Raw genomic sequence first — 288,358 nt, 5'->3', positions numbered from 1 at the left:
TATGCTGCTATAATCTTCATGTGTCTGTCCTCTCACAAGCTGAATAAATGTCATATAGTACATTCTGTCCCATTTGTCACAAGTGCTATTTTGTGCCTACCCTGGATCCGTATTGGATTAGTATTGATCAGGTACTTTATACAAAGAGAGTATCAAGGAGGATGTGTAGAAAATACAGATATGAAAACAAAGCTCAAGTGCTCACTTTTGGAAGTAGCTGCATTAAAAGAGTCTGCTGAAACATACTTTGGAAGGTCGTTCTCTTATTTCAGAGATGTTTGGGAGAGGTTTGACATTTTTAGTAGTAATTGTTTATTCTTTGAGGTGTAAACCAGCTGTTGTGGCTTTCACATGACTATATAAGTATCTGAGATAAAACTTACATACTTTCAGAAAATTTTAGAAAAAGCTGTATTAGACATAGAAAAACCACATCTCAGATCCTCCCAGACCACAGAGTAAATGATACCTAACTGGCAAGATAGGAATCTCCCTTTTCTGAAGGCATAAAGTTCCTACTTTTAGCTCTGGAGTTTCATGGCCTTCCACCTGCCACCGGGCCAGAATGATGACCGTTTGTTGGCTTGCAGGGCGGTGTCATTTCAGAAAGAAATTCCACTTGAAATGGAGAAAGTAAACGTTTTTTGAGAGGTATATATTCACTTACTCACATGACAGCTCTTCGAAGAAAGAAGCCAAGCACTTACAAGAATGATTTTAAATAGGCAGAAATTCTCAATAAACTATTCAGCTTTCTTTTAACCGAATTCATACAGAAACAGCAAAAAATTAATTGAGGCCAAAATGCATGTCATACCGAGTTTGCATTAGCTGGAAGGTTTGGAAATAATTAAGAGCAAAACTGCTAATACTCCATTTAAATAGCTGCTGCCTATCTGTCCGGTATGAAAGCCCAATCTGTTGTATTCAATCAGCTTTCAGCTGCTGCTTGCCAGCACCCTAATTCCCCAGTCTTGTCTCTGTGCTGTGCTTGTGCATTCCACTACCTGCTAAGTTAAACCCTGCTGTCCTGGTTCTGCATGGAGATTTCTAATGCTATTCAAGCTATCCGTGCTGGTTCAGAGTAAAGCCCCCAAACCTGTAGGCTGCCTTGAGTATCCATACACACATGCTGGTTTCAGGAGAGCGCCACATGGGTGAAAAGGGGAGTCAGCAGCTGTGTAGTTTAGCTCACAGGATTAGGACTGTGCACATTCATATCATTCTCTGGGCATTTATGCGGTTTTGACAAGCTGTTGACCTGCAATATTTCCACCTTTGGTCCTCTTTTTTTAAGTGATGCAATTGACAATGCAGAGTAAGTTCCTCATCCAAACTGCTGTTAACCATGCTTCAGATGATAGTATATATCAGTTTTCCTAAGTCTCTTTGCATTTGTGTTTCAGGTTTTATACATTGGCTAATCATTTCTATTGCAAGGGGACTCAAAAAAAATCAATAATTGAAGTCCTCCTTATGTGCTTAGCTTGTGCTAGGTTCTGTGCAAATTGTGCATGAACACTACAGGGTAGTCTCTGCTTAGGTGTGACAGTTATAAACCTATATGGCTAGTGTTAGAAATATATTGTGATGAAAGGTGTTTTCAGGTTGAGTGGCATTCTAAGCCTTAAACCTGTACCACCAGTTCTTTGCTGAGAAATCTGTATTAAAACTGGCAAAGTTCATTGCACAGGCATTTGGAAAGAACCAAGAGTAATTCACTGACCTTTGCAGATTAAGTAATGCATATTGTCATAAGGAAGTGATATTTGAGTAATAAACAGCAAATGTACACAATTATCTTTCATTAACCTCTCAATGGAGGCAGTCAGGATTTCCTGATCCTAACACGTTTGGTGTTCTTGGCATCTTGAATATATGTTTTCTGTGGACATATTAGTTCTCTAAACATGTCAGAGAATGCTTAGTGCATTGCCTGCCTTTTTTTTTTCCCCCTGGAAGTGTACATACACAGGAAAGAAGGAAGAAGGGTAAGGAATGGCTGTGCAGATGGAATACTGAAAGGCTCTTGTGCTCTGCTCTCGGATTTGACAGAAGCCTCAATGCCTGACTCTGTGTGCCTCAGTTTTCACTGAATTAAATGGGACTAAAGTGCTTGCGCAATACACAGAGGAACTTACTTCCACTTAAAGGGCTTTGAGATAATGAACAGTAACAGAGCAACAAAAAGCAGTTTCTCTGCTTTTGCAGAACATTTATATTACAGAAAAATGACACGAATGGAAATGACCCATGAGTGTAATTCAAAATTTGATTGCAATAAATGTTAAATATATTCTGTTTTCTTTTATAATTTATTAACTCAAAGGATTTTTAAAAAATGTATGGGAAAAATATTATAAGAAACTTCTTTTTGCTGTCTTCAGGAGAATGAAATAATCTGTTCAAGAGCAAATGAATATGTCAAATTTTTATATGATTTGCAAGAAGATGAATTATTGGGCCTCCTCCAGTCTTTCTTCCACTTTTCTAATTCTACGTGACGATTATTTTCAGATTCACTGTGTTGGTCTTTCTTCATGTGCCTTGTTGCACAATGAAATAAATTTTTAATTTTAATTTAATTTAATTTTTAATTTTTGTTTTTAAAGCTATTTCCTTTATTTAGAAATTCTTAGTACAGCATTATACAATTTTGAAAAATTAAATTAGTGAAATAGATAAGATTTTTCTGTTTATCAGTCTTAATGCTTGAGCTCATGATTGTGTGGCAGATGAAACAAACAAACAAAAAAGAGCAATCCAGGGCCCCTGGACAAGAGAATAGCTTTACCTCAGGACATTGAGATAATTTATCTGGGTGGCTTAGGAAAAATGCTAGATAAGACTAAAATTTGGAGAGGCTGAGCACATCCAGGCTCAGCCTTTGGATTATCAAGAAGCAAATAAATCCAGCAATTGGCATCTGAATACATTAATGCTGTAGATTCTAGCATGGAGACAGGAAACTATGAGACAAAAAATATATCAGAGACTAATTCAGTTCTATATATAATATATACATTTTAAATATACAAAATCGTTGCCAAAATATGAGTAATTTGCAAGCACACTGAAGTTAGAAAATGCCAGAGTAAAGGTTGCCTTTCCATGTATATACCCTAAAGTAATTTTTAATTACATGATTCCTAGCTTCTTTTTCTAACCCTGAAATTTTCTGATTTCAGTGTGTGCTTGATTTTGCAGTCTTAATACTTTCTCTTTTAAATAAAGACTTTTGGGATGTACTTCCCCAGGTTTTCAAAAAAGCATTTGAAAATTATTATATTCCATCCTACTAACATCCAGATGGGTCATTGTCAGACTGTAACCTTTATCTGTCATCCTAGGAGACTCCTGAGCGGCTATAACTGATGTTGGTGTGATGCTGAAGTCAGCAATGATGCCATGTGTCTTCTGCCACGTGACATAAAGCTAAGGGTGTCAGACAAGAGGACTGTAAGGTAAGGGAGCACCTGAGCAGAGTTTCAAATAAGCTACTTGTTATTGCTCTCTCTCATCCTTTTCTATTCATTAATACTCTGTGTTGTGCAACCATTAACAACCTTGCTTAGACAGCTGTCATGTAAACTTTATCCACCTGATTCTGTACTGCCTTGTACCATATGTGTGGTCATTTCTACATATGCAAAATGAATGTAAAATGTTGATTTCTGATTTGCTAACATTTTAAAACTACTTTGCACTTAGTTTATGCAGCTGTGAATGGTAGCACATAATGCTACAGCATGCAAGTCTAGGGCCCATATGCTGAGGAGGGTTACCCTTTAAGCTGATTTCTTCACCATGGTTGTAAGTTAGAGCAGTCACGCCGAGAGCACACAAGTTTGATCCAGTGTGCTAAATCATTATTTCTTGTCTACTTCTTTCTAGTGTGGACTGAAGAGTTTTGATCAATAGTGGCACCATGCAAAGCCAAAAAATTGTTTGTTTCCTAAAATCTATTTCCATGCTTAGGCAGTTAGTCTTTTGTATTGATAACTGAGAGGGTAATATTTCAAATCTCTCTCTGTGCACAACAGAAATGCTCCAAAACTAGTACTCACCTCTGCTGCACTGAAAAGGCTGTGCAGTCCCAAATTCTATATCGCCAGAGAAGAACTTTCAGGGCTCAGGAAACTGACCCTAATGAGATAGCTTAGAGGTAGAAAAAGATCCTGCCTGTGAAGTTTCAGACAGAGTGTGAGAGGGTTGAGTACTTGCTGTATATTACTTTTTAGTTGATTAGTTTAAGCCAGGAATTTTACCTGGTACTGAAACTGTAAACTGAAAGTTCTCTGTAAGATCTGGAAACAGCAACAGGCTGGCTTCCATAAATAATACTGGAAGTTAAACAGTGATTTCACAAGGTCCAGGACATAGTATAAATAAGAAGGCAGAAAAATCCAGGAAATCCTTGGTTAACAAATGTTTTGTTTTAAACATTATATGCTTTTCTTGATCTCTGAGAATCATCTTCACAGGAGATATTAAACTGAGGGAAGTGAAAAAAAAATTTCTCTGACTTGAGCAAGGTATTTTGACATACTGAAAGCATAGTTTGTTCTCAAGCTTTTCAGAGTTAATCCAAAAGCTCACAGACCTGGCAAAAGGTAAGAAACCAATGAAATGCTCTATTAACAAGAGACCAAGCTTGTGTCAAAAAATCTAAAATTCTGCATTCTGACACCAAACATTACAGCATTTGGCAAATGCAGGAGATTGGATTAGTGCAATATTTTGAATTGAACAATCCCAAAGGATGTTCTAGGCATGTTGGGCCAAATTCAGCCAGGAGGTAATTGCATTGATTTTATTGTATTTATACCCAGAGGAGTTTGGTCCTTTTTGTTGTGGCCAAAATGCAATGCTCAGGATTAAACTGAGCAGCTGCATAAAAGTTGTGACTTCTTTTTTTAAAGAAATAATTTAAAAAGTCATCTAGTTATTTCAGCTAAGCACAGGTACTACTTCAGATAATCAGTTCTACTGTTTTCATCTTTGGCTTCTACAGCAAACTGGGTCACTGAAAAGTGAAAAGTGGGGAAATGGGAACAATTTTGAGAAAGTTTTTCCACTTATGGCGTACACTGATACTTGGTGTTTCTATGCCTCAATTATCCTCAGTCCACCCCATTCTAGATTCAGGACCTGTTTAGGTCACAAGTGTTCCCGTTCTGTCTAAAGCATCATATCTGTCTGGTATTTATTACGTAGTCCAGTGGACTGAGCGACCCGTGAGCGGGCCAAATGCCAGAGGAAAACATACGCAGGCTGGAGGCAGCCAAAAAACTACTGGACAGTCATTGAGAAGCTATGAGGGTTTTTGTCCTGGTTTGCTTTGTTTATGTTTCTCTGTATCTATGTGGTTTTTGAAAACCACAAGCTCTAGTCTGGAAAATACATATTTTGGCTTTGCACAGGTTTCTATATTCTGTTCAGCCCACTCAGTAGTATATTAACTTTTGTCATATGATTTGTTTTTTCTCTTACTGTCTCCATGGGAAAAAAGTGTTGGAACTGTAGTCCTTGTTGTGTGCTGTTTAGGTTTATTACTTTTAAGTTTGCACTACATGCAAATGAGGAACTGCATCTTGCTTTGGAGGGAAAGGTAGCCATCAGTTCCTGAGCAAGTTCAGGAAACCAGGTGCTTGTACAGGGCTGATGTAAAAAGTGTGGCAGTGGGTAACCCTTCTGTATCAAATGGAAGGATTTTCCTTATCCTGTCTCAGAGCAGTGGGGAGGCATTTCAGCAGCCATTACAATAATTTCTGTATCTCGGGAGGCTCAGAGTTGCTGTAGCAACCTTTTGCTAGATAGGAATTTGGCTGGTGAAGCCCCGCAGGAATCTGCTCCCACTCTCAACTAACCTCTCACATCACCAGTCTCAACTGCCAGGGAGAAACCCCAGCTGCAAATCAGGTGCCATGAGGGACCTCTTCCCACAGGTTCCTCATAAAACCTTCCCCTAATTACTGGGATCAGATGCTTTTTGGCAGATTTCCATGGAGACAGAGATTTGCGATGTGTGCAGAGTTCTCTGCCTGAACTCAAATTGTAAAAATGGTCATAGTAAATTTTGTGCATACAAACAAGCCCTTATTCATGCACTTGCAGATACTGAAACTGAACATGCAAAAGCAGGCAGTGCAGTTCTAGAGACCAGTGTGGGAAGTTTGACTGGGAGGCAGCGGTAGTCCTGGTGACAGAAGTGTTATAAAGTCAGCGAGGGGATCAGGCAGATGGGAAGAGACTTGAGTAGGAAGGAATACAGACAAGGTCCCCAAAGCCTGTTACTTAGACTGGGACAAAAGAATGAAGTGTGAAGTTGGTCAGAGCATGAGGGGATGCATCACTGCTAAACCAGTTCCTTCAAAAGTGTGAAGTAGTTTCTAGAGTAATGAAAGACAGTTTTTTGGCCTTCCAAGCTGCTGTATGGTTGGGAATAATATTTGAGATAATATTGGCTGATGGTTATAGAGAAAAGACAGTTATTTTGGACTCTCGGTTGTTATTTCTGATTCTACAGGTGATTAGCATTGTCAAAGCACAGGACCCTGTATGTAAAGCCTAGAAGACAATACGTAATATGATAATTAAAACAAGACTTCGACATAATGCATAGTCCAACAAACAACTTAAGCTGCCCCAAATCTGCTACTTCTGCCAAAAGAAAAAGTAATGCTCCCACATTACACCTTGCTGCTGGTTTCTATTCCTGTATCCTCCCTTATTGTATGGGTACAGGCACTGGAAAGTTATCCAGGGAAGAAAAAATTGACCCTAACCAGGTAGATTCAGAATTCAGCCCTACAAGCAATTTTACCAGCACAGCTGACAGACCGGTGAGTCACACTGTGAACTGAATGTTGACAAGGCTGTCTGAACTCTTTTCCTTGCATTACTTTTCCGGTGAACAGCTCTGTGAAGTGGCTTGCAATTCTGCTGCATGAGCACTGGTGCCAACATGATTGAGGGGTGGCACAGCTGCGCAGGGACAGGGACAGCAGGAACAGGGAACCAAATGCAGTGCCTTAAACCCAGACTGAGATTTCAAAATGCCAGCTATAGCCTCAGTCTTTGGAGGGTTCAGTTAAGTAAGCATGCTCAGAGCCTATCTGACAGCTGTCAGATAAGACTGGGTCTTCCTAGGACTGTGTGCTGCCTTCTGTTGTAACTGTTGAAGGAGGAGGTGGCATAACTATTGTTTTCCTTTTATATATTGTTTAGTGATTATTGCTTTGGAATCAGGACATGTAGGGCCAGTTCCTTCCCTGGTTTCCAGATCCTACTCCCAGCTCTGCTTCTGTAATTCATTAATAATCTGCTTAGACTAAAATATCAAATAGTCACAAGACAGGTACCAAAATCAGTGGTGGTTTGAATTAACATGCTGAGCTGGAGAACTAGATGGCTGAGGAACCAGCTCACACTCATTTTTGCCAACTGTGTTGCAGGGCAGCTGCTTTTGGCAAGCAGACAGTTAGGGAACTTAAATTTAAAATTGTCTGACAAGGATCACCAAAGCTAGCCTTGAGGCACACTGAGGTTCTTTCTATGCTAGAGATGTACCAGCTTAACAAAATGGATTGTGAATCTATAAGGTTAAACTAGGTCGAACCCTTAACGCTAATGCAACTTTTAACTCTTGCAGAAATTATTTTAAGTTGTACGGTCAGGTTACTAAACACAACAAACTGTGAAAAATATAGTTACATTTTGATTTGTGTATATGATGATTTTCACTGGTTTAAAGCACAGGTAAAGCAGGATGAATTCCAGAAGAAGACAATCTCTCTGTGTGTTTGGTTTTTTTTAAAACCAATACTTTACAGTCTGAAGCAATTTTTAATCATACAAGGAAGAAAAAAAACCTATCCCAATAGGTTTCTCAGGCTGCAGACAGATGTTAGGTCTCAGACAGAAAGTGGGCCCATGTATGGTTATAGTCAGCTAAATGTGTCGCTGACTGGCAGTAAGAAAGGCGAGTGGGCTTTGGAAAGCTGACTGATCTCTGTGCACTAGCAAAGTAATCAAAGCTGAATATGGACTGTGCCCTAGTTAGACTTATTCTAACTATTCAAAGCTGTGTGTCATTTCATGCAATTTGGGATATAGCCTGGTCTCTGTTTTGGGGTGTGTTTGTGCGTATGTTTTTTACTGTATATTTTTAAAAAGAGCACCCAGTTCTGAGGAATCTATTCCCAGCTAAAGCACACAAGCTCTGGAAAGGTCAGAGAGAGGCATCTCTAGCTTTGGTAAATAAACAAATCTCTTCTCTGTGGCTGGGATGTTGTATTAATAGCAGTAGATTTGGTTTCGCATTGTGGAGCTCCTCCTGTTTCATTGCTATTGAAGATAAGAGAACACAAAATGTTCTGTCACCCTCCCCATGAGAAAACAAGCCAACAGGCAGAGACTATTATGTTTAAAGATATTACTGAGGCAAAGACTTGGAGAATGCAAGTGCTCGCGTTTATATTCAGTAACTACTGGATACCATAGCTGGCACACCAGTACTCCACATTATTTAATGTCTTCCATGAAAGAGTTTGCAAGACAAAATCGCTACAGTAGAAATAACCTAAAAATAAGTCTTAACCAGATGGAAGTTGATTTTTCCTTGTTGCATTTTTCTGAGTGATTCAGTTGCAGCAAAAAGTAACAGGTCTTTTCTGCTTCTTAACCTATTCACCAGTCTGCTACAATCTGTTTTACTTCAGTTTGCAACCTGGAGTAATTCAGACCTTCATTACAGGATAGTAGGATTGGAAAAGTTTCTCCAAACGGTTCCTGAAAGGAAAAGATTGCTTGTGAAATTGTAAAGCTGTCTAACTTGGCAGTAAGCATGTGTAAAATGAATAGAGCTGTACCCTAGAGCTTCTCTACGCAAGTTATTTGGGAATAATTATTTCTAAAATTCCACATGTGGAATATCTCCGTTTGGAATATGTACTCCTGAGTGCAAGGCAGATTTAACCTATGTTAGTTAGTGGATAAGAAGCATGATGGGAAGAAATGAAGACTTTATCCATAACTAGTTAACATACTTGACACATACAATTTCCTTTACAACACTAGGCGCCTATTACTTTAGCTAATACATGCTTAAGACATACCTCTTGTTCTTAGTGCCACCTTTGCTCCAGATAGGGCATCAGTCCAAAAAAGAGGCAGCCTTCTCTTCTGCAAATAAGCATCTTCTGTTGGAGAGCAGATTGCTAGATAGGAGTAAAAATAAACACGAACCAAATCAGATAATTCTCCTCCGAACAGTTGTTTTCCTTGCCCTGGAAATGTCATTAGCTACAGATTTATTTCTTTCCCTGATGCTCAGGTAGAGAATCTGTTCAGAGGGGAGTTCTTCCTGCATGCAGAAGGCATTTTGTAAAACTACACCTCTACATAGGATACATAAACAAATAAATGACTCAACAGAAAAAAGAGTTACATGCAGTGAAATCTTTTCCTTTAGGGGTATTTTTACCATGAGAAATAAAAATATTGGCAGAAGACAAAGACACTGAAATCACCAAAAATGTTCTCTCCCCAGTCCAAGTCTGACCAGTCTGGCATTTAATTTTTGGCTGTGGTGCGTGATCTGGCACTAAGGTAGCAGTCCACCTCTCTATCTGTCGTGGGGAAGAGAGAGGCTCAGCTGAGGTTAAGATGCTACTTACATGTAAGTGTTTGTAAGTGAATATCACTTCCCACCTGCTATACTCATTCCATTTTACAAAAAAAAGATTCATTATTTCTTCTAGATCAGTACATATGCAAGTTCCTCTAAAAAATTCATAAGAAATTCTGGGCAGAGACAATGGACTTACTCGACAGCTACTGATGACTCTTTAAGATGATATAAATGTTCAGAAAAAGTAAGTATTTGTAGACAGGAGTAAAAAAAACAGTAATTGTTCCATAGTGTAGCTTCCTTACCATTTGAGAACAAACCCAAATTTAATTCTGCCATCACAAGAATTTTGGCTGAGTTAAATGTGAGAAAATATTTCAATTTTGAGCATGAAATTTCTTTTAACTGTGATTTCTGATACAACATATGCCATAGAAATGAGGAAAAAACCCTCTGCAGTTAACGTGTAGGCCTTCTGATCTTTCCGAAGGATCCCATGTGCCTCAGTATGTTAGTGCTTGAAAGGAATTAATATAGGTGTTTTTGGAAAGGTATGTGTTTTATTTGTATCTGATACCAATAAGGTATTATTTTTCAAACAGATTTAATAGTCTGTAGCTTTGCTGTGAATAAGATATTCTAAAGAAAAGAAACATTTTTAATTTAATTACATCATAAGCTACTAAAATAGAAGCATTTATTTTTACTTTAAGAGATATCATTATGAAATTTCAAAGCCATATGTAACGCACTACATTTATGTACTGACCACTGGAAAAGTAGCACTAGAAACAGTTTGAATTATTCCAAGAATATCATGTTCTTAAAAGGCAATAGACATTAAATACCCAATACATGTGAATAATATGGAAATTCATTCTTTTATAACTTCAGTATTGATCCAGTTTTTTGGCTTTCTAAAGATGGATTTATGTAAAGAATGTCTTTGCAGCTGAACTTTTGTGTAGTCATTTTGGCAGATTGAACCTGATATTAAGAACTTAAATCTATTTGAACAGCACCTGAATTTCCTTGCAAGGTATAATAAAAGGCAGCAGGCAGGCCCCCAATTATATACTCAATAGTATAATAGCTGTTCTGCTTGACGAGGTCATAATCTAATTTCTGATTATCTATTAACATCAATAAATTAAGGTACTTCCAGGAAGATGGATATCCAACATCTTTTTATTTAGTATTCCACATGCCTTTTAAAAATTTCTAATTTCTTTCAAGAATGAAGTCTGTTCTCTGAGTTGCAGCTGGAGAATGAGGGCAGCTCAGGCCTCCCCAAATCTCAGGAGATCAATAGTGTTAGCAGCTGATGATCTAATTATGGATTATTTGGGTCGGACTCTTCTCCTAGCTAGGCATCACTTGATTGACTTAAAAGAGGTTAGTTCGTTCAGTTCATAGAGGTTATAGCATGAGTCAATCAGTCCCCTAATAATTGCCATCCTATTAATCCTAAGGAGAGTCTAACGTTTCCCATAACGAGACATTTTTATTTTATAAGACATTTTAATGTATAAATTAATGATATTGCATGAATTGCTGGCAGTTATGTATATTATTATTACATTTGTATTAGTTATGGATAATTTTATTAAAGCTCAAGATGAAAGCATTTACTCAGAAAAATATGAATGTTACGAATATTTCCTTTGCAACATCTCTCTCTCTCTTAATTTTGCAAAGGCATATATCAAAATCAGGATGTCATAGTGCATAATCATTCATGTGTTCATACCTTAAGCTGACCATAAACAGGACATGTGATGATGTAGGGTTTATTACATATTTTAAATCTTAATTGCTGAAGAGATTGGAAAATATTGTCTACTTGAATTACATAATAACCCATAGCTGGATTCCAGTATTTTGGAGGTTTCCACAGTTTCTTGCATAAGCATTTTTATAATCTCCCTATTGTTGTGGTTTACCTCATATTAATTATTGGCCTTACAGAACATGTATAATGTGTCTGGGCATTAATGTAGCACTCAATAAAACTCACGTAGTCCTGCCTTACAATGAGCAAGGCTCAGTGTAAACGATGGGGTACACTAATTAGGGCAGTCTGTTTTCTCTTTTGTTGTTCCAAAATCCTGTTCAGGAAATCGGAAGGGATCCGTCCCAGACATTACATCAGGAAAGTGACTTAGGCTGATTTATACCATCATGTAGGCAGACAGACTTCCAGAACTTTATGTTCTATTTTAACAGATGCATACGTTCTGTGAGGGGAGGACAATGAGTTTATGGAGGGAAAAGCATTCCATGGAAAATCAAAAGCCCAGGTAACCATTCTGCATCTTTGTGTTTTATTTTTTCAGGATCACACAAAGGAGAGGAGCATGACACCTCTGACAAAGCAAATCAGAAGTTAGGAGTATTAATTTCCTGCCTTCCAGCACTGATGGCCTGGTAAGCATTTCTTAAATGATAAAATGTTTCTGTCTTGTTTTTTGTTATTTAACTCTGTGATCACTCAACATCCCATTAGGGGATTAGGTTTTGATGAAGGGGAGATTTCACCTTTGCTTATGAGCTTTTTAATAAAACAGTTGCTATTTTTCTGATTTGTCTTCAGACTGTCCTGTGCTGATCACTGAAGCACATCGAGGACAACAGGAACTGCAGACATAGGTGCAGTTCTGCAAAACATTTTCTTTGATGGCGAAGGCAGTTTAGGAAGCTCCAGACCCTTGTTCTCGTGTCCCTGCTCACCCACCCCCAGCCCATTGCCTGCTGCTCTCTAGCCCTTTCGTTGTGCTTTTACAATTATTTGTGGCTATAAACTGAGTAACTGAGTTAATAATCATCTTTCACCAACACACTGTGATAAGCCTGACTGTGCAGCCCCACAAAGAGTTGTGCCAGCACAACTGGAAAAACATTTTCACAATAATGGCAAGTTGCTTTAGACTATGGTACCACGGAGCAGGGCAGTCCCACCTCTTCTCTCAGGCTACCGCAGGTTTTTTCCTAACTATTCAGTAATATGTATCACTGTATGCTAGTGTAACCCATCAATGAACATACTAACATAGGATTTTTAAAGTCATCTGAGACAGGATTCTTTTGAATGCAAAGCTGCTGTCTTTCATAGCCTTTCTATCCAGGCAATCTGGGTTTTCTTCACAGATGTTTTGCTCCATGGGCACTGTAAGTGGAAGTGAGTGAGCTCTGCCTGTGACCTAGCTTCCTTCATGTTCTTTAACTAGCCCACTCATCTTAGTGTAGACCCTTCTAGCTTGCTGACAGCACTTAAAATAATAATTTATTTTTAAAAAGTTATGCAAACAGCGTGAGCCTGCATAGTGTCTTATAGCTACTGCATTTGTGGACTTGTGTGTCCACAATGTCTGGCTGCAAACAAGCCTTGAAAAAGGGGCTTCAGATGGGTCAGTTCTCCAAAACTCTTAACACACCATCAGTTCTACGAGCAGTTTGCTGATGAAGCACAATGTGGTTACAACTGGAGGAACTGTGGGGACTCGTTTTTTTTACCATTAGTGCAGTAATGGCTATCGAACAGCAGTCCTATGGGAAAATAAATTCTGTTATGTGGGACATGTTTTCTGATGGCTCTGCTTTGAGCAGACTGGCTGGGATTACTGCTGGCTCTGGTCTAATGGCAGGGCTACATGCGTGTATGGAATGCATGTAGGTGCAGTTTCTTGTCTGAAACAGCGTTTTGTGAATTTCGGTTTACTGTCTGTGCCGTGTAAAGCTAAATTGTACAGGATGTATTAGTATATACCAAGTAATGATTTCACTTAAAAGCATAGTTCTCACTACTATTTTACTAGAGGGATTTTGTTTTTAAAGAAGCTCTGGCTTAAGTTCCATACAGTCTATGCAGCACCCTGCAATTTAAGAAGCTCCATCTATTGTTTTTTGGCCTTTTTTTAGATTCCAGGTGCAAATTATCACTGGATTTAATCTCCTGGAAACCTACATCCTCACTGTATTCAGGGAGCAACCACAGTGTGTGCAGTAAGAGGGCAGGCTTAATCCATGCTTACTTCACTGTGTGCTTTATCTCTGCCCAATAATCACCCCCAACTTAATTAGCTAATGTTGTGTTTAGGTATTCAATATTTATGCATCAGTGAAGCAATAACATTGCAAACCACTCTATTTGTTGAATGCCCTTTTATAAAAACTGGATGTACCCATATGGATTGTTTCAAACAAAGATAAATTGCACCAGCGCTAAGCATTTGCAGGTAGAATTGGCTCTGATGCAGCTACCATGTCAAAAAAAAAAATCCCCTTATGATGAAATTCCAGTATCCGTGACTTTCCATGGAGAACATAACACTGTCAGCGCTGCTGAGCATGCTGTGAAGAGTTCATCTGATTCTTATGGGACTACAGAGTAACAGGCTGTACATCTTGCAAGTAAGGAGAACATTTCAATCAAAGCTATTTGAGCTGGTTTTATTTTTTTGTATTGACTGAAGAACCTTTTTTTTTGTCTTTTTTTCCAAAAGTATAAGTTTGCTTTTGAAAATTTTAACTGCGTTAAAAAGTTGTGGGTTTTTTTAAGCATGATTTTTTAGCTGTTGTCAAAAAATAATATGAACATTTAATTTTTTTATTCTGTTGAGACTTAAATTATTCATGGGGAAAATGGTTTTACTCCCCTGTGGTATATGCTTGGATCAACAAAAGTTCCATTTTCATTTCAGGCCAAATTTATCAGACTAAACGGGAGCTATCACCATTGACTGGATTATTCATTAACTGAGGTTACCCTAGATTTGTTCTCACCTATAAAAGCAAAATTTAGTGCTCCAGTGATAAATCCGCTGCCTTTCCATTTGAGGTCTAGTTCCAACCAATTCCATGCCAGCACACTGAGGAGTAAAACAGAGAAGCAGAAGCAACAGCTTTGGCCACAGCTGCCTGGGGCAATAAACCAGAAGCACAAATTCTCTCATCCCTTACCATGTTCTAAGCCAGCCAATCTTTCTCTTATAGTGCTTTCACATTCATGAATCTTTTTGAAAACAACGTTGAATAATATTCCAAATCTCTTAATTTCCTCTGTATGTTCAAGAAAAAATAGAATTTCCTGCTATTTCTGCACTAGGTTATATAATTTCTGTGTTTCAGCTAGAGCACGAAGTAGACACTTGTAAAAACCTGAAAATATACACAGAAGAGGCAGACAAATAAAAAGTTGCCCCAGAGTGCTGTATACCGGTTTATAGCTGAGAGATCTAATCGTTGTTTGCATGCATGCATGCACATGCACACACACAATGTTTCTATTTCAGACTGCTTCTCCTGATATTTATCTCTCTGGGATTATAAAAAGATCTCAGGGTAAGAGAAAATCTCACATTTAGTTTTGTTGACTCCAACAGCTCAATGAAGGTAGTTCTGATGCTTTTTATGTTTGAAATTCCTTGTTACAATTTAATTAAAAACTCCTTCAGGAGATGGCTTTACATTTGTATCATATTTATCTGTACCTATTATGACCATCCCGTTACATATTTCAATGAATTATCACATTGGAAATGTACAGACATTTTAATTCTGAACTACTTTTTAGGGAGTGGCAGGGGTCAAATGAGGATACTCAAACCTAGGGCACTGACTACTGCACTGGGAAATTTTGTGACGTTTGCTGTATCATTCCTTTATGTTCAAACAGACCAAACCTCAGGCTAGGATGAGGGTTCGGTGGCCTGAACAGCGGTGCTCAGGCCAGGACTCAGGAGGTTGCTCAGGGAGATCAGGCTGGGAATCCTGGCCATGCCCTGACACCGCAGCCCAGAGACAAGGACTAGATTCCTAGTTTTGCTTCTGTTTCGTTCCATGCTGTGGTTCACTCATCTAGGAAATAATATAAATAGCGTATCTGGCTATACAGTCAACAGACTTTACTAAGAGTTGTTTGTAAATTATTTTGAGATTCTGTGATGAAAGTTGCTATACCGAAGAGTTTATTTTAACCTGATGCGTGCATATGCTAATGTAGTCATGCTCACATACATACAGGTTCACAGGATCAGGGTTGCTTCTTTTAAGCTGTCCACAAATACCTTACATGACAATGCCATAAAATCAGGGAACTGGATATTCTAGAGTGAGAACTTGAGCCATCAGTCACAGTAAGTATATAATCGAGCTATAAAAATATGCATTGTCACTAAGTGTGATCAAATGAATATAAACAATATACTCCTGAGTAGTATATTTACTTCTGCATCTGCATATACCACTTAGGTCAAATAGATTCCACTGGCATGTCTAGATTTAGTTTCCATATTATACTTTGTATTTGATCATTAGGCAACACCAGACAACGTTATTATTGAAGAGTAAATATTGTACAGGATAAATGACGAGAGTATTGTACTCTGTCAATTCTGGTTTTATTCACAGCAGTGAAACTGCATTATCATTGCAACAATTAATTCCATTTTGTTATGGAATGCAGTATGCCTGTAACAGGGAGTAATACAAATGAATTAAAATATATTGATTATATAGAAAATTAAGTGCAAACTATTTAAAACATCTTAAGTGATTAGATGCAATAAAATGTTACAATCGCACAGCTGGCAAACTGAAGTCAGGAGAGAACAATCACCCCACTCTAGATGCACAGAGAACCTGGCTCATAACCTTGGCTTTTAAACTTGAAGCTTGACAAACAATATTTCTCCTGTGATCTGGACAGGTGGCAGTCCCATCATAGAGCATTCGCCAGCATTACCACTCTCCTCATTTAGACTTTACATCAAGTCTGTGTGAGCTCTGGCTTGAAACCAGATTCTTCGTGTCTATAAGCAAAGACAAAGGCTAACGCTTATTTATGAACACCAGTTCTAAAGAAGCAAAGGTATTACATAAAGGACCACTGTTCATTTAGATTACACAATATTTTTATGGGATATATGATACATTGGAGGACTGTTTATATGTACATTTGAAAGTAACTGTTGATTACCAAAAATAATTCTTACCCTAAACAGAACAACACTGCTAAGAAGGTACAGAAATACAATTCTGCAATAGCATAAAACAAAACTGTCTTGTTTGTGGCTACATGAAAGGATTAAAGAGTATAATTTTACTCTCTTAGACCAAATGAAGTCCTAAATTGGAAAAGCAGCTCCATCCAAGGTCGCCTCTGTTGTTTCCAAAAATATCTTGAAACAAACGCAAGAGGGGCACTTTGTTGGGTGTTATCTAGACATATATAGTTTCAATCAAATTCTTCAAGAAGTGTCAGAATAAAAGTCGAACATCTGTTTGACACTGCCAAGTCACTAGCAAGTGAATCCCTGCAAAGGCTGAAAATAACTTTGATAACAGAATTAAGAATTATGGGATTTTTTCTTTACACTTAAAAGAAAAAGCCACATTAATTTGGGATGGAATTGTAAATACTTTTTAGACATTTCATGAAAGGATTGTATAATTCTTTCTGCTACCCACGGTGAAGTGTTACAAGGTTGTGTTAATGATCCCAGGAAAATATTTATAGTGCTTTTTCCAGTATATGAGTTCTCTCTTTCCTCTCATCATATTTTACAATTAACCTTCACTTTATTCAATTAAGTCAACACGCAGAAAAGAACCTTCAGTGTATACAGATTTTAAAGTGATGCCTTTCACATACAAATGGTTGAAGTACAGTGTAGTAAATGAAAAAATACAAAAGGAACAGTGAGCACAACAGTAACAACCCACTATGAAGTATGCCATGCTCCACCTCTTTGTTAGAGGAATTCAGATTGCCTTCTAGTTATTAGCTGTGGGAGATATTTTCCTAAGGAGACTGAATTTCAAGATGATGTTGTCATTGCCCGTGAAATAGATGCCCAATCTTCATTACTGTCCTCTGAACATTAACTAGATCTCTCACCGTTTCCTGGCTCACTCATGCAGATACCTGAGCAGTCTTATCAGCCTACGTAAAATGAAAATGAAGTAGAGAAATCCTTTAGGACAAAAGATGCAACATGAACGTAAAATATTAGGAGAACAGGTTGTCTGTGGGTGACTCTCTATGTTCTGATACAGCTCTGTTTTCTTTTTAATATGCTATAAAAACATGACAAGCTTTAAAGCACAGACTAAGGGAGATGGGTACAATGTTTTATAAATACTTTAAAAAATACAAAGCTTTTTAACGCTGCAGTCCACAGAATGCAGTCTTGGAGCAATGCATCACTTAAATAGCAGTTGATAAGTAAAAGGCATAATTTGCATCTGATTTTTACTTTTTGAATTTTCAATTTTTAGAATCCCAAATTAATCAGTCCTTTTTGCTTTTGGTAATTCTTCACTAATGGCTCTGAGATTTCTGTGATAACTGCAAAGAAATGCCTAAAAACTAGTTTACTCATCAGAAAATGCTACCATAGTGTAAGTCAAGTAAACTGCTGAATTATTAATATTTTATAACCTTAGAGTTTCAACTGCTATTTAAAAAACAGTAATACAGTAAATAAAAAAGAATTAAAACCCTATAAATTTTAATTACAGAAAATCTTGAGAATTTTGTGGGGGTTTTTTTCAGTATGAACTAGTTGTAAAATTCATAATGAAAAACTGTGAGATTAATTCCTTCATTCCTTCATTATTTCCCTTACATGGTTATTATTTGTACATGATGTATGCCTTTATGGTTTTGTTGTTGTTGCTCCCTGAGTGCCAGGCATATTTTCTATTCCATTCCAGAGAAAAGAAGTAGGGAGAGAGAAAGGAATTTATCCTTGAAAATTGGTAAGATCCCGTTTTCCATACTCCTATCAACTGCATTTTTTTCTGGTATTAGCAAAATGTGCATGATTTGGCTTTATCCTATTTCGAGAGTAGACCTAATTAAATGCTTACTGTGTAAATGAGTGGTTTTAAAACATAAGCAGTTGCAATAAAATTCAGATGCTTAAAAATGACATGTTATTCTATAATTATAGCCTGAACTGAGGCAGTATAACAGACATTGGCCTGGGTAGATCCATTTGCAGGAAAAGAACTCTAGTTCTTGGCATTCAGCAAATGCTGGTTGTGTATGTCCTAATTTGAAAAAACATACTTTTCTTTCAAAACTATGAGGAATGGAAATGCAAAAAGAGTAAAAATATACTTTTTTATAATAAGTATAAATAATGCCTTTAAATACAAGGTAATGCATAAAGTTGTATTTTAATGGTAAACACTATAAATACTCCAGCACTAGATTTGTGCAAGACAGCCTCTCATAGATGTCAAATAAAAATCAAACCATATTGCTAAGGACTTGTGTATTTTGATTGTTTGTGCTGAGAAAAACTTTCACAATCATTAAATTTTGTTATAAACTGGATTTTGTCTAATGGAACATTGATCTGTGTTGGATGAAAGTCGTTATTTTAAATAATTACAGTTCTTTTTTATTCTCTGTGTTTTATAAAACAGATGCTGGCCCTTTAATTCCTGCTTGTTCTGTCAGGAGGAAGAATACAGAGCTAAATCCAGCAGACCTTATTTTGGCAAAACTCCCACTGAAGTCAGTGAGGGTTTTGTGAAAGTAAGGGCTGCATGATTTGTCTCACAGCTCCTGCTGATTTTTTGGAATATGTTTCCTCTCCCCCCCCAAAAAAAGCGGAGCTCCTCATCGAGTTTGACATCACCACGGTGCTGTGGCTTACAGCGTTTTTCTGTCTGTAAACTAGAATGAAGATCAGTGTAATGCAATTGTGAGAAATACCCTTTTCACCCAGTGACCTTGGAATAAAACGGATTGCCTCGGCAGTCTGGAGACTGCTACTGTGGAACTAACTGCACAGAGACACCGAGGATTTGGAGAACCTATTTTAAATTCATGCTGAGAATTTAAAGAACTCTTTAAACAAGCTGGAAATAGGTCAAAATCTGATTGTTAAAAAACAGCTACCCGATTGCGTGTTGCCCAGACAGGTGGTACCTTGTGATAAAATTGTTGGTTTGTGTAACACTTCCTCACTGGAACACTGGCACGTCCATGAAAATTTCAATTCTGTTTCCATTACAGATTGCAGTAGAGAAAGGCAGCTGAAGGGTTAACAGCGTTCCTTCAGCAGGAAACCTACCGCTGCAAATGATAACATGGGGCACACATTCAGACTGAGTTCTTTATTTTTTTCACTTAAGTCTGGACAAATACAGGGCCAACGAGAGAAACCAGATCTGCAAGCATGGGCGCTCCCCTCGTCTGCAGACAAGATGACGGAGTAAGAGCTTCCCACACTCTGCTGTGTCAATGTGTCATGACCTTTCTCCCAAGGGGACACCTTTCAGTGACAGCACTTCAGTCTCCGTGGTCTTTCAGTCATACATCTGTCTGCCTTTGCGTGGAAGCTGGCTCCAGGCTTGCCAGACACTGCCAGAGTGGTGATTTAGGAATTGGACTGATACTGCCAAAGCGCTCTGCATAGGTCACTTGCTGAGGGCAGCCACAGGTAGCGAGCAGTGAGCTTTCAGCCACTGTTCATCTGGGCCAGACATGAAATACTGACCTAAGGAGAAGCAGCTCTGTAGTTCGTTTCCAGTTCTTGAACAAGCAAGTCACTTGTCAAACAGATTTTCTATTGCTGATGGGGGACTACACTATCCGTATTTGTTAATTGAACATCCTCATTGTGAGGACATTCTCTACACACTGAACTGTTGCGAAATACTTCTGTTGTATTGTATTTTATAACGGTGAGCAGCATCATGCTGTGGGAAAGTCTTATCAAGAAATCCCTGGAAATCAGTATATTTAAACATAATAAATACAATAGCAGGGCCTAACTTTTATGACTGTGGGCAACTATATGCAAATGACTTCCTTAGTAGCAATATCCATGTGAGTAAAGATATGCAAATTAGTATTCCTAGATTTGGGTTACTTAAGGAAGTCTAAGAACATTTCTTTTATCTATCATAGTTCAAACGGAAGTACAATGGTACCACTAATACAAACAAAACAATCAGATATCTAGAAGGTAAAATGGCAGGTACTGTTTTCTCATGCCCATTTCTGATGCCTGTAACTATTTATCTCTTAGGTCCATGTGGAACTTGCCAGCAGCTCTAAGGACAGCTGAAGTCAACATGACTAAATAATGCAAAATTGCAGAATACTGCAGTAGTTTTATAGCTGGAATACTTCCTCATCCAGGTCTGGGTAAAGATAAGGAGAAACCTTTTGAAACCAAACAAGCTGCCGCTCATGAGTGACTGCTTGGATCAGCATTCCAACTGGAAGAAATCTGGTAAGTGCTGGAGCCCCAAATTTAGCTATGCACATTTTTTATTTATTTGGACCATCACAAGGGAAAGGCAGGTATTTTTTCCATATGGTAATGTTTAATCTTATTAGTTAACCAGCTAGAGTATTAATAATAACAAAGTAAAAAAATTAGAAGCTTTTTGTTGCAAGTTAGGAAGTAAAGATAAAACTGAAATTCAAAGATTTTTCAACGCTCCCATCAAATCATGAAAAGCCAGTGGACAGAATCCATTAAAGTTGCATTTATTAAATGTCCACTCATATAAAAAGCTAAAAATAGCATTTGAGTTTTTCCAATTTTCTTTTCATAACAGCTATTATGATTTTCTGCTTCATCTCAGAAAGTCATTTTGCTGCTGCTGTAGTGTATAATCTGTGTGCCCTTTCTTGGTGCAGTACAAATGACAGAACACTAATCAGATCAGAACAACAATCACGTCATCTTTGAGTAACTAGCAATAAACTGTTTTTACAAGGAAGAAAGATGAACTATTTTTAGGGCAACTCTGAACAGAGCAACAGAAAATGGTTATATTCAATCTTACTCTACATCATTGCTATGAATTTCAAAAGCATTGCTTTTCCCTGGGCAGCAGGCTAATCTGTGTAATACCTCTTTGCATTAATGGCCTAGTCAAATAGGGTTTTTAGGGTTCTGTTAAAAGTTTTGACTTGAAGTACATGAAATCCCCTTTCTCCCTGCCCCGTCTGGTGACTCTGAACTATAGGCTGATTCCCAAGTAACCTAAATGCCCATTTTTGGTGATTATCCTATGTTTTCGGCGTGTCTCACATCTAGTTGTCTGTGTTATTCTACTATTGCTGGCAAGCATTCAGCAAAACCCTCCTTTAGGAGTCCAGATATATGACTACCATAACTCTCTTCAGACCAACAGACCCTGCAGTGCAATGCAGGTAAAGTATGGTAATAATGGTAGAGGGCCAGCAGGGAGAAAACGTATAGGCGTCTCTGGAGACAGCTGTGCCCACACGATATAGTCTGGATGTGCCCTCTTCCTGAGCTTCTCCCTTCCCATTTGATATGGTCTCCCTTCAGGGCCTTACTAAAGCCCGTTCTCCCGCCACACAGAGTGATCAACTCATGGAAGCAGCGGGTGGTGGCAATGCTGCACGTTCTCCCCACCCCAGCCAACACTACCTGTGCCCATGTCCTACACAACAGCCATCCTTCCACACTCACTGGAAATGTGCGCAGGGGAAATGTTTCTCCTTGTCCTGGGAAAGATTAGTGTGCAGCTGTTGGGAAAGACTATCTTCAGCTATTCAGCGGTGTGGGAGGGCTTACATGAGGATGTCCTGGGGATCTATGGGTCTGAGACCCACTCCTTACACATACACTGCAGCTTTGAACCCTCTGGAGGGCATCTGAATTAAATTTCATTAAACTACCCATTCAAACCACTTTTGCCTGAGGCCCAGCAAGCTACTTGTCACTAACAATTTACCTTCTTTCACCTAAGATATGTAAAAAAAAAAATACCATACAGTCAAAATGTAGTTGTCAGACTTTATTGTAGTTCTCTTAGCAAATATATTTAATGCAAAGGCAAACTAGAAACTATATAATTACCATACCCTGTCTTGATACAGAAGACAGATGATCTCATAGTTAGGTACCAAAGAAAGAAAAATTATTTTTTATGTCCTGAAAAGATGTTTTACTTCAGGCAGGAAGAACTAAAAAAACCCACCCCTATCTAGATATTCTGTAAGCCAAGAGACTACAGAAGAATAGCAGGGGTTCTGGTCCCACAGACTTATCTCTCTGCTTCTGATCTTTGATTGCGGCTAAGAGCGCTCATCTGAAATGATGAGGCGTGAGGGACAGTTTCAAGCCTCACCTACATTCCTCTTCTCCTGGGTCAGCCGTGGGTCTCACAATGCAATTTTAAGATGCCTGACAGTTGCCTGCAGCTCACAGGTCAAAGCCAGAGTATAAGGCAGCCTTGCCTATCTACCTGTTTTGCATATTTCAACATATGCAAGAGCCACTGTGCCATATTTACATCCATCAATAACCCTCCACCCCTGGGATGACCCTCTTTGGGTAGCGTAATCACTTTGGAACCACACTGCACAGACATAATGGCACAAAATGTCCTCAGCGGAGAAAGCCTTTAGTTGACCACCGTTTACACCTTCACGTGGGCAACTCAGAAAAAACAGAAGAAGGAAAAAATACATTTGTTAAAAACAACAACAAAAGATAATGGAAAAAGCTCAGAACCCAAGTAATTGTTCTCCTGACGCTGTAGCAATGAACTGTCTCCTGGAAGCACAATCAGTTTAATTCAACCGTGCAAGGAAAGTATGACTGGGGGTGTGCGGGCAAGGCCTGTGCAGCTCAGAGTGAAAATGGCTCCATTCTTGCCAGTCACACTAGGTGAATAAAGACAATAGGGAAGGAGACGGCCAAGCCAGGAGGGCCACAATTATACAAAATCAAGTCTCAGGCCTTGCAAAAATGTAACCTTACTGATACAGAATAGGGAGCTGAGCAATTACATAAGTTTTCTGTGACCCTGGAGAAGGATTTCTTTTCCTTTGATCTCTCTGCAGATGCATGCCATTCCCAGCCTCATAAAGCAAAGATTTACGATGAGGCTCACCCTAGTGCAGCTCTCATAACAAATCTTCCTAACCATGTTATGTTGTCACTTAAGCAATGGAGGAAAAGCTTCGTAGAGTGGTTAGTTGCTCTCTTTGTTTATCCAGCAAAACCAAATGACGTACAACAAATTTATGTAGAAATGATGAAAGCAACAATATTTAGTACGAGGTTACCTTTAGGAAGCCAACGCGCTGTCTTCCTACTTTATGTTGGTATCAAGAAGGAAGAATTCACAATACAAGCCTATCTTTACCTCCTTCCTGAATGACTTGACCAATGGCCGTTTGATTTTGTTGTTTCAGAAAACATTCTCTCTTACATTCCATTAACTGCTCAAAATCCTGCCACATTTTAATTTGCTTCATATTTGGGCCGTGACTTTCCCGTACAGCTTTCTGCTTCTCCCGTAATTTCTGTTAAAAATACAAAAATGTTTGACTTTTAGAACAGTTTTATGCCACAAAAATTGCTTACATAGGCAGCTCGGAATGACAAAGATTTTTATATGCTACTGAAATATTATTTTGTTCAAGTTGATAACAGTCCTTGCAAGTGATAAATGCATTAACACCCGGGACTCTGTTATGGGTTTTGTACGGACTGACAATGATTTCAATCTTTTAAAACTGTCTAAATAACAGCCTTATCTATTTGAGAAGTTATGCTCAAATTCTGAGTTAATTTCCATACACAGCTCTTGCAGCATCAAGTTGCAAGCTGCAATGAACTCATATCGTGATATTGTAAACATGAAATTAATGTTTTACAATGAAACCTGCTACTGATTATTAATAGTAGCAGCCCAAATCTGTAGATATCGCTGACAGACTCACTCATAAAAAGGAAACGAATAAAAGAAAGATGTTAAGTATGAATTGGTAAGCCTAACCTCGTCCATGCTGCTCTGAGCGTTGTACAAGATTACAAACGGACAACTGCTTTTGTTTAACACTGCTGTGCTGATGATCCCCTGGCCTTTAATAACAGTGATAAAGCTGACAGGCTCAAAATTTATTGTCTTCAACAGGTTGCTTTATATACAACAGAAAATTTGAGCTGGCACGGTTTGTTATGCCCAAGTTTCAGTTTCTTATCCAAATGGTTTTCAGGGAATGTGCTGTCACGTTAAGCTGTTTGACTATCTTTTACAAGTGGCTCATGCTATACTCTGCAGGAAATCAAGCCCTGAAGAGCGAGCAGGATCTCTTTTCAGGGTATTAGTTACCAATGCCAGCAGTAATGGAATTTTCTTTGTAGGCTGCAATATGCTTTTTATAAAAGACTGGCCACAGCTTTTGGTAATAAGCCCCACAAAAATATGAACCGAACAATGTTTTTACAAGGTAAAAACCTCATTCTTACCTTCCCAAAGTTTTCTTGTTCAAGGATCATTCGTGTATACTGTTCTCTAGAGGAAATATAAAATAATTTTATTATTATTTTATTTGGGTCTATGTAATAGGACAGAATAATGATGCAAGCATAGGAAATTATGAAAGTATTGTGAGGTTCATAAATGAGAGAGAGGAGGAAGCATGAAGAAACCTTTTTGTCATTGGACAACATATCCCTTGACATCAAGGATCAGATCTCTGATCCTCTCAGTGGTGCAGTTGGGAAAAGTGGTATTGGATAAGTTCTCTTACATTTTTGAAGCAAGCATGATTACTGCTCCTTCCAGCTTCAAGACAACAGCAAGATCGTTTAAGATAAGACACACTCAATTCCTTTATAATAATGCATTTAGCCTGGTGATATCCTGAAGTTAGCCAGTGGCCTCATTTGTACAAGCGTGAAGAGCTTACAAATCCACAGCCCTTAACTGCTGTAAATGTAGAGTTAGAATGAGTGGGAAAATACAGGAATGAAGGGGAATAGTATTTCACCCCAGGTTTGACAAATCCAATGACAGCAATGGAATCGCTGTGCGTTCCTCACTTTCAGAAAACAGCCGTCACATTTAGGTGCCTAAATATAGGCTTAGAAGCATAACTGTTGACATTCATTATTAAAAATCTTGGCTGCACACCTTTGTCTGTAACAAGTGGCTGGATCACTTTCTGACATATGCAAACTTGATACATGAAACCTGACAATATGCACAGCATAACAGCAGGATTCAGACACGTTATTATGTACTTATTTTGAATTTTTTTTGAAATGTGACAATAAAAAAAATTTTCACTGATTCGCTTGGGAAAAAAAATCCATTATTATATTTTGAGTGTAACAGGTACACTCAGAGGTTGAGAGTTTGCTAGCGGAATACAAAACAACACAGCTCATCTAAAGAACTTTTCCAGATTGCTCAGGGTTGAAGAATATTGCATAGAGAAATCCTAATTTCCAGAAAGAAATACCAGCCTTCCTGATACCAGAGCATGAAGGTTTGCTAGAGTGTGTGAGCAGCCGAGTAAAAGCAAGGCGTTGCGTTTCTTATATTCCTTCCATTTCTACTAAGTACTCCAGGCTTTCAACACAGCACTTGGGGCCCCTGGCCACCTGGTCCTGCCTGCCATACGCCCGCAGAATGGATGTGCAAGGAATGAAGCCGGATCATTTTATGATCTCTCACTCTTGGACAATTCTAGCCAGAACAAATGAGAGCTGTCTTGAGGCTGCCCCAAGTGCTGTGCTGCACAGCTGATCCCTAGCAATCCTCACCAAATCAAAGACATGGAAAGCCACACTGAATCTTCGTATTTCCACTGGCACACAGCATATGTTCGCACACATTTGGCCTCAAGAACGTATTTTTTTTATTTTTAAGTAGAGTCTTCAAAGTAATCATTAGAAGATTAGATGTCTTTCCTAGTAAGTTTTTCTTTACTATTTATAATGATGACTGGAAAGAATGCAACTTAATAACTTCATTTAAAAAACCCACAACTTTCTATATTTAGAGAAGAAAACTAACTTTTCACATTCCTAAGAAGTGACTCCACAGAACGGAGAGTTTATATTCAATAAAGGGGGTCAGAATTAAGACATTTTTTGTTCAATACGTTGTTAGGAAAGTGCTGTTCTATTTATAGTTCATTTTTACTCCGTTTACATTCCAGTGCCTGCTGAAAAATACATTCACATTCTGAAAGGATGTCTAGAAAAAAATTTTATAATCTCATTTTATATTTTGCAAAGATCTCTGTATTGTACTTGGTTGTAATTCAATTAAATATGACAGGTCTGCGACCTCTTACAGAGGGTCAAAAACGTGTATAGTTGTGCGAGAGGGATAATTTCCCTAGCTTCTGTGCCCACAGTTAGCAAGTGAAATGGGGACAGCAGAGAGAGTGGTAATGCTCCGTTCACATTCTCCTCACCATACCTGGAATTACATGGTTGGACTCACACTTAATTCCAGCATTTGGCTTTGATGGCTTGTCTGTGCGAATACTCGCACTGTGGACGTTCATTTCACAAGTATTTCAGCTGGAGCATTTTTTGCTTAGCATCTGTGAATAAACTCAGACCCTCCCCTTCCCTGCAAGGCCATAAAAGGACAGCGCCTGATGTTTGACCTGCATTTCCTCTCAGCTGCTTGGCTGAGCCGTCTTGCCTTTCATACTAATGAATATTCATATCATCACTACGTTTTTTTCTCACAACCACTTCTTTTTTCATCCTTCTGCTTAATTTTGACGTTTCATAATTTTTCATTAGACAAATCTTTTACTTCCTACAGCCTTCCATTATTTTGTGAGATGGAAAAAGAGGCTTCCTAGCCTCCACTCACATTCTATCTCCTCGTCCTTTTCTTCTCCACCCTAATGTTAGTAGTTTTCTTTTCTTACTCTTATTTTCCTACATTGTTTGCTACAGCGTTTAAACATTTTCATGCCTCAGATCCTTGCAGAAGGTCTCTGTGATGCATATTAATCTAGCCATTCATTTCTTAGTGACCTCTGCCTCATGTCCTAGAGCCGCAGGAGATGCGGCTCCACTGATACCAGTGCAACGTGTATCAGGACTTCTAGTTCATGAAGGATCTGACAGAGGAAGACCACCTCATCTCTCAGTGTCTCCTGAGGGAATCCGTGCAGGGATCAATTCGCACTCAGTTTGTCATGTCGCTATCCCTGTCAAGGGCCCCATTCCAGAGCCCATAAAATCTTAGTGGGCAGCTATTGCCTTTTTTCACTCCACGAGTGAAGGAATTGCCTCTGGTGATACTGAATGACATTTGATTACATTTGCTACCAACTAACAGTGCTTCCCTCGTTGCCACCACTACAACAGAAAAGTCCAGAAGTTATTCTGATAGGTAAGAAGTCCTAAGACGACAGATATCTTGGGAAATTAATTTATTCTTCCATCTCCTTTGAGAAGTGACAGACAACTACTGTTTCTCTTTTCCTGTTGTGATGTCAGCGCATTGGGTGGTCTGAAGCTTTCAAACAGAATGTAGAACAATTATTAATTATCTAATTAAGCAGTTCTAGCTTCGCTTTGCCACTCAGCCATGTTTTCAAATTGTTTTGTAAATGAGACAACTCTGTGAAACATTTTGGCAGACTGTACGGAAGACTGTACATGAACCACAGCTCTGACATGACAGATTACACAGATCTCAAGCAACAATCTGTCCTGTCTCTGAAATACAAATGCAGAAATCTAAGAAAAGGCCTCCATTAAGGAACTACATTGCTGTGGCTTTTTAAAGCCTAAGCAATAAAGCAAACTGTAGGAATGCTGATTGATGCAGACTATGAGATGGAGACGTACAAGGCAGAGCCGATGCCCCCTCTGCTCTGATCTAAAAATTCTATACTCTATGGAGATTGCTTGGTACAGCAACAGCTATACCTTTGAGGAGAGCCATTCCTACTTTCAAAACATCAGAGCATTTTTCACTCCTTCCATTCATGAAAAAATTAAACAAAAAGACCCCTCATTATGGCCGGCAAACACGAACTTTATAACTACTGTTTTGATAAATATTTTCATGACTGAGAAATACTATGGTGTGAAAGCCAAAGACCACTTTGTAAAACTAGTGACAACAATTTAAGCTTGTTTATTTTGTTGACAGCTAGGATCTAAGAAGTCTTTTGGAGGTCAAAGATAAAACTGGCTGGAAAATGAAATTTCTATTTCATGCAAAATTCTGGAAGTTTGAAAAAGTAATTATGAAGAATTCAAAACAGAATAAAATTTTGACACTTCTAATGTTTTGGTTTGGATTTTCCTGATGTTTAATTTTGATGGGGCTAAACCAGTGTGTTGACTTTATTGCCTGAATTTTGTTTCACCTTTTATATTGTATTAAAAGATTGAACATATACAAGATTTTAAACTGGATACTTTTACAAAAATATTTAGTATGCAATAAAGTGCAAAAAAATCTATATAACACAGTAATGTTTAGACTTCTTAGCACAGATAATTAATCCAAAATACCTCATTCTCAGAAATCATGTCAATCTTTGGCAGGACTGCAACATTTAAAACAGAAAACTACACAAAAAAAAATCATGAGCTCAATTCATAACCTCTTCTGCTTGTCTCCCTACCAGGCAAAGGCAAAGGGTCCTGAAAAAACTCACAGGATGAAGCAACTGTTTTTATATTGGAGTAAATCAAATTGAGCATAAAGATGAAGGTTCATGTGATGGTGCAGAACCATATTCATTCTTCCTCCAGTAAGAACTGCAAATAGGAGCCACACAAAATCCATTTAGGATGAGTACATGCAGTGCTCCATTCCTGTACCAGTGATGGTGACAGCTATTATACCTCAGAGAAGAGCAGATTTGCAAGAAATGGCCAGGATCTGAGGGCAGCACATGGTTGCTCTCTGAGAGGTGGTAGACCTACTCCTGCACACTGGAGTCTCAGGGAAACTTGGCAGAGGCATTATGTCTGGTAGAGCCACACTTCCTGCAGGACCTAGTTGAAGCACAGCTTATCTGAGCTTGTGCCAACAGGGGCTGCAAGTTAAAACCGCTATCTGGGGCCTATAATCTCCAGCAGGAAGGGAAAATCTTTTGGTATGTCTGAGAGAACTCATAGGTTTACAGCAGTATATACTGGAATTCAAGATGCTTATTTTTAGATTATTATAGCGTTTCTAAATTTGTCAGGTGAACTCCTCCAGTTCAAATGCCAGTGAGAAAATTCCTAACTTCAACCTCAAGTTAACACAAAGGGAACACATCAATATACTTACCGAATTGCCTTTCGTCTCTCCTGTGGGTCTGGGGAGACGTATGCCTTCATTTCTTCTTTAGCACGCTGCAGCTGTATTTCTAGATTCTATAAAGAAATCCATAATTATAAAAAAAAAAAAATTCCTATTTCATTTCACAATGAACGATTTGGTCCCTCCTGTGATCTTACCCTCTTCATGCAGTTAATATAACGGTAGTTGCTTTCTTCCTGAACACACTCCTCAAGAAGTCCTTTCACTTCCTGTAGCACAAGAACAATATTTCAAAGGACATCGTAACTGGAAGTCCACAGGAGATGCCCTGTGTTGCCACATAAACCATGAAAGTCCATAATAGAAACAGACATAATACTGAATCAATAACTCTTAAATGTTTATAAAAGACTTCTGTCTCTTTTAATGATAAACACAACTGATTTTTTTTTGATTTGCAGTTTCAGTCACACTTACAGATGCTAAATGATTGTTAATAGGTGTTTATTAATATGACCGACCTCTAACAGACTTCACAAGTGCTGCCAAGGCTCTTGGTCCTAAGCACATCTTAAGTGCTAAGTACAATTGTGAATAAGCATTTCCTGGAACACATCTGCAAAATATATGTTAGAAGCTACAGACGTGTTAATAGTATGTTAATTAGCAATCAATAATTATGTTGAGTATGGAGATAGCGGGTTAGTCCCACCTCTAAATGGTCCATACCAAAAAACCCTATTAATCCAGATGGAATTCATGTGCCCCAGGTCACACAGCAGTTGTCAACTCCAAAGCTCTGTCACCATAGGATTTTCAGACCATCAGCTCGAAAACTGTTCTACTGTTCACTGCAAGAGTTTGCTGACAGTCATGTCCAGCTTAACCAGTGGATGTGATTGTCATTGTGTGCTAGAAAATGACTTAAGATTTGTCTGCCAAGGAAAAAAAGCCTTGATTGCTATTGTAAAATAGTTCTTATGCTATTCTTATGCTTATTCTTATGCTAAATACTCTTAGTCTGCTTCAGAGTAGGTTCATCTGTGGATTCTTTTATTTTGCTTGGATTAAGTCATACAAAGGTATTTTTAGTGCAGGAAAAGAATTATCTATATATCCACAGATGCTTTAAATGTATGACTTTTTTATTTTGAAGTATATTGCTTATGTGGGCAAGCCCTTGAAAAATCAAGTCCAGACAAAATTCAGAGGAGGTGATCTAGTGAGATAAAGCAGATTCATACAAGCATATTAATATTGGTGTGTCTGTCCCCACCATAAAGGATTGTGATGCCTCCTAAAAGTGCTGTCGTTCAAGCAATGCATAAACTACATAGGCACAAGCTCTCAGATATACCTGTATGGCTGTATTTTTAAAAAGCGGCTGTATGCAAGAATTCAAGACAAGTCACATTTAATGAAGTGTGTTTGCTGTCAATTTCAGTACATTAGTTGTCCCATTGGATTGGCGGCTAATTTAATGAATCTGCTAAATCCATATAAAGAGTCATCTTGATAAATTAATCCTTATTTTCTCAGATACTATCTAGTCAGCAGGATTTCTGGCAGATGCATCTTCTTTTATAGTATCCTTGCTAATCAAAGCTGGACATCAGTGGATGGCCTGATGTACCACTGAGCTCATTTGTCGCTACCCAGAACAGGGGGTGTGTGCAGCTGTGGCTAGTCCACAGCAGCTTCAGGCATGATTTGCATAGCTGTGGATCACCATGGACTCATTTCCACCTGAAGTGGATTTGTACTTTCCGTATCCAGAGGGAAGGCAGGGAAAATATTGTAGCATAGCATTTATTAACATGCATGAACAAGCCACCATCTTACCTGTTCCAGTGTGGAGCGATTGCTTTCTAACCCCGCTGCACAACTGTCGTATTGGATTTTTTTTTCATCACATTCTTGAGTTAATTCCTTATGTGAAAAGGGCAAAAGGGTACATAAATGAAATCTTCACTTGACTGACATGTGACATTCAGGCAGACTGTTCTTGTCGGTCTCACACATCAAACTCAGCTACTGGCACACTCACAGACACTTACATAAACCGAGCAGGCACATGGGTTTTATTACACAAGGGAAAGCCACTAGCCTCCACTCGCATACTGGAGGATCAGCTGTATACACCACAACATAGTGTGCAAACTTCCTCTGTACAGCCACATCCATAGCTTTAATGCAGTAGGTTAATAGGGCAACGTTTGCAAGAAGAAAGGAAAAACAATTATAAAAATAGAGATTAAGAAAGGATTAATATACTTGCTACCTATGAAAAGCCAGCTTTCTAGTTGTGCACAACAAATGCCTTAGCTGGATTTCACTTGCTGACACCTCCAATAGAACCACTAAAAGCAAGTTGTCTGGAGATTCGGTTGATAGATAAACGAACAGCCTATTTACTTCTACGGCAATGAGCCAACTTATAGCAGCTGTGGACCTGAATGACTTTTTTCTTCAGCTCTCTATAAAATTCTGAAAACAAATGGATAAATCTATCATTCCTACAGCCTAGTATAGGACTTAGATCAATGTATTCCGCTATTTGGATGACACATTATTTGCAATCCGTTTAAAAAGGAGAGTGTTAGCTGAGGTCATTAGTGCTGAGATGCAGAAAAAGCTTTGAAACCAATTTGAAAACTAACTTTTCTATGGTTTTGAACCATGATTTTTTACATTTTCCCCTGGTGTAGTATTTTTTTTTTAAATTGCTGTAAAGGACAAAACTTTAAGCCTGATTTTGTGCCTGCGCTGTCAGCTTGTATGAGTTCCAGTCTTTACCATGTTGCCTGTTGCAAATCACTGTTGACCCATTCTGCTATTTCCAGCTTTCCTTCAGAGTTGATTATGTCCTTGTACAGCACTACAGAGATCTGTAACTTATACTTATTTGTGATTCTGGCTTTATTTACACAGAATGAGAGAAGTTTTTCTACTAACTTGGCAATTTTGACGCAACTGTCTCAGTTCTTTGATAACAGGAGCTAGGCTTGCCTTCTTCTCTGCCACCATAGCATTCAGTTTTTTTACCTGATGGAGAGACAAAATAATATACATTAACAATATGATACTAATAGTACGTTTATATAATTAGGAATGTGAAAACAAAGACAATAAAACCAAAATATGGAGAGAAAAAAATGTGCGATGAAGACTGGACTGTATGTAGCATAACACAAGTTCAGGCCTAATTAACAAAGGGAAAGAACCCATCTTGCAGTGGGGTCATTACCACAAATGAGACAAATTCTGCTCCCATTGTTTCAGCTGAGAACAGTAGGGAGAAGCCCAGAAGACAGCCTATGTGCAGCAACCAAAACGCTTAAGGAGTGGGGGGAAATGAAGGAGCTGCACAGAGGTGGACTGAGAGAAAGGAAGACATCCTTACAAAAATGAACAAACCAACCAACCTGCCTGCAGAGGTTAAATAGACTTTGAAAATGCTAAAACATAGTTGCTTTAAAATAGTTATACTGAAAATTCAAATTTGATCCAGCTTTCTATTTGAGAGCCAGTCTGTTTTAGTTATACTGCTTTATTTTAAAAGTCCCCTAATGACTTCAAAGAAAGCTATTTCACTTTTTGCTCTTTTAAAATATTTTCAAGTTAGAAATTCAAATTCTGTCTTGCTTCTATGGCAATGTGGGAAGTTAAATTAAAACATGGCAGATCTAAGAGCAATTGAAAATTAGGCTATAGAGAACAAGACAAGATATTTAGTTCTTTAGGCATAGTAAGTATTTTTTTTAACAAATGCTTAATGCCAGTAATTTACAAACATTTTGGAAAAATATTCTATTAAAGATTCAAACCATTTGTCTTTTTCAAATAATGTGCTAATAGGAAACCACTTCTGAAATCACAAAGAGCTCAAAATCCAAGGACAAAACTTGATATCCCTAATGTTTCTGAGGGGAAGAAAGTAGGATTTTCTTTTTTTTCATAATTCTAAATATCTTCTTCACATTTTAGTGAAAATGTGAAAAATGTACATTTTAGTAAACTTTTTCAACATTACCCTTGTACACTGTTTGAAAATGTATTTCTCTATATAAACATAGATTAAAAGAAAATTAAAAACCCAAAAGTATTAAACTTGGGCTTCTATGCTGAGGAACCAGATATTCCAACTGAGGAAATACAATAGCTTAAGACAAAAATCACCATTTCAGACATGTTATCTAGCGTCCGGCCTTTCATTTCATCCATTTCACTCTTTACTGCAGATACTCTTTCCAGCTCCTCCTGGGTGTAACTATATCCAGAAATACCTTTCTTGTCTTCAATAGCTTGCTGTAGACACAAAAAATAAATGCTGAACGTAAGACCATTAATCAAGAAGCATAGCAAATTCCTTCACTGTGCCAAAATATTGTAAGAACATGGAAAAGCTAAGTACTGATATCAATTTATTTTAAAAGTGATTATTAATCTAGCTGCTGCAACAACTAACTTTTTGTCTAGCGCCTGTATAGTAGGATAATAACAACTTTCTGTAAACACACTATTTGGTCAACCAGCGCCCAATGAAATTACTGGAAAGTTTCCACAAAGTCAAGTGGGCTTTAGGTCAAGCTCTAAAGAAGTTCAGTATGTAAAATCCAGATGCTTAATCTGAAGATGTAGCTAATCATTTTTTAAACAACTGTCAAGCAAAACTAAGTAAGTGCTGTATTCATTGTAGTAATACTAACACCATTTACCAAATCCTAGCATTACATTGCATAAACTTTACATTTAATTATATGTTGATGTAACAGTCTGTAGCAATGCTTGCTCATTAAGTATGTACGGAGGGTATTTTCCGTAATCTGAAAGCTAAGTGTTGATTAACGCAGCCACAATTTGTTAAAAAGCAAAAGCTTCATTCTTAAAAGCGCCATGGTATCTATGAACTCCAAGTCCTTTATCCTCAAAAACCTTTTACAACCATATGTTTAAGAAAAGATTTGTCTCTGTTAATAGCTACTGCTACCCTGGCGGGAGCATTTTGCGCCTTCAACAGCAGTGTGGTGTCTGACAGGGCGTTATGCCCCGGGCTAGAAAAGGTATGTTTGATTCTATGGGGGAAAATCGTGCACTAGTCATCTGGTGGTAAGAACTTTATGAAACCAAAGCTCTGTAGTTTTACTACATGGTAGTCTAGAAAAGGTCAGACCTGAATGGGAATATCCTGCTGACCATACGTCTGTATGTCATATGACTATATGTGTAGCCACTTCACAGACAAACTTCTAGTGCTTTCTCCCTGCTGTGCTTTTCCTGTGGGACAACTAGCGTATATTAGTTACCGTGCTGTAGATAAACACTTTATTGGCGGAAAACACGCATCTACACACCTTCCTTCTAGCTGAATAGCAATCAGGAGAAAAAGCTCTGATCCTACTGCTTAGGTGCTTCTTTCTACCCAGGTAGCAGTTCTGATTTTGTTTATAATTAAACAATGAACACCTTATCGAAACAGTAGGACATCATCCACTGCAACTACAAGAGTATCTTTCCAAAGTCTATCCCATGTATTCTCACACTTTCAATTTTCTTTTAACAAGGCTAATACTTTTATGTTTAAAAATGCAAAAAATGCACATATAACAAAACTGCATAAGTAAACCCAAAATATTCTGATAACAAAAATACTGGTATTAGAAGAAAATACTACAGCAGTAGATTTTTGTGAACTAAAAAGGGAATGTCTTTGCATTTGGGATGCGTGTATATTCCTTGAACACTTATAGTTAAGTATAGCAGAAATCCTTCTCCTGCTGTTCTGGCTTAGAAAAAGCATTCCCCCAGTTTTAAATATTTCACTTACTGTGAAAGGCATTTTCTTCTAATTATTCTGGGGTTAGAATGTTTCCTTCCTGCTCGCTCTTTTTTTAAATACTATTTCTATATATTTGCAGCAGTAACTTGAAGCCTACTTGCTGCTGATAATTTTCAAAGCCCTTACTATGTATGTGGATACTGAAAACTAATTTAAGACTTCAGCCTTGCTCAACTGGAATTAGTGAAGATTTACCATTGACTTTAAAAAGCAGGGTCAAGCCCCTCAGCCTAAAAAGAAACTGCAGAACAGTCATGACTGCCTGTAGGAAACAGTTGCTGAACAGAGTACAGCAGCTTTGCTGAGGATGATATACATTAACAAAACAACATCCATCTCGTTATACAGCTGTTGCCAGGGAAGCAAGGGTGATGGACTGTGTAGCAGTAAATGCTTGTATTACCAACTGCTGCTGAATAGCCTCGTGGCGCTGTTTTAGAAGTTCTTCTGTCCTCTGGAGGATACCATACTCAGCTGTAATTTCTGCTATTTCCAGTCGCTTCTTTTTATAAAATGTGTTTTTGCTCCGGAGCTTATTAACATAGTGTTTGAACTGGAATGAGAGAGAACAGAAATATCATTTGACTTAAAGCAAAAAAGGGCCTTATCGCAGACTGTTGCTATATAAAATGTAATTATCCTATTTGGACAGCATATTGAAGATTAAGTGCTTAGAACAGAGGACTGGAATTCAGGATTCCCAGGGTCCATTTATTTTCAGCTGTGCATTTGTTCACTGAGTGAGATCAAGAAAACCAGCTCTATTGCCTTCTGTTCCAGCTCACTCATTTGTAATAATAGTGAGATCACTCGGTTCTGCCATTTGACAGTTGGAAAAGTAATTACTCTTTGGAAAATGTTGTGAGAATCATGGATAATAAAAAAGTTAATGCAATAATAATTTACACTTGTAACAGAGCACCAGACCAGCAGCGTGTAGCCCGGAAGAGCTCTGCAGACCAAGAAATATGATAAGAAAGTACAGCAAAGTTGGAAGAGGGCATGGGAAAAGACCTTTTTTTTTTTTATGTGCTAGTTCTCAATAGCTAAAAGTTGTTGTTCTCTTTCCTTGACTCTTGCAGACCTAAATGATATCACTGGCTAAGTTTTTAAAAACAAGAACATAAAAACGGAGTTCTTGCATAGAAGCAGAGAAATACGATATGTCACTCAAAATCTAAAGTAATGGAGAATTTATATTTTTATTAAAGATTAAGCAAAATAATACATATACTTACAGACCAACAGCCTTAGCCAACTTACACCTGAATCCGTGTGTGCCCAATTTGTAACACATAGGAAATATCAGGTGTTGAAACAAACATGTCATACTTTGCCTTAACGTTTTCCACTGGTCAAACAGGCTTAGCTCTTATTCTTATATTTTACATGAGAGCTTGAAGCAAATGCCAGTCACAGCTAAAAACTACATTCAGATGCAGAGGTGGAAAGCAAATAAAATTTCTCGGAGTAAATGATGTAAGAACAGGCTTCAGAATGTTCCTTGACGAGGAGGGGTTCAGCATGGGCAGAGCGAGCATGAAACAGGCAGCCCCAAGGAGAAAACATGAGTCCCACTACACTGATAACAAGTTTAAAACTCAAACATAAAATAACTTAAGATTTGGAAATCTACATTCATTTTTCTTTTTGCAAAATTATGCCTTTCTCTTCTAAAGAATAAATCCAAAACCCCAGTGTGACCACAGCCTAAGAACCCCCAGAGTAACTGTACGTTCTATAAAAAGTGTCCTGGGCAAAATGCCCAAAATGAAATCAACCCTGTTCATCTGCCATCCTGTGCAATATCTAGGCCAAAGCTGCTTCTCTCTTGCTATGCTCCAGAACTATTTTTAAAGCCAAAAGCTATAAACGTTTTTGGTGAAAGAACAAACCCACAAATTACTCAATGTGCTCTATGCAGATCGGACTATGTGTGGCTTTGGAATACCATCTTACATTGTGCGTGCTACCTAGGACAAGGATAGACAAGGTCACCTAAGCCACAGCACTGCACAGCGGAGGCAGTTCTGTTACAGTCCTACTGTCTTTGTTATATTATTGGCACACTTTATATAGTCTTAACAGAATTAATTATTTTTCAAAGCAAATTCAAGTATATCCTCTTAGTTAATACAAAAGACCTTTTTTTTATTGTTTAGACAATACCAAGTTTTCTGTGACTTTCAAAAGATTATAAAAATATAATTACAATCTCTCCAACTAACTGAGGAAAATTTAAGGGAAGTACAGTCATCTGTCTTGATGGAGTAGTTTGAGAGAGATTTCATTTGGCCAGTGGAATACAGTAAAGAATGATGTAAAGGATTAAACTTAATATGTGACCACATACAGCTATCAAATCTGAACGATTTTCTGTCAGTTTATCCCAGGATGAAAAGCAAACTATTATTCTCTTCACTTCTACAGCTACTTTTATCGTCTTGAAAATAGCTCAAGTGGGAGGTAGAGTATTTGCATATTCAATATTCAAAGCATAATGTATTTTACAATGGAAGTCAAAGGATCTTGTTGATTAAAGAACTGATTCCACCAATGTTCTATTATTAAGTTAGGACTATATAATAAAAATTTCACCCATAATGAACAAGTTGCTTACTTTGACAAGTGAAACCTGTTCGTTTTAGGAGATGGATCTTTCATCACAATCTCTAGCTTTCTAAAAGCAAATTTAACCTTTCACATAGCTTTTATTGCCGCAAACAAGGTAAAAAATGGTAGCAAAATGATAATATCTGTAGAAAATCAATCAGCAATTTGGCCAACTTTTCAAACAACTTCAACTACTCCAAATGCAGCAGAGATTAGCCCCTCAAAATCTCGCTAGCTGAGGGATTCTTTAGATCCAGGGCCAAATTTAGAGCTGGAGTTATTAGATTTGACTCCGCTTAAATCAGCGGCTTGTAGGGATCTTATGGCAAAATTAGGTTTCTTCAGCCTAAAAGCTGAGAATCATTCTGTAGGTTTCCAAAAATTAAAAATAAGCTTCTTGTAAAATAGCAGGGCTTTCATTTGTGTAAGCATTACTTCTGAAGCTTTATGCATCTCATTCTCCCATCTATATGTGGAAGAAAAATAAAGCCCTTAAAATGCTATAAAACACTGTATTTTACTGCAGTAAAAGGTCTTTTAAAGTAATTTGAATAGTTCACAAAAGAATAATATCATCTAGCCATATCACTTTAAAGTTAACTAACCAAAAGGAATCCAATTTTGAGCAGCAGCATTTTCCCATAGACCAGGTCAACTGCTTCCTGCGTCGAAACTCAGCAGGCTCAACCTACAGAATTCCCATGGATCTGTCAGTGCCCGCAGTGATGTGCCATTCAAGGCTATGTCCGCTAGTAAGCTTTTCTTTCTCAAGCAACTTAACACAAATAGTTATTTAAGCTTCAAAGATTAAATGGCTGGGCAAGAACCAAATGCTGGCACTGAGTTAGCCGTTAAAGTAAACAAGCCTGGAGACCCATGTTCGCTAGCCGAGTCAGAGCCCCCTGAGATATAAGAACTATCCAAATGAAAGCAAAGAAAGATTATGCTCTTTCACTTGGCTATTTTTATGGGCGACTATAACATAACAAGCGTGGAATCTAGATTATGAAACAGAGTGAATGAAAACAGGACTTTGATCTCTCATATAATGTCCTGCAGCGTGCAGGCATCCAGCATCCCTGGGCAGATCTCAGGCATTATGTTCCATTTTTGTTGAAAGAATCCAGCAATGCTAGTACTTTATGCTTCTCCACTGACTACGATCTGAAAGTGATTACCATCAACAGATTAAGTCTTACCACACTTTTGTGAAGTAATTAAGTATTACGACAATTCTAAATACGGCAAAATGGAATTATGGCTATTAAAATGGCTTCTCCAGGACCATACAGAGCCTGGCAGGTTACCCCCCGCCAGGAAGGAACATAAGCATGTTGACCACGTGCTTCAGCGCATTGCTGAACTGGGATCAAAGCCCAGCTCCTCTAACACTTCGCCTTATGCTTTCACTGTAAGCCCATCATAGTGTTTCCTTGAAACTAACATTTGCCCATATGAAGTTTTCACAGGATTCTTATTCCAATATTATCATCAAAGGAGAAAATGGGTAAGTTTGCCTTCAGAAAGAAACAAATCCCAGACTAATCTCTCACTTTTGAGTCAAATCTTCAAAAATAGTATTTTCTGGATTACTGTATCAATTTGATTGTGTTATAGTAATCAGAATATTCTTCATATTAAAGTACTATAGCAAACAAAGTATTAATTGTAAAAAATAAGATTTCTTTCTCAAATACATAATCTAAATAAGGTTTCAAATAAACAGTTTTGTTAATAAAATTATTTGCACAAGCACAATAATTGTAGAAAATCTTAGCTGACTATCTCTATTTTATTAAGAATGGAGGAACAGATGTTTTAATTTTCTAACTAGACCAATTAATGGGATACAGACTGTCCAAAGTATTAAAATTCAGTTTAGAAAAGTTCCTGATCATGACAGATTTTCAGTATTTTTTCCTAAGGGGCTCTAAATTTAATCTAGCACAGCCACTACTGGATATAGTTAATAACTCATACATAGAAGGATGAAATTCTAAAAGATATGAGCAGTATTACCTCAATCTATTAAAATGAAAGTTTCCTACAGCCTGCTCGTTAGACAAATCACTCAGGAAAACTCTTCATTAGCATTAAGTAGGATATCTCTTCTAGGAGTGCTTGTTTCTGGTCAGGAAAGAAGTATTAAAGTACCCATTACTAATAATTTGGATCAATCAGAGTATTTTTAATGAAAAACCATTTTCAGTTATCATTGAAAATGCACAGATCAATAAAACTGATGATTTATTCATGCCAGTGGGTGCTGAGAGAGCATTCAGTTCAGTTCAGCTGTCTGAATCACTGCATACATTTGGCTTAAATGATGGTTAACTTCTTACAGCAAAAAGCTTCTGGCTCCTGTATGAATCCTACAGATTTGCCGCTTTTGTTCTCACAACTCAACTACCAGCTACTCTCCTATTTTTGTGTGTAAGGAGCCTTTGACAGACGGGAATATAACTGCACCTGGATCCTTAGTGAAAAGTTAAGAGAAAGACAGCAAACCAGTAAGGTAATATATTCTGGGTCCTGGCTTAAACCATTTAATGTTCAAGTTGTGAGCTCCTTTATAGTTACCCTTAAAAATCCCTCCATCTAGTTCGGACCTAGATAACTGCTTCTGGTGGATTCAGATGGGCTCGACAGCCCTAGAGGAAAAGTGACAAGTCATCCTGGATGACTAACTGTTTTCTCTGTTTGCAAATTGAAACCAGGGGGCAGGTAGGCATGAATGAGCATTTGTAGGAAAAAAATTAAAATCCTTATGTAAATGAATAAGCAAACCTCGCATATCCATTAACAAACTGAGGACTTTTTATGCCACATTCTCAAAAACATATTTGTTTCAACCACTGTAGCGAAGCACAGCTATGGTATGGCTCTATTCTGATACCTTGGGAAAGTCTAGGTTCTTGGGGCCCTATGCTGAACTCTGAAAAGTACAATGCATTGCGTAAAGAGCTAAAAATATCACAGCTTTACCTAGGATCACTTGTAATTGAACCATCTAGCCTTCTAAGTGTCAACATTTGATTCCCTAATTTTCAGGATCTGACAGCTGCAGCTAGGAGCCTGCCAACTGTGCCCCATGCTCATTGTACTTCGTTTGAAGTACTTAAAAAGATTTCATAATCCCCGAAGCAGACAATTTATTCCTACTTTTTTGTGTTTGATGTAGATGAATTGGCTATTCCCTGCTGTTTCTTCTAAGTTCTATCTAGCTGTTCAACCTCTCCAACCAACTGGAATGCTGTAAATTCCTTTTTATGATTACAGAAGAAAGCAAAACGCTAGCACCTGAAAACATAAGCCAGGATTGACCTTTTGCTGAATGAAGTGCTAGGAAGAACTCAAATGGAGATCCAAATACTGCTATGGGAGCACAAGCAAGGAAGGCACTGATTCTTCGATTGCCGAGTCTTCTGAGTGCCATGATATAAGACAAAGCAATACAAAGAGAAGATGAGAAATGCCGGGCCTAGAAAAAAGAATTATTTAACTGTAGCATTTAAATAGGTTAAACGTGGCAGGATTAAAAGCCTGTTTTAAACTTAAGACAGCAAAACTATTTGTTAAAACCCCCTCTTTCTTCGTGTTTGAAAATGGAGGAGCTAAACGTAAAGCATGTGTGACTGCACATGAAAGCAGAAGGAAGCTCTTGGTCGTCAAAGAGTGCAAAGCAGACGTTGAATGTACAACATCTTTCTGTCCCCATTTGAACATATGTATTACAACAGTGACTCATCACTACTACATTAATCTAGATTTCCTTCAGTATTGGGTCAAAGCTGGAGTAATGGAGCACTGAATCAGAAAACACAGGTTTAAAAGCATAACATATTAGAAAAAAACCTATAGCAAAAGGTTGCCTGGTGAGTGGTGAACCGAGGCTTTTACTGGTGAGAGATAACCTGTTCACTTCACTTTTGCTTCATCACCTCTTCCCTGCCAACTGATTTGTCTCATCTATCAGTCCTGTCTTCTCACAACCTAGACTCTGAAGCAGGGCTGTTTCTATAATACGTGTTTGCAATGTACTTTAAGGAGACACAAAGACCGTAGTACCAAGGTCCTATGCAGCATTTTTGGCAGCAAATCTTGACAAAGGAATTGAATATCACTATCTCCATTTTCCTGATGAAGAAACTGCAACCTTTGAAAACGAAGCTGTTCAAAATCATCAAGAATTCAAACCCTTTCCTAGTTTTCAGCCATAGGAAAAACTCTTTTCACTGCTTTATGCTGGTGCCCATAGCACCGCTACAATGCACCTAATGAAGAAATAAACGAGAACAGGATGCAGACTGCCTTATACGGGCTTCCTTGGGCCAATGTGCAGAAAGTATTTTACAAAACAGGAAATGCTTCTTATGAAAAGACAAACATTTCCTACTTTAAGCTGATGATTTTGCCCAAAGTACTCAGTCATTTGTTCTTCATTCCTCAAAATTAAGACTTGAAAAGATTTTAAAAGTCAAAGCAGAACATTTTAACAAAAAGAATGCATGTTATGTTCAAAACAGGTCTTTTTTCTGTCTTGAGCCTCTTCCTTGTGTAAGACAATTAACATGTATTTTTCATTATTAAGCCTCTTACGAGGTTCTGTAACCGTGTTTCCCTCCTACCCTGCTCCCCTTGAATTTCTATGGATCAGAGTATGTTGTCCCGCTCAGGAATAGGCACAGCATGGATTATTTCCTACCTTACAGTGCATTTACAAATAATGTAAAACATATGTTGCTGTCTTGGAAATGCATTTTTCTTGATTAATTAAACACTTCTTTCCCATCACATGTCATGAAACACAGATTGTCTGCTTTCTGTTTTTATTTTTACTTAAGAAGTTGTCAAAGACTTTAGCAACATGCCCACTGGGGTTGAAAACCTTGTAGTGGAGAGAAATCTAATGCAGTGGTCTTATTGCTACATATGGAACACCTATAGAAAGTGTACAGTATGTCATGGTAAGAGAGATCAACATCTCAATTCTTCAAAGTCTCTGTGCATTTGCTTCCACCTGTAGTTTTCATCTTCATTTACAGAAGGGGGGGAATGCAACAAAGCACAAGTGAAATATGCACGGATTCCATATTACACAGGCAGCCTTTACGCACGAGTGTACACATACACGTTTCCATACTTGATTCACTCCTAAAACAAAACTGATTTTTGTGGAGCAGGCCTGTCCTATGGGATCAGGAAGGGATTTCCTTCTAAAATGGGAGTTCCCCGTATTGAGTAGTAGGTAAAAAAGCACAGAAACACACATAGAAAAAGAAAGCAAAGAGCATTACTCTTGATAAATGGTGGCAGTGCAAATGAAGACAATACATGAGGGAATGAAAAGAAGAGAACGATGCAGCTAAAATATGCTTTGCTTTAGTGAATCTGCCTGGAAGTACACTTAGCAGGCTTATTCCAAGCTGAGAAAAATTACTGCCTTAAGAAAAGTAAATTCATTTTGCTGACAACCCACTACCCAGCTGCAGCAGCCTTATTCTTCGCAAACTTTTGAAGAAGAAAAAGCTGCTTTGATAAGTAGAGCTTCTAATATAACTTTGCCTGAGCTACGCTGATTGTGCTAGTCAAAGTCTATATTGCAGATAAACTTCAGGACAGTCTGGGAAAATTTTTTTAAAGTAAAAACTTTTTTGGGTAATAAATAGAACAGGACTAACTGCATTTCCAATAATTGCTGGTATTACGTTTTATGATCACATATACAGAACGGATAGTAATGCATATTTTTGTTATACATCAAATAATAAAATTAATCTACATGACTTATCACCTGAACTCCTAATCCCTTCATTAGTCTCACTGACTTTTATACTTAGCTATTTACCATCATACCATTGTGATGATATTGACATTAAATTTTGACTCAGAGTCTGGAACGTTAAGACAGCCCAACATTAAGACCTCACATACCTTTCAATCTATCAGGTACAATGTGAATAATTGAAATTAATAATTTGAAAATGGATACAAATCAAGCTCAAGCACTGCTGCAATACAAATACTGAAAAACATTCGAAAGAACCAGACAGCACTGTGCATTAAAAAAAAAGTCTTCAAATACGTTAATTTTTGGATTTGATGACAAAAAAAATGTGCATTAAAAAAAACTAGAATCCCATCTGTTGCGATGCTGAGGCCATGTAGTTTGACAACATGCAAAAAAATTGATAAGATACTGCAGAAGCAGTTATTGCAATGTAAAGTTAAAAGGAAATTGTGAGTTAACAAAAATGGATCCATCTCTTACAAATTTCCTCTTCCTTACATCCACTGTTATATTGCATACCTCATCCCCTTTCAGAACATCAGAGCCTTCTAACTCATGGGCCTGACTGGTCTTCTGCAGCATCTGCCTTTCAGTGCTGGCCATCTCTTCCTTAGCAGCCTGAAGTTCTTCTGCCTTGGCTTCCTTTTTCCGCGAAATTATAGATGCCTGCACGATCATTAAAAATACATATAGACAAGTAAAGTAAAAATTGCCTTGTTCAATCATAAGTAAAATGTAATCCATTAAGTTTCAGGCATTGCACCATGGAAACCACATTTTAACTGCCAGAAACTGATTTTCATTAGGAAATGTGAATATGCCTCTTTGCAAAGAAGAAAGCATTGATTACACATTATAGACAGCAGGCTAAACCACAACTTCATTGAAGCTGACTGCAGACTCCCAACTTTCTTCAGAATGGCCAAGATTTCAAGCGTACCCTTTTCTCTCTGCTTCATGTTGATATATTTTACATTTACATTTCTTCACCTCTATTTTCATTTTCATTGAAGAAAAAGGTAGGCATTTTAGCTGTTCCATTTCTTCTACTGAGTCCCTTTGTGCATATGTAATATACCCCAGCACGGCTTAACTAGAAAGTTATCCAAGATTTCACAAATGTCATAATACAGATTTTTTATAACTCCATCCTACTCCAACCTACAGAAATATGTTATACTAACAGCAGAACTGAGCCACTAAGTCTTGGCAAATAGCTAGAAGATGATGAATAAAGCATTACAGAACAGAAATAGTGTAGATTACAGATTATTATCTTTTTTTCTTTCAGTCTAGAAGATAAAGCATTTAAAAAATAATATTTTATATAAGGCAGAATATTTAAGAGTACCTAACATTTGACCAGAGCTAACAGATTTGGGAACGTAAGTATACATTAGTTCAGGGGGAAAAAAAGGCATTTTAATCTTGCCAAAGTATACTATTTGAAAATAACACAACACATTAATTTAGATGCATGGCTGGTTTCTTCATATGAAAGGGAGAACTTCAGAAAAAACGAAGCAAAATACACGCTGACTAGGTTAAAAGGACCAGCTTTATTTCTAAAAATACATCTAACAGAATTCTGCTGGGGTAGTATCTCAGCTCTTTGCTTCATAAGATATCTGCAGTGACAAACTGTGGTACAATATATATGATTATGTTGTGAAACAGAAGCCAGTCCCTGGCAGAACAAAGCAAAGACCACCACATGCTTTCAATGCACAGCAGCAACCTGAATTCCTGGAGTGGCTCCTCCACTGAACATAACTGTATCACAAGCCAGTTGGTCTTTGGTACCAGCACATTATGTAGCAGGCTCTTCTTTCAGGAAAAAGAGCATCTCTTACAGAATAAAATGGTGTGCTTCATATTGCATATGGGCTTGAACTGCAGCATACATTTTATCAACATTTTTTTCTTCCCACTGATATATTTTACTTAAGCCTTTTAATTTTTTTAAACTGTCACCATAAGCATCATCATGAAAACTTCAATAAAATTAGCAGCAGTACAGGTTGCCTGGAAAAGAAATCACTTACATTTCTGCATAAGCTCTGAAAATCTCAGGGTTCATAAATCCTTTTTATAACTTGCAAATTTGCTAAGGCTAGACCAGACAGCCTATTTTATAGAAAGACTATTTTATAGCCGAGGGATGAAAAAAATCAAAGAACACCTTCTTAATAGATGTAACGGGAAAAGCAGCAACGGATATAACTGAAAGTAACCCTTGCATCCATTCTGTGATTCTGTGATGCAGGTCTGACTGCAGCAGTCAGCCCACATGCTGCCTTTTAAGAATCTGTCCACAGCTGGAGCTTTACCAAAATAGCTCCTCCAAAATGATCCTTCCAGAATTACTGTGATACAGCCGAAGGGCAACACCTAACAGCTTAAGGACAGCAGTTAGTACAAACTCACTAATGTGACTGAAAGGAATTGTTTGACTCAGCCCTAAACATACATATGTTCAACAGCTGTTTATTTTGTTTTGTCCTCCATTATTATGTATTTCTACTGATTTATGCTAAATAAATTAAAGAAAAAAAATCAGTATGTAAAATAATCAGTGACTGAAATTGCTCTACTGCTTTAAAAAAATGTTTTGTTCCTTCTTACCTGTTGGCGATACATGGAAAATTTACTATCAATTGGCTCATACTTCATCATTCTTTTCTCAATTAGCTGATTCATTTCTGCATTTACTTCATTTATCTGCAAGACAGAGTAGAAAACTAAAGAAATAGAGCTTTATTTCTTTGTGTTCTCCACAAAATTAAATGCTTTGCAAATGAGATCTACAATTCAGCTAATTCCATTTTTAAAACAGAGAAACAAACCCAAAAAACTCAGTGAGTCATTAAATATTGGCCAGGAAGAGGCTATGGTTTTAGATTTCCAGTTCTGTGCCTTTATGATAAGGCAGAAACATGACATTGGCCCTGAAAAGGAAGTAAACTGGTGTACGTGGAGAGAAAATGCATATGAATTGGTACCGACACAAAAGACACTGATGTTGTCACATACTACATGAAAAATGTAATTTTATCAACTAAAATTCCTTTTCACTCAACCATTTGTCAGAAGTTTAAAGGGGAGAAAATAAAGACTAAGTGATACAAAATTTCATCAATACTTTGAAGAGTCACCGACCGTCATATTCCAGCTCTAAGGTACCTTCTTTCTACTGGCACAAAACGCACTTTTTTGTCCATAGTCACAAATTGTTGATCTTCATTCTAGCTGAAGCTTTACCGCCTACTGCATCTGGAAACTCAAACAGCTACACCAGTGTGCTGACTGCAGCTTTTCCAGTCCTGGCTTAATGCTACACTGGGACTCTCATCAGCCATGGAAACCACAGCCCTAGCAACCTTCCTTTAATTCTCTGCTAACTAGACGAGCGCTGATAAGCAAGCAGTATAACTATGCGCCGAAATCCAACGAAGTCAAAACTTAACACAGGCACAGTACTGGGCATTACTCGAACATTTCTATGAGCAATATCCATGTACTTTGAAAGTTAAGTAGTTCAAATAAAGTGCTCCATAGGATTAAAAATACTCCAACACCTGAAAAAAAAGTCTCCTGTAAAATCTATTCCTATACAAAAATAGAACAGGCTTGAATCTGAAGACAGCATAAGAAATCCCTTCTGTGAATAAATTCCTGTTTTATATATTATAAAATGCATGATAGTAGCACACTTACTGCAATTCAGCTCCTTTTTAAGACACTGAGATAATAGAAGGCTGACTTAAAAAAAAAACCAAACTGTCTAAGACCATACTGTGATAACAGCCAAGTATATGACATGTTTTTATTATCTATTAAGAACACACTCCTAAAATGTAACAAATTAGAAGGTTACCTCATGAAGAAAAAAAACTTCAAGCTTTTAAAAATATTGCCAAAACCCCAGCAATACTCTTAGAAAAGAAAGGTGCAAAACAGGGCTTCAATTATGCCTGAAAGAAATAACTGCAACCACAAATATTGCTTTGATTAGAAGAAATAAATTAGGAAAGCAGAGGTTGAATCACAGAACTAGTTTAATATTTCAAACCTAATCTACGTTTAATAATGCTGTCGTCCTTAAAAGTATAACGATCGGGATCCAAAATGGCATTGGGCTGTCACTGATTTACTTTTACAAAAACTAGTCTTAACCTTAAAATAGAATGTATTCTTGATGACACTTGACTGCTGATTCTTGTCTGATTTAAAGAACCTGTAGGTATTTCTTTATTACATTACTTTGGCATGGTCTATGTGTGAAAGCACAGGCTACTATGATGTTGATGTAGTTGCCGAACCTCCCTCTGCTTCAAGACACAAGAAGAATGGTGGATGGCAGCCCTCACGCCCATCAGTAAATCACTCTCTGATCTATTACAAATACTGTGCTTCCTCATTATCTATATTTCACAGCAAAGCCTGAGCTGGAGATCCTGGGAACATTAAAAACCAACTGATAAGAGGAGAAGACATTTAGACTGAAGAGTTGTACCTACTAGTACGTAGGACTGGTCTTCCTACCCTAGCTAATGTTGTAAGTTTTCATCATCATCAACAGAAATATTAATAATTAGCATTCCTCTAAATTCTTCTAGAAGATAATATTACATATTTACTCTTTCATTTAGGATTATGCAAATATGAAAACTTAACTGAGTGAAATATACAAATGTACTTCTGTGCCAACAAATCCCTCTGCACATTTTGGATATATACTACAAATAGGCATTTTTGCTCATCCTAACACCATTGGCTTTTAACTTCTGAAAAAATCTGGAAAGGTAAATCCTTATTTGATCCTCAAATTTCCTTTGGTCTTACCAGCCAAAACAAATTATACAGACCTATTCCAAACACTAAGGAGTTCTCAGCCATTGTACATTGATTAAGACATAACATTGCTGAAGATGTAGAGAATGTTGTTCACCACTCCGTAAACACTCTCTATATGTTGGGACAAACCACCTTGATGTCCGTGACAGTTTAGAACAAGTGAAAACTGAAGAGAAGAAAAATCAAATCTTTAGTGCTAAATTAATGTCTCTGCTCATACCACTGTAACTTGCTAACACAATTTTCTAAATAGCATTTAAGGATGGGGTTTGGTTTGGGGTTTGTTTGGTTGTTTTTGTTTGTTTTGCATTTATTTTTTAAGAAAAAAAAACTATCTGAGAGTTTGCATTTAGTGATTAACAGATCTTTTATTTTACAACTGAAAGGATGTTCTTCTGGGACTGAAACATTTTCTCAGGGATATAAAATAGCGATAAGAAACCTACAGGGCACAAGAACCTTAGACTGCTGTGAAACACAAATTAAGTGTGACCTTGGTCAACTTACCTTGCTTTCAAGTACATTGAGATCAGATTGACTCATAGCTGGCTCTGCAACCACCTTTTGCAAGAAATATGCTGAATTCTTCTTACTTTCAAGCTCTCTAGGTATTTTTTCACTAACCAGGTACGAATTGAAATTTATCTCCTCTTCTAGTTTCTTCATTAAGCCTTAAGAACAAATTAAATCAGTATGTGTCTATAAAAGTAATGTAGCGAATAATTGATTGTAACAACACATTAAAGTATTTAGCAGCAGATTACAGTAACAGCAGCAAAACATTTGAGTCTTCTTTTCAACACTAAAAGAAACAGGTAGTTACTTGATTTAGATTTTTCATCTGGATGTTAAACAACATAACAGGTATTATTATCCATCTGTCTCTCTAACGTATAACTATTAATTCCTTGACAGATTCTTTTAATCAATAAACAAGTAAAACCCTTCTAACATGAAGTTCTAGCTGAATCAGATGCAAAATTCAACATGCAGCATTGATATAGAAAGCCATAAACCCTGTGCGTGTCTTACACACATCAAGAGATTGGATTCTATGTTACTTTTTTTGTGTTGTGAATTACATTCTTCTGAAATTTTAAAAGTTAAGAGCTAGACTTTGGTTGCTTACACGCATGCATGATGAGGGGCGGCAAAGTATATCACAGCTATGCTGACTTGCTCAGAGATTGTTCGAAACTTGTATCCCTTGGAACATCCCTGGCTGGAGCAGTGAAGCATCCTGAAGTTGGTCCTACTCACAGATTGCTTAAGTCATTTGTTTTGTGTGAATTACTTCATCAACAGAGAGAAATTATCTCTGCGTGAATCCTTTATCTGTACAAAGATCATCATTTGGCCTAGTACATGCATAGATTTGTTATATCCTCAGAAATTCTCCCTTAACATAAAACTTTAATCTGGCATCTAAAAAAAAAAGCCTTAAAATGAGCAGAATTTAATGTATGCCTACTTTAAGGGTCTTTTACATTGCTGGAATACATATAAAATGCCTCTCTGTAAATAGCAGACACTTTTTTCTTGTAAGAACAAGCATTTACTCTCCAGACAGTATATAGACTGAGAATGCTGAAAATAATAATAAAATAGAAAAAGCAAGAAGGAATTCCTGAGTAATGTCAAAAATTCTGTTGAGAAAAGCAACCCCATTTATAAGCTTTGCTCTACACAAGTCTGATGCATGCTGCATGTTACCATGCTTATGATGACTTGGCTCTTGCTAGGAAGAGTAATTTAGCCTCTTTAACAGATAACTTATAAATAGACAAAGGTACATACAGATAAGAACAATACACAGCTAGAAAAATGCACCAGAATAAAATAAAGCATCTATTCAAATTACATTACACAGTCTTCCGCTGACAACACGCAGTTTAGTGCAATTACTCCTCTGATCACCTGAGCCAAGGATTACAGTAAGATTTGGAAGTTGTATATCAGATGAAAGTGGGAATAGGTATTTCGGAATATTTTTCATGATCTAGATGACTAAAAGGTAAGTATTCTAGGTACTTTTTAAAACTACTTGCTAGAGTTTTGTTTGGTTTTTTTTTTAGGGGGGGTGTCTCTCCATATTTGGGATAATATGGAATTGCCATGAAATGCCAAGAAAAAACAAGAAATTCACAGTCTCTGTCTCTTTCTTACACTGCACAAGCAGAGAAAATCTTGAGTACAGAGATACCACAGTACAGCTGATGTTGCTGGAACAGAGATTGGAAAGGATGTAGGCAAAAGCAGAGGTTTTGGTTCTCAGGCTAAAAAGACTGCTGACCGTATCACTGACTGACAAAAGGAGAACGTCAGAACAAAGTGAAATACAGGCCTAGGAAAAGGGCCCCCCCATTATTCAATTACCTCTAGAAACACCATATGACAGATCCTCCTCACGCTCTGCTCTCAGCTCAGACTGAAAGGAAAGCTACTTGGTTTAGCTGCCAGAGAGGAAATAAGCCATTAGTTCTTGAGAAAGCCTCAAGAACTAGAAGAAAGAAAACAGTCCCTAGGGAAAGCAGTGTCGCTAACAAAGTCAAGTTAACACAAACACAAGTTGCTCTTGGGGAGATTCCGACTGGACACAAGAGGAAAATTTTTCACAGTGAGGACAGTCACCATTGGAATAATCTCCCCAGGGAAGTGGTTGACTCAGCCACGTTGGACACCTTCAAGAGTCGTGTGGACAGGGTGCTGGGCCATCTTGTTTAGACTCTGCTCTTCCAAGAAAGGTTGGACTAGATGATCCCTGAGGTCCCTTCCAACCTGGGGTTCTGTGATTCTGTGAGTGGGAATGCCTCATTTCCAGCAGTTTAGTTTGTTTATTTCTGTGTTTATGAAAAGCAACACCTCCACACGATCTTTTCGCTTTCGTGGAAAGGTCATTTATCTCGTGCAAAACAAACAGCACCAATACTGGCTTCAGAATGGTAAGAGGAGTTACTCTATGTGTAATAGCCATTACGTTCCTGGCACTACAGCTATACCCTCAGAAACATGCTTGAACTTACTGAGAGAGATTTCCCACTTCTTTCTTCCAGAATAACTCAATTCCAGTCTTCCTCAGCCCACAACAGAGCTGGGCAGGAGGGACCACATTTTAATGTCTCACTAGAAATTTACCACCTCTGCAAATGCAGCAAAGCTTCCCACGTAGACCGTGAGCTGAATTATCACCTCAGAACTGACTAGGAACACAACTCCCAATCTGATATTTATAACCAAGGTCTTTGGTGTGGAAATCAAAATGATACCAATTAAATTATTCTGATATTAAATATTAATATTTTTGTTCCATCAAACTGATTTCTTGTTTTCCCCTCAGTAGCAAAAAAATCTTCATATATAGCCTATATTTCTTGTACTACTCCAGTTTTATTGTAAAATGTACATGCCTAAATAATTTATTGTAGATATGACACAAAATTCAGGAAATAACCACGCCTAAACAATTGCTTTCATAAGAGTGGGGACCTACTGACTTCACAGGGCATAACCTTGATCCCTATCTAGATTTATTTCTCAGGTAGCCTGAGAGATATTACCAACTTCTTTTAAACACTGACTGGTTCTGCATCATGCTTATTCTTGATGGTGCAACAAGCAATGAAGCGAGTTAAAACTTGACTTCTCAATGGGGAAAGACATGATGATGTCAACACCCCTCATGACTAACGCAGTTTCTTTCCTAAATATTTTGGATATACTCTTCCTCCTATATAGTTCAACATATGGAGGAGTAACTACCTAAGAACTATTTTTGCTGTTAACAGAACCTTAAAAAACAAAACGTAGAGCAGCTCGTTTTAATTTGTTTCCAGTGAAAAGCATTATTTTTTCAAATTCCCAGGCTAGAGAAAAGCAAGCATACTTTAAATCTTTCCATTACACATATAAATTCTGCTTTTAATGTTTTAACATTGACTTATGGTTACAAAATCTACATACGTAAGCTGCACAGAAAGTCTGGCTCTGTGTCCAAAGGTTATTTTAGCAAGGTTCTGCCAACCACATATTTACATGTGGAAGGCTATTAACAGCAACTCCTCATGTTTTCCATTCAAAAGTTTTATTATTATTATTATTATTATTATTATTATTACAAAGAAAGGGATGGAAGGAAGAGTTTCTTAGTGCTTGTTCAGTCATGTAGGAGAGAGGCAAGTTTCCCTCCAGAATTCTGCTGGTGGATCTAAAACTTGATTCACCTTGTGCCCAGGTTCCTACTTCTTTTCCCTCTACAGACTACCAGTTGTGCATCCTATACCAAAACCATTTGCAACAATAACTGATTTTTTAAAAAAATACAATAGACAAAAAAAAAAAAAAAAACCAAAAAAAAGAGGAACACTCATTTTATAGACTGATCTGCCAACACTTCATTTAATATCACATAGGAAGGCCACAACAAAGGCAGGTCTCGAACAGACTTCCACATGGCATTCACATCAAAGCCTTCACTTCCCTTTCTGCAATCATCCTCAATAAGACAGTACTGAAATACTTCTATCCACAGATTCCAGTGATAACACTTCCAATTTCACTGTATTAAACAGAGCCCTGGGACACGCAAGCACTGACAGATTATGATCAACTCATCCTTTTGATATCTCCTTGAAAAACTAAAAAGCTTCCTGAATCTGCCATTGTAACTTATGCCTATGCTTTCCATATTTATAATTATTTGATGCTCTTTGAAATCTCTCTGACCTTTGAACATTCTTCTTGCATTCTGGTCAATGGGCACAGTGTTGCAGTGATGGACAAAGAGCTAAACAGAGAGATAATACAACTCTCCTATTCCATTTTCTTCCACAAATAAATGCATGGATAGCATCAAATCTTTGATGCTGGGAGCTCCATTTTTACACCCACAAGTCCTTTTCGGAGTCACTTCTTAGGAAAGAATCCCACATGCTATAACTACATTGCATTTACATTATTCCTAGAGGAATACATGGCATTTGGCTGTTCCTTAAAAGACATACTGTTGGCACGGGCTCAGCTTCTTAAGTGATTAAGGTCACATTGAATCAACAGTCTGCTCTCCTCATTATTCAGTCATTTCCCCAATTTCTATTTCACCTGACAATTTTACCAGTGATCATTTGCTATTTTCTTTCAGGTATCTGATGTAAATACTTAATAAAAAAGAACCAGACATTGATTTCTGTATATCCTGATCAGAAATACATCCACTCAGTGATGATTCCCTCATTAATTTCCTTTCTAAAACTTTCACTAAACTCCTTTCGATCCTTTTAAGGTAGGTCATGCTGAGCTTTTGCTGCCTTGTTTGCTCTTCAAAATAGGGTGCAAGTTAAGGGTCAACGGTCTTAAAAAAGTCAACCATAGCAGTACTGTTAATTCTACCAACTAGACTTGTACTCTCAAAGATATCAATTTAGCTTAGAAGTGCTTTACCCAGACCTTGCATCTATTGATGGTGACTTTATAATAAAGTCATTTAAAGATGGAAATGAAGTCCCATCTAAGCCATTCTCCTTTACCAAATACATCTATAACTTTAATTGTAATGTGGTCTATGGTGTAGGTGGAGAACATTTAAACTCAGAATTTTAGGGGAAGAGAGTTCTGTGGAAAAGAAGAATGTTAATGTTTCCATTCAAATGGAATATTTAAATAATAGCATCCTAAATTTATATTTTTCATCAAGTGTTCAGAATGACATAAAATAGACAAAGCAATTCCTCTTTGACCAGTACCTTTTATGTTCTCAGTGCTCTAAATCTATTACCACATATTAACTTAATGAAGTATATATAGTACACATTTCACTGTTTATCAACAACCATCATCCTAACACATTCTTTTAATCAATGTTTTCAAGCTAGTCATCATCCACTTCTTTGTATTTCTGCCAATGAAGTGAACAATAACATTCTGTAAAATGGACAGAGATCAACAATTTCAGTAATTCAGTTTGCTTCTTGGCATTAACAATTTGTGTTTGTTCCAGCAGAGATATTTCAAGCAAAAAGATGGCAATCTTGCTGAAAAAGCATGAGCTAGGTTATTCAAACTAGTGGTCAGTGCTAATATAAATACTATTCATATCCAGAACAACAACAACAAAAACTCAGAAACTGCAAATTCATGTTACTTGGTGCTACCAGCAGCAACTGCCTCTCTGTAGTTAAACAACTACTGAGTAGACCTGAAGTTAATAATCGGGGAAGGAGTGTACTGTGGAAACCAGTATCATCAATTTTAGTCTACAAAACATCTCATAATAATCAAATGTTTCTCAAGACACAAAACAAACTCTTCTAAATATTATATTTTTAAGAGTTAAAAACCTGCTAACCATAAGCTGTAATTTTCTGGCACAGCTAAAGCAGGCTGCTGCTAGATGCATGTTAATGATACTCCTGAATACATGCTAGTTGCATTTCTAAAGAAAAATAAAGGAACTCTCTAAAAGTACTTAATCCTAAATTATTTGTAAGATGAAGTAATCAAAGCAGCATGCATCCTTGAGACAAACAAAAAAAGCTTCTATCATTAACAACAACTTTTATAATTTTATCTTGCTTTGGAAGTAAAAACACCCGAAGTATTAAAAATGGAAGACAATTATTTGAAAGGAAAGTATCTCACTTACAGTGAAAATCCACACCTACCAACCAGCCATTGAATTGTCAGCATATGAGCTATACTGATATGAGTCGGCAGCTGAGGCACCAAACTGCAGCCAAAGGGAATTTTTTAAATAAAATAAATTGTACTAAGTGTAGACCAAGATAGCTTTTAAAATAAATGGAATCCTATTCAGTGCACTGTGGTCACCTAATTTCAATTATTTAAAAAACACAGTTGGCCTTCCGTAATTGCTACTACAGGCAGTGTCTTCGTAACTACTATGGGGGGAAGCAATTACAAAGCGAAGTTCTGAAGTCTTTCTTTGGGCAAAATTTCAGCACAAATTTTCTTAAGTAATGACTCCCAGTTTTTCTTCAGAACATCTAAACACTTTTTCTTTTCCCCTGCAAACAGGACTCAAGATAAGGAAATTAAATATGTTAACTTTATCTTTATTTTCATCTCAATAATTAAATTACATTCACTGGCTTTTTATTATGTTACCTTTGCTTCTGTGAACTGAACCCATCAAGTTTCCATTGGCCTTAAAAAATCCCAGGAACTGAAATAGAAATGTTGACACAGCTTTGCTGTATAAACTCTCTGATAGCTACTGCAAAAATGGAACAGTTATAAAATCCACTGCAGGTCCCTTTGAGTAAAGAAGATAGTTCAGATACTCTTTTAGTTCTGTTTGTGGTTCAGTGGCTGATGAGCATCGTAAAAGAATTAAAATTATGAAGTAATAACAACACAACATGCTGGTGACTGAAAAAAAATCTCTAACTCAAAACAGCTGCCAAAGCAGTTATGTGATGCAACTGGAATGTTAAATGCAATTGAAAGAGTAGGACAATGACTTACTTTACTAAATTTTTATTTAAAAATAGTCAGATTCTACCATTTTGGAAGTAATTTATACCATTCTATGCCATTTTCTTTTTTTTTTACAACAGCAACTTAGAATGCAGCTGAAAAAGCCCTGTGAAAAAGACCATTCCGAGTCTTACACCTCCAAACTACTTTACATACAGTAAAGCTTCTCCCTATAAATCAACCCCAGTGCCTCTACAAGCAGCACATAAAACCTCTGTCAGTCCTGTGACGTGTTATTAATAACCAGTTACAAGAGACAAACTGGAGAGGGTTAAGCGATTTGCGAAAGATCACATAAATATGAAACACCAAACCCTAAACTGACTCTCAGTTTCGTTGTCAAACTGCCAGGTTAATCCTTGTTATATTTCCTTCAAAGTGATTAAATTATCAGAATCCTAGAGGTTATCAGATTGTAGCCTTTGGAGACAGTGAGTTATGCATTTACCTAGTAACTACAATTCCTTCCCACCTGCTATTTTTCTAAATGATCATAGACTACTAACATACTCCACAAATAGTATAATTTATTTTGCTGAGGTTATTTGCAGACTGCAATACCACTGCAAACGAGGAGAAGCAATCTTGCTATTATTAATGTAATACAGCAACACACAACTCAATCGTGTATACTATATATACTTATATATAAGTGTGTGTGCATATATATATATAAAAAATCCATGATTTATTAAAAAAAGCTTGATTAGGAAGTAGCTTATTTTTGGTACCATGCAAAACCACAACACAAAATTGCACTACAATAAGTAAAAGGCCTTAAAACTTTTCAAACAGGTATTTTATAGAAGGTAACTAGAAAAACAAGTCTACAGTGAAGAAAACATGGTATCCAATGTATTTATACATTCATTGAGAAAATTTTTAAGAAGCAGTACTTCACCAATGCCCAATTACAAACACAAAAGACAAAACCTTACTAAATCAGAAGTTTCTCTTTCTAAGAGCTTTCTGCTTTTTCCAACCCTTTGTAGTTCCAGCTGTTCTCTTCTTCCAGAGTATCGTGGCTAGTATTCAGTATTTAACTGTTTTAAGATTTTTTAAAAAGTGGACCTCAAAAATATGACTGATACCATCTTCCCTTGTGATTGTCTCCCTGGCTTCTTGTGGCAAGGCACATTCAGGTTTAGGACCTCCACCATGTGCCTTTAGAACACAAGCTATTTCTTTCTTTAGATTATTTTAAGTTCCTATATGCTTTTTGGCACTACCATATTACTGACAGCCATCCAGTATTGATTTCATTTCTAACAGAGACACGTAAACCCCCAGCCTTTACAGATTACTACTTACTTTCAGGTTTTGAATCCACTACAGCATGATGCATCTCTTTCAGCTGGAGCTGTGCTCTTTGCAGTCTCTGCTCTGCATGGAACAGCTTTTGAGAGAGAATTGGACACGCATAAGCTCATTCCTTTGAAATGCATATTCAAACAACTACACCAAAAAAGTATCAAAAAGAATCCCAAATATAAAAAACGGTAGCTATAAGCATCTGGTGATTCTCTGTTTCACAAGGGAATGTGCCAAAACAATTGGCCTGGGTTTATTTTATATTCTCTGGTGTTAATTAAGGAAAGTATCCTTATACTCCCAAGTGATATTTAATCTGTGGCAGAAATTCATTGCACAATTTTCAACCAAAAATATGAGTGGCTTGCACATTAGAACAACAACAAAGACGACAGCAAGAATCAGGATTGCAGCAGATAACTATATCCTTACACTCAGTTCTTCAAGGTAGCTGAGTTGTCACAGCAATCCACTGTCCAACTTGAGAGCACACGGGAAAGCTTGTTGCCAAACAACACCCAGTTGATAAGCATTTTTGTGATTTAGAGATGAGTGCTAAGAACTGTAATTAGCTGGACATCACATTCATTTTACTTGTGATCTCATTCAGGTTCAAGCAAAGACCCAACAGCTTGAAAGCCTACTGATTTACATTAATTCCACATCCAGATACAGGCTGCAATACTAGAAATCTGGTGGGGGCTTTTGCCCTTTTAATACAGTGTTGAAGTTCACATTACAGAATTTGGTGAGATGATATAACAATATAGCACTGGATTTTAATAAAGTACCTTGTTTTGACAACATAGCTCAGGAATAAAACCTGCCCTTACATTCAGATGTCAGCTGATTCCTGTGCTGCCTAAGATATCATCTTTGTCAAACTCGGGGACCAAAATCCCAAGGTTCTTCCTTAATACATATTTCCCCCCACCCAGTGAAAAGCTGAGGTACTTGCTGTGTTACTCAGCCCCTGAAATCTCAGTGCAGATGCACAGAGATACAAATCAAACTAAGGAAACATTTGCTCATTACCATAAATATAAAGAATTCTCTTTGGGTGCTACAACAGTAAGTCATGGAACATGTCCTGGGACTGCTAAATGATGATGTCAGTGACAGCTGCGGCAGCCAAGTACCTGGAATGAGGTGTTCAAAACTTGCAGTGTCAAGCCTCTTCCCTTAAAATGTACATAAATATTTCTATTTTAAATGGGATTTAATTTTCTGATGTTGGGAGAAACTCTGTACTGTTGTTCCTGATGTACTTCTTAAAATGCATGATTCCCAAAGGTCAACAACTATTTAATAGGTATGCTTTTATGTCAGTACCTGATTTTTTTGTTCTTGTTTCTGTTGAGCCAAAGATTCTTCTCTCTCTTTTTCTAAGCGAAGCTGTCTTGCTATTTCAAGCATTTGTTGATGATTTTGTACTGTCTCCACCTACAGCAAGTGGATAAATAGTGCATGTTACTGTCAGATAGTTGAGAAATACATTAAAGAGATCATATGTCTCACAAGCCTACTTAGCACTTCCTTTCCATACATGTTACTACTCAGAAATGACAGCAAAGTACTGGACTCAAGATTCTTAAAAGCTCTGGACTAACGCCTAGGGAGATTCCCTGTGGGTCAGCTAGTTATTTGATTCCTTCCTAGACATACAGTATATTTATCTTAATCCTTGTTTGCATTCCAAAATCAGAGTTGCAAGCCAAGGATTATGACACTGAAATGTAACAGTGTTACTTCTCTTATTACCCTCTTCTTAAGACGCTCTACTCTTTTGACAAGTTGATCTTTCTCCTCTTCCATCGCACTGATGTCCTAAAAGGCAGTAAAAACAGAGATGTTCATTTATTTACAAAATAATATGGATTGGCCTAAATTCTGTTCAAATTAATATGAAAATCAGAATTCTTCTCTCAATACACTGAAGCAGTTATAATTTTACTGATCTATGATCAGAACATCCAGGATTCCAATCTCTCTCTTCTCTCTCACTTCCCCTCCAGTTCCCACTCTCTTTATGTTAACATTCCTTCATCTGCATCCTTGAGTATTTGCGTGAACATTTACAATAAAAGCAGGTGGGATTCTCTAAAATAAAAACAAACCAACAGAAACAACCAAGCAAAAATCAGCACGAATTCAACATCTGATGCAGTCAAACGTATGTGCTTAATGTTACCATCATTACCCACTTCTGGGCAGACATTTTTGCATGAAGTTGCACACAACTGATGTTTGCTGCTGCTTTTTGTATTAAAATTATGTTAAAAGAAACGCTTCCTAGTGCTAAAATATGTATCCGATTATTATTATTCTTTAATCCTATAACAGTAGGATTTCAGAGGTTGACTGTTACGCGCGAAAGGGAAATAAATTCTCCAAACTTAGGCCTCATCTCAACATTTGCTTACCTTGGCCATATGTCTTACTAGAAAGTGGTACCCGTGCTTAAACATTTTGCTGAAACAGGGCAAATAACTTTACTTAACACCTTAGCCACACGGGATCATCATTTTTGTTGACTTAAGCTCTTAATTCATTCATCACCCTCTAAAATTATTGCCCTATATCTGTAAAGGGAAAGGCTTTGTATCAGTTTGCATTCACAGGAATGGGCATCCTGATACTTGAAAATCATGCTGAACAGAATCTTGGCAGCCTTGTTTCCCAGTCTGCTTCAGAAAGCTCAGTTCTAAGCACGAGCGAGAACTTTCGAATCTGTTTACCAACAGAGAACAGTTTCAAAAAGGCAGCTGTAGTGCCTACCAGCTCTGACCTCTACAACTTAAACACTGCAATGAGTCCAAAAAAACAACAAAAATAGAACTGACATTAAAAAAAAATCTAAACAAAAGTTGTGCAATTTTGTCAGATTTTTTTACCCTTCTTATTTCTGCAGTAGATAAACCAGATGTTTTGAGTTGCTCGCACTCCTTATGTAGGTTTTTAAATGCTTCCATCAGTTCTTCATACTATAAAATGAAATAAAAACACACATGATAAGCACTGTGTCTAAGGATTTTCAGATCAACATGTTGCTTTACTACTAAGAGAGTAAATATAGAAATATGGTGATAAGAATTAGAGACTTTTTCATCACAAAAACCTATCAATTTATGAAGCAAAAATTTAAAAAAATCGCAGTGAATTGTCTTCCATTTGAAGGTACATTCAGAAGTTTCACAATTTCTTCAGTATTTTCATCTCTTCCCTTGTAACACATAGTGTATTTTCAAAACAGGAAGATAGGATGTTATCTGAAAGGGACAATGCTATACAAACAAATTATTCTCTCTTACTATAAATCTGTATATATCACATATGTAAATTTATCATCCCAAAAAGGAAGAGCTTGATCTAAAAACATGCTTGTTCGAAGCAATGGGGCTTGAATTTATAGAGCACTGAGCTTCAATCCAGTGAAGCAGTCCAAGAGCATACCTGACTTATGTGAAAAATAGTTTTGACGCATTGCATAATCATGCCCTCAGTATAATATAGAGATTGATATATGTAGTTCGGTGGTTAGAACGAAGTAGACAGTGTGCTACTTCTACACTAGTACATTGCCCACCAGTAATCTTAAACTGAGAGGCAGTGTGAAAGTCTGTGTGGGCAGAGAAATAACAGGGGACAGAAAGAGTTTAGAAATATGGATAGGAAATAAATTTAGATTCAACTTGGAGAAATGCAAGCTGAGATATAAGGAAAGATAATCTCCACAGAAACAGCCATTCAATAAGATGGAAAAATCTAAAAAGATAATATCAAGTAATCTTTTACTTCCTGGAAAGAGCAATTGAGATGAAAGTTGAACACAAAATGGCAATGGCAAAGGCCAATTCAAACAAAGGCATCATATCCCTGATCAGTGAAGCAGCAATTCCATTCTACAAAACCCTGGGGAACCAGCATCTAGAATGCTCTGTTCATTTCTGGTTGTTTCAATATCAGGCAGGCACTGAGAAGCTGGAATGAATTCAAACAAATAGCAATAAAATGGCTACTGAGAAGAAGATAAAATAATAGAGAAAGAACTTGATTAAATGGCAAATAAAGGTATGATAAGGCATGCACGCGCTGGACAATGAAGAGTTACAAAAAAAGTAGGAGTAAAAATGCAACTGGCCTGCATTATAGTACTTACACATTATAGAGGTACTTTAATAAATAACGAAATAGCAGGTAGCTTCTGAGCAACTGTATTCGCAATTGCTGGTGTCCAACAGCTTTCCCTTTTGTGGATTCTCTCCCTCTTTCAAAAAGGGAGTTTACTAAGTCTTTTCCTTATGGGAACATAAAATTTCAAGACTAATGTAAGATTCAAACAAGGGCATAGCACAGTTTGCCAGACCACAATGAAGGGAAGGCTTCTCACTTGCACCAAATAAAAGCGGCACCTACCCCATGTGCACTCAAAATAAGTGACACACACAAATGACCAAAGAACACCCCTGTTCCTACAGTGGAAAGAAAGATTCCTGGCACCTGAGGGCAACTCACTGAAGACTGGACAACTAGATTTATGCCTGAAGTTGCTTACTTTTAAAATTATATCCTGAGTCAATCTGAGGTACAAATCACAACACAGTTGGGAAGGTGGCAAGCACCTCTCTTGTTTAAATAATTTACAAAAGTACATTTGAGCTCGATTCTATACACCCATAAAACTTGACCATGTTCTAAGATTTCCAGACTCTCATGCTGGAAATGTTTCTCTTAAAATACACTATTGCAAGCCTGTTTATCTAAATACTTCAGGATAAATTCTTTAATTCATTAGTACCTAAATATTTGCATGGTAATGTTGAATTATATTAAGGCGCTCTATTACCCCAGCTTCTGTTTTTAATTAATCAGCAGGGCATTAGTTTAATAAGACGGTTATGTTACTGTAATCCCAAAAAGGAACACATCTTACGTAATGGAAATAATGGAGTTTGATATTTATACATATTAAGATTGTGGCATACTGAAAAAAACACACAATCTTCAATCCTTTCTCTCTTTGCTACTTCTGCTTAGTTATTTCAAGTTATAAATCCAGTATCGTTAGTGGTAACAAAAAAATAAAAGGCTTAGTCAAGCTTCAGTCAGACTATACAGCTTTGCTGGTGCACAGTTAATAGAGTTACCTGTTACAAACATTCAAAACCACTGTGATTTTGCAAGTCACTATACATAACAAAAGGCACAGAAAACTGGATAAAAATTAGATAAATATGTACCTCAGATAATACAGATCTAAAAACATAACTTTGGTTCACTTTAAGCTTTACATTTCAAACCCACCCACTCTTGACTATCTGAAAATCAACATTTAATGCTCACAAAAGAAGTGGGAACATAATGAGTAGGAATGTCAGCCCAGAAAAAAGAAATTTTGTACTTATTCACAAAAAAATAAATGGTTGAAGCAGAAGTCGGATAAGGCTAATGCAAATATTAGGCACTAAATATTATACGATCAATTGACAATTAGGAGACATTGGCTTTTGGTCATAACATTTTCTGGACTAGTTTGAAGTGGTAATTTATAAAGTTAAAAAGATCCATGTCGTAGTTCATAGGAAAAAAAAAAAAAAAGTGTTTAAAAATTAAGAAAGAAAAATCTTGGCCAACATGGCTCTGAACATTATTTAGTATCCAGTACTTAATGGGCTTAAAACCTTTTAATTCATTGCTACCTATTAATATACAATGTCAGGGTTATTGGAAGAAAGGTGGCCAAGACATATATTTCTTATTACAAATCTTTGCTCACCCTTGATTCCAACATGCTCTTAACATAACTCACTTGAACACATATCTCAACAGTAACTTCCTGATTCATTTCTCCTGCCTCCTATTGGTACTTTAATTAATTAACATTAAATGTTGGCATTCATGAAAAATGGTACCTGTTTGTTGATGTCAGCCACAGTATCATCCTGCAGGAACTCCACTGGCACTTCCAGTTTTACTAAGAAACGTGCCAGGTAAGCTCTTTTCTTGAGTTCATTGGTCCTCTGAAGAAGCCAATGTAAGACAGGGTGAATTACAGGTTTGCTTCCAGTAACTAACCCTTGGCGAAATGCACTCCTATACAAAAATAATAAAAAAAAAAACCAATAAATCTCACACTAAAGAACACTGGCTTGGAACAAACAATTTGCAATATTTTGACATTCCCTCTCCACTTGCCTAATGATTTTCTTAATGCTGTTAAAAGAGAAATCACTCATGATGACAGTTTGCTATTTATGATCTGGATTCCGTTACCTTGAGACAGATAAAAACCCCGTAACACATCAGAGGGCTAAAGCCGGCAACAACGACTCTTCCTTTTCTGCGATATTCTTCGGGAATAAAGGCAATGTGGGAAGAGTGCGTGTTTTCTAGGTTATAACCTGGCGCAGGAGGGTGCAATCCAGCCTCGGGCAGCCAGCTGAAAGGGCTGGCGAAGGCACTGACCCTGCCAGTCGTGCGGCACCCTCTCCTGGCTGACTCAGCAATAGCAGCTGCAGCAACGGGGCCCGAGGGGCAGCCTACACCTGCAGGAGCCTTCTGCTGGCATCCCCCACACCATACCCTATAGGGACAAGGCAGGAGCTGTCTTCAAGGCGTTACACACACCCACTGGGACAGTCAAGGTCAAAAACACACACAACTACTGAATTAAAGGTCGTTACTATATAAGCTGTAAAACATGTTTTATGGTGATTTGTAGACAAAAAGATACTTACAAGTCTGATATACTTCCTGGAGGTTTGTATTTAAGGATACCAAGAAGACTCAACATTCTTTTAGCTGTTTGTTCTGGCAGCTCCTCTCTAATGTCAACAGCATGCTAAAGAGTAAAAAATATAAATCAAGAATCCTCTATTTGTACAAGTCACATTAATTAGTTAGCAACACTAAAAGAAGTGGCCAGGTTGGACGGGGCTTTGAGCAACCTGATCTAGTGGAACGTCTCACTGCAGGGGGCTGGACTAGATAACCTCTAAGGTCCCTTCCAACCCAGACCATTCTATGAAGAATTGACTTTACCCACTTATCACACAATATGTCAATGAAGTGAGATGCTCCATACAGAACATCATTTTTACAACCAAACTTCAATTCTCTTCTAATGAATTTTTCTCCAACGTGTGTATTCAGGTAAATTTACTCTAGGTATAGATTTTCTCTGCTCATAGGACCTCACCTATGCAGACAAACACATTACTTCCACCAAGGAAGTCAGGTATCCAAGCACACCAAGGTACACGTATCTGCACCCCAGATGTAGAGGATCCCTTCTGATCTTACCCACACTTTTGGTAGCCACAAAGGAGAAGAATTCAATATCTATTGCAACAGCTAACTCATGAGGTTCAGTTCTTGATCAGTTCCTGCCCTGTGTGTGTGTGCAAGAGACAGCCTGACTTCTGAGTTAAGAACACAGTGATTGTTGGTATGAATCAAGTTAAGATCTGTATCCCAAGGAAAAATATACAGTCATCCATCTCTGGGGGTCAGGGATCCAGTATCCCTGGCCCAAGAAACATTTGCTGGTTTGCCAAAAACACATAAGACATAAAGGATTCTTGCCAGGCACATTGATTTCCAGGAAGATTCACACAAGCTATTTTGGTAAACCAAACATGCCACAAGATTATACAAAGCCAGACCTAAATAAAGGCAAATTTCTGTGTGAAGCACATTTAAGATGTTTGCAATTACGCAGGTCTGAGCACCTCTGGTTGCCTTCCTTACCTTTGGGTCGATCTCCCCCAGAACATCATTGAGCAGCTGCAACAGCTGCATTGACTCTAAGGAGTCAAACGTGATTAAATTGTAGTTCTTCTTGAAGGGCTCCTGATTGAGCTTCTCAACAATGAACTGGATTTGATCACTCATAATCGTGTCCTGGAAGAACCTCTGCAGAAAAGACAGAAGAGATGTGAGGAGGCCTCGGCAGGGAGAGGGAGCGGGACAGGGGCTGGTGCTGGGAGGGCGGGGGTGAAGGCACTACCTCAGCGAGGCCCACGGTAGCCCAGCGGCGGTTAGCTGGCACCGGACTCAGCCCCGGGGGCACCCCGCAGCCTGGGAAGGAAGCCCAGGAGGGCCTAGCAGGGCCTGAGAGGCCTCTCACACAGGCTGCGGGGGAAGGCAGCCGGTCCGGCCGCCAAAACGGCGGCACCCTGAGGCGGCAGAACGGCCTCGTCCTCCTCCCGCCCCAGCCCTCCCGCGCGCGCCTCCCGGTTACCCTGGTAACGGTTGCTAGGCCAGCGGCGGCGACAACGTCACTTCCGACGCTGCCTCGCGCTTCCGCCAACACGCCGGAGCGGCTGGAAACCGGCTGGAACAGGGGGGAGAACGACGGCGGCGGACTTTCGCGCATGCGCAGAGCAGCGGCGGCGCTGAGCGGGGCGGGGTGCGCGGCCTGTGGAGACGGGGCCGGGACGAGCTGGGCCGGGCCCTCCCGGCGGAGGGCGGGTCCCTGCCCGCACCTCACTCGTTCCGCCGCCCTCCCAGCCGGCAACGTGGAGCAGGCTGCACCGGGGAGGCGTCCCGGCGGCTTGGCGGCCTGCCCCGGGCATCCCCTCCTCGGTGCGCCGCTTTCTCCGGCGGGGCTCTGGGAAACTCAGTGTCCCCCCGTTCCCGTTGTGCCCCGAACTGGGCAGGAGTTGGGGTTTTGATCCCCAGCTCCTGAGCGGAGGTGGCGGTGCCTCGGCAGCAGGCCGTGGCCGCGCCGCGGTGCGAGGCAGCAGGGGTAGGCCCAGCACCACCGCTCGGCATCGGGTGGGTTTAGCAGCAGGGTAGGACCGACACTGCTTTGACGTGAGGGAAGCATGGCTGTGGACGCTGTGGGTGATGCTGGGGCGTTCATTCCATAGGCCATGGCGCTGGTGGGGCTTCTTCACAGCACAAGTGCTCCTGATGCAAGGAACAGCAGAAATAGGTTTGAGATTCACCCGTTAAAGTATATACTTAGCTTTGCAGTTTCTTAAGAGGGAGGCTGTTGTCGCATGTGTAGGAGATGTACAAACAGATTGATGCAGTTACCCAATTAAGATATCTGGCAGTCTTTGGCAGCATAGAGATGTCAAGTGTGGCTGATTTATGTATCAGGTGAATGGTTACTTAATTTCTCTGAAATGGAAAAATGCGCAGAGGATGCTTGTGAAACAGGAATGCCAGCCCTGTGCCCAGGCTTCATGAGGAGTAAATGGCAAATCTATGATCTCAGGGTTGAACATCGGTTGTTAGTGTGCTTCAAAGTATCAATAAATATGTAGCACTAGCTATGCTAAATCTGAAACAAGGACAGGAGCTTAAAAAATGCCAAACAATCAAAAATAGACTGTATGTTAAAGGGATACTTGTTCATGAAACAGGTATCTCTTGGTCTGCAAGTTTTTTGTTGCAGATCCTAAAAACCCATGTTCAGACCTTAAATAGGTGGATTTTGGAGCCTCTGCTATTGCAGTTAGCTTCTTGGATAGTCTTAGAATCCCACGTGAGTCCACAGATGATGGATTAAAATATGCAGTGAGTCATATTAAATTGGTGCCAATTCAAATGCACAGGTTGTAAAGCACTGCAGAATTTGACTCAGTAAACAGCAATCAGAAATGTAATACTTTGCAATTCTAAGCACTGCGTCTATCTTAGATTAGCTCCTCTCTTTTTTTCTGAGGAACAGAAAACGCCTCATAAAATATTAATTTACTGGTCTTCACTGGAAGCCTGAAAAGTGACACTGCATCCATGTCCTAGCTTTTAACTGGCTAAACTAAGTTACAGAGGGAATGGATGGGTTGCTTGTGATTGTGTATGAAAGCTGTGGCAGAGCCAGGAACATAATCCAAGTCTCCTGACTACTGGATTTGAACTTTAAAACCCGATCATGTTTCCTTTGTGCTTTCAGTCTGTATACTGACCTTTAGGAATCATATTTACCTAGAAGTTCCCAGAAGAGATCTGCTTTCCCTTGACATGCTTTCCTGGTGTCGATTACACTTTTCTTCTGATGAGTATTTTGAGCATATAGAATACACAGAGCAAATGAAAACAGTATTTCCTGTGGAGGCACTGGGGGACAGGTGTGCTCCCTGTAGACCACATAAGTAATAGGAAGTGGTGGTTGTGGGTCCACTGCTTAATGCTAGAGTAACACTGTTTCTGTAAATGCTGATACACATCCTTTCTTTAGACCTCGGTGCAGAGGAGAGAAAGCAATTTTGCCCACAGTGTTGAGGATGGAGAAGGATCTGTGCTGGGTACAGTGGGAGGGTGCTGCTTGGAGAGTCTCCTAAATATCAGACTGTTTCCCTACACCTTCCAGGAAGCAAAGGACTGTTCCCCTCCTTTCGTGTCTCTGTAACATTAAGGAGGCAACAGATAAAGAAGAGGAAGGATGTCTGAAAACTTCAGAAAATGGCAAGAAGAAAAAAAGATGGTGAGATTGCTTCACTCTGTCATGGTAGAAAGCCATCAAGTCTGATTGTTCTGACTTGGGGAAGACCACCTCCATGACTGGACGTCATTAGAACTGTGCTGGCTGGGCTCTGGCTTGCTGGCCTGTTTGAAAGCTCAATTGATTGAAGGCAGGAGCAAAGTCGTGCATTGGAGCCCAGTTCTATGGGACTTCCCAACCTGGGGAAAGCATGGTGGATCCTGTGTCATCCTTAAAGTTGTATGCTTTCATGATGCTTTCCTCCAACAGTTTTGTGCTATTTGTATGTGCAGCCCAAAGTAGCCCTGCTGCTACCCCTGGCTGCCCGCCTGCTGCTTGATATTTACAGTCTGCAGCAGTGTCTGAATTTTCAAACTTAGGGCTTAAAAGATGTTAAGGTTTAGCTCAGTGTCTTGATCTGTGTATCACAACAGAATCTTCACAGACATAAAAGAGATGATAGCCTTGGGTAAATATTACAGGAAGCAGCTGAGATATTTGACGCTTAACTTGTCTTAAGTTGTCTTTGTTGGGGTGACATGGTACCTGGATCAGGTCTTACAGAATCGAAGGCCAGTGTTCATATATATTTGTTGTGTAGTTCTGGGGGCATTTTCCAAGTTCCCAAGTTAGTTTGCATGGAGAGTGATACAGGGTTTCAAGCAAAGTTTCCTAATGACATGAGAGTTATTGTAACAGTTCAGCCCTATAGTCCCATCCATTTCTCTGCATAGGGCTTACGTTTTATATTGCTTGGGAAAGGCTTATGGAAGCTGCTTATTGAAAAGGCATCATGCAGAGGCAATGTGTGGAAGAAAGAGAATGGAGCCTGCAAATCAACTATCCGGAGCTGTTTAGATCTGCAGGCACAGCTTCATTACTCCCTCCTGACTTTCTCCTCCCTTTATAGCTACTGCTGCGTAGATGACTGCCGTGCAGAACTGTGAGAGAGCTCAACCACAGAGGCCAGCAAATCAGAGTGGAACGAAACCTCAGCAAATCAAAATCGTGCTCCATGGGCGAAGAGAGATCACCTTATATGGGAACATCATGGGCAAGAAGATGAGTATGTCCGGCTGAGCTGCTGAGGTCAGATCCCAAACAGATGGAAGACATTACTGTGAAAACAAGAGCATTTAAGACGAGAAGACAACACTTACTTCTGCTTCACTTATGCAGTCAGAGCCCTCCTGTTTGTCTCTTATTATAAATGTTGTGTTATGTGTATGTATGCATAGGTCTGACTGTCATTAAAAATAAATTTCTTTGTGGCTATTCTAGCGCCTAAATGTGTCCCAGGTCTGTTTCTGTTCCCACTTGCAGCTTTTTCAGTTGTTATTATGTAGCAGGATTTTGCTTTGCTGAAGTGTCACTAATACCAACCATAGCAGTATGGACTGTGGTCAGCAAAAGCCCAAGGAGTGATCACTGATGTCTCAAAAAATTAAGCCTGTTTGTGCAAAATATAACCTGTTCCTGTGTGCTAAAGCATTTAAGACAATACTGACAGCCAAGAAGCCTGTCTGGTTCTGAATGTTTTGGTCATGACTAAGCCATAGATAGCACCCTGGGTGATTTAAAATACTAAAGGATTGGAAGAAAGACATTAGATCTGTGTTTGTAGGGTTTGTATGTTTTGTGCCTCTACGTGGGTCTTCTGTTGCAAGAGAGAGGACTCTGGTCCTTTTAATCTGGGTCTAATGGATTGAGTCAAACTTCTTATCTTTCAGACTGAGATTCACAGGTCCCACCTTGACAGCTCTGCATCTTTACAGCTCCACCTCCTGTGTTTACAGTGTCAGATGGTGGCCTCACACCTGCTCCTTCACCCGCCTGGACCAGATGCAAATAGTTGGCTTGCAGCACACTGGGGTGCAGCTCTGGCCTGTGCATGGTTCTGTGGGGTAGGAGAGGCTGCAGCCAAAGTATGTGCCATGTATTGGCTCTGGTGAGAGGAGTAGTGACTTTGTCACTCCCTTTTAATCCCATGACTGAATACAAAACCAATCTAAGACCAAATAGGATGGTGCTCCATGCAATGTGAGATCAGAAGCTGGAGATCTCTGTGGCCGTTGATGACCCAAAATCTTGCTTTACCATTGCCCTGCTCCTTGCATGGCCATTGCCACCCCTGCAAAGTGGGTGTTGCATGCATCTGCCAGGTCCAGAAGTGCATTACACCTTCTTTGTGTTGGTGTGAAGGGTTGGGTAGCAGAGAATCAGGCCCAGAAGGAGGTCAGCGTGATTCTGGTTTCCATCCATTTAGCCTCTTCTCTACAGTTGTCGCAGCAGTACTTCAGACCAGCAAAGTCTGGTAGTACTGAGGAGAGATGGTGCCCTCAAGAAAAGGTGACAAGAACAGTGCTAAACCATTGGCTCTGGAGCTGCAGGGTGAAGTTCAGTGCTTTTCCCGTGAACAAACCAAAGGATGTGGCTCTTTCAGGCAGTTCTTGATTCTATCAACTGCTGTTCTTTAAAAGGCCTGTGGTACCATTCTCATGCAGGTTTCTGGGTGTGCCTGTAAGTGGGGTGGCCTGGGAAGGATGCAGGGGTGGAAGAAGGCAGCACCGGGCAGCTGCAGTTTTCAAAAGTCAGTTCCTCACAGGAAGTGTAAGTGATGGGTGTACGTGGCCGGCTGGAGTGCCTGACTCAGTATGACTCTCCGAAATACCTACACATTCAGAGTGTTACATGTGGAATGTTTCCTTTATATAACTGTTGTTCTGTCTACTTCATAAGTGCATGGTGACGGGATGCTGTGTTGTACATGAGCAAATGTTTCTTGTGTTGGAGGTTGTCTGGTTAGAACTTGGCTTTCAGCGCTTTGAATTTTGTGGCAGCAAGGAAGATTATTGATCTCGTGTTAGACCATTCCTGGAAGATGGATGTGGTTGTGAGAACTTTGTGGTGGGAGTGGGGCATAGGATGTTATCTAACAAGGTGGGGTTGCTTGGACAGAGTTAACTAAGCTTCCTCTAAAAAACACTTGCAGTTTTGTTTCTTGTCTGAAAAATCCAAAATAACTCCACCAAATAATCTCAGATTTACACCAGTGTTTCTGAGATTAGAGTCTGCTCTGTAGAGTCTCCTATTCAGGGTTGGATGAAATGGCGAGTCACTCCTTGCAGCCAATTTCAAGAACAATAAGATGTTTTAGGAATATGCAATAATTGATTGCCTCTAAAGGGCAGATTTTCCTCTTTGCTGCCAAACTAGGGCTGGTCTCAGTGATAAGTGTTTGCTGAACAAAGTCTGCCGAAGTTCATGAAGTTGGTTTCATTCTCATGGGAGGGCAGCATGCCAGGACATTGAGCACACTGATCCCAATCTCACAAAGAATCAAGTCTGCAGGAAATTCAAGTTGCCTTACTAAGGTACTGTGCCCACCTACTGCTGCTCAGAGCTCGGTTCTCACTGCCAGTTTCCAACAACATGGTTATCCCAAAGCACTGTTCTCCAGAAGGAGAAGGCTGGAATGCTATTATAATAAATGACATAAATAAAGGAACACTGATCAGTTGCTTTGTATTTCTGTTCTTCAGATACTATTTTATCCCCCCTGCCAGCACAGTCTGTTGTTAAACTGAAAAGATGCTAGCTCTTGTAGCTTGTTTTTCAAAGCAAAACTTTCATATCACTTTTATGTAGTGTGGAAAGTATCTTCTGAACATACAATAGTTTTTCAAAGTTGATGGTGCTTTTATAAGTTAAGTGAGCTACATGGCTTTCCTGTCAGCTTAAATACAGAGGCATCCTTCCTCCTTCTATTAACACATTCAATTCATGAGAAAGTGAAAACATTAGGCCAAGGTTTTTGAAGCAATCTGCATGAGGCACAAAAATAGTCACCCTGGAAAGTTAAGGACTAAGTATTTTAAGCTCTCAAGAAAAATTAGCAGAGAGGACACTACCATTTGTGACCGAAAAAATCAAAATCTAGGTACACAGCCACGCAGGATGGGTGAAAGTTTTTGGATTACATCAAGCCCTGTTGCAGTTAATTGGTGTTTCACAAATGGCATTTGAAGGGCCAGCATGTCACCTCATGTTGTCTATATCATTTAGGATAGAAATTTGCTTCTTCAATATACCAATTCATTTTTGACAAAGCCAAAAGTTGCAAAAGTGAAACCAAGGCAGACGTCGGTCCAGCCAATGCATGTGTCTCACAGAAGGCGGCTCTCAATTACTTGAAAACGTCCATCTAACTTCTGTCTTGCAGTGCATTTTGTCAAAGAATGATACAGAGAGGCTGACCCATTTTATTCTTTTGGGCTAGTTTGTCCTTTCTGGTTTATCTGGCCAGATGTACAGTCATCGCTTGCAGACTCCATCAAGAGATGGATGAAGTTAACAGCTCAGTTTGTACTAGTGTGAAGGGGTGGCTTACACAAACGTTAGGATCTGGGATACAGCAGAATCCGCTCTACCGGTGCAGGTAAGTCTTAATTTAATGTCAGTCCAGTATTCAACTTCCATTGATACACCTGGTTGCTTTCCTGAAATGTCTCTATCCTACTATTCAATGTGATTACTTTACGTTGGAGACAGCAATGTTTAAAGCCAAATCTTCCCTTCCTCCCTTAATAAAAGGAAAAATATTTATCCTCTTTCATGAGATTTCTGCGGTGCTATTCGTTACACAATTTTTATATAATCAGTTTAGTATTTTGGTAACAGTAAACCTAGGAACAGGTTCACTCCAGTATAGCTGTATTAAAGACAGTACTGTTATTACCAATTGATGCTAGTGTATCTTTCTCAGTTGTAATGCCAGTTTAAAAAAAAATCAGTGCCTTCTTGCCTCTGGCTGCTTGTTCCTGCCCTGATAATGTCCCTGGCTTTTCCTGTTTGAGTCAGGTAGAATCTGAATGTCTCTTGGGGGAGGTAGAGCAGGAACAACCTTGTGCTTCCAGGTGATGTTCTGGAATGACTGAGGTCTGAATCAAGTATGTGAAATTTCAGTCAGATTCATATTCTTTCCCCATATAGGCAGTAAACTCTTTTTTCATGATGACCAAAATCGTTAAGACAGAGAATCAGCTTGAGCAGAGGTGCCCTGAGGTAAATATGTTTTGTGGTTTATACTTGGATGTATTGAATGCATGTTGATGTAGGAGAGTGGAATGTCCTTGGAGCAGTCCAGTACAAGCAAATACTGTTGCTCTTTAAGTCTGTATCTCAGCAGATAACATGCAAGATCTAGTTTAATTGCCCCTTTTCTTTCTCGGGGAATCACCTGGCAGTTGTGACTTTGCCTTGCACCAATGACCTTGCAGGCAAACCTATCTGCATCACTTTCAGGAGGTGATGACATTCTGACCGGTGATTGCTGTCCGGCTTCTCTGGCATTGCTGCTGCTCTTGAAGAAAACCTAAAGGAGTTATGGAGTTACAGAATTGCTATCAGCTTCTCTGCTAATATGGTGCCCTTACTATTACTGTTGCTCATTTCTACATGTACCCTTCCTTCCTTTCTGTATTCAAACCTCGTCATCAGATGCAGCTCTCCTCTTCATTTGGCTGGCCTAGAAGTGGGCCCTTGCAGAGTAGTTCCCAAATAAAAGTTGACTTTCACTAGCAAAAGTGTACGGGAATGTTAGTAAACAAAGAATTAAATAGTCGGGTATTAGATTTATTGTGCTTAACAGTATAGAGAGTGTGAAAAATGGGAAAAGACATAAATAATAAAGGAAAATGTTATTGTAAGCAAGGAAAGGGCTTTTTTTCTGGTTTTGCAGGTAGCTGAGCCTTTATCTCTTATAAGCCAAATAATTAGTATGGATTATACCTGCTCTGCATTGTTATTTTCTCTTATTATTTGATATTTTTACCTTGAAGCTTAGTAAGACTTTCTACGTAGGTATGGAGGGGGAGGTATTTATATTGCTCTTTTATGTAATTTTTTTCCAGTATCCCTTCACCAAAGCTATCTGCTCTTCAGACAAGTCCTGTGAAAAAGGGAGTGTAGATATCCACAGACATGCTTTGTAAATGGCATTTTCAGATTGAAATCTTTTTTGTGGGTACTATCTTCTATTGCATTATTGACCAGTGCAGCTTGTGCAAGATCCAGCTTGGAGAATTGCAGTAGAACAGTACAGAATCCTAAGAGATATCTGAGAACATATTTTCAAAACCACAAAATTTAGTTCTTACCAGCTTGTGTGTCCCCTTACTAAAAGGAGAAACAGTGAGAGGGAGCAGAGGAAGGGCAGATGTGAAGAAGAGTACAGGCTGGTGTGAATGAGGGCCGATCTCACAGTCACTCCCATTGAAGTCCATCGCTGCTTAGCAAGTGGAGTGACCGCAGGATCTGCTGGAAGGGTCAGTTACACCCCTATGATAGTTAGGTAGTTCTCAGAAATAAGTCAGGGGACTTGGGTCCTTTGTTTAGGACCAGTTGTCCAGAAGGCATCATACTGTTTTCATAAGCTACATGAGCTCTTTGTAATGTTGAGATTCCCTGAATTTGGTCTGCTGGTTGGATTATCACTTTCCTCAGTAAAGACTAAATGCTCACAGAAAATGATGATGTTCCAGCAGTTCAAAAAACATTAAGGTTTTTTTGTCCACCTTTATATCCTTGTTTAATTTGCTCCTGTTATTGAATTAAGCTTCTGACTGAAACAGTTGGTTTCTTGATTTATCCCAAGACTCAGATATGTAACTTCATATAAAACTGTGAAGGAAATTACTTCACCCTCAGTCCAAACAATGACAAACACTGTTGACCCAAGCAAATGACTAAATAAGGATTGATGAGGTGTGGCAGAGCCATGGTTTGGGTAGTTCTTCCTACAGCTTCCTCCTATAGAAAGCTGCAGCAACCTGAAATGTTAGGCTCCCTATCTTACATTTGAGGAGGGATCACTGACATGTTGAAACTGTCTCTAATTGGGAAAAACTTTTTGTCTTTGCTGAGTAAGAGCTTGTTTCTCTACAGGAATTCAAACAGGAAGATGTGTGAATTATAATGCAACTGTTAAAACCTGTGAGGTCAGGGCATGGTGCCCTGTGGGATCCATGGAAGACCCCCCCCAAGTAAGTGAAAGAGATATCTGCATTTTTTAATGTCAAAAGAAGGATTTACTTTGACAAAAGTAATGAAATTTTAGGACAATCCATTTGCCTAGGCACATATAGATCTCATGTACGTAAAACAGCTATTTCTTTCATAGCCTTACTCTTAGCACTCATCATAATGTCTAAATAATTTACTTCTAACAACATCCCCTGCTGTATAGTTCTGCAGTGAAGTCATAGCCTCCAGTTTGTATCATCATGCAGCTGCTATAGAAACAGTTTTAGATGTCACAGGCTCATCTTGAATTCACTAGAGGCATCTGGCTCATTAATTCAAATGTCAAGGAAAATGCATCAACGTAAGATAGGTTTAATCAGTGACAGAAATAAAAAGTTTCCTAACTCCGGGTTTTCTTCTGCAAGGCTTAGGGCTCTACGGTGTAGAAGTTCTTTGTGGGTCCTTTTATCACAGTGAGGTTGCTTCCACCTCCTGAAACAGTAGGGGTAGATTGGTTGTCCGTACGTTGTGCTGCAGGCTAGTGTGTGGGAATCAGACTGAAGAACAGCCGCTCCATCCTCTCTAGGTAGGTGACGAAAACCTCAGTGCTGGCAGTCTCTAACAGTGAGCTGAAGGAAACTCTAGGAGGAAGACTCCACAGAACAATGCTGCTGTGACCTAGAGAGTAGGATGGAGGGGCCTTGTAGCCATCTTTTTTGGAAACTCCATGACTGTACAGTGTTCCAAAATGCAAATGTTCTAATTCTGTATCAGCCAAAGCATTAAAGAATTTTAAAGAAGATTTGATTTCAACTGAAATGGTGGAAATTATGCTCTAAGAGAGCAAATGCTAATCAATTTTAGCTCCTCTCAACCAGTTTTGAAATATATGTGTAAGAAACTAGGTCAATTATCACTTTCATTAGTTCATTGCTTCTAAAAGATGCAAGCGCCATTCTGTGTATATATATCCCATCTTTTCCCTAATTCAGGTTTTTCTGCAGAGTCTGAGCAGTTTTTCCACTGCCAGGTCTGCGCCAGAGCCCACAATGCCTCCTACAGCTCCTTCTGCTGAGTTTTTTTCAGCTCTTCAGAGGAATTTCCATTCCCTTCTCCTGTGGACAGAGTTGTGATCTGAAAAAGGCTTTGTCCAACAACAGGAAGGCTGTAATTGTTCATACAGCATCCGGGAAAGATATGCATGAGCTTCCTGAGTTAATGAAATCCATGGGGTTTTTATAAAGTTTCAGTGACTGCCAGTCATTTTTAAATGTCACACTGCGTAGGCTCACTGCTGCGTATGTTACAGAGGGAATTTTGCTTTTAATTACATCGCACAGTTGACACATTCTGTCTTGTATCCTAACCTTCCTCTAAAGTGCCAGTAGTTGGTCACTACCAGGGACCAAAAATAATGGATGAGAGGTTTGATCCAAACCTCTGATGTATAAGGTTCCTTCACAAGTTCCATTGGCAAAGGAAAAATGAGGAATCGCTAAAAAGCAAAGCGGAGTGTTTATATTCTACCAGAACGATATGTCAGACCAACGTCAGAGCCCAGGAAGCTTTGCCATCTGGTTGAGGTACTGAGGTACCAATGTGGGGCTTTGGTTACACCCATGATTGTCTTTACTGTCCACAATCCTTTGAAAGGTAAGTTTTATGAACCATGCAGGAGGCCTCCTCTTCCTCCCTGTTAGTTATGGCAGGAGCTGAACAAAGCCATTGCATGCTGACAAGAAGATTCTTTTATTTTTGATTGTTCATTTCTGCCTGAGGCAGTGCAGAGTTCTCAGATTAGCTGGCTAAAGGACAGGTGTTTACAACACCTTTTCTCAGAAGAGCTTTGGATCGGATTCCACATGCTTCCCAGTGGATGAATCATGGACAGTTTTACATTATAGGTTCATTCATTTTTAGTTCTTAAAAAAATTACATACATTATTAACATCTTGACTATTATACGCTGAAACTCATTAGTGACTTTCATGTCCAAGTAGCATCCACAATGTTAATTTGGTTTACAGTCGAGTCTCATTCATTAACTTGGTTTAGAAGACATTCATGAGAGGTCTCTCATGGAAGCTGCATGTCATCCAGCTAACGTGCTTCTTGTCATCACAGATCTCTGATGCAGAGGCATTGTTCAAAAAAAAAGATAGGAAAAATATTCCCTGCTTAGAAGCACTGTCCTTTATGTGGATGACTGCTTTGAATACTGGGTTTCCCGCTTGGAATGGCTGTCTTGATGGAAGTGAAAATATTCCTGGCTCATTCTTAAAAAGGAATAATGCCAATATTCCAGTTCAGCATAGTCCCTATGCTAGACAAACAAGGCTAAATATTGTATCCTTACTTTCCTACATCCCTGGCAAGTTCTGGAGTGTAACAGAGGTTGTCTCACACAGTCTAGGCCAAGGTTACCCAGATGGCAACTTGTGGGAAAATTCCTTCCTCTGAAGCATTAGCTTCAGAGAAACCACTCTTCTGAGAATGGGTCAGACTGGCAACCTGCTTTCCATTGTGTTTGCATTCCACCTACATATTTAGTGATACAAACCACTGTGACACAAGCCACTGCAGGGGAGGTCCTCAAACTGGTATCTGCTAGGAAGGCAGGACAACACAACCTTTGGTGATGTGATTGACACCTGACTTCCAGAGACATCCTCTAGGATCAAGCACATGGCTTATTTTTATACTCTTTCTAGCTGTGCAGCTCTGGTGTAAACGTCCACCTGTCTGTGGGGACCAGCAATGAAACCGCCAATTCATTGTGCAGAAATCATCAGCTGTCAAACGGTGTAATTTCTTACTACTATTCTATAGCAAGATTTATATGAGAGGTCTCCTGAGATCATATTTCAGCTGCATGTAGAGACCCCAGTTAGGCTTGGCCCATGCAAACAAGTGCAATAGAGAGAGAAAAATTATACCTAAAACGAAGAAAACCACCTATATCTTTCTTGATCCCCCAAGCCACCTAACTCCCTGCATTTCAATCTGTTATTCTTAGCAACATATTCCTCCTACTGACAGCTTTCCAGGTAATAGTAAAGTAGCATAACATTAACTGATGTATTTAAGTAAAAGAAGTTTGTTAATACAACGTTTCTTTTTTAGGCCTGCTGTTCTGAAGACTTCACTGTGCTAATAAAGAACAATATATATTTCCCAAAACTTAATTACACCATGGAAGAGCAAACATTCCTCAATGCTTTCCAAAGAGTAAGTTAGTTGTGCTCTGAAAAAAAATGTTGTATGAATTGGCACCTTCTTTACTCAAAAAGGCTATGCATTCAGGGCCGTATCTGCCTGAGTGACAAATATCAAGTTTCTATAATTCTTTAGCACTATTAATCCTTCATGAACCAAGAGAAATAAGGAGTGCTTGGGAACAGAGCCTCCCAGCATAGCTCTATTTCTCTCATGCACTGAACAACAGAATTGTTCATTCAGATATACTGGTTTATGTTAGGGTGAAATCACTAAAATATAGCAAAACAGATGTGTGCTTCAAATTATAAGATGAAAGTGTTTAGTCTACACATGTAGAATTTTGCTGGGGATAATATCCAAAGAGTAAAGAATCCATCTTGTTTCCCAGATCCCAGTTAGGGATATATAGATCTAGTAGCTACAAAACCAGAAGCTCGTATACTTACAAATGGAGCACATTTAACACAGGTTCTAGTAAGTGTGAAGTCTCTTACCTGTATCTGTAGCTGCTCCAGCTTGTTTTTAAATTTAAACAGTTGTGTGTGTTCTTCACAGACTAAATATTCCACCAAATTTAAATACTTCCTGCACATACAATAAGATAACTTGCCCGCCCTGTCCAATTTTCCATCTGGGAGATGTCCTTCAGGAAGCAAAAGACAATTTTTCTGAAGTGGCGGCAAAGGTCTGTGATATCACCTTTTTTCATGCTCAGTGTTAAAACATTTTCTTGATTCTTTTCCTGCATGTTTTGCTGTCTACCATATAATGGAATTGTTCTAGGTTTAGAAACTGATTGTGTGAGAAGCAAAGTAACCCCAACTTTCAAGAATTAAACGTGCTTAACATCTCACAGGATGGGACCCATGTTGACAGAGTTGATATAACTTTGTTAGTATTGTAGAATGTTGCCATGGTCTAACCCCAGCTGGCAGCTAAGAAGCCCTTTTACAAAGTCCAGTGCATTTAAATAGGTCCTATACAAGGCTGTCACTTGTGGTCATCTTTTGCTTCTACTCAAGCAGATCCTAAATCATATAGCTGGGGGAATCATCCAAAAGTCAGACTGGCACAAATGGCAGCTTATAATCATAGTCAAAAAGCACTTACTTTTGCCATTACGTTTTCACTCTATTCTTTTAGAATATAGGAAAGGCCTGAATGAATGGTAGCTTCTAGCTCATGTACCTAAGTCACTGCCACAGAAGACTGCTTGACTGGCAAATGTTGCTTATGAGTTAGTGTGTCTATGGAGATGTGCCCGTGCCAATGGCATCCCTCAAGTCTCTGCTGACTTTAACAGCAGCTTAGCACCGGCAGTGATCACAGCGCTAGTCCCTAAGCTTACTGTTTCAGTTTCTAGTGACAAATCATTGCCATTGAGATTAACTGCAACTGTAACATGGACAGCTGGCTTTATGACTGCAGTCCAAAGCATGGTTTCTGCTGCCTCGATGACAAAAATTAAAGCCTCGATTCCACTTCAGGTAAAAAATGTTATATGAAGCAAGTAGCGTGTGTTCTGAGTTGAAGCAAAGATGTGATGAGGTGTGGGGAATGATGACTTGGAATGACAAGATGTTTGATTCTCCTTCTTCACTCTTGTGGTCATGTCTTTAACCTGTGGTTACTGCAGTTGTCTGTATATGTCACCATGGTCATCTCCCAAATGAGCATGCTTGTATTGCAGGAGATTTTATTTCTGTGTCGAAAGGCCTAAAGATTTCCAGCAAGTATTCTGGGAACTAACACAGAATAGTTTGGGCAGATTCCACCATATGGCAACTGAGGCTTGAAACTACCTAAACTTGTGAGTTTCCCAAGGCAATCAACACAAATAAAATAACAAAGTGTTTTTCTTCCATCTGGGTAACCCTACCGTTCACTGAATCAAGATTTATCCAAAAGCAAATTACAGCTTCTGGTTCTGTGTGCATATAGCAGATTTATGAGAAGTTTTGACAAAAAATCTTGATGTGACTCCAGTTCTAAAGAGTTACACAAAGCATTAATCAAATGCTTACCAGCATGTTTAAAACTAAAGTTGTCCCTCAGATCTAGGTCAAAACTCTTGTGTAACAACACTCTTTTTTTGACTCACAGCATGATTATTATTACGTTATGGGTTTTCATACATTTGTGATGCTAACATGAGTGCTATAACTGTGTAGGAGCTGCATTGTGCTGGAGCTGTGCAAAGAACAAATAGGTGTTCCCTCTGACCTAGCAACCACAGACAGGAGGTGGGGGAGATCACAAGGAAAAGCAAGACGCTGCTGTGAGGCTGAGGCCAGCCACCCTTCTGTTGAATACATTTTTGTAGGCAAAGCAGTTTCTGAAAAGGCTTTTGGAAGAAGACAGTACAGCAGTTTTGAGGATGTTTAGTGTCAAATTAACAGCTGGGCTCAAAATGCCAAGAATGGGTTTGCCCAAAATTTGTTATCTTTTAAGCATCAAAATACCAGTCTGTAGCAAGGCTATTATGATGCAGTTCAGCTGAAATCTCTGCTGAAAGTGAGCCTTGTCTGAGAACATAGGCTGCTGGGAGAGTGTGCATGATGCCAGACCACATCTTGGTGGCCTGACTCTGTATATGTTAATCAAGGGGTATATTGGCAAAGAAATGTCATTCTCTAATGCCTCCAAAATTAAAAAAGAGGAGCAGAGTAGTTCAGTGCAGCAATTTAAAAAGCAAAGACAGTGAAAGTTGAAGAGCAGTGAATAGGTTGAGCGTACTACTATTCAAAACAAGCATGTATGTTTTGGCAAAGAACATGGACAAACCCTGCCACACTGCTGAGCTAGTGTATGACAACTTGTATAAACAAGGTTGGTGATTTCAGTAGAACTACCCAAGTGAGTAAGGGGGGCAGAGCTAGAAATGATTCTACAATTAATATATTTCAAGAAAATTTGTTTTTATATTAGTGACATGTCATAAGAATGTAAAATACTGTCATATCAGAGGTCCATCCAGCCCAGTGTCCTAAAGCTAACATAGATCAATAGCAGGAGAAAATTTTGGAAAAGAGCATAAGAAACAGGGTACATATAGAATGCTGCTTCCCCTACAGTCTAGCTGTCCTAGAAGTCAGGAAAGCTACTTTGGGCAGCTTATAACCTCTGTGTGCATGGAGCCCTACTGATTTAATCTCAGCTCCAAAGGGAATTCTGTGGTAGACTTAAATGGAAACAGGCTTTAGCCTTCCAAAAGAAAACTGCTTGAGGTGCAAGGGAGCGAAGCTTCGGCCAGTGATCAAGAGAGCTCTTAACTGGTCAGCTCTGAGCACAAAGCTGTTACAGAGGAGAAAGCTTCTATGTCATCAAGAGCAGATGTGAAATAACCTCCACCCTGAGGGCTAGAGAAAACCTCTGATCCTGGAAAGAGTTAGGAAAAGTTTCAAATAAAACCTAACTGACCTGCAGGCTTCAGAAGTTAAGAGCTGGCCAATAAAACATGTCTGGGCCACAGACTGTGGAAGCGTTCAGCACAGGAAAAAGGGCATTTCCTGTCTGTGCAAGCAAGGAGAAAGCAGAACACATTACAATGTGTTTTTCTGAGTGACTCACTGAATACAAATCAGATCGTGGTGAATGGGAAGCAAATGATCGCATGATCTAGGGAACTCTGATTAAAAGCACTCTGAAATTCAGTCTGCCAAACTTAGCTTGCAGTAGGATGCATAGGAGAGAGCGGAATCAAGTGAAAGTTTCTGGGCTGGTCTGTAAGCATCAAGATGGCAAAGCAGAGCAGCAGGGACTGAACCCAAAGAGAAAGGAAAGGAGGAAAATGTATTTTTCTTTAGATGTCTCTGTCATCTGAATGAGTACCTGGAGATGCTAGAAAGCAGAGGACTGAGCTGATGGCATTTACACCAAACATATCTTCTTAAACAGTTTACCCTTTCAGTACTTGAACAAGCAACCAACTATAAAATAAAATTTTATTAGCAATGACATAGTGATCTGTGAGTATTTGCCGCCCCTGGAACTGACTTGTCCCTTCAAATAAGCAAATTCCCATTCAAATTATTTATCTAGATGAAGGAGAACAGGACTTAGAGATCACTCAAGTAAACCAGTCAAGAACAATACAGCACTTTAAGTCCTGACAGCATGTCTGAGGCAGAAGACATATGGATGTTGTTATCAGAGGTTGGATATTAGTACCATTGTGCGTTTTGGTATGTCTTTCAGCTTAATGTACTGATTTTGTCTGTATTGCCAGCTTTTCATTGCCGGATTTAAAAAGATCTCATTGTTCCATGCTCTATGACTGCTTATTGATCCATAAGCTGATGTGAGCTGTGCATCAGGAGGGTCATGTTCTTGATAGAATAAGAAACTGGAAGTTAGTAAAGGCTCACACGATTCTGGCCACTCTCTACTGATCGAAGAATGGAAAATGGCTGATATCCAGCATGCTGAAGTGTGCTCAGGAGTTTAGAGTTGGTCTTGGATAACATGATATTAAAGACCTCAGAGCATGGGCACTCTTGTCATTGCCAGCTCCTCACGTATCCTTGCTGGGGTTTTCTTTCTGCTTTACCTGTGATTGAACTTCTTTCTGCAGCTTCAGGTTCCAATTTGAATTGAGACAGCAAAACACTTATTGGACATTAGTTGGATTTTTAATTTGTCTAAATCTCTATATACGTATTAATTTAGTTTAGACTGCCAGGTCAGATGTGAGGCAAAATATTGTTAATTGAGCTGGCCTCAGCACCTTCATTTCAGAAGCCTGAAAGGGCTGGAAGAAGAAGGGAAAAGAAACTATGCTTCTTTTTGTGTTCTGTAGCCTCATGGCATTATATCCCCCAGGGGAGCTGCACAGATTTTAATTTACTCTTTTGCAGATATGAAAGGTACTACAAGCTACCTCATAGGAAGGAGCAGAGAACCCTTTTCAAACTCTATGGAATACAGTTTGATGTCCTCATCTTTGGCACAGTAAATGCAATTCTTTTTCCTTGTGGAGGGAGAAGAAAGCTTGCTGTTTCCTTAGCCCTACTTCTGCCATATACCCCTTTCCTCCCTCCTGTCCATCATTCTGGGACAGAAATCATGTCAGATGAGTATGTATCTAAACTGAATGGAGCAGCATAGGAGAGCAAAGCTGAGGATGAAATAGCAGGGCTGGGAGAGAGGCAGGATTGTTGTTTAAGTCTGAGACAATAACAGGTATCATCATGATGTGATGTTATTGTCATGAACCCCGTATGTCACCACTGTTTCTCTCTCCAGTCTATTCTCCACTGCGAAGTGCCTGAGATGCCCTATGAAATTTTGGGATTGATTGAATTGTAAAGAGACAAAGATATATTGTGAAGAGACAAAAAGAGAAAAGCCATTCAGTTGAATGAATGGTAACAGATCTTGCATCCTGGTTATTCTTTTCTGCTTTCCTTAAGGGTAGAAAATTGAACAGCATTGAACTCATTAAAAACATTGGGTCCATGATCTCTTGTTTTGGTTTGGTGAGAGGCTTATTTTTTGTGTTAATAAAACCAGTTCTGGAGATACATTCTCATTATGGAAGTGGAATCACTGCTTGCTATTTTTTCATGTGTGGGTTGCAAGTGCCATTGAAATTGCTATTTGTGCAGGTAATTGCTCCAGCTGCGGCAAGTCACCATTCTACAAAACTTACAACATGAAAAAGTTGGAGACTGTGCTGAATCCAAGAGAGGTAAAGAATGTAAACTGCTGTTCTACGGATACAAAACTGCAGCTGATCCAGGAAGCTTGCAGGAAGCTGTGCACAGGATATACTGCATGAGTGCAGTGGGCTCCACACACAACCTTGGCATGGCGGAGTCACACCAGCTCTGTCAGGAAAACCTGTAGGGAATGGTGATCCTTCAAAACAGCAGAAAGATATCACGAAAGGGTTGTCCATGAAGACAGCATTGCTCAAAGCCTCTTCCCTGACAACTTCAGTTGCCTCTTCCTCTTTTTCCAGATATTATGATATTTCTCTAGGCTGCCTCTACTAATCCCCCAGCATTTTATAAGTGTATTTTTAATGAAGACTGAAGAGGAGAGTACTTAAAGGCCCTACACAACCGCACTCCTACAGTCCTCTTCCTGATCTGTCTGTCCCTGCAGCTCCCAATGTTGCTGCTATCCTGGATACTGGAAATATAGGCCCTTGCACCATGCAGTTGCAGGACATTGGTATGGGAGTACAGACTGCAGAACCCAAGCCCTGAGGTCAGATCTATGCTGTGTTTGTCCCCAGTTCTCCAAGTAACTACCCCAACTGCCAATGGTCTTCTGCTGCACAGGTGATGTGTGTGTCCTATGTTGATGAGCCACATTCTCTTGATAAAGAAGCCTCTGAAAACAAGCTTGCAGCATGTTCAAGGCAGCATTGCTGAGGTACAGACAGACAGCCTTTGAGGAATGTCATTCCAAACTGATTTGGGTTTCCCCCATCCCCCATATTTCAGATTAATTCTGAAAGGCTAAAACTAGATTCCTATTGTCCGCTTCAAGTTAACAGGTCCTGTGACCAGAGGATGTATTTCTAGAGTCAGCTAAAAATTGCTGCTTTCCTGTGGTGGGTATGTGCCAGCAGGAGTACTTTGGTGTTGAAACAACTTGCGAGGTGTCGATTCGATTTTGCTAAGGTGGGCGTTGGCAACACAGAAAGACAATCCTCCTCCAGATCTGCTGATCTATCATCATTATCCCTATTGTGCTGTGTCAAATGAAAAGCCCAATGGTGAGGATCACTCTTGTAAATTCTCTCTACAGTTGGATGAAGCAGCAAATGTCTTTTCTTCTCTAAGTTATGTTGGAATTGTTGTTGCAGAGCCACCCTGTGAAATTATGTGATGCTGGCAGTTGCTGCACCAGTGCATCCAACGAGAATGATGATAAAGAAGAATCTGAGCCAACGCACACCACTGAGTCCAATGAGAACCATGATAATGAAGAATATGAGCCGGGCAACCTCTCAGACAAGGGGCCTCTTCCCCAGACTGCCAAAAGGAGTGCTGCTGTGGCAAATGCCAGACAACACAGAAGTACCATGAGCAGCTCTGCTGCTGAAGGAAAAAAGGGCAGTGCATCACATCCTCCCATTGGTTTCAGCAGCTGGTGCTGCCCAGTCACACCCTGAAGAAAGCCCTTCTCTGCCAAGACCCTTTTCTGGACTTGACAGATGGCAATATCAACAACTAACTGCATCACCTTGCTTACAAGCAATATGTTCACTGGTGCTTTGGCTCTTCTGATCTGGATGACAGCAGAGCTGTCATCCCAAGCTGCTGAAGGTAGAAAATTAGAGATACTTCTCCCAGACCAGTCGACAACTATACTGGTTTTAAGATGGATTGAGGATGTAGCACAACTTGAGCTCGCATTGTGACTCACTTTGGACATTTAACTTTTGTTTTCTTTCAAAGACCTTAAAAAAAAAAAGAGACAAAAGCATGTGGCTTTCCAAAATCTTCAGTACAGCTGAATTCTTATATAATGTCTTTGGAGAGGCACAGCTGCCTACTGCCTAGCACAGAGGAACAAATACCTTGAGCTAAAATGCTTAGTTCTGCCTTCACTCTGTGAGTCACCCTGTGTGGTTTGGAAATGTAGGCTCTGGGGTGAATCCTTAGGGCTACGTTTTAGTGGGAGGTTCCAGGCCGCCTGCCCTTCCACTGGTGCATACCAGAATCCCAGCTGAGTCAGGAGATGACCAGCACCCTGAAAATAAGATGGAGCCAAGGGTCATCTCAAAGCATGACCCTTGAAGGAAGGAAGGCCAAAAGAGATATCACTTGAAAATGTGCTCCTGAGCATTTTTCTCTCCCAGCCTCACCACCTTTCTGCAGCCCTGGACCAAGAGGCTCTAGAAAGGGGCCACGGAGTGTGTAGTTTTGTAACTCACCATTGAAAGCCTCATGGTCCATCCAGATTAAACAGGCTCATTTTAGATTATTTCAGTGATAGAGACAACGCATTTTCTGAAAGGCCCAGCTGTTCTCTTTGTATGACTTCTTTTAGCTCGAACTCAGGAATCACAATGAAAAGTACTTTTACTATCTTTGGGTAATATTTTTGGTCATTTCATTCATACTCATTGAAATTGTAATGTTGGACTTTGGCCTCTTGTTTGCTTTTAGCTTCAAACAGGCCTTGTCTCCTACACCTCCTCCTACTGAACTTGGCACAGTGCGAGTTGCTTTGTACTATGATGCATAAGGCCAGAGTATAGTCAAGGAGCAGCAAATTCAGGGTAGATTAATCTGTGCTCCAGCACCTTTTCAGTTCGTCCTTTTTGTTATACTTGGACATGTTCTATTTTTGTAGAAACAAGGTGAGAAGTATTGTAGAATGTATATTCTACATTCCTTTCAACTAAGCTTTGTTCTTTCTGAGCTAACCGAGCAGTTTGCCATTTCCATTTCCCACATATATTCTAAGATATATTGCTTGCAGATTACGCCAGCTGTATTTATATCTTCAGTTGTAATATGCATTAATTGTATTAACATTCATATTGCAGCATCTTACATATCTAGAGTGGGAAAATATTAGAGTTGCATTAATACATTCCCATTCTGGCACATGAACCGACTCTCCTTTTGGAAAGAATTACACTGAATAGTCACTTAAGACTGTGATTTTAATCTCCCTTCACATTTGTATATATATTCTTCCTTATCCTCTCCCCACCTTTTTTGGTCCTTTCAGTTTTGACTGGTTTTGTAATAAAATAGAGCATTTTGCTAATCTATAGCTGACTCAAAGTCTCTTTAATAGTTTCATACTGTCTGAAATTCCCACTGCCGTTTTGTTAGTTTGCTTCATCTCTTTCTAATTATTTACCTGCTATTATGAGGGTTATGGTGACGTTTCTAAAATAAGCACTGTATTGGGCAGCTCAGCATCAGGAAGGTGGTGCAGATCTCTGTTTTTATAGAAAAGATCAATTCTGCAAGAGCATAAATAAAGGATTTGCTAATTGTGGATGGGAAGGTGACAGTCTTAGATATGCTTCCGCTGTCGTTTGCGGGCAGGTGCTCTGTCCCTGCCCTGAGCTGGCTGCAAGTCATGTCTTGGTGTTAGGATGGCCCTTGCCTGAGGGAGCATCTGTCAACCTCTTTGTGAGACTTAGTAGCCCACGCTCTGCATAAGGCTGAGAGCAGCAGGTTTACAGGTAACGGCTGACTCACGTCTGGCCAGTACGGAGGTTAAAGACTCCCTGTAAACTTGCTAACAATGAGTGGCATGGGAAAAACTCTCCCAGAGTTAGCACCTAGGGTGAGAGCATCCTCCTCAGGATGACCCACCACCTGCATTGCCCAACCCCGTACGCATGCACAGCAGAGCTACCGCAGGGGAAGGCCTCAGGGCAGATCCTTGCCCTGGCTGCTGAGCCCCGGCTTATGCCGGGCAGCCCCAGAGGGGCCGGGGCGGCGGTGAATCCCTTTCCCCTGCCTAAAACAGCCAGGGGAGAGGCGGCGGCTGCCCGGAGCCGCCGCCGCCTCCCCCTCGGCCGCGGGCAGGGCCGGCAGCTGGCGGGGAGGGGGCGGCAATCAGGAGCCCCAGCCGGTACAAGCCCCGGGGCTGCGGGAGCGATCTCCGGGCTGCTTGGGGCGCTGTGACTCTGCGGGGCTGCAGCAGCCGTTGCCCGGCGTGTGGGGGTTGGCTCCCACCCGCCGTTCCGGGTCGCCGCCATGGTGTCGTGCGGGGCTTTCCGCAGCTTTCTTTTCGAGTACGACACCCCCCGCATCGTGTTGATCCGGAGCCGCAAAGTGGGGCTTGTCAACCGCGGGGTGCAACTCGCCATCCTCGCCTACGTGATCGGGTGAGCGGGCGGGTCGGCCCCGCCGCCGGCACCGGCCTCGCGTCCCCTCCCCGCCGGGCTGCGCTGGGGGAAGCCGGCAGCCCCGCCGCGGCTGTAGGCGGGGGTGGGGGCAGCTCTTGGGGCGGCTGGCGTGAGGAGAGGCAGCTCCTCGCTGGGAGCCCCCGGGGCCGTGGGGCAGAGGGGCGGGAGACGGCCGTCTCCCTCAGGGCGAGGCGGGGAGGCGCGGGCGGGGCCGGGGTGGCGGGAAGCGTCCGTCGCGGGGCTGAGGGGAGGCCGGAGCCCCCCTGCGGCAGCCGTAGTGGGTGACAGCGGGCGGGGGGACAGCTTAACTGGGCGGGCTTAACTGGGACTGTAGGGCTGCTTAGAGGCAGCTGCTGACAGGACAGGGCCCCTCAGGAGCGGGGGCCGTCCCGGAGGGTGATCGTCATTCATCCGGCCCGGGTGTGCATAAAACCAATAATTACACCCTGCCAAACCACTCGGGGGGAGCGGGGGGGGGGGAATCAGAAGGGCGATTGCTAGTCCTGTGCCCCTTTTGTAGGGAAACACTATGAAACTACCTGGACCTGCCCTTTCAGGTGACACATGAAAAACGGAGAAATTCCCATTGCCTCTACTGGTTTATGGCGTTTACCTGGGCTTTTTTGTTTTTTCTTTCTTGCAGCTGGGTCTTTCTGTGGGAGAAGGGCTACCAGGAAACAGACTCTGTGGTCAGTTCTGTAACCACAAAGGTGAAAGGCGTAACACTGACAAACACACCCACCTTGGGAGCCAGGATCTGGGATGTAGCTGACTATGTCGTCCCTCCTCAGGTATCAATCACTTTCACGTGCAGAGGGAGGGTTTTCTAACAAACAGCTGCTGCTCTGCCAAAGTCCACTGTGGTCTGGAGCAGCTTTGGCTCCAACATGGCCTTGATATGAGAAAGTGAGGTAGCTTTGCTTTGTTGCAGATTATGCTGAGCACCTGCACCACCAGCCCTGGGGAAACTTGTTTCAAGTGTGTCTCTCTCTGTGCTTGTATAGCAAGGAGAAAGGAAAAAGTTGCAGCGATAACTGTGTGTCCTCTTTCTTACTGCTCTCTAAAGCAAACAAGTCAAAGCTAACTTGGTGGAAACCTGCAAGTCACTTGATCCGGAACTGAACAGGAGATATTGCTGCAGTTACTGATTGACAGTGTCTGTGGGAATCTGCGCTGTGTGAGCAATATGTGGTGGCCTTTGGGGTCAGCAGGCACAGCCAAGCTGCTTGTTGTGGGTCACACTGTCTGCATGAGACGTGGTGCAGGAGAAAGTGACAGATTTAGCCAGGTTTTGGCTGAGTGATTATATTTACATATCGGTGGAGCAGAAGCAAACAACAGGTCCCAAATCGTACAGATCTGAAAATATTGGAAGTGCTGCTCCCTGGAGAAACAAACCAGGACTGGTCAAATTTCTAATAGTTGTGCTCAGACCTGCAGCTGGAGCTTTATTTCTGGTCTTGCTTTGCAACTGCCCTGAGGAGCTGTGTTATCTCTGTTTTCATAATGTGAATGAGGAAATTTGGGCTAAGTGGGAGGACAGAAAGGTTTGCTAATCCCACAGTCATCCTTCTGCCTTAAGGTAGCAGCATCAGGTGATACATGTGGGAATCACCTCCTTCAGTGCTATACCAGTACTGTCCAAAGCAAGTCCCCTCTGCAGGGCCACCTGTGCTCTGCCAACAAAGGCATTTGAGGCAGTGCCTTGGATGATCTTTGCAGACTGTCACCCTTAAATTTCCTTCTTGTTTTGCATGTTCAGGAGGAGAACACTGTGTTTGTCATGACCAATGTGATACTCACACTGAACCAGCGCCAAGGCCGCTGCCCAGAGGTAGGTACAGGATCTGCTTTAATCCTTCCCTGTGTGGGTGGGAGTGTGGGGGAGAGAGCGAGCTCATTGAGTTTAGTGTAACTATTGTTCCTCTCCAGCTTCCAGATGATAAGACAGAGTGCAAGGTGAAGGACAACTGTGTTCCAGGATATGTCAGCACCCACAGCAATGGTAAGAAGCCTGCTGCAAGGGCGCCTTTCAGTCTGTGTGGTGATACCTCTGTGCTGTGCCTTCCCTCCTGTAAAGCAAGCAGCATTTCATTTCACTTCAGTCTCCTTGTTCTCATTCTCTCACACCTAAGGGAACTGAAACAGAAGCTGAGATTTTTCTTCTGGGGAAGAGCAGATGGGCTTAGACCGAGTTGGGTGGATGCTGGATAGATGTATGCTTTGGTGAGTTAGCAAGCAGCGTGAGGGTTTTCTCAAGACCTTGGGACCATGAAGCACTATTTCATGTAGATGAGGATTTGACTCAGAAAAAGGACCTGATGCCTCTTTCTCTGAAATTGCAGTACAAATTGCAATGGAAGACTATGGGGGTCTTCATACTGGCACTTCACCTCTGAGCAGATTGCTTTCACCTGTATTTTTGCTTGGTAGTACCTCCATTCACATGTCTTTCCAGGCATCCAGACTGGGGAGTGTGTACCGTACAACAGCAGCATTAAGACCTGTGAAGTCTTTGCATGGTGCCCTGTGGAGGATGACTATCATATACCCAAGTGAGTGCTCTGTCTTCCTACTTTGCAGTGGCCCTCCTGAGAGGAGGCTAGTAATATGCAGCTGATGGTTCTCCCTATGAGGTACTCTTGGGAAAAGCTGAAGAGGTGATCACCAAAGCACCCTGCAGAGTCGTGCTTGTGAAAATATAAGTGAAACTTAATTTACTTTACCTATTGTTTTGTAGGCCAGCATTCCTGCAAGAAGCTGAGAACTTCACCATTCTGGTGAAGAACAACATTTGGTACCCCAAGTTCAACTTCAGCAAGTAAATAGTGTGGGGGGCATTGCGCTGTCTGTCCTCCTGGACAGTAAAGGGGAGCTGGAGGAGTGAAAGAAGATGCAAAAAATTTTCTCTCTCTGTTCCCTTGTAGGCGAAACATCCTCCCCAGCATCAACTCCACCTACCTCAAGAACTGCATCTATGACTCCCAGACAGATCCCTTCTGCCCTATCTTTCGTTTAGGGAAGATTGTTGAAGCTGCAGGGCAGAACTTCCAGGAGATGGCTGTGGAGGTATTTGGCAGACCCTTCTCTTAGGCCTCAGCTGTGTAGGAGAGGAGCAGTAGGTGGTTGTCCCCTCTGCTTCATGGCATGAGCCACAGGACACAGAGTAGCTGCAGAGTGGAGAGCTGCTCTGGCCACAGGGACTGGAGTCAATTCTACTTAACAGATATTTGGTCCTGGCTTGTTTGCGTGGGGTTATGTGCAAGGCCCTTCTGTAGCAGGGAGAAAGAACATTTGATGGGAAAAGAGCCAGTAAATCAGGGTCCTGGTCAGCAGAGGTCAGCCAGTCTAATGCTAGACTGGCTGGGTACTTGGACTGCTCACCTTCTCCTCTCCTCCACTTGGCAGGGTGGAGTCATGGCACTGCAGATCAACTGGGACTGCAACCTTGACAGAGCTGCTTCCCACTGTGTGCCAAAGTACTCCTTCCGGCGCCTCGACAACAAGGACCCTGCCCACACCGTCTCCCCTGGCTACAACTTCAGGTAATGTGGCTACAGAGGGCACTTGGTGTTCCTGCAGCTCAGTTTGCCACTGGCACAGTGTTACAGGCAGCCTGCACTTCTCTGGCAGTTGCGGGTAGTCCCTGGACTTTCAAAGCTGCTGTAAAACTTGGAGAGTTTCTCTGATGCTGTAACATAGAGCAGGTCAGATCCTCACTGTGTGCAAACCACAGCAGAGAGGGAAGGTCAGTGAAGCTCCACTGATTGTGTCAGTGTGCGAGTCTCATTTGCATCAGCATTTGGGTGACTGTTTACCATGCCATAGGAGGCTGGCCCAGTGTGAGAACTGACTGTTTCAGGGTGTGATAGGCAGTGTTTGAGGGGGCTGGGATGTGGGGATATGGTACAAGCTGGCCAGTACAGATAGTTCCAGCGCCTCCAGTAAAACTCCCAGTGCAGAGCCAAGTAGCGGGTTGAATCCAGACTAAGAGCCACAATAATATGGATTGGCCACTTTGCCAAGATCCTTGCAGCAGTCCCACTTGTGAGGAAACAGAGCTCAGGGCTCTCGTTTGGCGGAACTTGCATGAATTCACTGGGAAGCTGCTGTCATGCAGACAGGACAAGCGTGTGTTTGGGAGGTGCCAGGCCTGCAGGTACTGGGGTGTCAGGTGAGACTGGCTGGAGCATATCGCAGCCTGGCTGGTGTGGGTTCTGATGTGCTCTTGCGAATTCCAGACCATAGCGCAGCCCCTTACCAATCCTTCCTCTTTTCTTCCACCCTCTTCTCTGCTTCCTCCTGGCTTAGTCAACCATGTGGCAGAGTAAGTCTGGTCTCACTTACTTATTCTCAGCCCTTTTCCCTATCATTTGCCTGCGAGTCACATTGTGCAGGACAATGAACAGCGTTTGTGTGCCAGAGCTGTGCCTCCCACGCTGCCTGCTCCCGGCCCTGCCCTCTCGTGGCTGCCTGCACTCCTGCAGCCTCCTGCTTGCCTCTGAGGGGGCTGATCCTCACGTGTGGCTGAATTTCTTCCTGTCTGTCCTTCTGCTCCCCTACCAAAGCTAACTTTCTCCCCTTCCTATGCTTTGCAAGTTTCCTGGTTTGGCTTGTGCTAACTGCTGTCTTAAATTCGCCTGTTCAGGGCTTTTCTCCTATATGTGCTTGCCTGCATAAAATCTCCCTCCATCACTGGGGCTTGTCTCTGGAAGTATCAATGTTCAGCCCATCCTCTTGGGAAGGGGGATGGACCTGGATATTGCATGATCCACATAAGCAACCTCAAAACTTCTAGCTAAGCTCTGATCTATCTTTTTCCCCAGGTTTGCGAAATACTACAAGGATAGTAATGGCACTGAATCACGGACACTCGTCAAAGCTTATGGCATCCGCTTTGATATCATAGTGTTTGGAAAGGTAGTGTGACTTAATTCCTGGAGGTCTTGCAGCGAGGGCTTTCACAGATGTTGAAACATATTCACTTTTGTAACTGTCTTCTAGGCAGGAAAATTTGATGTAATTCCTACGATGATTAACATTGGCTCTGGCTTAGCACTGTTTGGCTTGGTAAGTAACACTGCCTGCCCTTGGACTCAATTCTGGGTTGGTGCCTCAGTTCTGAGGATAATTGTCTTCAACTCTTTCAATCTCTGCTAGGCAACAGTGCTGTGTGACATTGTTGTTCTGTATTGCATGAAGAAGAAATACTACTATCGGGAGAAGAAATACAAATATGTGGAAGATTATGAACTGGTAAGCATCAGTGAAAGCAGAGTGAAGTCAAAGTTGCTTCCTCCTCTGATTCTGGAGAGATTCTGAAACAGGATTTAGAAAGTCCACATCAAACAAGGGTCTGAACCACAGCTCTGAGGAAACTTTGTCTTCCTCAGAGAAGTTGATTTTTGACCTCAAAGCTGTTGCGGGGAGGAGCACTAGAAACAAATATTGTCATGTTTCCTGGGCAACCACTCTTGGAGAGGGAAATGTATGTTTGAGAACTTGTCATGCTCCTGCTGTACCTCTTTTGGGTTGCAGTCCTTGGCAGTTGCGTTCTGAGAGCTGCAGACAACAGTTCTGTCCCCATCAAATCCTTTCTTGGCTTTTGGGGGTGAGCAAACCCATTCAGTGGGTTGGTATTTTCTGAGACCAGTATGCTGACAGCCACAGCTACGTCTCCTTTCAGGTTCCAAATGATCTGTTTGGCCAGTAGAAGGATTTAGTGGGGTAGTGAGGTTACTTGACTGGTTCTGAAGATAGAGCTTACCCCTGCAGCCCTGCGCTTGGTTGGAAGTATTGCTGCAGAGGGCAGATTTCTGGATTAAAAGACCCTGTGGCATGGAAATGTAAAGTCTGAGTAGCGGGGGGTTTTATGTGAGAGGAAGGGGGAGAAAGAAGAGTTTTCTGGCTGGAAGAGTGCTGTAATTTCTAATTCTTGCAGGGCATCAGTGAGACGTAAGGAACAAACTCCTGACCTCCTGCTGCTACGGCTCCAACTGCTGCTGTGAACTGCTGCTGTAAACGTTACTCTGACCTTGCCATGAGACCTACCCCGCCCCTTCGCTGGGAGGAAGGGGGGAATAAACCTTGGAAAGGGACTTCCTTTACTGCTTTTCACTACTTTTGCTGGCTGGAGCCAACCTGAGAAAAGAACTGGGTCTGCTCCTTGTCTGCTGGTTTTCCAAGTTAATTGCACTAAGCACAGAGGGAGAATTGTGCTTTTACACTGGGCCTCTGCACTGGGTAAGCCTGGGACAGGGACTGCTTTGACATTGGCATTTTGACAGTCCTTTCCCTGACCTCACCGATAGCAGTGAGCACTGGGTAACAGGCACAGACTCTTCTTTGCAGTGAATATGGCCCTTGTCAGGTGTTGCCTAACCTTGGGAGAGTAGCTCCTTGCTGTTGGCAAATCACTTTTCTTTGCCCTGAAGGACTGTGATGCTCAGCTGAGCCTGTGCCTACTATTTAATTGTGTCTCCAAGCTCCAGTGGCCACAGACAGAGACAAAGCAGTGCCTGGTTCCATTGTGCTATGGTAAATGGCTTACTGGTTACAGACTTTTTTCTGTTTTGTCTAATTTTTATGGTACTACTTTAAAATCTACTTTCTTTTAAATAAAATACTATTTTCTCTCAGCCCTCTTGGCGTCTGAAAGGTGGCTTTGCTGGTTTATTTTTCCCTGGGCCCTGTGCAGGTTAGGGTCAGTGAACTATCTTCGTTTTACACAGATAGCAACTGTTACTGGAGAGCTACCAAAGCCAGTGCTGCTGTCTGCCATGCTTCTTGAGTCTCAGCAAGAGTGCTGCTGCAGCTACAGCTTCTGCTCCACCTTGGTCTGTGGCTGTTGCATTAAAACCCTGTCCAAGGGAAAAGATTTGTAAGAGGCCAGGGTGGGTTAGCCTAGCATGGCCTTAGCCAAACACTAGTACCAATTGGTTGGAAGAACAGATCTGTTATTCCCTGGCATGCTTATCTGGGCTGCTGCAGTTAATGGTTTTACACAATTTGATTTAAGTAAATTTGTTGGCTTTTATCGTCACGTAGCCTTGAGCATCTCTAGTGATCACACTGGCACACAAGGTACAGCTCTTCCTTTTCTCTGAACCTTGTCTCCAAAGCTCCAGCATCCTGGCTGGGGCTGTGCTGCCTTTTTCCAGCAGCGCAGTGGGTTTGCTACAGCACTGTTGTTTTGTTTTAGTCTTTGTGTGCCTCCTGAGTGTCACAACTCAACGGTGCCTTTCCAAGAGTCAGTGCTCTAGTCTGTGCAGGTGACTGGCTCGGTTTGGATGATGCAGTGGCTAGAGCCACTGTGGTCTCATCCTAGCCCAAGATCCCCAGTAACGGTAGAGCACCAGACTTTTTGCTAACACAGGAAGGTGCTTTTAGACTCTCACAGTTTGATAAACACCAGTCAAACAGGATAATGGTTCCACTTCATTGACTAACTCTGGGTTTGGTTGCATGTCATTTATTTCAACTTTTACAGAGAAGCTTGAACAGCTGTGTGGAAAAAACACTTACTTGGTTGTTTTGGGTTGTTTTTTTTCTCTTTCTTAGGTAATAGAATTTAAAAGTGGTAAATACACAGTATTTAAACTTGATACACCTGATAAAGTTAAATGCATAATAAAGGGGTAGGAATGAAACACAAGCCTCAGTCATTAAACAAACAGTATAAAAATCACCAAGAGTTCAGGACCTTAGAAAAGAAACAGATCAATTGCCTGATAGGTAAGAGGGGACCACCAAGAAAAACTACTCAAGACAAGAGGCCTGTTTTCCAATAGCACTTTCCTGTGTGCTTTCAGAGCCAAAAAGGCTTAGTACCCAGCATTAAGCCTACAGTCAGCACTGGGCTTGCTTGAAAGGGAGGGAGTTGGGGAAATCAAGCTATAGCCCAGTTCCAAGGCACAAGCAAAATGTTTACTTCACTATAAGAAAAAAGCTAGCTTTACCACTAAGGAACAGCCGCTAGGGAACTGAGCAGATTTATATATATAGTACAGCTTCTCTATCAGGTCATGCATTTAGCTAGATCTTCCTCACACAGCCACTCTTTATGCTTTCAACAGAACTAATCAACAAGAAAAATCTACATTGAGTTTTTTTGAGAAATGTGCATTTTGCTGCAGCCCTGCTGGAGCTGGCTCTCCAAAGCACTTTGGAGAGCACCTTAGGGAAGCTCTGAGCTTTAGGATGCTTACGAACCAAGCCCATGCTAGCTGTAAGACACTGATCTATGGTAATATCTGAGGCCCAGCAACTATGTGGCTGGGCAACGAGGAACTGGCACAGCTTATTCTGTTCAGAAGCCGTGTTGCACCTGGCAAGCCTGTTCGGTAAATGTAAACTGCCTCGCTCGGCATCTGACAAATCACACACCGGAGATATGCAGCACAGAGCATCTCTACAACTCACCTTTAACAAAGCACACCACAAACGTGACTACACACCAGCTATAAATAATCAGATCCCCTCTTTTTTTTTTTTTTTTTTGCAGAATAAGTCCATTTACAAGGTCAGAGAACCGAGCTGCCCACTCGCAGGCAGTTCCGCAATGAAAAGTCCTGTTTAGGAAAGGGGGAGCAGGCAGCTGTAGTAGTGCTGGCACCCAAGTTACCTGTTTGGTTTTCCTATAGCTGAAGCTGCAGGGCTTTGGCATAGCCTTGGACTAAAATGGGAGGAAAACAGTGCGTGTCTTATGGCTCCAAACTCCGTAGTACCACTCCTAAACCATGAACCACCATCGCTGGCTTTGGAGAGAGGCCAGCAGCACAATGTTGTAGTAATAAATTGCGATTTAGGGGGAGGGTTGCTTCAAATGATTGAAAGATATAAGGGACAGTTTGTGTAGGCACCTGCACACTTGCGAACACTACACCAGCTTTAACAAAGACCCGTCCTAAGCAGGAATTACCAGGCCAGGTCTGACTGTCAGTAGGGCCAAGGACCTCAGCGCTCTACTGCTTGTAGTGCCCAAAATCAAGGAAGACAAGGGGAGAGTTGCTTCCTAAAGGCAGGGCACACCTGGCCATGGTTAGCAGACAGAGACCTTACCATTAACCGAAATACTCAGGTCTCTCCTAGTGCCTTCTTCCTCAGGACAAAGAATTACACCTCAGCTGTCCCTTGCATGCTTGGGCCATTCGAATCCTCCCCTCTTTCAGGTACGCCATCATTTTAAATGCCTCCTTCAAGGTCACACAACCACATCAGACAGAGAAGTCAGCCCTTTTACTCCCCAGTCCCACACTCCATCCACAAAACAACTGTACTTACCGTGATCCCTTTCCCCAAAAAACCCTGACTCTTTTCCAGCTCACCCACATGCTGCCACTCTCCAGCTTTGTCCAAGCACAGAGAACTTGGGAAAGTGAGTCTGGGCGTCAGAATCTCTCCCACCACATGATAGATTTTTTTTTTTTTTTTTTTTTTTTACAAGCACCACAAAATGATCAGAGTAATCTGACTGAAGGCGAAAGTGCTCTTCGTAAGAAACAATCCATGAATTAGGTATACACTTAATTTACTAACAAGCCTCTGATCCACAGGCATTCACAAATTACTGGTAATGAACTTGCAAAAAATACATAGCATTGGCCCCAAAAATCCAGATTAAGAGTTTGGAAAACAAAAGTTTCTTTGAAAATTACTAGCTAATCTAAATATTTAATTAAGATCTTAAATTCTAAGCAAGCCCTAAGTCTATACTTAAAAAATAGCATAAGTTGTATTATTTTTAATTGTAGTAAACCATGTAATGTACATGGAAGTGAAGGATTTTACCCTGAATTTTATATTTAATAATATATCTACCTAGATCAAGTAAAAGATTTAGAAACAAACTATTGTTAGTGCTTCCTCTGCTGTTCAAAACAAACATTCAGCTAAACACTACCTTTCACTCGTGTGTCTGCAGCAAAAATAGTTCAGACTGAACTTAAGCCCTTAAATACCTTTTCCTTTCATACACTGAATACTCAACTTACCAAGTGCTAGTCACACCAAGACATTAGGAAAGGCATTAATTACCTTAGGAGGTAATTAACTTCACTTTCTGAATGTCCCAAAGATGCTGTTTAATACAACTTGGCTCACAAAGGTAGGCATTCTTTAAAAAGCTGAAAAGGTGGGTTTTTGCTTTGTTCCCATGCGGTTAAAAAGGTGTCAATTAAAAACAAACCAGAACGACAAGAAATAGATGCAACAACATTTCTGGTAGGTTGTGAACTCTCAAAGTGCGCTTGTGTAGTTTTACTGTTGTGTATGCCACTTGGCAAAAGCTTCACCCTTCTGCGTGTGCCCACCGACTACGCGATGGGCATACAACACACCTGGGATGCTGGCGTCAGTCCCCAGAAATTGTTTGGCATTAAAACCAGGTAAAAGTAGTTCCAAATGCATTTTTGACTGCTTTTTTTTCTCTTTTCTTTTTTTTTTTGCCAAGCACTGTTGCTGCTCAACAGAATAGCTCACCTCTCTGCTATCAGCCAGCACCTTTCCCACAAGAAGTCAGCAGTCCAAGCGATCAGAGATGTCAATGTTTATGACAAGTAGTCGGATGTCTTATAACATGCTGCTATGTAAGCTCTACATCCAGCATTATACTGAAATAGCGCCGTGTCATGCTGTGTTTGGTGTAGGCTCTGTTAATGTCGCTCATCCTCAGCCGCACACTTTAATAACGTGCCCCAGACCAAGTTGCTCAACAGAACCATAAAGTCGTTGTTCACGAAAGAAGTTCCTCCTCTCCAACGTCAGGCAAGTCATTGCATTTCAGGTTATCTTCACTGCCTTGTTTCCTGCTTTAAAAGGAAATAAAACAGTTGCTGAACAACTCCGAAAAAGGCAAAGCAAACAATGAGACACCAGCATCTGCCCGTTCCCTGCCACGGGACCTTTGGGACCAGAACCCTGACCATGTGTCGTCTCCCCCCAGCTCCCCTGTAACAGGCTGGAAGTGCCATAAAAAGATGCATTTCAGCCCATCGGAGGGGCAGGATATGCCATGTCACAAAAATCATCCCACAGAGCAGTTATGGGTCAGACAGAGGATGTGTGAACGTCCCAGTCATGGCCCCATATGAAAGATTCAAAGCCCAACTCCTCAAATCCTTCTCCTGCGCTTTGCAGCAATTTCCAGAGCATTAAGACAAGCTGCAAACGTCTCTTCAGGCTGAGGCAAGGTAATGACACTTACGGCAGCAGGTTCCCGGGGGCAGACAACGACCGCTCCTCCCTCCTGCTTCCCTCGAAAGGGTTCCCAAAGGATCGCTTCCGGATCATCGTTTTAACCAAGATCTGCAAGACCAGATCGGAGTTTGTCAGGGACGCTTTCCTTTCATTCAAAAGCAACAGGAACATCCACCCCTCATGCCCAAGTAATGAAGAATACTAGTGAAAACAAGTCAAATTTCTCTTTTAAAAACAAACAAATAAAAAACCCAGAAGGAAGCATGTTTACAAGTCTCCAGCTGCTTAATACAGGGACTGTATCCTCACCTGAAACCCATGGTGCAACAACTGAACATGCAGATGAGAGCCACGCTAGGTGTGAGAACCTGGAAAGGAGAGCAAAGCCAAGACTGGGAAGACTTTCTATTCCCAGAAGTAGGCTGTCCTGTAGTAAGATGCAGATTACTGCACCCAGTACCTGTAAATTCCCAGCTCCCCCTGATTACCTGGCAGAATTCACTGGAAAGGCAGAGGGGAAGGAAGGAACCGGCACAATTTTGCCTTAATATTTACCAAAACCAGGCTGAAATATTGACTGTTTGTCTAGCATTGGCTGCAAAACACAAAGTTACCCAGTGTCAGCTACAGTCGGAGACTGCTAGGAGCAGAGCAAGTGCCGGGGTTCTTCCCAGGCATCCCCCAACTTATTTTGCTGGTGGGAGCAGACAACGTGAGCAGCAACGCACCCTGCCTTGGCATGTGCATCCTGCTCCGGGAACCCCTGGCTTCATTTGATATTGCTTCTTGTCCCTCTCTGCTTCATTTATCTGCTCACCACGGGTCACCGAGAGCCCTTACACATGTGAAACACGCGTGCCAGCTGTGTCCCACGGGGGAAGGCATTTTATGAGAGAGTCGCAGCCACGTGAATCTTGTACTCGAGCATTAATGCCTGCAGCTGGATGTACAAGGATCAGGCACCGGAGGGCAGTTTTGAAGAACAAATCCAAATGGGAAAATACAAGATCTGCCTGGAGGCAGTGTGTTATTTAAGAGGCAAGAGTCGCAGAAAAGGCTCATTTGCCCTGAACTGTGCTAAACACACCTGGATTTTCAACGGGGCCAGGAGCATTGAGCCATCCTCCACTGCATCTCAGAAAGTCACCTCCAAACAGGAGAAAGGAGGAAAAGTCCTTCATCAATGGTGATCTTTTAAGAGCAACATCTGCTTTTTCAGCCTGAGCAGTGCAAGGTACATTTGCATACCAACGTATCTGCGGTTGAAGAGACTTCTGCAGGGTACCGAAGTGCGACAGAGCTCCAGAAATGGAGCCAGATGTGGGCACAGCCACAAGATGGAAAAAGGGCTTCAAAGGGAGACCTGTACTTTAAAAAACTCACAGCCTGGGTGTCTACAGGCAGATAACACTGCACCAGGGAACTGCGAATGGTTGGTCCCTGTTTCTCCTAACATAAGGGCTAGCTGGCACCCAAAGAAATAATGAAGTTCAAAACCCAAAGGATTTAATTTTCCACACAGGGCAGGGTTACACTGTGGTTCTCACTGCCACAGTGGGTTGCGGAGAATAAAAATATGAGCTTGAAAAGAGATGAGATGAATTCACCAAGAATAGCTCCAGGCGGGGCTTGGCGCATGCCATGGCCCAGACAAAATCTCCATCCTGAGAAGCTCCTGCAGGCCCTATGGCCGGACAGGCAGAGCAGGGCAGGAGCTCCTCGTGCCAGGTCAAAACACCCACTCCTGGCCACAGGCAAGTCCTGGACCAGATGGTCTTCTGCCTTGAGCAAATACAGCACTATTTAGGCAGCCAGCTCAAGCATGGAGACTGGCAACCTGCTGATGGGTCGCTTTGGGACCACTTTGAAATATTCCCCTGCACTGCGGGGTACAGCCACCTCCAGCAAGATGCTGAAACCCCATCTTGCAGCACTTGTTTCTGAGAGAGGGAAGGTCTTTACTCTGATCCTGCCCAATGCTTTTGCCCTTCAGCAGCAACCTCCAGCTGCTTGGGACCACACCGGGAGGCAGCATGGACCCCAGTGTACATCCACAGACCATCGCCTCCCTCGCACTCACCACAGTGGCCAGGCTGGGGATGTGCTTGACCGAATTCTCCACCTCCTCCTCCGTCACCTCGACAAGGGTGCAGTTCTCATCCTCTGTGGGCAGCAGCTCCACTCCATTCTTGGTGACCCAAGGGTGCAACTTCAATTAATAACACAGCCTGTCAGGAACGATTTCCTCTTTTTCATAACTCAAAAAACACAAGCCTGGCAAACGCATCTCCTCACCCAAGCTACGGCCCCTACATGCTCCTGAAATACCAGGGAACAGGGGAGAGACGTGCCATCTCACTGGCAAGCCAGCTCACCCCAGCGCCGCTGGGAACAGCTCAGCCTGGAGCAGAAAATGCCCTCGTGTGGCTCATCCAGAGCCATCACGGGCTCCATCTATGCAACTGAGCTTAACCTTGGTGACCTGCAGCACTGGGCATCTCAGTGGGTTTTAGGGAAGAAGACCTATTTTCACTCTTATCTTACAGATGAGACAGCACCAAGAGGCAGGAGTGATTTATTCCAGACCATACATATGAGCAGTAGTGATGGGGAGACCCACCAAGCCCTAGCCTTGGACCTGAATTAATCCACGACAGAAGGCAGAAACCCCTTTTTCTCCTTGCCCACACACCTGGCATCTTGAGTGGCTGCAGGAGGAGCACAAAATGGTTCAGCAAGTCCCCCGCAATCCTTTTCCCCTACCTTAGTCTCCATTTTCACAGCTTCTCACCCCTTCCAGGCTCCCGCAGGGGTGGAGGACCAGAAATCTCCTGCGAAAGGCTGTTGCACAGTACTTTCCTGGTAGCAGAGGAAATACTGTACTCAGGGGATTTCCTTTTGCCTGTGACTTCTGTAGGCACCAAAGGTCCCAGAACTGAGCAGGTCCCGGAGTAGGGGAAGGAGCTGGGACTTACCTGCCCAGGGGCCCTGGGCACAGGGGAGAACCTAGCCTGGCACGATCAAACTGACTCCCAAAAAAGCCAAGCAAGGAGAACCCAACAGAAGTGAAGCCACAGTCAACCCCAGGGGGGTGGGTCAGTACCTTGATTTCTGGGACCGAAATCCTAGACTCGGGATTTTTGTCCAGCATCCGTGCAATCAAATCCTTCAAGAAATCTGTAACTTCTGGCCTGGGGAAAGGAGAAGGGAGAGATGAGATGGGGAAAGGGATGGATGCTGCCTCCCTTCTTCAGCCCAGTGCCAGCCACCATGGGCCTTCCGGCATAGATTGGGGCTGGACCCCAGGCCTGGCAGGGATGCAACTCCAGGTGCTCGTGCACCTCCCCATACCCCACAGGGAAGCAAAATAACCCCTTTTTGGGCAACCCAAAGTGTGATCCCACATGTACGGGGCTGGGAGAGCCTGACACTAATGCCACCCAGGCTAAAACCCAACAGGTAGCAACTGCAGCGGTTAAGCTGTTCTCTCAAATGCCACTGCAACTTCAGTCGCTCTTTCTTTGGCAACTGCAAACCAAGAGATATTGCCTTCACATTTACTGCAAAGGAAGTTTTCCAGGGCTGAGGGCCAACAGAAGGGCTCAGAGCCTGAGTTTTGCAAAACCGCAGCAGAGCAGGGCCAGTCCCACCCAGGCAGCACCTGAGAAATGGCTCAAATGAGCTTTAAAATAAGGGCTGAGGGTTTTATTTTTCTGAGTACTTACTGGTCTGGGAACTCCAATGTTTGGGTCTTGATTTTATTGTGTAAACTCAGGATCCTTTCATCCATAAAAGGGCACTATTGTGAAGAAAAAGAGCAATGAGAAAAGCAACAAACTCTGTTGAGAAGTGGCAGTGGCGCAGCCAGTCGAGCATCAGAATATTGTAGGGTTTGAAGGAGAGCAAGGAGCCAGTTATAGGGAAATACCAGAAGATTTCCTATTATATCAATGTCTTCTTTTAAACACAATGAAAGTAACATTTGACTAAAACCAACCAAATTACCACCACACCCCTTTCCTAAAAAATCTGGCCAGGCACAGAATTTTATCTCTGGGGAAAAAGAAAAACAGCCCTTTTGTCTGCACCCATCTCACAGACAGGCAGAGGTTTCCCATTTCCACCCACACATCCCTACCTCTCCTCGGCAATACTCAACTGCTTGAACAGGGGTGCAAATCCCACCAGGTACCTGGCACATGGGAGGCACATGCCAAACCCCTCCAGACCACCAACAGTGCTGAAAAAATCAATCTCATTACCTGCCCAAACACGAAGCAGTACAGCGTGATCCCCATGGCCCAGACATCCAAAGCCTGCAGAGCAAAGAAAGCATAGTCAGGTCTACAATGGACAGTGTGTGCAAGGAAGATTAGTCCAAAAACCCTCAAATTGCTATTAAATACCTTTCCAGAGAAGATTTTCCTGGTTTCTGAGAGTGTTTCTGGAGCCATGAAGGCGGGGGTCCCCACTGTGTTGGTTAAGAGGGCATCGGCTCCCTTGAACTCATTGCTCACTCCAAAGTCGGCTATCTTGACGTGCCCGTCTTCCCCCACAAGGAGGTTGGAAGGTTTAATATCCCGGTGGATTATCTTTTGATAGTGCACTGCAGCCGAAGGGAAAACAAGTGATTCAGCAGCAGCACCAGTCTGCAGCAAAGGGGCCATGAAGCCCCCACATGGCTGCAAGCCTTTCTGCTAACACCACGACCAGCCCTAGCTTCAAAAACCCTTGTGCAGTAGCATGAGCCACCAGAAATGGCACTATACACCAGCAGAAAGTCCAGCCCCAGGTGTTTAGGGGAAAAAAAAAAACAAACCAAAAATAAGAAATCCAATTCTTTTTGCACAGACACTCACAGTATTCAATGCCCTTGATCAGATCCTGGAAGTAGAACCGAGCCTGATCCTCACTGAGAGGTTTCAGAGTTGGGATTTCCATCACGGGGCTGCAAAGGCAACAGAGAATGGAGCTCATTCCCCATTCAGATGCACTGAAACAGGTCCTGGAGGCTTTGCCACTGGCCAGTGACAGCACGCAGCCCCAAACACAGGCACATAGTACACCACTGTAACTGGGTTCAGGAGATGCTACCCAAACCCGTAGGGCACCCACCATGAACCTCCCCACTGCCTCTGCGTTCCACACCCGCTTCAGGTGGCTGAGCTCTGCCACCTGCCAACCTGCCTCATGTTCATGCTTCAGTAGGTTTAAATCTGGAATTCAATACTCACCCTTGCTTCACCAGTTCAAACACTGAAACACAAAAGAGAAGGTGATTATGGATCACTTACAGGTCAGAGCTCCTGTGAGCACAGTCTCAGCACAAAAGCAATTTTAATGATAAAAATTCTAAAAATAATTATTTTTTTTTTAAAGAAGGGGATGCCATCTTATGCAAGGCACATGGCATTTTGGTTGTTTCCATTTTCAGTTAAGGGAATGCTGCCAACTACCTTCTCAGTGCTGCAGCTTCAGCATCATGAAATGCCCTCCATACAGCACACTAAAACCCTCAGTTTGCCTGCAAACCTCCGCGCTTGGCCATGAAGGCATCGCATGCTCCTCCGCTAGTATAGGCTGAACATAAATGATTGAAAAGTAATGCCTCCTCCAAAACTGTGTGTATTTACATCAAGTAAACCACTGCAGTCTGCAAGACAGGTTGGGAAGGAGCTCGTTGGTACCATGGATAATTAACATATGCCTTGTTCTCAAAGCTGAAGAAACAAAGCTACTTTCTAGCAGCCCAGCTTCAGAGCTGAGAACATAAATGCTGGTACCTCTCATGGCAAAGCAGGCCCTGATGTCAAATTAAAGCTGTAAAGTGCTATAAAGCACTCCTGTCTTCTTTCTGAACCCAGACTGGATCCCGGTTGCTCTGACCATTAGAGGGGATTTGTTCCTCCAGCACATCCAGGCCATACCCACTCTGGAGAAGAGACCCAACCATGCACACAGCTGCCCCAAAATGCAGTGGGAAAACCCTTTGCCCCAGCAAACCCCAATCCCCCCAACACCCCACGAGTGCCGCAGGGCAGTGGGCAGTTACCCATGTACAGGTGGTCCTCACTGGGGTCATCCAGGACCTGCCAAAAGAAGTGGAAATTAAACAGCACCAAAAAACCTTGCAGATTAAACACTGATTTTTTTATTTAGCGGCCATCTCAATTCTGCCGTCTGCACCATTAACATGGTCTGCTAATCTCCAAGCTTCTACCCACAAGGGGTGGGAAAAAAAGGAGAGAGATATAGCTGTACTTCAAGGAAGTAAATATTTAAAACACACAGGAAGCATCATCTGACTCATGAGCCAAATAATCCTAAATGAGCCTGCACATCCTTAGTTCTTGAGGTTTTTGGACCATTTCATACAGTCAGTGGGCAGAGGGCAGGGCGGCTGCACTGCAGAACCTGCAGAAACATCAGTTCCTCGCCAAAACCCATCTGAGCACCTGTTTCCTCCAAGGAAGCAATATTTTTCTGCATTTCTCTTTCTGGGCAAGGGAGAAAAAAATCCTCTTTTGGGAGGTAGGAATAAAAAAACCTATTAAACCAGTGAAAACACGAATGTCCCATAGGCAGGACCTCCCACGGCCATCCCAGCCCCTCTGTGGTCGCTCCCTCTGCCCAAGTCAATGTGTAGCCCATCCCTGCAGCATCCAGGCTCCTCCACACCCAGGGTGGGTTTTGGGAAGGGGCTGGCTGCTGCTCACCTCCACCAGCTTCACCACATTGGGGTGGTCCAGCTTCTTCAGGATGGCGATCTCCTGGTAGACCTGTTCAATGGGCCCTTTGGGCTGCAGGCAGCCCTCAGAGGCAGTTTTGGCCCCGCGGGGTGGCGGACGACCTGTGGGAAAAGCAAAGATAGTGTCCGGTTGGGAATGAGCCCCCGGGGTCCCCAGATCACTTCCCACCCTAAAGCTTTTGTGCACTTACGGGGGAAGCCTGCCTGTCTCATCAGCTTCTTTTTGGAGAGAACCTTCATTGCCTACAAGAGGGGAAAAATGTGGGATTTGGGACAAATTAAGGATAAAACGGGGCCAGTGGGATGGGGCCGGCATGGAGCCAGGCAGGGAGTCAGCGGAGGGGATCTATCCCTGTCCCCTGTGCCACCTGCCCTGCTGCAGGCTCTGGGGATGTGCGCTACTCACATAGTAGGTGTTATCGTCCTCGTTGTAGGCCAGCTTCACCACCCCGTAGGAGCCCTAGAGAGGGGCACAGCCATGGGGATCAGTTAGGGATAGTCAAAACAAAAAACCTACAGCACCAAACCAGGTTCCAGGCTCCTCCACAAACCCAGCCCCACGGAGCTGGCAGGCAATGCCAAGGGTAGTGGGACACACAGGCTGGCATCACACTGCCAGCAAATAAAAGCTTCAAATGCCCCATTTTCTGGGAGGGAGGGGGAATGGGGAAAATTAATAATGATTTTTTTAAATATATACAATTCAATTGGCACCAACCAGAAAAGACCCGCATCACAGCAAGGAGCGGGCTGAGTTGCCGTGGTGAGCAGCTGAAATTGCCATCTCACCAGATTGACAGCAAAAGCAAGCCCAGTGCTCTCCCACCCCAAATCCCCCCATCCCACCCCAAACCTGGTCAGTATTCACCTTCCCAATTTCATCCTTCAGCTTGTACTGGTTGAGCTGCACACAGTCCTGCAGGGAAGAGAGGGGGGGTTCTGACATGAGCCACGAAACCGCTCACGTTTGCCCTCCTCCTTTTAAATCGCCAGCAAAACTTTCTCTGCAAACTCATGCCCTGTTCTGCTCTGCCCAGGCACCCTCTCAGGGCTGGGCAGCTTTGATTCATGAGCCATAAACGCCAGCTGCCCAGCCACGCGTCGGCGTGTTTATAGATGGCTAATTGCAAATGTTAACGGCCAGGCAGGCAATATTGTCTGCTCACGTGGAACAAGAGTGTATGACAGGCGGGTGGCGGTGGGGATCAGCAGCCGGGAGAGCCCTGGGGGGTTTAAAACCGGCAACCTGGAGCCAAGTATTTTTATTTCTTATGAGTGCAGTAGCCGCTTGCTGCCTGTTTTCTGTCAGCACTGGCGGGCTGGGGGCAGGCAGGGCCACTTTCTCTTTAGATCTCAGCAGCTCTCTCTTTATTTTTATTTTTAAGGGAGAGAAAAAGAAAACTGCAGCACACCACCAGTTCACCCAAAACTCAGCCGTGAGAGCTGGCAGCGTTTGCAAAAGGCATGAAATGCATCAAGCTGCTGGGTCCCACCTCCCCAGGGGCTGTCCCCACAGCCCAGGATGGACCAGGACGTTCCACCCCCTCCTGCCCTGCAGCTGTGGACACGCCACAGGGCTGTATCCCAAGAAACCAAGTGAGAAGCAATGCCACGGTGGCAGGAAACCTGGAGGACAGGGGCAGGAGAGCTGCAGGAGCAGTATTTGTCCCCCCTCACCTGTAGTCCTGTGATGGACACGCGGTTTGACTCCACTGTTGGCCGCCGCGGCAGCCGTGGGGAGGAGTGCGGAGATGTCACCGGAGAGTAAGGGAGGGATGGGTAGATGAAGCGTTCGTTAGCGCCGTCGCCATTCCCGGGCGAGCGGGCAGGCTGCGACCGCTCCTGCAGGGAGAGCTTTCGGCCAGAGAGGTGCAGCTTCGCCCTCGGCTCCCGGCCGTCCCCAAAACCCTCACTGCTGGGCGTGTTCATCTCCTCCTCGCTCGCACTCCCCGTTGCGTCGTATTCAGTCACCACGATGAGCGAGGCCATGCCGCGGCAGCGGGGGCTCAGCGCCAGGGGGTCCCACGGCGCCCCAGGCACTCGGCAGCCACAGCCTCCGTCACAGCAGAGGGGCCATGGGGCAGGCGAGGTGCTGGGGACGCATGATGGCATGGTGTGACCGACGGCCTCATCCCGGCCACGCTGCGACAGGGAGGCACACCTGCAAACACAGGACGGCTCAGCTGGGCTCCCCCAGAACGCAGGATTTCCTCCCACTGGTTGTTACTCTACAGCTTAATTTATTCATTCCATAGAGGATGGTAAAGCCAAGGGCAGGGGTGCAGGATGGAACCAGGACCCATGCACCTGCCCTGCCACATGGCAGACCCCTGGCAGGGGCCAGCCTCAGCTCCCAGGCTGCTCCTTCCACCCCCTTTATTTAAATACCTCCAGGGAATTACAACCTCGCCTCCTCTGCTACACAAATACCCTAAAAAGGGTACTTTTACAGGGGCAGGATCAGGCCCTGCACTATGCTGGCATAAATACCGCTCTGTTCCTTACTTTACTACTTGGTCCTGAGGCTGGAGCAGGCAAATCTCTGCCAAACACCTCCCAGACAAAGCAGTTCATGGGCACAGGGACCTGCTTACCAAGCGCAGGGTGCAGGATCAGCCCCCCCAGCTCACTGCCTCTTCCCACAGCCTGTCATTGCCAGCGATTTCTCTTCCTTGCCCTGGGCTCCCTACTGCCTTCTGTGCAAAAATCAGGTTCCTGAACCTTGGGATAAATGAGAAAACAATTCTGTTAGCAACAGAGAATTAAATCTATATATACACATATAATATTAAATAATCACTTTAAAAGGGGAGAAAATGGTGTACTTTACACATGCCAGGCACCCTGCAGCAGCTGGGGCAGTTCGATGGTTGTTTAGTTGTAAACCATCACTCTTCCCTGCTGCGATGCCAGTGCTGTTTTTAATTTCTAGGTTAACGAGTTGCTGCAGAAGCAAGTGAAAAAAAATATCCTGAAACAAACAGCCCAGAAGCAGGAACAAGGTTTGAGGCGTTTTTCTGCCTGGTTCCCACACCTCAGCGAGGCGGATGGTTAAAATTAGCTCCACTCATCTCCATTGAAGTTTCCGTGATGCACCCGCAGCACAACCACTCTGAATCAGCCCAGCAGAAATTACGGGTCAAGTACAGAAATCAAATCATCTCCCCCTTCCTCGAGGCTTCACAATGGCCTAATTGCTGTTTTCAACACCAATCTATAAACTGGAGCTTTTTTTGCCCAAGCAGGATCGGCCCAGAGCTAAAGCCGACCTGGCGTCGCTTGCTTCTTCAAGGTGCAGAGAAACACAGGGGATGCGAAGGCTATAAATAAGCTGATGAACGGCAACAAGGGCAAACTATTTCAGAAACGCCGCGTTTTGCGGGGCTGAATCCAATCCTAGACGGGGCTTTGCTGGGCAAGAGAGCCAGGAGCCACCAGCCAAGCCAAGCCAGGGCTCCATGTCTTGGGCATTGTGGCTGCAAAACTACCCCCCGGTGCTGCTGGTGGCATAGCAGCATGTTTTAATGCACTCCCAAAATGGATTAAAACAAACAGGCAGACCCCCCCCCCCCATTCACCCTGAACACACAGGGATGCATCTTGAGGCCGGTTGCCATTTGCCTGGTTTGCTTTGGGCACCCCGCCAGCGGGCACATATAAATAGCTACCTTCCGAAGCTGGAGCCGATCCCGAACACTGTGCCCTTTACCCTCACCATGCGCCATGCCCACACCAAAAAAGGCAGCTTATTGGGGTGGCCCCAGGATGAAGCCACTCCAGGAGCACCACCAGCCGCAGGACTGGTCTCTGGTCATGGCACGGCACGGCCGGGCATCCCATTCTGCCCCCAGAGCATCGGCTGCATCTGAGTTTCCAAGGGTTCATGCTAAACTTTGCTGGGCTAGAGCAAAATTGAGTCACAAAGTCTCTGCCACACTTGAGAGCAGAGCATGCCCTGGCTGGTGGGAGTTAATTGGCTTGACCAGGATAAATACATCAAGGCTGATTAATTCAAGCAGGCTTCCCTGGGCTCTGTAAACAGGCTAAAAGTCATCCAAACACCATCATAACATCAGCTAGGGTGGAAAATCAGTGAGCTTTTTTTTTTCCCCCTTTCCGCACATGCAAAAGGGCTGAGCATGGGGTTTTGTAGAAATTGCCCTTTGAGATGATACCTTCTCCGAAAGAAACCCAAAAGTGGGATCCCACTGTTGAACACAGCCTCACAGGACATGGAACAACTGCTAACGATAATGCAGCCAGTTCTCCTTCAGCACACAGGGAAGCTGAGGAGGAAGAGAACAGCCGTATTCCCAGCTAGAGGGAAAACTAAAATAGCTGGAATGGGGGGAATAAACCCAAAGAGGGGAAACACAGCCTAGGGCCTTTGGCTTCACCAACGCACCCAGGTCCTTGCCTGGGGAAAAGCGGCACGTTCTGGCATGAACTCCAGCAGATCCTTATGTAAAAGAGAGCAGCACATGCCCACAAAATCCTCAGGAAATATAACAGCCTGGTGTATAGGAACGATTTATCAGCATGGCTTTTGGCTGCAATCCATATATAACCCATAGCGGCTGCGGCAGGATTATCGAAGCAATCAGTCTCACATCTAATTCAACAAGAACAGGGATATTAAAATGAAAAGAGGTCTGTGAAACCCTGGCAGTGGCTCTCCCTCTCACTCAGCGTCCACGTGGCTTAGTGGAAACGAATGGGAACAAAATCAGCCCCTGCGAGGGTGAAGTGATTTTTACAGCCCCCTCCTGCCACCCCAGCTCTGCTGTAAGTGTGTGGTCCCTGCTGGGATGTGGCCACCTCCAGATGGGAACATGCCAACCGATTTTGGGGGGCGCAGAGGATGACACCTTGCAGCCAGCACTGGCTGCACAGATTTAAACCAGAGCGTATGGACGCATGGGCACATCCCTCCCTCCCTGGAGCTGTTTCTCTCTACCCAGACACAGGACGGATGATGGGACAGTCCCCTCAGCTACCGCCGCCTACCACATGCTCGCCTTCCCCCCATGTGCCCTTCCTGTCATCAGTGAGATGCGGCATCAGGGGTCGGACCCTCCTGAGGGAGTAAGACTTGGTGGTGTCTCCGTCAGCAACACCTCCATCCAACTTCTGTGGGGATCAGCTCACACACTGCAAATAAAGCTGTTCATAACAAAATTGAACACAAACCACCTAAAACAAGGCTGATTTTACTCGCAGAGGATCCTCCCCCTGCTACCGCTGAAGGTCTGCAGTTAAAAGTTAAGCAGGGCCAGCGCACGGGGCAGTTATGGGCTCTCGCTGGGCAGAGTCCAGTGGCTATTTTGCTTTCCCTGGTCACTGTCAGCGGTGGAATTGGTAGTGCCAAGAGCAGTGTCATCTGCAGCAACGGGGGCATCAATCACAGTTTCCCTTCCTACGGGTGAGTGTAGGCCTTGCCAGAAATATATTAGTCACTGTAGTATACAAAGACCATATGCATCCCTGCCTGACTTTTAATGGAAAAAAATCTCTCAGCAGCTTCTCTAGAAGTCAGAGGACACCCAAAATAATGAGATACTGGAAACAGGCACCCAGCCCCCATCTACATCACATCCCTGTGCCTGAGCAGTGAAGCCTTTCATTGCTACTGGGGCAAATAGAAGAGCCTCCTGCACTGCCTGGCCCATCCAACAGAGGGTGGAAAGAAATGGGGAAAAAATACAAAGCCAGGCTGGTAGCATTGTAACAGCATGAAACGCGGTGGCAGATTTCAACAGGAATCCAAAAACATCTTCAACAAGATTTTTTTAAAATCTTGATGATACCACCTAATACTGCTTAAGCAATATATAATGAGTATCTCAAAACAGGAGCGTAAGCTCCAGACCCGGTGTTGAGCATGGGCCAGGATGAGCCCAGGGCACCATGATCCAGTGCCTCGTCCAGTGCTGCCGAGCGGCGCCCGGCTCTCCTGGAAGCAACAGCTCCAGCTCGCGATGCCCACGAGAGAGGAAATGAGAGCGGCTCTGCACTTTGTGAACACCACTTAAAAGATATTAAGGCTGAGCTGAAAGCAAAGCCTCCTCCAAATTACCGCCCCAATCTGATAACAGCCGCCTTCCCCGGAATGGCGCTGGGCGCTGGTCGATCAGACACTCCTTGCAGTGATCAGACACTCCTTGCAGCGCTCTCAGGGATGGGCTCTCAGGTTTGTTGGCTGTTTTTCCCAAAACAAAGTGCTCAGGGAGAGGGGCCAGGAGAGGGATGGGCCTCCTTCCCCTGGGAGAGGGGGTGCCTCTCTGGTCAGAGGCCACAAAGGCAGCTCCAGCTACCCAGCCACCGCACATCCCCTCCCCAGCACAGACCCCCTGGCCTTGAGGACAACCTGGTTCTGACCCAGGGGTGTTTTCAGCTCCTGTAGCATCGCACAACCATGCGGTCAGTCCCAGCTCTATTGCAACAGCTTCCTGTGGTCAACCCACCACTGCTTTTGGTCTTTACCGTTACCTTCATGTTCCTGATGCTCTGTGCCATGCATGTGGCCGCAGGGCTGCATCCCACCTCCTTACCACGCTCGGTCACTCGCAGCAACCCACTCTGTGGCTTCTTCTAATGAGACCTGTCCCCTGCCCACAGTTGCTCCACCAGCTCTGTCCCCTCCATCTTCTCCTGGCCTCTCACTTGCCCCTTGACCTTAAAAATCCCCTCCTTTTCCTAACCCCACGGCCTAACTCGCACCACTCCCCCTGTTCCGAGCCCTCGCCTCCGCGGGCAGAAGCCCCACGGGACGCCTGGTGTCGCGGGGACGGCCACCACCCTGTCACAGCCCGGGATGCCGCCAGCCCGTCGGGTACCGCCGGCACACGTCGGGGCGGGTGGGTGGCCGAAGGCGAGCGGGAGCGGGATGCCGGCCGGGCCCGGGCGGCCACGGCGCGGCTCCCCGAAACGGGATGGGGAAATGGCAGCCCCGATCCCCCGTCGCCAAAATACCTGCGACGCCGTGCACAGGCCGGCCGCGAACCCCGCGGGAAAGCCCCGTTTGAAGGCGATGCCGTTGTCTGTCTGCTCGGAGGGCATCCCCATCCCCGGGCCGGCCCCGGCCGCCCACGCCCGCCCGGGTCCCTCCGGGCGCGGCTTTGTCTCCGCCGCCGCGGGCGCATCCCCGGGCCGGGCCCGCCCGGCCTCCCCCGCCCGCTCCCGCACCCACCGACCTGGCGGGACGTGACGCGCCGCCCCGCTCCGCGCCGCTCCGCCGGCAGCACGGACCGGCCCCGCAGCCCCCGCAGCCGCCCGCGGGGCCGGAGCGCCGCCGCCCGGCGCCGCCTTCGCTTTCGGTTCCGCTCCGGCGGCGGCAGCGAGGGAAGGAGAGAGGGAGGGAGGGAAGAAGAGAGGGAGGGATGGAAGGAGGGCGGGAGGCCCCGCTCCGCCCCGGGGAAGGGGAGGTTTCCCCCCGGGCAGCCGCATCCTGCCCGCCCACCCCCGTAAGCCGTTCTTTGGGGTGAGGTTTTTTTTTGTTTGTTTTGGGTTTTATTTATTTTTAAAAAAAATATTTGATTTCCCCCTCCGGCCGCGCGGCCCCGCCTCACCTGGCAGCGCAGCCGCGGGATGCAGCCGCGGTTGCCCCCGCCGGTCCCGCTCCGGGGCGCGGCCCCGGGCGCAGCCGAGCCCCGCCGCGAGTACCCCCCGTCCCGGAGGGCCACGGACCGCAGCGTCGTCCCGCCGCTCGGCCGGGGCTTCCTCCCCTCCACCCTTGCACCAACACAGAATTGCCAGAGTGAGGTCGACTGGGTCTAAATTGGGTTACCTGCATCAGCCCCGCTGGACCGTCACTAAGCTAAGCCCAACGCTGCTGAAATCATCACCTAAAGCGGGGTTTAGAAACCAGTTGTTTGGAAATGTCACAGCAGCCACCGCCAGGCCACAGCCACCACCGCTGAGCACAGCTCCCGCTCAGGTTGCAGCTCTGCGGTGCCAGACGGAGCCAATGCTGCTGCACGGGCATGGCCTTTAACGACCCAGCTGGCACCAGCCCTTTGTAAACGTCGCTCTTGCTTTGTCCATGCTAATTAGTTGGTTTTCTTATCGAAAACCGTTCTTCCCCTGAGCTCACCTGCTGTTTTCTGATCGACTCTTCATGAAGCAACAGCTTCAACCTTGAGCAGATGCAAACACCACGGCTGGCACAACCCTTCCTCGTTGTGCTTTGAGTCCCAGTTGCAGGCACTGCTTCGACACTGTAGAACTCCCTGTCGTAGAGTCCTGCTTCCATGTGAGCTTTATGGGTAAATGCTGCTAATTTGACCAGGATCTTGAAAGCCACTCTAGAATCAGGTTTATGCGCTTACTGTAAAATAGTAGGCGCTCCAAACAGTTTGCGATTGAACTCCTCGGTGCTGGTTAAGGGAGGTTTGATAACGCAGCTGAGGGGTGAGCCACCAAAGCCAGTGCTCCCGTGAAGCCCACGTGGGAACCTGGGTTACTTTTCACTGTTAGAAATACAGCTGGTGTTTTAAAGTTAGGCACTGATGAGTGTTGCAGTGTGGCTGTAGGCAGATGATTAATGAGATGTATAAACTAGCACCCGACTACCCTCGTTTCAACCACATCTTAGAGCTTCTCTCTTCCTGCCTTACCTGCCAGGGCTCCAGCAGAGTCATGTTTAGGTCTGGTCTTGCTTTCTCATTGCTAACAATGCCACAGATCAACCTAGCACTTCCCAGCAGGATTGTCTCCAAGTCTTTAGACTAATGACGTTAGCTTTTACATAGTCACAAGGTGAAAGGACTGACACCCCATGGTCAAGGTTCACCCACAAAAGGTTTACACTCACAAAACTGCAACCCCATCTGCCCTGAAACCTCACACTACATCTGAAATGAAATTTTCTTCCAAAATGAGACTCTAATTGCTAAAATTCAACAGCAGCATGTCACATATTGAGTTAGCTGCGATCTTCATTTATTGACCCGAAAACCAGAGCAGGTAACTCACACGCAGCACCTATGGGAGGACACATACAATGAACACGTTTCAGCTGAGCTGGGGCTTGTGTTTAGCACCCTTTACCTTTCTCAGCCGCTCTTTGTGCAAAGACACATTTAACAACAGTGCCTGGACTTTGCACCATTAGACCTCTCCGACTGAATCCTGGCTTTTTCCCTTCTGCCAGCACCATCTGTTTCTACAGTGTAAACAGCGACTGTAGACAGGTTAAACGCAAGGACACATTTTAAAGGAGACTCCCCATTCTATACCACTTAAAATAAGCACAAAGGAGCTTCGCTTGCATTTTCCACTATTATTGTACCCCCGTTTTCATAAAGCCAGCACTGATTCTGAAAACACCACTGCTAAGAACAGATATTATTTCACCGTGACTGTGCTACTCCCCCCCAGCATATTTATATGCAGTCAAGAGAGTCTTCTTTTTTCCTCCAATTCTTATTCTTAATTTCAAGTACAGAATAGAAGTGAAACGGGTGGAAACCTCTGTTTTCCCTTAAGTCATTACAAACAAAACACAAGTTTGTTCAGTAGAAGGCCATGATTTATTGACAGTTATTCTGAAATATGGATGACTGAATATAATAAAAAGACATTTGTAAAAAAACCAGGAAAACAAACCAACCTCATCTTTAAATGCATCACTTGAAGGCATTGATTAAGGGGACTCCATGTGCCGGCAGTTCCTGGTGCAACTGACGGAACAACATGGCACATTTGTTCCTTTCCTGGGTCTTGCCGAGGGTGTGGAACAGCCGGGCTTGGAAGTAGAGAACGTCCCTGAGCTGCTCCTTGCAGTCCACTTTGGCGAAGTAAGTCTTGGCTTCATTTAGATTCAAGATAGCAGATTCCAATGCTGTGGAAAAAAGGGGGACAGTCATATTTAAGATGGTATCACAACAACAACTCGAAGCAATACAGCTCAACTCTAAGGAGCCCAATTATAAATTCCTTGGCTTTTCAAAACAATTTGTGTCTTAGCAACATGGTCTTTCAGCTAGTTTCTGTTATTCAGCCTTTACTGCAAAATACGGGTGTGAAAGTATGCAGGTAAACAAGATTCCATTATAAACACTACACCTGTTGAATAACTAATTCCGAATTAATTTTGCTATCCAACAACTAGGTAACACACTCTACTGTACCATTTAAACTTTTTTCAACAGTGATCGTGCAGCACGACTCTAACATATACACCGGTCTGCACTTCTCAGCTTCTGAGCGCAGTTTCAGTGAGAATTACTCATCACACTACCTTCAATCTTCTTTTCTGGAGTGTAGGAAGCTGCAGAAGCCACCTGACATTTGGCCACCAAGAACATGGCACAGCCTTTGTCCAGGACAGCTCCGTGGGCCAAGACAGGTTCTATGGCCATGTGCAGAATATTCAGGGCTTGTTCAGGAATGCCAAGGATCAGCTGAAAGAGAAATACTTGCTGGACTAATACTGAAATCCGCTGTTAAGAGCAGCCTCTTCGGAGAAGACCAACATAAGCCACATCTGTTTCTAATAATGCAACGCATTACAGACAAGGATGTAAATTTCTTCCACATAATCTTCTTTTAAATCAAAACTTATTAGTGGAAATGAGCTAGTATCTGAAGTGATTAGGCATGGCTTCTCCACTGCAGACAGTGCTGACAGCCATGTCTCTGCCAGCTCAGAGCAAACAATATAACTGAACATTACATTACAAGCATTATTTTTAATTCGAACGCACACCAAACTGTGCTACTAGAAAGCCAAAATACTAGTAGAAAAAATAACAACTGAAGAAACGAAGGCAGGGCCAATTTATGCTTGCCTGCTTAATTACATGCAAAAACTACACATCTTAGTGATACACATGAAACTCAATTTTTATTAACTTCCTCAAAAGATTTTACATTTAGCACACACTTCAGAATCAATAATTTAATTCCAACACAGTTGTGTTCTTAAATCTCACAGGAGTAGAAACAGTATCCAGATCCCCAGAATGTGTGTTGCCCTACAGCCCTGTGAAAACACAAATTGGACATACCTGGGAGAAAGCCAAGTTCAGCAGAGTTTCAGAAGCCAAGTACTGTAGGCTATATTCTCGAGAGAGGGCAAGAGCCTGCAGCAGGACAGGCAACGCTATGGTATGACACGAAGATCTCCAGTAGAGCTCTGCTATTGACAGCAGTACGCTAACCAAAACAGGGGAAAGAATTAGAAACATTCTCTTTTGATGAAAACATCCACTTGCTTCCCAAATAATTATTCCACCCATAATGGCATTGGTTTTATTACAAATTACATTACTGCCTGTACAATAAACTTCAATTACACCCTTAAGAGCAGATGCCATTGACGTACAAAAGATTAAACAACACCATAACTACTCTGAAGGTTAGCACAAAGGTACAATTACACACATGCATGTCTACTTCCTATTTATTTGGATGCAGTGTTTCCTTCTTCCGTAAGTCTTCATGGAACATTAAAATAAGTTCTCTGCCTTTTAGTTTACCTATTAAAGATGAGTAGGTTTCAGTTCCACAATATTTTGAGGATTCCTCCGTACCATGATTAATAAATGAAATTATTTTGGAATCTCCAAATCACAGTAGGTAATCTGAAGACTAGTGAAGTCTGAACACAGACAAATTGAAATGGCTGATTGTAATCACTGCAAAGTGGCTTTAACACTCTGAAAAGGAAACATTTCTTACCTAATCACCATCTCGGTGTTCTTGATTTTCTGGCAGTGGATCAACAATTTCTGCAAAAGTTTGTGTGCCTCTGACATTTGATTTTGGGCTTTCAATACAATGGCTTTTCTGCCGTGGTAGAGAGAAAACATCACTGATCATAGTTTTGTACTTTAGATACGCTCTGCTATTCAGAACACAGTGAAATACGTCTCTGTTTTGTGACCTCTGTTTCCTGTAAGTGCAGAAAAGCAATCTGACAGAGTGCATGCACGCTATGCACACTGGCAGGGGGAAAACCAGATACCTCCGATTCCAACTGGACAACTCACAGGCAGAAAAGATCAAACTCATAAGACAACTTTAGATAGAAAACAGGGACTGCCAAAAGCAAAGGCCAAACAGGCAGCAGAAGTGGGAGGGCACGCAGGCTAGAACACACAAGTAATTTTTTTTAAGAAAAACAGGTATGAGGCAAAGTAGCTAAAATTGGCTTGAGCTAACAAGGATACGGAACAACAGGGGAAGAGTGAGAACAGGGAAATAAGAAACAAATACACAGTAGTAGGGGTGTGTACAAACGCCCTGAACCCAGACACCGAGTAGAATATTTAAAGACCAGGGAAATCACAAACAGTCCAATTCCAGAAGGACAAGCATCAGGTCCCACAGCTTGAATACTGATCTTCTGGCTTACTGGCATTAGCTATGTTTTCAGGTGTTTTGCCTCATAGAAAATCAACAATAAATTGCTTTTAACAGTAAGCTGTTTTTCATACTCAACAAATAACAAGTTTTAACCCTACCTACTTCTAACATCTCATTCTCATTTAGAAACAAGAACCCATTAAAGTGAGAGAAAAATCATATTGTTCTATTTTGTAGATGTAGAAACTAGGATACAGATGAAGACACTCAAGCTCAGACTAGGCCTGAGATCCCTAGCTATTTGACATAAAATTTTGACTTGTCTTTAGGTGTGAGTACAGTTACACCATGGCAGATTTCAAAGAAGTATTTTGTGTTCTCAGAACAGATCTACAGCTCTAGATTAACACCAACTTCAGCAGTGCTATTCCAGTTCTTAAAATGTCCAGAGTAACAACTAGAAATTATTATTCCATTAGAGCATGTCCTGCAGTAAGCACTACAGGTTAGACAACATGGCCGTAATTAGTTCTGGAAAGGGAAGAACATGTAAGCACATGTGACCGCCAGCAATCATTTTGCTAAATTTTTCATTATCTTCATGGGACACACCTGCAAGTGTATGCAGATTCGTGATTTCTTACCTGTACACGCCTTCAATGCTATTAAGTGCTGTAATTCCTGCTACAAGAGAATCTGCTATATGATATCTGCCATCATTCATGGCTCTCTCAAACTGTATTTTCTGATCAAACAGCATCCAAAGCTAAACAAAGAACATCCAGGAACAAGTTTTAGAAGCTGTGTCTGCTCATTTTCTAATCCCAAATTAGAACTTACTTCCCCTGTGGATACTTATGTCTAGACACAACTAACTCCACCATCCAATTACTGGATTTACTAAATCACTGTCCTCAACAGAAATACTCAGGTCTGGTTTAATGTTTCAGTACCAAAGCTCACCTATTTGACTGCATTTTCAGTAAAAAGGCTGTATTTAAATCATTACTAATGCTTTAAAACAGGAGACTTGTTCTGTAGCAAAAAGAGAAAGACCAAACTATATCGAACACTTCAATGTAAATACTCTTTTACAGACTCAGGTGTTAGTGTGTTTCCCAGGGTCACACAAAACCCGGCCTATTCTCTCTGTTATTTCTGGACTGTAAAGTATCAAAATCCAGAGCACTAATTAAACAGAACTTTGAAGCTCCAAATCAGTGCAGAGCATTTAATACCTATATGTGCTCATGAAGCAGATGTATATTCCTCTGTCAGTGACCTTTCTATTTACACAGCTTTTTCTTAAGGGGCTCTGGTGAGATAAATATCTCACCAGTCTTAAAACAACAAGGCATCTTTTTCATGCTTTTGTAGAAAAGTTTATGCCGCGCAGCTTCCCATGAGGTCATGAGCCAAGCAAAATTAGCAAACTTATAGAAACTTATAGCACAAGGCATACTGAGGAAAGAATTTGGATGCAGTGGAATTCAGAACCTATTGTATAACAGTTACATAATTTACAGGCTAAATTATAAATATTCTACCTGTGCATGCTGACTATTGGGAGGGAATCTTTCCTTTAGGTGTTTCAGTATTTCAGAAGCAGCTGCAAAGTATCCCTGTAACACAGAAATAGCACTCTGATTAACAGACACTGAGGCAAGCACCACTCCCCTTATTTTAAACACAGCCTTTGTGGAAAGAACTTGCCAAGCAAAAACCCTCTGTTTTCTTCACCCCCAATGCAGACACTAAAGGCAGCACAAACCACGAGTCAAGTCTCGCACTCTGCATCAATAACACCCACGTTCTCTCACCCAAATGAGATTTTGTGCAACTAGCCATAAAACTCACCTGCTCTGCATGTAGCTCAGCCAGGTGACACAATACTACAGCAAAGGACTCTGTGTTATTCTGCTGAACGCCCACGTTCACAGCCTCCAGACTGTTCATGCTCAGCAATGTTTGGGCTTGTTGAAGTGCCATGGTGCTTGTGCAAGAAAAATATCTTTTAGCTTTCAAGCAGCAAACAACCGTTTTTAGCCTATGGTCTTGTTATGACAACAGTCTAACAGTCTACATTTTCTGCTAAGCCAGGGCCTGGGGGGAATGAAAACTTGTAAAACAACCGCTATCCAGGAACTCTGGACTATGCAGTCACATCAAGTACTACATACTGAAAGCTGCACACAGCCTAAGCACTGAGATGCTGAAAATGGGGGCACAGGAACAACTTGTCATCCGTTTCCACTACTAAATGGAAACTCAATCTCTTCTCCAGTATGAGTTTTAAAGGAACACAAGAGAATGGAAATAACTGCACTCAGCCTGTACTGAATCACAGTCTGATTGCTTTATTTTTGTGCACTGGAGAGACACAGTCACTTGTTACACCTATATAAATAACTCAAAAATGCATTATGTGCTAACAAGTACAGTGAGCTAACACAAGAGTTCAAAAGAAATAAAATACCTGCGGCCGTATAATCTCCAAATGGCAGTCTTCTGTGCTATACTAATATCAATAAGCTCTGACAAACTGTGTTTCCAGTGCAACAGATCAGAATCTTTTAAGGCATCCATTAGTTTGTTGGCAGCTTTTCCTGCAAAAGCTCTTTGCTGAACCAAGGACTGTATTCCCAGGGAAGCAAGGTACTGGGAAAAAGAAAAAAAAAAAAAAACAAACAACAGCGTTGAAAGACAATAGAGTACTCTGCACTTGCAAATTACACCTGAGCAAGAGTTCTAAACTAAGAAAAAAATCCCAAAGAAAAAGAGGCGGCATTCAGCACAGACAAAGGAACGCTGCTCCAGGCATTTCTTTAAATACCCACTTATGCACACCCACACATACGTGAATGCCATTTTGTTAGATGTGAAAGGTAATTTCCACTCCCCCACACAGAACCCTGAAAGAGGATGACAGGACTTGTACATGGACTTCTCCAATGGTGAAACAGCTGTAAAAATACAGAGTCTTCCCGCCCCTTCCCCACCAAGCCATCATGTCTGCTCTCACCTCCCAGGGTCAGCAGTTTAGCTCCTTAAAAGGAACAATTCTCTTAATAAAGAGATTGCAGATCTTGGGGGAGACAGATCTAAACTTTAACAGCCAACAGATTCAGGGCACAAAACTATCTAAGGGGAGAGCTGCCTTGCAAGATTTCACAGCTGGGACAGAGCTGTACAAGCAAACCTGGTTTCAAAGCCCTGCCAGAGGCATCAGCACTGAGTTTCAGGGAAGGCGGAGGCATAAGAACCTCCCTTGAGCACCAGCAGATTGTGTTATAGGCCTAAGGCCGAAATGGTGCTTGGGACCAGGCTAGTAGCCACAGAAAGTTTTTCTGCACAAAAAATAAACAGGTTAGAAGTAAAAACAGTGAGCCTTGCAGTAATGCACTGGCATTAAAGCGTCTGAACTCTGGTTTGCAAATATGAAGAGTAAAAATAATAGAAACAGCTAGATTTTGGAGCATTAAAATAGATTTGTTTGAATTCAGCTACATATTTTGAACCGACCACCCACAAAACCAAAAACCCTATCATGCACACTCCCCTCACTACATGTGTTCATCCTAGAATAAAGTTAATGATAAAAGAAATGGTCTTACCGGCAAACCAAAATGTAAAGATTTGTTTACAGAGTGCTCCAGCAGAACACAGCTATCGAATATCTTCTGCTCCAAGATGTACAACCAGCTCTAGCAAGAAAAAAAGTTTAAAATCTCATTGCAAATAGCTAACAGCTGCAGCACTTTTAACTTTTCTTACTTTTTGTACAGAACACACAAAAACTCACCCGCTCTTCAGAATTAATATGATACTAAGGAAACTTCTATTAAATGCTGCACAGCAAAACGTATCAGAAGTGCAGCTAGGCTGGGACACTGGCTTGACAGCACTCAACACTGGAGGTTCAGAGTAACGCACAGAAACCCCATTACCCAGTTAACTGTGGAAAGCAGCATCTTAGGAGTTTGATACCATTGATGCCAACTGATTGTAACAGTAATGTTAATTACAGAACAAAATACGGAGAATTCTAAGCCTACACCTCCCGCTTTTTGTTTGCTCAAAAGAAGGCTGATTACTCTTTGAGAATCCAACAGACAGTAAGGAGGAAGTTTATTAAATACTTTGTCTCTTAAAAACATACGAGACTAAACTTCAAGATTAGTACTGAGATCTTAGTACTCTGGGATCACAGCTCCTGTTTAGGTAATCCTGAGTTGCAACAAAATCATCCCATGATCTCCCTAGTTTGTTGCTCTGGGTGACCCACCTACCAGAAGCAACGGTCATCTCACTGTTGGACAGTCATATTTAAATAACCGATGCATTTGATGAGGTACTACTGTAAGAGTAGTTCTGCAACAGTTCACTGAACAAAGGCTCAGATAACACAGACAAAGGTGACTGACTTAACCTCCATTTCAGCACAGCTATCTTACCAGGCAGTGCTGCAAGCAAACATGGTCATTAGACTCCTGTGCAATTCGGATGGCTTCCTGAAGTGCAAGTTCAGCCTGTTGGCTATCGGCAAACAAAAAGGGAGAAAATATTAGTATTCCCACAGTGCTTAAAATACCACATTACAATACAGAGGAATATTGATCTAAATTATGCATATCACACTCAGAAGATAACTCTGATTTAATAGACTGGTGAGAAAGCCCATATTTTCCTCCTAGCACTTCAGCAATATATTCCAGTCTTGAGGATAAGCAAGACAGCGTCTGCAAGCCACTACAAAAATGCAACTGTAACCCCTAAGTGGGCTTTCAAACCCTGCACATTCCCATGTGCCAAGTTATTGTTTGAACAGGGGCAACATGAAGTATCTGTCTGTGTAGAAAGAGTTGCTGCCCTCAATTTTGCAGATGTCCTTCCCACCTCCAGTCCTTTTACATGATGCATCCAGGCAGCAGTCAATAAATGCAAACCATACAAGGAGATGGGTAAGCCAGCTTTATCAATAAAATAACACCCACCCCTAGGGCATTTTAAAATTTAAAAAAACCTCAGATGGCTTTTTTTATTTATTCCTTTTCCAGATCATCAGCTCTATGTTGATTTGAATGTTAACAGAAAACCGACCGCACTTTCTTAAGAATATAGCTGAAAATAGGCATTCATGTCCACTGACCTTTCTGAGGTCATGGAAATGTACCAGTTGAGACCTTAAATACCTAGGAAACAGTCGCAACAGGACACGGACAAATGTCAACTCTTATCCTGCTGTAGATGGCTCAGTTATTATGGAAACCAAATAAATGTCAAAATAAAAACAAAACAAAACAAATAAAGATTCCAAAAAAATTCCAGCGCAACCTAACTACAGCTGTTATCAAATTACAGAAAGCCCCTCTTATCCTGAACAGATTTTCACAATGAACAAAAGGTCTATCTATCAGCACTTACGAGATGCAACAAGATGAATTTCAGTTGTGCAGTACAATATATTAACTTACTAATGGCCGAACCGACAGTGCAGTGCAGCTAGATTGAGAGCCGCGTATCTCAGACTCCGGCCATAACCTTCATCCCCATTGCTTTTGCTTTCTGCTCCAGTGAGAATTAAACGGTCAAAATAATGAAGGAGGCTGTGCGTTGAACTGAAGACATCTTGCACTCTGAGACTATTTAAGTAGCTTAAATAATGCTAAAAAATGAAGTAAATTCATCTTTAACTATACAGAATTACTAAAACAAAGTTTTTGTTTAAAATTACTATGCATCTTCTTACTGAGAATGGTTGCCTGACCGGTGCAACCGTGAATTACTGCATGGCCAGGAAAGTGCCTCATCAGAAGTTGCAGCAATATTGATACTACCTGTGCAGAACTTCTGTAAATCTTGGATAAAATCAGTTCTTTTCCCTAACAGGATCTTCCAAATGGCATCCCATAGGCCAAGATCTGGCTGTCAAAATTATCCCACCCAGTCTGAGACCTCTACATAGGTAGAATCCCGGTATTTATGTGCTAAGCAAGAGTGGGAATGGAGGTATGACTCCCTCTGTGTCTGCACTCAGGAAGATACTCAGAAGCATGAGCATGCTTCCAAATGCCATCTAGGTAGGAAGCAGATGCTAAAACTATGTATTTTCTTCCTGGCATTGAGACCTGGGCAAGACAACTCTAAGTCAGACAAACAGAACACTAAAGAGGACTTCTGGAGCTGTCAAGTCCAGCCCCTGCTAGGGCAGCCCTTTCAAGGATATGTCTCCAAATGGGAATAAGGAAAATCCTGTCTGCCTCAGCCCAGGGCTACTGGGAGGAAGAGATGGAATGTAAGGCAGGAAAGAGTTGAGTGGGAACTCATGGAACTTGCCCAAGAAAAGCTGTTGAGGAACACGGGCAAATGCTCAGAGCACAGGTCTGGAACCAGCTCTGAATGTGAGTTGTCCATTGCTTTCAGAACAAAATGCTATTAAGCACCAGAAATAAAGCAAATATCAATAAACAAAATCAAGACATATCGCACTCAATACTAATTTTTAAATATGGGAGTATGAGGCCTGAGACTTCTTAGGAAAATGTATGTGAAAAGAAATAAGTTTTACGTTTAGTTCAACAAGAATGCAGTCTCATAGTCCCACCAAAATTAAGAGAATTATACCTGTGCATAAAGCTAGGCATGTGGTTAAGTACTTAATTAAGGTTTCTGCACCTTCATGAGTTTCAGTCTGAATTACTAAACATTTATATGCAACTTGCTCACATTTTTATCATCTGCTTATATTTCGGTATAGAATAAATTACTCCCAAGTAATCCCATCCTAGAGATAAGAAATCCCTTTACAACCATTCTGGATGAAGAAAAAGGTACTTACTGCTTCAGCAAAGTCTGGATTAAATTTTAACAAGTTGTTCAATTCTTTTTGTAAAGATGATGGAGTAAGAGCCTTTGTTTCATCATTCTTCAATAAGGAAGCCTAGAATAAAAATTGAAAAGTAAAAGCAAGATAAGTAACTCAAACTGGAGGGTTATAAATATATTTTGATATATGCTTGTCAGTTTGTTATCTGCTTGGAGAGAACATTAAAGATTTCTGTAACGGCTCTGTCTACTATGATGCTGAAACATGAGTGGCAGTTTTATTCTATACTTTACTATAGCATTCATTTTCCAGAGATCAGAGAGACCAAATAAAACAAAAACTTATTCAAAGGACTGTTTAAAGGTACTTAAAGAATTCTGTTTTCTCTTTGAAGAACTAATACAACAGATTGCTTACTGGAATTACATGTATCTTCTCACAAAAAAAAAATAATCAGGAAACTAAATAAAAGTAAATCCATAGTTTTCTTCAGCAAGTAGATAAATTAATAAAAAGTTAAAATAATCTAGTTACTAGAGTAAGCATTACTGAATACTAAAAAGACTTCAAATATCAGAACCCTCCTAAACATCCGTAATACTCTACTTAGGAAGAAAAAAAAATTATACACACCAGTAAGATACCCTACACAAATCACACCTGCTAAAAAACACACTGTAACAGAACGTCACTGCAGTTAAGATCCATACCTTGCGCCAAATCAGTGGAGTCTGTCCTGTCTTCTCACTAAACCCTATTTCTAACTCTGTTCCTGGATATGGGGTTCCCTATTCTGCACACATGTAGGGAGGCTAAAGTGCCAGCAACTGGAGCTAGACCACAGGGGTCTGTGTGCCTGTGGTGCCAGCAGCTGGAGTGGGGCCCATGTGCATGTGGTGACAGCAACTGGAGCAAGCGAGAGTATGCGTGTCAGTGGGCGACCACCGATGAACATCAAGCTGGACTAGGCAGAAAGCAGAAGCAGCTTGAGAATCAAGTATTGAAACAGCTGTAAGACTGAGCCAGATATGTTGCTCCAAACAAGACAACTGCAGGAAGTCCAGGCCAAGCAGGAGGTCCCAAGCCAACTGATGGAGAGACTGTGGGGCCTTTGGGTCAACAGAGAGATGCATTTGTATGTGTGTCATATATTTCTGCTGGAGGCAACTGGAGACAAGAATTCCAGGGGCCAGTTACTTGATAAACTGATTCCACCAGTTACTGATGAAAGAAAGGAGGGGGGGAAGAGAGAGCATGAGCACATGTGAGAGCATACATGCGTATATATTTCATGGACCTCCATCCTCATCAGCCAGAGAGAGGAACAGGATAACAGACAGTATGCTCAGCCTCACCACTGGTTGCACTGGGGGTCACAGAGTAGTGGCAGCCTTGCTGCAATCAGGCTACTGGATTCAACAACCCCTAACAGGAAAGATCCTAATGGGACTGAGAAGTTACTTTGACCTCCTAAAATTTATATGAAACATCACGTACTATATGTATTTTATTTTTTCAGCAAGCTATTATAAGTATGCAGTGCATTTACTGACATTTGTGCCCATGTGTATTTCTGCTGCATTTTGTATTTACCAGCTGGAATAATCAACAAAACTGCACATTTAACAGACGTAAAATCTGAGGCAACTAGTCAGAATGGAAGTGACCTTCTCAGAATCAAGTACCATCACATGGTATACATGCCTAGATAAAACACTATGAGCCCCAAGTGCTCATACCGAGCACATACATGCAAGATGTCAACAAATCTTTAATACATCTAAGAAAGCATCATGTCTGACGCTGTGGATAAAATTGAACATGAAATTCACGTTATGGATTGTTTACTCAACTTTATTCAGAATTAACATACCTGCTGAGAAAGAAAATACTCTGCTTGTTTCTGGGAAAGAGGTCCACTGCAAGATATCTCTTCTTCCCTGATAAGAAGCACTCTGGTTAGAAACAAGGGCAATGAAGCAGAATACAAGAAAATACATTTTATCAGACACTCCACACTTTTGCTTTACAAAGTTTTACGAGATACTAGAGCTCAACAGCATGAAAGGAAACTAAAAGGAGAAAACTTAATAAAGAATAAAATCTACATCAAAGTTAGTAATTCAAATTATTTCACTTCAGCTGTTATCTTCAACCTGCAGAGACTGTAGACAGTACGAATGTCACCCTAAACACATGAAAAAAAGAAAAACAGCAGAGAGAAGATTTGGAGTTGACACATTCAAATAGCTTTGCTCTGTTTTTCCCTTATTCTGAAGATAGTCACAGTGAAACGAACAGGCACTTCGGCCACATGCAACACTCCAGGAAAGTGCTGTTCTGCAAGAGCAGACAGAATTTTATTCCATAGAAGGACAGCAGCTACAGCATACAGCCAGTCTCCAAAAGCTGTTAACTGTAGCAGAGCATGTAGTTTTATATAAAGACAGTTTAGAAAGTGCATTTTAAATATATGAATACTCAAAATGCTTTTAGGATTATCTTTACAGTGGAGCACCTGTTTAGTGGGTGAAAAGTCTCAATATTTGCTTCTCATTTTTGATGCAACTAGATGCGAGTTCTTGCATTTGGGGAAGGGCAAAAATAGAAACTAAAACCATTAACTTTAATTTTCCCTAGCAAGCAATCCTTCCTTGCTGGAAGCAGAAATGACCTCTCCAACAGCTTTACCACACCACACACAAGCACAACCCGAGAAGCCATTCAGCTGTGGGCTGTACAGAAGGGAACTGCAAGCAGCACCTGGCCTTCAGCTTGTGACTCCCTCAGTGAGCCTGAGAACAGGGTACCGCCATCTTCTATGAGACACTGAGCAGAACTGCTGCCATTTACAAGTGTTACCACATGGTGGCACCAAGGAAACGGAAGGCCACCCAGCTCTGCCAGGGTGTACGAGTCTTCAAAAAACCACAAGACTGCAGTACACTACATCTGAGTATCGCAGCTGAAGTTGTTAGTGATAGGACATGCATAGGGTCTAGATGAGCATTCATGGAGTTTGGAATGTTTAACAGGAGTAGCATCTTGAGCTGGACAAAGCTTAAGTTTACTCTGACGTGTATAAAGGTAATCTGAAATAAGACTAATTCTCTTAAGTGCAAAAGACTTTAATATTACTATATCACCTTAGAGGCACATCAAGTTCTTCTTTCTCCATTTTCCCCTCCAGCTCCTCTGTATTTGTCAGTTCCATATCATTTTCATCAATTCCATTTTTTTTCTCATCATTTTGAAAGTACTGCTGAAGTGCAGTGTAAAGTTTATAGACCTGGCTAAAAGAAAGCTTATTGTATGCCAAGATCATATGGCGGAGAAACAGACCTGCAAAGAAAAACATCTGTTATGACAACTGTCTGTAAGGTTGCTGCTTCGGAGAGAAGACTAGAAATCATAATAACCAGGAGATTAAATTGAATTATTTAATTCTGCTTAAGTGTCTCAGTCTACCAACTGATAAAACTCAAATTTTCATCTTTTTAAGATCAGTAAGAACTGCAGAATAGGCAAAATTCTTGGTTAATATGAAACATCTGAGCAAGAGAAAAATCATATTATGCAATCTTTAAACCTCCCCAAAAAGAAAAACAAAGCTGTATCCTGAGTGAATTACCTCAGTGATAGATACCTCATCAAATATAGCTTATGGATAACAATTAGTTACCTACTACACTTGTTTTATGAACTTCTGGCTCTGTCCCTGTAAATGAATCTGAAAGGTCATCAAAAAACTGTTCCATATCTTTCAATTCTCCTTCTGCCATGAGTTTTAACCTAAACAGGGGAAGAAAATGACATTTTTTTAGGGTATTAATATTATGCATCAAATAAAATATTCTCCCATTTCAGGCATAGATAAGAAAACAGAAAGAGAACCAGGTGGCAGCTAATTCATTACACCCAGGAAGTTTTTATACTCATAAGCCGAATCAAAACATACCAAATAATAATAATAAGCCAAATAATAATCAGGTTTGAGGTGGTTTTTTTCTCTTTTTAAACAGTTCTTTTAATAAGGAGAATAATTGGAAAAGATGGTTATTTTTCTAACAAAACAATTAGGAACCCAAAATAGACAGCTGTTTGGTGGGTTAGGTAATGTCAAAACTGATCTTCTGTATCATAGAAACTTTAAAACAGATGGCTTCAATGTTTGGTTTGCTTGCCTGTCAGAACTTAGTTATGAGAACTAAGAAAACTGTAAAAGTATATTTTTGCTCCAAATGTATAACTTTTTAAACTATACATTTACACATTTCAGAGCCCTTCTTGATAGATATCAGAGTAGATATAGACAATACAGAGCAAGCATGTAACAGCTTTATCATCTTTAACAGAATTATTGATTGTAGCGGCAGCTTTTTCACCTTTCCAACACAAAACGCAGAAACGACACGAGGGATGGCATTAACCAAACAAGGAAGCAGCTCCTCAGCCTCCAGCCGCAGGGAGGCACGGCTCACAACGACTCCGCGCCCCCCTACACTACGAGCCGATCCACAGCAGCCCGCCTCCCCCTCCCCGATCGCACAGAGCCGGCTTAAGGGTTTCCTGCGGCGGGGAGGGGCGGCCTCGGCGCCCACCTGATGTGCACGGAGCCGGCCAGGTGCGGGCAGGACTCCTCGATGGCCTTGCGCAGTCGCGACAGCGGCATGTCAGGGCCCTGAGGAGGAGAACGACATGTCGCAACAGGCCACAAGGGAAGCAGACCCTCGGGGTCGCCCTCCCTCCCCCTCAGGGCTAGGCCTAGACCCGGGCCCGACCGTGACCTGCAGCAGCGGCAGCAGCAGCCGGTTGAGCCGCCGCCGCTCCAGCAGGCCGAGCTGCGCGCCCGCGCGGCCCAGTTCGCTCAGGAGCACCAGCAACGCCATCTTGTATGGGGTGACCCAGTCCTTGATGCCGAAGACGTTGGCATGCACCACGCCGTTCGTCATCATCGGGTTGAAGTAGAGGCTCTCGTGCACGCTCGCCATGGCGGCACCCGGCCGGCCGCCCGCCGGACCGTCGCCCGGGAAACCAGCCTCGCCCGCCGGCCAATCGTCGCCGCCGTCGCCGTCACGCGGGTCGCACCGCAACCAATCAGAGAGGGAGTTGTGCGCCGCCACGGCGGGGCCGGCTGGCGGCACAAGCGCAGGGGAGACGTTCCGGGGAGACAAGGATCTGCGGGGCGCCGCCTCGGGGAAGCCGCGCTGGGCCGTCGGGCGCGCTGCATCGCCCCGGGCCTCCTCCGAGCTGCCGCCGCAGCCGCTCAGCTAGGCCTGTGGGCTGTGGTGAGCTATGGCCAGCCTCCCTGTGGGTTGGCCACGGCCCGTTATCACCCACAGCCCAGCAGCGGGTCACATCTCCATCGACATGGGCCTCCACACTGCTGCCACCACAGCCCGTGGGGCCTGCAAGGGCCAGGGTTGGCAGCACAGAGGGGCCAACACCTGAATCATGACCCCGCAAGGTCCTGGGGATCCTTGCGGCCCTTCGTGGACATGCTGCAGCCCTCTGAGGAAGGCATGACCGCTGCCAGTGTTGCGGCAAGCAGGGTCGGCCCCGTGTGTCCAGGTGAGGAGAGCCATGCTGGGCAGCCTGAGGCACAGCGGCTTGGCGAGGACACGGTGTTTCTCCACAGCCAGTAATGGAAGAGGCCATGAGGGGATTCGCTGGGCCATGTGAGGAGACTGATCCACGCACTGATGTGAGTGTTTCCGTGGTGCAGCCAGAGAACACCATGGAGCGAACTCACTCCTGTTGGATTGGATTTCTTGTGAATTAATTGTGCAATAAGGATATTTCCACGCATAAGTTTTTATTTTCTCAATAATTTGTTAAAGTACTTCATTAAGGCATCTTGTTCCCAAAGAAAGTACTCCAATTATTCTAATAGTTCTCATTTTTGTAAGTGAGAGCAAAACAAAACTCAGTATTATTACACATCTGCACATCCCTGGGGATTTCAGTTGAGTTGTTCCTGATTCATGCCTGGGGGCGGGTGATGAGAGGGAGAGGAGGCAAATTAAGCGTGGAGTAATTTTCTAGAATACATTTACATTTAAGAAACTTAATGTTGTAGTTAGTTGTTGCTGGCATAATTAATGATAGCTTCCTAGACCTCAGTGAACTAATACTCATTGAAGTATATCTGAATATAAAACCCAGGAAATAACTAAAGCTATTTTGTTATAAAGGTCAATTTACTGACATTTCCTGAAAATCCAGCTGGATCCCTCTAAGTCGATGAGGCCTGATTAAATTCATCTGAGGGTACTTAAAGAGCTGGCTGATGTCATAGTGAGACCTCTCTCAGTGATTTTTCAATGCTCTTGGGAATCCGGAGAAGTCCCAGTTGACTGGAAGCTGGCAAATGTTGTCCCAGTTTTCAAGAAGGGCAACAGGGATGACCCTGGTAACTACAGGCCTGTCAGTCTCACTTCTATGCCTGGCAAAATTATGGAGAAGATTATTCAGGGAGTTTTTGAAAAACACCTGAAAGACAACTCAATCATTGGTCCCAGCCAGCACAGATTCACGAGGGCAAAGTCCTGCCTGACAAACTTAATTTCTTTCCATGACAAGGTCACTCATCTAGTTGACCAAGGAAAGCCAGTTGATGTGATCTTTTTGGATTTCAGTAAAGCTTTTGATACTGTCTCTCACAGTATCCTCCTGGACAAAATGCCCAGCACACAGCTGGATAAACATGTAGTGCAATGGGCGGATAGGTTGGGCTCAAAGGGTCATAGTAAATGGGGTTACATAGGGCTGGCGGCCAGTCTCTAGCGGGATTCTGCAGGAATCCATCTTCGGGCCAGTACTCTTTAATGTCTTCATAAATGATTTGGATGCAGGACTGGAAGGAATACTAATTATGTTTGCTGATGACACAAAATTGGGAGGAGCTATTGACACGCTTGAGAGCAGAGAGGCCCTGCAGAGAGATCTGGACAGACTGGAGAGCTGGGCAATCACCAACTGTTCGAAGTTTAACAAAGGCAAGTGCTGGATTTTGCACATGGGGCAGGGCAACCCTGGATGTACATACAGACTGGGGAATGAGAGGCTGGAGAGCAGCTCTGCAGAGAGAGACCTGGGGGTTCTGGTCGATGGCAAGTTGAACATGAGCCAACAGCGTGCCCTGGCAGCCAGGAGGGCCAACTGTGCCCTGGGGTACATCAAGCACTGCATTGCAGCCAGTCAAGGGAGGGGATTGTCCGGGTTTGCTCTGCGCTGGTGCAGCCTCACCTCGAGTACTGTGTGCAGTTTTGGGCGCCACAGTACATTAAGTATACAAAGCTACTAGAGAGTGTCCAGAGGAGGGCCACAAAGTCGGTGAAGGGTTTAGAGGGGAAACCATATGAGGAGCAGCTAAAGTCACTTGGTTTGTTCAGCCTGGAGGAGACTGAGGGCAGACCTCATAGAATCATTAAGGCTGGAAAAGACCTCTAAGATCATCAAGTCCAACTGCCAACCCAACACCCCCAGGTCTCCTAAACCATGTCCTGAAGTGCCATGTCTACACATTTTTTTAACACCTCCAGAGATGGTGACTTCACCACCTCTCTGGGCAGCCTGTTCCAATGCCTGACTACATTGCAGTCTGCAGCTTCCTCACAAGGGGAGGTGGAGGGGCAGGCACTGGTCTGTTCTCTCTGGTGACCCATGACAGGACCCTAGGGAATGGCAGGGAGATGTGCCAGGGGAGGGTTAGGTTGGATATTAGGAAAAGATTCTTCCCCCAGAGGGTGGTGGAGCCCTGGCACAGGCTCCCCAGGGAGGCATCACTGTGCCAAATCTGGTGATATTCAAGAAACACTTGGACAAGGCCCTCAGAGACATAGTGTGAATTTGGGGTTGACCTGTGCAGGGACAGGAGTTGGACTTGACGATCCTTGCGGGTCCCTTCCAAGGTCCCAGGACCATAAGACTCAGGAATCATATGATTCTATGACTCTGTGAAAATGAAGTACAACAGCTTGGGTGGAAACACTGAAATGGTGAAGTGGCTTGGCAGGGAGGGGCAGGAGATGAGATAAAGGCCGGGCTGCAGCCAACATGTGCAGAACTCGGAGGAAAAAGGAAATGACATACATCTGGTTCTGACATTTCTGTGTAATTCTCTGAAGCCAATGTGCAAACACTGCTGACAATCCTTCGGCATGTGGTACAGAGAACATTTAGAATTCACTTTTTAAGCATATTTACATAAACTCGCGTGCCTAAAAACCAGCCCTCCAAATAAGCAGCAAGAGATTATTTTGGTCATATTAAATTCAAGATTAGGTAATGCAATTGAAAAAGTAATCTTTTATCTTACCTAAAATAGCCTGACACCCCCGAGTGATGTGCCTGAGCTTATGGAGTATGAAATAGTCACCGCCTGGGTTTGGGGACATTTAGTGCAACACTGGATCTGTCAAACCAAGTCTCAGTAATCAGAAGACCTCATCAAAAGTTTATTCCAAAGTACTGTGTGTCTCTGGTATAAAAAGTGAATACTGTAATGATTCTTCCCACAGGTAGTAATATCCAATCTGAAATTCCCAAATAAAGCCCAGTGATTAACCTTTTATTTTTTTAACTTTACTATAAAATTTTGCAAAGTGTTACATTAAAAATAAATGAATAGTCCTACCTCACTCTCTCGTGATATGTAAAACCTTGCGGGATTACCGAGCTGCAGCAAGTCATCAACACTTGTTATTTCACAGCAGAAGGAAATGGGACATCTAGCATTAATAGATTTAAATCTTTTAATGCTTCTTTGGCACAATCCAGAAGGTTCAGCGAGGACAAGACTTTTTATTAATAGAACCTCTGCAAATGCTACTTTTCAGCCACAGAGTAGCTGACGGAGTTAAAGACCCTAATTTAAAAACAGTCTACGTGGTTACAATTTAGACAGGCTAATCCATTAAAAGTGATCTCAAATCACACATTAAGAATATGATTCATCAAGATCTGCCCAAAATAAGGCAGGAGTGGCAACTGCAGCTGCCAGCAGAGTCACCAGATCTCAGCTCTGTCAGGCCCACGTTACTCCCTAAAACATCTGTGTTTGGGAGGATTTCGTGTTGGCAAGTCCTTAACAGAGCTAAAGGAAAAAAATTAGATTTTGCCTGATTTGTCTCATCTGTGGGACAGAGCTTTTACCCTGCTTACAGCGGCTGCATGAGATCTAATGTTTTAATGTAAGATTATTTTTAAAAAAATCTGTGTATAATTTGGTACTTCAGGGATGACTCTCTAAATTGAGAGAATTTAGGTGATATAGAAGTTTTCAAAAAACAAACTGTGCTGATATTTCTTAAGGTGTCTTAAAGCAATCTCTTGCATGAGAAATGTGCCATTGCTTGTTCCAACACAAGGCTTTTCACTATCTTTTCAGTTGCTTTGACTAAAATTGCCAGCTATTCTTGAAATAAATCCAAAAAACTAATGTGACATTTTAAATTAAATTATGTGTAACAGTTCATAGCGTCAAAACCTTGTGAGGAACATAAGCATTTCCAAAGAGATGATCTGATTTTGAATTAAGATATGGTGTCAGTGCAAATCCAGAAGTTGGACTGCATGAAGTATCTGCTATTGATGCTAAAGCTGCCAAGACACTGCCATTCTCATGGCAGTTACATACTTTTTTTTTTTTGGCCTCAGTTCTTATATCTGACTTGCTCCAAAAATAGATCCAGCTTGAAGAAATTATTAAAGATTGCACGCAATATTTTGTATGGGTAAATCTGATTTGTGGTCAAAATTTATTTTCAGCCACTTTTGTCTGTACCTCTTTTTGGCAAAGGCCTCCTTTGTTCTTGGCCCTGTGTGCTCTTACGTAAAGCTTTCCTGAAGACTTGGTTGGGTTTGTGTTGTTGGGGGTTTCCTTAATGTAATCTTCTGGGTAAAAGTTTTCAGTTCTTAGAAAGTATGATTATTATTTTTTATATATATCTAATTCATAGCATAGAGAAAATAATAATGGCATCTAGAACCTAGCTGGAACTGGATTTTTAAATAAAAACCCTTCTTTTCTATTATTTAAAGATTATCACCAAAGGACTTGGTAGAATAATCAGCACTTTGGTCTGTCGCCTACAGCACCGAGGCTTTTAATTCTTTTTGTGACAAACCCCTGCTTGTAGGCAGAGATGCCAAAACACCTGAATTTTGGTGACTGTTGGAGTCACCCCCAGCCCTGTGCCAGACCCCCTTACTCCCCACGGCGGACGGCCACCTTCGTCGCCTTGGAGGACCGGCAGCGCCTGGCGTCGGGGTACACCTGCTTAAGTACACAGGAAAAAACCGAAACAACCCAAACCCATGAGGTCAAGGTTCTCTCTTATTTCAGTGACATCACTGCGGACGCACTCACATCCGCCGGTGGCCTCTCCTTTCCGCGTTTGAGCGGTATTTCCGCGCCCTCCCCCACCCCGGCAACACACAGGCTTTTCCTCTCCTCCTATTGGCTCCGCCCGCTCGCTGTCCGCAGGACAACCAATGGCGTGCGGCGTGGCGGAAAGGCCCGCCCTCCGTGAGGCGGCCCGCTGGAGCGCCGTGCAGGGCGGGGGCTCGCTGGCGGGGGGGTCGGCGCCGGGGCTCGCCGCGGCGGTCGGCGCCCGGTTGAGGCGGCGGCGGACGGTGCGAGAACGGCGGTGGCGAAGCGGCCATGAAGGTAAAGGGGGGCTTCCCTCTGGCCGGGAGAGTGTCTTTCGCCTCGCTGCGGGGAGGGAGGAGGGGGGCGAACCGGCGCGTGACGGGGCCGGGACCCCGGTGGGACGGGCCGTGCCGCCCCTCCCTCCTCGCCTCAGGCCGCCGGGCCGCGGCCGATCCCCGGGCCTGCCCCGTTACCGAGGGATGCCCGGGCCGGGGAGCCCCGGCGCCCTTCACTGACTCAGCAGCCGGGCGAGGCCTGGCGCCGCCGCCCGAGGCAAGCCCCCACCCCCGTCTCCACACAGGGCCCGCGGTTGATCCCCGCCGGCGACGGCTGAAGGACTAGCGGAGCTCCGAGCGGGACGGAGCCGGGCTCGGGGCGGTGCGTGGGGCTGGGCCTGTGAGGGGGGGCGGTTGGGAGCCGGTGTGTGCTGGGGGCTGGCGGGCAGGGCCCGCTCCGCTCCGGCCGGCCGCGGGGTTCGCTCCCCAAAGGCGCTTCTCCGCCTCCGGGGCTGCCGTTGTGCTTTCGGGTCAGGGCTGAGGGCTGCGGTGACCCGGGATCTCTCGGTTCGGCGGGTTGCGAGGGCTGCTCGAGCCCTGACAAAGCTTTGCTTGCTCTCGGGGTGTGTGTGAAGACGAAATTTCAGCTGAAAAAAAGAGGATAAAATCCCTTCTGCTGCTCTGCTCTTGGTCTGCTGGCTTTGATAGCACATCCTGCTCGCACAGATGCCTACGGAGCGGCATGCAGCCTCCCAGGTTCTTCGGGGGGAGTCTTTCTGAGGTGATATTCCCCTCAGGTTACTAACCGCCCTTACAGCCAAATAAAAATAGAGCGGAGTTCAAACGCAGTATTTTGCCCTATAGGATGCACATAGGTATGGAGACAGAAGATAGCTGATGTCAGCTTGTGCAAAGAGAATATAGAAGTGGTGACTGATGTAGTTGGAAAGGCTTTTGGTGCAGAAATTGGCAAAACTTATACAATTTGCAAGTTGTATATACTTTCTTATATGTTTTCAAGGGAAGGCAGTTTTTATTTTAGTTGTGTCTCTTTTGCGTCTTGTGTTGGTGCTTTTCAGCACCAACACAGCAACGGTCTAATTTCTTTTACGGAGTAATAAGAGTCTAGACGCTGTAATTCAATTACTGGTTAATGACACTGGTGTGTAGAAAGGATCCACGGTTGACTTAGGTTAAGGAGAAAATTAACGATGCCCGTGTTGCCTTACCTTTCACCTTAAAATGACTGAATGCTCAGCAGTAAGTGTAAAGAGATTTTGTTTGATACTAACAACAGTCATCTGTCAAAAACAGGTAACAAAAACTTGCAAAGTGTATATTTATCTAGTGTTGACAGTGATGTCTGAGCAGTTGTTACAGGGTCTTGAATAAGATCAGTCTAAGAACTGTCAGGCAAGGGTTGTGGTAGCAACTATGTTATGTCGTTTTAGTCACTGTGTGTCCTGCTGCTGCCCTGACCCCTGAAAAGATCACATAATGAAGGAAGCTGAATTCTGATAGACCCTTTTGGTTCATTGTTTTATGTTCCTGTTATTTGTATGTGCCTATTTTTAAATCTTTTAAATATAAAGCTAGCTCATTAGTTTTTACTCTAATTCTTCAAGTATTCTTAATGTTTCTGCAACTGACAACTTTTCCTTAAGATGAGAAAAAAATATTTTTCAAAAGTCCCGGTTTTTAAAACTTGGAGCTCACTTGGATGAAGTTATTGGCTTTCAGAATGTATTTCTGAAAAGTTAATTACTCTTGCCTAGTGAACTTGGATAATTATCAAAACTTGTTGTGTATAGAAAAATTAATACTGATCTGTTTCCACTATTATTGAAAAGTAGAAAACAAGTCTTAGTTTGATGATGGTTTAATGATTGTCATGGAAGTCTGATGACACATCAGACAGGCTCCAAGCGCATGGTGTGTCTGTGAGCTCAGCCACGTGCTGGGGCTACCTGCGTCGTTGCTGGAGGTCAAGGAAGAGCTGCTGGAGTTCATCCCCCTCAAACTCCGTTCACAGGAAGCTTAGGAGGATTTTCTCCCATGCATGGGGTGCCCAAAGCATGCAGGTTTCTTGTTATGCCTGGGATGAATTTTGCTCTTGAAATACCTGTAAAATTAGACTAGTGAATTTAACTTGTTGCGTGTAAATTTGATGTTATTACTGCACACAGTGTTATGTGTTGAACGGCTCGGAAGCAAGATGACAGCGTTCAATATTTCACTGTATTGCAACACTTTTAATGTCAGCTTACAACAGTAAAAGTGCAGTACCAGGTTTGTGTGGGTTGGAGATGCTTTTGACGTTCCATACTTAAGGCACTTACATGAAGGTGGTGTTGTAGAACATGTTCGGTCATATAGCATTGTTTCTCACAGCTTCTCTATAAACCATAGCGAGGACTCTTTTCTTACCTTTTGTGCTCAGTGGTTTGAAAGGGGATGTTCCAGCATATCCCCAGCTATTGTGTTAAGTTCCCACAAATCTAACAGGACTGTGTTTGGTTCAGGGGAAGTGTGCAATTTAATATAGAAATTAGTCTGGTTACTAGAGTAACTAAAGCACCATCATTACTGAGCTGAAGTGAGTGCTCTGGTTGGTCTAGGTTTCACAGCAAGAACTACAAGTCTCAAAAGCAATTATTTTATGTCTTTTGCGCTTTGGGGAAGAAAAAGATTCTGCCCTGGAATTAAAAACAGAACAACTCTAACCAGCATAGTTAAGAAAGTATGAAAAAAAATTATGTTTAAAGGAAGTGGTACCACTCAGCTTCCTTTCAGAAAGAACCTGATGTGATTCTGTTTGCATGGTTTTTTTTTTTTTAGTAGGTTTCAGTGAGCCATGTGACAGTGATTAAACATGTGACCTGAACAACTTGGAGTCCAAATTCCATTTTGAGTAGAATATGCACTTTGGATAGAGAATCTAGTGCTAAAGGCTTTCAAGGGTAAAAAGTAGCAATTTATATATGTATTTAGAATTTTTTTTTGTAGTGTCTTAAGATTTCAGTTGAGTCATACAGTTTAATCCAGTCAATATAGAATAAGTTCATTTTAGAGTTATTTAAATTTTTGTTAGACATTTTGTATGACAACAAAGCAGCAGCAGGCTTAGAGAGCTCTTGAAAAACAATTCCCCCTCAGAGAAACTAGATCATAACTAGTTTCTAATGAAGATTGGTTTGTTACTTTGAAATTTGAAGACCCAGAAACGTTTTTTTAGAGAGAGTTTTATTGCGAGTCATGTAAGAGCTGGATTAGTTCTGAAGAAGATCCTGCAGGGGACAGCTCCGTGCTAATTATGATAAATTGTTGTGTTGCTGTCTGTCATCATCTCAGGTTTTTGCCCCTCACCTACGATCGGTAGTTAGTCTCTTCCTTCTTTGCTCTGCTATTGCGTTACCTCCTCAGATTCCTTACCCTTTTTGTGCAGAACACTGCTAGAAAAGGAGTTATGAAAATGAGCTCCTTGTGCCTGTGTGAGCCTCTCAGAAGCTAATCTTACCTACTTTGGTTTGCAGCTGGGAAGTGGAGATTACTGGGCTGTTATAGACGTTAGTGTGCCGAATTCCTGGTGCTGTGGGAATTGACACCACATGCTTTTGGGATGATGACAGACGGAGTGAAGTAGCTCTTCAGTAGTGGGTCACATCTGACAGGGGCTTTCAGATATTAATTTTCTTTTTTTTTTTTTTTTTTTTTTGCTTTGTGAACATTTTCAGGCGGGAGCTACTTCCATGTGGGCTTCCTGCTGTGGATTGCTGAATGAAGTCATGGGTACTGGAGCTGTCCGTGGCCAGCAGGCTGGCTTTGGCGGAGGTGCTGGCCCATTCAGATTCACACCAAATACAGACTTCTCAGCATATCCATCTCCAGCTGCGGCGGGCGCTAACATAGTCTGCAAAGCCTGTGGACTTTCCTTTTCAGTTTTTAGGAAAAAAGTGAGTATTTCTCCTGTTACACAATATTTTTACTCATAGGAACTAATGTGTAGCCATACTGGGAGGTGAATGTGCATTTTCCCTTAGATAAGGAAACCCAAGGCAGATAGCCATGAAGGGAGTAAGTGCCTATTCTGAGGTCACAGGAAGTTAATGTCAGGCAGGATTAGAAGTTAAGAGGTCTGATGTTCATTAATCGGTGACACACTGGATCTGGTCTGACCTAAAAATTAGTGGATTCTAATTTGTAAGGTGCGTGTTTTAGCTTCAGAATCTTAAATATTAAAACACGTCTGGTTTTGAAGATGGTACCAAATGTAGTGGTTGGGTGCTGGAATGAGCAAACCAGATGATGGAAAAGCTAAAAATTTGTAATTTCATATCACGGCTTCTTTCTGTTAAATACTTGTGTAATTGTGCCTGTTTTCTAACCAGGTTTAGTTCTGTTAAATGCTCTGGCACTCCAACAGCCTTTTCCTTCATTTGGAGGCAGGTTGGTGGGTTAATGCAGATAAATAAAATTGAGATTGTTTGGTATTATTTCTATGTATCATTATTGTCCAGCATCATTATTTTGTCCACTCAGCGACCTAATTTTCTGCAGCTCTTTTTGATAAGCATGAAGCCTCTTTCTTCAGTTTGTGTGCTCAGTTTCCCCCTTTCTATGTGTCCCGTTTGATTGGCAAATTCTTTGTTGAACTAAGTGTTGTGTGGGGATGTTTTCTGAAGTTAATTTACTAAAATCCTGAAAAACTTGAAGAGTTTGGATCTGTTCACAGCAGATGCGATAGCCTTTTAAAAATGCTGCTGAACGCCTTGCCTATTCCAGCTTTTGTGAATTGTAGTGAGTCTTTAGAACAAAGCTCTCTTCAGAAATTACATCCACGCATTTGGAAGTGTTTACCTACCATGTGATTCATCACATTTAAGGCCTACTTTGAATTCTTTGAATCAGTGGAGGAAAAAGTATGTTCTTTAAAGTTGGGGGATTATATTGGTTTTTACACTTGTGAAAAGAGCAGTTACGCTTAGTGTATTGAAAAGTATTTTTATATACCATAAAATTGACTGGCTTTCATTTATTGTCTAAAAGACAACTTGAGTAATTTATTCGTTTATTCATAGTGTTTTTTCACTGAAACCTCAAATCAGCTGGCAGTAGTGCTACAAAAGCACTTGGAATGCCTGCAGAACTATTTGACAGGGCAGTTTTCTAGGCTTAAATGATAAAAAATTATATATGTCAAAATTGACACTTAAGCCACTAATAGTGAATTATGTAGCCTGGAGAAGGAAAGCACAGGGTCTAGATCAGTTTTCTGTGACACACAGCTCAATGGTTATTTTCTGTTTCTACTTAGCACGTGTGTTGTGACTGCAAGAAGGATTTTTGCTCAGTTTGTTCAGTCTTACAAGAGAATCTCAGAAGATGTTCCACTTGTCACTTGCTGCAAGAAACAGCCTTTCAGCGACCTCAGTTAATGAGATTGAAAGTAAAGGATCTGCGTCAGTATCTGATTCTCAGAAACATACCCACGGATACTTGCAGAGAGAAAGAAGACTTGGTGGATCTTGTGCTGTGCCATCATGGGTTAGGTTCGGAGGAGGATATGGACACTAGTAGCTTGCACTCATCACGGTCACAGACTTCGGGGTTTTTTACACATCCATTTTCTATGTCTGTATCGGTGTCATCTCAAGGAGAACTTGCAAACAGAAGGGGAAGCACAGGAAATGGAACACCTTTACGGGTACAATAATTAACGTGTTTTATGGTATAGCATAGATTTTGGTTGGTTGGTTGGTTTGTTTTTAATAGGTGTGCATCACTTTAAAATAAAATGCCAATTGGTGCAGTTCAGGGTGGCAGTAAAAATGCCTTTTGTATCTCTCACCTAAAACCAGAAGATTACTAGATAAGATTACTAGTTTAGGTGATAGAGGTGACTTAATTTGATAATGATTGGTAGCAATTGAAACTTCAACATGTCACTGTCAGCTATGATCAGTTTGGTACAAAGGAAAATATTTTATAAGGGATAATGTGTGTTTATCCTGATTAGTTTCATTTTGTACACAGGGACAAACAGAAAGATCTTCTATAAATAATGAAGAAGAAGAAAGTGCAGAAGAGCAGGTGAGAGATGAACTATCCAAAGAATGAATTTTTGGCATGTGTCACCATAAAGTGTTTAGATCTCTGTCAACATTTGCTATCATGCTCTAGTTCTTTCAGAGTAAACTCTGTCTAGCAATGCATATCTGCAAATACTTGTTTTAAAAAGAATAAAACTTTAGTCAAGCTGCTGCAGCTTAAGGTAGCACCAGAGCTGGTGCTCTGAACTACCGGGACAGTTAAAAACATAAATTTATGTGTTTCAGACCCCTGGATTGTCCAGAAAGCGAGCAAGGGCATCTTTGTCTGATATTTCAAGCCTGGAAGACATTGAAGGGCTGAGCGTTCGGCAGCTGAAGGAAATACTTGCGTGTAATTTTGTCAACTACTCAGGATGCTGTGAAAAATGGGAACTTGTGGAAAAAGTGAGCAGGCTATACAGAGAGAGTGAGGAAAACCACAAGACGCGTAAGTTTATATTTAATTCTCACTTTAAGACTACTTATTTTCTGGTTCCCAGTAGCTGGTTCTGCCAACAGCAGGACCTGGTTATCTAACTTGGGCTGCTCAGCTTGAACAACTGGAATGTGCATTTTAACAACTCAAGTTGCATTTAGAGTAGTTGAACATGGTTCTAGTGAGTAAGTGAAGCTTTCCAGGAGTGTGCTGGCTTTTCGAGACTTTTTTCCAAAGCCCAGAGAGCTCAGCTTTCACAGTGAAGGTGGAATTGCACAACTGAAAACCAGTTCCTCAGAGAACATGAAACTTGGCACCTCCATGTCCTTTATTAGGTTTCACAAGGTATTACTGAGAGTGCTGCTCAGTAGCTGTCAACAAGGCGAAGCAATTCAGGTTTTTTACTGTGGTAGAGAATTAAAAGCTGCAGTGGCAGAAGTCCAAGTTCAAGTGGTTTGGTCTCAGTCCATGTTTTCATGATAAGGTGGTTCTGTGGCTGCAGCTCAGTGTCTAGTTTTCTTCTACCCTCTGTTACACTCAACAATTGGAGTCTCACTTGTGTGACTGTAGTATACCCACAGATCGATTCCTGTTCACCAAGTACAGTCTGAGAGGCAACTTTCTGATGGCATTACCAGCTTGGAAAATGCTTGCCTTCATTCCTGCATCCAGCAGTCAGACTGTAAAGAACAGGGGACTGTGGTGACTGGAAAACATTCTGGCCCTGGCCCACTTCACAGCCAGCATGTGCCAGCACATGTGCTGCAGGGGCTGTGACCATCACATGTGAAATAACAAGCTAATCGGGGCAGAGGAGGACTGTGAAGGTGGGGGCCGTTAGTGACTTTCCAAACGTGGCTTGAGTGAGACCCTCAGTTTGGTCATAAACTGGAATTGAAAACCTGGCTGAAAAATCGACCTCAAAACAATGTATTTTTTTCCCAACATGGTCTGACAGAACACTCGGTTATTGACAGGGGATGTTGTCAAGGGTCACTGCAGACAGACAGGTTTTGTTCCGTTCTGCCACCTTTACGTCCTACTTAAGGCTTCTACTTCTTAGTCTGCTTTATTGTGTTTAATCTTCTGGGGAGAGCATGCTGCCAAATGAAGTAAGCTCAGAGATGGGAGACCAACATGCTCTGAATTTTAATCCAGCACATTATTTCACAGTCATTATGTTCTGAACTGAAAATGGTCTCTGAGTTTAAAGAATGAAGACAAATACTGGATATTCACTTAGGGATTTTCTAGTTCTTGTTTCTTTGGGGATGTGGGTTTGGGGTTTTGGTTTGTTTTTTTTTCTTTTTAAGGAATGTAGATTAATTCTTAGCTGTGGGTTAGAAAAACTACCGTGAACAGGGAGCAGCACTACTTCATGCTAAACTAGCTGTATACTTTAGCAGTTGCCTGAGCTAGAACTTCACTGGTTTTCCAGGGCCCAAATGCATGACTTCCCTCTCTGTTGTTTCAGAGGGTGAGAAGATGCAGCTGAATGACAACGATGACAACCTGTGTAGGATCTGCATGGACGCAGTGATCGACTGCGTCCTCCTGGAGTGCGGCCACATGGTCACTTGCACCAAGTGTGGCAAGAGGATGAGCGAGTGCCCCATCTGCCGACAGTATGTTGTACGGGCCGTGCACGTGTTCAAGTCTTAAACTGAGACCAAAAACGGATTTTATAGTCGCCCTTCCTACAACGATCCCTGTGGGCAGGAGGGCCGAACCGTGGGGCACAGGTCAGCTTTTTAGTGCTTGATAAACACAACATTTTGAACATCAGGGTCTAGACGTTTGTGAAACATTTTTCTACAGCATACTGAATCCTATGGTTGGGCAGTACAACATGATGCCTATGTGTACAGTACTAGCGCTGCCTAACTTACCTTACAAACCCACAAACTGTTGGAGTCAAACTGTTTACAGCAGTTCTTGCTCTCTTCTGAAGAATATCACTGCTAGTTATCGCATTCAGTACTCGGCAAGTGGTCAGAAAACACCGTTGCTTGACCGTATTAGCGCATTGCGTTGCCTAGTGCATTAGAAGCAATGAATATATCAGTTGAATATTCAGCTTGTAAGTAATTATAGAATGTAACTGGTCAAACACTGTCGCAGGCACAGTGTTAACAGTACAATATACAGTAGAAAGCACTGCCATTAACTGTACCCGCACAGAAGCCCTTAAGCGATCTCTCTTATGCTGATTGCTTCGTTGAGAATGTCTGCCGTTACACATCTACTGCCTTGGCCACCCTTTGTAAACGTACAACAAGCGCCATCATGGCACAGGGCTCAGTCAGTTTGCTGGGCTCTGCCATGTGGTGGCCAAATACTAAGTGTTTTCTAGTTTAGGAATAAAATATTTTTTTAAAAAGGGGTGTAGTAACCCATGTTATTGTGGTCCTTAATCCACCCATGCCTATTGTAACTATTAATCTTGCGTGTGATGATTGTACTCCATGTGCCGACAACCTGATGTTACTGTGAATACTAATCAGGGTCATGAAATGACTTGCTGCTAACATGTGGAATGTATGGTGTTACTAACCTTAAATGGGGAGGGTTTTATTAAGAATAAGGGAAAAGGAGCCATGCCAATTGTTTAAAAACCTCATGTTCACAGACCTTTAACTCAGACCCAGTCACTACTAACCACGCTTCCACTGGCTGTGGGGTGACCTGCCTCACTGTCAGCCCTCAGCCATGTTTCTGGGTGGGCTTTGTGCCAGCAGTGGGGGTGAGGGGCCTCCCCGCGCAAGGATTTTAACAGTCCTTGGAGGATGGCTGCAAGAGACAACATGGGGGAGATAAGGGCAAGAACAGCTCTTGTTCTGGGGCCAGGCTGCCCCTGGCCAAGCATGAGTTTAAGTTCACTGTGAAGAAAACAGCAGTGAGGAAGGAACTAGTCTGTCATGGATGGTCTCCTTGAAGCAGGCCTGAGCAAAGCTACAGTTTCTCCTTTTAGTTTCCCACATGCTAGCAAAGTAATGGACAGAGAAATGTTCTGCCCAGGCTGCACAACCTGCAAGCTCTTACCTCTGCTGCACCATCACACCTGCTCCTCTGTGATGTGAAAAATTAATCTGGCTTGAAAAAGAGAAAGTAGCTCCTCCTCAAACTAAAACACACAGCTTAGAGACCATGCTGGTTATTTTTCAGAAGGGAGCAAACCTCTCAATGGCTTTATTTTTTAGAAGTAACTTTTTAATGGTACTTAACTCCTGGAGCCTCTGTTCAGCAGGTAAACTAATGAAGAAAAACATACCCCATCTGTTATTTCCATGCTGATCATTAGCCACACAAGCTTAATAAAGATTTGTGATGGGCTCTTTCAGCCTCTGTCTCTTTTCTTAACCAGCTCTGGGAACACTGTTGGTTACTCAGCTCAGGCTTTAGCATTCTTCTTGAGATGTGTGTGTTCCTCCAGACTAATCCGGGCAGATTCCAGCCTGAGGAAGACCTATACCTGTGTTTTATTCCCTCCTCAGTAGAATATTGGAATACGCCAACTTACAGGCACAGGACAAAGACCAAGTGCTGTGGAAGTACTGCTCAGAGCATGGCAGGAAGAGGGGCTTCTGCTGTTAATCCTGGCCTTCACCAGGGCCAGAGCCCAGCACCTGCTCCACACTCGGACCCAGCCATGACCCCAGGGAGCCCCTGCATCACCCCCACAGCTGAAGCCCAAACACAGCTTCCTGCCAAACCAACCCCACATCGGAATAGAAACACACAGGGCCAGCACCTTTTTGTACAATTGTTTATACAAATTCAACAAAGGTAAAACTGCATCAGGAAGGTCTACGAAAACAACACCATACAACAATGGCACTTATGAATGCAGAATTTTACAATCAGGAAATAACCATGTTATAAACCTTAAATGAGAACTCAACTCACACTTCAAAGAAAGAGAGACTACGTTTGACCATTTATTCTACGGCTGGACTCACTGTATAAATTAATTTTATATTGAGTACAAGAGCTCATGCTACAGAGTGAAACCCTCCTATGTGCAAAAGCTGAAATCGGAATTTTTTTAAAATTTTGAGAAAAAGGTGATTTCTATACAGATAAAACTTGGCAAAGTGTTTTACTTCAACTATAATTTACACCTTATTTCCACAACATGCTTATGTCACTTCTGAAGTATACAAAGCAGGATATAAACTTCCATTAAAACATGCTTTAAGTTGAAAGTATTAACCTACTTTTCCTGACCTGGGCACGTTTGTAGATAGATACTGTCTACGAAGTATAGGTTAAGTTCTCGCCTACCATAAGTAAAGATAAAAATTGGCAATCAAAACCAAAACACTGGTAATGCATTCAAACATTGCATAAATAATTTTTAAACAATTTTTGTACAAAAATAGTTCTGCATAATGTAAGATGTAACAAAACAAAACGTGTTAAGAAGGCAGAAATGCAGTGCGTGGTCCACTTTAATGACACCAACTTTTTGTTGTTGTTGTTTCAAGAAATGAAAAGCAGAAATCAAATTTACACTACCAAGCACATGCTGTGGTACTTTAAATAACAGTATTTCTTGGAGATCAGTCATCTTCCGGGTATGAACAATTACCATCAGTAACAGTCGCCTTATGGATTTGCATAAGAGCCAGTGCAGGACATCCCAGGTAGACTGAATTAGTGGCACAAGTTGAAATTCTTAACATGGGTAGTTTCACGTTGTTCTCTCCTCGACAGAGTTGTAAAATCCAATTGCGGCATTTTCCAATATTCCAAGTTCCCAGTTGAAAATAAAATCCCTACATGTTCTTAGTCCCTCCCCCCCACCCCAGTATTTACACATGTCCTTTAACTAACTCAGTTTTTGCAGAAGTTTTTCTTCCACTTGCCCAAACTGAACACTTACTGACATTTCCGCTATGAACTGCTCGCAGCCTTCTTTTGTCACTTGCTTGCAGTACCTCAGGTCGATCTGGCAGATATTTCCACAACGTTTGAAGTAAGACAGGCACTGGTCAGTAACCTTATTGCAGTCTGCCGGGAAGAAAAACAAAAATAAAGGGGGAGAAACATAACAGCATGTCTCAGTTTCTTCTCCAGCACAAGGTCAGCTTATCCCAACTGCGGGAGGCCCTTCTTGCTCCTCCCGTGCAGTGCCGCCAGCGAAATCGCCCAGCCGGCCCCACCACAGGCCCCTGATCCCCAAGGCTCTGCTGTGTAACTGATTAAATAAAGCAAAGCGTCTGGAGCAGCAGCCTTGGGAGATACCCCATGGAGGACAAGCGAGGTACAAGACATGGCTCCGCAGCGGGAGGCGACCAGCAGTCCCGCCAGCTGGCAGAGGCCCCGAGGTTACGGACACTGGCAGCTCATCTGGAGCCCAAGGCGGGGAACTCACAGCAGGGCAGGGGAAGAGCTGGGCAAAGCCACTTCCACTGCTGAGCGTTCCACGCAAGTCTTAACACCAGTGGGCAATTGCTCCCCCCGCCCCTGCGCTTGTGTTCCTTACCTGATAAATTAATTTCTGTTAATGAATCCCGCGTGGTGGTTCCGACCGCAGTCAGCAGGTTAATAGACTGATCTGTCACGTGATTACAGTAACTAAGATTGAGTTTGGAGAGCAGAGGCATATGCCTTATGATCAGCCGCAAAGAAGCATCTGTAATATCCAGGCCAGCCAAACGCAGCTCAACGATGTTCCGTAGTTTACTCCGGTTGTCAATCTGACCTGGAAAGTGGAGGCAGCAGGTCACTCCCAAAAGTCTCCCCCCAAGTCGCAAACATCTGCAGATCTATATGAAATGCACTGTGACACACAACACTGCTGCCCTATGTCAACTTCAGACGCTTTTGCCTGTCTGGAGCTTTGGAGGGGACATCAGCAGGAACACTTGTCTATTTTTGGAACAGGCACATGGACAAAGCCACCTCCTGATATCAAAACAAAAGGGATGGAAGTAACTGCAGGGGCCCAGCGGAATTACAAGTCGGGAATAAGCAGTAGGCTGTGCAGTGCATGCCAGAAAGCAGATCTGATTTGCTCAAAATTTCACCTGAGCTGATATCCGGGCGAATGTGGCATGACCCACAGAACTGCTCCTTCCCTGAACTGGAAGAAAGTGTTTCCATACTCTCTAAAGTACACCCGTTGCAGCCTGAAGAGAAGAAAGTCAGACAGAAAACCAGCACAGTGGCTCAGATGACTGTTCAGCAGCCAGAGAACATCACTCGTTACCCAGAGGCTTCCAGTGAAGAGGTGTTGCGAGTCACTACTTTGAACACCTCGCGCGTCAGCGAAGCCCAGAACCCCGCCGGTGCTAGCTGTGGGGGTTTCTGCCCGTTTCCTCCAAGGGGGACTAGCAGCACAACATGCCACACAACAGCTGGGACAGGTCTCCCGCGTGCTCCTCCCGCCTGTTACCTGGCCGGTTATCGGTGGGTGGCGACAAGAGGTCTCTCATTTGTGCGTCTTTCAGGCCTTCTGCCCACTGCACATCCAGAGTTCGGAGTAAAGGACAACTGGAACTACAAAGTGCCGACACTGCTATCCATGAGCACCCTGATAACAGCAGGTCTCGAAGACCTGCAGATACAGAAGAAGTTGGAGCACGTGGCCTACCCAGAGAGACGTCCGCAGTGACCCCTGCTACTGCACACAGGTTGGGTGAAGCCCAGTGCTGCACTGATGAACCACCCCAGTGCTCCAGGGCAAGCGGGGACCCCGTAAGCCTCTCCTGCCCAGCTCTCCATCTCTCCCACCATCTGGAACTTCATTACTGCAGGTGAGAGCAGACCCCACACGCACTCCCTCCACTAATCACATCAGCTCAGGCACTTCCCACAGTGACGTTGCCTCATGTTAGTTTACCTAGTGTGTCAAGCAGTCACATCATCACTAATTTGGGGCCCATTTTAACCCGCCAATGCTTCATTCCTACGTATCTACTCCTCTCCTAAGATACCCATATCCCTGTAGGCATTCCTCAGAGACTGCATTTTAGATACAAACTGGTTTGCTAAGTTCAGTGAAGTGGTTAATAAACATCACTTACCTGGCAGTCTGTTGATAAGCCAACTCAGCTGCTTTTTAGATATATTTGTCCAGCTAAGATCAAGGGTTACAGGCTGTCTCCTAATAATGCCACTTAGCATAAGTGGAGTGATGGATTTACAATGGTTTAAATCTATTTTGGTCCATAATCTTTTGTCACAGCACCTACCCAAAAAAAAAAAAAAATCCAACAGCACTTAATTTGGCACTTGGTTTGATTTCTGCAAGACTTCAAAAGGTGTCATTAAACAGTATCAAAACAACAGCATTTAAACTGAAAATAGCAAAAATAAGACTGAGCAATATTAAGATAAGCCCAACACCACACAATGTTACATAGGTTCGAAGTTTCTCCATCAAATATATTGTGCAATAAAGCATGGAATTATCTCCACAGAATTACAAGTAACAACTTCAGATCCCATTTTAAGTCGTAAAAGCATTTACTAAAATCCATTTTCTAGCCTGAAGACAAGCCACACCTTCTTGCTTACCTTTTGAATATAAAGGCTGGTTTTAAATATTACTGCCCTGATCTCCCCCGTTGCTTTCCTTACCTAAAACCAGTCAATTTTGTACAACAGGACCCCCCACTCCTGTTCTGTGCTTTCATGTTATTCCTATCTATGTGGCTCATGTGCTTTTACACTCTTTGTGGTTCTTGAAGGGCAACAATCAAGAAACCCTAACAAGCGTGCAAGATTCTGCATTTTGTAATTTTTTACCATTATGAAATATGGCACTTACGTGGAGAAGGCATTTACCAGCTTTCTGTGACATCAAGAAGCCCACGGAGGAGGCACCCCACACACATCATCTTGCCCTGAATGATCAACCTCTCAACCTTCCTGTCATTTATCCACTGTGTTACTAGACTGTGCTAGAAAGGAGCCTGTTACAGCTTGCCCATCTGTGTGCACATCACAGTTGAATCCAAGGTGACAGCCAACAAGAGATGTTACTACAAGTTCAGTGAAACATGTAAATCTGTCCACTAATGCTTACTGCTGCCGTATAGTCACCGACTGTCGGCATTCACTCTCTGGTACTCCGCGCACCGAACAGACACACTGAGTGAATACGATAACGAAGGATTCCTCCTTCAGCTCTGCCGGCACAGAACACAGCAAACAGGATCGCTCTTCATGTACCCTCTACAGGGAAACAATCAGCACAGACCTTCTGAGGAGGACACCGAGGGCACTGGGAGATCTTCACTATCTCTTAATAGATATTTAATCACTGAACTGAACAAACAACTGCATTAGCAGTCGGCAAGTCCTGGGGGCAGAATGACACCAAGACTTAACATGACCTAGACCGGCTGTTCCAGCAGGCAAGAACATTGTGGTGTCTAACTACAGGACAGGCTGCGCTGGGGCGTTACAGCCCCGGCAGGCTGACGCTGCTGCTGACACACACGCAATTCCCATCAGAAATGCTGGGAACTGCTGCTTCTGAGAAAGCGCTAGAAGCCATGCTACTTCTCTAGACACTGCTGGTCACCCCTTCTCCTCAGGCTCAACAGAGCTTCAGTGATGACCTGCACACCTCTTCTAGGAGGCATTAGTGCCTCTGTCACCCACTTCCCTTCCAAGTCCATCCCCCTACACATTAGGCCTAGCTCAGTTTCCTGCCCCCCTTACCATCTGTTCCAGGTCTTGCAAACTCTCATACAGATGCACAAGTCTCTATGACTGAGGTAGCTAAAGACAGCCATCCAAACTTCCCTCTGCATCACATGGGCTGCCCCATCATCCAGGGGGAGCGAGTCCGGAGGGGGGCTGATGGGAGGTGGCCGAATAACATGCCGTTCCATCTGAATGCATTTGGGAGGAGAGAGCGAAGGCGGTGGCCGGGTTATTCCCCGAGGTGTGCTTCGCAGACTGGGGATGAGCTGGTGCCTCAGTTCCCGGGGAGTCCCGTTTAACCCTTTGCTGAACCTATGGAGTCTCTCGCTGTTGTTCAAAGCACGCTTAGGTTCCTCATTCTCACTCTCAGGTTCAGATTTGATGGGTTGGTGATTCTCATTGGCAAGGCTGTTCTCGGTTTTTTGGATCTCCTGGTTGAGCTCCTTGCTGAGCTCCTTGCTCAGTTCCTTATTGGGAAGCCGCCTTTTCCGACGCATCTTAAACTTCTTCTTGTCCCTGGGCTCGGTGCCCTCCGTGCTGGGACCTGCAGTGGGTGAGCTGGACCGTGACTGGTCACTATCCTTGGACCTGGGAGGTGCTTCAGGCAGGTCATCCTCTGGCTCCTGCTTGAGACGCCGCAGGGGTTTGATCATGGCACTTCGGTCATCTGGAGCCTTCCACGATCGCCGCTGAAAAGGAAGAGACAAGGGCTGACTATTCGAGCAAGAACACACAGAGCAGTACTTCACATGCTGATGCTCCACACAGGTGGCCCTGCCCGCGGGGGTCGGGCTGCCTGCCAGCGCTGAGCCCCTCCCATCCGAGCACAAGGGTACCTTCACCAGCCAAAGGTAGCAAGTTCAAGTGCCATCATGGATGAGGGGTCTGGCTATTGGCTCGCCGGACTCCAAGAGAGTGGTAAATGCATTTATTCACCATGCATAATCCTGCAGATTTAAGGGCCTTGCTCATTACACAGTGGACAATTTATATACAGAAGATCATGAGCATACTATAGACAGCTTTTTCCCCAGCAGGCCAGAAGAAACCAGGCTTGGGACACATTCACTGGGTACCCACTTTAAACACTGGCTGACACATGTTTGTGCCCAACGGCCAAAGGTCAATTTTCAGAAATCTCCTGAATTGCAATAACCGACTCGCACTGTGGCTGTGCTGTTGTGGCCCTTACTGCTGGATACTCATGGCCTCGTTTAATTACGCTTTAGCTGCTCCTTTACATCCTACTAAACTCTGCTCATCTTCTCAGGCTTCCCCCACCTCTGGTGCACACAGAACAGAGAATCTGAGTGACAGGCCTGACACACTGTTAGCCTGACAAGACCTCACATTGACACGATCTCCAGCGCAACGCAGGCTGACAGGAGTTTGCTGGCACCTTCTTTGCTGCTCCGGTCACTGTTCACAACAGCAAACTGCGCTTCACTTGCTCGCATTAATCAAATCTCTCTTTGATGCACACCAGATGGAGGTATAAGAGACGTACAAACTAAGAACAGGGAAGACTTCAAGTCTAATCTGATCACTACAAGCAAGAAAGAAGCCACCAACTGTTAAAATGAAAAAGCTCTAACAAGAAGAGATCTGGACTGGCAAGAAAAGGTGAACTGCTGTGAACACACTTGTTATATCAGAAGGTCTACACTTTTGCAATAAACTGATTAGATCAAGTCAGTGGATAAGCTCCTGTGCTTCAGTCTGCGGCACACAGCAAAGAAAGCTGATCACCCTGTCTTTAAATTAACATATTATAAAGGAAGAGGTCACAGTAAATTAATGACAGGTTAGAATAAAAAAAAAAATTACATCAGACTATCATCAGCTTGCAGCATCCTTCACACAGGGTACTGACAAGCACTTAGTTTAAAGGTATTGGACTTCTGTTATCATGCCAGATTGTGAGAGATAATCAGTACTCGCGGGCCAGGTCGCTCCTAGCACCCTGGGTTTCACCAGGGGACTGCAGGGATGTGCTCTGGTACAGGCTGCTGAGGGGCCGTGCGGCAGAGGCAAGATTCAATGACACAGGAAGAGAGATGCGAGTATCGAAACAGAATTTCATTCCTTGGGTCATCACCACACAGCTTGCTGTGGTATTTTAATATGGGACAACAGAACAGAAATTATAAAACCAGACACTGCAGCTAAACTCTCCTGGAATGTAAAGGTTTCCATGACAGAGATATTCTGTAATTTCAAGATGTAAATGTAATAATAAAAATGCCTGTAGTAACACAAGGACATGACTGCTAGAGAAACTGGCTCACCATTCAGCTCACATGAGGAGCAGGGATATAAGAGGGATTGAGAACCCATCTATTAAAAAGGCAGAGTACCTTCTTCCTGACAAGTTTCTCTTCTTTTCCAAGTTTTAGCTGTTGGAAGAAAGTAAAAACCCCAAAACATGACGTCTGTTGTACGCTCTGATGGAGGTTTGGTGATCCACAGTGCCTTCCTCACGCACTGCGGGGCTTTCATGAAGCAATTCAAGGCATCCATAAACACTGCAGTGAGTCCACAGGGATGGGGAAAGGAAAGCATGGCCAGAGAACAGGTATGCATAAACCGGTATCGCGAATTTTGCACTCTTGTTCCACCAAAGCAACACCAATCGCTACAGTTACTCTCGTGTCCCCCGCTCAAGCCTCACGGGGCGGGCTGGCTGCCACTCCTCATAAGCTACACATGCAATAAAAACGAGGCACTGATTCTGATTTTAAAGCCATCAGCCATTTACTCGTGAGACAGATTAAATCTAGGTCCTCATTTCTTCCTCTGCAAACCAGCTTTTCTCTATATCAAGTACCATATTTCATAATCCGCAAGACAATTCAGAGTGTCCCTGCCTGGCCCAAGAGCTCTGACTTAAATTCAAGGAAAAGCTGTCTACACTGCAGTTGTGAGCAGCTCCTCCTCTCTGCAGGCTACAGAAGGTGTAATTTCTAAAGGTCCACTGATGGGTTACAAGTATTGTACATCCCTGAATCAGCCACAAAACAAGCTGCCATGCGCCACCAAGTGGATATAGATGAAAAACTTTCCATTAAAAATTTATTTTCACCTTGTCCCTACTCCAAGCATCGTGTAAAGGTGTTTCAGTGAAAGTGGGTTTTCTAGTATTTTGAATAAAACAAGAGCCATAGCCCGGTGTTTTCAGCCTCTGAACGTCAACCCAAGTGTCGCTGTTCAAACTACTGTCCTGTTAGATTAGCAGTTTTCAGAAAGGGAGGTAAAACATCGCAGTTTCTTTTGTAACAATCTGGGATTTCAAGACGAGCTATAAGCCAGAAGGCAAGAGACATCAGCCCCAACCAGCCCACACGCATCTGTGTAAGTACACGAAAAGAGTGTTTTGTCATACCCGCTTTCTCATAGTGGGTTCCTGGGGTTTCTCAAATTTCCTTTTCCTCCACAGATGCACTTCGTCTGACTTTCTCCTCAGTATTGAGTCAACTTGAGTCTTTTTGGAATGTTCCTCTGATTTCCGCCTGGGAGTTTCTTCACAATCCCCTTTCCGTTTTGCAGCATCTGTTACTTCCTTATTGTCTCTGTTAATTTTCTGTTCCTTCAGCAATGAGCCTGGGAGATTTGATGCGTATTTGAATCCTGGTCCGCGCTTTTGCTTGTACGCCAAAGAGACACAAAACACAAGCAAACTTTATATCTTATGCCTTTCTCAGCTCTTTATCTAAGTTGCCTCTAACACTGGTGGGTCGATCACTTTGTAACAGACAAAATGATTAGCAAGGAGTTAGAGTAAAGTAATTTCAACCTTCATAAAGTTATTTTTGTAACTACACACTTGCAGTGTCTGCCTCAGTGTGCTCAGAAATAATGTTTCACTAATTCCAACAGACACTTCAGGTTTTGCATAATTGCTTCTGGATTTTGTTTTTTAAAGAAGTATTTTCATCTAGCAAGTTAATATGTAGCAGCGCACAGAACTAACCTAAATATTCCCCTGGTTTTGGGTGAAGTGTTGGTACGTGGAACAAGACTACAGAAATTATTAAAGAACAGAAAGTCATCAGCTTATTTCCTTCAACCCAGCTGAATTAAGCACAAAATCAAAAGCTGGTATTGGGCAAAATTATATCTACAAGCCAGAAGGAATGCTTGAGATTTTGTATCTCATTCCAGCACCACTTATTCCCATTAAACTCACTTTTCCAGTTTTCCCTGCATGGTTGCACTTTGGACACTCCCAGCAGTTCGGCAGCTCATCGTTAACCACACCATCCGATTCCTTCACCTGGTAAAAGACAGGCACAACTCAATTCACAATCGTGCAGCAAATGTCTACAGGGAGATCATTTAGAGGCATTTTGTACAGCTCAATTTTCTCTGCTGAACTGCTACCCTCCCAGGGGCTACAGAAAAGAAACCCAGATCACTGCAGGTGCTGCAGCACCAACCTGCTGGTGCAGAGCAAGCCCTTGGTCTTGCACAATTACCCTTCTGATGATGTCGACAGGGGAGGAAAGCATGCCGGCCAAATTGGTATTTGATAAAAGGTTCACATCTCTGCTTTTTATGAAGGTCAATGACAATCTCAATTAACACAGGGCACATTCTGCTCTTGCAAAAAACCAAAACAAAACACAACCCAAACCAAAACACCCAAAACCCAGGGCTATAATCATGCCATCTCCAAACGTCCTCCCACACCGCTTATTTGAAAAGCTCAGTCCCGTCCCGTTCTCCCCCCTCCAACCCCCTCTGAGTGAGGCACAATCTGATCCTTTAATAGGAAGGGATTTTTCCCATACGCACATTCTCACATACATTAATACTGTTCGGCATTTTTAGAAGCAAAGCACCCTGCACTGTAATCAAGTGTTCCTTAAAATATTTTTCTTTATGGATCAGAACTAGCAGTCCCATGCCTCCAGCCCTCAAGCCCATGTGCCAATAAAAATGATGGCTGCCAAGTCATCTAGAGAACAGGCACTTTTATGCAGAAGACTGGACTCATGAAGGCATTTTTTAGGTTTCTCACACCCACAGTTACCCAGCTAGTGTAAGGAAGAGAAACGCTTACTGCCTCACTACCTCTGAGAAACTGTGACATTCTGCTTTTTGGAAGAGAAGACGCACACCCTGTGTTGCCACGCTATGCTAAAAGCACAGTCCTGCCCTAGGCAGCTGAAAAGCTGCTGGTTTCTGATTTTCCATATAGGAGCCCACATTACTTTCCAAACGGGAGGTAAGTGTTTCTGAAAAGGCATTTCTGTGAATGAAACTGAGGAGGAAAAACAGAGCTAAGGTAAAAACACCCTCCGCACAAACGTATACACTCACTGATGGCACATTCACATTTAAGGGTTTAGTTATATATTCAGAAATAAGCTTGGGGGGGAATATTAATTTATTACTATTACAGACAACATAAACATGCTACTGTCAAGACAAATAGCTAGACATTGGCATCAGCAGCGCAGTAGCAGGAAGCTGCTGCTGAAACAGGCAGGGGCAGAGATCTGCAGATTTTTCACATTTCTGAAACATTTCCTCCTCTCCTCCCAGCTCTGTGAAAATGCACTGGCTGTGCAGGATCAAGCCCTGGTTTTAGGGGAACTGCTTCCTCAAGTCCCCGAGCCAGACAGCAGCCATTCTAGTTTTACCATCTAGCGAGAGTGATGACATGTCAGTCTCTCTCAGCAAGTATTCTGGAGTTAATAAACGAGTAAATGAAGTGGGCAGAATTTAAATACTGGTTTTATCACAACTGTGCGCCTTTGAACCTTCTTTCCCATGGTAGGTGTAAGATACTCCAGGAGTAGTTGTATACATCTCTGCCTCAGGGGAACAATTCCTGGCCCAATCCCAAGTTGGGAACAAGTTATTTCCCGCACTGAATATAGAACAAATGCTACTGAAGGGAAGGCATTACAGCTCTGTCCCCTCTGTGAAGTTTAAAGAGCTGAACAGATGTGAGGAACTGTTAGTAAACTAATTAGACACACACAAACCTGCCACCGAATCTGTCCCCAGCCTTTCAGGCTGGGTGGGAGCCAGTTCTGAGTGTTTGCTACAAACAGCAGGTGGGTGTCTGAGCCACAGCGTGAGGCATCTTCAGAAACATACCTGTAGCACGAGGTCAGCAATTCAGAAAGTCTAAAACATGAGACTACGCTACTGTGAAGTCAACTTGTTAGGGAATTATGGAGACCCCAGGATGCTGATCTGGCATCACTGAGCGACAGCCATGAATTCTGGCAGTGCCAAGACTGAAACAACATAGGCAGTGAGACACACCTGGGCTGAACCCATGGGCAGCACTGCAGCTGTGCTGGAAGAGGACTTTGTACTTCTGCTATTCTGACAAGGCACCTGAATTTTTACTTTCTCTATCGTTATCACTGTATCTTTATAAGATTAAAAAGAACAGGCTCCTACTGGGGAAAATGAGCCCTTTCTCCTTAAGGGGACAGCATCAGAAGCTGCACTCACACATGCTAACCCGTGCTACTGGCAACCTGATATGTAACAAGAAAAATTCACCAGTATCAGTTCAGCTCAAGCACCCTGTAACAACAGAAGGCAATATTCCTCCAAAAAATCTCACTAGCTCCCTCTGGAAACAATCCTGCACTTGTGAAATGCTCACCAAGATAATTTTCACAAGAAACTCTCCAGCAAAACGAGCATTTGTGTTGGTACTATATTTTCAAGGAAAGAAGCATGGCAGAAACCTCCCATGAGGCTTCTCAGTACGTGGAACATCCTGGCTGTCAGCGTGGTTCCAAGGCAAACACCTAATGTGCTCTGGTACCCAGGGCTCCCCCAACAAGAGGCACCCACAGAAGCCCCTTCAAGGATGCAAGTGTGTCAGAGCACAGACACACCTGGGCTACCCTTAATCTCCTCAAAGAGGTCTTCCTCTGCCACTGTTTCTTCATGAGAAAACGCACCACAAACAGCTACAGCCAGATCAGGAAGCTGGAAGAGGTTGGACTTCAAACCAAGAACAACTTGCTTGTTGAGCAGTTTGACACATACACTGGCTAATTTGTACTCCAGGGCTTTGGAGATGCGTCTTTGACAGAATTCATTCCACATGGGAATAAGTCAGGAAAGGGCACTCCTCCCTTTGCTGATCCAGTTTATCCCAATCTCCCCCAAAAGTATTTGCTGGACATTTAATTGGAGATGACCGACAGTTCACGTGTACTATTGCCTATTTACCAAGTAGGACAGGAAGGGACTTTCTCTTGGTGGACATCAGAAGCAGCTGCCCTGGGGCTGCATCTGCATTCAAAGGCACTTCCCACAGGACTATTTATGGGCTCCATCCTCTGGGCATAAGCCCACATCAAGAGCTGAGTGACATGTAAACATGGCAATAGATTTTTGTCTCGCAGAAAATCATGGAACCTGGGTACAAAGAGCAAGGAGGGAAACAAGGAAAAGGCTCCATTTTCCTTTTGCTGTTCTCTGCCGCATAGTCTCATCTCGCCTTCCAAGTTGATTCTGAAATCCTACCAGTGCCCTTTTATCTCAGTAAATAAACAGTACCAGTTACCCCACCATTCCAGCTCAACAGAAGCACTGAGAAATTAAAATACAAGGCACACTGCAAGTCTCCTACTGCTTCATTTTCAGAAACACCCAAAGCAACATTGTTCCTAGTTACCAAAACAGCACTCAGAACACCACACATGCATAAAAGAACAAACAGCACTTGCTTGATTTCATAGATCTGACCCACATCCTGTGCAACTAGTCCCAAATGTGGTATGGGGAGAGGAAACCATACTTGAACTGCCACTAGACGACAATCATATCCTCTGGACTCAGCCATGAAGCATCACTGATGCTGCAAAGCAAGAGCACAGGGCACTTTCAGGAAGGACTGGAATAGCAAAGCAGCAGCTACAAGCTAAAATTGAGGTGCCTCTGAAAATGAGCAGCTCCCTCCCTTGCTTCATCAGCCCCCGAAGCCTTGTTTTAAGCAGAGCCAAGCAAGCAAAGCTCCCTTTCAGAGCCCATCTGTGGCAGGAGCTGTGAGCACCAGTTTCATGAATCAGGGAAACAGCCACAGTTCTGGTTTGCCAGCTACCTACCTTCTGCTCTAATAAATGACAGGCGCATGGCTGGGTGCAATACTATGTACTGGTATAATAAAATAGAAGTAAAATAAAAGGCCAGGAGAGCATCACCCCAGGCCTGCATAAAGAACATACCTTTCCTCCCAGAGATCCCAGAAGGGCCAAAAGCTGCTTTCTGGGGCATGGTGTGTCAGAGTACATTTGCTTTGGCAAATCACTTCAACCATAAACAAATCAGCAACAGGAAATGGCTGATCAGCTGAAACAAACCAGCTATGGAGAAAGGAGGCTTCTAAATGCTAATACACAAAGACATGCCCAAAATGACACTTTTGTTACCAGCAAAGAATATAGCTGCTCACAGGACTTGTGTCAGCCAAGGGTGAGCACTCCTGCAGCCTGAAACTTGCTCAGTTTGGTCTCTAGAGCTGTGGTCCTCCTACTGCAACTTTTGCTTGTAACATCTTTAAAGCCAGCTGCCACCGAAAGGCACATCTGCGCCTGGGCAAACATGAACAGCAAACTACTTGTTTGTACTTTGTGGGACACAGAAAGCAGCTACTGATATGGAGATTGTGACTAACTCATCCAAAAGTACAGGCAGATTTCTCTGTCCTCTTGAGCCTCTCATCCCAACTGAAACTTCTCGCTTCCTTAAACAAGAGGCAAAAAGAAAAAAAAAGAAAACAAACCAACCCCCCCTCCCCAGGACATCTGCATGCACACACATTTCAGAGGCTGTCCGAAGCAAGAGTGTCTGCTTATAAAGGATGCTGGTTACATCAGAGGATCCTTGCCTGCCAGCCAGGACTGTGTGTGCTGCGGCTGCCACCCTGCTTCTCACACCAACTCTTTGCTCACTTCAGTTTCCAATGCCAAAAATGTGAAAACTTTCTAATTCCTGTGCGCTATCATATTAAGGTGATAACTAATCCAGTTTTTGCTTCCAACATGTATCACATTCTTACACTCACCTTAAGGCATCCTGGGTGTATGATTTCATTACAAATGGAGCACTCCATTAGCATGAGATTAAATTTGCTCTCCTCCTCTTCCACAGTGTCCTCTTTCCCAGCTTCTCCACACACCAGACATACAGCAGTATGAGGCAACACCGGCTGTTTACACATATCAGAAAGAACACTTGATCAGGACATGGAAGACACATGGAAACAGAAGAACTCAATGCGCATTTACAGTATCCTCATTTCAAAGAGGAGATAAATAGGGATTAATTGCGCAAACTGCTGAAGGCTCCAGCCCAGCAGAGCAACGAAGGCAAGAAAAACTGGTAACAATCAGGGCTGGGTACCCAGACCAAGCATCACAGGACACGTTTAATGGAACAGAAGTGCCATCCCTGTAGCAACATAGATTCATGGGGCGTCCCAGGGACGGATGAAAATGCTTTTTTGCTGGGAGCCTCAAATTTGTGAACTGCCACAGACATTGGCATGCAAGTCGCTGTGTACAATGGGAGGGAAAAGAAGCAACCTAGAACATCACTATTCACATCCATTAAGCTTCACAATCTGACTAGCAATTTGGCAGCTCCCCTATTTTACAAGCCGGGCAGACAGATGTTATGGGACCCAATCCAGGTCTCACAGCAAGCCCACAACAGAACTAAGAACAGACCTTTTTCTGACTGACAGACTATGATCTAGGGCCCTGCTCCCAACCTGAGCATTGCAAAAAGCACTGCACAGACACTTAAAAAGAGAATTCCTCTCCTCCAAGTGCCACAAGTGAGAAGCGCACTGATTCTTTTCTGTCTTTTGCTGAGGTAAAAAGGGAACTGCAGCATCTCACATATCTGTCACCCATGTCAAAGCACTGAACGCGAGTCTAATTAAAAAGCCACCTTTGTGCTAATGAGGAACAAACTTCTGGTTTGTGGCAATAAGATATAAGACTCATTACAAGAAAGAAAAGGAAGAACCTCATAAAAAACTGGCTGTAATATGAAATGCAATTGATTAGGTTGCAAGTCCTTAACTATTAAGCAACCAGAGACAGAGATGTGGCTTTTCACAGCATGGATCTCTTGTAAATGAAGTGAATAAAATCTGTAAGTGGATACTTGCACACCAAACCAAACCTATGCAGCAACAGTGCTTCCTTCAGCAAGTTTCAGAAAGGGAAGAACCTAGCTACTGTAAATCATTAGAGAGTAAGGTGTGCTGCCCCACACACCAACATCCGATACATTAGCTATGGCAACACTTTCCTGCTTTCTCATGCTGGTACTTACCACCCATGCTCCTTTTTAAAGGCATTTTGCAAATGCTACTTAATTCCCACCCTTCCTCCAAGCACAAAATAGGAATCCCCAGGATCCCGTTCCATCAGCAGGTAAAACAGAGGAAAGCTAAGTTGTCTAGCGTCACAAGAGCTCAGTCCACTTGTTTTATCCCATCTCCCACATGACGAGTATTTATATCCACACACAAGAACAAACATCCCAGGAGCAGTACCATTTTTCTTGCAGAGATAGCTACAGAATCTCCTCTGTGCCCCAACTAGCCCTGCCCCACTGATGGGCTGGAACAGCAGCCATGCAGTCACAGCAGCCATGCAGTCACAACTCATCCTCCCAGCAGAGCCCCCCACTCCCTTCAGACCTATTCAATGCAGCATGAAGTGTCCAAGGCACTCCTGTTTCCTTTCTTGATTGAACTAGTGATGCAGAGGAGTTTCCTGTTCTCCAAACAGCAGTACAGGCTCTCTTAAGGCTTCCAAGTTTAATGAAAGTCTGTGCCTAGTTAATATTGTCAATGTTATTAACCAGAGGAAAGCACAATCCCAGAACTGTAGGGATCATTACTTCCACAGAGCCTTGCTTCAGTGTTTTGGGTATTTTTGGGGGGGGGGGGGGGGGGGCTGGAAGCTGTTGTATAGGTTCCACAATGTATTGCTACTGCAGTTGTTAGAAAACATAATGAACAAGAGTAAAGACAATAGGATTGCTGACAGAAATGTAAAGCGCCATTAAAAGTTACAACAGTTCAACTTGATAATTTTCTGTGCTTTTGCTACTCTAAGTCGGTCTGTAAGATTCCCCCTGCTATTTTTACACCAATGGGAACCTATGAAGGGTAGAGATATCTTCTTCAGTGCATGCAAAGGTGGGACAAGGAATCTGAGCACCCTGGCTACTAAGAAAAATACTTCTTCATCAGAAGAGAGGGGATGAGAGGATGACTACACTCAGATAGAAGAGAACCTAGCTCATCTCCAAAAGGTTCAGCCTGTGTATCAAGAGTGAAACAGCTTAGTGTGAAAGTTTCCTTCATCAGTCAGGACGAGAAAGCACACTGCAGCCCTAATTTAATCACTCCACTAAAAAGGCAGCATGATTTCACTATTTCTTCCCCCTAGAGAATAATAAATTCTTCATCCATGCTGTTCAATTCATGCCACACTCCAGGAAATCAAGTGTTCAAAGAAAAGACACTTGAGCTACAATAGCACTCTGTGGAAAGGTAGATGTTCTATGTACTTTACTGAAAGATCCAGCAGAGCTGAATCCAATCCTCTATGTCAAAGGCAGTGCAAGGCTTAGAACGGGACACAGAGTGAGCTACCAGAAGCAGCTACTGGAAACCTTAAGTGCTTATCAGTCTTTTTATCAGTGTCAGACCAAGTTATTTAATGCCTCCACTTTAGTTTCCTCATCAGAATTAATGAAAAAAACAAAAACAACCCACCACCCACAAACAACCCAAACCCAAAAAACACCTAAGTGAGAGGAACTGTAACAAGAGTTAGAGAGAAATCAGTATAGATGGGATGATATTTCAGTTATGAATAAACAACATTCCTTTCCTTAAAAATCCCCACAACAGAAAGCCAGATGCTTACAGCAGCATAATCAAGACCTTCCAAAGAATTAAGAGAAAAGCTAAAGCTAATTCTTACCCTTGAATGTGGGCACTGTGGACATGAGACCTGAGGAGAGGCTCTGTGACACACAGTATGAAAGCAACAGATTCAAAGGGTGCTTGGACAACTTACTGGAAGATTAATCTTGTCAATATTTGTTAAATATAGAGCTATCACTTATAACTCTAGAAGCTTCTAAGCAAAGTATCACAGGAGCCCAGGAAAAACTGTCTGACTGCCTGCTTGCCCCATTCTGATGCTCGTCCCCCAAGAACCATTTCCATGCCCTGAGGAAGACAAGACCCTGGCTCTTGATAGCTCTTTGGCTCATCTGAATCAGAACCCTCCTATGCGCCCAGGTAATAGCAAACAAATTGAAATTAAGGTCTCAAGTAGCTTGGCACTGCTATCACCGACACAAAAATCTTGCAAGACGCCTGTTAAAGATTTCTCCAGATCTTAAGTTGGTTAAGTTGCTAAGATGGTAAAGGCAGAATCGTAGAATGGTTTGGGTTGGAAAGGACCTTTAGACGTCATCTAGTCCAACTCCCCTGCAGTGATCAGGGACATCTCCAGCTAGATCAGGTTGCTGAGTCCTATCCAACCTGACTTTGAATGTTTCTAGGGATGGGGCCTCCACAAAGGCAGTTTTTGTCAGGAGAATCAGAGATCCAAACCAAACAGACCTCTTTCCTTTTGAATCAGAACTCCCCACTCTTCCCCTTCTCCCCCAAATTCCAGAATTTCAGTGATTTGAGTGCCTATTTCTGACATACTGATAGTCTCCACATTCACCTTCTGTGTTACTGAGAATGAAAGCCGTGCTACTAAGTTTTAGGAGCGTAGCGTTCTGGTTTAAGATTTTGGGTGGGTGAGGGGCAAGAATTAGAAGTGATGGGAAGAAGAGATCTGAACTGAGAGGGCAGGGATTACACTATTTTGCCTGATGCATTTGAGAGTACTCAGAGCAGAGTTCACAGGTCCACACCTTGTCACCAGGAGATGGATATGGGAAAGATGTCTCTAAACAAGCTGTAGCAACAGGTACACTTACTGCGATACACTGCCTCATAATGCAGGACTGTTTCATCCTGCCAGGTCCCCCAAATTTCTTCATGTCTTTGCAGAAGTGACACTCGCCGCACTCTGTCCGCAGACACGCCTCGCACTTGCGGCATCGCGTCCTCCTCCGACGTGCTCCAGCGGTTGTCCGATTAGCTGCAAGCTTCACCGCAGAAGCAGTCCCCAGTTTCCCCTTGGGCCGTCCGACTGCCCTGTTCTGAAAGAGCCAACCACACATGGTTAATCGCCCATCCCACTTACCATCTAAACTACAGGACTTCCTTGGGCAGGAGTTGTCTACGTCTTGCATGTAAAACTAACAGCTGTATCAAAATTATACACAGATGGATAATACTCAGCAGATGCACATGATCACTCCTACAGCTAAAGGAGTTCCATTACCTTTTCAGAAACAATGCATTATAAGACGACAAAGAAACCAAGGCATAAATGAGAGATCCCAAACCTATAGTAAGCCCACTTCAACAGGAGGGGCAGGGATAATCAATTTATCCACAGCTCAACACAGGACCAAGTCCCAAGTGACATGCTTGGCTTAGGTCAAGAGATGACCTGTGCCATTACTGGGCTCTAGGCCAGGGAGCTCTTGGGATTGCGCTCAGGTTAAGCCAGAAGGCCTGTTTTCCTCCACTGGAAGCGTCAGAATCCAAGGAGTCAACAAAAGTAATTTTGAGGTTAGGTACAGCAGAGAAACACTTAGCAGCAATGGCTCAAGCCACAGCAATCTCCCTCAAGAAACAGGAGAGTACGAACTACTGCCAAGTGATAAAGTAGGAAATAAACCACAAATACTACAAAACCCTTCCAAAGTAGCTCCCCTCATATCTAATACTAGCAAGTGCTCAAAAACAGAACACTAACCGATGCTGTACAAAGGCTGCAAAGGGCACCCCAGGTCTAGATTTCAGTGACCTTTAAGACAGAAGCTAAAGGAACATGAAAAGAGTTTTAGATGATTAGGTTAACTGCAACAGGTTCACTCTGGATATCTAAATTTCATGTTCTCATCAGAAACTCCCTGTTATACACAAGAACTTACAGTTCAAGCCAAACATCACTAAATACCATGTAATTGTATGGGGCTAATTATGCAAGAATTGGCTTGGCTCATTCTTACCACTGACAGCTTTCTCCATAAAGATGATAATAGGACTGCAAAGTTCATCTGGTTTAGTATTTAAACAATTTTTCCACTTTCTGCACATCTCAGCATATGACCAACAGACCAGCCAGTTTCACTTTCTGTTCCTGCTGAATTCTGGGCAATCACCAAGGCAGGGGCAGGTTGGCTATAGAAAGCCATGCAGAATTTCCACTGCAGTTTTTAAAGGAAAGGGTATGGAAACGTTCTACTTTGTACTACAAAAGCTTCCCTAAGTGTCCTACCATACAACCCTGAAGGAAGAAGAAAAGCCACATTGCCAAGCATCTGAACTTCCTTCCAGCTGACTTAGCAAAGCTCCAGTGACTTTCATAAGGCGCGCAAGAGTGCTGATATTTTAACAGAGTCTCCTTCCCAGGAGCCTCAGTGCTAGGAAAGCAGAGAAGCCAGGAGCTAGACCGCTTGGCTTTCTCTCCCACAGACCTACTATCATAACCGAAGTGGGAGAAAACACTGTTTAGTCGACGAGGTTACACAAATTTTGGCAAGTTTTTAATTATGCTTCTCCAGAACTGTTTTTGTTCTGCTTGCAGGTTGAATTGCACCATGCTGTGTGAACACAGACAAGCATAGCTTCTTTCCCATCAGCAACCACACCAGACACCCGGATTTCAGATATTCTAGAGAATAAATATTTAGCTTTTAGACCAACTTTTCAGCCTCTCAAGGATAAAGTCAGCTTAGAGGCAACCTAGATAAGAGATAATTTCCTTCCTCAGCGTGAATCACTCCTCAGTTCTCTCTATTAGAGTCTCCTTCTACTAGGCAGGGAAGCGAGAGACATGATATCAAAGGCTAGATATCAGTGGGAACAAGTTAAACCAAAATACGTACAACAACCTGGGCAGTTCCCCTCTGCCAACAGCACATGGAAGATTCTGCATGAGCATCTGACTCCTTCCCACTAGGTTTGAACATGATTATTTTTAAGAAGGCAAACAACAGTTACAACACCATCAGAATGGTCTTTTTAAAAATGCCTCTTTCAAGGAAGGGGGGGATCAAACTTGGTACTTTTCCAGCTGAAAGACAACTCCTGATTCTGCCACAGTAACACAAGCCAAGTCCTAATTTGGAGGACGGCATCTTAAGCACCAGGACACTGCAAAGATGCAAGCGGTAAAAAGGCATTGCTTGAACACAGAATTTGAGAATCCTAGGGAGAGAAAAAAAAAAAGATGCAGGAAGGTGAAAGCACAAGAACAACTCTGAAGCCAGACCACACCACACAACTCAGATTTCCTTACAAATCACTACCACACAGACGGTAGAGGCGCAGACCTATTTCTTACCTATCCAGACTTCTTCACTGCTCGTTAAAAAATTCGAGCAACTGTACTAGCTGGGTTTGTACTAATTTACCAACTGACCAATCCTCAATCCAAGCCACATTTTCACTCCAGGATGTCGCAGCCAGCAAGGCTAGAGAGGCCTTCCAGGAATTCCCACTAGTATCTAGTTTCAAGGGGCTCCAAAGTGGTTACTTAAAAACCTCCACAGAAGAAAGTCTGGCCTCTAGGTTGCTATCCCAGAAAGGGGCTGGGATACAAGGGGGTAGAAGGAGCCTCCAACATGACTTGGGGTTTATTTAGCACATGGCAGACAGCCAGATAAATTCCAGGTCGATGTTAGGGAAGAGATGCTGCAGGATTTCCAGCTCAGACTGCAGTTTTACAATGTATTGGCCCTGGTAGCAAAACCAGGTAAAGATTTCCTTCCCAGCTCCTGTTCCTATCTCTACTGCAATTTGCCACCCTCGTAACACAACTCTGTGGAGCTGTCTTGCAAATAATGAGCAAGTGGTAGGGGATGGCAGGATTCCTTACCTGGGTTTACTGTGGTAGCCAGCGAACAGCAGCTCCACAGCCTCAAGCTCAGGACTGGGTGACACACTAAGCCCTGAACTAGGTTCTGGACCAATGTAGCCTCCCACCTGTAGAGCAGAACCTATAATCTCCTTTCCCAAGGAGGTGAGCTGAGACCCTCAAGTACAGCCTGTGCCTGCTGACTCTGTAGTCCCCAGCAGCCACCTCTGAGAACTGTTGAGAAAAGAAAGACTATACTGAACTTGTAAGATTTAAGGAAAAAAAAATCTCTTCAACAAAAACAGGGAGTTGAGACGGAACCTGCCTGAAATACTGTCACAAGAAATCCTTCCACAGAAATCATGCCCGTACTTCTCTGGCCACAGCAAGAGTCTTCAGAAGAGGGATAGGAGGATGGTGAAGTGATGACAACCACTCTCCCAAGCTCTTAACAAAGGCTGTGCAAGCAGCTGCTGAAACATATTAGAATTAATACACTAAATACCTACCTCTATTACACTGAAACCTGGAAAGCTGGTGAACTTGCACTGCCCTCTAAAACAAGACACGTTAACAGGACATCCTGATAGGATTTTTTGCCTGTGTGTCCCTCCCCCAGATTACTGCTATGCAACACACAAAGGTGACCTACTCCTGCCCCTGAAGCAGACACAGCACAGCCTCCACAGCACCTGGGAGTAAACTTAGGCCATCAAACATAATACACTACGAACTACAAAACCATTCACAAATCATGAATTTGGGATCACCCTCCCACACCACAGTGGTTAAACACACCAACTCCTCAGACAGGAAAGGGGACCAATTTGCAAACTGATTTTCAGAAACGCTGAGCTCCTACAAACCCCACACTCCAGTAATGCTCCAGGTGGACAACAGTCGAGACTGGGTGGGGTGGTCATCAGCAATTCAAGTCTCTCAACAGGGCTGTGTAGATCTGGGAATAAGCCCAGGTATGGCATTCCAACTCTAAACAAACCCCTACGAAATGCTATCTGGAAGAGTCACTACTCAGAACATTAGTTCATCTGGGCTATGGACAAACGTTTGGCTGCTGGGAAGTTTTCACTGCCTCCTTACCAGTACATTAACACATTTTCACCGTGTGTCATTTTCCTGCTCCGCAACCAGCAAAAAGCCACCCACCATCACCAGGGTCAGAAGCAGCAGAGCACTAAGGGCCTCTGCCCTGAGCACAACTCTTACTACAACAGGAACACAACTTTGATGTTTACAGCAACAGATTTCTAATCTTCACAGTTGCAAAGAATACCTCAAAAGACCTCAGGTAAACAAAAATACCAAGAGCATCAAGGATTGGAGACAACACTTCAAGAGCTTTCAGCTGTTAAATGGATCATTAAGTAGGTGCTCATGTTGCCCAACTGCTACCCCAACACCAACCCGGCTCTGTTGAAGTTGTCACCAAGCAACTTCACATACAAACTCCTCTGCTCTAGAGAGGAAGATCAGGTGATGCTGCATCCAGGAGAAAAGCGCTGGTCCTAAAAGCAAGGCTGACAAAGCCTGCAGCCTAGAAACAAGTTCTTCCACAAGTGGCTTTTAACCTGGGCACGGGTCTTATTCAGCCACTCAGTATCAGTGACCTGCTTAAACTGGTGCCGGCAGCACTGTACTGTTATTTCAGACTCAACATCTCCAAGAAAAATCCAGGGACATGCAGTGTCCTTCTGAAGGGCTTATCACATGGCCAGCTCAGCAAGACCCTGAAGCACTTTACTCCCTGACCAAGTACAATCTGAACAGCTTACATATCCACTGCTTAAATCTCTCCAAGATATCTTACATGCGTGATGTTCATTGCTTCAAGGTGCTGTGCCACATAAATACATCCCTTACATTTGCAAGACGGGTGATTTCCTTCTGTAACATGTGGACAGATTCTGATTTGCTGTAGTTTGACCAAGTCCACACAACCACATCAGCACCAAAAGGAAGATGAGGACCCACGACTTCCCACATGCCAGTCCTGTGCTTAGATCTTTATATGAAATTGCATCCCAATACAACTGTTTTAACAGAATTAGAATAGACAAATTTAACAACCAGTTGATTCTTTACAACATCTGATAAATAAATACTGGGGGGGGGGGAGGCACCACACGCATTAACCCACAATTCATAACTGTTGTCAGATAGAACACCACCCCTGACACGCTGGGTCATGGGCTGATACTGGGCACTGGAGAAGCCCACAGGGTGCCACAGCAAAGGCTTATGGTCAATTATTTCCTTGCCTCTCCCTGCAGCATCAGAGGCAGGCAGACACAGAGGTGCATTTTTCAGTTCAAATGGGGTGGAAGTTCTGGAGGACAAGGCTCCCTGCTTGCTGCTCAGGGCCAGCGAACAGCACTGTCCTCTGCTGCTCCAGTGACATGTCCCTCTCCCAGCCTCCTAGGCACGTAGTTTTGGCCTTCCTGCTATGCAAACCAGTCATATTGACAATTACCAGCAGTGGTGCAGACCAGCAACACACATACCAATGCACTGCACTGAGATCCACCAAAGTCATTTTACCAGAGGTCTCCAGAACAACCCTGTCATTAACTCAAGATTAACCCTGAAACACAGGGACTGGCATTAAACTGCCTGGCAGGCTGACAGCCCGTTACATGCACGCTGTCTTGCACTAGATAATCACAACCAAGTCAACAGTTCTTCAGCATTAAACCCTTGCATCTCTTCAGCAATTAACAGAAACCCTTGTCAAAGGAAGAAGTTAGAGGAAGAGGGAAGAAAGGACAGGATGATGTGACTGCAGAAATTCAGCAGGGACAAGGAAGAAGCTAGTTTAAGACAGCAAAAAATCACACTGATGCCAAGAACATCCTTAAAAAGCTGTATTAACTGAAAAGCGCAAGCCAACACTGCACATCTAACATGTCTGACTAAAGCGGATCTGCCCAGAAGTCTACAAACGCAAACTCCAGGAGAGTTGTTTTCCTCTACCAGTGACAGTTTACAAGAGCCACATCACCCATCATCAGCATATGCTCCTGCCAGGGTGGAGGTGTCCTGCAAGACAAGTCCAAGATCCCCTGTTAAGCAAGCAGCATCAGAAGGAAAGGGAAGGCAGTGGAACTTTTTCAGGCTCAGCCTTGAAATGAATCCAAACACAATTAATCCTCTCCACATGTTCACTGCCACCATCTCCTCCAATCATACCTACAAACTTTCTCATCCTCTCCTGAAAAAAACAATGTAGCTCCTAGTGACCACTACCAGGTGACCACACAGAGCTCCACTGCTGAACGAACAGATCAATTTCCCACAAGTAAATAGAAAAGTTTATACCTCGCAGGTTCATCTGGCCATTAGCAACACTCCAGCAGCTTTTCTGCCAACATAGCTATGTTGCTTAGGGAGTGATAAACTGGCACATCAGTGCCAATGCAAGTGCCCCTGTTTATTTTCCTCTGGTGGTGAGGAGGCAGAAGTTAGGCCCGGAGGGTGGAATAAGATATATTGGCAAAAGTATGCTTCTGTAGATAAGCTGCATCCAAAGTAGGAGCTCTTAAAAAGAAAGATACCAGTAAGTTATACAGACTTGGGGCACCTTGTGCAAATGTAGCTTTTCTTCTTGCCACTACTTCAGGACAAATCCCCTTACCCACACCCACCCACCCCCCCGGAACATTTTTCTCAGCCTGTTTACGTATACTGAATTTGCCACAGCAAGAAATCTAATTTCTTCCTACTCCGAGCGACCCAGCAAGGCTGGTGGGCTGCAGCAGGGCACTGCCCTCCCCACAGCCAGCACCAGGCAGGACACATGCCCCAACACCCACACACTTCCAAGCCCCCAGCACTGACTGCAACTACTACAAGTGCAGTAAATCCTATCTGCTCCCATGCTGGGACACCTGAAAATCTTTTGCCTTCTTACTTTCGTCATAGACTAGGGAAAGAGAAAAGAAAGTCACAAAGTTTGAGTGACAAAAACCACAGCTCCTACCCAAGCACTGAAGTTGTGCTGTTCAACTACCCCTGTGGAGCTGATGTCTTTCACCTGTTACTTACCGGGGACTATTACAGTAGAAAAAGCTACATGATACCAGTTTGACACGTCCTGTGTAGAAGACTGTAGTAACTACATGGGTTAAAGCAGGCTCGTATGAAAATACAGTTGGATCTACATGAGGCATTTTACCACTGAAACAGCTTTGAACAAAAAAACACTCCACAGGTCCTTGCTACGTAGGTCATAGCATTCTTATTTAGGATCAGACCAAGCCTTTTAAGAAATCCCACAAGAAGGATCCCCACTTTCTTGCATTATTTTTTGTTTTAAACTATTGCGATATAAAAATGCTATCAAAGCCACAGGTTTTAGAAGAGCTGAAGAAGGTTCCCAGAAGGTAACCAACTATCCAAATTAATCCAGCAAGAACTAGCACCTCCAGTAGTGCTTTCACAGCTGGTACATTGCAGCTGAGACCAATCTGCTCCTCTAACGATCAGCCCTTTTAAAAAAAAGCCTATAGTAATCACACCAAAACAGAAGCAAATGGAAAAGGCCTGGTGTAGGACAAAGTTTAAAAGAAACAGGGCTGGGACATTTTAACTACCAGGTCTGGGAGCTGAGGAGTGAATCAAGCAACAGCACAGGCCTGCACATTCACACAATCTACAAAACTGAGTAAAGGCTTACTAAAGTTACTCATCCAAGACACAGCTTAGGTTCTCGGACCGCCTCTACACCAAGCCAGTGCAGCACATTAACATCCCTCTTAAGGTTCCCACAACAGAACTGCCATCCCTGGGGAGCACCCAAGGCACACCACCACCGCCGCCAGTCCAAACTGTTTTTTAGCCCTACATTCTTGATGCAATTATGAAGCAAAACAAAGTGAAGTTATTAGAAACACGATGGGTTTTGGAGGATAGACTCAACACCTGGCCTATGTACAAACTTGTCTCTGAAAGCGAATTATTAGGTCGTTTTAAAGAGCAAAACACCTTGAGTTGTTAACAAAACTATCAAGTTTATGTTTAAATTGCATACACGTGTTTAATTCTATTCCTGGTGCATTTTTAATTGCTTAGGCAGTTCTTAGAGAGTAAAACATGCAATCTAGAACATATGTTCTGGATTATTTTTCACAGATTACTTCATAAATTTAAAAAGTTTATTCTCTTCCCCCCGGGGGGGGGGTGGGGGGAAGAACCTAAAAAACCACCTTCAAAGGATAAACCCTGGAAGTATTAATAAAAGTTCTCTTTAAATGAAAAGCACTTATCCTTCTCTTTATCCGACACCCCTCAACCCTGGGAATGGAGAGGTTTTGGCTACAGATCGAACTAAGACAAGGTAGCCAGGCTCCGCATCAGGCTGCCTCCCGAAGTCCTACAGCGATCTGAGGAATCTTATAAGAAAAAAATAAACCCCGTAATTCTGGGAGCGACGGGAAGCCCCCCGAGAGGCACAATCCCACGCTCCGGGCGCGTTCGCCGCCCCGGCGGCGCGGGGCCCTCTCCCGGCGGCGGTGCCCAACTCCCGGTGCCCCCGGGCGGGCGGGCGAGGCCGTGCGCCCCGGGCCGGCCCCCGGCGGGAGGCTCCCGCGCCCCGCTCCGCTCCGTTCCGCCCCGCTCCGCTCGGGGGCCGCGGACACGCCCGCAGCCGCGGCGCAGCCCCCGGGCGGGCGCCGCTGCCCCGGGCCGGGCCGGGCCCGCTCCCGACCCCACATTGTTCCCCGTCCCCGCTGCCGGCGCGGCGCGGCTCGGCGCTGCCCGGCCCGGCCTCCTCCCCTCCCTTCCTGCTGCAAACTTCGCCGCCCGCCCCGGACCTGCTCCGGCCCCAGCTCGGGCCCCGGCCCCGGCTCGGGCTCCGGCTCCGACTCGTAGTCCTCCTCGTCGGCGCTCGCAGACATGGCCATGGCTCATGGTGGGCCCAGGCGGAGCCGAGCTGACATGGCTGGAGCGGCGCTGCTGGCGGAGCCCCGCTCCCCGCACACACACACACACATGCAGGAGGAGGAGGAGGAAGGGGGGCCGTGCATATTCATGCCAGGCAGCCAGGAAGGGGCTGGCCCTGCCGGCACGGCCAATCGCGGCCCGCTTGCACAAAGCCGGCCTGCGGGGACAGCGCGGCCGCTCGGCCCGGGCAGCGCCGGCCACCCCGCCGCAGCCGAGCCCGGCCGGGCCGGGGGTGGGGGGGGCTTTAACACCCTGCTGGCAATTAGCCCCCTGCTGGTAATTAGCCCCACGAGCTGCCGAGGGGGCCGGCGGGGGCGGGCCGATGCTCGGCCTGCCTGGGTGTGCCGAGCGGGGCTGGGAGGGGATGCGCGGCGCTGGGATGCGCGGCCGCCCGCGGGGTGCACGGCGCTGCACGGGCTCCTCCAGACAAAGGAGACGCGCGCAGACAGACAGACGGACGCGCACACTCCCGCCTCTCTACTTCGCTACCTGCCGGCTCGCCTCCCGCTGCCGGGATCGGGATGGGAGGAGGGAACCTCCATCCCTCGGGAGGAGGAAGGCACCGAGCGAACTTGGGGATTTCAAGCCGCCCCTGCTGCGGCAGAACCAGCGCCGGGATAAGATGGGGTACAAGGCGACCCGGCTTGCGGAGCTGCTTGCATCTGGCCTCATGCTGCTCTCCGTGCAGGCACCCCCTTTTTTGCTTGTTCCTGAGGAACCATTTCCAGCCGTACTCTGAACGTCCTGACCTACTGTTGGGGTTTTACAATAAAATATCCTCCCTGCAGTATGAGATGTTACACATCGGTCAGTGGGGGACCTGTTCTGGATCCAAAGGTCACAGTAGGACCAAGCACCTGAACACAGACGCTGCCTTTGCCCTCGAGGGCTTGCAGCTGAGGGTCAAGACACACAGGCCTGAATTTGAGCCCCGAGAATTACATTTCCCATTGGATTTATGGGCCTGCTTTCAGGGGAAATCCCGATACCATTCAAGTTGTTAGGATTTTGCCTCTGGCTCCTACGCCCACAATACCAAATTAAACATGAGATTAAATATTTGCATGTGCTGAGCAACCAAGAAGCCATAAAAAAGCACATCTAATGGTCCTTGCATCAGGATTTTTGCCAAAGTAGTTTCAGCTCCGTTCCCTGGTCTGAATTACCACACAGTCACACAAACACTTTGGGCAGACCAGGAGAAGAGGCAGCAACAGGCAGGACCTGGCACAGGAGCAAGCAGCAACACTGGCTTACACCCGCTCACAGCCCTTGTGACACCGTGATCCACACAAAGCCTGGTCGCTCAAGTTTAAGTAACAAAATACAGTCAAACTTTAAACACGTATTTACAGGCAACTGCTGATAAAGCCAAGTGAATCACATAATTATGCCCCTTCCTTATTTTGAATGCCTTAAATATCCATTTCTTGTTTGTACTTCTGTCCTCTCACCAACTCAGGCTCACGTTATGGGTACATGGTGGTATCCTCCCAAGCCTGCTCACTGGCGATGCCAGGAATGAAGCGTTTACTTGCAACCCATGACAGGGCTCTCCAGAATACGATCGGGTAGTTCAGCCTGCCTCCTCAGGTTTCTTGCTTCCCCCATTGTGTTTGTACACATCGAAGAGCAGGAGCAGATGAAAGCTGAGGCACGAAAGGCATGTGCCTAAGGCCTTGGCTTTCAGAATCATAAGGTAATATCAGAATCCAGTGTTTTCTGGAGGAGAGAGGAAGGAGGGGATGCATTTCTCACTATAGACCTACAAAGGAGAGCTTTAAACTTGAAGCAAGGATAACTGACACGATTATAGCAGTGTTTGAGGTTCAATTATACAGCTGGCCTCTAGCAGAGGCAGGAGAACAGATGACATCCAGAAGAAGATGCCTGGTCCCACACCTGCCTGTGGGCAGACAAAGTCTCCACTAGCCTGTGCTGGTTCCACACGAGGCTGCGTGTAACCTGGCTCGTGCTTGCTCATGCCTCCAGCCTTTTGGCTCCGTAGTCCAGATGGGAGAAAAAATAACCAAACAAAAAAAAAAAACAACCCAACTTGTGACACTCCCCGAGGACAATCCACCAGTCACACCACAGTGAAATGTCATTCACAGCAAATTAAATCATGACATAGATCATCCTACTCCTCTCATCTGCAACGCATACTAGTGCTCTTGTATTTGCATTAGCCTATCTGGGCAGCAGCAGGTCACCAAGTGTAACCCGCATCAAACCTCCCTCCTCAGCCAGCCCTGCCACGGGAGAGCGTGTTCCAGTCTGCTGCTTACAACACCAACACAATTGACAAATGAGCTCTAATTATGAGGCCTGCGTGAGGAGCTAAGACGCACATGCCAAGAAGATCTCAGAATAATTTCCAAATGCTAGGTAAACTTTGCCGAGCTGGCGTTTAAAAAAATTGGATAGGCTATGATATAAAATAGCAAACTGGGAATCAGCGGGGGGAAAACAACACAATAAAATAAAATTTTGTGATTATAATTGTTCTCCGAAAACCTCATCTTGTACAAGAGCAGTTAACCATTCAAAGAAATATTTAATACACAGAAAGAACTATTAAGAGAGCATTTTCCAGCTCAATTCTTTCAACTTGTCTACACTAGAGAACACTAAATTACAACAAATAGTGAGCAACCCTTGTGTGAACAGGGTATATCTGACCAGCCTGGTGCAGTTTACATCAGCTTAGAAGACAAAATAAGGAGCACTGACCCTAGTCATGCCTGTATTGGCAAAACTGTGTCCATACTTCAGCTTTGTGTGATATAATTCAGTAATAAATAACATCCTTAATTAAACTGCTGAATGAACCTTTGTGAAAACTGCACGAAAACAGACAGTACCTTCTATTCTGAACTGTTGCTTTGATTGCACCTCACCTGAAGTCATATATAAGTCTCATCAATATCATAATCTTCTCCACAGAAACCAATTATGTTGTCACAAACTGAGACAATAACCTCAAGCAAAGAATAAACAGCAGGAGCAGATGAGTGCCAAAGAACTAGATTTTATTCTCATGCAAATATCCTTAAGTAATAAAACCAAGATGGGGGGAGGAAGACTACAACCCCTGTGTTGTACTCACTTGCTCCTGAGCATCTCTAGTACCAACAGATTTCAGCCGCTGCCACCGGTGCTGAACAGGATCCATGTTTTCATATCAGACACTGAAGTTTATGATTCTGTGATGATTCTCAATATGAGGTGAAATATTTTAATGTGGTAGAAACACACCTTTGATTTAACCTTCCCTTGCAACTTTTTTTACACATTTTTATAGAATATTATATTTAGCTGATACTAGAAAAAAAATTTACATGGAAACAATTGGAAAAAACAACCCCAAACTTCTTTATACACAAGTCCTTGACAAAAGATCTTGTGATTTGAGCTGCTGCTGCTTTCTGGAGGCCAGCACATATGTTCTTGAAAAGGAAACCCACTGAGATGTTTATGAATCATGATTCCTGACCTGTATCAGAATAAGAGAGTTATCCAATAGCTTTCTAAGGTTTATTGTTTTGGTGTAAGTGTCCATTCACGAGAAATATGATCTTAGCTGTTGGGCCTGGGCAAATTTCATGACACTTTTCTCAAGAGTTCTAGCCAATATTTCAGTCATATTCTCAACATTAGCAGTGACATTCTGCCAACCTAAATATCCATCTAGTATCACGATCTTACTACTTCTTACTATCTATTTTATCTGAACTATGACATAAAAGTAGTCATCGGATGCACGGAGTATCCATCACAATCTCTTTAATAAACAGTCTGAGTGATCAACCCTAGATTAAAGTAACTCAAGACAAAATAATATATTGATCACTCCCTCCATGTAGCGCCTACTGCACATACTTTCGCTATCCGGTATCCAACACAGGAAAAGCAAAGGCAGCAAGGGTGGTATGACTATCGCTTGAAGGCTGACAACCATGGACTGTTACCATGCAGTAGAGGAACAGCACACAAACCAGCAAGCACCCAGACAGAATGTGCTGATAGTAACTCGCTCGCTCCATCTCTCTTGTAAGCCTTAAAAACAAACAAACCCCCAACACTCCGTCACCTTAAAAATATAATAAATAAGACTGCAGAGTAGTGAAGCATCAAGTTAGTCTACCACTCGTGCCTTGGCATGAGTGCTCTTGCAAACCTACTGATAAATACCAGGTCTTCTATCTTCACAGCCTCAGATTTATGGAAACAGAAAGGTAACAACAAACTCAACAGTTCATGAGATTGGGATCTATTAATTTATTCTATACAGGAAGAGCTGTGGCATGATTGGGACTATCCACTGCAAAACGAGGGAAATCTTGCCAATGCTTCCTTCCTTCTTCCACATATCCTTATGCCACAGAGTGTTTCCACAGCGCAACTTGTGTCTCCAAGAGACATGTTCTGTCAGTAAATGCAAAAACTAGTGAACTAGGTTCCTAAGAACATAAGAAGTGACTGCATGCTGTGGCGGAACATGCAAATAGATGCAGCTGCTAGCTGAAAGAGTAGATTAACCAGAACACATAACCTGCTTTCCTGTAAGTAGCTCAGTGCACTCTGACACAGAGCACAGAATGCTCTACAACAGTCACTTGTGTCCAACATGTGGGCAGCAGCTTTAAAATCTAGAGACCAAACCCTAACATTTACAGGCAAACAAATGGTAAGGCTAAGGAAAAGCTGAAGTATGGTTTGCCTCATGAGAGCTCAGGTGCTCTGCTGTCACCTACTAACCTGACTTGGATTTGCAGGGGAACATTCAGGACATAAACAACCAAACTGTGCTAGACTAAGTCTCCAAGCTGCTTTGCTTTTATAAAAATTTATCCATGTCTTTTGTTGGATTTGCTAATTTTCAAAAAGGAGAGCACTTCTGTACCTCTTCTATCTGGTCTACTAGCGCCTGCAGGAAAGTCATAAAGCTGAAACAAGACCTCATTTATATTCTCAGCAGACTTTAATTTCAATGTGCTATGGAACTAAAAGGAAGCCATCTTCTCAGGGACAGAACATACAATTCAATTTTGTTCTGAAAAGTGCATGCAGGATTAATGTCCATAATTGCACAGCACGTACTGTGGAATGACAAACGCCTTCCCTATTGCTCTGCCAATGTGCTTCGATCCAGAAACAAAACTATTAAATCTCAGATACGTAACTCAAAGCTCGAATGGTTTTAATGTTGGGGTGGGGGAGAGCACAAGGGTGCTGGAATACTCAAACCAGGTTCAAACCTTAGCTGTTTGTTTGGTTTTGTTGGCCAACTCAGCAATTAACATAGTCGAGCTCCTGGTGATAAAATTTGAGACCTGTCAACTCATTTCACACACCCTATATAAGAAAAAGGTCTTAAGACTAAAGTAGTTTTCATCAGCACTTTTACTGTCATGAAATAAAGAGAAAGCTTCTATCTTGAAAAATGGCAGTCAAGACGTAGTTGGGAAAAATTCATGTTACTGAATATTCATGCATATGGTAGAAGAATGACAATGGGGAAGAATACATAAATCTTCTTGTATGATACTTGGAGCACAACAGTTTGAAAAGAGAGATATCTGTTCATTTTTTCCAATCCGTTCAAATTTCTGCTCAGAGTCAAAATGGCTCTAATTTACCTGTTTGATGTATTAATCACATACAGGCATTGGTCAGATTTCAAAGCAAGTGGCTGAGCGTTGATAAGAAGGGAAAATATTAAGTCAAAGATGGAAGATTAAGAAGGTGCTCATTCAAGTCCTTGCTATTTATAATTACTCCCTGAAGGGACACAATATTTCAAGTACAGCCTCTTGAGGTGAGAAATAATCTGTCAAGTCACCAGGCAAAGCTTTTAGAAAAATACTGAGGCAATACACAGTGAAGCTCTTTGGGCATGTTATGTATGATACACATACACCAAACCCCGAAACTCCTCCGGCCTGCATGGAGCTACCACAGAAATGAATTTGTCTTGAGGACTAATGTTCGTAAGAGACTGAAGCAGCGCTCAGAAAAATAAACAAGTCTGGCAAGGAGCTGCCTTCCTCAGCAGCGCTGCCCCAGGAAAGCAGACGCTTGACAGAAACTCCCAGTAGCTTCAGCAGCTCTTACTCCTTTGCTCAGTACCCAAAGAAGTCTCTGGTTCTGGTGCATCAGGTTTTTTCCTGCTCCCAAGCACAGTTAGAAGGGAATGGGCTTAGTTTCTCCTCTGTACAGCTACTGTGGGAAGTCCCCTAAAAAAAAAAAAATCCCCCAAACCTCAACTATGTGGTTTTGTTTCTTAATAGATTTGTCAGGAGCCAGAACTGGGATATCTTTCTGAATAAATTTCAGCTCTCCTACCACATGGCATCTACTATCCTCCAGTGTAAAAGAACAGAAATTATTCAGAATTATTTAAATCACTGATTCCAATCACAGTTTAAATCAGTAAAGAGAAAAACAAATTTAAATTGATTTTAATCCTAATTTTCTTTTGTACTTAAGTTATTTTCTGGAAGAGATATTAATTATTAGCATCTGATAACTACCAAGAAACGTCTGATTTGCAGTAGATTATGAACTTTATAATCAGGACTTTTTATCAACAAAAAGGATTCACAATACACACATATTTGTATATGCAAATCTTCTTGCAGACTATTGGCATTTAAAATTGTTGTTGACATCAAGCAGAGTTCAGGCAGTGCTGTGTGAGATCACTTCAAACACCTTTAAGCTGGTGCCTGGCAAGGACAAAATGTGACAGTTTAAATCCCCTTTTTTGCTGCTGCACCACTTGGAATGACTGATGTAAAACTTATTTGAATCTCAACCAGAAAAATACATCATACAACAACTTACACAGAATTCTTCTGCTGTCTTTCTGCCTTTTTTTTCCCCATCCCAGTTATTTTCCTACACTAGGAGGCCTCAATTTTTACTTTAATTCTTAAGTGCTTGTTTTCAATTGTCAGTGTTTGCTTTCTAATACATTTGTATCCCCACAGGAAGTACCCTGAATGGATCTCCAAGGACTGGTCTGTCTTAGGGAATTTGGCAGAGTTTTCCCACTGCTACTATGAGGAATGTTGCTTTCCTGGTGGTAGCCCCCGGGCAGGCTCCTGAAACTGATGCTGTTTTGATGTTGTGCCATTTATACATGCTCAGATCTGTTTCAGACACCACTCTGGTTAAAACACTAATTGCTGTAACTAGTACCTCACTGCTCTTCCTTCTATGGGTGGAGCTGGCCCAGTGATAGCTATGGTAGGAATTCTTAGTAAGCAAGCAAGTAAAAACTGGAAGTATTTATTCAAAGGTTTTCAGGAATGTTCTTTGTCCACCTAGCACCTCTCCCCCTGAATTTAAAGAAACCCTGATGTAAAGCAATGCCCAACACTTCTGAAAAAAATCACACTGGTTTCAAGTTGAAGCTGATCGAAAGACTGGAATTCCTGCTTTTACCCCGATTTCTGCATACAATCAAATTTATTGTGTCCACTGATTCTTAGTTTATTTACTTACTATTTCTTTCATTCGATCCAATGCATAATGTTGCATATATGTTTATAAAATTGGAGCCATACATAAAGGAGCTCAATTCTTAAAAGCTGGTAGATCTTCCCTTCACAGCATTTTTAATGTGAAATACCATGAGAAGATATAAAGGTCCCTTGGTGGAAAATGGCAGCAGACACATGAATGTGCCCAAGGACCTCTGTGGGCTTCAGATCTAGCGATGGTGACTCATACCACTGCCTTTTATTATTTAGAATTTTAAAATTTAAAATACAAGTTATTTCTAAGAATCTAACACCCTTTTTGCCACAGTTGTCTCCTGGTTTTCTTGTGTGGTGTTTAGTTCAGACTATGAACAATGATCAGAAATCTGATTTCCAGCCTAAATCTATTTATGGTATGTTTACACTCCCTTGTTCTCCTGCCAACATTGTCCATTAGCTTAAATAACTCTTCTCCTCCCCTGGTGCTTATACTCCCTGAAGTACCTGCACAACAATCATCTCCCCCTTCAACTTTGTTGTGCCACATTGAACAAGACATGTTCTTCTAGTCTCCGCTCTTAAACATCACATCTTGAATGCTATAAATGCTTGTGGAGTCCCATATCCACCCTCATCTCAAAACCACCTATAACGGAACTAGCATAGAGTGAGAAAAATGATCAAACGTACGGTATGGCTTGTGTACCAGAAAAGACTGAACTTACTAGTGTTTTTCAGCTTGGGGGTTGGAGGGGGGAAGGACTGAGAAGCAGTAACAGGGACATTAAAAAAAAATATCACTGATGGGCCAGAGAAGGTGAACAGAGACCACATTCAAATTTCTCAACATGCACGATACAGAAAGCATGAAGTATATTTATGATACTAAGGGACAGATCTGAAACAACATAAGGAAGTACCTATATATGCAGAGCTTTATTAAACTATGGGGGACACAGCCACAGGATGCTATGGTAATCAAAAAGATCAATGGGTTTAACAAATTATTAGGTAAATTCACAGAGGAAAAAAAAATTCTACCATGGGACACTAAACAAAAGCTGAAGATACAATCTTCTAGCTTAACTGGGAAGATAAGCAAAGGAAAGATTGCTGTATGTCTGCTTTGTTCTTACCAATCTAATAGCCATGACTGGCCACCATCAGAAGCAGGACACCATGCTACAAGGACTGTCTGGTCTGATGGAGTATGACTAGTTCAGCCTTTCCTCCATCATACCAATCAGCCTTTTGCTCTGCCTCTCACAGATTAGTTCTTACAAGTTAATCCTTTTTCAGATACATGGATGTATCTGTAGAACTTTGCAAAAAGATTTCTAGTAAAAATAATGGGGTACAAAAATAAACTGCTGTAAGACAGAACTTGCTGAAGATTTGAATCAGATGCTGCTACTGGTGACAGGAAAGTAGAGTCAAAACCCCAGAAAGTCCCTTTAAACTACCTACCTACCACCACCACCCAGCCCAAAAAACAACAGAAAACCAAACAAACAAAAAACAGCCTGACAGATGTCTTTTAAAAATTTTTTTTTAACAATCACTTTTTCTTCCTGGTTCTCATGCACTGATACATAGCTATGAACATATTATTTGCATTGCCAATTGCAGGGAAGGTTGTTTTTTTTAAAAAAAAATCCAATTAAAATTTCAGTTTGTGGCCTTTACTAATTAATAGTACTCCTTTAAATATTACCATTTCCTTATTATACTTCTCAAGTACCTTCTCTTAAAATCAACAGGTAAAAATGACATGGAAAAAGCATATGAATGGGCATCAGAAAAACAGCCACATATTGTAATATTGTAATCCAGCTACTGAAAATTACAGCTTCATCTCCTGCTCACAGCCAGACCTATATATATTTGGACACTTGCTATCATGACAAATGCAGTGGCTTTAGGTTTGTGCCAGGTAAGAGAGATGAGAATCTGGCTCACAGTCTGCATTTCTAACTCTTCACAGAACAAGAGAGTCCAAACATATTTTAGTTCTTTATAGCTGCTCTTCACAGACAACTAAAGATCTTTATCACAATAAAACCAGAAGGCGCTGCCATAGAGTGTAATTACATGTTACTACCGTTGACTGTTGTCTTCCAGAAATAGGAAATGGTTTGAAAAATGCATTGTTTCTGCTTGGGCCATACTCCGAGTTCCTTAAATAAAATGCTACCCCTAATCCCTGTGCAGATAAAATGGGAACTGTGGTATTGTAGGGCTGAGCAAATCTTGAGAGTGGGCTTCAAGATTTGGCTTGATGGTAGTCAGCTTTCTGTTCCAGTGTTGCCACAGCGGAAAATGAGTTTTAGGCCCTGCTCTCCTTTCACACCACCCAGAAGTTCATGTCCCAGGATGGGGAAGGAGTTACTTAGGATTATTTCTCACTGCTCTTTAGTCACTTAAGACCCCAGTTTTTCAAGGCAGCATACCCTATGGAGCTCTTCCTTTCAGACAGCAGACTACCATTGCAAAAAACCCCACAGATAACACTCAGCACCGCACCAAGCGAGGACAAATTACTGTTGCAGAAACCCCTGGTGAAGGAACAGGGATGGGATTTACATATCCACAGCTGCATCTGTGCTCAGCAGCCAGCTGGGAAAAATGTGCTGTCTAGTCTGACGGTACGTAAACTGCCAGTCAGCCATCAGGACAAGGAGGTTTCAAATATCTACTCGGTCCCACATTCCCGATTCCTTCAAAAGGCCTAAATGAGTATTGTTGTACATATCCTATGATCCCTGACAAAGCCAAACATTTTGGTAAATCAGTCATTATCAGATACAGATTTCTTTTGAAAATGTACTGTTTTCTCTTACTCCATAGCTGAAAGAAAAAGGCAGGTCCTTGCTTCTGAAAGAGCATTTGAAAAAAAAAGTGCCTACTGGAGCATAATTATTGTGCTAAGTAATTATCAGTAAATTTTAAAAAGTACAGAATACTCAAAAAAGCTCCACAAAGATCGGTAAATATGATCTGAAAGAGGTGCCTGTGAATCACAGACCTTTTCTCTATTGCCATAAAATACTATGAAACTTTCTGCTGAAGATGTCACAGATCTTTATAAACATTAATGTCACCTCACAGCCTCCCGGGATGGGAAGCACCATCTCCATGCAATACAGAAAAGCTCAGGAAGTAAAAAGTGCCATTCAGCTCCTGCAACACAAGGAGGCTGCAGCAGAGCTGGGAACAGAACACAGACCCTTGCCTCCCATTTTGTACACTAACCACAAGATCATCAAATGTCACCTATTTATTTTATCTCCTCATAAAAACATTTTTGATCATTACTTCTGTTTCTTTTCTCAGTGAGTAAATTTTTTGAGGGCAAGCTGCAGTAAAACTGACAGCCCCAAATGCCTGTAGAAAGGTACACAGGAGTGATGCAGCACAGTGGGGCCACAACATATGGATGTGTCTTCCACATAATTACTTAAACATCTTGCCCATCACACCTTATCCACTGTGAACTGTGATTTAAGGTGAGTGAACATGTTTTCTCCCTAAACCCCAGAATTTCACAGTCTTCAAGCAACCATTTTGCAGTATAGAACTGTACGCACTGTTGGCATGTCACACTAACACCACATAAAAGAAACTGTGACTTAGTTTTAAAGGAAAATATTATTTGCTGCTTCGAAAATAATTCAGATTATTAAAGCATATTCTTTCAAAAGCAAGTCAACGTAACTAAGCCCCCCCTCCACAACTCGGGTTATTCACACAGTTTAAGTCATTCTCTGTCCAGGCATCTTTTGCTTTAGTAAGAGTTCTCTCCCTCTGCTCTATATTTTGCCCACTCCATCCCTTTTCAGTACTTGCCTCTCTCCTCATCCTGCTCTCTTGCAGTTTCTAGTCTCTTCCCCTCCTTTCTTTACAGTCATTTCAATTTTCTTTGAAATGTTTTGGCATTTAATGCTGGCTTTATTCTTCCTTCTCCACCTGCTGCTCTTGTCTTTCTAAATCTCTTCTAGAGCCTTCTCTTGGGAGAAAGCAAGAGCCACGTTTTCCATTTATTACCTCCTCTTTCTGGATTTCAGTTCACTACTTCTTAAGGACTTGGAATCAGACAATCGTCCTCTCCCTGGAAGCTGATATACCACAATGCCTTCTTACCAGCCCCACAATAGCTGGTACTATGCTATATCATATCTGCCACTCCCTTTGAACACAACTATCTCAGGAAAGGCACTGTTAAATATTTGGCATTTCTCCTATGTATGACAAGAGCAATACTACAGAAAGCAAAATCACTGGTAAGGTTTACTCTCCTGCTTTGTGCTCAACATTTGCGGCATCTTCTGGCCGTGGAGCCTTGCTCCACCAGCTACAATCCAATTTTAAAGGGAATTCCTCCCCTCCCTAAGGGTTTTCTTCTCTGTAAAATCTTCTATTTCATTATCAGGACTGACAGGGAACAAAGGCAAAATCACCAAGCTTAACTACTAATACTGCCTTTATACAAATCTCCCGGATATTGTCTTTCCAACATCTTTTAATCTGGGAGTCAAAGACTCAATGTTAAGATGTGTATTCCTTGCCTGCTCACTTGGCCTCTGTTCCCAGACAAGGGAAACAGCTGTAACATGTAAGATGACATGGACATTTGCCAATCAGAAGGGCAACAACAAACTCCTTTTGGGAAACATTCATCCGTATCTTCACGTGCACCTTTTAGCTAAAACATAAGACACAATACAAATTGATCACAGATTAAACAAAGTAAATATGAGGAGAATGGTGAAAGGTTTTCTTCTCTTATAAATTTTTGTTTATTTCCAAACTTCAATCTAAAGCCTGACTTTCTGTGAAAGTTGTCGTCATATTTGTTATTAGCCAATGAGTTATTGTACCTTAGCACTGGGAAAGATGCCTTCTAAAAGTTCTTGCTTTCAAAAAGGTTAAAGGAAAATAAGCACCAGAGAGTTAAAAAAACAAAACCCTTGCAGCCAGCAGGATGGATTTTGCTAAGAGGGATAAGATCTAAGTCACAAAAAATACAGATCTTTTACAGTTACAGTTATGTTGCCAATATACAGAAATAAAATATAAGTAGTGAACCATTTATCAAGGATTCCAAAATTAAGTGAACATGAACATTAGCAAATGCCAAAGCTTATAAAAGCCTTGAAACATTAAGATGCTCACTTCTACCACAAGCTCAAAAGATAGAGCACGAGAGTCAGTTGTTTTAGTTTTGTTTTATACATTTCACACACCAATTTTCCTCTGGTCACAGGGATTTTGCTTTATTCAATGCCTAGAATATACTTGACTGATGAATGAACAGCAGCTATCAAAGCAGTGGAGAATCCCACACCTATTCCTCTCAAGGTTTTACACTGTTGTTTTTAAACAAATAAATGTTTTAAACAAAAAAAATGTTTTAAACACAAAACATATTCCCATGAATTTGATACAATCTAAAAGGGAAATATGTATTTAACAGGATATAACTCATCTAAAATGTGCTCAGCTAAAACCCAACAAGAAACCAAGAAGGAACATAATAATATGCTCATTCTGCCCCACTCTCCTCTGGCAGTTTGATGTTTATGGACTCCTACTTCCCATTGAAAATCAGCAAATTCTCATGGCTACAAGTGATTATATGGAAAGCCATGACAAGTGCACCAGCACGAGAAGTGAGAACAGTGAAAATAATTCACTCAGTTAATTACTTGAAAGTTATTTACAATGATAACAACAACAGATTTTCAGATAGAAGTCTGATTTAAGCTGACCGACCCTTTCAGCATTTCTAAAGAAATTATGTATTATAAAACTAATTCAGTGAAAAATGGAAGTAAAAATAGAAGTGATGAGACATCTTCTAAATAAACAAAGCTGCTTTTACAGTATGCTGAATAACTGAAGTGTGGTAAACATACCACTGTTACAAATAACATCCAGCCTTTTGACATTATTCTTTAGTTAATTATTTCAAATTCTTTATAAGCATTAATGAAGCAAGCCTCATGGTTCTCCTGCAAATTGAAGATAATTACTCCCATATACAGGAGGAAAAATGAAGATATAGGGACAGAAAACAACACTCCGAAGTTACAGCGGCACACTTGTACAGAGAATTCAGGAGGTCTCATAGTATAAGAGAAGAAGCATCCTCTCATCCAGATGAGAGTGCTTATTAGGTGACCAGTTTGTAGGATTTACACGTCGTTTAATTTTACACAAAACATTGCACCAACATTTCTAAATTTAACCATGACTAGTAAATGACTGAGACATATCAAAGTTTTATAATAATAAGTAAGGGCCAAACAAAATCTTTTAAAATGGTAACTCTAATGATTTCTCCCTGCTGAGGTACTTTTTTGTTCTGCTTCAACCCCTAATCATAAAACCATTAAAAGTAACATTTTGTGTTAAAAATGCTAGCAGCTGCCAAAGCATCATATATAGCACTTTGTCAGACTATAGATAAATAAACACCAAGAGGTAGCACAACGATTATTAAGTAATTGTGTCTCATTACCTTTGTGGTCTTCTTGGGCCAGCTGACCACAGGGACACCCGAAATGGCAAGATTTTGGTCATCATCAGCATGTTCCTTCAGTATGTTCTGTTGCAAATGAAAATGCCTTTATTAAGCAAAGAAATATTTCTCCAGCTGAAGAGTGTGGACTTACACAAGACAATACTCCACTCTGATGAAAGACAGAGTGACAAGATCTCTGCTGACTTGTTACATCTCTGCAAGTTACTTTTGCTTCCAAACTTCCAATTCACACTGAAACTCTCACACCTGTCATTATGATCCAGGATGTGAAGCTTCTTACAAAGCAGCAAAATCAGCCATGAATCACCTCAAATATTACAGACTTCTTTAAAATTGGTGTGTCCAAAAGGACTGGTGTTTTTCCACTGGTATCAGCCTAATACCAGCATCACCTCTCCACTTAAACTCCAGCTCACTAAATCCCAAATGACCCCCAGCATCACCATAACGAACACCTTCTCTCCTAATCAAGTCTTCAAAGGACCCTAGAAGCATCTAGGCTCTGCCACCATAACTTCTGCAGTCACAGAACATCAAGCATGTACTTTAGAGCAATCCACAGGTGCCTGAGCATTCAGGTAAGTAAAGATATAGAAGCGTGCATTGGAACTTTTCATCTTTATGCACATGGCAATTCAAGCGCACCCACCAACCTTCCTTCCACTCTGCTGGGCAGGCCAGAGCTGCCATAATCTAGTTCACTTTAGGGGATCGGGTAAGGCATTCAGGTTCCTGACTATTTACTAGGAAAGGATCTAACTCTGTGTAGTACAGTATTAAGGAAAACGATTGGCCTCCCCTCCCATCCACCCCCACCAAATCCTTTTACTTTGATGCACTGTCCTAGAAATCTCATGAGTGGGTTGCACTGGCTTACACAGCTTCTGCTGCTGTGAATCACTCCCATGACCATATAACTTGCAGAGGTGGAGAAGAACTCTTTCTAAGCATACTCAATTGTTCAGTTGGGAACAGTCCACGCTCGCTTACTTACTAACCTAGCTACAAAGCTCTTCATTTGGAGCTCAGGTAGCTGAAAAAGACAACAAATGAAAACAAAAAACAAGTCAGAAGGAGGATTCTGCTGTGCTGCTGAAAACTGAAGCTCAAATAAGCACTAACAGGTTAAGGGTCAAAAAATGCTCCAATAAAATAAACAAGAACTGCAGGTTGGAAATTACCTCCTAATAGAATTTAGGAGATAACCCCAGACAATTAAGTTCAATGGTGTTGCTCCCAAGTATACCAACTTCTCAAAAAAAGCTTAATTAGACAACAACAGACACCAGGCTCTCTCAGTCCCCAGTGTAGAGCATTAATAATTAGAAATTTCACACACTACATAAAAAGAGTTTAAAATACAGTAATTGTTTTAATAGGAAGTGCACTTGGAATTCATCTGTAATCATCCAACTAAAGCCAGGAGTACGATGGCATGTTCCAGGCCCCAAGAGCCCAAGTAGGCAGACTAGCATCTAAATGAGAGTTTGGATGAGTGTCCCTGGGGCTGCCTTTCTCTCCCTGGAGCTCTGGCAACCTGCTGGATTCAGCTCAATTCCCCAGTCTGTGCTTAAATGAGAGATGCTTTTCTTATAGACACTACATCACCAGCACAGTGCTGGTGTTCTTCAGATACTATCAAACCAGTAAGGCCGTTCTTCATACTGGTTAGTCCGAAAGCAGCACCACTGACCAAAATAAGCAATACCAGTACAAGCCCAGTTTCGTCAGCCCGGCACTGTGGCTGCACTCAAGAAGCTTGCACAGGCATAGCCTGGCTGGTTGGGACTAAAACCCAGCTTGCCCCAGCCTGACTCTGATGTGGAACCTGTAGCATACCTTCAGCCGAATACTCTTGAGGGAAACAGCTAACAACTTATACATACTGACTAGTCACTGGCAAATTAACTCTTGGCTGAGCTGAGGTTAAGCGAGCACCTCTTTTCTCACGTCCTTTTTATTTTGAGCGTGATCACTACATTAACTGAACTGTGACCACATTCTGAAAGTTAAATTTTCAATCCTAAAAATTGAGGTGTCTTTTGTATTCTCACAGCAAAGCCAAAATTCTCCAGAACAAGGCAGCAGCTTGAAAGCTGTATGAACAAAGGACAAATTAATCCCTCTTTACTTTGTTACTCTTAGATTTAAAAGCTTGTAAGACAGAAAACCTTAACATTTCCACTAACGAATGTCAGAGACTCTGAGTTCAGTAGAAAGCAGAGTATATTCCAAGAGCTTGGCAGAATAATGAAGGTTACTTGTTATCATATGTATCACGTGAAAATACTAACCATGAAGAAATGCAAAACTATGGCAGTTTATCATCTCAGCCAGCTGAGAACAATGGATGTCTGAGCGACTGAACGATAACCAAGCTGCATTTGTACTGACTAGTGTCAAGTGTCAGTACACAACAGGCTGGAGGAGGCAGACTTTTGTTCACCTGCTTTAAAACAAAACAAAACAAAACAAAACGAAAAGGGTAAAGAAAAGCCATGGGGCTCCAGTTAGACAACGTGATGCTCATCCAGCACAAGGCTGCCTGCCTGATTCGTTACACTTGAAGGCTGTGGTGACAACAGCAGGTATGAAGGAAAGAAACTGATTAAGTATGTAAGAATTCAGCTTAGCCATTAATTTCAAAAGCACAGCAAAGAATGACTCCCCTGAAATGCATTCAGTAGAGGGAGGTTTTTTCCTGTCATCAGAATGAGAAGGGGGTAAGATTTCTTGGCAAGAAAAAGTAAGAACATATTTCAGCAGATATCATCTGTCTTGCACAAGAATCGTCTGCTGCTGCCAACGAGTTGCTGATATTTGACAAACTCATTTCTTCAGAGTTTCTTCTGCCCTAATGGACTTCCACAGTCCCTTCTGAAGAAGGGCAGCATTTTTGCTTTGAAGTGGGGAAGGTCTGTGGCGTTATTACAAGGCAGATCTCACAGCCCTCTTCCCCAACAGCAGCAAAGGAATTATCATCCTGCTGGTAACACAACAGAAATGTTGTGTGCAGAAATCAGAAGCTGCATGCAGACAAGTATCACTGGCAGAGTGTTTAATGTGGGATGCAGACTGTCACAATCAAAGGTCTGCTCAGCTTTACCTGTGCTGTGATGTGGGATGAAACTACACAAAGGAGTGAGGTGGTTACCTCTCTATTCTCTTCTTCATACATAAGTCCAGCCCAGTTGCATCTTTAGTAGACTGACATACTATTTGGTAGCTAAATATGAAGTGAAGAAGCCACACGATGAAACTCTTCCAATCCCCAAGGCCACCATCTAAGTAAAATTACATCTCAGTGGTTTTTTCCCCTTCTCTTCCTTCACCAGTGTAGGTACTTTTCTAACAGTTCAGCTGCTACTTAATTTTTAAACTGGGAGCTGGTGACGTTGCAGTGTTTCATATTTCATTTCAGGGCACGTATATATGGAAAACAAGGTATGACTGAAGGCTACCCCCAACAGTAACACCAACATCACAGATGTGGGGGCAATGGCTGCAGTGTCCTCTGGCTGCTCATCCTGCCAACAGCTCCACTGCCAAGCCTTCTGTCCTCCTGCAACTTGGGTCAGCTGAGCACTCTTAGGGAGGGTATGTTTATCTGTACAACAGTTTCCCCCCCACATTTGCTGCACATACAGCTCACACGGAGCCCAGCTGCAGACATTTGGATACAGAGAGTATTACATCTCCTCGCTGACTGTTCCGATGCCATCTGCTACGGAGTGAACACTGCTGTCAGTAATGGCTGTTTGGAGGCCTCTGGGAAGCTCCTTTGGTGGTGAACATGGGTCTCATGAGATACAGTGCCCATACAGCAGAGCCACAGCCAACAAGAATTTAATTCCTTATTTGAGCTGAGGGAAGAAGTGACCTGTTCCCCAAGCAAGGCCCATGTTATGCTCTGCAAATAAGCCTTCCTTGTGTTGCTGCACTCCATCGATCATGGTGATAAATGGGTTCTCAATCTGCAGAGGCATTAGCTTGGCACTTCTGGATTGCCGTGTCCCCACCAGATAGTTGCAGTTAGTTGGGAGCTTAGATGACGTGTAAGGAATTTACACAGGCTTAGTTTAGTTTTAAGTCTCACTTCTTATAAAGAAAATAAATCACTTTACTTCAGAGTCTCACCTACTTGACATTAAATAGCTGTATATAGCTGTAGTTGTATTTACCGCTAAGAGCAGTAATAGTCACCCATCCTTTAGTGTATTCTTGCTCAGATGGGAAAGTGTGGATTCTCTGCAAGTTACCCAAATTTGTTCTGTGAAACTTCACATCACTAAATAAAATGGTTTCCTTTCTCCAGTTTTAACTACCCATATCCAGTTTTCTGAAAACATTCATTGTCTTACTGAAGGACAAAGACAGACATAAATGTCATACAGAAAAGTCCTGACTGCATTTCACTAAGAAATAAAACTACTACAATAAACATGGATTTCTTTTCTTCAGGAATAAACATGCTTAAGACTTTCCAAGCAGAGCAAGAGCTTTTAGACTTTCTGTCAGAGTGTGTTCTTGCTATGAATTTGTTAAGAATAACTCTCAAATGGGTGCACTAAAAGGGTACTTTTTGTAGGCTGTATGATTTATTATTAAGACATTACACGCCAAAAGTCAGGCTGCCCATGAAATAAACCTTGTGAATATAGCCACATACCATCACGACACAGATGATCTGCACAGCTTCTTCTGCAGGATTTCTGCATCTATTCAGTCACACGAATGGCTGGTGCTCTGGATATCCATCAGGGTGAGGTAAAGGTGCTAGGCTGCTTCTGCTCACTCTACTGCTAATGCTATCAGCAAAATCCCCACATTATTTACTGTACAAGTTGCAAAACTAATAGCAAAGTAACAGGGAAAATTATTTAGTGGTCAAGGAGATAAACACCATTCTAGAAAAATGGACTGTATTTCTCCTTCTGCCATTATGTCTCTGTGTGACACAGGGCAAACTTTCTAAATCAAGTTTCCACAGGACATCATGAATTATATGTCCCTACTCTTCCTCACACCTGGCTTGGGATCTGGATGCTAAAGACCAGAACTTCTGCTCTGCAGAAATGTTAAGCAATTACAGTTTCAATACCATTAAAATTATCTTTTGCACATATCATTCTTAAGTAATGCTAACTTTCCTGAAAAATCACATCCACGGCACGTAAAGCCTGTATCCAAAATTATGGTCACTTTTATCTTAATCTTTTTGCACCTTAGTTCCCTACTTGTGACCTAAAGATAACAACTCATCAATTACCAGTTGTGAACCACATGACTTCATTCAGTGATGAATATCACTGGGAACCCCAAGGGAACATTCCTGTCACCATGTTTGGCCAAGGCTCTGAACAGTATGACGTACCTAACACACACTGAGGAGCAAGGGTGGAACAAATTCTGAACAGCTGCATTCTGCACAGAGGCAATACAGGAATCCTGAAGGACCATTATGCTAGATGTATGCTCATGGGGCCGAAATCCATCACTTGGCAACTTTTCCAGCAGTGTGCTCTATCCTTTGAAGGTAGGAGCCCTATGCACGCACTGATACACTTGTTCATGATTTTTTTTTAAAGCAAACAAACTGAATAAACAACTTAATGCTTTGGTATGACATGGGTTACAAGGAACTAGGATGCTTTGGCTCCGCTGCACTGTTCTCTACCACATCAACAAACACAGCGGCAGAAAGGAGCAATGGGTTGTTGCATCCAGGGTCCCAACGCTAGATGGGAATGGGACACAACTTGGCAGTGGCTGCCTCAGACAATTTGCTGATGAGCAAAGGGAAGGCCTGCGTTGGGAGTCCTGGGCTCCACTCCTGACTTGAGAGGAAGTGTACTCAAGCAACCTTGGATCTGAGTGCAACTGCCCCTAACCCCCCCAATTCCTTCAGAGCATCTAGCAAGCAGATTATGCAACTGTAGGGAGAGTTATGGAGGAAGCAGACTATATGGGGTTCAGTTAATTTACTGTGCCGTATTGACTCCCATTCTCTGAAAACTGAGGGCTGCCTTATATGTGGGCCAATATTGTAAAAAAGATGGGTAAGAAAGTTCTTTAACAGTTCTTTAGACACTATTCAAGAAAATGTTTGAGTTAACAACCTTTTAAAAGGTCTTACTCTGACTAATCAGTCACATGCTCACCAAACATACAGAGGTGATTCCAGAGAAAACAATTCTGCAGCATGCATGATGTTTAGATGTGGTCATGGGCTCTTTAACCAGCAGGGAACCATAAATATCCAGATGTTGGGCTACATCCTGATAGTTACAGTGTGTGCTGGCAAGGAGAGAAAGTTTAGAAGGAGGCAGTTATGAAAGGAGATGGAACATCAAGACTGCAACTTTGAAAGATGCAGAAAATAAACTGGCAGATGCCCACATAATACCAGTTAAAGCACAGTATCACCAAAAAGGGCACAACTCGGGCCTTTTTCTTAAACATCCGTGGTGCAGTTGTCCATCTCTGTAGCTAGTGAATCCACTGCTCAAAGAGGAATAAGAAAGCATACACTCCTGCACAGTGCTTTAAACCAGATTCACATATGGTATCTTGCCATGTTCTAGTAAGATGTCCCACGCTGCATTGGAGTGTGTCATCAAAAGAGCATGCATGATCATACTCTGAACATCTGCACCATTTATTACTTGCTGTACCCCTTTCTGGGATTTCAAGAAGGGGCAGTTTATTTTTAAGGAAATTTGGTCTGTGCATCAAGCCTGGAAAAGTAACACTACCACCCTTTCTCCTTCACCATAAATTCAACTCCTTGTCTTGAAGCTTCATTTTGATTTCTGATTAGAAGATAACCAATCACAAAGCAAGCCAGTTAATCTACAGCCACGACTTTGGGCATGTGTGTCCACTTTCATATACAAAGTGGCTGATTTTGCAAGAAGAGACTTTCTGAGCTCTTGTGGTTTACCAAAATGAGTGCCGTGTATCACACTTCCAGGCTCCAAGATTGTGGAATATGGTTCCACTGCACACTGCATATGTTCAGCCTTCTTTAACTGGCTTTGAAGCCTTTTCTAAGCAGCTGTTACAGTACTTGCAGTGAAGAAGTACAGGCTCCCCTTTTACCATATAAACACGTTTTTTTCCCCTCAGAAAGCTGTGTGGCTTACACAGCTCTTGTGTATGGAACATATGTAGCTGAAGAACCATACTGCACACAGAAACAGCACAAAACTAGCAGTCCAAACACAAGACCACAAATCAATACTCATAGTTCCAAATCAGGCCAAATTGCCACGGTACTTGACCTGCAGAGGACAGGCTGACAATTTTAGCCTTATTTAACAAGTCCCAGCAAAACTACAGGAGTATGCTGCTCTCAGCTTTGTTAAAAAAAAAATTAATATGCCTATTTTATCCAATGGGAAAACAAGACACAGAAAAGCTAAACACGTAGTCCAAAGGAATGCCACAGATCAGAGACAGGGCTGGGACTAGAAGCAGCAAGGCCATGCTGGTCTTCAGAAGGACTTTATCCCTGAGTCAGATGGGGTACCACTTTCAGTATATTAAAAATCTAAAGAAAAGTTCTGTCACTAGTGAGCATTCACTCCTCACACGATCTCCAAAACCAGTATATTGTACCAGTGGAGAATAATTATCAACCTATAGAGGGCAATGGAGGAAAAGAAAATGAAAAAGGTGAAAGAAAAAAAAAAAAGCAACTGAACTGAAAACATTAGACAATACGTCTTCTGAATTACTATCAAGTATTTACATTCTGTATGTCAGTTAATCAGATATACTCCAGAAGAACACTAGACCAAAAAGGGCAGATTAAGACTATAAACAGACTATTTTATACATGGGACATAACAAGTGCTGAACTATGAGAGCATCTAAACTTTTGGCTACTGCTGCAACAGTCAGAAAGGACTGCATCAATTAAATCAGACTGCAAACAGCCATCTCTCCAGAGCAGAGATGGCTTTTGTTAGGAGCATAATTCCCCTCTCTGTGGCAGAGCATGCTGATATGAGCTGGTCACTACACACAAGAGTGGATCAGAGCTTTGCTTTCTGATCTCCTGCTGTCTTCTCTGCCCACAGAAAACAGTTTGTGTGGATCAGCAAGCTATCTTACCCACCTTCATGTCCTCTAGGAGAGCCTGTGGATCTTCGATGCCTTCTGGAACACACTTCTTGTTTTCTGGGAGAGATTCAAGCTTTTCCACCAGGGCTTTTAAACCCTTCAGTTCAAATTCTGTGAGGTGAGTCCATTTGGTTGAAACTTCTGTAGCTGGAGACCCCGTTGGTGTTTTGGGATAGTCCGTGGGGGTCGTTGATTTTACACTGTCATCTGACTCATTAGACAAAGTTCTTTTTAGGTATCTCATTACCGTGGCTTTTTGTTTTCTTCCTGCACCCTCCTTCCCTTCTGAGTGTGTGCTGTTGGGTGAGGAGGAACCATCCACCAAGGATTTGGAGTTCTTATCCAAGCTGTCATCCTTCTCCTCCCGGATATGGGCATCACAAGATTCTTCATCCATGTCTAACCACGAATCTGATGAATAGCTGTCTGTGCTGCGTTTTCTTTTTGCATCTGAAAGGTGGAAAAAGAATGCTGAAATTTCACCCGATATAATTCATAGCTTAAACACTTCTCTACCACTGGGGCTAGGCACTGCCTATTTAAAAGGGCACTGGATAATGCCTGGTAAGAATGTAACAGGAATGAGCTCTATTCAGCTAATTTTTATTTTGGGGGGGTGGGGTGGGGGTGGGAGGGTTGTTTGTTTTAATGCTGGTTTTCATTAACATCTACTCAGTTCAAATGACTGGGAAACATTTAGGGAAAAAAATTATGCTTTCTTCAAAGCTTCAGTCCTCTATGCCTTCAATTAAGTGTAGGCAGAGCTCTTAAGTCACACACAATTAATTTTCCCGCCGAAAGAGACCAGATTCAGCAGCCTTGCAACTTTAAGAGGAGAGTTAGCACAGAAAGGAAGGAAAAAATTATGGGGGAAAGCACATTAAAATTTGTACATCATCATTCTTCCAGGAACTCTACACAGCACAAAATCAACTTCTCAATACTCTTCCTCTTTGCGAGCAACTGTTGATAAAACAAGAACCCCCACTTGTTAACTGCATGAATACTCATTGCTCTTCTGAGACAGAGGATTACAATTACGCTTATTTTACAGACAAGAAGCCTCAACACAAGGAAATGCAAGGACTGTCACAGAGTTAAATGACACTGTTTTTCTTAATGCTGTCCCTGATACATTCTAGGTACTTCTCAGGAAAATTTAAAAGCAAGTTTCTCAGTCTAAAGATTAATATTAGTTTTATACTAAGTTTCCCCATTAAAAATCCCAACTGTTACCCAACTCTGTGCAATCAAGCAATGAAAGCAATGTAGGAAACTAGTGGCCAAGGTTCCCTAAAGCGCACATCTTTTCTTATTTATTAGACACAATTTCCTTTACTAAGTGAACAACACTGAATGCAGGCTAGCAACAGCAGGAATTTCTATGGAAAATACCATTAACACTGGCAACACCCAGTTAAGTCAATGTGAAATTTAATAGTGGCTGAAATGGGTACGAGATCAAGCTGCAAACAAAAACACTCTGCAAAGGAAACAGAAGTCATACAGAAAAAGTGAGTGAACAATTAATGAAAAGTTCCTTTCACAGCTTGCATGCTTTGCAGTGCAGTAGCTTTGGATTAGGACAACGTGAATCATGCTTAAGGAAGGATTAAGTGGACATTAAAGGAAAAGCTTAGCATCCGGTTGTTTAACAGCAAGATTCAAAACAAACGCTGAAGCCCAGTTCCAAGCCGGCAAATTTATCACAGAGAAGCTCCTTGTCTCTTGCATACTATGTACCACCTTCTTGTAAAATATATGTGCTGTCAGCTGAGTAACAAAGATGCAACAGGCAGTGTCAGAGTAGCTGTCCGAGGGTGGCTAGCCTAGCTGCTTAGCTCTGCAGTTTCAAATAAAAACTCTGTAAGGCCAGGCGCACCTCTGTACATTAGTGACCAAGAGATATGAGTTGGCCACTTTATACTTCTCAGGGCAAATGTGCTGTTACAACAGTGTCTGCAAAAATCAAGCATCTCTGTCCAGTCTACTCCTTCAGTCACATTTGCGTTTTTCCACAGAACCAAAATGTCCATAAAATTACTCCTGAAAGGCACATTTAATCTGAAATGCCTGTGAAAAGATGTCAGTCACAAAAAATACCAGCTACCAGCAAAGCTGGCCACAGCCAACTTTAGCTCCATCCACAGTGCAGGCTAACCTTCTCCCTGCATCCCTCCAAAAAAGCTTCACCATGAAGAAGTATAACACAGTTTGTGTGCTAAGGTGGTGGCATGCAACACTCCAGAGCAGCTCCTCCTCTCTGATCTGTGCTAAATCACCACCATGCTTCTCTTAGAAAAAGAAAGAGGATTAGAAAATATTTTAACCAGAACATTTAAAAAACACTAGGTTATCCAACTTTCATTTAACACTGTTTTTTCCTTTGTCCACAGTAGCTAGCACACTTACCCACCTCAAAGGCTATATAATCAGCTTATGTCATTCTCCCATTTTACAGCTGAGGAAACAGATGCTTGGGAGAAAGCACGATTTGCTCATTGTCACACATCAAATCTAGGGCAAAACCAGGAATCAGAATCCAGGCTCTTGGATCCAGGGCTGGAGCCCCTTCTCTAAGCCACACTGCCTTGGTGAGCTATTTCACAATTGACTGAAACACAAAAGCCCAGTCTAGATGGGAGAAGACGCCAGTGATTAAACATAAGGTGAAAGCAGATACACATCCCTATGGAACCAGTACAGTGTCATTAACAGAAATTGGTATAAATCCACCTAAAGAAAATTATGTTTCTGTCTTCCTGTGCTGTGGCCTTGCTGAACAGGAACTACTGGCTGTAACTGGGGCAAATCACAAGCGTAGGTAAGGCATAAAGAGAGGGAGATCATGTTATGGAAGTGCAAATAATTGACTCCAAGTAATGCTCTGGTGCTAAGAGAAAACAGCCTTCAAGAAAGATCTCCACTTTTTTTCTCTTGCTCCAGTCTAAGCAAACAAAAGGCAAAAAAGGAATGGAACACCACAGCATACTTCTGTTCCCATCAGAAGCAAGCACACAGGGAGGGGGGCCAGCAATTCTGTTCTGCCAGCTGCCACTGCTTCCCTGCCACTGGCTGTCTGCGCAAGACAGGACCTGCTGTGCCAACTACACCTGGGTATGGACATACAAAAAATAATCTAAATCTAACCTCAAAATGAACCATCACCAAACAAGTGCCCTGTAGCCTTTTCTCTGCAAGCCTGGCAGTTACACGATGTCTTGCCTAACTTTACCTTTAGGGACAGGCTTGCCATTAAACTGAAGTCTATCTGTCTCTTCTCAAGCGCAAGGGGATTACAGTATTGTTGCACCACCAGATTAAGGGTGGACTCCTTTCAAAAGACAACTGTCTGCTACTGCTGCTAATTAAAAAAAAAAAAAGAAAAAAAGCCAAGGGAATCAATAACGGAAGAATAACTTCAAGGTGAGGAGGGTTCAATTTTGTTTTTTCAAGTGTTTTGTTGTAATGCAACATGCCATGTTTTTATTTATTCATTTTAAAGAAAACAGTATCTGACTGAGAGTTACTGTGCAGTGAGCTGAGGCCCTACGTAAGCATAATCTGCATTTACTTTGTCAAAAAGTATATTTTAAGCACTGTGTTACCAGGGTTCCACTGACTTGGAGGTTTCTGGTTTATAAAGTCCCTCCATGGAAAAAAGCTCCTGCTAAATGCAACTCTGGTTTCTTCTTCTGAGTCAATGCACCACCCAATACCTGGTTAGAACTCCAGTTCCAGAGTGGTTATCCAGCCTGGGCTTCCATACCACTTAGTGCAAAAAGACCTTCACCCCTCTCCATCTCAAAAAAAAATAAAACCAGTTTATACAAACCAGTCAGTGATATAACTCAGTGAAGAGGAGAAGCAGCACAGGCTTGACCACAGGACAGAGAGCTAGAAATACTTTTTTTTCTACAGCAGTTCACTTCCCTGTGCTTCTGGGCAAATCACCTAACTTTCCCCACAGTTATGCACTTGTACAAAAAGGATAATTATACACAGTTTCTTTCATTGGTGAAAAGCAACTTGCTGTATTACAGAACTTAAAAGAAAGGGAGGAGGGTGAGGTGTAATTATGAAATCTTTCTAAACTCTTCAGAACAGTCCAGTGTGTAATATCTACCTTGCCATTCCCAGCTCTAAACCCTGACACTGTGACTTGGGAGCAGCAGTTGCTCTTGGCCTGCTAAAGGCAGCAATGAAATTTTCATTAGCAGAAAAAACCCCGAGCATACTAGAAATGTGTCACTGCATGGAGCACCTCACGTGGAAATCACTCAATATAGTCTAGTACCCGTCTATCATAAGCAAATCTATTCTACCCGCTGAAAAGGGGGGGGGGGGGGGGGGGGAGAGAACACATGACTCCTTCACTCCTTCACCATGCCAGAGGGCATATTTTTTAAATCCATCAGGCTTAACATACAGTTAGAGCCATCCTGTTAGAATTTTAGCAATGGGACTCTTAAAAGCTGCAGGCTACAGAGAAAGCACGTTTTTGATAGCCTGGTATCTTCTCCCAATTACTCTTTGTCAGCTCACTCTCAAGATCCGTATCTCACTGAAGGTCAATTGTGGTTGAAAATGTCCAGTACAGACTCATTCATTATAAGAGTAAAAATAATGAAGACATATCCATCTCAAAACAGTACATGTTCAAATCTAGTAGGAAACCCAAATAGGATCCTTTTCTGATTTCAGCTGGCAGGACAAATGTCACAGTTGAGAGGGACAAGGAAAATTAAAAAAAAGGGAGAGAAAGAGAGACTGCATGCTTTTACAGCAGCCTGTGACTGCTGTCATGTCATCATTCCCCTGAGTGTTTGCCCTTCTGTGGAAGAGATGTGAAAAAAGAAGTGTCTCACACACTAACTAGGAGGCAACTGCCTAAAAACTCACTCTGGGCCTGAAGGATGGGAAAGGAAGCCACAGTCATCATCTTCCAAACTCACGTAGAAGGGCAGATATTTTTATCTAGAGTGCAGGAACACTCAAGGTTTTAGCCTTGCCTACACTGAAGTGCTGGTATTTTTTTCCTGTCTGAAGCTTTGTGAGTCGAGACGTTTAGAAAACAGAAATACAAAAACCAAAATAAATTGCTCTATTAGCATACAACTCTCAGGACAGAGGTATGGCAACACAATCACAATAATACATTTTCATGAGTAGGCAATGTCTTGAGTCACTCTGAGTTTAGCAACCTTCATGTCAAAGCAAATAAATACTATGTAATGAAAACATAGTATGAAAAGTCCAAAGATATGCTTCAAACAAAACTGCTAATGAACACAGTTTCTTATGTTCTCCAAAGATGTTCTCTACCACCACAGTAATCTCCTTTTTTTCCACACAGGAGAACAGGATCTCTACCAATTCTATAAAAACTACCACCTTGTGAAACCCAGAGACCATGGGCAGCATCCTGCGCTCTCTCTGGAGGATGTCCTCCTCAAGAATAACCAACTGATGCTTCTTAGCTTCTAAGATCCAGTAAGACCACTGTATGAGAATATACATAAGAAAAGAAAGCAGCACAACTCAAGGGTGAAAAATAGCAAGTTCTAGCACCCAAAAGAAAAGACAGAAAGCAGACATTTAGAACAAGTTATGTCAAGGAAATTATTAAAAAAAACACAGGAGAAACATTAAGATTATTCAAGAGAAATTTCTGAAAATGAGTACAAGGATGTGGATAATTTTTTTCTTAAACCAAGAAGGCCAGAAGAAAATTAATCTATTGAGGGGTCTGCAGAGAAGTTAAGTACTTTGTTTCATTACTCTTTAAGGAGCATAATGGGAAATTCTTCATCAAGGGATACTCTCCCATGGGAAATCAAGAAATAGCTTGCAGATAGAAAAGTCTCTAAGGAAGAGACAATTTAAGGACCTTAGCAGTTCTGAAGAAAAGCTTAAAAACAAAATGGTGGAGTTTTGTAACACTGACCTCATTTGGATCTCTTATCCCACAGCAGGTGAATGCTAAGAAGATACAAACACCACAGAATAACCAAGTGTAATTCAAGGATTACCGTTCATAGAGATTTGTTTGAGTCAAGAGGCTGGACACCGAAACCAGTTAAAAGACAAGCAAGTATTTGAAACAGTATTACTCATGCAGAACAAAGCAACTCAGCTTTGTAGAGGTAAATGATGTACCTTTACTCCTTTGAATTTGACAAATGCCAAAGTGAAAGAACCAGTAGATATAGTAGATCTGGGCTTTGGAACCACAATCCCCAGTTAAATAATTATTTTAAGGTTAAGATTCTGCCAAGAAATAAAAAGCAAGTTTCTGACAAAAAAAACCACAAAATTATACACCTGTCTTTCCTGCAGCGAAAGGCCCTGGATGTCAATGTCAGAGATTTTAACAGCGTCCTCTAAAGTCAAGAGAGCAGGCGGGTGGATGAGCTACACGCTGTCAGTAGATACCACTTCGGTAAGCTGAAAGTACTGATCCATTCAAGACAGTAACAACAGCTCAAGATCTGTCCAGCCAGACACTCATAGCACCTACCTCTACTCGGCACCCGCAGCCATGCAGCAGGGCTGCAAGTCAGATCAGCTCATCTATCCTACTGATAACAAATACATTTGGTTTTCGGTAAGGTTATTTTTCAGTCAGATCACTGAACCGATTCAGCGCTCAGGGCAGTCGCACAATCTCCAGAGTTCATGAAACAGAATAGTCTTGTGAGAGCAGCACGTTTCTCACAGTAGCTTGAAATGATCATAGGACCACACCCAAATGACAGCAAAACAGTTTAATATTCGCTTTGCAGTAGGCCAACAACTGAAGCCACCACAGGAGCCAAGGCCCAGCAATGTTGCCACCTAACCGTTATCCAAGTAGCCAGGCTACTTTTCCTGATGCCTTAGCAGTTGGCACTCTTTGGTCATGCAAAACAATCCTTTTCCCTCTAGACACTGGACATCTATGGTTACCAGTGAGCTGTTATATGATTTGAATATGTCTCAGCTAATAACTGGACCAAGGCACATTTAATGGGGATCACCAAACCATTATCAGTAATTACTGAGCTGGGCCAGAATTTAGACTGGTGATTTAGCTGAAAAAGGTCCCACCTCAATATCCTGAACCATCCACTCTCCACATCTAGTTTGTTCTGAAATTACACCTCAGCAATCTGGCACGCCCACCCTGCCTGCAGGACAAGCCTCCTTCCATCCCATCTAGACAACAGGAAGTTGTTCCTTATTTTCTAAGGAATGCAGTTGTCAGAGTTTTGTCACTGCTTTCTGAGGAGCTAATCCAAGGAGCTAAATCATCCTTTTGTCTAGGATCATCTTATATAAAGAGAAAAATTCCTCCACACAGACCTCCTGCTTAACTAACCTTTCTGATTAGGGTCTCACAGAGCAAAGAAGAGACACAAAATGTGAAGCACCCAAATTCCTAGGGATTCCAAGAAAATTCCCTTGTATATCTACACAGACTATTAGCTCCCTCAAGTTATTCTGGGTCAGTAAGACTCAATGGAGAGTGATGTCTGCCCATAACTTCTTAAATCCCTTCTACTAAGAATTATGCTAGTTGGTGATCATTTCCCTCCTCTGTCCAGAACCCGGGGCAGTTCCAACCATGCCAGGCTGACTCCAGGTGGCATCTCAGGGAGAAGACGACACAGAAATATTTTCGTTCTCCTCCACACTTCACACGTATCGGTTAAGATTTAGCTGGTGCTTGTGCTACTTTCACCCATTCTGTGCTTAAAAGCAGGGAGGTAATGTGGCCCACCATCTTGTTCCATTCAAGGGAGGAAAAGAGGGCAGTTCAGCAAGGCAACAACTGGAATTGTCACACATTGATGTAAAGCTCACATCAGTGCCAAGGTAATGCCTTCCTGCTTCAGGCACATCTATCTGTCTCTGCTATGGTCCATTTTCAGCTATTCTTGTAAAGGTTTCTTTGACCTCCCTGCACTCGGGTTATAGATCATGTAGATTTGTGTAGGTGTTTTCACAGCTTTGTTTTTCTGCAGAACTAGAAGTCAGTCACCAAATAGAGAGAACTAAAGTAGAGATTAAAGAAAAGAGGAAAGAAAGAAACCAGGTTTAGTGACCATAACACATTCTGTAAAGGAGATGCTCTATAAAGAGACTAAATACCCATCCCAGCAAAACACATTTGCAGTGCACACATTTTTGGCTACTAAGGTATTGTGCCAAACATGGCAGTAAATCCTCAACTGTTTGGCAGATCATCTCAACACGAACATTACTGAAACCAAGGAACAAACACATCCAGAAATTATTTTTCTGGGACCCACTTGCTAAGGGAATGCTCAATATAATTCTGAGCAGGTTGGTACTTCATGGGAATGCTTAAGAGTCAAAACCTTCCCCATCCCAAAATAAAGAGATAGTTCATTAGAATTTCTACAGTTCTCAATTCCATTTATAATCTGCTTTGCAGAAACCAAAGCAGTAACTAGCCTAAGGTGGTAGCATCAGTTCTGAATATGCACTCAAAGGATTCACTCACCAATTAACATTGATTCTTTCTGGTACTCTTTGCTGAGGTGGCAGCGCTGGGTCACACAGGACACGTATCTCTCCAGAACATACCAGCACATTTCATAGTAGAAAGGATAACGGAATTTGGCATGCACCTGAAAGCAAGATCGAGACTGTCAGTCCATGGGGAAGGGAGAGAAGTTTGCAGCACAAGGGCCAGTCATCATTCTCATCATGTTATCAAGAGCACAAACAGTATGCAGGAGGGGGAGGGGAGAGAGGGTGAGAGCCGAGTGAGATGTATGCCTTCAGCATACCAAATGAGGAGACTGCTTGCCTGCCTGCCATGATAGCATCATTTCTTGGTTCACTAATTTGTATCCTCTTGGGGTGGTGGGAGAGGAAAGGGTTTGTGTTCTTGTGAAATCATGAAACTGATGGATGGCCCCTACGGTATTATTTACCTACTGTATAAACATAGGGTGGTCACATACAGATGTTAGTCACTAAAATTCAAGTTAAAATAAAGGTGTGGGTTTTTTTAGATTTCCTAACCATGATCTTTATCAAAATGGCAGCATTACCTAAAATGAGTCAAGCAGGAAATACATATTTTTCAATTACGGTCTCCACAACAATTTGATTAAACAAATGATCACACAAATTCTTGATTATTGATGACTACATATTAAAAGTAAAAATCCCTTATGTGGTTTACACTTAATATTTTGGTAGCAAGATAGCTTTTGCCACAAACAGAATAGAAAAGCAGGATTTTGACAAAAGATCCTGTCAAGCTGTGCACTTTTTCTCAGACCTGTTGTTCTCACACAAAAAAGCTTATCCTCCAGCACTATGTATATGTGAGATTATTTCAGATTCAAAAGAAAACAGAGTGTGTTTCCTTCCTTTCCAACAGTTTTCTATCTATGTGAGGTCACTGTACCAAAGAAGAATATGGGAAGCTCCTAAATGCAAGAACATATGTATATTTATTGCGATTTGTTACAAATGGGTGCCATGCATCTTGCATGCACTTGTACTTACACTGTACACTTCTTTTTCCTGGTGGCACAGAAATTTGCATTTTGCAGGCTTGCATGCATGCATTGCACTGGGATTATAGGAACTGCTTTAAGATATTCTATGCATATTAACTGCTCACCTAGCCAAGAGGTTGCACCCACCTTTAATGAAAAGCTGGACTGCACCAGAAAGGAGCATCATCTTAGAAAGCCCTTTTTAAAAAACAAAACCGAAACACCACCCCACCGCAGACAACCCAAAAACCAGTGAAGTCTAAACAGAACCACTAATCAGGCACCTGGAAACTCAGATTCAGCTCTGAAAAGCAGGCATTGTCGAAACATTTGTGTGGTGATACAAGGATTGAGCACATCAGTGACTTACTAGAATGCCCATATTTGAAAACTGTCCCCAAGGTGGACAAGCCAAAGAACTTGCCTCTGTTCCCAGGTGACAGGAAATGCAAACACTTTTAGCAGTAGAATAAAACTTAACTAAGGGAAAACATACTGTATTGTCCCACTAAACATACCACAATGTAGGATTTAAATACTCCATGGCAATTCCCAAAAGTTAAGATCTCTTAAATTCAACACAAGTGTAGCTGGCAAATCTGAACTGCAGGTTGCTCTGGGTCATGCACCCAGCAATGCTGCACCTTTCAAACGTTTCCCTGTGTTGTTACAAAGTACACATACCAAAAAAAAAAGAAGGGGGAGAAAAGAAAAAACACAACCAACGTCCCCCTAAATGAGAGAACATTTAACCCCAGGGCCTTTTTGCATTGGAGAATGTTTTTCCTTTGGTTTAGTTATTTGTGATAAAAAAGAGATCGAGTCACTTATCACTATCACGGAACACAGGGGAAATTAGCCATGCTAAAATATATGCTAATAAAGGAACTCAAATTTTTCCAAGAGAGCACTGCAGGAAACAAAATTTGCAAAGAATTGACTTACAAACAGGAAGCCGCCTTCCACCCCTCAGCCTTCAAAAGGTTTTCAGCCACATGCCTGGGAATATTAAAGACATCATTGCTCAACATTTGTTGACAGATTCTGAGCGTCACCAAATTTAGTTGTTACCAATGTTAATTCAATGTGAAAGACAAGGCAGTAATGCATGCAGTGCTCCCATTATGTATATCAATCTTTAATATTCAATTTGAGTTCCTAATTGCCTCACTATCAATGTTCCAACCCACAGCAAATCCCTCCATGCCTCTGTAATTCACTATTTGCCCGAGAAGGCTCTGCTTTTACAAACCTTCAGAAGTAAGAGCTACCATATGTAGCAAGAGATACTGTGCAAGGATCTACAGTGCCTTTTGCCAGTAAAGCAAGTCTAACAGTGCTTTAAAAATATTTTAAACTTTGCCCTGTGGAGAAGTATAGAGGAGTACATTCTTCGTGATATCCTTGGACATTTATTAATTATAATGTATGCTACTGCGTTATGTACATATCCATACTTTTTCCATTGTACACTTACAGCCAAATGAACTCTGATGGGGAGGGGGGAGGAATAAAGGAAAGCAAGCAAGAAAGAAATTAAAAATGTTCTGTGATGAATTTAAAGTGTAATATCTGATACAGACACTGCCAGAGGACTAAATCCCCCACCAGCAGGGAAATACACTAGATCATCTAATAGGCATTTCCAGCTCTAACTTCTGTGATTAATAATTTACAAACCACTGAATAAATTTTTTAATTATTCCTGTACAGCGAGAAAAATTCTCTCTGGAATATGATCCATTTCTTCAGTTCAAAGTGGAATTATTTTAGAGACTTATATCCCCCTCCAAAATCAAAACAAAAAACCCTAAACAAGTAAAGCACATATTTTCCTTAAGAAAGTGTTATTCTTTTCCACAATGTCCATTAAAGTAATTACAAACTCCACTTACATTTAATCAATCTAATCACAAAATTGAAAAACAATTTATGATTATCTAAAAAATAATTAATCTATCCACTTAAAATGTTCTCTTACATTCCAGAAAACAAAATCAGTAGAAAATACCATCATCTGTGAGTGACCACCTTACGTATATATTCTGAGTGCTTTTGTCCCTACCCTTGTTCAAATATTGTAACGCAGTTAAATTTAGATGAGTTGGGAGTAAGTTTGACACATTCTTCCTCTTCAATAATACAGAGCTGCAACACCACTATGCCAAGATGATGAATCTCTGCACGGCAGCCTGCTTTGCAGTTCTTCAAGCTGGTCTAGCAGAGAGCTAAACAGCTTGGCCTATTTGACTAGCTATTAATTGGCCTCTAGGAAAGCCAGACTGCAAAATGAGAGTCTCTACAAACTGTAAGGCTGGAGAATATTTGTTTACCTCAATTGCACATTAGGAGCTGTTTCCAACAATAGACATGTTTTTTATTACTCCTTAAAACTATTTTTAAATGGCTGTAACCCTCTTAAAAAGTCTCCCAGGGATATGAGAAATTAAGCTAGAATAAGCATGACAAGTATATAAACTAGGCCATTTTATCAGGCTGTAAATCAGCATTACCATTTCAACCATATATTTATTCTTGTCTTAGCTGCTAAGACAATAACAACTACACCTAGCATAAAAATGACTTTGAATATCGGCATTCAAAGATGATTAAGCATTATATAGCAGGTTTAAACACAGTGAAACCTCCATAAAATTGCTCTGTGCAAAATGAAGAGGGGAAACACACCTGTATTACACTCTGATTTGAGTGTGGCAAATTACTTCGTCAATCACATCATGTCATTTACTTCTGTGCTATTCACAATGGAAAGATCAATACTGATGAGAAATTCATTTGCAGTGTGTTCACACTGGTAAATTTGTGTGAACGACATACTGTATTGAGTCTGCTGTACTAGCCAGTGTATGAATAGAATTATTTGAACAGAGAAATTACAAAATTTGATTGTCAAAGCAGATAGAGTAGTACACACTAGAACCCTATTTTGAAAACATTTACCCCTTCAAGATTCCTGCATGATATTTTTGGGGGGGAGCCGGGCGGTGTTATTATTTCTAAATAAATATTGATTTTCCTGCCTTTTATCAAACTTCTGTATGCCATAGCTGCACAGCTTATATTTTGTTTCTGTCTAGAAATTTTTGTTATTCTTCAACTGTTCACACAGCTTTGTTATTATGTGGCTGCGAACAAGCACAAGTTTGTGAACACAGGTGCAGGCTGCGCATAACACACTGCTAGTGCACAGCAACATACAAGTGCTGAAATTGCTTCTGTGAAGTTGTGGAAATTCTGGACTGTTGGCTTACATTAGTCTTTTTTAAAGCACTTAAGTATTTTTCGAGGGAAAATTACAAAGAACTACACAGACTTTTAACCTCATGAAATTCAACAAAAGCAAGTGCAAGGTCCTGCACCTGGGGAGGAACAACCCCATGCACCGCTACAGGCTGGGGGCTGGCCTGCTGGAAAGCAGCTCTGTTGAGAAGGACCTGGGAGTGCTGGTGGGCAGCGAGGTGACCCTGAGCCAGCACCGGGCCCTTGTGGCCAAGAAGGCCACTGGTATCCTGGGGTGCATTAAAAGGAGTGTGGCCAGCAGATCAAGAGAGGTTATCCTCCCCCTCTACTCTGCCCTAGTGAGACTGCATTTGGAGTACTGTGTCCAGTTTTGGGCTCCCCAGTTTAAGAGGGTCAGGGAACTGCTTGAGCAAGTCCAGCGGAGAGCTACGAAAATGATCAGGAGACTGGAGCATCTCCCTTATGAGGAAAGGCTGAGAGACCTGGCTTTGTTCAGCCTGGAAAGGAGAAGACTGAGGGGACATTTCATCAATACCTATAAATATCTAAAGGGTGGGTGTCAGGACGATGGGTCTAGACTCTTTTCAGTGGTGCCCAATGACAGAACAAGGGACAATGGGCACAAATTTGAACACAAGTTCCAGCTAAACGTGAAAAAAAACCTTTTTTTCCTGTGTTGATGCCAGAGCAGTGGCACAGGCTGCCCAGAGAGGCTGTGGAGTCCCTTCCCTGGAGACATTCAAACCCCACCTGGACGCGTTCCTGTGCCCCCTGCTCTGGGTGTCCCTGCTCAAGCAGGGGGTTGGATGAGGTGATCTTCAGAGGTCCCTGCCAACCCCTGCTATTCTGTGCTTCTGTGACTTCGAAGAAAATCTAAACCAAAACTGACAAGAGTAAAGGTCTGATTTGGGACTTCCAAATGTTGCAGCATCCCTTTCTAAAGAACTCTGGCAAGGACATTTTCAAAGAGGCAGATATCCAACTCACAGAAGCTTCCCATAGGATCAAGATGCTAGTGACATTTCAGTATAACTGGCTGTTAAGTTCCTAAAAGTTACCAAAACACTTGACTGTTATGGGGAAATCTGCCTCCTGGTATAGAACCTTAGGAGATGAAAGCTGCACCCAGCTTCCCAAGGAGAAGGGTCTGACATGAAGCATTACTGAGCAGTTACAACCCAAGGTGTGTGATCTTGAGTTGCCCACATCCTGTGCGAACAAAACGTCAGCTCTTCTACTGCTTCATGGAAAAGAGCATTTCCTTCCCATCTTCCCCATAGACAACAAAGCGAATAACTTGTTTCTGGCATCGATCCTTCCTCCCAGTCCTCACTTCTCCATGCAAGCTGCCTGTGCTAGCATCCTTCCTGGCAACAACGCACCCTCCCCTTGAGCACCTGCAGCGTATATATCCAGCATATATTGCTAGCTCTTACATACAGTCACTCTGAAAACTTGCCTGTGCCTAGCACCCCTGTTTAGCCCCAGGGAGCCCCTTCCCACTTCTGCCATCAGAACTTTTTCCTGTCCAAGTCCCTTTACTCTTTCTTAAGACACTTGACATTCTTGCCTTGGGACACCTAATCAAAGCCAGGCTGAACTGCACTCTGGTCTCTACCTCCACTTCTGCTCTCTGCTACATTCCCTCTGTTCTAATTCCCCTGAATTTCAGCTTTTGTCTTCACCTCTCTTCCACTAAGATTTCGTTTTTCTGCTTAATATTCCTTCTCTTCATTAAAATCACTCTAGGAAATCAACTGCTCCCACCACTGTTTCGCAATGTGAAGATTACCAGGCCTTGTATGCCCTGCGAAGTAAGGGAACAGCCCCTTCCTAACACAACACTGGCTGAGAGAGGCTGGGGGGAGGACACCCTTCCTCTTGCTGAGTCAAGGATGCGTTTCAAAACAATACCTGTTTGCTTCAGGCCTATACACTTTCACTGCAATGACAGCGATCTGGGGTAAAAGCCCACTTGAGGCCAGAATTCTGCCCTCTTATAGAGGTGAGCAACAGTGATCACAGTGATCTGTACTGATGTCCAAGAGATACCATTTTAAGACTTTTTAGTGAAGAATTGCAACTTCCTTCCATTTTGCCAGCCCAAATCTCCATTAACACCACAGCTGGCACCTGTGCCAGTGGTTTACCAGCACTCAGTGCAATGCCTCCAAAACAGTCAGCCACAAAAAGTCCCTGTCTGAATTTGCACATACCACTGGTCCATTTTTTCATCAGAATGCTACAATTGCCTTGCATAGCTTATTTGATAGCCTACCAGAACAGTGGCACTTCCTTCTGATTCTGCTACTTTATGAAACTGCTAAGTATATGACAACCAGGTGTCCCATTTATTAATCAAGGATAAAATTTTCACTCCCAAAAAGAGGGCACACAGTAGCCTCCTCCAAGATGCAATACTCTTTCCATCAGGTAGATGCTACGGCTAGATGAACATCACAACGTTCAGATTTATGTCCCACCCCAGACTCTCTTTGTTCCAAGAAATTCTTGCATAGTGTCAAGTCACTGTAGAAGAAAATGCTGCAAAATATAGGAGACATTTCATATGCAGCTTCTCTGCAGCTTTGTCAATTCAGCTGTGGACAGTAGAACCACCCTAGTCCCATTAGTTCTCCAGGCTTGGGTATCCATTCCAGGTGTGCACAAAGAGATGATAAGCAGGGGGTTACCAGAAGTACTGGTACAAAGGTCTGTAAAGCACGGTATGTTTTTGTGCAAAGCAGAAGGTGTTTATGAAAGTTTAACAGGCAGACAAAAGACACAGAAGGGACACATCTGTGGGAAGTAGGGAAAAACAGATGAGTAAATCCCACTAAAAATAGCCAATATATGAAAGTCTTAATTCTTCACGTTTACCTCTTGTTTCAGCGACACTGACACGGAGATCCCATCAGTTCTTGCTTGTAGGAAGGGAATATGAGAGAGAGACTATGACTGATCATAGTCACAAAGAACTGTTCAGTTAAAAAGAGAATCAAGTATCCTTACCCTTGTTCTGTCCTCAATTTCATAGATGCGAAGCTGCATGGGAACATTAAAGCTATGCAGGATATTTCCACCAAACACCAGAGAATCTACTGGAGTATAAACCGCATGTATCCACCCTAGAGAGGGAAAGCAAAGAACTGAGAATGCCTCATGCTATGTAGTATTACAGAGCAATTTATAATCCAATTTTAACAACCCCATGAACCCCATTCTGCAGGGGATGAGAGGTTAAAGCAGCAAAAGGTTAAATGGTATGCTCGTAGCCACACTTTAAGACTAGTCATAGCAGAAGAATGGCATCTTATGATGTAGTCTTATAACCCTCTGTAAATTGGGTTCTTCTATTTATTCACAGAACAGTTATAGTGTTTACTGAGAACACTCAAGCTTGTGACTCAACTACATCCATGACTAAGAAGTAAATTCAGCCTGTTCAATACATTTGGCTCTCAGATGTATCTACTGGCACCTCCAGTAGGGTTGCAAATCATTTTAGCAGCGGTGGTGGGCTAGGGCTGTGGAACTGGACTGAGTCACATCAAAATTCTTTCACACCAGCATCAGAGCATACATCTTCAGATGGCAACAATTTCAAATTATTACCAGCCCTCCTTCAAAGGTGAAAGTTTCATAGTGTATTATCAACTTCCTGAAGCAACTGAAAAATCTTTTTCACTGCAAGCCCCAATTAAGGGATTTAACATTTCTTGTACCGGAGCTGATGAGACTGTTCTGACCCAGTCCTGCAAGGGACTGAATTCATTCCACAGGCTCCAAAGTGAGGGAAGAGTTTTCTATCACAACAAAAATCGACACGTAGCAATGCAGGCAGCCACACACCAGCTCTTCTGCTCCTACATTGTTTGCTTGGTATGTCAGCTGAAGGACTGGCTATGCAAGACTAGCCTCTGATCTCTGCAGTGAAAAAGGAATTGATCCTGCTAATGATCTGGGACCCACAGAGACCTGGCACTTTTTTCCCCCTTCTTTTTTAATGAAAAGCATTACAATTTATAAACCAGCAGACAGCAAAGCAACATAGTTGACAGTCAATTTTCTCCTAACTGTGCAGTGCTTTCCATTAAAGCTGTGGCAGCTTTCCTTCACTTCAAGATCAGTGAGGAAGCAGGAAAATGCCGTTCAGCCTAAAGGGTTCTCCAGCTAGCAGCCACAAAAGCTCTCCTCTGCAACAATCTTTGGACCGTAAAGGCCTGCAAAGCTATACCCAAGAAGTCCTTGGGCCACAGCAGATGGCAGAACTGGGGCTTCCATTTAAGGGCATATTGGGGTATGAGAGATTCAGGAAGGAAAAGAAATCAGCACTAGAGTTTTCTCCCTGGAAACACAAGTTCATCACTCTGGATACCTTTTTCTAAATTTCAGAATCACAGAACGGTTGAGGTTGGAAGGGACCTCTGGAGGTCCAACTACCCTGCTAAAGCAGGACCACCTAGAGCCAGCTGCCCAGAACTATGTCCAGATGGCCTTTCAATATCTCCTAGGATGGAGACTCCACAACCCCTCTGGGCAACCTGCTCCAGTGCTCAGTCAATTTACAGGTCTGATTCCACATGATAAATGCAATGCATATAAAAAAGCAGATGGCTCCTAGCTCTGGCAGCTTTTGGTATTACTGCACCTTTCCTGCTCCAGTTAGTATAATTTCAGGTACAGTGTCGCTCACAATGATCTGTCCTGTTTATTACTTCCACATCAAGAGCTACCAACTAGAGAGGAATTGTTTTTTCAGGTAAGGGTAGCATGGCAACAACATATATCAACACTATAAAAACTCTTCACAGTTGAAGTAGTTCACCACCTCACATGAAATATATCTGTCTGTACTAATAGCAAACTATGGGGAAAAATACGTGATCTTCCTGATCCTAGCCTTTGGGAAAGAAAAAAGATCCAAGGTCAAGGAAGTGGGGCCACTGCTTCCACTAGATAATCAAAGATTTATGTGGTTGGGGGAAACAATGGAAACCATGTGCTGAAGTAAATCTGTTGCTGGGTCCCCAAATCCAACGTATTGGATAGGTGCTGAAACACAGGGTCAATCTGTGTGACAGTTCACCTTGTCAGTGTTAGAGATGAACAAACTGAAGCTTGAAGGAGTGTAATGACTCGTCCATGGCCACAAAACTGAGTGGTGGCAGAAGACAGGTCAGAAACAGTCAGTTATCAGCAGAAGATTGAAGAGTGCTCACCACTACTTCCCGCTGCAGTTCTCTCAGCACAGATCAGTGTACACATTGGAGCTGGCAGATGCAACAAGTCATTTTAATGGAATGATCAACATAGTTCTAAATACAATGTTATAAAATACTCACAACTTAAGTAAAAGGAGTAACTGAGCTGAAACCTGGCTTTCTATTCCTATATGAAAGGTAGAAAGGAGATATCCTTCATTTTATACAAAATAAAATGAAACCACATCAATGCAGTTGTTCCTTAAGCGAATGCTTTTACTACAACCACACAGTAACCGCCTCCTACAAATTATATTTCCTCAGTGAAAACTTCACACTGGAGTGCAGTTGGTCTCATTGTTCCTTGCTCTTTGTGTTTCAGTCTCATCACGCCTTCCCTGACCTCTCGATTGTGCCCCCACTAGATACCAAGGGTCTTCGCGTTAATAACCGCTGGACTTCCTCAGTAGTATTTTTGGGAGAAATGTGTAAGGATCCATCACTGGCTTGAGCCAATGCTCCAACAAATGGTGTCCCAGACATGACAAACCCTCAACAGAAAGATTAACAAACATGAATATAGTTTCGATCCTGTACTGCTGAAGACCTGGTAGAAGTGCAAACTAAAAGCCTTCTGTAAAGTTTCTAAGACAACCTCTGTTTCTGCAGATAACGCATCTAATTCCCTACTTACATTTATAATCCAGGTCTAAACTGATTTTACAAACAATTAGCACTTCTACTCGTAACTTCTGAATGAACTAAATGCTAGGTCCTTCAAGATCCATTTATTTCTAATAACAAGACTGAAAATACTGCTTTTATGACACAGTTCTCAATAACAAAACCGTGTAATAAGGAAGCATTAAAATCCATCAGGGTTGGGAGAATAAAAATAAATAAGAGACCAAGCAACAAACAGAAAGTCATTAACTGTAAAGTCATTGGAAGTAAAGCTCCTACCCCTAGCCAAAGCAGGGTGTAGGATGATTTCCAGGCATAGCTCAGCGATGGGAAAGATGCCTGTGGGTACCATCCCTTCACTGTTAAAGAGAATTGAGCTAGGCACACAGCTGAGTCCCAGGGAATCCCCAGTTCTCCAGCAGTTCAGGTGCTCCCACATGCAGGGTCCAGCTCACAGCCCCTCTGCCAGCTACAGGACACAGAGGAGTCACCTGCTCATAAGACAGATTTTGGTCACTCAGCTGTTTAGAGTTTTTCAGTCACACTGCATCTCAAAATAGTTTTGACTTGCCTGAGGAATGTACATGTAATATTGAAACTGCAGAGATGCAAGCACCAAGAGGTGTATTCCAGGGACGTAGGATGCTATGGGCAAGATCAGACAAAAAGAGATGGAGAACTGACAAGGTAGAAAACCACAGGAAGATTGGTACAGATGTTACAAAGGGGGGGGAGGGGAGGGAAATCTCCTGTTTTAATATTAACCAGGTTGTGTATGGAGAAAAACTGGAGAGGCACCAGAAAAGCGGAAGTAGGAGGAAACACAGATGAGCAGAAAACAGGAAACAGTTTCCATGAGGGTAATATATTGTGGAAATGAGCTCTGAGAACAGAGAAGCTTGGATGGCACATTCAATTCATTCCCACAGCTTAGATACAAGCACGACTCAGAAATAAACTGAGGAGGACGAATGTTCATTGTGATCATATGCAAACAAGAACACCCATCTTCTAAGCTTCCCAATTACAAAGGTTTTTAAAGAGGATGATAGACCTCCAGAATAGGAGCAAGCTGCGCATATGCTTAAGACAAAAAGGACGGCCAAGGGGATTGCTTTAATATCATCCACACCAATACATCCCGCCTGTCTCACCCTCAGCTATGCTGTTACTTTTTGCCAGATGAATTGACAGGTCTGTTGACATGTATGATCACGTCACTGTATGCTGGACAGCCTGTCATGTCTGCTCATGTATGTCTGCATCTTTCAGCTCTCACAGCAAAAACTTGCCACACAGCCTTCAATACAGACACCTCTGAAACGAGTGTCATCAATTCTCCCCTCAGTGACTGCTTTCTACTGTTTACATAAACTCTGGTACTACTGTACAACTCTGTTTCATGGGTTAGTGCAAGACAGGAGATAATATCTCTCCCCTTGGTAATACTCCCAAAACCTGTAATATTCTCAAAAAAAAAAAAAAAAGGAAAGCAGCATGGAATAAAATACCACAAATTTAATTTTATCCTTTGATTAAAAAAAAGCACTGGAGTAATATCAGAACAAATAGATTAAGGAATGAAAAAGTCAAAAGTCATTGGAATAAGATATGCTCATTTTTGGCTGAAAGACACAAACAAAAGCACCTGCTAAACATTATCTAAGGCTACAATTAAATCCTATAGATGAGAGACATATACTGTGTGGCTTCAAGGATTAGTCATCAATTAGAAAACTCTTCCTGATGGGTGGCCATTTTCAAACCAGCCTGTGTCCATAGTAGTAACGACTGAGTGAGCGCAGAACCAGCCCATTCTTCCTTCGCAGGCTGGTCCGACAGCTTGCAGCTGGAGCACACTCTCAGCGCGGCCCCTGCACAGCCCTGCCCTGAGAGCAGAGTACTTGAGACCACACACCAGTGGTGGGCTCAGCTAAATGGGGATCGATGGCTTTGGGAGTACACTGAATAGTCACTGTTCACAACCCTCATTTCGAGCCTTAGCAAGAAGACTGTCCACTTACGTTTTTCCTGAAGTTGATCTTTTTTCAGTTCTTGGTGATCAGTGAGTATTTTCTCCTTCCCAAAACAATTCTGATTTATGAAGCCAAGCCAACATTGAGCAGGAATTCTATTCAGGAGGCTCAGAAATACTCTCTACTGATTTACAGTTACGAATTATTCCACCTCTCCTAAGATACACTTGAATATTTAGATGTTATCAGCTCTAGTAAATCAAGAAGGTAAAATTAACAGTAACAAAAGCTTTTCTGAATAGTTAAAACAAAGATATGATCTCATTATCTTTTGAATTTTATCAAACATGTATTATTAAACATTGCAAACTTGTTAGAAGATTTCAGGGGCCTGCAAATTCCTACTGTATCTTCAAGGATGCAATCATCCATCCAAGAATAATAAAGAAGAATATTAACTTATAAAGCTATGGGGCAAACAGACTACAAGCTCCAAGCCAAAACCATGGTGCATCTGTTTCCATTAGTAACCAAACAGATATTTTGCTTTGTGATATAGAAGGCATACATATTTTCCTGCAATTCTACAGCAACTTGGGGTAGAAAAGATGAAATATATGAGTCTCAAAAGTAAAAAGTGACTAAGGAGATAACCTTACAGTGGGCATTACCAGTAAATGAGACGCTATTTCTCTATCTCTAAATGATTGCATCATAATCTCTCTCTTTGCATCATAATTTCTCTCATCTCTAAATGATCACATCATAATAGTATCCACAACCAAAAATATAAAGGAAACATGTTTACATTTTAAAAGTAAATAAATTAATAATTTTACCCCAGTGGTACGAGTCATACAGCAACTCTCAGTCTTACATCATTTGATAAGAATTAGGTAGAGCACTGCAGAGGGATAGAACTAAAAATCCAGCATTATGCTGTCACCTTCTATCCGAAAGCAGACACTTGAGGCAAAAACTCTCCTCTCTGATCCTCTCTGCGGATCTTCACCGCTTGGATCCTTAGGGTTCCAGGCAAAGAGTTTCCATTAATGTCAGTGGAAGCTCCCAAAATGGGAAAAGCGAACAGCAACCAAAAATAGCCAGGCAGCTATGCAGCCCTAGCACAACTCTCTGCAAAAAATCTACCAGTTAGATTTTAATAGGCTGTCATTCTCCTTGATATAAAGACTATATACTACCTTCTGGCCCCATTACATAATAATTCATCAAATACTGACTGGCATAGCAGAGGTGACCTAAGACCGCACACTCATAATAGGCAGAATGCTACTGATAACCACTGATACGGTATTTGAAGCACTTTGAATCCTTGCAAACAGCTGCCTAGAGTCTAGCACAGAACACCCCTTTCCATCCACTTTCCTTCCCAAAAACATTCATCTGAGAACAGTCATTATTTCTGCATTTGACTGGAAACAAGAACGTTGGAGCACTCTCATGTTACCATAATAATCACCACAGACCAACGAGAATATTTTGCTAGACTGTGGCTCATTCTTCAGCTCTCAAGAAATTAAGAGAGATTATAATAGCATGTTTCCATGTCAAAGGCCCCAAAGTGCATTAGAAAGAAAATTAAAGTAAAACAAACAGCTTACTCCTCAGCAGAAACTGCCAACTCCAAGGTGAAACACAACTGTTACAAAATAGCATGCAGCAACACTAGTGAGAGGTTTGAAGGGGAACCAGAAGGGAACACTATGTGCAGTTGACAGTAAGTTACCCCCTCTGGATTTTGATGTCTAATAATGTCTAATAAATCAGCACTGCAAAAATCTTCTACAATATCTAATGTCAGTCCATTATTCAATTTTCAGAACTAAATGCACAGTGACTCCTTGGACTGTTATCTTTTGGACCATGTAGTAGTCTATTACTGGGACCGTTGCTGTCAAATTCAAAGAACAGACAAAAGTCACCCAAAATGGCCCAGCTACTTGAGAATTTGTTTCCCCCCCCCCAAACACAGATCTCTAAACTACCAGTTCACACACATCACAACATCTCATCTCTTCAATGTACTCACATTAAATCTACACATTTGGAAAGCCTACAGTACGAACACCCATGGAGAATCAACCCAAAAGCATACCTGCTCAGGACTCTACTGCCTCTCATCATCATCAGAGGCTCAGAAAAAGACTGTAAGAAGCAGAAGATGATTAGAGTAACCCTTGTAGTACCAGTATGTTTGCAAACTTTCACAGACCAATCACGCTGCAAACCCTGGCATCAAGTTGTATCCACAGCAAGTGTGGTATCTTCGTTGGAGGTCAGCAAAACTGGTCTTCACAAAAAGAGAAGAAAATCCAAGTTTATCCATATTCTGCAGGCTACATTATCCAAAACTGGCTCAGGTTCACCTTTTGAAGACATAATGATTGCACTCTTACTTCACAATATTAACAACAGAGACAAATACTGCAAGACGAATTTTCCACAAGACACTACTAGTTAGCCCGCTTTTCTATGTCCCAGTTTTGCATGTGCAAAGTCTCTTGAATTCCAAGTGCAAGTGTCTACACCAAGCAAACATACACTTGCACAGGAGAAAACATCATTTTTTGAAAGAGAGGTCTGACAGGAAATTGATGAAAAAAAGCAAACAAGCTTAACAGCTTTCAAACTACTGCAAGATCTTGTTTGTAGAGGACAACAGGGAAGAAGGAGAAGTACAATATCTATGCCATAGCTCCATCACTTACAATCAAAATGACATATTCAGCAAGACTAAAAGACTCAAAAGAGCAAGTGGATTGAAAAAGGATGAATTTTTCATTTTGTGCATGCTTAGTTTTGAGCCTGGGTTTAGGCAACAGCAGTGACGTTTAGGAGTACACAAGATAAACTAACATGGTGTTCAGAGAATCGAGATGGAAGGGAATCCAACGCATGATGCACCACTTGAAAAAAAAAACAAGTGCAAGGACAGAAGGAAAAGATGGCTTATAGAGCATAAAGACTGGAGTGGCAGGTGAAGAGCAAGAGGAGGAAAGCAAAAAGGTTCCAGTGAAGTTATGCAGTGATGTAAAAGAATAAAAATATTTGAAGTAAAAGGAGAAGCACTAAAGATATTTAAAAAACTGGGTAACACATTGGCATTAACTTAGTGAGCAGCATTTCAAACAGGCTGTAGGGGAGCAATCAGGATATAACAGAACAAGTAGCTGCGTACAAGCCAGAAACCTGTGCCTACAGTAATCCTGAGTTGTAGAAATCTGAGGGATGATGCCCAAACACTGGTTCTGCGTGTCCCTAGCACAGTGATATCTAAACTCCTTCTCTGTAACACCACCACAATGGACTCCGAACACTTCACTTCACACATTCTCCCTGCAAGTCATCACTAGACACCCACATGGTATAGAAAAAAGCTACAGCACAAATAATAATGTACACGCTCTAGATTTGATTGTGACTGATAAAATTTTGTTGTTTCCCTACTGAGACAATAACTGAGCACTCAGATTATGCTTTTCCTCTTTCCAGATCATCAGTTTATACCTGAAAAGACAAGCACACTCTTAAAGAATCTCCCTTCTCTTTGGCAGGTGGGTCAGATATGCAGTGTCCACTGTCCACTGTACCAGAGTAAGATGTGTTACCTTGACCAAATTTCATCTGTGTTGAACACTTAACCATATGAAAGATTAAACATTGCTCATGGAAACATACACAGTGCAAACACCCCAGGGTCATAGCGTTCTTTACTAATGTCTTCCTGTATAAGGACAGTTTCTCTCCCCTCCTAGGAAAAAAACAGTCAGATTTCTACAGAAAAATAAAATAATCATTCGCTGACACTGGTAGTGACTACAGCTTCCTCCCCTCTTGAACCTTCAGCTGTTTTAACATCTTGAATCTACATCTGGCCATAAACCTCAGCATGGCACAATGTGGTGTATTTCTCAATCAATAATTATGCTGACATTAGTTTAGACAATTATATTAATGGAAAAGGCCATGTTTCTAGTTGATTTTATCCCTTTGCCACAGGCTTCGCCAGAGTTGATCATCCTTGACTCATTAGTGGGAACCGGTAAAGTGGGAGGTGAGAACTTGTAACAGTGCATTGCTTGTTTGGAGAAGTCCTACAGGGTCTCCTATGAGGAGTACAGCTTGACTGCTGCACAAGGCCCCACACACAGTATCCCCCAGAATCCCAGCTTACTTCCCCCTACCCCATACTTAGGAGGGACTCCTAAAATGCCGCAAGATGCACCTTGGCCCATAACAATTCACGCTGCTGACAACACTTTGCTCAGATTCTCCTTGATACCACAGCTGTGATCATGCCTTTCTGTGCTTTGCAGGGTTAGAAGCACAGGTAGAAATTAACTGGTTTAAACTTAATCCTGAAAGGACGATGGCAGTGATGGAGAAGAAAACACCCTGAGGCCCTGGTGAGCACTATAATTATTCCTTCTGTAAGATTAATTCCCATTCTAGTCCAAGTGGTTGTAATTTCAGGGATTTACTGGATCTACTGCTGATCCTTGATTCTCAGGGAAACCCTCCATCTCTCACAATATGATCTCACTTCCTCACATGTCTTGTTACAGCCTTCCCTGCCTACTTCATTCTTATGGTGCCATGGTAAAATAGCATTTCTAGGACCACCCCCAAAAATGACTTGAAAACAGGAGCAGAGCAGGATACGTTATAGAAAAGGTCCTTTGCTGAACTGTTCTCCATTCACAGTCCAGCTGAGCACTCGCTATATCGCTCTCCACTTTCTGTGACCAGACCTGTAATTAGCAGGTATTTTCCTCATGGATGAGTTGAGGAGGGTCCAGAGTTTCAGGCTCAATTGAAAACATGGGACACGCTGGTTTTACAGGCACTCATTATCAGAACCTGAACGCTATGAACACTTAGAAAGTACATACAAAGCACATTCAAACATTAACTAGTGTGATATGTGCACAAAGCAGAGCAAAGAGGTTGTAGCAACTGACCTGTTTTACACAGCCATGCTCAACTCCCTGACCTGGAACAGCCTTTAATTAGGCATTTCCATACTTTTAAAACAAACACAGAAGTAATGCCCTTTCACAGAAATAAGAGACTTGCAAACAAGTTTTCCGAAGAAAATACAGCAGAGCAAAAACCTTTGAATCCATGAGGTGCTTACAGAGAAATTATTCGCATAGGCCTTTCAAATATGGCACAGAGCCTAAAATGTCCAAGGTATTGGCATTTCTGCATTTTAGGCTTTCCTAAGAAAACAGAAACTACAGTCAAAAAACACATTTGGACTCTCTTCACTTCAGCCACCATGTTACAGTTGTGTCCTGTACAAGCTCCCACAACTTGCTGTATTCCAGCGGCTGAGCATAACTCAACTAACACACAGAAAGTCTTATTCGTAGGAGACTGTTCACAGGGGAATGAAGATAAATACAAAGATGCAGTAACAGGATCTAAGCAAACAGCACAGGCACACTCAAACACCCAGTTCAAACAGTAACAGCACATTCTGACCTGTTTCAAGGGAAGACCTAATACCTTTAATGGATTAACTCCTCCACCCTCTAAGTCATTTTGCCTGTCACCTCCCAGGCCAATTCTTACCAAATACTTACAAATGTGCAAAGTTGTGGCCTTCAACTGATACTAACAATGCTCTCTAGTTGGCGAGAATATCGTTGCTGTCTTCGCGTGACCTGCATTCTCTCTGTCACCAGGATTAAAAAATAATAATCCTATCTCCACAGAGTAATTCTAGAGCTGAAGAACTATCAACCTGTCTTACTGTCATGTAGAAAGGCTACCTATATTTACTTCCCTGGTAAGATCCACTAGAGAGAGGCAATGTGTTATATCATTATAAACAAACTGATGGTCCCATAATAGTTAATGAGAGCAAAGCCTAGTATCACCTTAAATGAGATGTGTTACAGATTGCACCATCCTTAATCCAATTTAGGCAGGAGCAGAAAGGGCTGCAGTCACCAGCCTTCAAAGCAGCAACTACTTGGTTGCTTTGCAAGAGCCTGAATCATGCAATGCAGCTACTGAGGTGGGCAGTAGTATAAAAATTAAGTGTGGCTGGGCTACTCAACAATGTCCAGATTGAGCACAATCTCCATCAGCAGAAGTTCTGAAGAGTTATGACAATAAAATAAAGTTGTTCCCCCAAGAAGCAATCCTGAGGGAGCACAGTGCCTGCTCTCACATGGGCTGGAATCTCCTCTGAGCTCCATCAGGGAATCCAGTCCTGCCTCTGGCTACAGACAGAGGCAAAGAAGTAGGTTACTGAACTGCAGGTAAAACCTGCCAGAAAAGACCACAAAACCAGAAAAGTATTTTTCCAGTCACAGAAGTCAGTATGACTCTGGTAAGTGGTGGACTAAGAGCCCCAAAGACCCAAGTGCTCTCTCCCTTTCCCCAGTACAGCACAAGTGATCACTGCACACACTCTTCACAGTATATTTTTCATCAGTCTGCATGGGGTCAATTTCTGGAAAATTAAGTGCGTTCAGACCCTAGCCTTTCTTTTGCTACAGCAAATGAAGAGGTTAATATGGGGTTTAGATGTGAAGAATTGTTATACAGAGGACTGTTATTCAACCACAATTCCAGTGATTCCAAAAGCAGCTAGCTAACAAGTGATACCTGAAGGAATGAAGAACGTATAGCCTTGTTTCAGCTCAATTCTTTGGCATCGTTCCACCCTGTCTCCCAGAAAGATATCACTTTGCTTTCCTGAGAGAACCCATTCTTCATATAGTTCTAGATTCTGCAGAGTAGGCGGAATCAGCCAGAAGATCTAAAAATAAAGAAAAGATTTAACTATTACCAGCAGTCAACAAAAATAAATAGCTGAGAAATTCTAAAAAGGTTGTTATGTGTTAGACAAACGAACGCATAACACCAAGCCTGCTTTCTGCATAAAACACATGTTTTCCAGGTGTTGTACACAGAGGCACACAGCAGACAGCAGCAGCAATTAGTCCACGTGCTGGAAGTGGCAAAATAACTGTCAGTTGTCACCTCTCTTCCATGAAACATCTTACTCGGAAGATGCCTGCACAGTTTACTTTCAGTTCAAAACGATGCACTGGTATAGTACAACTTGATTGTACTATATAGATGAACAGTATCTGTATCACGGAGATCTTCAAGCTGCTGTATTTATTTCAGTTCCCACCGTACACTGTCTATACTAGAATTGGGAAAAGCAACCTAAAACAGTAAAGACATGAACGTAGCCATACCTGCTGTATATTTTAAACACTTTTTTATCCTGTAATGTTTCGGTTCGGGCATAGTGTGCATGTGCACACTAAAGGAACATGGAATCTCTAAAAGGTAACAGAAGCTCTAGCTAAAGAAGGAGACTAGTGAGGGCACTCTGACCCAACAAGGGTACACACAGCCACGTACTCACTACATGACACTTCTAAACCATGCAGCAATAACAAGCCTAAAAGCACGACCACCAACAAATAAAACATTTGATATTTCAAATAAATCACTTGTTTGTTTCAAAGGTGAATGGTGTCCTCAGCACTCTGTGTACATCAAAGCTGAAATAAATTGACTGCTCCCCCTACCCCGAAAAAGAGAAGAAAAAAAATAAAAGAAAGCAATCCCTCCCACCATAAGACGCACAGAAATAAGAACAAATATTGAACAATAAGGTTCACCTACCTTCCCCCCACGGAAAACGTGATACCACACTGAAGTGCCACCAAAATCAATATGAAAATCAGTGAAGCATCCTTTCACACTCATCAAACAGTACCTGTAAGCAGAGTGAAGGACAAAAAATGAATCAGTCTGAAACAGTATTTTTCACGTCTTAATTTGCAGAGGTTAACTGCATGTGCGATACTGTTTCCACCAATTAAGCTTCCGCATATAGAGTACTGGGGTTTGTCTCATTAAGTAGCTGTAACTACGTTTTTGCTGAAAAATGCTTATCTCCAAGGTTGAGTTTGCTATTCATACAACTGGAATGAAAGCTTTCACAGTTAAGGAATTGAAAAACATTAGAAGTTATGCTGTTCAGAAATATTTCTTATGCCACTGCCAGTCCCTGGTGTGATCTATTTAATGCTCTCCCTTCACCGCTTGAGAGACATAACCTTCTCCAAAAGTTGTACTCAAACTGCTTCAAAGAGCAAAGTTTTGAAAAATCTGATTTGCTTATAAATCCTCCTGAATGTTCTTTACCTACTTGCCACTAATGCCATTTTTGCACGGACTGGGGGACAGAAACCTCATTCGGCAAATGAACTCCTTTTTGTTCACATTTCTAGGCATTTCTGCATCGAAACACATTAAGGAACCAGCTGGCAGCATCGCTAAGCATCAAATCCACTATTTTTTAATGCTGTCTTGATTAAGGTTTTCAAAGCAGTTTAAAGTCAGCATCACTGGAAAGAGATACAAGAGCTCTCATCTCGCTGCATGAATCTCAAGCCACCAGCCACCATCTGTAACTAATGGCTGAAACACAGCCGCCCTTCTCACTGTAGGCACCTTTGCAAACGCAGGAAACACACACCACTTAACCCACTAACCTCTTTTCCTTGTTCCGGTCTCCGTTTCATGGCTTTTTTTTTTTTGCCTTTTTTTTTTTTTTTGAGGGGTGTTATGGAAACAGTACCAGAACGGAATTTGTGAAAAAAAAAGAAAAAAGGTTTCATTTAACTGTGTCTTTTTCTCATCACATTCAGGTAGAGAGAATCTCAGCAGTATGCAGAAGGCGTGCAAAAGTCCCTCTAGATGATAGGCTGGAAAGGACCTTACCATGTGTCTGCAGAAGGCTGGCAAATCAGAGAGGCTATAGGTACATAAGAGCCCGCTGCCTAGCAACCACATCCCGAGCTGGAGTTGACAGAATGATACGCAATGCTGTCATGAAGACAGTCAATTTGCGGGCTTCAAAAAAGGTCCTGCGCCTTCATCTCACAATTAAAACCTCTCCTTGTGCAATTACACGTCTCTCCTCTTGCCCACTCTGGAGGTTTGGGGGGGGGGTTTATCCTTCAGAAGCAGGAAGAGAGCTTTTTCTGCCCCTGGGGTATTTCAGATGCTTCAAAAATCACAGCTAGCCAAGAAGCTGTCTAGAGTCTCAATATGCTCCATTTCAAAATATGAGTCCTTCCCTCCCAAATACATTTTTTTAAAATTTCTCCTTTTATGTCTTCTCTACCAAGATGTTGTTGATTACAAGTCAGATAGAATTTAAAAACAATAAAAGAAGCCCAGAAAGGAAGTTGCCTTTCTTCCAGGCAGACTGCAAAAAGTCACAGATTGAATAATTGCTCATAAAACAAAAAACAACATGGAAATTCTCAGTTTGGGAGCATTGTTGAGTATTAGAGGTTCTTGTTGTTTTAAAAGTAAAAAATTAAAATCCTTACGGAATCAATTCTTTTCAGTTTCCAAAAGGTAAAATACATCACACTAACAACAATTTTCTGAGATAGTGCTATCTACCAACAACTACCCATTCACATTAAGATATTCTGAAAGAGCATAAATGGCCTAAGCATCAGCTGGTTTCACTTGTTCCTCAGTAGTCAATAATCTAAACTTGAAGCTGTCGATCTGTTTGTATTCAGAGAAGAAATAACAGGACTGAATTCTCTGTCGAAACAAAGTGCTTAAAATGTAGTTTTGTGAGAAAATACCAAGGCAGATATAACCGTGAACACACAACTCTTTTTTTCCCCCTTGTTTTTCCACCCATTTTCCCCTCTGTTTTCTTGAAACTCCTCTAAACACAACAATTTCCATTCCAACAAAGGTGGTTTTAGTGAAAGAGCCACATATGGTGATTAATAAAAACCCACAAAGCATTTGGAAAAAAAACCCAGGTTTTGTTTCCATCCACAGACGAGCCATTCCATATTTAATTTCTGCTGTTAATCTTACAGGGCTGCTTTTGTCCAACCCGAAGAGCTACCAAAAGGCTCAGGAGCCTGAAAAAGCAATCTTCCGCCATATAGCGATCTCCCTTGTTGCCAGAGTCTGGCACAATGCCTTTGCATTGACCTCTACAGCTTCCTCTTCCAATGTACACCGCAGTCACATGGTCCCAGCACAGCTCCATGCCACAGCTAATCTTATACACCGCTGGGCTCCAACCTCAGCATGCAGCTTCTCATCACTAACAGCTGCTAATTTGGGGAACGACTCAACTTTTCCGGTTTTAACATAACCAAAAAAAAAAAAAAAGAAAAGAAAAGAAAGGAGAGGGAAAAAATAGCCATATCGCAGCATCCATGTTGAAAGAAATCTAGAAACTACATCCCACTGCGTGCTCTGGTCACAGCTCTTTGCCTTCAGTGCCCTGGGCCAGAGCAGGTAAAGTGGGTTACAGGAACACAAGCCCAAGTAGGGCACAGGGAGACAGTCTGACTAGAGTTACACCCTGAAAAAACAGGAGACGCAAAAGATGCCCCAACTTTAATTTTTTCCACAACTGCTACCACATCCAATCCCTGCACACTCCACTTTATCTCCCTGCACAGCCTCAGTTAGGGTTTTAAAACATGCAGCTGCTTGTAATCTGTTGTGGGGGAGCTTCCCTTCCCCACTGAAGAGTTTGTTTTATGCTCTCCACAAGCCTGAAATTATTCAAGTTAATGTATTGTTATTTTGGAGGAAGGATTTGTGGTGTGGGGGAAAGGGGAACTTCCCCCAAAAAAACTGGGGAAATTTGTTAGAGGAATGATGCGAAGAAATATGGAGTAACCTGCAAACTCCCAGGGAACAAGCAGAGATTGCCAAAAAAAGAGAGGGAGATGATACAAATGAAGCTAAACCACTAAGCAAAGAGAGAGAGCTGGGAACACAGAAACAACACAGAGACACCGCTCCATAAGCCAGCGCAGATACCACACTCCCAGGCAAACCCACAATGCACTCGCCACGCATAGCTACAAACCCACAAGCAAACAGAGAAACAAAGACAGCGACAGACACGCCGGGATGCGAACGCACACACGCGCAGGCACACACGCGCAGGCAGGGGAACGCAGAGGCGCAGCGTACATGCACATGAACTCGGGGAGACGCGCGAGCACACGCAGAGGCAGCATTACCCTGAGCTTAGCTCCTTTTCTCTCGCAATAGGTACAGCACACCATACGGCTCTATTCCCTCTGGCATTGCAAGGGCTCCCCTGCCACTGAGCTCAGCCCATAAACCACTCCCAAACCCCAGCAGAGGCTTCTGTTTTTTGTTCGGGCCAATGAGAAAAGTATAGCTCACTCTTCCTTCCTCCCAGGAGCAGCGCCGGCTGGTTGAAATCCCTAAGCCTGAAACCGAATACCACAACCCATGAGCCAACTGCAAGTGCCAAACCGGGGAAAAGGAGCAGGCCCTGCTCCGTGCGTTCGCTCGCTCCCTCTCTCCTCTCCCCCGGGTGGGAGAGGTGCTCCCAGGCGTCGGACGAGGGAGGCTGCGGCGGTGCCCGGCGGCATCCCGGCACCCCGGGGTCCCCTTCTCCCAGGCCTCGCCTCACGGCATCTGGAAGCGGGAGCTGGAGGGGAGACAGCAGGAAACAATGGCTACCTTCGGGCGACTCCTCATGCTAACGGCCTGACCCGCACCGAGCAACACTCCCACACTGGGGCCCTGTGACTGAAAGGCACAAATTACACCGCAAGACAAAAGAAACCATTGTCACCCGGGAGACACGGGGCCAGCCCGCCCGCCGCCCCACCCCCGCAGCCCGCGGACCTCGCCGTGGGGCTCCCCGCGGGGCGCGACCGGCCTCTCCTCGGCAGGGAAGGCCCCAGGGCTTCCCCTCAGGGAGGGCCGCGGCTCCCCGCCTCGGCGGACAACCCGGCCTTCTCCTCAGGGAGGGCCCCTGCGGCACCCACCTGCGGCCACCGGGGCCGGCTCTGCCCGCCGAGGGGCCCCGGGGAGCCCAGGCCGGGTGGGACGCGTGCCCATGGCCCTGCCGGGGACCAGCCTCTGCCACCAGCCCCGCAGGCACAACCACACCGGGCCCGTTCCCCGCCTCAGGAGCAGGGCAGCTGGGCGGTGGTAACCAGCGCTTCCAGTAAAAGACAGTTCAGCGTGTCCAGTAAAAGACAGTTCAGCACAAGACAGTTCAGCACTTCCAGGCTGAAGTAAAAGCCAACCACCACCTATGAAGGCCGAATAGTACCTAACCATTAAACATAGGACTGCACCAGGCACTTCAAAAGCACGTGAAAGACCCAGTTCCTGCCCCGAGGGGGTTACGATCTGAGTCAGGCGGACAAAAACAACACCTGAGATAAGAGAAAGCCTATTTTCTGCGAGGTGCCTCAGTCTGCACCAGAGATTTTGTGAAGCAGCCACAAATTACACTCACAGGTCGTGCTGGGACCAAAGCAAGTTGCAACACTTTCCTCCTCACAGCCTTGCCCTGGTCCCAGCCGAGGTGAAACACCAAGCTCCAGCGTGCACAGGGTGGGTTCATACCTGAGCATGCCGCGGCCACAAATAAGGACTTCACAGGGAAAGTGTAATTTACCTTCTGACCATCAGATTTTGGCATGACCAGCCCACATGTGTAGAGGATCAGCAGAACAGCACCCAGCTACCATCTCAGGCTGCCTGCAAACCTTGTTGCTGTGCTCTGTGTTCAGCTAGTGCTGGGAAGGTTACCTTTGAACTGTAAGAATGAAGAGGCCTCTTTTTTTTTTTAAATTGGAAGCTTAAATTTCTGAGAAGGTGCCCGCCACCATAAGGAAATGAACCAAGCTGCCAGCAAGCCAGGCCTGTCACCCCCTGGAACAGCATTTTGGTATCAGTGAGAACACATTTCTCCATCCTTGTGACATGGCTGTTCAGCTCCAGGCTCACCACAAACCATTCTAAATGCCAGTGCTTATTCCAGTTACATGGGTGACACTGCAAGTCCTCCAAGCTCTACACAAAGGAGGATTTGAGACCAACACACTGACCTGAAGATGTGAAATTTCATTTTCTTTGCTAGCTTGGAAAGTTTTAATGAGAACTTGTGCTTTTGGTCTAATTTTCTTGTACTTAATTATGTTTATAGAGTAGTTTTGTGTCAAAAGTAATTCACAAATGACATACAAAGTGCATACAAGTATCTCACATGCACCTGTTATCTCACATGCATAAAATAGTGCCAGGTTGCACTGCAGAACCTGTGAGCTCACACAATTCAAAGGGCAATCTCAGTCTCCAGAGGCACACCCTCAGCTTTTAATTAGACCACAGCTCAGCAGAGTATTTTAGCATCTGTTTAAATCCATCCCTATTTACTAAAGGAATGAATAGAAAGGAATGGATGGCTGAATAACAGCCTAGGAGAGGGAAAATTGGGCTGAGTACATGGTAACAGAGCAGCATCTTTCTGTGAACAGGTGGATGTTTCATACAAGATACCTCATCCTTAACTGAAGAATAACAGTAATATAAAGACCTATTACAGCAGTGCTTAGATATTTTAAGTAATAATAAGAATTTTTAAGGCAAAAGAGTGTTGTAGTGACTGAGGCTTTCATTTGTCATTTGTTCCATAGCACAAACTTTATCAAGTTGTTCGAAGTACCCATTACTACTTCTATAGCCACCATGTCCTGGCACACTTGCTATTTCACTGCCACTGCTTTGCAAATAGTCTTGCAAGGCTACAAACACAAAACCTAATAAACAGAGAGGCTAATAATTTCAGCAGGGCTACCTGTTTTAATCAACGAGAACTCTAGTTAGTACATTTTTTTGTTTGGTTCAGGCTCAGCTGTATCCAGATGGGTTCAGTCCAGGTTCAATTTAAACAGAGAACTAAATCTGAGCTTGTTCTGAGCTACTTGAAAATAGTTATGGCGCACCGTGATGAAAGGAAGCAGTTCTGAGCCCAGTTCAGTTTCCTTTTGTCACAGTTTCCTGCCCTTAGGATTTGCAGTACCACAGATCTGAGGTGGTACAACAAGCTTCTGCCCCTAAAAGCTGTTATTACAACAGCACTGCCTTTTCCTCCTGCCCTGGCTCCTGGTTACAGAGCATGCTGCCCTCCCTCACTCAGGCTCCCATGTTAGTAAGGCCCTTCCTTGTGAGCACGTTGCACCCAGGGGTGTAAAAGAGGGGAGGCAGGAGCAGGCATCCTCAGCAGCAATGAGCTGCTTGCTCTGCTCATCCAGTGCCTCGTGGCCCTGCACCTTGTGTGAACTGCAGAAGGGGTCTGTTGATGATCCCACTGCTGTGTTTTTTTCACACTTCTGCACTGCCCTTCAGTTGGCACAAGCATTTATGCAGCTGTGTGGTGGTTTGGGTGGCCTGAAAAGTAACCAATTTTTTATTTCTGAGTTGGTTTTCAGACCACTCCCCAGCCCAGTTTACTCTGCAGCTGCACAACAGCGTGTTCTAGCAGTGAGGATGGGACAATGTGGGCATGGGACTGTTTTTTTCAGGGTCAATGCCAACATATTAGTTTGAAGTTTGTCACACTACAATCTCAGCTAGCTGCCCCCTTAATTCCTTGTGTTGTCCTACTGCTTAAGAGGTAGTACTTGGAAAGTTTTACATATTTCTGACATAAACCATTTCCCCACTTAATTTAGACCTCTAAGACTCCCATTAAGTAAATAACTACTTACCTACAGGCAGAAAAATAACCTCATTACCCAGAATTTTTTTAAAAAGTTAATCGTGCAAGTCCAAGTGAAAGCCAGGGCGGTCTCCAGTGCGCGTAGTGCTCCTGATAACTGAAGCAGCGCAGCAGATGGAGCGTTCTCTAACTTCACTCCCAGCACGGAACTTGACGTGCAGGAGCCAAGACAGACATTTGTGTCTGGTAATGCCATCTGTGTCTGCAAAACTGCAACGCTTTGCTGGAGTGCTTTTTGTTTGTAGGGAACACGTTAATGGTGGGTATTGCATACTGCAAACTCTTAGTATTATGAGAATGCTAAGAACAAGAATGAAATGAAACAACCCCATTTCTGAGCAACAGCAGTCATTAATAAAGCATATGAATATTGATGATTGGCATAAAAGAATGGGCAGCATGAAACAAGTGGCAGCACTGACATTTAGCTCCACAGTTGAACACAGTCTCTTTAATAAGGGCTTATACCCTGTGGGTGCTCACAGCAATAGCTGGGACTAGTATCTATACAGGAAAGGGTCAGTCTGACTTTGCAAAGATGGAGAAAGCTAATCTCCTGAGGAGTTCATATTTAAACTGGACAAGTTCATGGAAGAGAAATCTCTTGGGAGTCACTAAGCATGCAGAAACCACTTCCACCTCAGGATAGCCCCTGCCTGAACTGCAGGCAGTGGAAGTTCAAAAGATAATTTTAAGGGGCGGTTTCATTTTAGGCTCAGACTGTTCTTACGCTCCTCCCAGTGCATCTATAACAGCAGCCAACAGCAGACAGGTTCCCGAGTGCCACAGGTCTTTGTACCAATCCAGTAGAACTCCTCTTGTGCTCCTGGACTATCGATGTTTATAACTGCTTTTATCTTTGTTGCTTTTTCAGACTGATGAGGGTTTTGTGTCAACAGTGCTGTAAATCAGCTTTCTCTAGCCTTTATGCTGGATGATGCTCAATAGCAACATCCTCATCACTCCAGCCACATCACCCTTGCCTTTAACTCTCATGCACGGTAACTCCTTTTCCCTACATCAAACTCTATTATCACATTTCAAGCCCTTACAGTCTTTCACTGTTTAGCTTCCCTCTACCTATCACATCTACTAGTTTATCAAGCTGTCAACCTCTACCTTCACTTTGCCAGTGACAGCAACCTCAATGGCTCTGTGTCTGCTTCTTTATCAGGCATCTCCTTCCTTTCTACCAGGCCATCCCCCACACATGGGAAAAGCTCCATGTCAAAATCTGTTGAATTGCTACTTCTCTAAAATTCCTCTTTGAAACCTACCATCTGGCATTTCATGATGCAAGTAGTGAACTGCAAGAATATACTCTGCTTTTTCTGCTAAATTCTGTTAGTCATGTTGCTACCTTATCCTTTAAACCATCTCTGCCTTGTTTTGTTTACTTGCTACATTTTTTCAGCATCTGGAACATGCCTGCTCTAGGAAAGGGATCCTTTTCCTCACTTCTTACCTCATACAGTCCATGAATCCTGAAGCCCTTAATCACAATTCAGTTTTTTAGCTCTAGCAGATTATAAATAAAGTTATTTACTAGACTAACCACTTGGGAAGCAAGTTGCCTGGGTTCTATTTTCTGCTCTTGCGACTGGCTTATTGTGTGACCATAGGCAAGTCACTTAGGATACTTCCAAATGCATATGTGAAATTTGGCACTCCTGCCCACATCTAGTTACCCTAACAAGCAGCTTACTCTTTTCGGAATGATAGAGTATCTTTAGCTTCCACTGAAATCAATGGTGCTGAGTGTATCATAGGACCAGGCTTCCCTATGATGCCTGCCACAGAGGGTCTTCTATTATGAAGACCTTTACTCCCAAAATGTTTATTTTTACAGAATGAGAGTTAATGCTGCATATCACTTTCTGACTGCACACTTCTTTGTATATGTTAGTATTAGACATTACGGTTTGGAAACAGTTCTGAGCAATTTGCGAAATGCTAGAGGTGGGTTCAACAGCGGAGCCTGGGATACCACCAGCATTAGGTCTGGCCAGTAGAAAATCCCTCTAAAACAGAAACAGCAGTGAAGGGATTCCAGGATTATATGGTGTTCATCAGCTATACAGGTCAACAGTTAATACATCATTAACTGTAACCCCTAACTTAGTTGTACTAATTCCTATTAAACTTATAGTGCACATTTTCAGGCCCCCAAAGTAGTTGCTTCTTCCAGTCATCATATAAAAACAGTGTCAAGGAAGACATTCAAACAGAAGAAACAGTGATGTGAGGTTATACTATCACAACTTGCCCAAAAACTAGAGCTGAGATAGGCAGAAGCCAGACAAACTACTCTGTTGTCTCAAACTTGCCCTGAGTGGCTCCACTGAAACAAGAAACCCAGCCTATATACTCAGTCCAGTATTTGGTCTCGCTGTTGAAAAAGTCAACAGAAAAGTGATTCAGCATGAAGGGCAGCAGCAGAGTTTTTTGGGAAACACACCTGTTAAAAATGGACTTCACGGTCAGGTTGGACAGGGCTCTGAGCAACCAGATCTAGCTGAAGATGTCCCTGCTCAGTGCAGGGGGGTTGGACTAGATGGGCTCTAAAGGTCCCTTCCAACCCAAACCATTCTATGATTCTATGACTTCAAGTTCCTTTCACAAAACATCTCTCACCTAATAACTCTTTAGCCATTAGTAGTTTAGAACCTGTGAAGGATCTGAATCCAGCCTACAAATTACCCTGACTGTACTGTGTGAACTGTATGACGTATCTGTATCCTGGGACGTGATTTCCTTGGGTAGCACTATTGGAGAACTTACATTTAAGGTCAGTCTGCCATTTTCAAAACAGAATTGCTCAAAACTGAAAAATAAAAATGCACTTTTCAAAGGGATTTGGTTAAAGATTGTATTCAGCAATCTGTAGATTATTTCTCAATTAAAAATATTTAGAATAAAATGTGTTGAAAACTTCTAAATATTATTTAGAACAGAATATTCCTCTCTTAAAGACTGTAACCACAGGCTTTAAGGACATGAAGCATCCATAAAGTTCTCAAATACAAAGTTGCTCTCCTTAAAAGCTGGTACAGACCATCGATATGTATTACACAGCTCAAGCAGGTCAGCCACACCAACCTCCCCTTCCTGCACACTGAAAAATAAATAAATCGTTATTTCCTCTCCTGCCAGCTTTGGAGTTCAAAAGGAATTAATCAAGGAGATGAAGAGTAGAGCTTTTTAAAGACTTAAACTTACTTTTTCACTTTGGGGTATTTCATCTCTGAAATAGCATTGGTAGCATCTGTCTGTCTCTCCTTCAAATGCTGCGGCCACATATTATCCACCCAGTCGACTAAGTCCACCTGAAAGCCCCACCAAAATCAACTGTTAGTTACTGAACATATGGTAGGATATACTCCTTTTGGCTAAAACTCTAACAATGACAATAGCAAACTGGCAGATGCTCACAGACAGCAAGAACCTTGCTGTTCAGCAAAAGTCCTATGGACCCAACTTATTAAGGTGCAACACTTCATCACCACAATTCAGCACTTTGCAACCCAGAGCAAAGAGAGCTTTGCAGTCAATTTAACTGGGTGCAGATTCTGACCTAGGGGTACCTGTGAGCACCTTCTCTTGCAGTATCACCTGCTGCCTGTATTCAAGTGTATTTTTGTAGCCAATATCCTAGAAATTACATTTATGAACGTTAAAATGCAAACATAAAAGAGATTATACTACTCCAATACCTTAATTTCAAGGAACATTAATACCTTTGTCCTGGCCAAATTTTGATTTGAGTATTACATTATTGCCTACCATGCATTTCCTTCATTGTTCCACTTGGGTATAAATTCATCAAAGTTCTTGTCCAAAAGCCAAACTTCTAGAAAGTGTGGGCAGGGGAAAACAGTAAAAGCTGAGCAATTGGAAAGATGCTGCCAGCAAGGTGAGGAAGAGATAGAAACTGAAGATTGCTCAGGGACATTGAAACACAGCTCCTGCACTGGGTGCCAGAGCACAAACTCCCATCTGTCCATCACAGCCACAGTATGGACAAGCCCATGACTCATTCTTTGGTCTGTTTTATGATGAAGCCTGTGCTAGATATCCAGAACACTCCCTTCTGGTTATGCAAGTGGATCACATGTGCTGGGTTTCAAAACGGGAAAACACCAGGCAACTGGTAAGTCCAACAAGGCAGGCTGTAGTGCTGCGTTTGGCCACAGTGTGGCCGTACATCCCGACCCAGCTCAAAAAATCAAGATGTGTGAACAAACCTCCATTTATGTGTCAATAAGGATTGCAAGACCTATCTTAGGCATTGGTGACAGAGCTGTCCTATAACTGCTTGCAGCAAGAAAGGAGAAGTCCAATTCAGTCATGGTTAGCACGACACTTAGCCTCCTAACTGCTAAATCTTTTTAAAGGCCCGCCCAAGAATGTTATTCGTATGAGTCAACTCAACTGTTTGTACTCCAGAGGATTTTCATAATAGGGCAATTGGCACATGAAATTCTTGCAGATTGGGGCTGACCCCTATCTATTTCTCCATCTGTACCAAGTACTGTTGATAACACATGGTACTTTGAGAAGAGGCAAAGGGAGATAATGCAGCCAGTAGAAATAGTCCCAATTCCATGAATATCACAGTTGTATGTGAAAACAAAATTGATGGTTACTGCCCTGATTCTGAAATAATTCCCACATCCTGATACTGCAACTTACAGTCTTTGCACAACAGGGAACATGAATCGAGTATTTCTGCCTTATGTGGGCTCAAAGAGCTCTGCAGAACTCAGGGGATCCACTTATGCAAATATAGTATCCATCTGACTTTACTGGACTTTCTCTGAGCCCCCAGCACCTTCTCTTCTATCCCAAGTATCTAATGGGAATGCAAATCTCTCTTTCAGTGAGATCTCAATATCCCTGGTATCACAAATGACTGAGCACTCACACCATATTAAACAGATATGAAGTATTAATTTACATGTGCTAACAGGTACCTAATTGTATTTTTCAGTCCTGAGCACCCAGGAAAATTTGCATAGATGTTTTAAAAGCTCACCAAGCATGATGTACTTGGGAAAACTGGGATCAACTGAACATCAGAAACTCCCCAGACCACTTCCAAACTGCCCACTAGTGTCTGAATGACAGCAAAAACCTGCACAAACTTCTAAATATGTGCTTAATATTCAATTTGTGATACGTGCATAACAGAACACAAAAGCCTACTTAAGAATTACTGCTACACATCAGCTGCCATCTATTTTTGACCTGTTCAGGCATAAGTGTGGTGTTTATGTTGTTTACACAGGCAAGAGATGTCCCCAGCGAAAAAACTACTGGTATAAATAGAATACAATATAGAAATGAGGAGAAAAGTGTCTGAAAACAAAACATCATAGAGCTATGGTTTCACACCCAGCAGTGCCTTGAGCATCCAGTGCTACGAGCAGATACAGAAGGAACATGCAGCACGTGCATTCTGCTTTGAGAAGTCCCTTTGTTCCCTGATCAACCAGGGCCAATGCCCAAAGTCTCTGCCGAGTGTCCTGAAGAGACACTCTGAAACTTCCACCGCCATTTCCTCCATCCCTGTGTATTACTGAATTGGTGCTCTAACCCCCACCCACGCATGGCTACATTTTAGTGGTAAATGAAATCATCTTTATTAACAAGGTCATGGTTTCACTGCTGGTGACTCCATTGGGAAACAAAATCATAAGAGCCCTCTCTACCTTTAAAAAATGTGTACAGATCTACCCCCTTCCTCTGACACTGCCAATTCTGACACAGCAGTAATTATGCTGATTTAATCATGTATAAATTTCTATATTTAATACCTGTGTTGTCCACTTTTTTTGCTTTTGAGACCCCCAAACATTTGAGTTAATAGGAGGGTTCATATATAAGGAATTTAAGCTTCTTGATAATAGCTTTCAATTTCCTCCTCCTTAGAGGAGGAAAAACAATAGACAGGAATTTAATTTTGGATGGAATTTCCCCTAAATACCTTGAGAGGAACTGCATATCTGTGCAAACTGCATGATTAAGAGCTCATCAGGTACCTAATTCCTGTAAATTAAGTTCCACTGTCAAGGAGACCAGCTTTCTACTTGGGTAAAAATGAGATCCAAACACTAAATGGACAGGAGCTACAGGTACTTCACATCACCTCTTTTAAACTCCATGTTTTATTTCTGACAAAGCAACAAGTGACTGGGAAGAAGCTGAAAATAAACACCATCACCACAGGATCCCTTACCACATTGGGGCGCTTGACAATGTTCTCCAGCTTCGTGTGACTGAATTCCAGGCTGATGACATTGTAGAGTTTTTCACGCTGGGCCTCTGGTGTTTCATAGTATCTCACAAATTGAGACATGCTCATTTCAACACCTTTCTGTGTGTTCACATCCATCACGTCCACTATCCGTCGGCTTCCTGCAAACACACAGAGACACTCTCAAAACATTTACCTTTGCTTTATTTATACATACATATATATATATAAATATATATATATTATTATATATGTGAATACATTTTCAACGACTGTGGGGAAACTGTTATTAGAGGATGAGACACCAGCATCAGTCCTTCCACAGGTCCTGAGCAGCTCCAACAGTGAGCAGGGAACTATCTTGGAAGTGGACTTTGTGCGCAGTATGACACTGAACAAGTCACTTGGTGTCTCTGCTTCGGAGAGATGGAGAATTTCCTCCTTTACATGAATTGACATGAGCAGAAGTACATTAAAAACTATGAAGAAGCAATATAACATGGTAGCAGGGGACATGCAAGACAAATAGCTCTCCAAATCATACTCTGCCGTTTCCTAAACATCCATATGCCTCTCAAGATGCTTTTACTCATGTACAAAAATTATCCATAAAGAGCAAACTGCCTTGCATCACTGGATGATTTAAACTGCTGAACACCTTATTCAGATTGCTGAACATTCTCAATTCCAGTCATCGTCTCGTCAGTGGAGATGAAAGCACTAAATGCCATAGAAGAGTGAGCCCCCACTTTGGATTTCTCAACTAAAACTACAGGACATACTTTCAGCTTCTCAAGTGGCAGACATACAAGTCTCATTAGCACCAGAATGTTGAACAGCAGTTTTAGTCGAGCCTTCAGCTCTACACAGATTAATCCACAATCTTCTCTTCTCCCAACTGGAAGGTTTCACCTCTCCCAGCAATTTCATCATCCTAATTAGCAGTTCGTTTGTGTGTGAGTGAACGGGAGCCCGTGAGAGACATGCCTCATTTCCAGGAGAGAAGGATTCCAGCAAACAAACTCGCAACGCTTCCAAAAAATCACTCCAAAACCATTTTCACTGCCGAAGAAATAACTCAAAATAAATTGCATTAAAACAAAATGGAGGGCCGATATATGCCATCAGAGGGAATTATTAATAATTACAGCACCTGGCCTATTGTGTGCTTGGGAGTAGTATTTCAGCAAGAATGATAGTTTGGATTGCATCACTCCATTAAAAACATCCTTAGCCACTGATAGCAATGACAGTGACAGATGTGATAATGATTCTGGAAAGGAACTCAAGACCATAAAGCTTTGTAATCAAAAAGAAAAATTTATACAGTGTAAATCTGGAATAGTCCCACTGGCCCATCAGTCAAACTCTTCACTACAAGGCCGGTGAACAGGATTGCATCCTCAGTCTGAGCTCAGGACTGTACAGAGTGTTGCCACCTTGAGGAAGGACAGGGAGAAAGTTTAGTTACATGTGGAAAAAGCACGAGAGTCCTGAAATTTGGTATTTGCATGTTGGAAACAACATACATAAGATCTAGTTTTGGGTTGGGGTTTTTTGTTGTTGTTCTTTTAACAGTTAACTTTACTTTCTAGGAGGAATAGTCTTTTTTCAACTCAATAGGTTAGCAACTGGGGTGAAGTCCTGTTCAAGAGCCCCTAAATAAAAGCTAGCCTGATTTCTGGCTTCCAGTGCTTGCAGATTAAAGCAGTGGCTGCAGCCCAGAGGGGTTAAGCATGTAGATACCAAAAAATTGCATTTGGAGGACTGCATGGCAGAATCTGGGATCTGCCATATTATCGTCTAGGTTTGATCTCAGCTTTGCTGGAAGCGACCTTGTACAGCCTCCCAATTGCCCTTTCTGAAAGAAAAATCAGCAGTAACCTGATGAATTAAAAATAAGAGGCCCAGTTCAATAGCAGGTTTGTTAAATGCACATGATTATCAATTATGGGCAGAAGAGCTAAGATTTGAGTTGATAGTCTCTTGACTTCCAAATTAAAGAGTAATTTGAGGGGATCCTTTTCTTTTAAACCACAGTGCTATCAAACAAGCCCATACATAATGATTTCTGGAATACTGCTCGCAAAATTTGAGACGTATAATTACAGGTTAACAGCCTGGTGCTCGCTGCCCACTTCCTAGTGGTTATGGCTTACTGCCAACCTTATCTCTTCTTTCCTGGAAAGATTCAGCTCTTTCTTCTATTTCCTGCCCTTAGGAGAAGGTTAAAAAATATCATCCAGAAGGGGAGGCCGGTAAAGAACAAGGGAAAAAAGTACACGGAGGCTCCAAAAAGCGGTGACAGGGTGAGAGATCTCAGGTTAGGCTGGATTTCTCAATACCTCCAAGATGCATTTTACCTGGTGTACCATTTCTGTTAACCATTTTCTAGATACCCTTTTGCCACGCTCTCACCCTGTCCTCTAAGAAGGGACACCACTCAATCAAGCCCAATGCAGCACACCAAGTCCCAGCAGGATCTCAGCAACCCTGGCAGCCTCTTGCCCTCGTGTGGACTATATACCTTGCTTCAGCTCATCACTTGCCATGCATGGATTAACATATACCTGGATCCCCAGCTGGCAAAGAGCATCTCTTGTTACTGGCATGGGAAGCTTCAGTGCACCATCAATCACCCATCCTTGGCTTCCCAGGAGTTTTTTCCAATATAACTCTTGACTGAGCAACACCTGGACAGTGTGGGATTAAAAGGCATTTTTTCCTCTCCTGCAGCAGACGTGACTCAGAGGCAAAGTGGTGATGCAAGGGTTCACTGGAGGGGATTTTACAGCCTAAAGAAGAAATGTCTTCCTTCTCTACTGCTGCTTACTGATCAAGCACAAGTGAATCCCCAAAGGATCACAAATACAGTAACTAAGAAACAAGCTAGTGCCATTTTTGACAAGAGGAATAGACAAAAGCAAGGAGAAGAGGGAAGAATGAGTTGCAGAGATGTAAGCTGGAAAATCAAATTGATCAGGAAGAGCTACTTTACAACTACACTTTATTTGAAATCTTTAAAAAAATCAAGTTACTCCAGCCCACATATTAGTAAAATCCACAGTAAAATTAAGGAGGGGAATAGCATATATAATATCTGTTCCCTTTATTTAAAGGCCTAGTGACCAAGATACCCTAAAGGTTTTAACAGATTAAATCCTAAAACATTGCTACATGCTGCAATATCTTTTTTTTTTTACATAAAAATGAACACCTGGAGGAAAAACAAATTGTGCAGAGTCCCTGCCCACTCCCACTGCCCACCCTGTACAAGTTGGTTTGGTACGGAGATTTGATCCTCTTTGTTCTGGGCTTCTCAGCAAAAGTATTTTGAGAGCAACAGGGAGGCAAACCTTGTCCTCTAGTCAGAAAGTGAACTGCATTTCATGAATGCAAATTATATAGGCACCTTCCCTGCATCAGCAAACGCTTTCACAAATCACAGCTTCACCAAGTCCGTCCCAAAGAGAGACTTCAGGAGTGACAGGCTCCAGCTCCAAGGTCATTCAGCAAAGCTCTCATCGTTCTCCCCTGCAGAATTTGCACCTACGTTTTGCTTCACCTATAGACTATTGTAACTATTTGCCAGAGAGGGAAGAGTGAATGGGAAATTCTGGGACTATAATAATCTCCTCTGGGGTCCAACAGGTGCCATTTTGCATTTCTAAAAAGGTGAAGTACTGACTTCCCCTGCCTTGACCTGAAACAGCTTCAGACTTGCATTATCCCGGCTACCAGACACCAGTCTTCAAAACAGCCCATCCCTTCCCCTGACGTAGATATAGCATTGATATTAGGAGCAGTGGAAGCAAGAGGTGGTCCATAAGCAAAGCAAACATGACCCACACAGTAGAATACAAGAAATGCACAGGAGGTGTGAATCAGAGGTGAAAATTATACCACTGTTTTCTAGGCTGCTGTCTCTTCCCCAGCACACCACTGGCAGGAAAAGGTGCAACCCTCCCACCACAGAGGAAAGGTGAAATGTCCTTTCTGTAAGAATGATTATGAAGCCTGCCCATTAAGAGGATAAAGCTACCTTGGGGAATTATTTTAACCCTTTGTGACCGAATTAAGATCTGTCTTCAGGTAGTGTCTACAACAAGAAACCAACTTCAAATGCCAAGGGGCAGGCCTGCTGGTCCTTTCTAATCTTCATGCTTCTTACTGGGAAAAAAAACCCTTGGTTTGTAAAGCAGGATTTTTGGCAGAGCCTTAGGAAATCTCCGAGCTTCACTAGCGGGTTAATTGTACCTAAAGACTGAGGCTTTGACTTGCATCCCAGTTAATCCCTCTGGAGCTCCTGGGGCTGGAAAGCACGTATTCTTCTGCTACCCACAGGAGACTATTATGATATCCCTTACTAACTGGGAGGGACGTGAATCAGAGCAGAAAGTCTTCGCTGAAGTGGAGCTATTCATGACATTCCCTGCATTTCAGACCCAGGGTAAGAACAACTTAAGAGAGACACATACCAACGCCATCGCTCCCAGATCCACCAGAGGGCACAGAAGAACAAAGGGAGTAAGAGTCCAGATCGGACACTTGCACATGTCTCTCCCGCACGCCTCCCAGATAGTGTTCTCACCCAGCATTTTCCCCAGCACAGCCTGGTCCACTATGAAACAAGTATCCCCAAAGCATTCAGCTCCCCCTTTGCAGTGCTCTCTGCCTTTCCCCTTTGCCCCTCGCCCAGGCATCTGCCCCCGCCCCCAGCACATGCCACCCCGGCTGCAGAGCAGGAGCCTTTTCAGGGGGTTTAAATTATTTCCTTCTTATGGAGATGTAAAGCTACGAGTTCCTGACATGTACCGTCCCCCTCCTTCCCCTCTTTGGTGTCTGCAGCTTTATCACTTGGTATAAAAGTGCCAAGTTGCAATAACCCATGTTATTAGTTTTTTTCATGCAACAGAACATAAAGTATTTAGAGCATGTCCACAGGAAGAGCTTAAGCCAGCAAAAAGTCTTAAGCCTTAATGCTACAGGAATATATTAAAGAAAGAGGCTGAGGGCAAATAATGTGTTTTAGTGGCCCTATACAGAATCAGTTAGTATCCTTACATCTACCCAAAACATAAACTGCAATTTTCAGTGATTCTTTGAAAATTCAGCCAGTGAAAACCACATGGGGAAAAAAAATCCATTTACAAAGAAACATTTTTATACAGTATCCAAATGCATTAACCTACAGTATAAGCGTACTCCAGGTAGCTGAAAAGACAGAGCCAGCACACAAAAAAACAACTATAGAAAGGAAAATATTACAAGTTCTAAGGAAAGTGTGAAGGGGAAACTTGATGATTTTGTTGAAAACAAATTTTCAACTTTGTTGAAAATCTTATGTTTTATTTATCTTTCAAATCTATTTTAAGACCATTGATCATTTCTTAGAATGTCTCAACATAAAACATTTAACAGTAAGCTTTAACAGATAAAATATAGGGAAAAATATAAAAAATAATTTCATGTTAATAGCATTTTATAATATCATTGTATTCTACTCTATCAAGAGCATCTTTGCATACTAAGAATCCTACAGAAATTAAATTATTTTGTTAAGTGACATGCTAATCTGGCAATAGCAGAGTTCTTTATTTTCTAAAAGACATGTACAAAGGAGCATTGATTGGATCAGTGCAACCTATTCTCCTTTTGTTTTCAGGAAAGCTGCCTCTGATGCAGAACCACACCCCAACAAGGAAAGGACAATTTAGGGTTTTATGGCCTATTTACATTGTAAATTCCAAGCTATACTTTCTTGTGATGTGCTCCACCGGTAACATTAATGGTGGGAAGAAGAGCGTAGCTGTGCCTGGGGCGTCTGGCAACACACGCCAAAGCCCAGCCCACAACTCGGCATCCAGCCCGCAGGGACGGAGCACTCCTCTCCATCAAGGAGAGGCTTTGGGAGGTGGCTGAGATGATTCTCAAGCTCCCTGTTGCTCGAAGGTCTCACCTCCCCTGTCCTGGCTGTGCAGCCCTGACCTTCTCTCACTTGGACCCTGGCACTCCTCCGACTTTGGGGCAAGCAAATGCCGATTTGGTATCAAGAAAATATTTTCCTTTTTCTTGTTTTCTAGTGTTCTGCTGATAGTGTGAACTGGATCAGCTCACTGAGGGGTTAGACATGCACCAAAGCTGGGCCAGGAGAAGGATCTCAGGATCAAGAGGCAGCACAGAACAAGCAGGGGTGGAACAGCCAGAACTGGAAGGGAAAGACTGTTTCTTCCCTTAGATTGCCTTTTCTGCCTCCTGAAAACTCATCATCAGCCCATCATGAGAAACAATATAGCCATGATTTCCTGATACTTGGCAATTAGGAAATGGAAGAAGACCTTCAACTACCATTTGTGTTAACAATTAACGTGTGAATTATGTCAGCTCTCCTTTGGTTAGATTAGTATTTAAAAGTGTCCCGTCAAAGGGTTGGCAACAACACCACACATTAATCCACACTTTAATGAGGACATCTTAAGATGTATCCAGCTGTGATTACATCAGACTTCCGGAACATACTGACATTAATATATATTTTTACGTAAAGACATAGCTACACTTGAAGGTCATATTAGACTAAGGTAAATTATGACACTAAAGCATAACAACTACCATGAAATACTTAGGATTTTGGGTGCTATTTCTCCAGACGGCTCTTTTCTAGTTTGGATGAGCTAAAGCAGAGGATGCTTATTGTAGAAGAACAGTGTGACTACAGGGAGTTATTCTAAAATTACTATTCTGGTTAATTTTCCCATGTGGACAAGTAATTTTTAAATCCATTTGTAGAGAGGCTTTGAGATGGCCGTGACCACGTCAACACATCAGCTCAATTTCACTTTCATATTTTGACATCATGGAAATACATTGAGAGGTTCAATTTTTATTACAATGTTCATTCAAAGCAGATTTACTGCTGTTTATATCCAGACATGAGCATGACTGTTTTTAGCAAAACTGCCCCAGTTTAACTAAGATTTTTAAAAAGAGTTTGACTGTGTTAGGCCAAACTTAAAGAGAGCTCAAACAGGAAGCTCAGCTCTAAAAATAGAAATGGTTCTACTTCCAAAATGGCAAGTCAGTGGACATGCTAAACATATGTAAGCAAGTGTTATGATATTTCTTTTTTATTTCTAAGAGCCAAACCAAAAACAAGCATAAAAAGGGAGCATCAAATACCTTCTTTTTATTTATTTTATTGCACAGAAGCCCTAATCATGAATCAAGTCTCACTCATCAGGCACTTTTCTGATGCACAGCTCCCCAGTGGAAACTCACAACAGAGGTAGAGGGCTACATCCATTATCTTTTAGCCCAGCACCAGTTAGTGCTGAAAGCTAAACCAGTATTAAAAAAAAAAATAAAATATATATATATATATATATATATTCCTCCTCCCCCTCTCTGCAAGGGAGAAAGACAATGTGAGTTTTCTGCCCGTTCAACTTTCTGAACCACCTCACTGCAAGAAAGAGCAACGCCCGTGCCAGCACACAGGAAAGGGACAGGAGACCAATGCCAGAAGTAGGGGGAGAAGGAAGAGAATGAGCAGGACACCAATTTAGACTTGCTTAATTGGTATGGCAAAAACCCAAGTTGTTAGATGGAGTGGGTAGCACAAAGAATAGAGACACTATACCAGGGCGCATAATAGGCAGCAATAGCAAAAACTTGATGCCAGTTTGGATGACAAAAAGATGGTCTGGCACCAGAGCACGGTACCGGAATTAGAGGGACAAGTTTCTATTTCCAGCCTATCAGGAACACTGGGTAAGTTTTAACCTCTCTCTGCCCCAGGTCCTGGTTTCATGATACAAACTGTTCACCAGTACTCAAGAAACTGATGAGGCTTAAATAATTTTTTTAAGCGGGGTCAGCTCCCTGCCTGCTTCACAGCACAGTTCCACAAACATCAGGGTAAGGGATGTGCATCAAGCACCGGCACTGGCAGCTGCTGTGGGAAATCATACAGTGACAGCCCCAACGTCCCCTTCTGACATTACAGACTGGAGTGTTTCTTCTTAAACAATAAGCTATTTAAGAGGCACAAAACCAGTGCGTGTTAAATTAAGCAATGTCTTCTGAAAGTCTGCAATACACCACTTTAATATAGCAGATTTCCACTTTATATGTGCACTACTCCACCTTAATATTGGTGGATGCCAAAGTCTCAAAGGGCTGCTTCAGAGCTGCTACAAACTGCTTCAATTTTCAACAAATTAGGTAGAGCCCTCCGACTGTAGGAAAATCACTAATGTAACCCTCACTTGAAAAAAATTCATGCAGGAACTCTGAAGTCTAGTTTCTAAGTTTAATTCTGTCCCAGATAGAACACAGCGCAGCTTCACACCTTCATAATTCTTCCTAGCCCTGAGCAAAGAGGGAGCAGAGAGAGGAACAGTTCCAAAATCACATTACGTTGCCTGATCAACATACACAACTGCTGGTGTCCCACAAAGAACTAACAGATCCCATGATAAGCAAACAAAAACCCACCTGTCAAGTCCTACTGGTCTGGCTTACAGCCAAGTATGTTGATCTCTCTATCATTATTAGTTCATGGTTGGAAAGAGTATCCTAATAGCACTTGCTCAAGTCTGGAAGGATTTATCTGTACTTCCCCACAAGCTACTATAAGATTAGGGAGCAAAATTAGTTCTATACAGTACAGTAGCCTCATCAAAGAAAGAGGGATACAAAGAAAACAGGAGAGGTCGCTCAAGGGAAAAGAAAGAAAAGGAAAAAGACAAAAGGATGAGCCAATAAACCTTCAGTGCGGCACTTGGAAAAGAGAGACCTGCTAGACAGAATTGGAATGAATCCCTTCAATAAAACAGCATTTTTTTTCTTGTCCAATGTTTCCTCTTTGTAGTTCTCACATTTAAAAAGAAATGCAACAGCTGGAAGTCTGACCAGCTCACAACAACAGTACTTATAGACCCCTTTGTTGATGGACCATTGGTTTGGTCCATAGGATGGGTGACTTGGAAGTTATCATTTTCATCGGTAACATTTATTTGCTTTTCTCAGTTGAGGTCTGACTTAGCAGATTTCCCAATTACAGAGAAGCTTCAAAGCATGAAGCATGTTGGCAGTCCCAACAGCATGACTGTGAGGACATTTGGAACTTGATTTTAAAAACAAAGTGTTTTTAAAAAATAGTGGGAGATTTTAAAACAAGTTTTGGCCACAAAAATAATATGGAGGGACTGTTTGTTTTTATAAAGACTGGATCTCAAACACATGTTGCTGTTATACTGCAAATAGCCTTAAAACATCTGAGCCAAATCACTGGCCTTGACATACACTGCTTTCTGATTTTCTATTTTTCCCCCTTGAAAAAGTTTGTAGCCAATACATACACATGTACATAACTCAGCTCCCTTAAAGCACAGGTTTTTGTTTTGGATCCTCAGATCAATGGGAATAGCACTGACATGCAATTATTTTACAGTCACTTGCGAGGAACATCCAAGCTCAGCCTCATCCTTATCTCCTGTCTTCAAAGTGCTCCTGGATCCCCCTGCTCCTCTCATCTATCACAGAGATGTACTGTGTCTCATGAATCTGAGTCCCTTGATGAATTTAGGGCGTGACTTGCAGGATCCAGAGACTGAGATACCCTCTGTCTGAATCCTCAGAGGCTGAAGAACATGTTCACAAATTATTTTTTATAAAACTACACAGGCATTGGCCTTCCAAACCATGTGAACAATGAGGATGCTTTCATTAGCTCTTTTTTGGTTAATACTCCAACAGTCCCACGTACATGAAAAGGTAAAAAACAGAACCTGGAGAGCAAGCCAGGCACAGGTCACACTGCGGGGAACAAAAAAACCCATGAGCAACAAGAGGAGAAATCTTAGAATTAAATATTTCATACAGCTACACCACCACCCCCATGAGATCAATGTTGACTCCTCTCCCCTAGAAGAGCCTGGCCCACTGCATTTTGAAAAATGCATTATTTGGACACTAGGAACAGAGCAAAGAACTCACTGCTTCCTCCTTATCCCTCCACACAAGATCCTGGAGATACAGCAGCTAATGACTCCTGACTCAGCTCTTCTGCTCTTCCAAACATGGCACTCTCATTTACCTCATTACTCTCATTACTCCCCACACAGGGGGAGAACCATGCATCTTAATCAAGACTTAGATGCAAGTCTCAGGGCAGACTTTTGCACTTCCTTTGAACAGCCTGTTTAATTTTGGGAAGCACTCCTTACAACAAAGTTTCTCTAATGAGCCTCCCTCCTAACTCCTCTCCGTCTCCAATTTCACAACTTCCTTGAAACAAATGGAGCGTTGCTCTATAGAAAAAGCAACACTAGGTCCCTATTCAGCAGAAATGATGGAAAGTTTTCTGAACTGCAGTGTGCGGCTGCTTTGTCCTCCTTTTGTATCTGCACGGCTAATTTTCTTTCACAGGATGGAGAACTGTACATTGATTAAGACAAAATTTCCCCTACTTGCCCGCAGACCACACTACGAGCCTCTCGACTTGCTTTGTAGTTCTATGTGAATTCAACCATGATACAATTTTCAGAGCAGACCAATTTGAGAGGGGGAGCAAACACGCAGGAGGAATGAACTAAAAAATCACTAGGAAGTAGTTACTCAGAGACAGTTATGTGGTTTGCTTTCAGCTTTTTTCAGTAGCTACTAACAAAAAGCTGAACACATTTGCACAGCCAACTTGGGAACTATTGTGCTAACTCACCAGAAGAAATGTAGGCTAATATAAAACAAATGTTTTACATGGTCCCTGCCCTCCCTCCTCCCTTTACCCACCTGATCTACAGTGATCCAGAGTCACCACCACTACCACAATTTTCTCTTCTGTGGAGACACCACTTGGTTGAGCACTGAATGAAATTTATACATTTGCATATGTATTCATCTATAAATGTGTGTACAGTTTTTTATATATATATAAAAATCACGCTTTATAAACCCAGAACAATCATTACCTACAATATTTGCATCTCTTTCCATTCCCCTTTCATCATCACCCACTTCCAGACGTATGGATTAGGGAGGTTCTTGTCTTTCTGTGGAGTACCTGGCATGTATATTCTTATTTTAGCTGGAGCTCCTGGGACCTACAGAAGCATATGTATTTAACAGAACAAAAATGGCTAGATGAAAGATACAGAGCCTCAACATAGCTTATGGCTGTTATATACACTTGATGGGCAGAAATCCTTCCTGTCCCAAGTGAATTTAAATTATTTAAAACAGCCTGCTTATATTAACTAGTAAGGGAACTTGTTCCACGCCTTCACAGTGCCCTGCACAATAGAGGCCATGGCTTGCCATGTTCAGTACATAATTTACAGGAAAACTATAAACTGAGACTCCCTAAATCCATTTTCCAGCACCACACCAAACAGGCACCTGAGCGGAGCATTTCACCTTTCTGCCCAGTTTCCAACTGGGAAAAGAAGGCCACACTAGTTACTGTGCACCATTACACTGTGGAATTGCAGTTAGTTACTCCTACAATGAGCAAAGCATTGTGTTGCCAAACTTGAGAAAACTTACTTGGGTCTCTCCCCTGGGGAAAAAAACCTAAACAGCCAGTGAAATACTCCTCTGCAGGTCTAACTTCTTCCACTGATGTTAAAGAAAGTTCAGTTGCTCGCTTCAGTGTTGTATGATGAAGTCCTTAACATCTTATTCACTTAGCAAATAAACCATGAGCAGATGTATGATGGCACACAGCATGTCCTCCAGAACCAATACTTGTCAGCAGCACGAGGGAAGGATGACCTACACTTGCAGGGCCAAACCCCCTTGTTTATAGAGCTTTTCCCTTGCAAACACCTGGGATTTAATGATGTAATTTATTCTATTACCTTTCTCCACCGACACCATCATTATAAACTCTTGGTTGAGGCAGAGACCTTCACACATGTTTCTTCAAACACTCAATTTGCAACTGAAATTTTTAGCTCAAGCTACTATTCTTTTGGTGTTTCTAATGAGAAGGCAAAACCCAGCAATAGTCAGGTATCTCTTCACCTACTCCCAGCAAAGAAAGCAACAGGATATGTAGAGCCTTGGTTTTCCTTTCACCCTTTGTCTCGGAGATCAAAGCCTGCCACCAGGTCTTTAAATATTTGACAGAATCACAGAAATCAAATATTGAAATGATCTGTTAGGTCCTGTCTTGTGGGATCATCTCCTTGGGCCAGATGAAGGTTGCTCTCTGCAACAGTTTTCAGAGCTTTGTTGTGTTTGCTTTTTACTGCCATACCTCAATGCACACATTTTATCACAATTAAAAGCTTTCCTGCTTTCAACTTTACTTGGATTTTTTTATACAAGAGGAAAACACCAAAGCTTTTCAACACAGTTTGTGAAGAGAACACAGCGACTAAATTAAGGGAACCAAATGTTTTCTATCTGCGTAAGCATTATGGCCCAGTCCAGTCTACATCATCAGATTTTAAGACCAAAATAGATGACTGATTATACATTATTCACTGATTGTACACTTTTTTTAAATTTATAAATTATCCCTTAGTGAGTTAGTCAGATAAATAAAATCAGTCGGTGAGTTTATGTCAGTTGTTAGACCACCCCATGAATAGTATAAGTCCTGTACTTGCACTGTTCCCACTGATACAATGCCCGGCTGGGCACGGTGAATTCCATACAACAATGCTGCTGATCCTACAGAAGTGACCGCTGTGGCCACAACTTTAACCTCTTCAGCCCAGGGATCACAATAACCGAAAGTCTCTTTTCTCTCTGACAATCCTCAGCATGTTTGAAATCATCCCTTTTGCCACTAGCCGGGATTGCAAGCTCAACTTTGGGGGTGTATAATACATACCCTGGCACACAAAGCTACACCAGCCTGGAGAGAGTGGAGGCAATGCATGCACAGACCCAGCAGCACCACTGAAGTTTATTTAGTGGTTTATTTAGTTATGAGTGTAAAAGCTGGGATTCAATGGTGATAGACCGCCAGCCTGTGGCATGCAAACTGAAGAGGGGTCAGCTAAAAATAAAAAATAAAAGTATATGTATCCAGACTAGCCATTACTGTTTAGACATAGACACCATGCTTGGCAGGGACTCCACACCTACCCTGGGAGTTCCTGGGCATGCTGTGACAACCAGGAAGACAAAGGCAGTACAGACATCAATTACAAGTCAAAGGGCAAGACACTGCAGATGCCACAGAAAAGCAGATACTCTTTTAAACTCAATCAGTGCTGACCCAAGCAAACCACTAAAAAAAAAAAAAAGTAATCAAAGCGAGAGAAGAGAGCTTGTATTGATGCAATTGATGCATACATTAATGTGTGCTTCCTCTTTCTCTCCTTCATGTGTTTCATAGCTTCCAAAACTACTCAGCGGTCCTTTCTTCAGATTATATTATTCTTCACAGACATCACACAAAGACAAAAATCAAACAAATGAAAAAAAATTGAATGCTTTGGCTTTCTAACATCAAAGACCAAAGCAGATTATTTCATTCAGTCCTTGAATTCAGCTGTAGCAAAGGCTACAGATGGTCAATGGCTACCACAGAAGTCCTGGCTTTCAAACAGCTTGGTGAGCAAGGCAGTTACCTTTCTCCCTGCTCAGGCTTAGGCTAATCTTGGCAAGTATGCTTCATTTGTTCGTTAGAGCAATCAGCATAAAGCACTCACATAGGTATGTATGTTTGAGATTCAAGCAGACACGTCTAGGAAAACACGCTTTTTCTTTCCTGCCCATCTGTGACAGATACCTCTCCGTGCTGTAGCCCAAAAGCACTGTGGTGGAAGAAGCCAACACAAGAGGCCTGGAAAGCATCAGTTGTTCTGTATAGCTGCCTCTTCTGGGCATGAGGAGTAATAAGTCACTCAGAATCACACAGTCTGAGGAAAAACTAGTAACAGGTATTGTGCTGTCCCAACACTTACCACTTCATGTACGTGTTACTCCCCATAATCAGTTCTTCAGCTCACTTGACCCCTTCTTTTTTTTGTTGTTGTTTTTAAAGACAGTTCTGCAGAGTTTCTAGAGAGCTTTGTGATTCACATTTACATGACTAGCAGCCAGGGAACAAGAAGAGTGTCTGAGAGTCTCACCTGTAGCCCTGTCTGGGAGTACCCTTGAGATACACCGTTTACTGGCTGGAAGACTGACTCTAGTTAACTACAGAGAAAAAGAAATGGACAATGGGGTAAGTTCTCTGAACTTCTGGGAGCCCTGGAAACAAGGGAGTAGAGAACATGAAAGAAAGAAAAAAAGACATAAACCAAGATACCATGCAAATCTAAAGAAAACAATCGCAAATGTGCAAAAAGTTTTGGAATAAAATCAAGCCCCAGTACTCACTAGCTACTGCTGTGCACTTGTTTTTTAAGTAGTCATATGCATATACTAACATTACCAGTACACCAGCATAGCATGCCAAGAGAGAAAAATAAGGAGCCTGCAGAAATAACACTCAAACTTTTAGTGCAGATGTGGTAGATGTTTAAGGAGATGTCAAGAGGGGCAATGACCCTCTTTGTCAAATTTTAAACCAACTTATGAAGAGAGGACAGTGACATTCTGTTGTTCAGAGTTAGCAATCAAATCTACCTTAGACAATGAAATTGTGAAGCTTAATAGTTATTAAATTACAACAGAGTTGTTCTTCTTTCAAGAGTTGCCTCAAGTTCCTAAGCAGGCCAGTAACTTCTCTTCTCCATTTGTATTCTTGGCTCACAGCCATTTCAGAGATCAGACAAATTCCAGCTGCTGAAATTAATCCAGTGTCTCAGGTTTAAAGAATATCCAGCATATCTTTCATATGGAGGTAGGAGTCTAGTTATAACCATTATTCCAACCATGCAGTTTAAAGTGTTTGTTCTTTAAAGCTACTGTATGGCAAGAGTGGTGTTTCATCCACACACTACACATAGGTGCACATTCGTGAACACTAATGTGCAGGTCATAAACATTACCAAAATAAATTACAGCTGGTATTTGCATTTTTTAAACAATAAAACAAAAGAATCCAACAAGATTGTGTGAATCACAATCCAACAAAAAAAATCCAACAGCAATGTTGCTTCAGAAGTCTGGTGAAACGTTAAAACAAATAGACACCTAAGCCCAAGTAACCACAAACAATGATCAAAAAACACAACTTTTTTTTCTCTCCTTATTATTGCCACAGACTGGAGTTTTTTTGAAGGCAAATCAAAAAAGCTAGGCTACCAATTGTTGTTATTTCCTTGTGACTTATAGGTACCCAAATAAGGAGATGCTACAACAATCACACTAGAAATAGAAAGTAAGATTTCAGAATAATTTAAGACCAAAGGCTCCGTAACTTCCTATGGAATTTACATGCTTTGGAAAAACCCAGCACCATCTCTTTAAAATGTTCCATAACAAACTTATTTCCCCTGATTCAAAGAAGAAAAGAGAACAAATGACAGGTTTAAACCGCACCAGCATACTATAATGACAAGCACTTAAAAAACCAACAAGTTTACACAGAACACAACATTTTTCAAGCTATGTTCTTTCTCTATCGACTCCCACACACATTCAGATGCAGAGACTTATGATTTCATTTCACATTCGCGAAACATCATTCCCCTCCCAGGTTCAGCAAGGCATTGAATAAGTATTGAAAACACTGCGCTTCATAAACGCAGATACCTAGAGGTTCAGGCAAGATCTGAGGAGTCTGCTGAAAAAATGCAGGGACAATCACAGGAGATATTAATAAAACAAGATCTTTCATCTGCTTTATTTAAACATTAGATTGTGACTGTAACATATATATTAAGCTAAAACTAGAAAAAAACTGTCAGCAACGATATGCAACATGAAAATTGCTCACCAGCTTCCTGAAGTCATTAGTAGATAATTTAGAGTTTTGGCACGGGGACAGGAATTGCCCCCATGCGTCAATGTGGCTGTTACGGACAGCACAAATTCCACAGCAACAGAAACGATTTGCCATGAGAACCATGACTTTTCAGGTATAACTTACAGTCTATTTCCCAAATGTTGTAGATCTTTTGAATCAAAGTTTCCACCTGTGATGCCAGAAGTCATCAACCGTATTAAAAAAAAGACAGCAGGTGACAATGTTCTTGACCAAATTACACGCTCAGTACAATGACTCCAAAGAGAGTTTGTCCAAACACAATAAAAAAAGACCCATGACATGTGGTCTGTGGCCAAGAGCAGATACACGGATTGCTGAACCAGCTGTGCGAAACGGCACACTTTTACATTAAAGTGAATCTCAAAGTTAATTATGGTTGTTATTTCTGCTCCATTGTTTTATAAATCTAATTTTATTTATAAATATCCTCCCACTTTGCTGGCCATGTACACAGGAATCTCCACCCCCTAATACTTCAAGGGACATCAATCTTGAGGAAATGCAACTCCCACACTTTGACTGTTACACAGGAAAAACAATGTTGTTATGCAACACCATGTTGTTCCAAAACATCTCAAAGTCAGACCCTCAACTTCAGCAGTTTCAGAGACCGAAATGGCAGTTTATCACCTATGGAAGAAATTCACAGAAAATTGCAAACAGGGTCCAGATAATTACAAGGTTTATGCATGAGGCTCCTCCACAGGAAAAAGAGGTATTCCATACCTCCAAATGTGCACATGCAGGTATTTAGGAAACCCATAAAACATAGGGCTTCCAAATACCCTCATATTATTTCCTAATTTAACTGCAGATTGACCAACAGAAATGCTACCAAACAGCACTCTCCACACTCTTCTAACATCTTCTGCCAAGGAGGTTTGGGGCTTTTTTTCCCCCCAAACTTATAAATGGTCATAAATTAAGCAACATTGCCAAGTTTTTTTTGTGAAGGAAGGTTATCAGAGATAACCCCCCTCTCACAGATAACCCCAACTGAACAGAAATGAGGCAAAAGTTCCTCTCTTTTGTTTTTATTAAACTCAAGTGTAATTTAAAAAAATTCATCTTTCAGAATGCAGCGATTGGGCTAATTTAAAAGATAAATCCTGCCACAACACAGGTAAACAAAGCCAGTAAATTCAAAACAGCAAGAATGCCGTTAATCATCTCTGTGAAGGATTGCAGCTAACACATCCAAAACTCAGCTAGCTCCACAGTGATGACTTCAGAGAGTGCAGTGTCACTATTCAGTAACAATTTCAGATAAACAGTAAATAACACATCCATCTTCAGTAAAAGCAGATTTCAAAGAAACATACAGCATAATCTCCTATTCAAAATGTAGCGTTTCTTAGAGTTAAAAGAATTTCTTTTGTAAAAATTGCCAGGAAACATTTGATCATTACGGTCACCACTTCTCTGGTTTGTGTCTTATCAGACAGACAGGCAGTTTGCAAAGCTTTGCGCTCAGTCTCTCTTAGCAACCTTTCCTCAAAGCACTGACCTGGCCTGACACTGATAAAGGCTGTGGGGAGAGCACAGGCAAAAGGTGATACGGCTCCAATCATACCTTTTACAAACAGATGCTCTATAACAGATAAAATAAAGAAAAAAAAGGAACTTGATCAATAGAGCTGCCGCTTTCCAGGATCACAAAACTGTATGTAGGACACCTGTTAAGAGCAAAAGCATTCACTGTCTTTCAAACGGCCAATTATCCAGCATGAGATCAGAGTCCGGTCAGCGCAACTACTAATTAGGGTTCTCCCAGCCTTTTTAATCTACAAATTGCTTCTCCATGCCTTCTCCAAGGTTCTGAGAGTTATCACAAATGTCTACAAACACAACTGGACAAGTATTTCAAAGCAATTCTGTTCTGTATAGGGTTAATCCAGTGCATTCAAAATAACTTACCCACTAATAGCTTCACATCTCTGACAGTGAAATCCGGGTCAGGCATTCTGTAATTAACAAAGAAAGCAACGTTAAATACCATCAAGATAAGTATGGGTACACTTATGTTACCATAATAAAAGAGAAATAAATGTATAGTGCTCTTTGTCCATAATGCAGTAGGTGGAATCGAGCAAGGCCACTGTGAAGAGTGGACAGCGCAAGTTTTAATGACATACATAACATCTTGCACTGGCAAGCGTCAGATTCTCATAATAAAAGAGGAGGAGAGGTGTCTTCTCTAGCAGTAGTGGAGTGGAGGGAAGGGAAGGGGCTGATTTCAATAAAATCCTAAACCTTTATAGCTCATTCATGCTAAGCAATTCTCAGTGCTTTGCAACTGGCGGTGCCTCATGTATATTCCCCGAGGTGAGCATTATCTCATTTGCCGGTGGATACAAACTGAGGCATAGACCAGTAAACCAATTTGTTCAAAGTCACACGATTGTAGGTTGGATTCACTGCTTGGAAATAAAATGTAAAAAAATAATTAATTAAAGCCCCTTATTTGAATGACTATTCCAAACCTCCTTGTCTGTCAGAAGACAACCTGGCTGTGTTTGGTAGGCAGGGAAATTCTTGTTCAATTCAATTTGGGCTAATTCAGAGCTAAATTAAATGGTAGCATAATTGGTTCACCAATGTTGATGCATTTATACGATCACTTCTAACACATACAATGTTTTAGGGTTTAATGTAATTAGACAATAGCCTAGTACATCAAGTGCGTGAGTTTTACATGTCAGGAGGGACTAAAATTCTGCAACACATAGACTGGATGGAAAAAGAAAACAAAAACAGTAGTGACTTCACCTTAATGACAGTATGTTACACTTCACATCACACAAAAACTGACTAAGGAATTGTAATGACAAACAGCCCCATGGGACCTGCCAGCTAGGTGCTTGCCGTGTCCAACTTGTACTGCCCTGGGCTGAAGATAAACAACTTGCTTCTGGTCATAAAGGACTTTTGACATAATTCAGTTCGAAATCAGAACGATCCAGCCCATAGGCAAACTTTTAGACCAATAGCTTTTACTACTAAGAAAACACTGAAAGGTAAAGTTAAAAAATGCATTTACTCTCATGCATATATCTTGAGAACTATTTGCCAAATTCTCTTTGTCCACTTTCTTTTACCCTTATCACTGTCCTCTGGTGGGATGTGGAGGCTGGACAATATCTTTTGTTAGTTCTCCGCCAACCCTCACATCTTTGCATTTAGTTGCGAGGGCCCCACAGCTTTGGAATTCACTCCCTCGCCGGAATGAAACAGCCTGAATCTACTGACCTTCAGGGTTCATTCAGAGCTCATCTTTTTTTCCAAGCACTAGAAAGTCAGAAGTAGGGGAAGGAGGAACTATTTGTGGGTGACAAGGACATGCAAGGATTATCTTCGAATGCCACAGCTTGCCTGTATTTTTTGTCAGACACGCAGAACAATTAGATGGGCCATCTTTTTAACATTTGTATAAATCAAAATAAAAATCAACAACCAAGATAGATAATAACCTTTACCCTGATGAATACAAGCAAATCCAGTCTTTCCGAGAGCTTCAGCAGCAGCGGACAATCAAAATTACCCAAAATGGAAGAATACAATGCTCCCTAACAATAAAATTGCATGTTTAGCTCTTCGGAGAGCACACCTGGCATACCCTTGGGTTGTTTTTTTCTCTGCAATCTGAGGATGTATGATACATTAGAGAAAGAGTACACCAAGGGAAGAATTTCAGGCTTGAGCACAGCAGGTTTCAAGTACAAGAAGCCATTTTGTAGTTGGGTTGCCTTGGGAGCTCCAGCTTTAATTCAAACCCATTCTGCTGGCTGCTGAGACCATAGATGACTGTACTTCTTCACCTCCAAACCCACCCAGCGTAACTGCCACACTCACTCTTACACAGTCAGAGCTGGTTTACTACAGCACTATGATGGCCAAAAAAAAATGTTTTCTTGAATGTCACCAGTCCTAAACTAATCAGTAAGTGTTGGTTCATGTGTTTTTCTGCATGTAAATCCAGAATACCAACAATGCAAGAACTGAACAGAGATTTTTTTTTTCCCTCATGTAATGCAATTTTCAAGCAAATGCATCTTGTGTAAAAACACTATGAATGCTTCCAAAGATTTCATATATCATTAAAAATAGGTGAAGAATAGTATAGCTAGGTGACATAACACCAAAATATGATGCACTGCGTCTGAGATTTTCAGCATTCTGTTATATACAAATCATGTTGCCTCAAACAGAAAAGAAATGCAAACCTGCATTTTAGTAAATGTTCAAAGATGAAGTCCTAATGAGGATGGCTAGCATAAATATCTGATTAACCACAATACAGTGCAAGATGACCGCTGTTCAGATAAAAGAGACAGACAACATCCCTCCAAACAGCGTTCTCTCTCCAAGTTACAATCCTGGAAACAGACAAACAACCCTCCAAGAAAAACAGCCCCTCTTCTGCTAAGAGATCACAGGTGGACCTTCTTGCTTCTAGCCATGCAAGTAACAGCTCACGATAGTCGGGAATACAGAGGAAAGCAATTTTCAAAGTTTCATTATAATAATTTTTCCTCATTCATCTCATTCCTTGCCATTTCGGAGTACCTCCAAGCACAGTAACCAAACTGTTCAGCTACGCTTTGTACATCTGCCAGGCACAGACGTGCAAGCTGACTGCTTAGCAGGAAACAGACGTGGAAGCACGTATCATCAGTTATTCAAAATGCCATAAGTCTAAAAATCATCATATATAATATATTTTATCCTACATATATGCACATCACCTAATCTACCATATTGTGATACACACCACCTCCTCTGGACAAGAGGAGTAGTAGAAAAGACACAGTAAAGCGTAATTTCCTCCAGAGCCTGAAGTGGAATGTAAGGTTCCTGAGTTTCATCAGCAAATGACTCAGAACCAAAGGCAAACTGTCCAGTCTCGCTCTAGTGATGGAAGACAGCGGACTATGACTCTCATCATTTCAAGCAGTAAATGTCAGGATGATGAGACTAAAGGCTCTCAACGTTTCAGATCAGTTAGGCAGGTGTCAATACCACATTGATCTTGCTGGAATACAATGCACAGAGTGTTTATGTATCTACACATCCACAAAACTCATATATTGCAAGCCAGCTACTTTTGATAAATACACATAAGAAGTGGAAATGTAAATAAAATTAAATCATGTTATCCTGCAGAGTGCCAAATAGGAAAGTTTGCTCATGCATTTCACTTCTGCCATCTAAAATACATCTAAATGGTGTTTCCAACCTTCTCTCACTCTAGTGACATTTATGCCCAAGTGTGTACAATTCCTTTACAACATAATTTCAAACTAATAAGTCTTGCTCATTTAAATAAAAAAATATTAGAATGTTGAATGTCCTATAAGAGATTACTGATCTACAAACTCCAGTATTTTAATCCCCTAGAGCAGTCAGTATTCAATGATTCAGCAGAGAGTAGAAATATAAAAACAATTCACCCAACTAACTGTGAAATGGAGAATTGAACTGATTCCATGCAGGAACCATCCAAAGCTCACATATCAGATAAAATTTACTCTTACTTTTGTCAGAATACTAATTAATCAAAACTACCCTCAAAAGGAAAAAAAGCATCAGTATTTTTACTCTCTTCTCTGACAGTGAATTCCAGCTAGAGGGAGAAGTCGCACATGATGTGTGGATGGTTCACAAAAGGGAAAAGGGAAACAGCCCTAGAAAGGAGGAAAGATGTCAGAACAGTTTTAGAATGATACCAGCAGTCATTAGGAAACTGAAAAGCTGGCTAGTCAAGCCTGGCTGCTGAGACTATTTTAAGCTCATCACAGCAAACTGAAACATAATTCTCCTTCACTATCCAAAGCATTAGTGTGTGACAGAGTGAGGTAAGTGACTCCCAAACCCTTGCTGTGGATTAGCATTTACTCCTCTTCCACTTCTTTGCAATCCAGTTCAGAATTCAAAAGATGAATTATCCTAACTGCCAGAGCCACACAACTCCAACTAAAACTGAAGGCATGCAGCATCCAGTCCTGCTACTTCTTCACTTCCAATGCATGTTCCAAAACTGCTATTTGTTTGACTTCTTTGATAATGCTTACAAAGGAAGGTACCGGATTTTCAGTGGTGGTCCTTGAGGCGTGGTCATCTCTACATGGATTCATGCTGTGTATGTGTAACATACACATCAGCATTTGAGGCCAGGTCTTTTTTTTTTTTTCCTCAGCAAAACACAGAAGTACATCTAAAACCTGGCCTGTCTGTACACATGGTGTGTAACCACAGAAGGGGTACATTGCCAACGCCCTCCCTCCTTCAAAGTCGTAACAAAAGTTACTGGTGGCTTCCAGGAAGGAAGAGGAATAGGAAGGTTGACTGCAAATGCATCTAAAAACAACATGTCTTGAAGAAAAACATATGGCACAAGAACCCAGATTACCCTTTACATGATGCCGTTAGCTTGAGGAGTCTCCGAACCCCTGAATCAAGAAAGACCAAAGACAACTCTCTCCAAAGGCAGTATCACACCAGGAGGCATCAGTGAAAGCACACAGCTAACCAAAAGTGGAGGGGAGTGCCAGGCGGCAGCTCTCCAGACTTCAGGCACAGGAACAATAGGGAAGCCAATGATGATGTGTGAGCCGAGATGCGAGTGTTGAAATGTCTATGGTGAAATTGCCTCATTACAGAATCCTGAATAATGAGCTACAAGAAGAAACAGATATTACATCTTGCAGTTACAGACACCAAGAAACAAGGTATCTTTGTGAAGGATCCTGTGCAACAACTACAGCAGGTCAGGCAGCCTGAGTTCTGGAGGGACCACTGTCTGGTACAGACAGCCATAGGAAACACTGGTCCCAGGCTGGGGTACTCGTTACTCATCTCTGATAATGCTCCGCCATTTGCAGCTGAGGATCTGAAGCCCAGTAACATTTGTGTCTGCGGGATGAGCTCTCACTTCCGCACTTCGCTGATGGAGCACTTGCTGAACAGGTGCCCTTGGCACAGTAGGAGCTGAAACATCGCCCCAGTTTTCTTCTGGTACCGCAGAGAATTTGTGACCTTTCTCATACACAGGAGGAAGTTCTGGCTGCTAGGAAAGTGCAGTGGTATCTCTGGCTCCTAAACACTCCCCAGTTTCACAGAAAAGCGGGTGGCTTCTTCCAGAAAAAATTCGTGAAGCTTTTTATCACTTGCCCTTTAGAAGCAGCAGTTTAAGACCAATGCTTGTAGAGAGAGCAGTTGTCTCAGATGATTTTCCACCATTTTCCACGATAGATATGTCCTTCGGTTGACTCCTCCAAGAGAAGCAACTCTTGAAGAAACAAACTGCACAAAAAAGTAGCAACAACCTTCAACAAAAAAAAAATCCTCCCTGCCAAGATGAGCAGAGAAGCCAAAAGAAAGAGCAGAAAAACAGAGGCTCTAATGCAGCAGGAAAAATCATTCTAGGAGGGAAAGCTCCTGTATTTGGAGGCTGAGAGGAAGCAAGGAACTGGGATGCCAAGTTGGGTGAGTAGAGTGGAGAGCACAACCCTTAAGGGAGCAGGAATTTCCTGTAGACAATAAAGCTTGTGCTGAAGCAAGAATGATTCAGCTTCAGGTGATGGTTACATATACACATACAGTGTAAATATACATTCGGAAAAGCACTCAATGGAGATGTCACTGGCTCGCTAGGACCTAGGTTGGCCAACACTGTCATGAGTGAACGTAGAACAAATAGAACTTTACATTAATGAAGCTCAGCTGAGAAGGTAAACAAAAAATTATTCACCAGGAAATACGATAGTATAGTCGTGTAATATATAAGCTAAGATTAAGCAAGTGGCTTCTGCAGGTGCAGCATAATTAAGCTATGAATGTAGAAGACTTTTCTCTGCTTCTCAGGTTTTCATATGAAGGTTACATGGAAGGTTGTAGACTTCAGGAATATCAAAACAGATGCCTTTGTATCCCCGCTTCTGCACAAACATTAAGGCTCAATGCTTTCCACATGACCATACCTTCTCTCAAATAGTACAACAGAAAAATTAGGTTATTTTTCTACAACACCAAAGAGGAGCATAGAACTGTTTGGAACCTGTAAGTAGTGACCAGCCTTTCTCACTAAATAGCTAGGTTTTCTACCTGTCTTCTAAACCATTATAGAAGACGTGCATGTTTTTGTCAGAAAATTAGGTTACAATCTAGGAAAGGCTTTGCAAAAACAAATAAAAGGATGGTATATTGGTGTTTGCATTATTTTTTTTAATAAGAAACTAGACTGTGCATCCAGGACTAAGTAGAGAAATAGCTGGGCTTAATAACCAGAGAAAAAAAAATCCCAGTACAACATAACGGTACAACAAAATACACATTACTGTAATTACTACTGAGTACCTATTAAGCGCTTCTTGTTCAGAGTTCAACATATAAAACTATTTTACTACATCATGAGAAGCATCACAACAGCTCCTATTTGCTCTTATGGTAAAAAGACATATGCTTGCCAAATACCCCAAACAGTACTTCTCTTTCTCTCCTTGGCTTGATTCTTTTTAATTAAATAATTGTGACTCCTCAGTTCCCTAAACTTTGAGGTGGTCCAGTTGAAACTGAGCAAAGTAATTACGCCTTCAGAAAATTAATTTTCTGTCTTTCGGATATAATCAGTTACACAGTCCTAATTTCCAAAAGCATCACAGAACATTTATCTAAACTATAGATTATGTGGCTGATAAAATATATAATTTTAATATTTCTCTCTTAGACACTGTCACTTTTACAATGAAACTTGCAGGATTCTCTTATTAAAGTACCAAATCCTTTTTGACGGGATATTAACAAACTGCAACCTCAGAAAGACTCTAATAATACCACATTTTAACTAGACATTATTAAATATTTACCAAGCTATAACATTCTGGAGAGACACAATTATAATGGAAAACGACAGGCACCATTAGACATTCCACCTGTAACGTAGAAAACAACTGGGAAGTGAAAAATCACAGGGAGGTTCTTCTGCCATGACAGCATGATGCAAGAGCCTTTGAATTTTATTTCTAACTTTCATGACTGACTTATTTCTGATTGTATAGTACCATGCTGTATGCACTTAACTTTTATAGACCTCATTATCTGCTTGTTTATAAGAGGAAAATAATCATTCCTCTTCTCAAGGGTGCTGACAGTCTTACTAATTGCGATATATTTTGAGATCATCAAAAGAAATACCACATGGAAAGCATAATGGTTATTTTATAAAAGCATTTATTAATCATCAAGATTTGGTTGTAACTTACTTAATTCCCAGTCCATCCTTATTTCTGAAGATAAGGGGAACTCTGAGAGCTTCTCTTTGCACATACTCAAAAGTAAAATCTGTTTAAATAATGAATAAAGAAAATCCAAAATCAATTACAACAGCATTAGCACCTCACATTACATTTCTCAAAATGCTCCCCGCTTCCCTTTTCTCACCAAAGAACTCCACTATCACTTGGAGAAAAATATAAAGAGAACGCATATTTTAGGTCCAAACCGGAAACCAAATGACAGACAATGCTCTCCCAGCTGCTCTCTATTTTTCCTGTTCACTGATGCACGTAAAATAGAATCCAGTCAGAGTTTGTCAATTAAGGTCTGGGTTGAAACACCCAGGCTGTAATGAAATACCATATTAACAGCTAAAAGATAATCCTAATGAAATTACTGCAAATCAGCCTACTACTTTTGGGCAAATGAGTAGTTGAAACTGTATGTTTAAGTTTATACCTTGTATGTTTTAAGCTATACGTTGCTACTTAGGAAAAAAGATATTTTCTTGCAAGCATTAGCCGAGTATGGCAGAAAGCCCTGATTCTGTGAACACAAAATTCTCTTTTTATGTAAGGGTTACTGTTACTTCCAACAGAGTACTTTATATATATATATTAAACAGAAACATAACTGCAGGAGCTGATAGACAGAAATCTTAGCCGGCTCCTGGCACTTAAGAAGATGGTGAGAAATGAATAGTTTTTGTGTGGGAGTCACAGTATAACACACAAGCAAACTGAAAATTAAACATAAGTTTATTATTTTAACGCTAACCAGTATCACCTTGTTGCTTCACTGTGAGGATTACACAGAACTGGCCTTTCCTGGGGATTTCTTTATGCAACGGTCTGATACAATAGAGCGATTTGGGGATTAGAGAGAAAGTGACAAGGCAGCAATTTGGGTGAGCCGTGCCTACAAACCCCCATGCTCCATTTGGAGCATTCTGCCACAGAGAGAAGAGGAATTCCTAAAATGGCCATGTACTGTTCTTGTGGTTCTGCTATTGCCCCTTTCTTACAGGAAAGAAAATGACCCTCACGTAGCATCCATACGCTGCCTTAAAGTGGAAAACATTGTTCGATTCTTCAGCACTACAAAATACACTACACGCTGCCAAATCTACACACTTTATGTATTATATCTGGGTACACACAAATAGTTTGACTTCTCCCAGATCCAGTCAGCAATGTACATGCTTCCCAGGAGAGCATGAGAGCCTCAGACTCGAGCTTGTATCAGTGATGTTTCTCTGTTATAAAAACACCATTCTGAAAGAAATAGGGGAAGCAGAGGCTGAGCTCCCATGCCTACAGATGTATTACCCTCTATTTTTACAACTTTTTCCCTGCTGTATCCAGTTGGTAATTACAACAAGGAGGGATATAAAATTCCTGCCTGAAGTTATGAAATCAGAGCACGGTAATTACCCATTTACAAAAACATTAAAATTACATAAACTTTATTGCTACTAGTCTCAAAATAAGTGTAATGAATACTCCAGTTAACTAAGGTTACCAAATAAATATTTCTGTACTAGAGAAATCTTAATTTCTCATAGGCATTCCCATTGAAACTGTCTTGGCTTTAGGGAAGCAAATACAAAAATCACAGATATTCTTTCAAGGACACTCTTATCCAAGACAGAATGTCCACAAACGTGAAGAATAATATCGGTGGGAGAAGCAGAGGCAGATATACAGCCTGGCAGCCTAGAGAACAAGGAGCTATGACAAACTGCATTCAAGCCAAAAATCACACCACTGCCTTGCAGCACCTCGAAGAAAACCTCCAACCCACATTCCAGGGGGTGGGGTGGCGGGGGGGTGTGTCAAAGGAGAGCTATTATTAAATATAAAAACAGGAACATGGGAAATTAAAATAAATAAATATATCACTCAACCAAGTCCATGTGTTCATATAAACTGACTTTTTTATTCTTACTAACCACTGTCATTGTTTTGCCTAGATTCAATTAAACTCTTGGATGTATAGAAAAAACAAACCAATAGTAAAAATAAAACCAGAGCAAATAAGAAGGCAGACCCCTTCTTCCTAATGCCCCAACAAAGCATTTAAATCCCTTGTGGGGTCGAACAAAGCAGACACAGACCACAACAAAATAACAAAAGACACTCATTTATTTTCAAGTTCCCTAGAAAGGAGAAAGCTACCCAAAGATTTTGGAGCTGCTGAGCTAGCGAGGCTGTGGATTGTACTATAGTTAGCATGTAGCAATGGCAACCACTGGAGTATTTGGAAGATGAGGGTAGAATGCAATCATTTTCCGGAAAATTAATTAACATTTTCCAGCTAAAAAATAGGTGTTTGTGTTTTGTTTGGAGGAAGAGGGGTCAGGGTTGAGCTTATCTCCTAAACAAACACCTTCCTAAATAAGATAGGTATTTAATTTCTCCACCACATTAACTTTTCTAAAAGGAGCTTAAAATGCTCATGCAAAACTAAGCCTAGGGGAGAAAAGGAAATTTTCGAAACTAGATTAGTGCCTCCATAGTTATAGCCATTTCAGGAGGATTAGAGCCAAAACTCCTCTTTCCTGAGAAAGCCGGCTTAGACAGGGAGTCCTCAGTGAGGCCGGGTTTTGGTGATAGCCATCTGGGATTCAGGATCCGTTTCAACAATGCTGCAGTAAATAAAGGTGACTTGCAACCCCCCGCCCCGGCCCGGCTGAGTCCCGGGCAGCCCTCAGCCCTCTCCCGTCTTCCTTCCTGCCAGGCAACCGCGCTGCAGAGCTGGGCTCTCTGCCTTTGCTTACAACTTCGGAATTCAAGTCACCTAAGCAAACCACGTAACTACGGGGAGGGCAAGGTTGTAATTTAATATATGGTATAAACACAGAGAAGTTACTGAGTTTAAAGTCTCCGACCCTGGCGAACAGGCTCATCAATTGCATCCTTTTGCAAAGAGGGGTCCTGGATTGAGCAGGGGCGGCGGGGGAGCAGGAATCCCCTCCGGCTAAGTGGGGGCTGGGGTTTCTGCCTCTCCCGTGCCAGGACCCAATTCCTGAACACCTCGGAGCTGCGCTGGGGTCACGGCAGCGGAGCACGACGGAGGTGGCGGCAGGGGGGAGCGCAAGGCGCTGCCATTTCTCACCACGTCGCCTCCCGAGCACCGTGTCGGGGCAAAAGCCGCCCTCCGGGTGCGGGTGCGGGGGGCACCGGGGGACCCGGGGACCGTGCGGGCTGCAGGGCCGCGGTGCAGCAGCCGCCCCCCTGCCTTCCCCCCCCCCCGGCCCGGGGATCCGGTGACGACGCCGGGACGGGGGACGCGGGCGCGAAATACGAACCCGGGCGCGGAGCTACACGTGGAGGCGGCGGCGGGGAGGGGGGGCCCGGCCGGGCAGCCGCCCCCCGCCCCGGGCAGTTACCTTTCCCGTCCATGGCATGCACGAAATCCCCATGATACATTTTACTCTTTAATTTCTCTTCCAAATTGAAACTCCTGATGCTGACAATTTCCTCCACGTCCGAGAGGTCCTCGTTCTCATCGTATCGCCTTCTGCCAATAGATCGCTAGAAAACAAAACAAAACAAACCCACGTTGTCCGGAAAAAATAAATCAGATGGGGTCGGTGGGGAGGAAAGCGCGTGGGTGGCGCAGAAAGACGTGATAAACAGATCCCGGGGGGGGAATAATTAAGATGGCAAGACAGAAACCGCACACAACCTGAACCCAAGCAAGCCACAACACGGCCGCATGCACAACCTTTTCCATCCCGTGACACGGAACTAGACAAGAATAACAGGTGTTTGGCTGCAGAGCTAAAACTTGGGCTGCTGTGCCGAAGCTGGCGTTTGAAGGCGAGCAGGAGACAGGCGCAACTCGCCGAAAATTCACAAGCCACAGCACCGACGCGCTTTGCAATCCCGCAAAAACCCGCGGACGGCGGCCAACGCTCGATAGCAACCGGATCATTTTTATTATTTTTTTTTTTTTTTTTTGCACGTGAATACAAGATAATTCCCCGGGGAAGGGGGGGGGGGGGCGCGAATCGCTTAATCTGATGCACAGCATCCAGGTTTCGGTATTTACATAAGCCGAGTGTTTCCATAGTCACACCGGAAGCCGCGATTTAAAAAACAGATCGCTTTATGTAACGCCGCGATGGATGCGCAGCCCCCCCACGCCGCCCCCTCCGGCACCGAACGCGAGGGGGGCCCGCGGGAGAGGGGCAGGAACGGGTTAAATGCGGGGGGGGGGGGGGGACGGGACGGGGACACACGACACACATAGACCCGGCGGAGGCCGGTGCCGCTCCCCCGGGGAAGTTGCGGCGGGCGCGGAGCGGGGCTGGTGGCGGCGGGGCCCCGCACGGAGGTAGGTCCCCCGGTGCGGGGCGGGACGGGGGGGGGAGAGCCATGCACCAGCTGCCTCCGGCGGCTCTGCCCCGCTCCCGGCAGAGCTCTCCCTGCAAACCCCCCCCCCGGCAGCCGGCCCTGGGCTCACGCGCGGAGGATCAGCACAAACCCTTACCCCCAGGAGGAGAAAAAAAAAAAAAAAATTATCGTCCCACCCTCTCCTTCCCCTCGGTTAAATTCCACCCCCTTCCCCAGTGTCTAAGCTGCGCTCTTGCAAACTACGTCGCCCTGCCGCCTACATTGTACATGCATTTCTCCCTTTGCAAACAATTAAGCAAAATCAATTAAAAGGCACAAATAGGAAATAGACAGAAGCCAGCTACACACCAATCTTCTTCCAGAGTCTTTCTCTGCCTCCATTTTTTTGGAGAGTTTCATCACTTAATTGTCAACAGTTCCTGTCCTGCATTTTTGGCCCAAATGGGGAGGAGGAAAAAGAAAAGCCATCCAGGTCTCTCTAAAGTTTTGCAATTTTGCACCAGCACTTTTTTTTTTTTGGGGGGGGGGGGGAAGAGAAGGGGGAGGGAAGGGGAGGGGGGCGGCGGCGACGCGTTTTGCAAAGTCCTAAGGAACCATTTCCAGGCACTGCGTGCGGAGCGGGGGCGCAGGCGTCGCTGTGCCCGGAACGTAAACACGGCCGGGGGGGCGGGGGGGGGCCGGTGTCCGGCGGCAGCGGCGCGGTACCGGCGCTGGGCTGTCCGCCCGCCCGCCCCGCCGCGCCGGTGCTGGGTCACGAGTGGGCGGCGGGCGCGGCACGCAGGCGCTGAGCGGCGGCGGGGCAGCGCGGCGCCCCGCGGAGGGGAGGGACGGGGAAGGGGGGGGGGGGTGTCACCGCAGCGGCGCGGACCGTCCCCGCGTGGGTCCCGTCCATCCCCCCCCACCCTGAGCGGGTCGAGCCCTGAGAGTCGAGTCGCGCTGCTTAGGCGGGGGGTTAGGCTGAGCGCCGGCTGTCCGGCCCCGCGTTTTAAACCCGGGCGTAGTTTTGGAGGACTCCGTAGCAAAGCCCGGACAATGGTCTTACAGCCCGCGGAGCTGCCGTTAATCGGGGCGTTCTGGTTAAGCGCTCTGTCCGACGGGCGCTCGGCAGCGCCGGCTTGCTCTGGGACACGTGTGGCGCGTAGCTGGGCGAGGTGGCCCGGGCGGGAGCGAACTGGTGCGTGTGGTGCTTCAAGGTCCGCGCCCGCGCTCCTGAGAACGGGTTCTAATAGCTACAATTCATTTTTCGGTCTTAAAGAAAGCAATAATGCCTTTGCAATACGCGTGTACAACAGGTAGTTAGAAATCGCATGAAAAAGTAAGTGAAAATTACAGAAAGTAGCTGCTGATACAAAAAATCTTAAGTATAGAGAAAGCCTTAGGAACCCACGCTATCTGAGGGTCTCGTTTCTAGAACACCAACTCTAAATTGATGCTGAGCAAATATTGGGAGCATCTGATTGCAACAGCAGGGTCAGAGTGCAGGGTTTGAACAGCCTCCAGGTTCCAAAGCGTGACTCCTTTACCTCCCCTCGACAGCCTCCCTCCCCCCCCCAAGAAAAGGAACATCAAAGCCAGGGTCAGGGGCTTTGACAGGCTCCTCTGGTTTGCTTTTTGCAATTTTTTGAGGCGGATGTTGAGAATAGATGCGTTCAGTATGGTACTTGTTCACTGTTGCCTCTCTTGGGCCAGCAAAAATTGGGAGTGCTCAGATCGAACCAGTACAGATCGCAGAACGTAAATCTCAGACTGTCTCTCCATGGCTTTAATTCTCAGATCGGTTAAATGGAAACTGAAACTTTTCTTAAAATAGGGCATTTCTCTTTACTATTCCTGTCTGCTTCTACCAGCAGAAACATATTCACATAGCATCCAGTTACCCTTTGCATACTGAACAAAGCACGCTCTAGGTACTTACTATATGAAACATACTAAATATTATGCAAAATATAAAACACATTAAAATGCAGCTCAGCAGGCCTCACCGGTCATCTCTTGGGAAAGACCCATATTTTAGTGAATTGTGGCATGTGGATAAAGGCAAGAGAGGATAGCGTTCTAACTTAGGATCTGAGGCAGTAAGCTTCTCCTGCATCTGCCAGTAACTGTTTGCAGAATCTTGAAAAATCATGTAATCTTTCTCTAACATCTCCCTGTTTGCAGATGATTGAACTTTATTATCGTCTAGAAGTGTTGTATAGGCTATATATTGACGTGTGGATTCCAGATTTCCATTATAGCAAGCGCATTATTAATCCATAATCCTGAGAAGATGTATGCATATGCTGACCTTTCGGCCAAGAATACTCAATCTTAAAATTAAATGCATGTGCACATCTGTAGGATTGAAGCCGGGGTACTTGTACAAGATAAATGGATGTTACTGGAGAATCATCAGACAAAAAACACATAATCCATCCGTTCTACAAAATGCCACCAAAAAAGACAGAACAGAGACATAAAAGAAAAACAACTCCTTTTTCTGAAAAAATAAATAAATTTTTTGACATGCCCAGTCTGAGACTCTGGGTGTATGAAGCAAACCCACCAAAGGCTGTATTAATCACATACACCTAGAAATGTCAGAGCATGTTATTGAAGTAGGGAAGTCAATATGTTTCAGAGATATCACAGTTTTAATCTATAGATCTCCAAAAATAGGAAACATGTTTTTAACCTTGTTTTAAGACAGAAATGATTCTTACTGAACTACAGTTTTACCATTGAAATAATACTGTAATCTGTGTCTTAATAACAAAAATCCCATCTCAAACTTAAAAGAACTGAAAAAAAAAAAAAGCGGTGGGTGTAGTAGGATGTGTATGAGAATATCAACAGCTGCATTAGATGGGATAAAACCAGTTAGAAGCAATATTAAACCCGTGTGCTTCAGGACACAGGTTAAGTGCTGGCAGGTAAGGGCCAGGGCTTGTCTCCTCTCCCAGCAGGTCACGCTGCAGGTTTCCAGCGGCACCCAGAGCTGGACCTGACCAGGCAGCACTTGGCAGGGGATGGTCCAGGGCTGCCGCAAGGCTGGCTTTCTTCACAGGTAAAAATACAGGTTAAAAACACTTCATGTATTAATACTGTGAAAGGGAGGGGTGATTACTGAGGAAGGACTAGTCTGAACTGTATTAAAAAAAACCCAACACAAAACCAAAAAGAACTTTTGCTGGATGTTAATGTAACTTAAATTATTTAAGATCTAATCAGGACAATGTGCTGGATCCTGACCTTGTTAGCTTGAAACTAGGAACTGTCATTTAATTAAACTTGTACTGCTCATGCTAAAATAAGAAGTGTAGTGCTGTGCTTGGGAAGGCTCTGTGAAGACATGGGTTCATTTCACCCCTACTGCGCTTTCATACATAGTTATTTCCTGTTGGACAGAATGGACCAAAATAGTCTTTTAAGCATTTTAAAAAATATCTTTCATCACGTAAGACCAACTGTTCTATGCATTAACTTGGGTTAAGATGGAAGACTAGATATTTAACCATTTCATTGTTCTATGAAGGAAGCTAAAAACAATTATACGTTTTTTCTAGACATGATGAATCAAAATCTTTCCTCTGCAGAAATTCCACCAACTAAACTTTAAGCTCTACTTCAGATGGGATTTGCAGAGATGCTCACCTTAACCTCCTCACTGCTTGGGACTGCTGACAAACCTTTATTTGCCTTTTGCAACTGCTACTTCTAATGTGTTGTTTTTAATGCAGGTCTAACATAATTTCCATTTTGTGGTAACCTGATTTGGTTTTGGTACAATAACAGGAACAAATGGAAGCGATGATTTGCATGTGAAGCTAGAAATATGTTTAAGAGAAACTGCTATGCAGAGGGTAGCACCTTTGCATGCTCAGTACCATTTCGCATTAATCAGCCGGAACTCGGCAAACCTATTCTTTTTCAGTCCTCCTACAGAAAATACAGAAGTACATTTTTAGCAGAAAAAAAAAAAAATTATGAGTATCCTTGTGACGGTGTGCAGATTTTTCAGGGCTTTCTGGAAAGAAACTTGGACTTCTGCCACCTGCTCCGATTGTGTTCATGCATAAATGATCCAGAGAATGGGCTGACATTACCTCTAATTAAGGGTAATAACAGCCTGCTGCTGAAAGAGCCAGTTCCCTTTCTCTCACATCTTATGTCCCTCATTTCTCCTGCATTAGGTCTAGTGTTCATGCGGCCACAGGGTAAGTCAGTTCGGTGACCTGATCCAGCAGAAAACTCAGCCATCAGGAAAAATAAAATGTTTTTTTTTCACTAGGTCAATTCACTGAAGCTCTGGTGGGTGTAACCTCCAGGATGGAGAGTGGGGTGAGATGAAGGAAGAGTGCAGGACTACACCCTTTTGGTGGCCTTCTGCAATTGCACTGATCAGAGGTAACATCAAACCACATCTCTGAGCTCCAGCATGATTTCAGAACAACTCCCTGAAGCATTTCTAAGAGTTAATTAAGCATGACTGACTCTTTTTGTTTCAGCAAACTCTAGAGTGCCAGTACAGAGGTGTGTAATAATGAGTAATTAGAGTTGGAAAGAAAAGAATTTATCCTGTTTAGTTTGTACCTCAGAAGGGAGCTGTAAAATGGAACGTAAAGAGGAAAAAGTGTCCACTGCTACAGTCCTAATGTTTTAGCTGCAGAAGAGGCTTGGTCCTTGATTTATGTTTTCCTGTTTGACAAACCGTTTTTTTGTTTCTGATAGGAAAGGAGATGATGCTTATTTCAAAGCTGCAACGCTGGGGCTTGGAAGCTTAAAATTACACATGGGTTGGGTTTGGAAAAGTGGATGTGATGTGATGAGATGAGATTTTACTGATTTGGAATGAAATATGAACTCAACATCAGCGTGCAACATTGTTATATCTTTCAAAGCCTTTCCCAATAAACAGGAATAGGAGTGATGGACAGAAGAATAGAGAAAGAGTGAGCTCAAAGAGTCTATTTGAATACAATTATTTAGAAAGACACTGGAAGTCCTCTCAGCTGTATGTCTCTTGCAGGGTTTTTGGTTTTTTTTTTGTTTGTTTGTTTGGTTTTTTTAAGAAATCTGATTTTAGGGAACAGGTCAAGACGTAGGTACTATTTGTGCAGTAGTACTCACCCATGATGTTACAGGGCGACTGTAATTTTGCACAGAAATGAGAAGAAATAGTGAACAATCAATCTTGATTAAGTACATGTACATAAGCATTTTTCATAGCTTATGAGCAGCAATGCAAAATATTGTTAAATGTATGATTCCACAAAAACTACATGACAGAGGCTTGTTGGCTTGAGATGTGGAGGAAATTTTACATGACTGTTTTGTGATGGTTACCATTTCTCCCAAGTAAAATGTGGTAATGAAATCACAATATGGTGGTTACTCATTCCTTTGCAATGTGGTGCTAGGCTTGGCCTAAGGCATCAGTGGAAGACAGAAAATGCCGTGATGAGGTCTTCCAGGGTTTTTTTTATTTTTAAAGGATTAAAGAACACTGAGTAGAATTCCCTAATGCTAATTTATGCTGGACTTTTGCTCAAACAGATCTTATACAGTAGTACTGTCACCCATAAAAGAGAAGGTGGCAAACACTCCATGGAGTCATTTACGCAACAGCAAAGGCTTATGGAAAGACTAAGTCAAGCTCATTCTTCTACAGAGGTGTTTTAATGCCTGTAGATAAAAATCTAACCAAACGTTATTACAAGAAGATGGATTATTTCCTGAGAAGGGAATGAGATCAAATCTACGTGGTAAGAAAGGGTAGTTTCAGGGAATGCCTCTGAAGACTTCAAATCGTTAAGAGTTTTTTTCTTGGATGCTTCAACTGTGTCTTTTAAAAAAGAATGCCATGTAAATGAAAAGCAGTAAGTGACCTGTGTTGGTATAGATTGTCATCACCTTTACTATTCATAAGTAAATGAACGACCTCGACCTTGCAAATCAGAGAAAGGTGTGAAGAGAAGAACAAAGCAAAAACGTTTAAGACACTGTGATGCATTTTTTTTCTACTTGTAGATAAGGTGGAAAATGCAATAGAAAATCACCAATGCTTTTGATTTTTAATGGGACCGGCATTGCAGTGAGTCAGCTTGTATGTGACCATCCATGTGCCTGTAAATAGTTTGAAGTATCCTTTTAATAATACTGGACAATCGTATTTTTCTTACTAGAAACTGATAGCAAGAGGTTTATTTCTTACACATCCCTGAATTATCCAGACCCACAAGTTTGACATGGCACAAGCACTGTGTTAAGTCTCACCTTTTCAGAAATCATCTTCATAACTGCACCATGTCTTTGCTATGGTGTTCTGCCGTATGCCTCATCTTCCCCTCTGTAAAACACGGAAAAAGTATGGTTTAAAGTTTTTGTATGAACGTGGTAATAAAAAATCTTTCATTGCTGGTGCATGTATCTGTTGAAATGTTCTGCTTAATCAACTTCATCAACTCCTTGCTGCTAAAAAACAAGTTTATCAGGAGCTCTGGGCATATAAAATGGTTATGAAAACCTTAACGGTGTGATAGGTGCATCAGGGTGCACCTTGTGGAAGCAAGGGTGGGCGCTCAAAGTGGTTTAGATCCTCAGGACAGATGTAAATGTTTAAGCTCTTTAGGAGGGGAAGCTAATGAACGAAATAGCTGAGAAATGGCTTTGTGGTTGTGTTCTGAGGGAAGGCAGCCGCGGAGCGGGGATGGAGCAGGGGGACGCCCCATCCCTTTCTGCCCTGAGCGGAGGGGACAGCTCTAGGCGGCGGGGCACCCACCGCCGGGCACGGCCGTACAAACTGACGGAGAAACGGCCCGTTGCCGTCAGCTGCGCTTCGGCCAGAGGCTGCTCGCCCGTCCCGCTGCCGCCGCCACCCGGAGGCCGCGCCCGGGCCCCAGCCGGGCCTTGCCACCGACCTGCTGAGGAGGCGGCGGGGCAGGGCTGGGCCGCATCGCACCTCCCTCAGGGGGCGGTGGCGAGGCCGCCGCACCGCCCTCAGCAGAGTCTCCCTCTCCACAGCGGCGGCGGCGGGAAGCGGCCTCTGAGGCGCGACGCCCGCCCTCCCCTCAGGCTCCCTCGAGGGCTGCCGGGAAGCGCCCGCGGGGGAGCGGGGCTGGGGGCCGGGCCGGGCCGCCCAGGAAGGCGGTGGCGGGGCGGTGCCCGGCGGGCGGCGGCGCGCAGGCTCGCAGCGCCGCGGCGGTAGGCGCGTCCCCAGCACCGGCAGGAGCCGCCGCCGGGCGCCATGGGGTGTTAACGCAGCTGGTGCCCTCGCTCTGCCGCCGGAAGGAGCCGCCGTTCCCGCCGTGTGCTTCCCGCTCCCGCTCTGTTCCTCCGCCCGCCGCCCGGAGCCCATGAGCCTGAACGAGCACTCGATGCAGGCGCTGTCCTGGCGGAAGCTCTACCTGAGCCGCGCCAAGCTGAAAGCCTCCAGCCGAACCTCCGCGCTGCTCTCCGGCTTCGCCATGGTGAGCGCCCGGCCCGGCGGGGAGGGGGCCCTGGCGGGCGGCCCGCGGCCTCCCCGGCAGCAGGGAGCGGGGTGCGCGGAGCGGTGCCGCTGCTTCTCCTTTTTCTGACGGCGGAACTCGCTGCCTCCCCTCAGGCCGGTGGCTGCTGGGGGGAGGGGGGCGAGGGCAGCTCCTGAGGCGGCGTGTGGCACGGCGGGAAGCGGGACGGGCTCTTCCCCAGAGCGCCTGGCCCGCCCCGGCCCTCCGGGCAGCCGGGGTCAGTGCACCCGGGCCGGAGGGGGAGGAGGAGGAGGCGCGGGGGCCGCCTCGGGAGAGGACGGGTAGAGCCCGGCGGATCGCACCGGTAGCTCGCTTTCTGTGGAGCGCTCTCATGCCCTAAGTCGATGCCGTTAAAAGCAGCCTCACGGCTTTTATCTCCGCCAAATAGCGCCGATACCTCGTGCAGGGTTTTTCTTGCCCGTCGCTCATTTTTCCCGCGGAGGGTGCTCGGCGTGCCAAAGCCCACCCTTGGCGGCACGGTGGGGTGCCGAGCGCGGAGGTCAGCACGGGGGCTTTCGGTGCTTCGCTTCGCGCCGTGGTGTCGAGGGCGCTGCGCGGAGGGTCCCGCGGCGCTGGGCGAGCGGATGCACAGGCAGGTGTTGCGCTGGAGCTATTTTTACATAAATTAAGAAAAGCAACTGATTAAAGTTGATGCTGTCCCCCCCGACTCGTTACATCCATCGTTAGTCATCCGCAGTTTCCATGTTCTTTTTAAGGAAGTCTTGTGTGCTGCCTAGTTTAGAGTTTTGTGCGTGACCGAGAAGCGTCTGTTTCGTTAGTATGTTTTTTGCTTTCGGGTTTGATGTAGAAACATCGCTCAGTAATCCTGATTAGCTCAAATGAAAGCTGTATATACATTGAAATATGGTCATTTACAAGCTTCGGCGTATGTCCAGTCCTCCAGCGTACCAAGCTGCTAACTCTGTAGTCGGTCCCTTTATTCATCCGTGTTAAATATGCTTCATAGTTGCAAATACCGGATTGTACAGCTCTGATATGTTTTGGTTTGACTTTTGCCCCGCTTTTAACAAGATATTCTCAGCCGTAAAACACATTCCTCATAAGAACCGTTGTTGTAATTAGGGGATGCTGTTGGAAAACATAGCAGCCACCCTGCAGCACCCTTCTGACGGTCAAATAAATGTCACTGTCCTCCTTCAATGGCTAAAAACAGACTACAGCTCTTCAGGGGTGGTTGTGGGCTGCTAGTCGTTTGACTGACAGGAGGCTGTGTTGGTGCAGCGGCGTGTTTGAGTTGTTCTCCTTGGGTAACATGCATCGGGCTGGTAGCTCATGCTCCGCTGCTGCTAATGAGTTTTCCTTATTGTGCGCCTGTTCTCCTGTGTCAGAGCGGTTTGTCGGGGTGGTTTCTTCAGTCAGGCTTTTACACTCTGGGAGAGAACGTGGAAGAAAAGCTGTACGTTGGCTTTTGCAAACTTTCATCTAAGTGAGGTTGCATCTGCATTGATAAAAATACTGTTATTTGAAAGTCATACTTAAATCCCTTTGGCTTTTCCCTAAATATAAGCTATGTGGACTCTCAGAATCCCGTAGATGTATGAGGTGAGCCTTCGTCCACTTATTGATTCTGTAGAAGAGTTCTAGCAGTTCAGTGTTCTGCAGTTGAGAACTGCTGCTTTTGAATTTGTGTTGTTTAGGGTATTTCAGGAAAAAGCCACTTTGTTCCAAGTAACAGAGTCTCTAGTTGCCAGGAATGTTGCATGTGAATATTCGTCGTATTTTAATTTTCTGGAAGTTACCCCTCAAAAAATTCCACTTTTTTTCTTCCTTTAACAAGATCATGCTGGAAATGATCTTCTAGCCACATTGGTTTTGCTATGACAGATAGTCCTCTAGCAGACTTCCTAATCTATTTTCAGAAGAGCTGACTTAACTTTCAAGTATTTTTAGATTTCTTTTGAGTAACTTTGCTTATCTTGTAAAGTTGTCCTTTTGCCTTGAAAAGCAGGGCCTTCTTTCTGCTGTCACGCCTATGCATTGTTTGCTAAATTCAGCAGATTCTTTGGCACCTGGTATTTGAACAAAATGCCGCTAAAGTGCCATCTGGTCTTGGATTTAAAGCTTACAACAGCAATTAAGCATCATTGTTCCTCTGTTTTCCTACTGACACTAGGAAGAAAGAGCCTGAATGACACATCCAGGACCACCCAGCAAATTGATGGGAACTGTCCGGAGTGGAATGTGCTTGTTTCCATGCCAGCCCTTGCTCCTTAATTAAACAGTATTTGCATCCTCTAGTATGAGCTAAGTTTATCCCTGCTAAACTGTTCCTTTATTTTGGACTAATTTTGTGAATAGATGCAGCCGTTTTGCAAAGTTCATTCCCTCAAGACTAGTTACACATACCCCAGTTAAATGACGCGTGCTAAAGCCAAGAGATTGCTTCGATCAGTCATGTGGAAAGGGTGAAATGCGCAGCCAGGTTTCAAACTCAGAAGTGTTATGCTTCCACAGAGAAGACTGATTAAAAACCTGCTTTACAATTAGTTTTGTGTTAGAGCTACACATGGTTTGCCACTGTGTGTTAGCTGTGGAAGCAGTTGTGGGGTCTAGTGATTGCAAACTGATGACAAAGCTAAGCTTCCGAGGGTAAACCTGAGCATTTACTTTGTGCAGGTTTCCACAGTTGCTATCATCTGGTGCCATACATCTAAGAGGAAGTCTATGAAGCTTATAATCTTGCACTTAATGTGTTTTTCCAATGTATGGCACCAGCAAGTAATATCAATCCCCCAAATTGTTAGAGGTAAAGAAAGAAATTAAAGGGTACGTGTAGTCTGTGAAAGAACAGTGGGTTCCGTCCATGTGCCAGTGGAGGCATCGAGTATTTCTCACTTCTGTGTAATATCCCAGATATTGATGTGTGATTTCCCCCCACACACCTGTCTTTATTTCTTAATCCGTTTTATTTCAATGCTGGAAATATTTTGCGGATTGTATCCAATGTTGCAAGCACTAGCTCATCCACACCTACAGTAGCAGTATCAAGAGCTCCCATGTAGACGGGCTGCTGGTAGGTTATTTTTGTTTGAACAGTTAAGTTGACTTGTTAGCATAATTTTGTCACCAGGGATGCATCACACAGTAGCATGACGACATTTTGGTATCAGAGCTGCAAATACAGGGAAGTTGTCAGATCCCAACAATCATCAAACTAGAAAACTGAAACATTGCCTCCCATCAATTAACAGCTCTGTGAAAATACCTGAGCCGAAATTAGGGATCTAAATTATATGACGCCTGTGGTTGACTTCATCACATTGAGGATTTGGAGGACATTAGCTACCAGAGAGCATGCTTTCCTTGTAAATACCTTTGATGTTTCAAGCTGGCTAGGCAGTTGTCTAGATGGTAATATATACACTTCGAATATTGAATATCGTCAAAGAACTGTCAACTCTTGCTTTTGAAATACAGCCAATACGGTCTTCTGAAGACAGCTTCAGTCATGTTTTGTAAAAGTCTGACTGTGCTGATAAATATTTATGAAACTGACTTCCATGATAACAGTTGATGTTGAAGTAATGCTAGGAGGACTCGGGCCCTGCTGCTGTCAGTGCCATACTCATACTCTAGAAATTGTTTTATCCATATTTAACGGATTGCTGATAGGATAACACACAACAACTGCATTTTGTAACCTGTAGAAAAGTGTTACAGGCCTAATTTCATGGCTTCTGCCACCACTTACCTTTCATATCGCAATTGCACTTACAGGTTAGCATTGTGCTCTGAAGAATCTTCCCCCATGTAAAATGTTTCTTCTATTCCAGTCATGAAAGCAACATTTTGTTGCTCCTTTTCAAGGTTGTAGACGAGCAAGGCAGGCAGTGCAGAGTACTTGGGGCCCTTAACCATTCTGTCTTACAGCAGCTGTGAGTAGCTGCTTGTGGCTGCTGTAGTTTGGAGGATGTAAACATGGTTACAGAATGTATTTAGCTAAAATCAGGCGCCTAGTGGAGAAGCGGTGAGGGGTTTACATTAGCTGTGGCTCTGCCCATTTTGAAACTGTCTATCCATGGCATGCTGAATTCAATCGTGACTCGCAGCTGTGTGTTAATGCTAGTATTTGATACCACGAAAGATAGTATGGCAGCTACAGTGCAAGCTCCCAGCCCGTGTTGTACTCCTGCTGACCAGAGCTCAGTCATCTTTGCAGGGAAGGAGGGGAGAGGAAGGCATCTACAAATAGCTCATAGATGGTACAGATTTACTTGAGATAAGGCCTTTTATTTCCTTTTCTCTACAGCAGTGGCTACTGATTCTGAAAAAGATGTAAGCCTGTGATTAAGTCAGAAAGCTTGCAGATATGTTCTTCGCTGCTGTGGTTATGACACATGGTAACAAAGACCGGTTGCCTTTTTTTGTGTGTTACAAGTCTTGAGTGTCGATGTGACCTGCTACACGGGTGGCTCTTACTACAGTTCTTCCTTTTGTTTTCCTTCTGATTATCTGTAATGTTTTATCTTCCCTGGATACTTCTTATTTCGGAAACCCCTATCTTAAAACAGGAATTTAATTTGATGCTTGCATTATGCTGCAATTGAAACCAACCTAAGTAAAGCCAACATACTATTTAGTAGCTTGTAGAACTGGGGAATATTGCTAAAATTTGAAGCAAGTCATTAATTTCTGTCCTGCTGCTGTGGTAGAAATGAACAGGTGACAGACCGGGACAGTTGCTTATCCTGCATTCTAGTAGCAATGTGGGCTTCATTTACAGCTATGTATGTGACTGGTTCTTTATGTTAATTGTTAATGCTGGTGAAAATTATTCTATTAGAGTATCACAGCTCACTTCTTGTGAAGTGATGGAGTCAACATGGATAGAAACCTTCAGAGCATTCAGGATTTTGATTTTCGTTTAAAAGCAGGAGCTTTTCTTAAGCCACTCTGGTCTAATAAGACACAGAAATATTATACAAAAGTAAGTGAAATGAACTTCTTTCAGGATATTAAACATGAAATAAAAATGTGGATTCTTCTAGAGGGCAAGTTGTTACATTTCTTGTAGTGTGGTAGCATTCAGGCTGCTGTGACGCTGAAATCCAGGGCTGTCAGAAGCCCTAACAGGATTGTGTGCCCAAATTAAGTTATCTTTGAAAGTGCCTGAATGCCCACCTTCTTTAGGATTATGAGAACTCCACTCCTGCATCCTAATATCACAAGAGTCCTTTAATTCTGTCAAGCTGTATTTCAGATTTACATCTTTGTCAAGGTCTGTAATAAATCTGGCAGTCATATCTGTAGGATGATCTGAAGTTAAAGTTAGCTCTTCTTTGAGCCAGGGATTAGACCAGATGACCTCTTGAGGTGTCTTCCAACCTATGTTATTCTGTGGTTATGCAGCAAGGGAAGATGCTTGCTGCATGGTAGAAATCATGCAGCAAGTGTTCAAAGCTTTGAAAGTGGTGAAGGAGAAGGTGCTGAAACATGTTGTATTGGATACTGTGCAGACATCAGTGATGGTACCTGCCCTGAGGGGCCTGTCTTCTGAATCAGTGTAGAAACCTCATAGAGGACACAGGAAGACATCTTCCTGCCTGGAATATCAGCATGTACCTACAAGTTCAGACATTGTATGGATTTGGATCGTAGCAGATGAGCTCACCTGGGCTCTGTTTTTGCAAGTGTTACCTTATAAGAGCAGTTGTGATCTGTGCATTTTGAAATCGCAGCATGAGCAAAGGAGAGAAGAACTCCTGATTCTTTGCTTCAGTGTTTGGAAACAGGCACAGAGCCTCATAATGAAAAATGGAGCTTTTTGTTATAGGTGCCTGGCTCAGGCTTGGCCCAGGAAGTAAAGAACAGAGACTTGCAACTGAAAAGAGTTGGCAGTTTTTCCTGCTAGTTTACATGAAAGGTTTCCCAAATTAGCTTCCTTGACAGTTTGAGGAGACAGAAAACATGAACTGATTTTTCACTTATGGGTCAAGCTGGAGTTACTCTGCCAGGCGTGAACACAAGGAGGCTTTGCTGTGCCCCCTGGAGACTTTCCATCAACTTCAGTGGACTTTGAAATCCTTCAGGCATTCTGTATCCTACAGCCCCCCCAAAAGTCTCCATTTGAAGTGAGTTCTGAAGTATCTGTTCATTATGAATGAATGGGAGAGAAGTGTTTTCTTGCTTCCTCCCCTCCTGCTTTTAGGGTGTTTCTAACACCAGTGTCAGTTACAGCTGCAACTTAGTACGTTTTCTCTTGCTTATGGGTGTCTCTGTCCAGCTAGTTAGCTTCAGAAGAATCTTTTCCTGTCTTGTCTGTGAACCCATGAAAAACCCTTGTCTTTTGGTTCTTATGCACATACCCTCATCAAACTCCCTTGCTGGACAACTTGTGGTCTGCAAAGAGTTGTCAGCGTGTTATGGAGCTGCACTCATCCTTTGGAGGGCTGAGCCTATAAAGCTGGGATCCCTTCAGCATCAGTAGAAGTATTTTTCCAGCTGCTGTAGTCTCCCAAGGAGGTAATTTGTGATACTTTCCCTCAAAGCAGGCAGATGTTGTCTCCCTTTTAGCATTTCTGTTATTAACTTTGGTGTAGGATCTTTCCTGGCCCAGCAGCAGATGCAGCTACTATTCTTCCCTTTGGTTCCAGCTATGGAGAGGAGATCGTGTTGCTTGTTGGAATGATAGCCAGGTATGACTCAAACAACTTCAAGTGTCATTCCTAACGCCAGGCTCCCTTGGTGTTTAGCATCAGGGCTGTACTGGCATGGAAACTACTGTAGGAGGGACTGAATTGGGAAGAGACGCTGAAACTGGCCCAGGCATGCACTACCCCAGTGGGATGTCCTGGTCTTTTCCAGGAGTCCCGTTTGGGAGCTTGCCCGTGGCGCTTTGTGGTACGTGGACTCCCTCCAGCAGCTTTCAGCCACGTGAAAGGTGTACACTGCCCTGCTTCTGCCCTATTCACACCTTGTTAGCATCCCAATCTGTTAATAACTGGCAGTGTGGATGACTGCTCCGCTGCCTGACTGTTTTGTGTGTGTTAGAAGACTAGTACTAAGGCAAGCTTTCAAGTGATGTTGATGCTACCCACAATTATTCTTATAGAGAGAGTACACTTGGAATTACAGTAAGTAATTTCATGGTGTGATTTGAGCTGAAGGAAGTTACACCCTTCCTGCTTGTAGGGTAAATTGTGACAAGTTTTAAGTAACAGCTGCAGCCTTGCTGGATTTCAGAAAACTCTTCTTCTGAGACATAATTTGGGGCCTACATACCCGGCAGGCTTCCTGTGCAAAGCAGGTCTGTGTTAATGTATTTGTCAGCCATATAGACTGAAGCCTTGCTTGTGTAGCTCAAACTCAGGTTTAAGCTATCCCATCAGTGTATAATGGTTGTAAGTACTCCTGGGGTCACTCTTTTAGGGAAACACCCAGCAATGTTAGATGAAGTCTTTTTAACCCAGGAAAACTAGGATTCCTGGCCTGGGCGTTTCCTTTTAATAGTTGCCCTTATGATTCTGTCAGTGGTTATCTAGGCACAGAGCTATCTGAACGCTTTTTAAATTAAGCTGTTTTCTTGTATGATGATATTGTGATCACGCATATAATTATAGCCAAATCAGAAATAGGTACATTTAGATTACATTTAATTATTTAGTTGTTTTTTTTAAGCTCTGGTTACTCTAAGAAGAGGAAGAAAATATTTCTTGATGCTCTGTTGAAATGGGAAGAGTAGCTCCGGGACAACTGGTATGATAGAATTAAGAGTCTGAACTTCAAAATCAGATGCTTGAAATCATTATTACATGGAGACTGATTAATGGAAATATAAAATGTCTCCAACATTTGGTGAATTAAATACATCAATTCCTAGAAGGAAACAAAGTCTTCATCTTATGAAGCTCTTTAGTGTCATGGTTATGTTAATATAATAAGTACTAGAATTAAGGATTAAAATGTCTTGCTGTGCTGGATGGTTTTTAGTCTAGACATATACCAGAAAATTTACAAGAAAAACTTTGATAAGTATGAAAATGAATCCTCTGTGGTGAAGCATTGCAGTTCTGTGAAAAACACAGGAAGCCTACCATCCCACGAGTACATTGGGACTTAACAAGCAATTCTGCAGAAAAGACCAGACGACCATATGTTTATCCTCTCAAATGTGAAGTTTCCCACAGTTGAGAAATGGTATTTTTAAATCTTCGAGCAAGAATTGTATATGCATTAATATTTCTTTTTGAGTTTCTTGCAACAGTTGGAAGCTGTTTGCTAGTTGTCTGGGTGGTTAGGCTTATGACGATAAAAGCTTTTAATAAAGGAATTAAAATATTGGCAAATGGCCTTGAATGCCTGTTGAAACATGTCTGAGCAAAACACTCGGTTGACTTAATATATTTGGTGCATTAGCAGTTAAGAGTTTTGGTGTCCTGGAACATGCTGGTTCTGGGAGCATAAGAAGATGGGATCTTGGACTAGGTGTCGCTTGGCTCAGGTCTTGCAAAACAGTGATGTTTAAATGTTCTTACTGGTTTTGCAGCTGTCTTTGGGTCCTAGCTTCTGTGTCTCCCTGCATCCATATTGCCCACGCTTAATGAAATTTTCTTCATATCAGCCTGATGAGAATTGAGGTGTTCGAAATATATGCTATAGGCTGAGTACTGTCTAAACCATTAATAAAGGCATGTGGTAATGGGCTAAACTTGTATCAGTGGGACTCAAAAGAGGTGATTTGTTTCAGGCACTGTTGTATGAACTGGTTTCATGGTCTTTTTGAGGGCAAGCTGGTATGTTCCAGGCGAGCTAGGCTCATAGTTCAGTGCTACCAAGGAATCTGAGGTCCTGGTACAACTGCTTCCTCCTCAGTTACACGGGCTTGTGCCAGCTTTGCTGTTCATCAGAGGCACTGCAGAAACAGCTCAGCTCACTAAGCTAGCAGAAGATCACGACTTCCTAACCCGGTTAGCTTTTGCTGGGCTAGCAAGTTGAGTTGTTTCAACAAAGGATCAAGAGTGCCAAGGTGTGGAAAGGGCTGGTGTGGATTGGTCTGAACTCTGCTGAATGGTGGCCTCTGCATCTCCCTTATATAGTGTACATGTGTTTATATTCAAGATTGCTGTTAGATTTTTTTTCTCTGCATTTCAAACATTTTGTCTGTTTAATGAGATCTTTCGAGAAAGAGCACTAAACATAGAGACGTTGCATTATTCCCTCTTTGGAACTGTGCTTTGTCTGAAAGGCAAATTTATCAGGAAAGATTATTTTTCAAGAGGGCTGCCAGGATTAATGTCACTCATCAATTGCACATGCATAAAACCACCTGACAGTTTAAAACCTGTTAAAAGGCATTCTAGTTAATTTTCTTTATCAAAAGTATTTGAGCTGGGTTTATGAATTTCCTAGTGCTGTTATTTAATGCTAATTTCTGCTCCTTAAGCACAGACATGCTTGGAGATATAAGTTTATAAAAGGGCTTGGCTGTGCACAGTAGTGGAGGACTGGACCTTGGAGCATCTTCATGAGATAGCGCTGCTCGCCCAGAGAGGAGGCTAGTCAGAACTTCCAGAGTAAGAGTAGCTAGTGATGTCTGGAGCACTCTATTATCTCATCTGGGAAACTATTATTTGTCTTTCCTCCAGTCTCTAACAGTCCTGTTTGGCTGCCATGGCCATTGTGGATGACTTTCCTGTTTAGAATCTGTGTTCTTGAGTCTGCTTAAATACTTTGAGTGAAAGACTATAGCTGAGAGCCCCATGGAAAGGTGATCTTTCTAATGAAAGGCTCCTGCTCTTCAGAACTTAAATATCCAATGAGAAAGGACCACCAAGACTGTGCCAGGCAGTCCGCTGCCTTCACAGGCTTTCATGTTATAGATACTTACTTCAAAAGATCCACATATATGTGGGAGACAGAACATTTCCTAATACCCAGCAAAATTTATAACCTATAGTGAAAGATCAAAAGCTGCCTCTACAGTATAACACAGGAAAGAAGAGATGTTTCACTTTAAGAGTCCAAGTATGTTGATAACAAAGTTCAGCTGTTTTGCTGGGGTGAGCTGGAGGTGGCAAGGAGGTTGTGCTCGTAATAGCTTTTGTGCGTACTGATGGTTTGCTCTACAACAGAACAGTAAGTAGGGAAATGATGGCCTTTGCTTGATAGCTCAGACCTAAATTGGGTAACAAAGCTGGGGAAGGGTCTGGAGGACGTGTCTTATGAGGAGCAGCTGATGGAGGTGGGGGTGTTTAGCCTGGAGAAGAGGAGACTGAGGGGAGACCTTATCGCTCTCTACAGTGACCTAAAAGGAGGCTGTAGTGGGTTGGGGGTTGGTGTCTTCTCCCAAGTAACAAGTGGTAGGACAAAAGGAAATGGCCTCAAGCTGCGTCAGGGGAGGTTTAGATTGGATATTAGGAAAAATTTCTTCACTGAAAGCATGGTCAGGCATTGGAACAGGCTGCCCAGAGAGGTGGTGGAGTCACCATCCCTGGGGGTGTTCAAAAACTGTGTAGGTGTGGCACTCTGGGGCACGGTTTGGGAGGCCTGGGGGTGTTGGGTTGATGGTTGCACTTGATGATCCTAGAGGTCTTTTCCAAGAGTCTGTGATTCTAAATTTGGACCTAATGAAGAGGGTACAGATTGCCATGAAGAGAAATTTAAATGCATACTGTTTTAGTTCGGATCAGATCTTCTGGAAACAGGATTTAAACTTAAAATAATATATAGTCAGATAATATGTAACCTAGGTAATTGCATATCTCTGTTCTTTCCTTTTCAGGTGGCTATGGTAGAAGTTCAGCTAGACTCAGACCACGACTACCCTCAAGGTCTTTTGATAGCCTTCAGTGCCTGTACTACCGTCCTTGTTGCAGTTCACCTTTTTGCACTCATGATAAGTACCTGCATTCTTCCCAATATCGAGGCTGTTAGCAATGTGCATAATCTCAACTCTGTAAAGGAATCTCCTCATGAGCGTATGCATCGGCACATTGAGCTTGCGTGGGCATTTTCAACTGTCATTGGGACTTTGCTCTTTCTTGCAGAGGTGGTGCTACTGTGTTGGGTGAAGTTTCTTCCTTTAAAGAAGAAACCTGATAACACACCCCAGAGCAACAGCTCTACCATCACATCAGGACAGGCAGCAGCCATCGCATCAACGTCTATTATGGTTCCCTTTGGATTGATTTTCATTGTGTTTGCAGTCCACTTCTACAGGTCACTGGTGAGCCATAAAACAGACAGGCAGTTTCAAGAACTGAATGAACTTGCTGAATTTGCACGGCTCCAGGATCAGCTGGATCACAGAGGTGATGCTATCTCCTCAGCTGTCACCCATTTTGCATAAACCTGTACTTAAAGAAAATAAACCCACTCTTCTGCTTCTGCCCTGTTAGGTTGATTCCCCTGTGAATGAACTGGTCGAACTGTTGATTACTGTTTAAAGAGAGATTATAAATGTTGTTCTAACCCTTTAGAGAGAGAAAAAATGTTGTTCCTTTTCATAAAAATTTTAGCTGATGTCTGACGGAATGGATGGGGGGGTATGCTTGCACTGCGCATGCATCCCTCCTCTTGTGAGCATTTGTCTAGATTGCTTCTTGTTAATGCTGAATGGTGGCTGTATAAATACATGGAAAATAACCTTGTAAATGTGGGTATTTGTTAGGGATGGATAGAGAAGCTTTTTTTTTTTCCTCTCTTTATTTGATGTTGGCATTTACTAGAAGATACTGCTTGTCCAATCCATATTGCACGGCATGATACAAATTACTTGGGGTATGCAGCAATTAGCACTTGGTTTCAGTGCTAGCGCTGTTCTCTCTAGAAAGCCTGACAGACGGTAGAAATGAAAGCTTTCCCACCACTTTCCCCAGTATGTTTTGCTGCCAAGTAATTATTACTTTACTGATTCCTTCAGCACCTTTTCCTGTGGCAGTTACACATTTTATAACTCGCTAAACGCCCATGACTAGCCTTAATGTGATGTGGTGTGGCCACATGAGTAGGAATGAGACTCTTCTTTGGAAGAAAAATAAAAGCAATAACTGTTTTTTAAAGTTCTCATGAGCTGGCAAATATTCTCTGGAGAGATAGATTTGCCTGTTTCCCATTTAGGAATCTTTTTTTAAAAAGAAACTAGATGGAAATTATCACTGGATAATTTTTTTGCTTGAAAATCAGAACCACTGCTGTATTTTTTCCAAGCCAAAGTAGTAATTACTTTGTAATTTTATATATAAAAAGAATATTTTTAATAAGTCCTCATATAAAAGCAGCAAAAGGTAGTTTCACTGCGTTGAATTCCCAAGTAATTAGCTATGTCTTGGTCTTCCTTGTTTAGAAAAAGTCTTCTCCTTGCTGAAGTGTTGTATATAATAACTTGTTTTGCTTCCAAAGGATCTGGAAGACTGCTTTTCTTTATGTAGGTTTATTTACAAAAGTAGGTTATTTGTAATTAATATTGCTTCTTGCTTTCAGACATACGTCTGTGACGTTGAGGCTACTGTGTCGGGGTGTTTTTTATTTCCGCTTTAAGCAAAAACTTCCATTTGGTCTCTTAGATAAGAAGTTTGTCCCAGAAGGATTGCAGCAGTTGTCCTGGGCTGCTTCAGTAGTTCTAGCTATGTCTAGAAGTGGAATTTTTTTGAATGCAGCTCTTCTGTGGAGCGGCTTCGGGCTTTAATGGGTAAAAGCTGTTTTTTGAATGCAAACTGAGACAGTTTCAAGTCTAATGGAACAAAACTTGACCTCCGTACTGTAGCTAACACTGTGGAATAGAAATCTGGGGTTTTGAAATTGGGCAGGAATGAAAGTGACAGTGCAGTGGGGCTGTACCTGACTGAGCCTGAACATGGTCTCTTACACCCAGCCTCCATCTCAGGTCAGCCCGACATCTTTACAAACTGTAGGATGTGCCCACAGAGTGAGGGTGGCAGGGTGTGTTTACTACTGAAGCAGCCTCATGAAGCAAATGGGCTGATTTCTCATGTCAGCACCACAGCAGTGGAAAGTGTTGACAAGGTCACCCACTGTGTGCTTGTATTCTGAAAAATAACCATTAAAAAACCGCTGGGCTTTTTTTTTTCAGCAGTATTCTTGGTTTACAAGCAGAAAACAGCTTTCCACTTGCCATTTTCACAAGTCCTTCTGGCATACAAAGGCCAAACTGGGTTTTCTCTAGCTCTGCCATTACATTATGCTTCAAGTATATTCTGTTACTGATGTAAATCTGCTGATGGTGAGGATTGTGATTACAGTCCTGCAGGTGTTCATTCACAGAGCACTGGAAGGATTATGTTAGTAAAGGCATTAATGAAGCAGCATTCCAAAACATGAAATCTTGGTAGTAGGCACAAAATGTATTTTCCCATCCTTTACTGGAATCCTAGTCCTGCCTTGGGGAAAAAAAAGACTCTTAAAAACCCTCAGTAAAGCAGGAAATATATTTCCCAACTTTATTTTGTAGAACTAATTGCTGTCCTGGATAAGTAGCTGACATTTCTCTTTATTTTGTGGATCTTTTACAAAGTGACAGAGAAGTGTGGGGTTTTTTTGTTTTAAGAAGCTGGTGGGACAACATAATTTTTAACTTTCTCAATCTGGTTGGTTCTGAGCTAATGGCGTTGTTATTACAGCTGCTTTTCTGACTATTTTCTGCACTTTAAGCCATGATATCAAGTATGTTTCTCTCATTTTCCAGCTGTGGAAATGGTTGTGAAAGTTACACCTTGGGCACAGTCTTGTAACTGTGTGCCAGCGGCAGTAACCAGACCCAAACACATGGATCTAAATGTTAAGAGTGCACTTAGATTTTGGTTTTTATCCCTTATTTATACTAATGGTCTAACGCATTTACCTCAAGCATTTTAAACATTGGTTATTGTATATTCCTTATTTAGATATAAAATACTTCAATGAAATAAAATATACTAAATTATTGCTGATTATTTGTTATCTAGAGGCCTAAAATATGCTTATTTTCTCTGTATCCCTGATCTCTTCAGTTACATTGTGCTAATCCTAACTGTCTATTTCTGAGGATCTCTTAAATATATCCAGTTACTAATTTCAGTCATAATACAAAGATAAAATTTCCTGTTCATGCAGGCAGGTATAAAGAATTTAACATAGTTGACATGCTTTTCCTCCTGTCAGCACTGCTTAAATCTTGGCACTAAGCATGTTGTGGTGTTGTCATCTCTGAGTGCTTAAATAGAAATGTAGGTTATCTTTCAGCCTAGAAGACAGGAAGAGTCAAGGGACCAAATGAACTGTAAATGAGAGGCAATACTCGGAAGCACAGTATCAATCAGGTGAACTAAGGCCCTGCTGTCCCACAGTTTGTGTTTCACCAGCCAGCTGCAGGGCCACCTTCCCTCGGTCTTGCGGGTGACGCTCAGCAGCGCCTCGCGGATCAGGAGTGCTGCAGCTCTGCACATGGTCCTTGTCTCGGGTAGAAGCGGAGCAGCCAGTGCCGTGCCGTTACGTGCCCGGGGTCCAGCGCGTGGGCTGGCCAAGGAGCAGAGCCGGGACAAGATCTGGTGCTCTGCATTCCCGGCACTAGGGAGGAGAGCCAGTGTCATGTTATGGAAAATGCACAGAGGGAGCAAGTAAAGTTGCATTAACAAAAATACTAGTTGAAACATGATCTGTTATAGCTTCAAAAGCCATCTTGGGTCGCAGGTATGTATGGGGCTGCATTTGGGGGGTGTGGAAGGGGGC

General features: G+C 42.6%; 7 protein-coding genes, 2 long non-coding RNA genes and 1 pseudogene across 26 annotated transcripts; 6 read left to right on the top strand and 4 right to left on the bottom strand.

Moving 5' to 3' along the window:
* Nucleotides 1–18,349: 18,349 nt before the first annotated feature.
* LOC135315806 (uncharacterized) lies at nucleotides 18,350–20,914 on the top strand. Its single transcript, XR_010375291.1, has 3 exons — nucleotides 18,350–18,394; nucleotides 19,070–20,335; nucleotides 20,683–20,914. It is a non-coding gene; the product is annotated as an uncharacterized LOC135315806 (long non-coding RNA).
* A 1,506-nt stretch (nucleotides 20,915–22,420) lies between these two features.
* On the bottom strand, nucleotides 22,421–65,980 carry IFT81 (intraflagellar transport 81). Of its 3 annotated transcripts, none has more exons than XM_064466179.1 (19): nucleotides 65,825–65,980; nucleotides 65,332–65,496; nucleotides 64,320–64,423; nucleotides 63,495–63,675; nucleotides 60,477–60,566; nucleotides 59,344–59,409; nucleotides 58,915–59,025; nucleotides 57,583–57,667; nucleotides 49,288–49,451; nucleotides 46,549–46,644; nucleotides 44,443–44,589; nucleotides 35,923–36,072; nucleotides 33,860–33,988; nucleotides 32,636–32,725; nucleotides 31,523–31,609; nucleotides 29,878–29,949; nucleotides 29,708–29,793; nucleotides 24,901–24,946; nucleotides 22,421–23,951 (listed from the first exon to the last, which is right to left on the bottom strand). In XM_064466179.1, exons 1-19 carry the CDS (start codon nucleotides 65,957–65,959, stop codon nucleotides 23,769–23,771), a joined length of 2,187 nt encoding a protein of 728 aa, XP_064322249.1. In that variant the 5' UTR covers nucleotides 65,960–65,980; the 3' UTR covers nucleotides 22,421–23,768. The 3 variants fall into 3 exon arrangements, with proteins under 3 accessions (XP_064322249.1, XP_064322250.1, XP_064322251.1); XM_064466180.1 differs by lacking the exon at nucleotides 65,825–65,980 and adding an exon at nucleotides 65,591–65,797; XM_064466181.1 differs by lacking the exons at nucleotides 58,915–59,025; nucleotides 59,344–59,409; nucleotides 60,477–60,566; ... (2 more) ...; nucleotides 65,332–65,496; nucleotides 65,825–65,980 and adding an exon at nucleotides 55,900–55,957 and having other exon boundaries at nucleotides 57,583–57,647.
* Nucleotides 65,958–69,306, top strand: LOC135315805 (uncharacterized). Of its 2 annotated transcripts, none has more exons than XR_010375290.1 (3): nucleotides 65,958–66,360; nucleotides 67,907–68,020; nucleotides 68,928–69,306. It is a non-coding gene; the product is annotated as an uncharacterized LOC135315805 (long non-coding RNA). The 2 variants fall into 2 exon arrangements; XR_010375289.1 differs by having other exon boundaries at nucleotides 65,958–66,520.
* Nucleotides 69,306–85,570, top strand: LOC104049127 (P2X purinoceptor 7-like; annotated as a pseudogene).
* A 2,071-nt stretch (nucleotides 85,571–87,641) lies between these two features.
* LOC104052836 (P2X purinoceptor 4) lies at nucleotides 87,642–94,732 on the top strand. The gene is made up of 12 exons (XM_064466177.1): nucleotides 87,642–88,073; nucleotides 88,738–88,885; nucleotides 89,857–89,928; nucleotides 90,027–90,099; nucleotides 90,553–90,649; nucleotides 90,835–90,915; nucleotides 91,022–91,163; nucleotides 91,503–91,639; nucleotides 92,921–93,014; nucleotides 93,099–93,164; nucleotides 93,255–93,350; nucleotides 94,036–94,732. The coding sequence occupies exons 1-12, from the start codon at nucleotides 87,943–87,945 to the stop codon at nucleotides 94,051–94,053; spliced, it is 1,155 nt and encodes a 384-aa protein (XP_064322247.1). The 5' UTR covers nucleotides 87,642–87,942; the 3' UTR covers nucleotides 94,054–94,732.
* Nucleotides 94,733–95,549: 817 nt separating this feature from the next.
* On the bottom strand, nucleotides 95,550–113,417 carry CAMKK2 (calcium/calmodulin dependent protein kinase kinase 2). Of its 8 annotated transcripts, none has more exons than XR_010375286.1 (18): nucleotides 113,232–113,417; nucleotides 108,633–108,759; nucleotides 107,716–108,199; nucleotides 106,907–106,954; nucleotides 106,445–106,498; nucleotides 106,230–106,281; nucleotides 106,007–106,140; nucleotides 105,343–105,379; nucleotides 104,525–104,546; nucleotides 104,150–104,238; nucleotides 103,697–103,896; nucleotides 103,553–103,606; nucleotides 103,016–103,089; nucleotides 102,394–102,481; nucleotides 101,371–101,499; nucleotides 99,600–99,658; nucleotides 99,298–99,398; nucleotides 95,550–98,899 (listed from the first exon to the last, which is right to left on the bottom strand). XR_010375286.1 is itself a non-coding variant. In XM_064466173.1 (17 exons), the coding sequence occupies exons 3-17, from the start codon at nucleotides 108,148–108,150 to the stop codon at nucleotides 98,827–98,829; spliced, it is 1,590 nt and encodes a 529-aa protein (XP_064322243.1). In that variant the 5' UTR covers nucleotides 108,151–108,199; nucleotides 108,633–108,759; nucleotides 113,232–113,414; the 3' UTR covers nucleotides 95,550–98,826. The 8 variants fall into 8 exon arrangements, 4 of the variants coding, with proteins under 4 accessions (XP_064322243.1, XP_064322242.1, XP_064322245.1 ...); XR_010375285.1 differs by having other exon boundaries at nucleotides 95,550–98,902; nucleotides 113,232–113,416; XM_064466173.1 differs by lacking the exon at nucleotides 99,600–99,658 and having other exon boundaries at nucleotides 113,232–113,414.
* A 2,128-nt stretch (nucleotides 113,418–115,545) lies between these two features.
* On the bottom strand, nucleotides 115,546–130,216 carry ANAPC5 (anaphase promoting complex subunit 5). Its single transcript, XM_064466171.1, has 17 exons — nucleotides 129,961–130,216; nucleotides 129,775–129,854; nucleotides 128,856–128,965; nucleotides 128,320–128,515; nucleotides 127,047–127,113; nucleotides 125,186–125,287; nucleotides 123,822–124,012; nucleotides 122,802–122,883; nucleotides 121,962–122,051; nucleotides 120,824–121,005; nucleotides 120,205–120,340; nucleotides 119,895–119,969; nucleotides 118,992–119,113; nucleotides 117,721–117,828; nucleotides 117,048–117,195; nucleotides 116,279–116,441; nucleotides 115,546–115,879 (listed from the first exon to the last, which is right to left on the bottom strand). Exons 1-17 carry the CDS (start codon nucleotides 130,162–130,164, stop codon nucleotides 115,665–115,667), a joined length of 2,271 nt encoding a protein of 756 aa, XP_064322241.1. The 5' UTR covers nucleotides 130,165–130,216; the 3' UTR covers nucleotides 115,546–115,664.
* A 5,478-nt stretch (nucleotides 130,217–135,694) lies between these two features.
* On the top strand, nucleotides 135,695–145,688 carry RNF34 (ring finger protein 34). Of its 2 annotated transcripts, none has more exons than XM_064466169.1 (6): nucleotides 135,695–135,845; nucleotides 139,558–139,776; nucleotides 141,138–141,527; nucleotides 141,857–141,913; nucleotides 142,159–142,360; nucleotides 143,823–145,688. In XM_064466169.1, exons 1-6 carry the CDS (start codon nucleotides 135,840–135,842, stop codon nucleotides 144,008–144,010), a joined length of 1,062 nt encoding a protein of 353 aa, XP_064322239.1. In that variant the 5' UTR covers nucleotides 135,695–135,839; the 3' UTR covers nucleotides 144,011–145,688. The 2 variants fall into 2 exon arrangements, with proteins under 2 accessions (XP_064322239.1, XP_064322240.1); XM_064466170.1 differs by lacking the exon at nucleotides 135,695–135,845 and adding an exon at nucleotides 135,966–136,205.
* Nucleotides 145,689–146,100: 412 nt separating this feature from the next.
* KDM2B (lysine demethylase 2B) lies at nucleotides 146,101–266,639 on the bottom strand. Of its 7 annotated transcripts, none has more exons than XM_064466163.1 (22): nucleotides 266,535–266,639; nucleotides 265,217–265,361; nucleotides 261,813–261,891; nucleotides 254,470–254,516; nucleotides 236,637–236,815; nucleotides 233,618–233,724; nucleotides 223,462–223,555; nucleotides 222,424–222,577; nucleotides 210,930–211,045; nucleotides 203,645–203,771; nucleotides 195,131–195,585; nucleotides 186,985–187,071; nucleotides 164,021–164,245; nucleotides 160,056–160,199; nucleotides 155,196–155,282; nucleotides 154,392–154,652; nucleotides 153,367–153,405; nucleotides 151,025–151,698; nucleotides 149,380–149,543; nucleotides 148,749–148,910; nucleotides 147,837–148,055; nucleotides 146,101–147,361 (listed from the first exon to the last, which is right to left on the bottom strand). In XM_064466163.1, the coding sequence occupies exons 1-22, from the start codon at nucleotides 266,583–266,585 to the stop codon at nucleotides 147,180–147,182; spliced, it is 3,798 nt and encodes a 1,265-aa protein (XP_064322233.1). In that variant the 5' UTR covers nucleotides 266,586–266,639; the 3' UTR covers nucleotides 146,101–147,179. The 7 variants fall into 7 exon arrangements, with proteins under 7 accessions (XP_064322233.1, XP_064322232.1, XP_064322234.1 ...); XM_064466162.1 differs by lacking the exon at nucleotides 153,367–153,405 and adding an exon at nucleotides 148,381–148,482 and having other exon boundaries at nucleotides 154,392–154,661; nucleotides 266,535–266,637; XM_064466164.1 differs by lacking the exon at nucleotides 153,367–153,405 and having other exon boundaries at nucleotides 154,392–154,661; nucleotides 266,535–266,635.
* A 6,683-nt stretch (nucleotides 266,640–273,322) lies between these two features.
* LOC104045504 (calcium release-activated calcium channel protein 1) lies at nucleotides 273,323–287,575 on the top strand. Its single transcript, XM_064466160.1, has 2 exons — nucleotides 273,323–273,634; nucleotides 284,415–287,575. Exons 1-2 carry the CDS (start codon nucleotides 273,521–273,523, stop codon nucleotides 284,979–284,981), a joined length of 681 nt encoding a protein of 226 aa, XP_064322230.1. The 5' UTR covers nucleotides 273,323–273,520; the 3' UTR covers nucleotides 284,982–287,575.
* Nucleotides 287,576–288,358: the final 783 nt, after the last annotated feature.

This window comes from Phalacrocorax carbo, chromosome 15 (assembly GCF_963921805.1).
Source record: "Phalacrocorax carbo chromosome 15, bPhaCar2.1, whole genome shotgun sequence".
NCBI classification, from domain to species: Eukaryota; Metazoa; Chordata; class Aves; order Suliformes; family Phalacrocoracidae; genus Phalacrocorax; species Phalacrocorax carbo.
Note: the sequence above shows the minus strand (reverse complement) of the source record. Positions and strands in the feature narration are given on the sequence as shown.

Coding starts and splice junctions, on each gene's coding strand:
- RNF34 (XM_064466169.1), top strand. Junction 139,777..141,137: donor TTTCAGTTTTTAGGAAAAAA/GTGAGTATTTCT, acceptor GTTTCTACTTAG/CACGTGTGTTGTGACTGCAA. Junction 141,528..141,856: donor GAAATGGAACACCTTTACGG/GTACAATAATTA, acceptor TTTTGTACACAG/GGACAAACAGAAAGATCTTC.
- LOC104045504 (XM_064466160.1), top strand. CDS start 273,521: ATGAGCCTGAACGAGCACTCGATGCAGGCGCTGTCCTGGCGGAAGCTC. Junction 273,635..284,414: donor TGCTCTCCGGCTTCGCCATG/GTGAGCGCCCGG, acceptor TTTCCTTTTCAG/GTGGCTATGGTAGAAGTTCA.
- IFT81 (XM_064466179.1), bottom strand. CDS start 65,959: ATGCGCGAAAGTCCGCCGCCGTCGTTCTCCCCCCTGTTCCAGCCGGTT. Junction 65,497..65,824: donor GCCTAGCAACCGTTACCAGG/GTAACCGGGAGG, acceptor TCTTTTCTGCAG/AGGTTCTTCCAGGACACGAT. Junction 31,610..32,635: donor AGTTGCGTCAAAATTGCCAA/GTTAGTAGAAAA, acceptor TTTTCACATAAG/GAATTAACTCAAGAATGTGA.
- LOC104052836 (XM_064466177.1), top strand. CDS start 87,943: ATGGTGTCGTGCGGGGCTTTCCGCAGCTTTCTTTTCGAGTACGACACC. Junction 88,886..89,856: donor ACTATGTCGTCCCTCCTCAG/GTATCAATCACT, acceptor TTGCATGTTCAG/GAGGAGAACACTGTGTTTGT. Junction 93,165..93,254: donor GCTTAGCACTGTTTGGCTTG/GTAAGTAACACT, acceptor AATCTCTGCTAG/GCAACAGTGCTGTGTGACAT.
- CAMKK2 (XM_064466172.1), bottom strand. CDS start 108,150: ATGCCATCATGCGTCCCCAGCACCTCGCCTGCCCCATGGCCCCTCTGC. Junction 106,955..107,715: donor TGTCCATCACAGGACTACAG/GTGAGGGGGGAC, acceptor TCTTCCCTGCAG/GACTGTGTGCAGCTCAACCA. Junction 104,239..104,524: donor TTTGAACTGGTGAAGCAAGG/GTGAGTATTGAA, acceptor TTGCCTTTGCAG/CCCCGTGATGGAAATCCCAA.
- ANAPC5 (XM_064466171.1), bottom strand. CDS start 130,164: ATGGCGAGCGTGCACGAGAGCCTCTACTTCAACCCGATGATGACGAAC. Junction 127,114..128,319: donor GAACTTGATGTGCCTCTAAG/GTGATATAGTAA, acceptor GCTTCTTATCAG/GGAAGAAGAGATATCTTGCA. Junction 124,013..125,185: donor ATCCAGACTTTGCTGAAGCA/GTAAGTACCTTT, acceptor TTCATTTTTTAG/CATTATTTAAGCTACTTAAA.
- KDM2B (XM_064466162.1), bottom strand. CDS start 266,585: ATGAAACTCTCCAAAAAAATGGAGGCAGAGAAAGACTCTGGAAGAAGA. Junction 195,586..203,644: donor GAAAGAATCAATGTTAATTG/GTGAGTGAATCC, acceptor TCCACCTTTCAG/ATGCAAAAAGAAAACGCAGC. Junction 187,072..195,130: donor CTCTCCTAGAGGACATGAAG/GTGGGTAAGATA, acceptor CATTTGCAACAG/AACATACTGAAGGAACATGC.